This window comes from Arvicola amphibius, chromosome 6, assembly GCF_903992535.2.
Source record: "Arvicola amphibius chromosome 6, mArvAmp1.2, whole genome shotgun sequence".
NCBI classification, from domain to species: domain Eukaryota; kingdom Metazoa; phylum Chordata; class Mammalia; order Rodentia; family Cricetidae; genus Arvicola; species Arvicola amphibius.
The window spans coordinates 47,202,121-47,490,478 of NC_052052.2; the positions used below are offsets into that span (position 1 = coordinate 47,202,121).

The 288,358-nt window shown below is 44.7% G+C and overlaps 1 protein-coding gene and 1 non-coding gene across 2 annotated transcripts; one reads left to right on the forward strand and one right to left on the reverse strand.

Annotated features, from left to right (window-relative positions):
• Nucleotides 1-715: 715 nt before the first annotated feature.
• Ror1 (receptor tyrosine kinase like orphan receptor 1) lies at nucleotides 716-151,964 on the reverse strand. Its single transcript, XM_042055304.1, has 14 exons — nucleotides 151,902-151,964; nucleotides 151,598-151,693; nucleotides 149,410-149,562; nucleotides 147,402-147,548; nucleotides 146,730-146,822; nucleotides 144,640-144,820; nucleotides 143,146-143,217; nucleotides 107,054-107,341; nucleotides 106,476-106,506; nucleotides 32,559-32,686; nucleotides 30,362-30,679; nucleotides 27,982-28,227; nucleotides 14,904-15,115; nucleotides 716-3,093 (listed from the first exon to the last, which is right to left on the reverse strand). The coding sequence occupies exons 1-14, from the start codon at nucleotides 151,962-151,964 to the stop codon at nucleotides 1,666-1,668; spliced, it is 3,456 nt and encodes a 1,151-aa protein (XP_041911238.1). The 3' UTR covers nucleotides 716-1,665.
• LOC119818210 lies at nucleotides 22,832-22,938 on the forward strand. Its single transcript, XR_005286095.1, has one exon. It is a non-coding gene; the product is annotated as a U6 spliceosomal RNA (small nuclear RNA).
• Nucleotides 151,965-288,358: the final 136,394 nt, after the last annotated feature.

The window sequence follows — 288,358 nt, forward strand, 5'->3', positions numbered from 1 at the left end:
GAAAAATAGGCACATTTTGGTAGACAGATTTCCTACGCAAATTCTACCTTTAAAGGCAGAATCATCAAGGTCTTCCTAACTTTCTTATATTCCCTTCAAGAAATATTTCTTTCTCTCATGGAATATTTCCAGGATTTATTTTGCATCTTATAAGTCTGTGAGTCTCTATAGCTTTAAAATAAAAGCAAGATTTGCTGACATTTTTCTTAGAATAAAGGAGTTGGTTTTGTTTTTTTTTAACAAGAGAAAAATCAAATTTAAAATTCCTTTCTATGCAGAACTTGAATCCCACAGAATTCTGAACTTGGTAAAATATGGTTGGCAAATCAATGCCAGGATGGGCACAATTGATGTCATCCCCTAAGAAAGGCAAGAAGGACCAAACGGCTTATTTGCTTATTTGAGTTTTGTAGTCTTTGAGAGCATTCAGTATGTTTTTTAGACATCCTATAATGTTTTTCAAAATAGGATGTACTGTCTTTGGATTCCAGCTAGTTCTGTGAATAAATTGTTATACTTCTTGGTGCTATAATGTTTTTCAAAATAGGATGTATTGTCTTTGGATTCCAGCTAGGTCTGTGGATAAATTGTTACACTTCTTGGTGCTAGAATACAATTGGTGAACATCTCCAGGAAAAGAAAAAGAAAAGTGAGAATTTAAATTTACTCGCTACTGGCATCGTCACAGGGTTTCCTCTTGCTCACAGTCTTTTGTCAGTAAACACTCCCAAGACCTTGGCCAACTTGTAAACAGGCTGCATGCAAGGCATGGGTGTGGGTGTGCTTGCCTCTGGCATCACCCGTTTGCAGCATGAGTGGTCCAGGGAAGCTCCTAAAGAGAGGAGCTCACCAAAGGAACAGTGAAACAATCCTTGGTCCTCCTCCGTGGACACTGATCCACGCTGGGGACCATTTTCCTGACTGTGCCTCCTTGGGTGCCCCATCCCTAAAGCAGTAACCCCAATTGTAATCTACAGCCATTTCCAGTATCCACATCTACCTTCTTTAGGACCTGTGTAAACATGTTGTGGAAAAGGGACTGGAAAAGGCCTTCATGATGAGAAGAGGAGGTTCACATCACCACCCTACACCATCCCAGAGAAACCCGATTACTGAGAGGACTTCTGTGGACATGACAAGTCTGTATGGCTCATTTCCATCCGCGATTTTAAACGTAGCCTCAAGTTCCCTCTGCGGTGCTAAACACCACTTCCATTCAAACACGCTTAGAGTCTAAGGTGAGTCAGAATAGTTCCTGAACATCTGTCATGAAGTAGAGACAGCAGGTAGACAAATGCTACAGTATATACATTTTAGGGGTAGATCAGCCATGGTGACCAAAGGCAAATACACAGAGCACCATCTGACTTCCTTTTTTGGTTTACTAAGTAATTACAACGTTCTGTTTCTCTTCACTGGTTTTCAGTACTTGAATCGGTCCTTTCCCAACACCACAACACACACCTCGGTGGAGTGTCAATCCCACAATGCATTATTGTCCCTGGCTGGTTGTCTTTCCAGTAAGACACAGTTAAACTTCACAGAAGACACCCATTGCATGCAATGTCTGCTAAGCGAGAACCTTCAATAAAAACATTTGAATATAAATCTTTTCTGCCACGTTTTAGTTTCTCTGGTGTAGAGTATGTACAAGAGCCACCCATTTCATACTTCCGCAGAAATCATGGATTCGGTGTGCCCGTGAATATTGGAGTCTCCCAGCAAAGATGGTTGCTTCGAGTCTATTTTGTAGGGTTTTTGAGATTTGTTTCCAAAAACAGTGATACCCATTCCACCGGGGTGATTTGGAATCGACATGTGTGGTAGCAATGGAACGTTTGCTTCCTGATTGGATCCTGATGAGGGCAAGCTGGCCACATGGCCAGTGCTGGTCGAGCCACTGGCGCTACTTGGGGACCGACTCTTGGGAGGCGGGCAGTGCTGAATCACCCTGGGAGGTCCTGCAGGCTGGTAGTGGGCAGCTGGAAAGGCTGCATATCCTGGAGGTATTGGGTATCCATTGATGGGGATGAAGCGCTGGTTCTGAGGTATTGCTGGTCCAATGAAACCAGCGATCTGGCCCTGTGGTGTAATTCCCTGGCCCGGGAACATGTAATTGGGAAATCGGGGGTTGCTGAGGTTACTCACGGGGCTGGCACTGAGGGAGGTGGTCTGCGTGGTGGCGTTCCCACCTGAGGGCGTGGTAGAGCTGGTGTGACTTGAGAGGCCCTCCCAGGATCGAAGCCGGACGTGGATATCTTTAAAGCGCGGTCTCCGGGAAGGAATCTCATTCCAGCACTCGGTCATGAGGCTATACATTCGCGGCGGGCAATCTTCAGAACATGGTAATAGCTGGCGCTTCCGTACCATCTCGATCACTTCCTGATTACTGAACCCATAGTATGGCTGGAGTCCAAAACTGAAAATCTCCCACAACACAACCCCGAAAGACCAGATATCAGAATCAGAGGAGAATTTTCCATACATGATGGCCTCTGGAGGCATCCAGCGAATGGGCAGCGAAGACTTACTTTGTACCCTGTAGTAATCAGCAGAGTAAATTTCTCTGGAAAGCCCAAGGTCTGAAATCTTTACATGCAGCTGCTCTCCGATTAAAATATTGCGAGCCGCAAGGTCCTTGTGCACGAAGAAGTGACTAGAAAGGTATTCCATGCCCGCTGCAATCTGAATTGCGATGTGCAAGAAATCTCCATGGTCCAGGCTGGATTTTACCGTCCCATCTTCATCGCTGCTACAGCCGACATCGGAATGTGGGGATCGCATGATGAGGAACTCGTGGAGATCTCCCTGGTTCATATATTCAAAGAGCATACACACAGGCTGCTCCTGGGTGACGGCACCGAGGAGGCATACAATATTGGGATGGTGTAGTTCTGCCATCAGAGAGGCTTCCTGTTGGAATTCTGTCCACTGCTGGGGGTTGTTATAGTCTTTCAAGGTCTTGATAGCCACCACCTGTGCATGGTCCATGCCTGGGAGGTAGAGATGGCCCTTATAGATTTTTCCAAACGTACATTCACCCAATTCTTCCATAAAGCGCACAGCAGAAAGAGGCAACTCCTTAGCCTTGCTCTGCAAGACAGGGAAAGTGTGGGTTAGGACCTTTCTTAAAACCGGACATCTTGGCATTGGAAGGAGAGATGGGACATGCCAAAAGTAAACAGGTGGGATACTTGTGCTGAAGGTAATGGTAAAGGTACTTGCAATTCCCTGCAGATTGAGGTTTGCTATTATAGTTCTATCCATTATAGTACTTAAATGACTCAAGTATCTCCCTAGAGGAGGCTGATTTCAATAACTGTTAAAGAAGTTGGGTGTGGTGTCAGGTGCATGTAATCCTAGCATTGTGGAGTCTGAGGAAGGAGGATGGAGGCTATCTTAGGCTGCCTGGTGGGGCCCTATCTTAAAAACAGAACAAATCTCCGAAGGGAAAGCAAACAAACAAGTAAACAGACAGTGGAGGGAAAAAAGATAGAGCAGGCATGGTGGCATATGCCTGCAATCCTAGCACTCAGTGAATGCATGTCTGCAATTCTAGCACTCAGCATATGCATGCCTGCAATTCTAGCACTCAGCAAATGCATGCCTGCAATTCTAGCACTCAGCAAATGCATGCCTGCAATTCTAGCATTCTACAAATGCATGCCTGCAATTCTAGCATTCTACAAATGCATGCCTGCAATTCTAGCACTCTACAAATGCATGCCTGCAATTCTAGCATTCAGCAAAGGCATACCTGCAATTCTAAATTCTGCAAATTTTCTGAATTTCTGCAATTCAGAAAACACAGGTAGACATATTAGGAGTTTGCAACAAGCCTGGGCCAAGACCTAGTCTCAACAAGAGCTGGGCCTACCATTCAAGGGTTAAAAGTGCCTTCATGCGCAGTGCCCTGGGTTTAATTCCTAGGCATAAAAGTGTGTGTGTTTGTGTGTCTACTAAACAGAATATTATAAAGCTCTGGAAAATAAGGAAACTTTCTATGTGCAGGCATGGAATGGTCTCTAAAATCCTAATGCTTTTAGTTCATAAAAAGCAGAGCTGCTAAAATCATACATAACCTTTGCATAAAAGTGGAGAAATAGAAAGACCCCGTTCCTATGTCTCTGTATACGCATAAGAAAACTGAGAGCTGATAAAAGGAATTTCAGAGCAATAGTGGCTACTAATAGAAGTGGGAGTTAGAGAGAGAAGGAAAGGAGGCAGAGATTTTTCAACTCAGCTATTTTATACACTAAAAATTTCAGGATTAGGTTAAAAACATTAATTAACAGAGTAATTAAATAAAAAAATCATACATTAGTCTTTCCTCCTGAGTAGTCAGGAATTTCTTTTCTGCCATGATAAGTTTACCTACTATTTTTCTCACATGGTCTAGATCAGTGGTTCTCCATCATGTAGACTGACTGGTTTTCTCAAAGCATGGGATGATCTTACTATTTCTGGCAAGAGTAACCCGAGATAAATCCTTTCTGAATGATGTTAAGGTAAGGATTCCCATGATAGCTGATGGTAATCAAGTAACTGGAAGGAATCCAGTGGATGCTGTGGCCTCTTAAACAGTATGGGAGGTGTTCATTTGCTTTTTTTTTTTTAAAAAAAAAAAAAAAAACAAAACAAAACAAAAAAAAAACCTGAACAGGAGTTCCAGGTTTTGATGCTAGACAAGGGTAAGGGACTGAGCACCTCTTGGTCTCTCTTAGGATAATGAGAAGCAGGAAATAAACCAATGCCTATCAGACTGAGAGCAAGGACTTAAGGCCTGGGTGCTCTCCTACACCGCTGGGAGTTAACCCTTGGCAAAGAGGTGGGGTTCAAATCACTGAGTTTTGAGTGCAAGCAAATCTGGGTTGACATCTTGGATCTGCTGTTTTCTAAGACTAGTTAATGCCTGAGCAGCACGCAACAAACTTTAACTGGCACCATAGGCCTGTAAGCGAGCTCCAATGTGTGGCTAATAATCTTGAATTTCTTCACCACTCCGCAGCCATCCCGAGGCAGAATAAATTTTGTCTGTGATTTAGATCTGCAAACAGACTCAATTAGTTCTAGAGGTCCTTTCAATTCCCTTAATTGTTTTTTTTTTTTAAAGATGTGTCTTAAGTTTCTTTCTAAGACTTTCTTTGGTTGGTATAGTTGTTTAGTTCTTTAACAAGTGTTTTTCAAGTTGATATAGAATTCATTTGGATCCTGAGGGCAGGGAAGAAGCTGAACAGCAGGCAGACTGCTCTTCTTCCTGGGATGCCTGGTTGGAGGCAGAAATCAGGTGGGAAAGAGACAAGAGCAGGCCAAATTTCTGAGTACAGGGTGAGAAGGGGTGACCGGGAATTTGGCAAGGGCTTGGCAAATGCCCCCAGTCTTTGGAACTGCCCTTCCCTCCACTGAGGTAAGCAAATTCCTTCTCTCACATTTGCCTTTCCAAGAACTCCTTTTGCTGGTGGAGAAGGAGGACAGAGGAAAGAGTAGAGAATGCCCAGAAAAGCTTATGCCAAGGCTCTGGCCAGCAAGGCCATGCCGAGCAATGGCTCTGGAGGCTGAGCAGGGCTCTGCGACTTGCCCGAGTCAGAAGTAGGAATGATGGTGGCGTATCCTAGGATGTTATAAACGGTTCTCTCTCTTTATTCATGCATGCGAAAGGCTCCATTTTGACCCAACTGCATCTTGTCATATCTCATCAGCACTGGTAAGTTTGAGAGCACGCAGCTACTCATGTCTTCTTTGACTTCTCCAAGGAGGGCAAGGTTGACAAGAGTCACCCTAAAACCAAATTTGAGCCTTGGCTGTGGGAACGAGTAGGGAAAACACCCAAATGGCACAGTTCAGATACTCTCCTGAGCACCTGCAGCGGCCGGTCTAGAAAACGCCCAGAAACATGGACTCCAAGTTTAGTTTCAGGGGAGCCATTTACACAGCGATTTGCATTTAAGAAACTGCTCAAGTTACTCGGTACAAATGAGTCTTAACTACAGACTCATTTTCGAATTTTACATAAATCCTTAACTAGTTAAAAAATCATAAAACCCCTTAAAAGAAGCCGTCAGCAGACTGCTCGGAGATGGCAGGAAATTAGCTGTATTGTTAGGGAACAGATGGTTTACATTATACAAACCCTTTAGGCTAAACTTGTTTAGGTCTGGCATATTGTAAATTATATTTTAGTAATGAAAGTGAAATGACCTCTGCTTGACCTCAAGTGGGGTTTGTCTGTTTGAACCAATGCAGTGGAGAACTATGAACGAAAATGAAGTCATAAAGTTTTGGCAGTTCAATGTTGGTTCATTTCAAGTTAAGGGGTTATAAATCTGTTTAGTTTTTGTTTGACAAGTATTTGTCATACAGGGATGTACAAAATGTAAAGAAGTGTAAAATACACACGAGGCACAGTGCCAAAGTAAACTAAGTACAAAGGCACCCTGGGAAGAGCAGGGTCCCGGCCCCTATCTCTCCATCACTCCTCCATTAGTTGAATGACAAGATGGGCTGCGTTTATTATATGCTCTAAGGCAATTAAGAACCTTAAAACCGAAGCAGGCTTTCAGTTTAAATGTTAACATTTTTACTTCTCAAAGTAAACATACATCTGCCTCAGTTCGGCTTTAAAAATTGTATCATTTTTGATGGGGGTGGGGGGGAGAAGTTGATGCAGAAGTCGATGTGTTGGCCAGGGTCGGATAGGGTTTCTTCCCCCAGTCATGTTTAGAGAGCCACTGGGCTGGAGTGGGAATGAGCGCTCTGCAGAAGGGAAAGAACATGTAAGTTCGAGTCCAGTATGCATCCGTTCTAGGTCTGACCAAGACACAGGTCCTGAGGCCAAGATCATGACGGTGGCCTTTGGATGGAGGGATCTCTTAATGTGTCATACGGAAGGGATAAGCCATTGACAGGGTTTTAAAAACCGGTTTTAGTATAGAGATGGGCACAGATGGGTAACGAGAGCCATCTAAATGACTCTACCTTTTTACCTTGGGGAAGTTTCACCTCAGGTGAGAATGCAATCGAAAAGATGCCTGGGGCAAGTGATCTGTAGTAGGTTAGCTATCTCTCGCTCCTTTTACATTGATTATCCTAGGAAGTGAGGTGAGAATCTGTGTGGCCCTCATCATTTACAGTGCAAAGCTGCTCTTCTGGAGATTCTGAGTTCAATTCCCAGCAACCACATGGTAGCTCATAGCCATCTGTAATGAGATCTGGTGCCCTCTTCTGGCCTTCAGGCATACATGCATGATGTGGGATGTCCTGTGTATGTGTTGCCGTTATTAGTTGATGAATAAAGCTGTTTTGGCCAATGGCTTGGCAGAGTAAAGCCAGGTAGAAAATAAGAACAGAGATATATAGATAGAGTAGGTGGAGTCAGGGAGATGCCATGTAGCGGCTGAAGGAGATGGTCACTGGAACCTTACCCAGTAAGCCACAGACTCGTTGCAATACACAGAATAATAGAAATTGGTTATTTTAAGATATAAGAGCTAGACAATAAGAAGTCTGAGCTAATAGGCTAAACAGTGTTGTAATTAATATAGTTTGAAACAAACAAGCAGTCTCTGGCTACAAAATTGCATCCAACTCTCCAGCTACACATGCAGACAGAACACTGTATTATTATTATTAGTAGTATTAGTATTAGTATTATAGGAAGAAGGAGCTACAGTGTGGCATGGGAGGGGAAGACAGCCTAGAGCAGGAAGGAGGCTCCACTAGCAGCTACTAAGACTGCTGAGGTTCATATCCACAAGGTTCACCCTGACTGCCTCTGCAGCCCTTGCCATCCTTGTCACTTAAGGCAAAGTCACTTCCCATGTTTTTGATGACCAGATCAACTGTGACCCTGTGGGTGTTTTGTTTAAAAGCAGATGGTACCTGAACACAAGCATTTTCAAGGGCAGAGGAGGTTCCAAACCTTGGCATTTGTGCTTGCCCATTTAAGAGTGAGACAGACCCTGGCACTACCAACATGAGAGGTGTAGTTTGGGTAGTGGGATGGAGGCAAAGGGCATTGCCAGGTCAGCAACCTCTGGCATCCCAGTTTTCCCTGAGTTCTTTCTGCCTTGGAGACAGACTCCTTTCTGACTCTCAAGTACCAACCAGCACGTCTCCATTAAGTAGACATCAGATCTACCTAGACAGCACATGTGTTAGAGCAGATTGCTAGGCCCACCCCAGCATCTCTGATTCTGCAGGGCCGAGATGCCCCATGTCCAGCAGTCCCCAGGTACGTAGACCTTGGTCCGGAGGCCTTACTTCTAAGTCACTGATATAACTGGAGATGTATGTCCAGATTATTTACTCAGCAAACGGGGTCCCCTGCTTCACTTGTAAAGGCAATCATGGGGTGGCTGAAGAAGCTGATGGAACAATTCTGATCCCTACAAGGTGTCTAAAGAGATGCTTTGGCAACTCCAGGTGAAAGAAAAGGATAAGCTACTAACCAGTGAATAATAGGCTCCAGCTTATGTTCTCTACTATACTGTATTAATATGCCCTGAGGTATTAGTGAGATTCAAAGTTCTTGATATAGCTCAGCTATGCCTTCAATATAGAGCCAGTTACTTAGGATATATTTTAATGGTTGGTTGAATTTGCCACAAAACTAATCTAATCTATATTAATATACCAAGTCATATAATAACGTAGATACTAATAATGTGGAATAGCCAGTTTACATACTGACTTGTGTGTGAGAAGAAACACAGCTCCTGCATTAATGCCATAATCTCAGCAGTCTATAGCAGCCACATATTTGAATCCTTTTCATGTGCTAAACATCAAGAGCACATAATGGCCGTGTGTGTGTGTGTGTGTGTGTGTGTGTGTGTGTGTGTGTTCCTTACATGACAGGCTCAAATGACAGAGCAATTGGCTACAAGAGGCTCAGTTCAGACATATGAGTGCAGGTGCCTGGGTAGTCCAGAAGAGGGTGTCTGATCCCGGGGATTGGAGTTAAAGGAAGTTATTAGCTGCCTAATGTAGGTGCTAGGAACTGAACTCCCATCTTCCTCAAGAGCAGTACATGCTCCTACAAAGCCATCTTTTCAGCCCCTGATGTTTCTGATTTTGTAACAGATCAATTATTCTGTGATCCTATGGGCTCATGTGTTTCAGCAAATATGAAAATTAAGGCCGTGGATTAAAAGGAAGTCTTTGGACTCTGGAACCATGCAGACCTGGTTGGAGGCTAGGCTTTGTTTCTTGATGGCTGTGGGACTTTTGGGGAATAGTAATCTCAAGCTTTATTTTTTTTTCCACCCCAAACTTAGACTTGAGTGAAAATTTCCTTCCCCAGGAAGTTCGGCAAGGTCTGTGGAGATCCTACAGCCGCATGTCAGTAATGACGTGTGTCAGTCAGTTCACTGGTGATCCCTGTTGATGAGGCTTGTTCCCCAGGAGCAGGATGGCAACGGGGGCTCTCCAACTGAGATAAGGGACCGGGTGTCCTCGCAGCTGTCACTGTCACGCCCTCTCAAACCCTAATGCACTTGATCCTGGAAGTGAGGCAGGGATTTATGCCATCAGGATGGGCACCTGCAATCCCACAGCTGTAGCCGTCTAAGAGTCAGGTCTGCGTCTCAGCTGATCCCTTTGCTCTGTCTCTTTCAAGTTGTGCTGGGGGCTGCTGGGTCCTGTTGTTTTCCTCCAAACACACATGGCCCTAGTCAGAGCATCTGGCTTCAGAAAGGTTTTGTAGTTATCACCGGAACCAAAATAATAGGGATTTCTAGCTATTTCGACCTGCAAGGTGCCAGACATACTACCTCAAAGCTCCAAACACATTCTTCTTAAGTACTATTTTTATCTTTCCTTCCCAGGTGAGAAAATAAAGGTTCAGAGAAGTGTTGAGTAAATGATTTGTTTAAGATCTCATGCCAGTAGATAATGGAGCCAAGATCTGTAATCCAACCTTTCTACCTCCAAATCCTGGCTCTTTGAAGACTATCAGACTACTACCTCCTGGCAATAGGCTGGGAGCAAAATGTGGCTTCAACAGCTAGGCTTAGACGTGGGGACTCTGGGTGTTGGCCTGAACTCTATAGTGTAAGACTGGTCCTTCCCAGTTGGTGAGTCATCTTACCCTGGGGGAGCTCAGGCCCGCCAGAGAACGGAATGAGACAGAGAAAATAGAAAAGAGATGTTCCCCTCCAGCCAAGTGAAGAAGCAGTAGCGAAGGAAACGAAAGGAGATAGGAAGAAAGTCAGTGGGCAAGGATCTCAAGATGGTGGGTGGTTAGGATTGTCAGATGTTTCGGAGACATTAAGAGGATGGGGACCTCGAGAAGGCCACTGCGTTAAATCATGCCATCTGTGAGCCCCAGAAGGCTGAGAAATAGGATGGCGAACTCAGGTGCTTTGGGAGACTAAATGGGAAAGGCTTTCCTTAAAAAAAACCAAACAAGTATACAGAAAAAAAATCCTTTAAGTGTGTAGGTGTTTTTGCCTGCATGTATGTCTGTGCACCACAGGCATACCTGGTGCCCATGGAAACCAAAAAAGGGGCATCAGATGCCCTGGAGCTGGAGTTACCGGTGGTTGAGCTGCTGTATGGGTGCTGACAATTGAAGCCAGCTCTGCTGGAAGAGCAGCTGGGGCTCCTTACATGCTGAACTCCCTCTCCAGCCTGAGTGGGAAAGTCATTGAGGAAAGAAATGACATGGCATCAGGAAGGACAGTGTTCAAAAGAGGACAGTCAGATCATAGCAGGACTTGGAAGACCTGGAAAAAGGGACGGGGACATATACTAGTACATATATACGAGGGTGTACACACACACACACACACACACACACATATATATGCACGCATGCGCGTGCACGCGTACGCACACACCAACACACACACACACACACACACACACACACACACACACACACACACACACACTTCAGTATATTCTGCCACCACCTTAGTGGAGGAAAGACAGACAGAAGTGTAGTTTAGATTTAAAAAAAAAAAAAAAAAAAAACAGAGCAGCTGGCAAGCTATGAGGATGAGGTCGCCTGAAGCTACCGGCATCAGAAAGCAGGGCAGGTCTTCCCATCAGTCAGGAACTGTAGGAGTCTGACCCTGGAGAGGCTTGAGCTGTGACCTGCCTAAGCCTGCTCTCCTTTTCTTGTGTCATTGTTAACCTCCCCACCTCTCAGCCTCTTCACCTGCCTAGCTAACCCTCAGGTAGGTAGGAGGCCGAAGGCTCCATGTCCTCTGTCCCTGCTGAGGGAGGTACGTCACAGAATGCCTCTCCACCCACGAGATGCCCCTTTTTTGGGATAGTCTGTTTTTGAGGACTGGGAGGGTTTGGGGAAGTGGAGGCAGGGAAAAGAGGCAGAGACAAGGGAAAGTCCGCTTCCAGGTCCCTCATTTTCTATAGTCCTCCACCAAACCAAAGCACCCCAAGAAAGAAAACGAGCAAAACTCCCCTAAACTGTAAAATTCACAGTGCAATACAGAAAAGTCTTGTTTAGTTTGGGCACCCCTGGAAAACCCATTAAAAAATTAAGCAGCTTGAAATCTTTTATTGGAAAAAAAAAAAAAAACAAAAAAACGGATAACAGACAGCAAGCATAGCGCATGTCCCAGACAGTCTACTTCTCTTTCCAAAGAGCTGAGAAACAGGTGAAGGGCTCCGTGGCTTCTCAGAGGCGCTGAGCCCTAAGAGGGTAGGTACCACAGGGAGACAGGTCTGCCTCCTGTCCGCCCAAGCCTGTGCTTAGCCGCCACTCTGATGAACTGGGGCCCATCAAGAGCCTCTTCTTGCAGCAACCCACCCTAGCGCTCCAGGGCCCAGGCCCACCTTGCAGCCAGTCTGTCTGCTGTGGCTGCTTATTGTCTTCTGGAAAAAGGTCGGTTTCTAATCTCCTGGGGAAGCCTCTCTTTAATCCAAACACTGACGGGGAATGTTAGAAGTTCCTCTGGTGAGGAAAGATGGAGACAGACAGTTTCCACCTTGAAAGACACACGCGGTTGGAGGAATAAGGAACTTGGGGCTCTCTAGCTTTTTAATAGGACAAGGAAAAGTCTGAGGAAGGCCAGGGCAGGCCGACATCGACCCCTCAATCCCTTTTCACGCCTGGCTCCAAAAAGCCTTTCCGTTTTACTCTCATTGTTTGCTCCATCTCAGGCCTTTCCTTGTTCTTTCTTATGAGTGTCTCTTCCTTTTAGATTTTATAGGCACATGCAATATTTATGTGGCAGTGACCTTTCAAAGAAGTTTTAGAGACCGACTGTTTACATTTAGAAAATTTCTTGAAGGTCTATGAAGTCCTTGTGCTTCTTTCAGGGAAGGCACTTGGTAAGAACCAAAGCAAACAACTGGGTGACTCAGAGCCGAATCCTATAGTGGGGAGGGGAAATAGTATTTGTTCTGTTGCTTCTTTTCCCTTCCCCCAACCCAGTCAAGTACTTGAGCCAGCCCTACTTGCTGGTTTGGTCCAGAAGAGCTTGTGAGCCATTTGTGGCTAAATTCCAAGTCATTTTATTGGAGAAATCTCCACACTGGGAAATTTTGCAAGGAATATGTCAAAAAAACTGGAAACAATGGAAAAACTATGTCTGCCCCACTGAGCCTCATGCCAATACCTCTTACGTTTGTCTCTTTGATCATGGAGGGTGGAGAAGGGTTAATACTCTGGCCAAATTTTACATGTTCCTCCCAGGGCTGGGGTACATCCCTTGGCTTTTGACTGTCATTCTGGTTATTTCGAGCTTTCTGAGAAGCCAGGCTATCTCTGTCTATCCAGCATAGACTGTCCAAGTGGATCCAGTGGCTGCTTGCTGATCCTTCCCACTTTTTCTGTGTGGATACTTTGTAAAAATGTTATGAGCTAGTAAGACCAAAGATTTTATTTAGAATCAGAAAATCTTCTGTTCACATTTTATCTCCATAGATTAGTAAGCCTTTGATGTTGACTATGATAGTCCATCTGCTTTTTTTGTTTTGTTTTTGCGGGGGGGGGGCATCTAAGTTGCCCTACATATACAACAGCATAATAGTATCTACTTTATGTAATGCCTGTTGAGATCAAATGTGATCATGAAAATAATAGCTCCCGGTACATACGTCTTGGTAATTTATATTAATCAGTATGCATTAACATTTTGTATTTATGTTGCAGAGGTCTCTAAATTCTGTATTTGAAAAACTGTCTTCAAAGATGCCTGCCTGTTACAGATCCTGTATTACAAGCAAGCCTCCACTAAGAATGGAATTCAAATAATGAGCAAGGGTAAGCTAATATATATAGTATGATATATATATATATATATATATATATATATATATATATATATGGAAGTCACTCTTCCATAAACTCCAGTACAGTAGTCAGGACTGATTCCCCTGGACAGAGGCTACTGCATGCTGTGCCCATTGCTATCAACTGATTGAGTGACACAGAAACAAAAGGGAAAGAACCTCCCAGACCAATGGCAGAACAATGGCTGTTGCACAGAAATCTTGAAGGCATAGCATATTTAAAAATATCCAAAAAGCCTACTGTTGGTCTGAGAATATGCACCAATAACAGCCCCTTCTCTTTCCTTCACCCTTATAGTAGTATGAAGCAGTAAGAATTGAGTGTGGCATATCATTAAGGACTATAATACATTCAGACAAGCTAGACAGAAGCTAGACTTTCAAAAGCAGGGACCCTCTACTTTCACTGACCACCCCCCCCCAGTCTATATGACATGAACTTACCTCTAGGACATGCAATATGTATGTATGTACAGTGGTAGAAATTCATACATAACTAATGAGCACTGGTTTCGCTTAAGAAGCAATATTTGAAAGTGAATTTTTGGCATTTAAAGAACCTGAAAACTTCACCAACAAATATGACTTTGTAACTGCTGATGTGTTTTGAAGACTCAAAAAAAAAGTCTAAGTCTAAAGCATTAAGCAAAATAAAATCTTTTGAGGTGTGATAGTCTCCATAATTCCATTCTACTTAATAAGCAAGGAGATGAGTTAGTTTGAGTGTGAAGACATTGTTTTTCCTAAAAATCTTACTATGAAGGTCAAAAGAATAATACGGTGTCTAACACAGAGAGGAGTCAGATGGACCTGCGGCGGGCATGGTCTTCTGGAGCTGGAACAAGAAGAAAAGGTAAGCATCTGGAAGCATCAACTCGGAGCTGGTGAAACGAGGCACTGTAGAAGGGCCTGGGACCGAGATGCTGTCCATCCTGAGAGGGAGTGCTGTGGACCACAGTGCTGGATTTAGAATGGCAGCTGCATTCACAGCAAGGCCGGTGACCCTGGGATCCTCACCACGACCTTGAGCAACTGACATGTTGAAAATGTGTAGGAAAAGTAACAAGAAAAGAGGTTGATCTAGCAGAGTCGGGGGAGGCTCAGGTGAGAAACCATCGAACAGCTTCAAAGAGGGCCAGGAGGAAAACCTTTCTATTAAAGGCATAAAAAAGGTTTCTTCCAAAATAAATCACAGTAACAAGAAGCACATGACATATAATTTACCATCTTAGTCATTCAAAATTACATAGTATAACAGATTTCTATATTTACTTCATGGGCCATAAAACAGGCAAGTTTGTAAACAATGTTAGATCTCTTTTCTCTCACTTTGGTTAAAAGAGCATGGATTTCCCTTTGAATTTGGAAACCAGTTTCCACTCTGAGCCCTGTGGGCCTGGCAGAGAGCCCCTCTGGCCCGACCGCTCCAGTGTGAGGCTGTGGTCTAGCTTGCCCCACCCTGGGGCAGAAGCTTGAGCTGTCCCTGGCAGAGGCAGAGTTGTAGGGTTAGTCTCTGTGTTTGCTGAACTCTGCCTGTGGCTCCTCCAGTGGTGTGTGTGTGTGTGTGTGTGTGTGTGTGTGTGTGTGGTGGGGTGGGGGGTTGCAGTGGTTTGCTCTCCCCTGGACCGCACCGTTCATCTTACCTTGGGCTTGTATGCATTTAGCATTGACATCTCCACATTTTGTCCCCTGACAGGTTTTGGTTGCCTCTGGACTGGCGGTGATGACGACTTCTGGTTATTGCGGCAGACACAGATGAAGAAGAAGAGGAAGGCGATAGCTAGCGGGATGGCCACGCTGGGCACCAGGATGTACAAGATTTCCATTTTATTCTTCTCTTTGGAATCTTTGGAATCTGGGTGCAAAAAAAAAGGGCAAGAGTTAAACTTGTTAAAACAAAAAATGTCTAATATTACATGGCACAGTTTAAACTATTTATTCTATACACACAAATTCACAGTGAGAAAAAAAAAGAATTTAATACTTACTACGATTTGTTTCCATCAAGGCCCTAATATGGTTTATTGAAGTTTAAAAGTTTAAAGTTCAAATGTTTAGAAACCACAGAGGGACTTTATGAAGGTTTAGGATGTGTGAGGAAACCCATGACGCTGCCTCTCTCCAGCAGCGGACCTGCGTTTCTCCCACACCTTAAAAGTCAAGCGACATCAGAACGAACTGTGTGCACTGAAGCCTTAATGCAGACCACAGGACTCTTCACTGGCTGTCAGCCCAGGCCAACTGCCACAGCATGGTGCTCCTAAGTCCCACCCAGCCTTGGCTGTTGGGCCGGCAGGCCAGGCCCGCACCTTCCAGGATCAACATGACTGGAGCATCCTGGCCCAGCTTTGAGAAGGCACGGCCTTGAGAATGTGGGGGCCTGTAGGCAGGCTGAGTTCAGTGGCTGGCAAGCTGTGCAACCCAAGAAAATCATTCGGCAATCTGGTCTCACTTTCTCTCACTTAGAAGGGAAGTTAAGTGTTCTGGAGGGTGTCTACAAGTCCCTCCGACACAGAAGCGCTGTATAACTTGACACTTTTTGAAACCCCAGAATTTGTCTCGAATGGTTTCATATGAACCCAGTAATTGTGAGTATTAACACTTTGAAGTATATTTTTGAAATCTTATACATCCATTTTACCATCCCTTGGCAAAGAATATAATACATACAGAAGGATATGAGGTATGCTTTTCTTTTTATTAATTTGAGCCTGACCAGTAAAAGCCAAAACCTTTGGGCATATGTCATCATCAATGAATTATTTGCCTCGTACATGAATTATGGGATGGTAATTAGAGGGGTTTTGAAAATGGGCATACCCTGGCCACCAAGATCAGCTGTCTTTCTTTGACAAAGCCCAAAGTGTGGACATTCTGAGTGACACAGAATTCAGAGATGCTTATTTACTCTACAGAAGAAACAACATGCCCCCACTCAGCTATCCTTCCGCTCCTTCAAAGTGGAAAACTTTGAAAAGTGGGTCAACAAATGTGAGCCACTGTGAGCCAAGATCTGTTCTAGGAACTGGGAGTGTAGAATGAATGACTGCATGCCCTCTGCTTTTAAGACCCTCACAGTCTTATAAAGGAGAAGATGTTATTCCAATACGTTGTTGTGAGGCTGATGCAGAAGGACGGTGCAGCCCCAAGAGTCCCTTTAAATAAGGGGGTCCCTCAGCGTGGGTAAAGGAAAATAGTCTTTACTTTCCCCCTTCTTTGAGATCCTTTCCTTAGATGAGATACCAGACTACTCAGCCAGACTCTCTGCCTTGTTTTCAAACACATTCAGCATGTAACCTTAAAAAGGAGCTCCCCTCCCCCAAAACTGAATGTTGAGAACATTCTTTGGGTGTTAACACTCCCAAGGGCTTGGGGAAGGGTTTACACTTGGTTATTGAGCTCAATAAAAAATTGCATTTTTACTACTTATTTTTCTACTGGCAAAAAAATAATGCTTTCTGTCTCTATTACTTTGAACTGGGTACTTTTCAAAAGGAACTCATTTTAGGGTGACATCCAACTCCAGGGGAAAAGCAACACGCACCCCCCTACTTTCATAATGAGGAATCTGAAGGCCAGGGCAGCTAAGCCCCTTGCTCGCCTGAGGATATGCAGCTGGTGGGTCAGAGGCTGGGTGTCTCCTAATCAGTTTTGCTCCGTGCCCTCAGCTCTAGCTGTGACCCTGTGCTACCAAGGGTTGAATTCTTGATCTTAGGCACCTATCGTCTCAGGGTGGAAGCCATGGGGGTAACCTGCAAGGTAGGGGATAGCCCTGAAGTTCTCAACCCTCTGCTCTCCACCACGGTGTGCCAAGAGCAAACCCAGGGCTCAATGGCAATTTTTTTATTGACTGCCAGGGCTCACAAGAACATGAGAGTTTCTGCAGTAGTGATTGTGTTTGCAGTGTCTCTGGAGAGATAGGAAAGAATCAGGTGAGTGGAAGAATGCACACACAGCATAGGGTCTAAGGTGAGCGCTCGTGCACACACACTGTGTACCCAGGGTAGAAACAATTTGGCAGAGTAAAGGAAGCACACGTTTTAAAGGCAGACACTTGTGAATACTGCCACTGGCATCGTCTGGGTCAAGCTGGGCCAGTGCTTAGCAATGCCAAACAAACTCATATATAAAATGAAAAACTATGGGTTTTATAGAGTTGCTGTAAACACAGTAATATGGAAAGTACCTTTCCTAGCATCTGTTGCAACTCAAGAGTTTTCCCCTAGAAGGGGATCCTGGGATAAACACTTGGAGTCGGAAAGTCCAAATAACCTTAAGCAAGAATCACCCTCTCTGATCTCCACCTTTTCCTATATTCAACAGGAATAATAATAGCTAGTCTCCCAATCTTATTTGGTTCCTGTGAGACTCAAATGGGATCAGGTTCATGAAAGAACCCTGGATAATTGAAAATTGCTATCCAGTTGTTGGATGCTATGTTATTAACATTATAGAATTTCTCGGTATGAGCGGGCTATCCCTGCTGTTATTCTTGGATCTTCGGTGAAATCATTATGAGCATAACGATTACAAAAGGAATGAGGCTAATTTACTACTAATGTAACGCTAGTTATTTTTCCAACCCAGAGTTTTAGCAACAAGAGAAAGTGGGGTCCTCACCTGTCTGCCAACAAAGGAGTCTATTCTACATTCATTCTCTATCAGATTATGCACGGAAGGAAGGTCTTTTATTGTAAATGGGCGGTCTGGGAAAAATGCTCCTGTGGGTCTGCTGGAGAATAAACTTCAAGAGGCTAAATCCTTTTAACACACCCAGACTTGGCTCCTCTGCTTACACAGAGGATGGCGGGAGCACGGCAGGCAGAGTCTTCCTGCCGAGTGCAACAGTCCCACGGGATAATAGGTGGTCATGCTGGGAGAAGGCAAGCTCAGGGTACCCCAAGACTTCGAGGCCATTCCTCTCCATGCCACTGTCTGCTCTTGGCTAGACGGGGGTCCAGTTTCTTTCATTACAGCAATAGTAGCAACAACAACAATAAGAAGCCTTTAAAAAAATGCACCATGGGACAACGGGCAATCTTTACTAGAAATTATAAAACTAGCCCCTGCCTGGCCATTAATGTTTTCTAAAAAAAAAAATCCACATGGTGTGTGTGTGTGTGTGTGTGGTGTATATGTGTGTGTGTGGTGTGTGTGTGTGGTGTGTGTATGTGTGTATGTGTGGTGTGTGTGTGTGTGGTGTGTGTGTGTGGTGTGTGTGGTGTGTGTGTGGTGTGTGTGTGGTGTATATGTGTGTGTGTGGTGTGTGTGGTGTATGTGTGTGTGTGGTGTGTGTGTGGTGTGTGTGTGTGTGTGGTGTGTGTGTGTGTGGTGTGTGTGTGTGGTGTGTGTGTGTGGTGTGTGTGTGTGTGTGGTGTGTGTGTGTGTGTGTGTGTGGTGTGATTTGTGCCACAGAACGCCTGTGGGGTCAGAAAGTGTGAGGAGGTTGGTTCTCTGCCTTCCACCGCGTGGGTCCTGGGAATCACACCCAGGTCCTCAGGCTTGATGGCAAGTACCTTTTCTCACTGATCCATCTCACTGGCCCTGGCCGGCCATTACAGTTAAAACATTTTCCTCATTTTAACCTAGAACTTTGGCGTGATCTCTGTTTACATGCAGAGACCCTGCAGCTGGGAAGAATAAATGATTCGCCATAGCCAGGCAGCGGCAGTGTCGTCTGCCATCACCGCGCCTGTGCTTCCTACGCCACGTCACACATAGGCGCCCAGTGTCGGATGGGATTCTTTCATGCTGGAGTCTGAGACTCCTGTCTATGGGGACCACAGTCAGCACGGACATACTCACCGCACTGGGAAAAGGTCCACTGTTCTTACTGTTCACCCGAAAGGTTATCAGAAACCTCAGACGCACTGCTGAGAAACTGCTCAGAAATTAGGATGGTGAAGGTTTTTAATATTTTGGGATAACTTTAAAAGTTAAATGTGCTTCTTAGTTACATCACATCGAGTACCTGGGATGTTTGGAACCAACAATGTAGTAAAGGTCACACAACCAATTTCCTTCCAAAAAAGTCAACAGCTTGGTATCATATACCTGACATTCCTATTTCATTTTTACAAAGCTATTCAATACTTTGAGTAGTGACTAAGCATAATGGAGAAAATGCCCTGTCTTACCCTGAGACATAAAGCCAGGAAAACATGATTTCTTATTTAAGAGGGACTTCAGTAAAGTGAAATTATCACCTGAGATGTTGCTCTTGAATTAAGACACAATGCACTGATTTTAAACAACAACGGTGGGGAGGCATTTTACAGAACCGTAGAGTTCAAAGGAAATGAAGCAAGTCTTACGACACCCAAAAAGACGTCAAAACTACAGAAAACAGGAATCCCTACTGCTTATCTGAAAACCATGGAGTAAGTGGGTCTGCAGTATGTGGATGGCTGTACTGGTGATATCTTAATATAGGCTTAGACCAAGGGAGAAAGACTCACAATTAGGTCTTCAGCTGGCAAATATGCCCAGCATTTAAGCCCCTGACTCGAGGCTAGAAACACCCAGAACAAACTGTTTATTTCCAGATAAATCCTGTGCTTAAAACAGAACTGGCTCCGATCAGCAATGAAGTTGATTCCTCTGCAGTGAGTGTCTTAGTTACACTAAGGAAACACAGCCCATTTGTGAGCTGTAGGGCAAAATCTTAGCAGATGAAATCTACACAGTTTGCTAAAGCTAAACTCAGGGTCCATTCTCTTTTTCTTATCTTTCTTAATAAGGAAAAGATTTTCAGTTTCAAAAATACATGGTCCAGGACAGGCTCTAAAAAAGCTGCAGAGAAACCCTGTCTTGAAAAACCAAAAAAAAAAAAAAAAAAAAAAGAAAAAAGAATGAAACTGACCATGCTTAAGCATATACATGTTTATATGTTAAAGCATCGCTTAACGGCACCAAATATATTATTATCAGAAAAATAGCATAGAGAACTTTTTCATCTTGCAAAATTGAAACTTCTGTCCAGGGTAAGAAAGGGCATTTTCTCCGTTATGCTTACTCACTACTCAAAGTATTGAATAGCTTTGTAAACTTAGAATATTGTTCAATTTTAAAAAGAAAGAAATTCTATCACATAGTTAACATGATAAATCATGAGGACATTATTCAAAGATAAGATAGACCCCAAAATAAATGTAGTGTAATTTCACCTTCATGAGACTCGAAAACTGCTTTCTTACAACATCTAGGACCACCAGCCTAGGGATGGTTCCACTCACAGTGAGTCGGTCCCTCCCACATCAAACATTAACCATCAATCAAGAAAACACTCTATAGGCGTCTCTGTATTAATTCTCGGTTGAAGTTCCCTCTTCCTAAATGCCTCTAATTTGTGTCAAGTTGACATAAAATTAGTTAAACACCATTAATTCACAAATGTTTGGGTTGTTGTAGTGTACATGGGTGTTTAGATATCTCTTCAATATCCTGCTTTCAATTCTATTGGATAAATACCTAAAAATGAGACTGGTGGATTATATGGACGGTCTACTCTTCCTTTTTGAGAGACCTCTGTATTTTTTGCACAAACAGCTGTATATTTTACACATTCACCAGCGCTGACCAGCAACTCCAATTCTCCCACTTCTTCACTCACACTTGCTACATTTGAGGGAAAGAGGGGAATAGTGGCCATCTTAATAGACACAAAGTGGTGTCACGTGGTGTTTGATATGTCTATCTAATGAGAAGGGACACTCAGCATATTGTCACATGTTTATTAGCCATTTGTGGATCTTTGGAGAAAGGTGCCTTTGGCTCATTTGCTCACTGTCTTCCCGAGCTAATCTTGAAGTGAAAACATTTACTGGGCTTTAAAAGTTAAAATCTCTTTCACCGTTAGCAAACCAATTTGAGAGTGTTAAGTCCAGTCCGGTCAAACTTCAGCAAACTATATGACCAAGTATCTTGTCTGACGCATGACGCCCTTATGGGTGATGTGGAGGGAAGGTGGGGTAGTACTGGCCTTGGGTGGGTTTATAAGTTTCCATTTGCCTTTGCCTAGTACTGTTCAACAACAAACCACAGTGAAATTGTAGTGGGCTACGCTTTAGGGGAACTGCCTGTTTCACTTTGTCAGTGATTTCCTTATCCTTCTTGAAGTGGGCCGATCCTAGGACAAAACAGCAGCAGAAATTTATAGATAAATACTAGAACTTGCATTCTAGCCAAAGAAAGACTTCATAAAATACATGATTTACAAAGCTCAAACACAGAGTGACGTAACTCACTCTCTTCCTTCTGAAGGCTAGTAATACATTTCATTGGTTCAAGGTTCAAGTGGAGCACACACAGCATGATGAAAATGCCCTAAGGACATCACATATGACCTTCCAACCAGTCAGCCACATAGCAGCTTCCATTGCCAGTCTGGGAAATAACCAAGCACATCATGGACTACTGCTTGCTCTGGTCACAAAGCCCTAACTGATGCATTCTATTCTAAAGAGGCATCTTCTAATTTGAAAAAAACAGCAACCACCCAGAGGCAGACAATAGGTAAGGAAAAGAAGGAACCAAGAAGAAAGCCAAATTGGGATGAGACAGACGTTTTGAATCTGTAGCGCTGGGGGAGAGACCAGGGCCTGTGCATACTTGCCAAGCACTCCAGCTTTGCCCTGTACCCTCAGATCATCAGTTTTGGTTTCCGTGTTACAAAAGAGACAGACCCGGGAGTGCTGGGGACCAGCCTACTTCAGAGGAGAACAAGTGTTCCCTCCCTGGAGGCACCTGGCAACGTTTATACAGAGGCCGGTGAGCCTCATGGGACCTTCCAGGGTTCTCTGATTTTATTTTATAAATTTGAGTCAACGTAACTTATTTAGGGCCCTCCAAAATTCTTGACTCCTACAAAGCAATGGCAAGTCAGTGAATTCTGAGTGTCCTCAGACAGCCAGGTCCACTCCTAGTCTTTTTCTGTCCGGTTCCATGCCAAGGCTGATTTCTATGGCCACCATCAACGGGGGACCCTGATCACTGGCTTCCACAGTGAGGTGGGGACAGCAGTAGTGGATGGCTACCAGGAAAGCATGTTGGAACTCAACTTCCTCCTTCCCTGGCTCCATGTCCTCGATAACACACCTGCTTAAACAGTTCTCCAAACTTTCCTTATTCTGCCGGTGCCGCTTGTTTCCTGCCAGAAGCATGAATGACTGCTCCCAAGTCAATAGCACCCATCACTGCAGACTATCAGAATTCTGTCACCAAAGAGAGGCAATGGGAAGTTCATATTGGTGTGGGTCCAAAGAGTGAGGAATTTCCCACAGTTTATTTCGAGAGCAGCCACACAGTGGGTCGACAACTGAACATTCGTGGGCATGGTTAAAAATCAGCAGGGCCCGGAGAGGTAGCTGAGTGGTTAAGAACAGATGCTGCTCTTATAGAAGACCTTAGCTCGGCTCCTAACACCTGTATGGGATGGCTCACAACCACTTGTAGCCCCAGCTTCAGGGAATCAGAAGCCCTCTCCTAGATTCCGTGGATACTTGCACTCACACATTACATGTGCAGATTCACATGCATGCACAGATCTACCCGTAATTAAACAATAAAGCTAGTGTTCACTTCGGCAGCACATATACTAAAATTGGAAGGACACAGAGAAGATTAGCACGACCCCTGAACAAGGATGACATGCAAATTCATAAAGGCTTCCTTTTATGTTTAAAACAAAACAAAACAAACAAAAGCAAAAAAAAACCCAAAAACCCTAATCTTAAAACTAAACCACCATAGCCACTGCCAACAACAGAAAACACCTTGAAAGCCCATTATTTTATGACCAAAATTTTAACAGGGCCAGGCAGGATGTTTTGGTTCACTAATGTTCATTTCTTTGTTAAAAATACATAAAGACTAGAAACTAAAGAGCACTTTAGAAATCGCAGTGCAAAAATAGCCCTTTCAGAACTCTGCAGACTACAAAAGGTTCGTCTCCATCCCTTGCCACCATCCGGCTCGCTGTAAGGTTCAATTTCGGCTTAAAGAAATGGCGGAATGACAAATTGCCTCGCAACAAGACGGGAGAAGGCTGCTGACAGAGTGAGCTAAAAACGGCAGTGTTCGCAATCTGGAAAGCATCTGCCCTGCCCAGAGCGCTAAACGACCACACTGCAGAAAGTGGTCTGTGACGAAGCAGAGCTCACGAGTGTGTTTGGGAGGTGATGGCACAAGTCAGGGCTATTCAGGTACAGAGCCCAACAATGTGCTCTTTGGCAAATTGTTGCAAGCCAAGGCGCTAAAAGGGAAAACAAAAGCCGCGGGCCAGCTGTAAGCATTCCAAAGGGAACCACCTGGCTCACGAGTTTTCACACGGTTGGCACGGGCAAAAACTGTCCTGCCGCTTAGTAGCCGCGCTTGTTTGGTAGAGGAGAGAACTTTACATAAGGAGAAATAGAGAACACACAGCAGGTTTTATGCAGTGAAAGGTCGAGTCAAGGGGTCAAGCTGTGAACAAGAAAACAGTAACACAAGCAGCAGTCAGCATCCCCATACACGGCTCCCCATGACAACAAGCTTCTACCAACCAGAGCCAATAGAGGGACCCAACCAGTGGAGGATGCAGAAAGAAGTCGGGGAACACACAGCGAAAGGAAAGGCTAGACCTTTCCGAGGGGGTTTCTCAGAGGTCCGAGACCCACAGCTCCACCCCAGAGATGAGGAAAAGAGCAGCCTCGAGGACGACAGTGACTCGGGGAAGCCAGCTGTGTCCAGGTGCCGGCTGGGAAGGACGCTGAGGGAATCTTTTTGGTTTCCGCCTCATCCAAGCTGGTGTCCTGAAAGGCGGTCAGGGACTAGAGGTGAGACCCAAACAGTGAAGCTCTGCAGGCGGGATCTACAGAGGACAGCCAGCTTTGACAACTGGACACACCCAGGGACAGAGATGGGACTCAGTGGGGAAAGGACAAAGGTCCAGGTGGGGGCACTTTATCAACGGATGGTATCCCAAAGCACAGAAATCAGGATGATGAAAGAGCAAAAGAAAATGATAAGAGAATGATCATTCCTCCAAAATAAGCCCGAGGTTGTTCTTGAAAGAGGTTTGGCATGGTGGAAGGGCAGAAAGAGTCCAGGGACCTGCTTTTGTCTTCGCAGCAGGAAAACATATGCCTCTTTAGCTTCTCCATCATTAAAATGGAGATGATCCCTTATCTTACAGAGAGAATGAAATTAATCAATGCAACGTATTTTATTGAGCATCAACCGAGTCTTAGACCAGATACTGGTGTAAGAATCTGGCAAGATATTCGACTGGTAGCAGTCACCACGATGCTGTATAGCACATATCATTAGCTTTCAAAGATGGCAGACACAGTGAAGGGAACCAGCTAACAGGGCTTGATGTGGTTCTGACATTCTAATTTGATTCCCTTACTAGATTGTATGTCTTCGTAGGGTGTGGTCTATTTAGTTCATTCACAGACTGGAGCATAGAAGCTCAACACAGGCTGGTTTCAGTGATGGACAGTCTTTCTAATGTCAGAAATGCCTGGGACATGAACGACAAACAGGGAGAAGGAGAGCTGAGGTCTTGCTGGTATTATTTTTGTACTTAAAAAAGAAAAAAAAAGCTTCCTTTGAGAATCCTCTAGACACATGCACCCAACCCTGCCCAGGCAAACCCAGAATTCTAAGTAGCTATATTAGGCTTACCTTAGTTTTATATTCTATTCTAGAGTGAAATTCATAAATAAAGCAATCATCAGCAAACTCGGAGTGTTGGTATTTTAGAAAGTATAACAAATGTCAGTCTTTTTCTGCTTAAAGCTTGCACTATTTCTTTTAGCCTTACTGAGTCGAAACTAAAACAAAAAATTGTTGGTTGGAAAATGAGAAATCCCATGATAATTTTGAAATTTCCTTAGCTTTGACCAAACTAGAGAATGCAAGACTATTCCCTTGAAATTCTATCCTACTTGAGAAGGAGAAGGAAAATGACTCATTTCCAATCTGCCCCACACCATACAGCTCAGTGCAGGATGAAGCTATTACAATTTTTCTTATACGTATTTGTGTGTGTGTGTGTGTGTGTGTATATACATACCATGGCATGTATGTGGAGGTCACAGCACAGTTTGCAGGGCTTCTCCCACCACGGGGGAATCTCTGGAGTGGAACCCTGTGACGAGAGCCTTTACCCTCTGAGACGCCTTGTCAGCTCCAAAGTTCTTTTAATCTGTCTGCCTATCTGTGTATCTATGTATTTATCTGTTATGTATGTATGTATTATTTATGTATCTATCCATCTATCTACCTATCTATCTCCAGATATGCTCACATACATAAACCCCAGAGCTTAGAAGGCTGACTGTAGGTTGATACATGGATCTTATCTTTTATTTATTTATTTATTTATTTATTTATTTATTTATTTATTTATTTATTTTGAGGAAACTAAAAGATTTTGGGCACACTTTAGCAGTTACAAAGTAGATCCATTGTGGCCACTCTGTTAGGGCTTATGAGGGCTTATGAGAAGCCTTGGTATTTGCTGGCTTTCTTCTGACTTCTGCACTAGGGAGTCACTGCCTCTCAGTAGCTTTTTATTAGTCACATGTCAAGGGTTCCCTGCTCCTTTAATGGGTGTATATGACGCTTGACTTGAAGAATTCAAGAGGTACCGTGTTCTTTCAAAATGGAAAAAAAAAAAACACCCAACTTTAAACAACAAAATCCTAAGTGGCAAAAACTGTCTCATGTCTAGATTTAATGTTCATCTAAATTTACTGTTCTACAACAAGACTTAACCAGCCCCAAGAATTTTGAGTAAACTGTCTGCAAGTTGATATCGAGAAAGAAATACGCTGTGCCCTTCCAGCATGACTGACTGACTAACGCCACTAAATAATGAGCTATCACCATTAGCGGAGTCTAGAACCGGCACGGTGGAGCCCAGAGATTAAGGCTTGCATTTTTAAAAATTGTAATTGTCATAAGGTATTTAGATTCATGAGAGGAGAGTGTCTGTCAGAAGAGCACGACCTTTGAGTGTAGTCGGAGCTGCAAGCTGGAGATGAGGGTTTCAGATCCTGTCAGTGTCTGGCTGTGTGACACTGGTAAGACCCTTCTCACCCTCAGCGACACATACCCAAACCACTTTCTCCATATCATAGGAGCTTTAAATGGGGATGAAGTCACCGAGCAGCAAGCATCCTGAAGGCACACAGTAGACGCTCTACAGATATAAGCCTTCTGTGACATCAGAATAGCACTTGAATCCTTGAACAGATCGTGAACAGAGTTTCCAGTTTGGGGGGGGAGTGACTTTCCTACTTCTGAACAGCATTCATTCACTGAAACCTAAAGGCCGGACATCAATTAGAGATAGTCAGGGTTGGTCGTGCATGCTTAGAAACTCCCAGCACTCAGAAGATTTCAAAGCCAGCCTGGTCTACATAGCAAGACCCCGTCTTAAAAACAGAAAAGACTTCATCTAAAGGTTAAGGTGTTATCATCCAGATGGAACAAATGACGCATTTCTTAGTAGTATTTGGTCCAGGTTACACCAAAATTCTTTTTCTGTGATTTTCTTCCTCTATGCAAAAGCTACCAAAGCCCAAAGCTCTGGAGTCACCCTCGAGTTTTCTCCCATAGCCCACGTCTGACCGGCCAGTGACCCTAGTATTCACTAGTTTCCAGATGCACCCTGAACCCGCCCACAGGCCACCGCCTCCTGCACCTCTCCTCTTGATAAAGTGTCTCTGTTTCAACATGTCAAGATGTCAGCCTTCTGCACAGAACACTCTGATGCTTGTCTGTGCACTCAGCATCAGCCTTCCAGGCCATGAAGCTGCCAGCTTACCAGTCTGCTGGGTCTGTGACTTTTGGGACTTCATCTAATCCTCCTCCTTGCTCTGGGACCTACACCTTGCTCTTTTGGGGTAGACCACTCTCAGGGCCCCGTCTTTCCTCCTTCCTTGATAAGTGGGTTTACAACTAGTGGCTTGGACTATCACCCGTTCAGACACCCAGCTCCTTACGACTGACTGTGTTACCTGTTTTTTATGACCACTTATTTTGTTTGGTCCTACTTTGAAGCTGTTGGACTGGCTGTCTTGGCAGTGACATCTTAGCGCACCTACTCACTGGGACCAGTCCACCCAGGCATAAATACTAGGACCATAAAGTTGAATCAGCTCCAAAGTATCTCCAACCCCTAGGTGTTTCTCACCAGCACTTTCCTCCTCTCTCACACTCGGTAACCATTCAGTAGAAGTGAACAAACCCACAGCAACTCCATTTTCCTCCCAGACATCCCTGCCCCTCTGTACTGTTAGTGGCCAAGACAAAGATCACAAGTTAGTAGATTGCCCTGGGCAACTGAGCCATGACTGCAGAGTCGCCCTGTTTCATGGGTGATTTCAGTCAGATGGAACAGTTTTCTTGCTGCTTCCAGTACATCTGTGTGCCAAGAATATTCCCGTGTCTGTGGGCATCCTGGGAAAACACGCTTTTCTACAGGGATGGCTGTGATCGCCTATCTGACCTGTGCCTCTGGAAAGCGGTCCCCACAGGGCAATGACTACAGGTGCTGGCTGAGGGCGACACTGGTGCCTGTAGAGACAGCCGGGCTCCTGTAGGATGGAGACGGGTTGGGATCGAGAGCGCGCGATCAACCACATTCACTCTCGTAGGCCGCCTTCTACATGGGGACTGGGATGCCTGAAAGGTGGCGGGGATACATTAGGGCCAGTGACTTTTATTTACCGCATGCTGGGATGTCACACAGGTCAGACTTGAAGTTTTCATCCAGGGTGAAGCACCAGGGGGCTTCCTTCTGGTTGCCAGGGTTGCGGCAGTAGGAGTGGCCTCCGTTGAGCTCTGGAAAGCGCAGGGCGGTGAAGCTGTGGGTGTGGGGGTACTGAGAATTCCATGGCTGGCACTGGCGTCCTGACTTGGTCACGCTGACGGTCCCCCGGTAGTCGACACCTGTGCTGTTGTAGCACTTGTGATCTGGAAAACATGACAATCACAGGAGGAGTCACTGGGGGCCCTGTCCTTCTTGACGGCTGTGTGGGTGTAGGGAAGGAAGGGCAGCCTAAGACCATGCTACCATGCGGACACAAGTCTCTCTGCCAGTGGGGAGGGGTGGGCCTTTCTCCCTGTTAGCTGGGCTTGTACTCACATTCCTGGGAGGATTTAAAGCTTATGCTTCTGGAATAAAATGAGCTTTTGCAGTGTTTTTAATGGGGAAATACCAAAGAAATGGGAGTGGGAAGGGACCTGGGCACAGGGGGAATCTCTTATGGTTCACAAGTGAGTGGCTCAAAGATTCAAGGCAACCATTTTCTTCCATTCCAACTGGCCATCTTAGAAACTGCATGATGGGGGCTGGAGAGATGGCTCAGCGGTTAAGAGCATTGCCTGCTCTTCCAAAGGTCCTGAGTTTAATTTCCAGCAACCACATGGTGGCTCATAACCATCTGTAATGAGAATTGGTGCCCTCTTCTGGGCTGCAGACATACATACAGACAGAATATTGTATAAATAAATGAATGGATGAATGAATGAATGAATGAATAAATAAACAAACAAACAAACAAATAAATAAATAAATAATTTAAAAGAAACTGCAGGATGGAAGAACCTAGAGGTAACTCACAGGATGGGTCTACTGGAGGCGGTGCGGTCTGTGTTTCAAGGAGACTTGGGGCTGTTTGCGCTGATGGAATGGGCTGCTTGCGGGAAAGCGGGCTCTTGTACATGGCCCAAAGGGAAACGGGGAGAGGGACAGCCTACTGTCAGGAGTGGTGAGAGACTGGGGAAGGGGAACACACCTTCACGTGCAGTGGTCAAGTGTGGTACAGTGTACACAACATGAAACTGAACACGAGCTCACTTGGTACATTCCAGATTGTACGGCCTCCCTACTACCTCTTACAGCAGGGCTACCCCTGAAGCGGAGTCCATACCCATCGGTCAGTTCTTCCTACCATGGCTGCCTCAGAACCTCGAATCTGCTTCACGTCCCAATGGATCTGTCCATTTTGGACACGTCCTATAACTGGGATCATGTAATGATTTCTTACACTTAGCACCGTACTTTAAGGTTTCACCCAGTTGTATCTCTGTATTTCATTTTTATGGGTGGTATTTCAATGTGTGCATATATATATATATATATATATATATATATATATATATATATATACAAAATCATCTGATTTTATAATAAAAGTTATTTTGAGGTGGGGTCTCTAGTACCCCAGGCTGGACCTGAACTTACAAACTCATAGTGTAGAGAAGGATGGTTTTTAACTGTTAATCCTCTTGGCCCCCATATCTTGAGGGCTGGGATTACAGACATGCATCACCTAGTTTATGTAGTGCTGGGAATGAACCCAGAGCTTTGTGAATGTCCACCAAGCACTCCACCAACTGACCTACATCCTCAGCTTCTTTTGTGACTAATTCTATCATGAACAATCTTTTGAGCTGGGCAGTGGCGGTGCACGCCTTTAATCCCAGCACTCGGGAGACAGAAGCAGGTGGATCTCTGTGCATTCGAGGTCAGCCTGGGCTACAGAGTGAGTTCCAGGACGGGCTCCAAAGTTACACAGAGAAACCCTCTCTTGAAAAACCAAAATAATATAATAATAATAATAATAATAATAATTTAATGTATATGTGTGTTTTGGCTGCATAAATATGTGTGTGTAACATTTATGCCTAGTGTTTATAGAGCCAGAAGGGGACATTGGATCCCTCAGAACTGGAGTTAAGAATAATTTTGAGCTGCCATGCAGGTGCTGGGAACTGAACCCAAGTCTTCTGCAAGAGCAGCAAATGCTCTTAATTGCTGATAATCTCTAGCCCGTATTGTGAACACACTTCTGTGGATTTCCATTTGAAGACCTGTTTCTAATTCTTCGGATTATGTCCTCAGGAGTGGAACTGCTGGGTCATGTGGTAAATTCTGTGTTTAAGTTCTTGAGAAACCAGATCCTGTATTTTTCAGTTGTCTTCATGTAACCTCTCCAAGGCAATTCTGTCTACGCCACCACAGAATGCTCAGGCGTGGTGTTCAGCTCACTGGAAGGTTAGTGATCAGTAGTTATCGGGTGTGGGCGTCAGAACTGCCACTTACTCTTGTTTATAGGATCCGCCATGGGGATGCCAATCCGTATGCAGTTCGCAGCTTCCGGGCTCTCCGGCTGGGGAAGGTCCTCACAGTTTGGCAGCTTCAGCCTCATCAAAATCATGGGATTTGATCTGGCAAAAATGTACTCTGTCTGACACAGGACATTTTCCAGGACTTCACATTCATCACGACACAAGTCGCGGGGCTTTGGGACAGATGAGGTTTCGTCACAGTACGGGAAGGCGTAGTGGCACAGGGAAGGGATGGCGAACTGAGAACACTTATCAGATAAATGGCTGGAGGTGCCAATCATGGTGAAGGCAGCTGAAAAGCAAACAGAGCTATTAACTCCCAGGGGCCAAGGTTTATCTCTGTTGTGATCCAGTCAACAGACAGGGAGAAACACACCACGGGGAATCCGCCGGGCTGAAGCCCACAAGGCCAAGGCCAGCAGATTCGTTTCAGATGTTTAAGCAGCTCACTTTCACTGGCTTGAAAAGATCATTTTGACTACAAAGTTAGAAAAACAGGATTAAATTACATATGTACCATTTCTTAATAAAAAGAATTAATTGGGTTAACGTACAATATATTTTCCTTTCTTTTCCCCCTACAAAGCAATAGGACTTTGTGTTTCACCCCATACTTTGTATTAATTTTGTGAGGCTCTAAGACATCGGAGAGCCCCAGCTCAGAGCTCGTTTCAGGCAGGGCTTGTGCTGAGCGTAGGACGGAGCTGCCAGATGGCAGGAGTTGCTGGGTGGCTTTGGACCGCTTGCTTCATTTCATTGTGGCTTGAATACTTTCTATTCCATCTTTGGAAAATGAGGCAATGCCCCGGAAGACCACAATTCAATTGTCCCAGAATGCACCACAGGCTCTCAGAGGTCTGTTAGCCTAACGTCACACACACGGCATCTATATTAAAAGGGCACCAGCCCTGAAGGCTGCCCATGAGGCTGTTTACACTGTTTCCCAAAGATCATTTCTAGGGATGTTAAGCTGATAGCATATTAATGGCTTCTGAGAAGCAAGGGTGATAGAGGCCAAACGAGTCTGGGAAGTGTTGGGTCAAACAAAATAAAATGATCTTTCTTTCAAAAGCAAAATGAAACTATAATATTTTCCAGCAAGCCAGTACTCACTGAACACATCCAAAAGAGAGCTATTATACAAAATATTTATAGGAGAACAGAATTTATTTAACGTGTATTCTTATTTGAAAGTTTGTTCAAATGCTTTTGTACTGGGGGGTAACACTGAGTTCAGCATCTCCTTCCTGTTAGGCCTATGTCTGCTCAACCCTGAGGGCCTCAACAAAAGGCAACATCACCTTCCTGCCCCTGATTCTGGTTCAACAATCCCCCTCAGCTGCTTCTCAGGTCTGTCAAGTTGCTTAGAGAACAGAATTTCTGGCCCTTTTCCTTTCCAGTGTCATGGATTTATCCATGTCTCTGTTTAGCCCTCAAGTTAAGACAACAACTACATATGCCCTTCAGAGGAACTTGTAGGATACAGTTATACTAAAATCAACTGGCCGTCCATCTGAAATGCAGATGTAACCGGGTGTCCATATCCCCATTTGCTAAATTTGGCTGCTTTTGCGAAAATATCATGGAGGACATTTTAACATACTGCAGAGGACATGGCCACTGCCCTCCTGAAAGGGGCACAAAGTAGCTGTGGTCACCATAACTGGGTGCAACATGGTGCCTGCTGGCCCGAGCCTCCCTGCCCTGTGTATTAGGAAGTGCTACACTGTGGTGTTCATGGAGAGAAGCAGTTTCCCAGATTCTCTGTAACAATAGCTCTGGGAAGAAAGTTCTCATCCAAGGTCATTCCTTCTTAGCCTACGTTACACCGCTTCCAAACGCAAGCTTGGTGAAGGCAAAGCCATGCCTGGCTCAGTCACTCTCATATCCCCAGTGTCCAGTCTGGTCCCAGCACACTGAAAGCACTCAGCAATATTTATTGAGTGTTTGTATGAATGTGAGACTTCTCGAAGCTTCCTTTTCCTCCAAGACTAACCTCTAATAAATTATTTTAATGTAAATTCCAGAGCACAGAGATCACTTCTCATGCCTCTTTATGGTCCCACTCCCAACCCCCATGCTTAGCCTAATCCTCTGTCAGGAAAGAAGCCCAGAAAAACTTCTGGCGAGAGAAGCAGTTATGTAAGTATCGTTTCTTTGATGTCACCTACCTGTGATCTGATTTTCTATTTCCCCCTGCATATGCAAAGACTCCATATATACAGTGCGGTTGCCAATAAATCGTGCACACGCAATGCCTCTGTATGGCTGACAGAATCCATCTTCTTCATACTCGTCTCTGAAAACAAAAACAAAGCACAGTGATTCTTAACACAGAACTACCTAGGCACACCATCCATTCTGGTTTGCAATGCCCTAAATGGTCACAAGGGGGCGCAGTTGGGCACTATATAATGAAGACTACACTTAACAATTTTTTTTTTTTAAATTCAGCTCTCAAAACATCCCTTAAAACATCTGTTGGTCACGTTGGTCAAGTTTCCTACACCCCCAGAAAATCATCCTGAAGCGCAAAATCATCCTTAAATATGGGAAAGAACTTTTATTTTTGCAGCTGGTCGTGGGTTGGAAGATGATGTAGCCCTGAGAGGGAAGAGGAAGCAGGCTGGAAATCTGGGCACATGCACTACAGTGTTTTGTTTTCTAAGTGCAGATTATTTCTGCTCCATTTGCTACAAAGGCGTGGGCGCATTAGCCCCAAGATTCACGCCAACTGACAAGTCAATTAGGAGATCCACAGGGTAGGAATATGGTGCAGCTGGGAGGAAGGGGGACAGTTGAGTCTCAGGGCTCCTCACTGGGTAAGACCTGTCCTGTCTCCCTGGAAGAGAAGCCAGAGCAAGCTACAGACCGAAGGATTTGAGATGAGCCACTAACTCCCAAGGAATTCTAGAGCCAATATTGATGAAAAGCGTACCTCTGCAATCCTTCAAACTTCAAATAGAGCTGCAAGAGTTTGGACTGCTTTCAAATGATAATAATACACGAACAAGGAAGTAGGTTCTATCTTGAAGATAGGGAACAGCAGCAATGACGAGAAGCTATAGGGTTGCAAGTGAAGAAACAGGAGACCAGGACTGGATAGGACCCCTCCTTCCCACAAAAGTCCTCAGTGGCCATACACACAGACGGTGGAACCAGAGCCTGGAACAACAGATCTGGGTACACTGAAGACTGCCGGCTACATTCGGGGTTCACCTTGACACCAGCTCCTCCTCTGGCTGGGGTCAACACCATCTCTACACACAGCCCTTTGCTTTCTGTGGCTTCTTCTAAGTTAGAAGACACGGCACCAAAACACTCTTCCTGTGTTCTTTCGGCAGGCTGGCCCAGCCCTGCGCATCATAAAATAGAGGTAGCAATCACTGCCCTATAGATAAAAGCCCTGTGAGCCCATCAACTCATAGAAAAGCTTATTTGTGTGTTAATTTAGGAGGGTGGGGCATCAAACTAGGGCCTCATACATGCTATACATGCTAAGTACATACTTACCCTTGAGCTTTGTCCCCAGACAGGCTTATTTTGTTTTTGAGACCAGTCTTACTATGTTATCCAGTCCAGCCAGACTTTGAACTTGTAATAGTTCTGTCTCAGTTTTTCAAGAGATTGGGAGCTACAAGCATGTACTGCCATGACTGACTGCTATTCAAGTCCCTCGAGATGGTACATTATTGTCACTAAGGTATTTACAGTGGTTCCAGGGGATGCTCATTCAAAAAGGAGACATTTACTAAGTGCCTCTTTTCCCCCTTTACTATGGCTGTGTGCAGAGATACAGGGCTGGGCTTCCACACCTAGAGGTTTTATACTCCTAGGAGACTAGAAGGCTCAGGATAGCTGCCAAATGAGCAAAAAGCCAGGGGATGGGACACTCCTCTTCTGCAGCTTCCTTAATTCTCTAAATGGCTCAGTTTGAAGGTGAAGATGGGCAAAGCATCTCTGCCTTCATCCCGAAATAGTTTGTGTGGCAAAGCCTTGAAAACCTAGCCTCCGAATACACGATAAATGAGCACATCTACCTGAGAGAGAGAGAGACCTCGAGAGTCCAGGGCTGCACAGTCCCTCATGTACCCCACGCATTTACTTTCATAAATCTTACAGTAATGGTGAAGCCTTTTTGGCTTGCATCTTACCTGAGTTGTAAAATTAACCCCACTTTTATTGGGTAACTAATACCGTAAACCTATGGGGAGAAAGAAGGCTCTGGAGGACCTCAAGCTGGTTTCTGGAAGCCTAAGTGCAGAGACCAGTGTCCACTCCACTCCCACTGCCCCTGCTAGCCCTGGCCTTGTTTTCTGTCCTTCCACATCGGTGGAGTCTGGATGTGTAAAGCGTTGCCATGACAACAGTTTCCCTCCCTACGGTAAACTCTCAAGGCCTACATTTATATCTCCTGGGAGGACAAAATCTTGGAAATACCCCCAGATATAAATCCTTAACCCACTGGGAGTTCCTGGAGTTTATGAGTGAGGCTTAGGCTAAACTTCTTACCACCTTCCTAGTTCAAGACTGCTGAAAAGACCGACTGTCTCTTCTTTTGCAAACTAAAGTGAGACATAGCTCCTTGGCTGCCCGTGTCTTAACAACTGCTCACTTTTGCAGGTGGACTGGAATTGTTGATTCTGCCCGCAACTTCTGTGATTTTGACCAGTCTCCGAGGGACAGAGATTTTTAATAATCCTAAACCAAAAGACCCAAATGAGTGTGGAATGCATCTGAGCCACTTTTGAGACTCGGCTGTGTGCAGGATGCTCAGCTGGGAAAGGCACTTGCGCTCCCCCTTCCCCCCGTCCTATCATGAAGGTAGAAAGTTGATCAGACACAATCATCATCCAACAACAGGAATGTGGTGGCATGTGTCCCCGTGTACAGCACACACACATAACAACAAAACAGGGTTTTAAAACAAGCATCTCTTCTGGAACTTTGCAAAGAACTGTGCTCGGCCCTGATCTGTGAGGTCAGACTGTCCGGGACTGAACCTCTGGAATCGGCTTTCCTCCAAGCAGTACCTGCCCAGCTCCTCTCGTCCTCTGTGGAGGGAACATTCCAGCTCAGAGAAGCTAAGTATCTCGCTGGGATGTGCAAAGACAGTCAGGGGTGCGGCCAGGATTGAGACGGGACTTTCATGTCCAGGTCACTTTTCTCTGTGGTCGGGTCTGCCCCAGTTCCGTGTCTCGGGACTGCTGTGAATTCAATCTATTCACAGATCAGACTTTATAGCCAGTTTTTATTTTGTACGAGGCACTGCTGATTTCATACGCTTATAAAGTGATATCAAGTCATTTAGTAGAGCACAGGCCTATGAAGACCTAGCGGTGTGAAGGCTCCCATTTTGGAAAAGCGGGAAGGCATGAGGAGGGCCAGCTATGGGCAGCCATTTCCACGCTTGTCTGAACAGTGCACCTCCCCTTTACAGTGTGAGTGGCAGCGGTGGGTGGGGCCAGTCGAGTCCCAGCTGCTCTTTTCCTTTGCATTTAGTAGTCGGCAATCTCCCAGCATGCACTTCTCCTGATTTTGTTTCCTGTCCCCCACTTAAAAAAGGGATGCACCAGGGTGGTGTAGTTATGGTGCTGTCATGAAGCCATGCCGTGATCCATCACGAAGCAGAGGACATTGGGAAAGGGCACCAGGAACACATTGCTGCCACCTGGAATGCTGCCTGGATGCCTGGTGATGGGTGTCCCATGCCTCTCAAAGGTCCTTCAGATGCTGAGTCGCCAGCTTTGGCCACCATCCTGATTCCTATGTGGGATCCAGCAGAGCCATTCTCCAGTGTGAGGTTGGAAGGACATTGAAGCGGCACAAAGGGAGAAGGCAGTGGGTGGATTGCCTCTCCAGGATGCTCCCGAGGCAAGGGAAGGCATGCTGCTGAGATATAAATGATGCTATCCAGTCCCGGCTAGACTGCCTGCCTCCCTCCTGCTCTGCTGGCTGCACTTCCTGTGCAAACTTTACTCTTACAAGGCTCCAGTCATGCCAGCTGGTTTGTTTTGGGGGGTTGGACCCTCTCTGAGACCTGAGATGGTTCACCCCCTTCTCATCATTTCTATCCAGCCACATCCTCAGAACTCTCCCGGGAAAGTCAGGCACCTGCCACCTTCTACTGGCACCTTGATCAAACCCATCCCCGTGGGTTCTGATTTCGTACGATGGCCACCTGCACAGTGCTCACCCTACCACACCCCAGCCACAGGACTGCAGCAGACTGACCTAGGCTTCCCATCCTGGAAACCCTCTTCAAATAGCAAATGATTTCTTCTTCATCATAATACAGGGGCAAGGGCAGGGGTGCATCTACCAGGCAGTTGCTGAATGGATTCTGGCTGTTGAATTTCATTCTAAAAGTTGCTTTATAGGGGAAGCCGGACCAGTTAAAATGCACAGCTTTCCTCGGTGAGAAGAAAATGAATACAGAGGTACTTTGCTAACTCTAGAGCAGAACCTAAGAGATTGAGAATACACAAAGCCTTGCCCATACCATTCACAGGAGCCAAAGTGTGGGAACATCTCAGTGTTAATGAGAAGGCAAGTGAACAGACAAAATGTTTTGATACCTAGGGTGGAATAGTATTTACCTATATAAAGGAAACCTGCTATATTGTCATAGAGTTCATATTATATGATTTATAGGGAACATTGGGAATAGACAATTCTACAGGGACAGAAAAATACACTGGTAGTTTCCAGGGGCTGAGGGACTGGGGAATCCCTTACCTAATGATGTCAAAGTCACACAACATTGTATGAAATTGCTCTCTTCAAAATGGTTAATTTTATGTTGTGCAAAGTTCACTGAAATTAAAAAAAAACAATCTCATGTGTATTAAGGTGGAACATTGCATGGGAGAAGGTGGTGGCTGGGATTTTAAAGGTCAAGTCAGGTTAGTCTGACTGAGATCCCGAGTGCAGAACACAGCTAGATACGAGGAATAAGATCTTGTGTCCTCTTGCACAGTGGGTTGGCTCTAGCTAAGTGGCTTGTTTTATAATTCAGCATAGCTAGAAAAAAAGCAGTTTTGAATGTTCCCAACACAACAATGAAAATGATAAACGAGACCCAAGGTCTTGTCTGATTGATCACTGTACACCATCTACATGTATTAAAACAACACAGAACACCCCATAAATACACATAATTATGTGTCAATTAAAATCTTTTTAGGAAAAAGGAAACATGATCCAACTAAGAGTCCAAGTGAGGGGTGCCAAACCATTCCAGGGTAAACAGAAGCTCGCCAGAGACATGGAGAATTGAAGGACCAGTTACGATCAGATGCAGTTTCCAGAGTGACTGCCTGCCCCGGAATGTCTTCATTTCCCCAAGAGGACCTGCAGTATGACATGTGCTTGGCAAGCTGTCAGCCAGGAGGAAGCGAGGGGTATGATGGAAGCCTTATCAGCTTTAATAGAGCATTCCAGGGCACACAGCTTCCAGTGATGGGGCATCTGGGCAGGTGTAGACGGAGAGCGAGCAGGTGGGGACAGAGTGAGGGTCAGTGGTCTCAAGCAGGCTTTACCTTGGAATGGCTGATTGCAGGAAGGTGATGGGTGAAATGTTTATGTCCGTCTTCCCTCATAGGCTCTGCTTGCTAAAGACCAGTTTGAATGTGGGCATCAAAGAGAACGACGTGTTAACATGCTTGACCCCTGAGGTCAATGTTCAAAGTGAGCCAATCAAGGCCCGTCAGTTCAGAGGACTGATGGCTCGCTCAAGAGACCTGTGGCTATAGGCTGGGACTCTGCAAGCCCTGACATTCCCCCATGGGTCACCGGAATGCCCCTGTGAGCACTAGAAGTTCTGAAGTGGCTGTGTCAAGTGCTGTGAGTGACTCCCGCCTCTGGACAGAGACAAGTGAGCATTTGTCCCCTTGTGAAGCTGGCCTGAGCTCAGATTCACATCATGGTTTTGCTTTAAAAAAAATTAAATCAAATTTCAAGGCTTTTTTCCTCCTCTTGGCTAGGAACCATTAAAACAAACAGAAGAATACTGTTCTGCATAGTTCCCAGAAAAACACGTCACAGCGACTGTGTCCAACCCAGCGATGGGAAGGTACAGGCCGTGTTCAGGGTGGGGTTGGGAACGCAGGGCCGCGGCGTGTTTGGAAAGAGAGCAGAATTCCCTGGGCTTGTAGCTCACAAATGTAATCTGAAGGAAAATGAGGCATGTAATGTATTTAGTTCCTATTTAAGGACACACTTGAAACCATAGGCCCGCACTGGCGCAGTATTAAAAGGTAGGGAGACGCTAATGGGAACGAGCGGGTTCTGCTTCTTCAGCTGACTGAGGTTTCCGTGGTCTGGTGCACTCCACCTCCTCAGATGTCGCTTGGATGCTTCCAGTTTTCCTGCTGTAAGGGACTCCTCTACCGCTGTCTGTGGTTGGGCTGAAACCAGGAAGCCAGAGGTGACGGCCGGAGCCCCATCGAGCACAGGGTCCCCAAGTTCTATCAGAAATCCTTCATTTAAGCTTCAGTGTGTCTCCAATAACAAACAACCAAATCATCCCGTGAAATCTCCCACTGAGGATAACGGGACTTTGGAATATTATGCAACTCACCCAAGCCTGTCTGGGTAGATTTCCTACCGCAAACATTACTAGGGTTGATTTGATTTCCCCTACTTTTTTTCTTTTATGTCTTTGGCCACGAACTGAAGTACTGGGTTTGTGGAGAGAGTGGTAAAAAGGGAACTCAGAGACTTCTTGCAGTTTTAATGTCATCTTACGGCTCAGAAGTAGGGCGGAACCCACTCCCTAGATTTTTATTTTCTGTCTGTCTCAGCTTTGTCTCCCATTCATACAAAGCAATGGAGGGCTGAGGGCATATCCAGTCCCTGGGTCCCCAGAAGGCAACAGAGAGAGGCCACATCAAACTTAGAATGTCAGGGACTTTGAGAATGGGAAAGGTGGCCTTTTCCTGGCAGCCTGGGGTGACCCAGGAAAATGGTTTGCTTCTCTTTTGATCCCCACAAAAATTTTGCAGCTAAGAGGTTCAGCTCTGGGCGCTCACTTAAAGTTTCACCCATGAAACTTGCCCAGGGTATGTGTATTCAAAGTGTCGTAACTAACCGAAAGATGTCAGTACACTGGTAGAGTGGAAGGTGTACCCAGACGGAGCAATGGGCCTGGATGTAGAGCTGGTGGCCTCGAAGCAGTGCTGGGATTTTGCTACATGTGCCTGAAGGCCGCAGAGACTGCGGAGCCTCAGGGGTTAGATGTGAAGTTTCCGGCCATTGAACAAGGCTCCCAAGCTGTGTTCCCTGTTTGTACCCGAGGTCCTTGCCACACCTGAGATGGTCCTCACCAGAAAGGGTCCCAGGGAAGAGGTCACACAGAAGAAAAGATATTCCATCAGACACTGAAGAAGCAAAAACTCACAGCACAGAAACAATTTGAGCAGAAAATGAACGCAACTAAAGTAAAAATGTTGTAGAAGTTTAAGCCAAAATAGGGGTTGGTTTGTAATGGGCAAAGCGGGAGTGTTTTAAGTGGACAAACAGCGTCTGTTGGGCACGGAGTGTAGCACCACAAGGGGTAGCTTACCAGGAAGATTCTAGTCTACATCCATCTTGGGTCGGAGCTTCATTGCTTCTTTCTTACTGAGGAGAGGCATGACGATTGTCTGTGCCATCTACCTCACTTCCTTCTTCCTGTTCTGTCTACTCCACCCACCTAAATCCTGCCCTATCAAAAAGCCAAGGCAGTTTCTTTATTAACCAATGAGAGTCCTCCATCAACAGAGTCTCTGTGAAGGGCTATGAAATCTGGAGTGCTTCTTATTACTTAGGAAAAATGAAGGGGTACTCTGAACGTGTGTGTATGTTTGTAAGTTTGGGGTATCTGAGGAGTAGATAGATTCAGCACTCCATATTTTCTTTGCAGTCTTAAATATTCCTCTCAAATTCCCATGCAGCATTTTTACATAATCATATTTTAAACTTGCAACTTCAAGTGATAACTAAGGGCTGGGGAGGCTGGGTTTTGTCTGACCACAAAGGGATAGCCGTGAGAAAGATGGCGTCCTAGATGATGGGGTGCATTTGAGAGAAGAGAGGCCATGCTTCCCACTGGTGCTGGAGGGATGTTTGGAGCATGGGGAGACCCCCACTGTCTCACTGCAGAGCCAAACCATGGTGCAGGAGGATGGTAAAGGTGTGTAAGGAGACAGAGGAGTTCCCCACCTCCTGGAGTCCCTCAGATGAATGCTAGTGTGTAGGGCTCTGGTTTAAACTTGGTAGTTGGAGGAACAGAGAAAAAGTAGCCATGTGGCTTCACCAAGCCCCCATGTGGCTATACTAGAAAGACACTTTGAAACCCTTTTGGCCTTGGGTCTCTCTGGACCTTGTGTCCCTAACCTTAAAATTGGTTTGATACCAAAAGTTATAATGTGTACAAAGTATTTGTCTGTGGCAATGCATGCGAAGGTCAATGACTTTTTGCTATGCCTTGACTCGTCTGCTCTGTGCCATACTAGGAGGAAGCTGGCACAGACCTTTCCCTCTGGACTGCTTGCTTTCAGCTCACACACTATGGGAGACGATGCTGAGCGTCAGCTTAACAAACTCTAGAATCATGAAGGCATCAAATCCCCTGGCATGTCCGTAAAGGAGTTTCTAGACAAGGTTAACTCATGGGAGAAGATCCACCTTAAGGTGAGTGGCAGCGTGACATGGGCTGGGAAACTGGACTGAATAAAAAGAGGAAGGCGAGCTGAATTCCAGCATTCATTGCTCTTACTCTTTGCTTTCTGGCTGGATTCAGTGAGATGAGCTGCCTTATGCTTTGGCTGCCATGGCTTCCATGCCAACAGTGGACTTTACTCTCAAACTGTGAGCCCAAATAAACCCCTGTCCTTGAAGTCAATTTTGTCAAGGATTTTTTTTCATGGCACCAAGAAGAGCAACTAATACAGATGGTTATCTAATACAAAGGTTATCTCACTCCCATCATTTGCCAACTTGCCATTGCACCAAAGATGGTCAGACTTGAAGTTGTGCATGAGTGAGAACTCTGGGCACAGGTTGGGGGCAGAAGCAGGCATGACCCATGAAGTCTGAAGGAGCCAATAGGAAAGCCAAGTCTCAGTGGTCAGCATTTGAGAAGAAAAGGATGGATGAACTTATCATTTTTCAATGGATGGCCTTCTGTGCTCTACCCCAAACCCCAACTTTGAACACCTGGATCCCACCCCTCTATTACTCCTGGGCTTGTCCCTTCCCTACTGTCCTTCTTGCCATCCATGAAGGAGCAGAGCATCTCTTGTCTAAAAACAACCTCACCCGCTCATGACCCTGCTCTGCTCAGCTGTCTCTGCATTTTTTCTCAGCTTTCAAGAGCAAAATTTCTCTTAAAGAAAATGCCCTCCCCTTGTCTCTTTAGTCCTTCCATTCGGCTTAGACAGTCTAGTCTTCTGAATGAGTTTGCCTTTGACCCCAGAGATCAGAGGCAGCCTTAGACTAGCTGACCTCTCCTTTAGGAGACACTCTTTTCCCATTGGCTTCCAGAATACTGTACTCTTTTCCTTCATTTGGTTCCTTTAATAACTCAAGACCCCAGTCCTGAGAGCTGGACTCCAGGCTCCACCTCCTTTCTGTCTGTTCCACTCATGTTTAGCTTTAAATGGCCAGCTCTATGCTGATAACCCTAAGCCAAGGACTCGAACTCCCATCTCCAGCAAACACTACTCTTTAACCTCAGCCTCCATTTGAATATCTGAATAGACTCAAGGATTTACATACTTGGGTGGGAGTCTCTATTTCCCTCGGAGACTATCATTAAGTGCTTCCTCATCCAGTAAAGAAACCATCCCTTCTAGTATCTTTCTTTCTTGCTTGCTTGCTTGCCTTCTTGCTTTCTTTCTTTTGGTTTTTCGAGACAGGGTTTCTCTGTGTATCTCTCTCTGGCTATCCTGGAACTCACTCTGTAGACCAGGCTAGCCTCGAACTCACAGAGGTCTGCCTGCCTCTGCCTCCTTGTGTGTACCACCACTGCTCGGCCCTTCTAATGTTTCTAATCAAAACTTGTTACTTCCCCTTGACTCTACTCTTCTGCCTGCACCCCTGCACCCACACTATCAGCCTTTGCTTTCATCATCTCCCCAGGTTTGCCTTCAATGCTCAATGTTCTCCTCCTCTGGTTTAGGAAGAGAGCCATTCTGTGTGTGTGTGTGTGTGTGTGTGTGTGTGTGTGTGTATGCGTGCACACGTGCACACATATGCCTGGATAAAGCAAACTTTACTCTTGCCCAAGAAGGTGTGCTCAGAAGTGTGAACACTCCGAGGCACTGAAGTGGGCAGTGCATTTGACTTTTATTCTAACTCAGGTGGCGACTTTGTCTTTTCTCCATTGGCTGGGATCTGGCCTCAGAGTCTTAATTCAACTGGCTAGTCTGAAAAGAAACGGCACAGAGGAAATGAAGGGAGGAGAAAGGGGTCACTACTCCAAACTGTCGGACTCTTGGAATATAGCAAGTGGTTCTTTGTGTAAACAAAGGTTTTACTGGTGGTGGGGGTAAACATTTGTGTAAAAGTCTTACAACATGTGTGTGTGGGGGAAATAAAAAGATTTGGATTCTTTGTTTTAAACACACATCTTAAAGTATTTGATAGAAAAGATTCATATCTGATTTTCTTACAATCCCCTTCTTTTAAAAATACTCTTCTTCAAACTCATTAAGATGTTTCTCTCTCTCTCTCTCTCTCTCTCTCTCTCTCTCTCTCTCTCTCTCTCTCTCTCTCTCTCTCTCTCTCTCTCTCTCTCCTGTCTTGGAGTAAGACACTGCAATAGAAAAGGCATGCCTGTTTAGCCATATTGAGCAGCGATCCTGAGTTAGCAGCCAAGTACAAAGAATGAATTATTCCACCTACTTCATCTGTATGACTTAAGGTGAGTACACCGAAAGGGACCCTGGCCAGCTTGAGCTTGAGCCTGGAAAATCTGACTCTGACTGGCCTTGCCCTTCTCCCCCCACTCCCTCTGCCATGCTAAAAGCCATTAGATTACATTCCTAAAGCTAGTTACCAAGGTCTATTCCCTTGTTTGGCCACTTCCTCCACTTCCTCTTCCTGAGGCTGACTACCAGCATCTAGCTATCAAAGTATTAAAGTCCAGCAATCAAAAGTCCCCTTTGGCTCACCTAATTAACATGGCCCATCAAAACAAACCACTGCCTTCTAGCCCATTCTAACATAGACCTTCCCTTTTCTCTTTTTAAGAATGACCCCCGCTGCTGTTTTTTTTGCCCAAGTCAAAAGCAGCCACTTTAACTTTTCTTCCCCACTTAATAAAGGATCTCTCTGGGAAAACAGGTGATTGGGTGTGGTTTGTGCCTGATCCAGGGTTTGGGAGGCTGTGCAGTGGTCTCCTTCAACACCTTTCTAGGGGTAGTTCCTGGGCCAGGCGGTTGACCTGGCTCCATTGGGATGTGAGGAAGGACACCGTCCTTGCTGCAAAGATCTCTCCAGCAGCCTTCTGTCTGACCTCTTCCTGAATTTCCGGCACGGTCTTCAAGACCTCTGTCCCATCCTGGTCTGTTCTCACACCGCAGTTGGAGGGGCCCTTTCAGGACATTAGCCTGTTCATGTTTTTGCTCTAAGGCTCCCTTCCCAGGCTGTCAAAACTGCAATCTCGAATGTCCTGCCTCCCCACTGATGCCCTCATGCTCCAGCACTCCTCACAGGCCTATGCCCAGCTAGGAGCCAGGACTCAGCCCCACCAGGCCCACTCTGAAATGCTACATTGCTTACTATTCATGCCCACACCATGCAGACAGAAATGTTGGCCATTGCTATCTTCCTACAAGTTGCTGACAGGAAGCAATTATTTAATACGTGAATTGAATCATCTCTCTGTTTGGTAGAAGCAAAGCAAGATTCTAAGCCCATCTAGAATCCTGCAATTCATAGCCAATTTCTCTATGACCCTTTCTCCTGTCATCTAGTTTGGCTCAACAGAATATGGGGGCCTTGAAAAATAGCAGAATTTTACCTAATTATTACCTTAGCATCCAAAGCACTTTCAGAATTTGCCTGCTCCTGGGTAGAGTCCTCACCTCCTCCGGTCTATGCATCACTGTTCAGTAAGGGGATTGTGCCTCCTCCTCTGTTCTCCAAAGGCTATCATAGAGTTGTCTTAGCAGTAATCTCTGTCACCCCCGAGGTAGGACCTTTCATGAATCATGCTTCCTGTTCTTAGGGGACCAGAATAAAGTTCCTGGCTCATTTAATTTTCAAGTTAAGACAGAATCTTCCTATCACTTCTACCTCACAAGCCGTCATCAAGTCCTCTGGTGCTCAGCAATACACTACACTTTTCTATATATATTAAATATATATATTCTATATACTAAAACCCCTTTCCTCTTTTTGAGTGTCATTTGTAATTAGACCTAGGTATTTATGAAAGTGATGTATTTTTCCCAATCAGAAAAAAAGCAAGAAAGCAAGTGAAAGTAGGGTGTCTCGTGCCAGGACCTCCTCAAGGTAAGAATATAATCTACAATTTATATGTAAAGGAACTGGGGTTCAGAAATCATTAAGTCTTGCTCCAAATTTCCTAATGTTTCCACTGTAAAGAATATTATAAAGCTGATAAAATATATGTGAAAATGAGCTCACATATGACTTAGTGAAAAAGAGAACACAAAACTTATAATTTACACTTTCACTCCTGACTCTGTGTGTGTAGGTAAGGAGAGGGTTCAGAGGGGAAAGCTTTACTTCAGTAGATTCCTCAGCCTCAAAGTTGTCCAGGGGCACAGCAGTGATATAGCATACAGACCTGGGAGCTGAGCAAACAGGCTTGAGAAGGGGCTAGCCTTCGCTAACAACACAATCTGTGCCTTTTCCTACTGTGGGCAGCTCAGACTCAGAAGGGGGAGAGGATGGGTAGACAGATGATGAAGGTTTTTCTGTAGAAGTAGGGGAGAGCTGTGAAGGCCGACATAGGAGGTGAGAGCAGAGAGCCAGAGCTGGAGACTATGGAAGGAAAGCTACGCCTCCACACAGGCTAGCTTGACTCGCACCCCCTCTATCCAGGGAGGACTGTTCTCACTCCCAGATAATGACAGGAAAAATTCTGGCCCTGTAAGTTCCAGGCTTTTCCAGGGCATTACCTAACTGAAGCAGGATGCTTGCGCGGAACTTGGCATTGCTGTGTGGAAAAGTCACTGGGCTGAAAATCAGAAGACCGCGGTCCTGCACTCGCTTTGGCTGCCGTCAACCTTACTGAGGTCACTTAGCCTCCTTTGTCCTCAGCCACTTCATGTGTGTGCCCTATAATCTGAACCACACATGTCCTTCCTGAGTCCAACGTTCCTTCCAAGTCGAGCATTTCATGGTTACTCTACTTGAAAAGCTCAGCATGTCTCAGCAAGATGGCCACAGCTGCCCCTGAGCTGGCCTGTCTACCTCTACTCCTAGCCCTAGACACCCGCCCATCTGCTGTGGGGTTGTGGAAGGGGACACCTTTCTCATGCCTGCTCCATGGCTATCCACTGCAAAGTGGGGAGTGACTGACCACCGCATCATAGTGACCCAAGGTCAAGCCATATCTTCAGCACCCTTCAGGCCCTGGAAGGCAAGAGCAACTTGCAGTTCATCGAGCACCTAGACTTTTGCATCAGCTGCTTCCTGCCAGGATGTCCACCCTGCCCTGGCCTTCCTTCACGGTCCATATCCTTTCAGGCCCCATCCAGGTTTTCCTCCTTGAAGATGCTCTCCTGAAGTGACCAGTGGTCCAGGAGAAGGGGTGCACTCTTCAGCATCCTGCACAAACTTTGTTCTACGACGGTAACCCATTGAGCGTCTGTTCCCAGACCAGGCAGGAAGTTTCTGAAAAGCTGTGATTGTTCTTAGCGCTCTCTGCAGTGCTAACCCACCCCACCCCAGCCTCACTCTTCACAAAGTCTGGTACACACAGTCTGCTTTAGAGAAGGCACGTTAAATGTAAATGAACTTGTCTGTGGCTCTCTGGTCAGTTACAAAGCCCTCTACCTCTGCCAAACTCCAATAGCATCGACCTACAGCAAGCCCTCCTCTGAATACCACCCCAAACTAGGGGATAAACAGACCCCATCTCCAATCCTTGAGTTCGCTCAGCTAGCCCCACAGGAGTCCCGCACCCCCAAGTTGGCTCGTTTCAGAGTTGGCAGTTTAAACACAGCCTCCCTGCTTCTCATCCTCTCCCACTGATTTTTCTAACTAGGAGTGAAAGGACTCCCAGATCCCTGGGGGTCAGGTTGCTGTTGTATGGAGCTTGGAGCAGAGAGTCATATCTGACTCCATGTGTATATTATGTTAAGCATTACTAAACACCCCTCACCTATCAACTCCTGCCTTTGTAGTCATTTCCAGTTGGAATGTTTTTAGGCTGAAAAAGACAGGTTTCTGAAAAGGCATAAACATCTATGGTGAGAGGTGACATATGTTTTCTCCTAGTGAAAGCAAGGGACTCCTGTAGACTCTGCAGTTTTTGGACAGTGCGTAAAATCCATCTCGGAGGCAATTAATCTCCTGGCAGGCTGTGAGTGAAGCAATTACCCCATGTTTTCCTTTGTCATTGTTCGGAAGTGTAGCAGTGCATCTATCTACTGGATTCCTGTCTGGAGGGCCTTTGGCTGCCTTCAACCCCCCACAGCAAGCACATGTAAAAATACTCAGTGTTCACACGTTTGATTTAAATATCGACACATTTTTTCATTAGAACATTAAATCCTTAGCCTTAGTCATCTTAAATGCTTTCCAGGAGAGTGACTTCCCCACGAGAATGGCTCCTAGTAACTCAATACAAACTGTGCAGGCAGGAGGACCTGGGCCATGGCCGGCTATTGTGCTCCCTTTCTGTGGTGAGGCAGCTGTGACGGGTTAGGAACCAGCCCTGGAAACAGTATTCGGAGTGTTCTTGGCAGATTTCTTACATCGTTATTCAATATGAACTGCAAATCATATGCTCGTAGTTATGAGAATGTCAGGAAACCCTAGCGTTCATGCTTTGTTTGACAAAGCGATGGGAGTAGTGCTGGGAGGCAGAAGCATCCAGCGCTCATGACAGAAGAACCCTCCCACAGGCAGCAAGTTTGGAGAAGCTGGTAATTCAGTCGTCTATGACAAGAAGCCAGCTCCGCACTGATAGACGCACAGCTCGCAGTCTTGATTAGTCCAGGATGTGGATCAAGGGGACCAGAGGTCTGGGAGGCAACGCTAGGAATCTCTTCATTTCTTACTCACTTTGGCTCAGCTGAGCTTCAGAGCAGGCTCAGCAAACTGTTTACATTTATTTGTGCGAGTGTGTGTGTGTGTGTGTGTGTGTGTGTGTGTGTGTGTGTGGTGTGTTTAGATCAAGGGACAACCTCAGGGAGTCAGTTTTCCTCTTTTATCAAATGGCTCAAACTCGGGTCGTCAAGTTTAGTGGGCACTCCTGCTCTTTCTCTCCTTTATCTTCTTTCCTTCTCTCCCCTCTTTCCTTCCTTCCCTCCATTTCTCCCTCTCTCTTTTTTTGTTTTGTTTTTAGTGGCTACATTAAATATTTAGGTTGGGCCCAACCTTTCATTATTTACAAAAAAACACTGAGATAAATGTCCTTGCATATCTTTATATATAGCTATGATTATTCTCTAGGTTGGAAACAATTAAGTAGAATTATTTCCTTAGGAAAAACATATGCAAGATATACCTGCAGGCAGCTACCTGGTGTCTCAGCTAGGGTTTCTATTTATGAACACCATGACCAATAAAGAAAAGGCTTTATTTCAGATAATTCCATATCACAGGCCGTCAGCAAAGGAAGTCAGAGTGGGAACTCAAGGCAGGAACTGGAAGCAGAGACCGTGGAGAAAGGCTGCCGACTTGCTTGCTCCTCTTGGTTTTTTCTGCTTTCCCATACTATCTAGAACCACCTACCCAGGCATGATACCACTGCTCTACAACAGTGAAGAGAACATCCCAGATACCTGGTTCATAGACTTGATGTCCCAGGCAGGACAACAGTAGAGATATCTAGCTATCTACCTGGGTCTGTTTTTTCCTTTCAATTGCTTATCTGTTTGGTTTTGGCTTTTCAAGACAGAGTTTCTCTGTGTAATAGCCCTGGCTGTCGTGGAACTCATTTTGTAAACCAGGCTGGCCTTGGACTCACAGAGATCTGCCTACCTCTGTCTCTGAGTGCTGGGATTAAAGGCATGCGCCACTGCACCTGGCTTTTCCTTCCAACTTCAGTAGAACTGCCCACATTGGCTGACCAGTGTCTCTGCTAGCCAGAGACCACAGGAGAATGTGGTCACGTGTTCTGATCAAAGAGATGAGAGCAAAGTGAAGCACATCACTGGTGGGACAAGATCTTGTGAAGAAAGGAAAGATGAGAAGAGGTAAACGGGAGGACGGATGCATTCGTTAGCTTAAAAAAGAAAATGAAGTATTTCCCACTGATGGGTCTGTAACCATAAAGAGGGATGCTGAAGAAGTCCTGAGAGGCAAGATAAACTCACAGCTACAGAAGGCTAGTAAACTAGACCAGGTCTGAGTCCCAGGGTGAGCACATAAAACAGAGTTCTTCTTTCAGTCCTGGACAGCCTCCTCTGGACTCAGGGGAACTGTAACTGCATCTTGCTTAAGACCCTATCTATCTATCTATCTATCTATCTATCTATCTATCTATCTATCTATCTATCTATCTATCATCTATCTATCTATCAATCATCTATCTATCTGTCTGTCTGTCTGTCTGTCTGTCTATCATCTATCTATCTATCTATCTATCTATCTATCTATCTATCTATCTATCATCTATCTATCTATCTATCTATCTATCTATCTATCTATCTATCTATCATTTCTAACATCTATCTATAATATCTATCTACCTATCATCTATCTGCCTGTCTATCTATCTATGTACCTATCTATCTAGTGGTGGTGAGTATAAAATACACTCTGGGTTTCAAAGGCTTACCATACCTTTCCCTAAAAAGTAAAATATTTCAGTATTATTTTTATATTGATGACATATTGAAATAGTTACATTTAGAGTCTACTGTATTAGACGGTCACCAGTTTTACTTGTAAAATGTGACTCTTCAGAACTTTAAAGTTATGAATACGGCTACCACTCGTATCTTACATGTCATTTCCACTGGCCAGTGCTGCTTACGGTCCCTCTAACAACTGCATAGCACTCCCACTCAGCTCTGCCTCAAGTTGTGTCCTCCTCTGGGCCACTGTCCCCAGGTTCCACTTGGGTCCCAGTCCTTTCATGGCCCAGCTGTTAGGCTCTACTGGGAACAATGGTGATTGCTCAGCAGATTCCATTCATGACCCATGGCAGGGAGCTTGTCAGAGGAGTGTCACCTCTGCGAGAAGAGTCAAAAGTCCCAAAAGGCTTTGCCTCTCAAGAGCACACATCATTGTTCACTTGGCTTGACCCAACTTCTAGCTTTCCACCTTTAAGGTTTGCCTTTATCTTAAAAGCTCGCCCCACCCCCATGTCCTTATTAAATAACTTGGAATTTGAGAAACTCAACAGCACCCAGGAGCAAGGGCTTTAGGCTCAGACAAACGAGTCCTAGCTACCAAGCCTTCACTCTGGCCTGACTGGCTCATGTGGTCTTAAGTAATTGCTTAACTATTTCAGGCATTCATTTCTCTCTCTCCAGAATCAGGATGCGGTTACGCTTCTCACAGGGCTTCTCTGACACTCGGTGGATCTCAGTGTCTCTGGGATTGTGTGCTTCAGTGCCCCACCCCGTCACTCTCTCAAGCAGCGCTCAGATTCAGTAATAATGAAAAAGTTACTACAGGCCTATGACTCACCTTTCCTTCCACTGCCTCATAGAAAAGTTCTGCCAAAGGGGAATGGGCTGGGAGAAGCAGTGAAGAAGGCTACATCCCCTCAGTGAAGAAGCAATACATGCCAACATTCCCACCCGGCTTGGACAGTGTTCTGCCTGGAGGCTAAGTAGGGTCAAGGACATGCCTGAAAAAGATCCCTTGGGTGAAATGTCTTTGCAAGGACACCAGCAGTGCCATGGCGACCTCAGGGAGCTAGCTATGCTTTTCCTCAGTCCTCGGTTACCATGGCCCATCAAAGCAATGCTGGTCAGGGCCAGAAGAAGTATTTCATTATCATTGTCAAGTCCAGTCCATGTTGGCCTGCAGGTGCCACAGCCACAACTCCATCAGTGAGCAGCAAGGGGAGCAGGACTTCGAGTGCCTTACCCCTTTCAGTCCTACCCACAACCCCGCCAGTGATCCCGCTAAGTGTGAGCCACCAAAGCTCAAAAAGGCTTCCCAGCTTCCCCTGACCTGGTGAGGGACCCAAGTGAGGGTTAGCATGGGCTCCATCTATTCTTAACCACTCTGTTGTGCCCTGAGAATCAGTCACATTTCCTATGGAACACGGAAGTTATCTAGAAAGCAGGTTGAGTCTGTGCTTACGATGGAAATAACCTGGGAGGGAGGACCTGACCGATGAGCCCAGGACAGCTCATGTGGCACTGAGGACAGACGGCAGACAAGGGAAAAGGCACTACTACCTGAGAGGGGGACACCGGGGCATTTCCAAATGCTAAGTTTCTCTTGCTAATCAGTGATTTTACTTGGTTCCCCACTGCTTATATCATAGGATCTTTTGTGTGTGGCAAGCAAAACCCACATGATTATAACAGACTCATCTGGTGTATGGGCCACCACGGGCAGGCCGCTTTGAGAAAAGGGCAAACACCAAGAAATCTAAATTCTTCCATAATCCTAAGTGGTTTTGGAAAATGTGATTTCTATTCTTTTCTCCTATCCTTTGTTGGTTTGAGAGAAGAAAATAATCCTCCATTTCCCCCTAACCAAAATCAAATTCAAAGCTGAAGTAGGAGATAATGCTGTGACTAGCTTTGTGTATACACAGCATTTCCAAGTATTATCTCATTGAGTCCTAGGATCACGCTAAACAGTAATTTTAAGGATGAGGAACAGGCAGTGGAAAAGATCAAGGAACCTCTACTTAATAAGCAGCTCTCGGTTGGCAAGGTGGGGGCTCCGTGCCAGAGGTGCCAAGGTACTTTCTTCTTCTCCCAGTTTCCTCGTAATTGAATCTCTAGTCTCTTGCCCATTACGTCCCTCAGGATGAGTTAGCAGATGATAACTAAGATGCTGACTATGTTGGTTGTTAAGGCCAACAACAAAGACACACTTACACCTATTCTACACCTCAGAGAAAGTCAAAACATGGCTTGGCTTGGCAGCTACCTCCAGGGAGCATATCATCTTTCCAGAGAGAAAAAAAAAAGATAGGAAATATTGGAACAACTAGAGAGGGATTCTGTTAAAGCCTATAGTCTGGAATCTAGATCCCCAAAACAGAGCACAGGAAACTCCCTCATAGGCCAGGGTTTTCCCGAGTGAGGAGAACCTGGAAATTCATCTCGGTGATGGCAGAGTAGAGGCCAGAGGCCGTATCCTGAGTCCAGCCGGTGGTTCTTCATCTGACACAGACTTACTGAGGCCAAAGAGTAGGGTAGCTTAGATCTTTAAAATGTCCTTTAACTTTAAGCGCATATGTGCATGAATGTATATGTACATGGTGTATGGGTATATGATATATGCGTGTGTATGTGCATGCACGACTGTGCTCACTTGCTGGATATCATCCCCAGCAAGAGAGGACATCTGTGAAAGTTTTGCAGCTCGAGAGGTTCAGTCACGTCTTGGACAAAATGACACCACAACGTCAGTAAAAGCGTGGAGGATGAGTCTACGGCACGCCATACTGCTTTTGTATTCTTTTTGAGGTAATGCTCATTTTCAAAGTGGCCTTCTTTCATGTGGCTTCCCTAAAAATGTAGCCTGGCAATTTAAAGAGCTTGAGCAGGAAAGCTGCCCGTCTGGTAGCTTCCTTTATGTCTACCACGTGCGGATCCCACAGGCACAACCCTTAAAAGTTGTGACTCAAGGGCCACTGCTCCATCCTCGCAAGCCGGAAACAGCCAGTACGCTGCTCAGCATCACCCCACAGCTGGAAGTGGGGGTCCTGCACGGGAGTGCCGGTTACTTGAAAGCACAGTGGAATGGGTGGACTCGTTTCCTCTGTGATTGGGAGCTTATGAGAAGCAGTCCCTCGGCTCAGCAGGCTGTAAATCTGTGTCCCCTGGGCCAAACTGTGTCTGGAATAAAGTAAGGCCTCATGAGATAGGTGTTGAGTGAGAGAAGAGCAATGATTCCTAGTGCTACGTTTTTACGCTTTCAGGGGCCTTATTATCCTTCTGGAGTCCATAATTATGTTGACCACTAACTGGCACATGTGTGTGCCCTAAGCACTCTCTAGATATGCTACTGACACCACACAAGTGTCACACAGGCAGATATTACTACTTTTACATTATCATTTTTTTCTGTTGCTTTGACAAAATACTCGAGAAAATGTCTTAAAGGAGTGTCTTAGGGTTTCGGCTGCTGTAAAGAGATACCATGACCACAGTAACTCTCGTAAAAGGAAAATTTAATTTAGGTAGCTTAGCTTACAGTTTCAGAGGTTTAGTCCATTATGATGGTGGGGAACATGGTGGTATGTAGGCAGACATGGTACTAAAAAGGAAGCTGAGTTCTACATCTTGATCCACAGGCGACAGGAAGTGAACTGGGACACTGGGTGTAGCTTGCGCATAGGAGACCTCAAAGCCTGGCTCCAGTGACACACTTCCTTCAATGAGGCCAGCTACACCTACTCCAACAAAGCCACACCTCCTAATTATGTCACTCCCTTTGGGGGCCATTTTCTTTCACATCATCACAAGGAAGAAGGTTTTTTTTTTTTTCTCTTGGGTTCAGAGGTGTCAATCTACCACAGTGGGTAGGGTGTGGTGGAGGACAGCCACTTAGATTACAGTGACCAGGAAGTAGCTCTGCTTCCAATGTCTTCCCTGGCTGGCTCTCTTCTTTCCTCCTGTTATCCCATGAGACTCCAGCCCAGGGCTTGGTGCCATTCATATTTGAGATCTGTCTTCTACCTCGGCTAATTCTTTCTGGAAACATCCATACAGACTCACCCGGAAATATACTTTACTAATTTCCTAGGTGCTTTTCAGACCAATCAGGTTGATAATCAGGGTTAATTATCACAACTTAGAGTCAGGAAGAAATGTAGCAATCTCACTAAGTTCACACTCATGTCCTCACACTACAGCCCTGCGGCCAACCTTGGTGTGGATGGAGCAGGAGCCGAGGTAGAGAGCAGGGAGAGGACGGCCGACTATTGAAGGCTCATTTAGTGTTCATGACAAACCGAAGAGGCGAGTTCTAGTTGCCCCCTTACACACATGAGCAAACTGAGACCTAGATACGAATTTTAAGAATATGTCCAGAGTTTTTTAATTAAGTGGTAGAACAAGGTACCAGATGTGAATGTACACCAGCTATTTACAGTTACTTAAAGAAACCCAAGCCATTCTATTTTAGCCTAACTTACCCTTCCTATAACAATAGAAGAGGCAAGCAATTCTAGTTTTAACTGGATACTACGGCTGATGGGAAACTTGTCACACAGCCCATAACGTCTTGAGCCTTGACTTTGTTTTCTGTGGATAGATGGGGTGAGACAAGGGGAAGATGTCTCAGGGTCCCTGCCCACAGTTCACCCGGATGGCTCTATAATGCCATCATTCACCATTTCTCACTGGTACTAAGAGGGAGCTGATGACTGAATTGTGTCAATCAGAAAAGGCAATACGCTAGTTTCGTTAATGCCTTCCTAAACAATTTCTGTCAACATGCTGGGCCCTATAACAGAGCAGTGAGACCACTTAAGCGGGTCTTCTCGGATCCTTTGTTTGGGGGCGTGACAGGACACTCTGTCAGGACATCTGCTCACACCTGCCATCACACCTTTGCGTCCTTCAGAGTGAATGCCTTTCCATTAGGCACCCCTGCGGCAATGGTCTGCTCCCCCACAGCTAAGCCTTTAAGCTTCTGTGTCTCAACATTTCACACAGATAGTATCACATGGGTGGTGACGGGTCTAACAGCTGGCATTAGGCCGCAGGAGGCTGATGGTCTAATCTCAGTGGCCCAACTGACAGTCACGGTGTGCACTGGGAATGGCCCGGAGCTGCCCAAGCAGCAGTGTGCAAAAAGCAGCTCATGTTTCGCACCTTCAGCTACTGTTTAGCATTTTATCTTTCCTCCAGGTGGGTGCCTATCATCCCAGCCCCCAGCTCTCTGGGGGATAAGTAAAAGCAGAAGCATAATTTAGGGACACAAGGAGAAACTGGGTTAATCCACCTATATCAGGAGTCAGGCCAAGCACGGATAAAGTTCTTTTAGCCTACGTGTCCTGTGAGGAAGAGTGCTATCTTTACTTTACAGATGAAGGGGATTGGCTGTTAGATGTCGAAGCTGCCTTTGTGTAAGTTCTGTCAGGTCCCAAGGTCCTTGGATCTTACAAGCTCTGTCCCTTTTCTTTTGGAAGTGGCAGCCTGGAGCATCCCTGAAAGTGTGGTGTCTTGGTTTGTTCTGGCACAAGTGAATCATTCCCAGGAGCTGCACGTACGGTCCCCGAAGTAACACAGACATTGTGTGAGTGACTGTCACACACACGTAGGGTACCAAATCACAGCTGTGTGTGGTCATCAAACACAAGTGCCCCTAATCCCTTTCTCATCTGCGTTTGCCAGGTTGCATGGATAAGAAGGTCATGATGGTGGGTTGTTTGGTCATCAAGTTTAGGATCTCTCAATCAAAGGAGTCAAACGGGACATAGGAGGCCACATCCTGCTTCCTCTGCATGCTTCAGGAAAGCAGTAATGTGTATGTGAAAGGAGACCACACAGTTCTTTTTTTATTTTGACATCTATGAACTCTCTCTCTCTCTCTCTCTCTCTCTCTCTCTCTCTCTCTCTCTCTCTCTCTCTCTCTCTCCCTCTCTCCTCGCCTTTATGTGTGGAAGTCCTAATGCCAGGCTATTTGTTCGACATGGGTGAAGAAAGCATGACCCGCATTTCTAAAGCACGTACATTATTGAGAAGATCCTGGCACGAGTACTGTTTTAACAGGAAAAGAAAACAAAGAGCACGGGAACAAAGACAAACGCAAACCTCTGTGCGACCTGAAGGAAAAGCACATGTGGGGAGTTGGGGGCGATGGAAGATGACGGCTCAGGAAAGGATGACCTGGAAGGTGAGACTCATATGGTGTGGCGGAGACCTCACTGAGTTTTGCATTTTTTCGTGTATTAGTCATCCATTACAGGCCTATTATGTGCTGGCCACTGTGTGTGTTACCACTGGTCAGGTGGGAGGAGTGAGACTGGCAGGCTGACCATGGTACAATCCCAGTGGGGAGCTAAAAGGCAGGTCTGAAGTTCAGGAAGAATCTGGGGTGGTTGGACAGGATGGGGTGGATGAGCTTGCCCAAATACACACGTGAGATGAAGTCAGAGTTAAAACAGGGAGGCAGTCAGACATGATCGCAGAGAAAGCCTGTCTGAGAGGTGCTGGGCAGGGGAGGTATCCAGGGTGGCATTTATAAAGTCCGTCCATAACCGAGTAGAAACCACCACACCTGGCAACCAGGGGAATTTTAGTGCCCAATTGCCAGCGCACAGCTTTCTCTGGTGGACTATAAATTCCCGTAGCTATCAGCTTCCTGGTCTCTGGTACCCATGACAGAGGCTGAGGCAAGGATCCCAGCAATGCCACTCGCTAGCCTTGCGACGACTTAGACAATTGACCCTTTCTTTCCGGGCATTGTTGGGGATGCCGCTTGTCCTGCCTCTCAGGTTATTTTGAGAATTTGATAAACTCATCACATAGCATTTATGATGACCCTTAGAAAAGGTGCTCACTCAAAGCTAGCTACTCCATACAGACCAGTCCACTTGGAAATGACTTTGTTTTTAAATTTTTAAAAAAACTATGTACAATCTCTGAGCAGAGGAGCCACGGTGTAGTATAGCCCTTCTGTCTCATTGCCAGGCTCCCAGGTTCTGTTCACACAGGACATTCTGTGTGGGGCAGAGGAGCCCAAGCTCTGGGGGTGGGGGTAGGAACTAGGATGGCACATGATGAGACTCAACACTCTCCAGCTCTGTCGCTGTGGATCTGACCTGGTTTTAGAACTCTAAAAATGTTTCATTGATGAGCTTTGGATAAACCACTGTAAACAAGTTTTAAAACCCAACACATGTGACTGGTTTGTAAGTTGTCCAAAGTGCTCCCAGATCTAACACATGGCAACAAGAGAGAAAAACACAGGGCGATTGTGTTACCTATAATCATATGTTTTTATTCCATGGATTCAAAGAATTTGATTCCATGTTCCCCTCTATGTGGCACCTTGTTTGTTCAAGGTTCCACAGATAAAGATGAGGAAATGTGAACTGGCTTGCCCTGGGCTGCCTTCTCAAAGCCCACTCCTGGCCTCACCACAGCATCCTTGTGGGCAAAGGATTGTGTGCCAAGCATTCGGGCCCATGAGCTCTATTGCATGCAGGCTTTGTGATGGACCAGAAGCTCTGGTTAGCTGTTTTGAGCACCCATGCTTCAAAGTGTTCTTGGGAGTTGTAGGAAGAGCATCATATTTGCCTTTGAATTGGTTCAGATACAGGAACAGGAACCAAGGGAAGCAGAGTTGACCCATGAGTTGGCAGTGAGTTGCTCATGATAACCTCAGGTTTAGGAAATGCTATCTTAGGAGAGCGGCAGGAATACAGGCAGTGCTGTCCAGCTCGGATGCATCTTGAATATAACAGCTATTATCCCTGCAGAAATGGAAGCTTCCTCCAGTCCTGCAAGCTGGCAGAATTAACAAAATCATAACCAAATGGACTTTTCCACCTGTAAAGTACACATGCCTGGTTCCTAAAAACAACCCATTCTCTTGTAAGAATAAAAACACAAGAGGATTGCTGGAGAAACCTACAGAGAACGTTAGGGGCTGACACCAGAGGATGGCTCGCAGGAGGAGACAAGGATTAGGACCAACTTTCCGAATGGCATTATCATCCCTTCAAGCCTTCCTCTAAGTATCTTACCAGCCACTTTGGAAGAAAAGGTTTAGTAGAATAAATTATACAAATTCACAAAGATATGGTGTGAAAGTATTTGGGCTTTTGTTGTTGTTGTTTTAACTGGATTTAAGCTGAGGTCTTTACAGACTTCTCCTAACAAGTTCCTTTATTCCTGTCTACTAACGGCCCTGCCAGCATCTCTCAATTCCCTGCATTCTGCTTCCAAGACAAGGGGTCTGCGGAAGAGCTCGTGAGAATTCACAAACTTCCTGTTCAGTGGTTTCTCATCCATAACAGGAGAGCAACCAAAGCCGCACTCTCAGGACAGCAGACTGTTGTTTCCCATTAAGATAACTTAAATTAAAAAACAAAAACAATCCTCTCTCAGTCTCCCTTTTTGAGACAAAGAGCAAGAAGGATGAGAACGGGGACTAGAGAACACATGCTCAGATCCTAACTCAGATAGTCCCTAGCTGCTGCCCCTGGGGCTCAGACTTAGACCTGGATTCTAAGCCCAGTTCTATACTGAACTGGCTGTGTGACCTTCTAAAGGTGCTGTCTGTCTTTGACTTTCAGACTGCTCATCACATGGATAAGGAAATACTTGTCTCTCATGGTCTCCTTTCCCACATTACAGGGTTTTTATACATAAAATCTAGTTAAGATAGACAACACGGAGGGATGAACAGGCCTAGTTGACTTAGTCGGGGACAAGGCAGCTGCCTTGGCTCCTGTGGATATTTATCGTCTGACTCCCCTGCACTTGCTCACGTACTCATCCATCCATTCCGCGGACACTTGAGTTTTAAGTTCCTATCGCCCATATGAACAGTCCTTGACCCTAAGGGATAGGCTATCCCACGTGTGATAGACAAAGCCAGAAAGCCAGATCATATAGAGGAGGCTTTGTGACCTTGAAGGAAAAGGCTTTTCAAAGGAAATGTTATTCAAACAGAAAGGGTTAGCTCTGCGGTTACACTGACCCATGGGGCTCAAGTGAAAAGCTCTCCTGAGTGCTGAGAATACACACGTAGGTCACTACACCCAGATCTACACATTTTTCTAGCGTGCTGTGGGTTGCAAGGACTGGCTCCTAGCTCCCAAGGACCAGCTCTGGCCCTGCGGAGTGGTAAATGCGGTTTGACAGCCATCTTGCCTGGGAAGTTCAGCTTCCTTGTCTATAGAACACAAACAGTGGCACTTTCCCACGTGGGTTTCTGGTAGGCTTGTACGTTTTCTTTTGCTAAGCAGGTCAGTGAGCTTTACCATCACCTGGAAATATTTTTGATTGCTGAAACTGACGACAGAGTTTACCAGCATCTAGTGTGTAGAAGAGCCACTTCGAGAGACCCCACCAATGCACAGGGCAGTTTTTGACAGCAAACAGGTATGCTGGATTCGTCATCCTGGGGTAAATTCAACAGCATAATGAGCAAGCTATTTTGTTATTAAGTGAATGAAACCTAATTTCTTGGATTTGGGATCCACACCACACTGTTCAGGAAGCCTTTCCTAACCTGACCGTCACACACCCCGATGGATGCCGCCGTCATAGGCCTTCCACAAGCAACACAATGCTAGCATTCACTGGACACATAATAAAAGACAGGCAGATAAAAGCAGAGTTATGAGCTCCAGCAACGGTGTTCTGGGCTTCCTCACCTTCCCCACTGGACACAGTCAGCCAAAGAAAGCCTGCGAGACTAGAGGGGCATCTCTGCGGAAAGAAGGGAGTCGGTATAAAGGAGCTTGATTCTTGTTCCACTTCCACTGTCTACACCAAGAGTTGGAGTTTATTTTCCTTCTGTGCTTCACATTGACAGGAATATAGATTTGGTTTCACTTAACCGTCTGAAATGTAAAAATGGAGCAAACAGATCCGATTCCAGACCTTGCACACCGCTAAGTAGAGTTATTAAAACAAACAGGAGAACCTCGGAGGTCGGGCCCTGCTACCCACCAGCAGACGCGTTAGCTCCTCAAGTCTGTCTCCCGTGCTCTACAAACCTGACCCAGTCCTACCCCGGGTCTCCCATGCTGCCGGAGGAAGGGCAGTGGTTATCGGCAGGTTCAAGCTTTTCACCACTGATGGGAGACTCTGGAGTCAACACCTGCAGGGCTTCTCACAAACTGCTAGGAGATGTCAGCTGACCTTGAAGCTTTTCCTAGTCTATTCCCAAGATTCCTTGATCTGTTTTTCCACTCCTGCATCCTGAGTTCCTAGGACAGCTGCATGCTCATGGTAGGTACCAAGCTTGCTTCTGCTAACACACCATTCCGCTGGGGGCCCCTTTGTTTCTCTCTTGGACGGCCCCGTTGCTCACTCTCTCACCTGACTCTTGCTTTGCCCAATGGCGTCTTCTCTATCAACTCCTGCAGAGCAGCTGAAATCCACGCTGTCATTCTCTTCCCTCCCGTTCTGTTTCTTCTCAGCTGCGGTCTCCGGAACAATCGGCTTCTCCTTCTAAGAAACAGACTAAGTCTTTGGCCTGTTTCTTGCACTCTTGCTCCCTTGGTTCCTCGAAAGGTGGCCGGCTCAAAGTAGGTGTTCAGTAAATATGTGCAGGCTACGAGTGACGGCTTCATGGCCTATTTTGGTAAGGCACTTCATCCTTTCCTCTGCGCGGGGTCATTCAGAGCGTTAGTTAGTCCTTGGGATTCACCCCACGTTCTCATATCTAGCTATAACCCAGCATTTGTCAAGGGTAACTATGGGCTCCGTAGGAATGGGACGGAGTCATGGCAGGCAGCTGCTCCATCCTCATGCCATCGTTATCACTGTCCACAGCAGCAGGGGCAGGGTCCCGAGTCCTGGCTTAAGGACTTCACTGTTCTCTGGATGGGAGCTCTCCCACTTCATTCTGTACACAGAGAAGCTCAACGATTTTGCCCTCCCCCCACACACCAGCACACAAGGTAAAAATGAAACTTCCTATCTACAAAATACACTTATGGCTTCTTCTGTGACCCTGAACCTCCCCTTTCTCCTACCAAATTCCTTTTATTTCAAGGAAAGACTCCAGTATGCACTGTCATCTGGCTTGTAAAAATAAACACAGTGACTAGTGTTCCCAAATAACTTGGCCTCGCCGCGGCCTGCCCCCAGAAGCTTGTCTCCTGAGATGCGCAATCTGACGGGAGATCTACGCTGTGGCCCAGGCCCCAGAGAGGCCTGGTGAGGTTGAGTTTCTGACCAGGCAGGATCTGGGTTGGGAACAAGGAATGCCTCTTGATTCTGTAGAATAAGATGAATCCTTGTGGCCAATGAACTGTCTGGGCATGCTGGCTCATGGGAGAGCATGCATCAGAAGGAATTTTGATTTTTTCTTATAATAATCTTACAAGTTTATTAAAAAATCAGAAGGAAATAGAATGCTCATGTTTATCAAAATTGAATGATGTCAGTCTGAAATAATTGGATGCCTACTATCTATAAATCAAGTCATCAATTAATAATGTTTGTTTTGTTTTGTTTTGTTTTTCGAGACAGGGTTTCCCTGTAGTTTCTAGAACCTGTCCTGGAACTAGCTCTTGTAGACCAGGCTGGCCTCGAACTCAGAGATCTGCTTGTCTCTGCCTCCCGAGTGCTGGGATTAAAGGCGTGCGCCATCACCGCCTGGCTAATTAATAATGTTTGGAAATATTGACACTTCCTTTTCTTTAAATGAAAATTAACAGAATTAAATACAATTTAAGTCCATTATGTATTAGTAACAATTTCTATCTCCTGTGATAAAAATTCAACATTTAATAGTATTTGTTTATTTTAGTTTTTGTTATGCTAGGGATTGAATCCAAGGCCTCAGATCTGCTAGCAAAATGCTTCTCACTGAGTTTACTCTCCAGCCCTCTTCCCTCTTTCAAACAGCCAATTAGCTCCACAACAAAATTAAATCATTTGGTCTTTATTTTTGGTAACAAACCCACAAACTTACTTCAGCAACATCAGTACGTATTACTTGAACTTTAGTTATTTCGTAAATAAGCATTAACTAGATTTATTACAGGAGAAATATTACTCAACACAAACTTCAAAACACTGAGACAACTAATCTATTTTCATCACGGTTTCGCTACTTACAGCCAATTAGAAAGTACAAACAGCTTGCATTTGCTGTTGTGCTTTCAGCTGGCACAGAACATCCCTTCCGTGGCCTGCGAGGGGTCCAGATGCTCCTATGAGACAATGGTGACAGCAGCTGGCACTCACTGTCACGTAGCAGCCCTTACTTCTCACAGACGGCAGGGGCCGTGCTTTCCAACAAAGCCAGGCTATGAAACTCAAACATGACTCTAATCCACCAACCTGGGGGCTTGGTAAGCCTCAGTGCCCATCCTGTGCTTGCCTTGTAGGGCTTTGTGTGACTTCATGCACTACGGGCAGAGTCCAGCTCAGGAGCAGTCAATAGGATGCTCACTTCCACGGGCAAGTTTGCGATTTGCTCCCTCAGCCAGCTCCCTGGGAGTATGAGCCTTGCTTTGCTTTACCCAGCCGCGGCCCTGGGGTTCATAGTGATGACGTCTGCGTGAACACACATGAACATGCTTCATGGAGTGTTAACCAGGCCTCCATGTTATTTCCTCCAATGTTTCCTGAGCAACTTACGTTGCCATTGCATCATTGTTTCTTACCTTTTATTGGGAAACAATTACTGGGGGGAAACTATTTCAGACTCATAGGGTCTTGAAGTAAAATAAGGGAGGGTCTCAGTTTTGTACCTGTTCCACATTCCTGCTGCAACACAGGAACATCAGGTATGCAGTAGGTTTATGAGCAGAGAGTCTCTGCTGGTGGGGTTCCCCTCTGTATGCTGTGAGTATGTTTTATATTACCATTGCTTAATAAATGGCTTAGCAGAATAAAGTCAAGCGAGAAATCTGAATATATATAGATATATATAGATAGATAGATAGATAGATAGATATAGATAGATAGATAGATAGATAGATAGATAGATAGATAGATAGATAGAGTAGGTGGAGTCAGGGAGATACCATGTAGTTGCTGAAGGAGAAGGACCCAGAACCTTTCTGGTAAGCCACAGCCTCGTGGCAATACACAGAAATGGGTTAATCAAACAGTGTTGTAATTAATATAGTTTCTGTGTGATTTGTTTGGGTCTGGGCATCTTGGAACGAAAGAGCAGTCTCCGTTTACAACTCTCTGCTTATGGATTGATCTAGAGCACTGGCTCTCCACCTGTGAGTTGCATCCTCTTGGGCAAACCTCTGTCTCCAAAAGTATTTTACATCATGATTCATAACAGTAGTGAAGTTACGGTTATGAAGCAGCAATGGAAGTAATTTACGGTCGGGGTCATGACAACATGAGGAACTGTATGAAAGGGTCGCAGCGTCAGGAACGTTGAGAACCACTGGCCTAGAGGAAACTCAGACTCCAGATTTGCTCTTCTTATCAACATAGAGGGATATGGTCACTGTGTGGAAACCCAGAAAACTTATCGGTACATAATAAATAGAACCAGGTCTGTGTCTAGCAAAATGCCTTTACTTCTTGGTCACATTTTTAAAACTAGCCTGGAATTTCCCATTACACTAGAGCTCCCTATATTTGAGAATCATAACAGAGGTGGTGCTTGCATGCACGTGTGTGTGTGTGTGTTACACGTGTGTTTGTGATGGTAGTAGAAATGGATCCTTCTGGAAGCATCTCAGACAATGACCAGACCCTGGCTAAGGGGAGGGTCAGGAACATCCTTTTCTACTTAGTCTTGACAAAGCAGAGATCTTAGGCTTCTTGGACTGCAGTCAATGAAATCCGAAATCTCCTCCCCAATTTCAAGGGGACTAGGGAATGAACAGGCAGAGGAGTTGCCTTATGGCAAAGGTGTTGGATGCTGGTGGTAAGGGCCTTCTGCCTAGGCCGCAGCCTTGAGGACTGTTCCCCCAAATATGCCCACACAGTCAGTGATTCAAGGCTTTAACTTTATTTTATCACTGCTCTGGAGATCCACAACTCCACCCAATCCTGCTCTGGAGCAAATCTTAAAGGCCCGAAGCACCCTGGAGTGAGAGAAATACTTCTTTGTGATGAGAATAGGAGACAGGCTGAGGGGCGAGCAGGGGAGAGGGAGGCAGAGCAATTGTGACGCCTGAGACCTGGAGGGCTTTGCAAACACTGCTCCACAGAGTAGCAATTAGCATCCACCACCTGCCAATTTTCCTATCTTGAATGCTTTAACCTTTGAAATAAAAACCACTTGAAATCTCACATTGCCCATCTAGCTTAGCCACAGGAGGGTCTGGGTTTAGAATCAAGTTTTCCACTGAGTGAGGACACAGGCAGGGAACTGAGACTCTGACCACTCTTCCCGACTCTTCCTTCAACCAGCTATGGAAAGAGATCGGCTTCTCCTTACACTTAATCCCCAGCCCCTGCTAAACGGTTATCCCCACCTAGAAAAACACAACTTCATGCCAATTAAAGCATTGTCTTGAGGCTTAACATGGAAAATTTAGGTAAACATACTTTAAAAACACTCAAAGGCAACTCTCTGTAGTAAATAAATAGAGGAAATACAGCCCTAAAGATGTCCACAGTCTAAACCCCAAAGCCTCTGAACAGATTAAGTAAAATGGCAAGGGGGAACTTATGGTTGCCAGTAGAACAAGGGCTGGTAATCAGTGATCATGGATTACGTAGGTGGATCTAATGTAATCATGAGAATCCTTTAAATAGTGGAGAGAGAGAGAGGCAAAAAAATCAATACATTGATTGAAGGCGAAAGAGTTACCAGCCAAGAAAACATGGTGGGAAAGTTTAGCCCAGGGAGGCTCATCTTGACTTCCAACTTCTCATCTTGAAGCAGTACATCTGTTTTAGACACTCAAGTTGTGGTACTTTAGCAGTTAGGAAACTAATCAAGCAAATTAGGCAACTAGCATTCTATTCAAAAGACGGTATCATTGTGGTCAGCGGTCACATCACCGTCAGACTTACAGTCCTCGTTAAAGACTTTCTCAAATTCAGCCTGGGAAGATCCCTAGTCATGAGTAATTTTGCCAGAATTCTCAGAAAACAAACCAGATGGCCATCTCATGGATGGTCTCAGAGGGATTTTATCTTTCAGGGTCCTATCATCAGATGGTCTCTGCGCAAACACTGCCTGCACTGTTCACTCTGTTTATTTATTTTACAAACCCTTTGTTCCTTGTAAAAAAGTACACTTCAGAGTTAACTGATATCTAGCCTAAGAAGCTTATTTAAAATACCTTTGTTAACACAGATAAAATATATGAAGCCTAATCATGGTTCATCCAATTATACGTTGTGTGATTTAGAGTCTATCATTGTACTTGGTTTTCTGGCCTCAAAAAAAATATTTTGTAGTGAATTAGATATTGCCTTAGATTTGTTCAAGTCTTAAAATGTTGAATTTAATTTCTTTTTGGCATTTTTTTTTTTTGGAGACAGGGTTTCTCTGTGTAGCCCTGGCTGTCCTAAAACTCATTCTATAGACCAAGCTGACCTTGAACTCAAGAGATCCACCTGCCTCTGCCTCCCAAGAGCTGGGATTAAAGGTATGCGCCATCACCATCGATTTTAATTTCTTATTTGAGACACATTGTATGACCCAGAAGTAAGTTTTATGAGTAATATCTAGTGAGTTAGACATTTGGGCAAAGCTTTTACAGTTTAAGAAAAATATAGATACAGAAATGATAAATATGTAAATTGTAGAGCCCAATGAACTTTTACAAAATGTTTATACCTACGCCACCTTAAAAAAAAAAAAAAAAAAAAAAAACACATAGGCCCTAAAGCAGCCACAGCAGTTCTGCTGATTTCTTTCAAAAGGTAACCATTACCCAGAGTTCTGTGTTTCTACGTCAGTTTTTCAGTTTCGAGGATATTTTTTAAACATCTTAATTATACAGTTATATAATCTGTGCTCCTTGTATTTGGCTTCCCTCAATATGATAGTTGTAGAATTCATTCTCAATGGCTTCCTGTAGCCAGAACTCAGAATTTTTATTGGTATCCTCTATTAATGTTTAACATCATAATTTGTATAACTTACAGTTGTTGGACACTAGAGATTATAATGCCATGGATCTTGCATCAATTTTTTTTATTTTGCAAAGTGCAAAGCATTAGTTCACATTTTCAGTCCAGGAGAGAGAAAGTCAATGGGGCCACACACTGCACCTTCAGAGCATGCAACTGGATCTTAGTCATTTGTTCCTGCATAAGCAAAGAAGACTGAAAAGGTTGGTTGCTAAGGCCTCTCATAATACCAGGCACACTTGTTTTAAAAAAAAAAAAGGCAGGTCACTACAGAAAGGTGACTAGAGCCAACCTGTATGCTCCTTAGAAACTGGATTTAGTAATGTCACCAGTAGGACAGAAACCCAAAGATCCAGGAAAGAGAAGCCCATAGCACAGAGCGAGAAAGTGAAATTTGATAGAATTATTCTATCGCTTCTCTTCTTTGATCTGTTTTATAAATGGAAACATTGTTTGTTTTGGGGGAAATAGGTTTGATGAGAAATTACAAAGCACCTTAAAAATAATGCCAGTTGAGATCCTGTTTCCGGGATGTCTTTTGCTCTAAACCACAAGGCCCTGCCGACAGCTTCTAAGGATGCTGAGCTGCCCCCCAGAGCTGGTAGCAGCCTGGGCATTCTCAGGAGCCCATTGGTCTTGGGGCAGAAGAACCAACTAACCAACCAACCAACCAACCAACCAAACAAACAAAATCTACAAGGAGCCACAGTTGACACACGGATTCATCCAAGTTGTCCAGAAGACAACCAATTACAATATCACTCTCACAAAGATGGTTAGGGCAGCATAGGAAATGGCCTAGGATAATAAAGATATCTCTAAGTGGATGGACAACCTGCGCTTTGCATGGATAATGGTTTCTGGATTCCCAGCTGTGGCAAGGCCGACCTGAGTTCAGAGCTGCCCTATGCAGTCTCTCTTACAGAGACAGCTTGCCCGATGCTGAAGCTGTGAAAATATGGGCATCTTTCATGAGCTCTAGCAGTGATGGAAGAGGCTCAGCACAATGTATTCACAAGGGAAACAGGCCTGCTCTGTGTGTTTTGTATGTATGGTATTGAACCAGTTAGGAGGCAGATGTCTGTGAGTTTGAGGCCAGCCTGTTTTTACAGAGGGAGTTCCAGGACTGTCAGGGCTGTTACACAGAAAAACCCTACCTTTCAAAAAAAATGGATACAGCTAAAAAGAGTCAACCAGAACATTTATTCTTGTTACAGTAGGGATGGGGACTAACCCTGCTTAGTTTAGACAAGTCTGTCTTCCTCTACCATGTTGTCCCCTAAGTCCCCCAAGATAGTCCCATGAATCTCTCGGGGTGTGCAGAAGCGTGTTGAACACAGTTACCTCTCCAGACTTCCTCATGTGCAGATGTCAATACAGGCAAAGTGACTTCCCAGACATACTGAAAAGGAAGGGCGGGGCTGAAGTCAGGCTTCCTAGTGTTCTTGCTATACTATAACAGAGAGTCTTCCTGATGAGACATGTGAAATCAGCTACAATTCATCTCTTCGGAGACACATCATGTACACATTGCTGAGTCTCAAGGACAAGCCTTTCTTGGTGCCTTAGTTGGTTTGTTTTAAATGCTGTAAAGAGACACCATGACCACAACAACTCTTGTAAAGAAAACATTTAAACTGAAGTGACTTAGTTTCAGACGTTCAGTCCATTGTCATCGTGGCAGGGACCATGGCAGCATGTAGGCAGATGTGGTGCTGGAGCTGAGAGTCCTACATCTTGACTCAGAGGCAACAGAAAGTTGGCTGACTGTCACGCTGGGTGACACTTGAGAAAAGAGACCTCAAAGCCCACCCCAACAGTGACACACTTCCTCCAACAAGGCCACATCTCCTTTTTAATAGTGCCATTCCCTTTGGGGGGGGGATTTTCTTTCAAGCCACCACATTCGGCTTATCTAAAGAATGCCTGTGAGGCCTAGCAGGATGTCTGTTACACACACAGAAAGTCAGAGATTTGATCCCTGCTTAAAAGATAGGTACCATGTGGTACATGCCTGCAAGTCCAGCACTGTGAAGGCTGAGACAGGAGGAGCCAAAGTTTAAAGCCAGACTGGGCTACAAAGTAAGACCCTGACAGAGAGAGGGAAGGGAAAGCGTGGAGGGGAAGAGGATGGGAAAGAGGGAGGTAGAGACAGAGAGATGGACACAAGGGCCTGTGTGGAGAGACTGGGAGAGGGAGGGAGGGAGGGAGGGAGGGAGGGAAGGAGGGATGGAAGGAGGGAGGGAGGGGGGAGACTAGGTAAAAGAAAAGGAGGAAAGGAGGCAGGAGGAAACAACCTCAAGAGTATGGCCACCGCCCCAAACTCCATGAAATCCCATTCTTAATTGTAATAAGTAATTTTAAAAGAAGAAAAGAAGCATTGTTGCAGCGATTATAACCAATAAGTTCAATGACTCTTAAAGGAGCTATAGGTCAAAGGTCCCAGGCATCCAAGGAGACACAGCCCATAGCTAGCCCCTTCTGTGGTGATTCGGAGGTCAGGGACCCCAGGTTTCAGAAATCCCAGTGCTAAGAAGCAAAGCCACAGCCTGATGGTGAATTTTATGTTGGGAACAGAATAGGGTCGTCTTACATTTTGCTTTGCCCATTGTTCAGTTTTGTTAATACCAAATGCGAGAGAGCACCATGGTTTATCACACCAGGGTTTATATTCCAGTAGGACCTTCCTCGCTGTGGAAGAAGCAACCCTACCTCTGCCGGTAACAATATCCTCTCAATCAGCATGCAGGCTTAGAAACAGCACCAACAACAGCACAGGGGTGGGGGTGGGGTGGGCGGCATAGCACAGCGACCCTGGGCTTCAGACCCAGATTACCTGGGCTTGGAGTCTGAGCTGTCCCTAGTCATCTTCAGAAAAGGGATTTAACATTTCCAGGAATGATAATCAACACACCAAACTCCTAGGGTTGTTCTGAATTAGGCATAATGCCTATTATGGTCTTAACAAGGAGAACTCTGGAATCCAATAAGAGTCTCCACCAGGAACAATCGAGGCTCACTAATGATATGAGCAGCAACACAGCACCTCTGTAGCCTGCAGCTCAGACTTCATGTAGCTCTTCATGGAGGAAGTTCCCCATTTTAATCTCCCCAGGACATCCCCCCCCCCACCCCGCTCCTTTCTTCCTCTCCATGATCGAGTGCAAACAGCATCCAGACGGTGGTCTGCAGCAATGGCCACACCAGGTGGGAACTGATTTCCTCTTGTAAACCAGTTCCAGCACACCAAGTTTCTGGGTCATTTCCTTGCCCTTCGGTGACAGCGTAGCCTGAGTTGTGCCCTCACTCATCGTTGCTGCTCTCTACCCACCTGACAGTGGCCACAGGTGCTCAAGCTAAACTAAACGGAGCAATTGAGCGTTCTCCTTTAGGACAGCACAGCATCCGTGGGCTATTAGATGTAATTAGTGTTTTGGTGCATCAATTAAATTAAATCAAGATCTAATTTTTGAGACCCTGTTTTGAGACATATTTATGAACATGGCTATTTCTCCCCTAAAGGTGCCTCTTGCCCTCTTGCCCCCCGTCTGTAGGTGACCCTTTAATGAACTAAGAGGTCTCTGGACTTGGGGTGAATGTTGCTGAGAGACAGCAGGCTTTGTCTCTTTGCTGTGCGGAAGACAAAATGGCAGATGCTGTCCGGTAAATTCGGGCCAAACTTTCCCTCACTCTGTCTTTACTTACAAGAAGTGTCAACAGAAATGCAGACACGCATCCCACTTAGCTTCTAACATTTTCAGAGAGCAGATTGAGCTTAGTGAGTGACTTCCGTCCACTTCCTCCCTCCCTCCCCCCGGGGACGTTTGCCCACACCAACACTTCATAAGTTGATGGCTTGATTTTCCTTTGTTTCGTTTTCTTAAAAATTTTTATTTTTATGTGTGTGGATGTTTTGCTTCCAGTGTATCTGTGAACCACATGTATGCTTGGTACCCACAGACGCCAGGGGAGGGAGCTGGGTCTCCTGGATCAGGAGTTAGACAGCCATGAGCTGTTTTGTGGATGTTAGGAACCAAAGCCAGGTCCTCTGGAGGAGCACCAGATGCTCTTAACTGCTGAGCCATCTCTCGGGCTCCTGGTTTGATTTTTGTTAACAACCACTACCAAGTATAGCTAAGCATTAACACAGGAACTAGACAGTATTCTAAAGGTGAAATGGGCAGCGATTTTGAGGGCAATCATTTCTTAATGTCTCATAGAAGCGCTTGTGAAAATACCAATAAAGCCCTTACACTGGTGAGCAATGGTATTAGAAATGCATTAGAAGGTACATTAACACTACTCTGGAGCCAGGCATAGTGGTTCTTGCCTGTAATCCCAACACTCAGGAGGTGAGGCAGGAGGCTTGCTATGAGTACTAGGCAGTTCTCAGTACTAGGCATGCCATTTAATGTATGTCTTATCCAAATGATTTTTCCTGATTGTCGGATCACTGGCGGCCACATTTCTCTGGGCCTGCCCTAATTTGTATCACTTAGGGCTCTTGGCTACAAATGGCAGAAGTCTAAATCTAGTTTAAAGAAAGAAAGGGGAAATTTTTCTGATCTGCTTGCCAATATCTGAGCAAAGCGGGTGTGGACCTGGCCCACGGAACTCACATTCAGAGAACCTGATAATTCCGTCTTTCTCTCACCTCAGGATCTTGGTTTTATGGCCATGGATATTTCCAGACTTATAATTACACATTCAAGAGACATAGGCAAGGTCTTTTGACAGGTTCCAACTAGAAGTTTTGTAGGAGGGTTAGAACTGGACTGGCTTGGGTCATCTTCCAGCCCAACGTGTTCTCTTAGGCAAGAATGCAAGACGGTGGTTGGCATCCCAGCAGGACTCTAACTTGGGAGAGGAGAGGCCTCAGATGAAGGTAGGAACTGTTCTTCATGCACAAAACAACCCATGCCCACAGTCCCTTCAGGACAACGTGCGGCACTTCTACGTCCCGCCTCGCTGGAGTCTCCTTTCTTAGATTGTCTCTGTCTATAATACTGAGAAGTGATAGCTATTGTCACATTTTTTGGATCAGAGATGTAAGTGGAATGTGCTTACGGGGGGAAAAAGATTAAGGATTTTATCTTAGACAAGCATTTTAAGGGAAGCGCTCTCAGAAGCACAGTGGCTTATAGCTTGGTAAGGTGTCACTCCTCCAGCAATACCCAGTGATGGCAGGAGACTTCCATTAACTAAGACGGCACTCCCAGGAGACCCAATCTACTATGCTGTGCTGTGTTGTGCTGTGCCAGACATCATTTCCACATACAGAAACAAAACAGGACCTAGTTACACACAAAACTCATTTGTCCCCCAAGTCTCCACATTTCTATTTTCAGGTGCTTGTTAGCAGATACGTTATAGAAAATTCCAAACAGGTTGGGATTCATTCTCTGAACTTTGTTCCCATTTGACTAAACTGTGGGCTTCAGGTCTCTTCTAACTGTATTTTTTGTATCTTTTCACCCTGTCTCTGGAATCTGCCTGAAGCTGCTGGATGAACCATGATCTCTCAGTGTTACTGCTTATCACAGGCAATAATAAAGACATTTCTGTGCATATGGAAGACTATAAATGAGGATTACATCCACATCACCTAAAGTAGAAACTATTCTGCCAGAACTGATAGAAAGGGTTGGGTTTGTGTTGCTAAGATCCTTGGTGATTCCAGCTGGCTTGGGCCTTTCACCAATTGATCCATGCCCTGGGTGTGGCCCCACCCTCTCTCAGAAATGCTGACTACTCACGTACTCTTCTAGTCACATGATTCTAAAGAAGCAACTATCACAAACAGATGTGAATCTACCTTCTGCTGCCTGACTTTAGCCAATATGAGACTGTCATCTTTCTAGGAACACGAGAATTTCTTTGAAAATTACAGGGGGACAGGACCTTTGAAAGGACCACAAAATGTACGGTGAAGCATGCCAAAATGACCTTTGCCATAAAGGTCAGAGTGGCTGACTGCATCTCTGGCTGGTGGACTGAAAGTGACCCTAGCTGGGACATTTCCCCTTATCTGCCAAGTCTGCCACAGAATAAAACAGTCTAGCCAGGCAGTGGTGGCACACACCTCTAATCCCAACACTCCAAGGCAGAGGCAGGCAAATCTCAGTGAGTTCAAGGCCACCCTGATCTACAGAACAGTCTCCATAGTCTTTGTGTATTTCAGGTGCCGGGGATTCCTTCACAGCTCAGTTTCAGGTACATGAAATCCCACTGAAACAATGGGCATCCTGAGTGTAGGAAACCTCACAACCCACCCTTCTGAGTTCCTGGCTACTGTCAGATTCCCAGCCCTGCTTCACACTGATGTAAGAACGTAAGCACGACTCACTGGCATCACGTTTGTAACTGCCAAGTGAGGCGTATGGGCGTGGTTCTTTCTAGCATTAACGAGACGCTGTAAGCATCTCACCTTCCACAGTGTTTCATAACGAAACCGGGAGATAATTCTAAATAAAACCTGGAATTATAAGAGTGCTGTAGTGTAGTAGGAATGTCTTCCAGAGGTGCATGCATATGTGTGTGTGTGTGTGTGTGTGTGTGTGTGTGTGTGCATGTGCTTGTGCGTGTATGTGCATGCATGCATGTTTGTGTGTGTGTTAGAAGCTTGGTCTCTGGCTTGCGGTGCCCTTGAAAGGTGGTGGAGTTTTTACAAGGAAGGCCATAGGGGAGGGAAGTTAGATTCTTGAGGTTGGCCATCCTTGAAGGAGATTTTGGGGCCTCTCCCTCCAATGTCTTCTCTCTGTTTTGGTTGCCATGAGGCAAACAGGCTTTTCCCTGACATGCTTTGTCATGCCAATCTGTGTAAAGCAGCAGGGCAGACAGCCATGGACTGGAAACTCTGAAACTGTGAGCCCAACCAGACCTTTCCTCCCCTAAACTATTTATCTCAGTGTGGGGGTCTGAATGCAACTGGACCCTTAAATCTCACAGGGAGTGTCACTCTTAGGGTGGGTGGCCTTGCTGGAGGAAGTGTGTTACTGTGAGGGTGGGTTTTGAGGTTCCCAATGCTCAGGATACTGCCCAGTGATTCAGTGGCCTTCCTGTTGCCTGCAAGATGTAGGGTTCTCAGTTACTACTCCAGCATCACGTCTGCCTGTATGCCCCCATGCTCCCTGCCCTGATGATAATAGACAGACCCTCTGAACTGCAAGCGAGTCATCCCAATTAAAGGTTTTCATTTACAAGAGTTGCCATGGTCATGGTGTCTCTTCACAACACGACAAACCCTAACTGAGACATTTGGTTACTAAGTTATAGCCATGGAGAGCTGGCTACAGCTGAGAAGATGGCGTTTTCTGCAGCAGAGAAAAGGCCAGGTGCTCTCCACATTCCAAGTGGTAAGTGGAGCACAGGAAATAGAAGAAGCACCAGACAACTGTACTTCAGAGGCCCTAATGTTCGACGAGGAGTGAGGCAACCCATGCGCACAGCACTAACCCCAAAGGAACATGCTGAGGTTATAGATGCCGATTATGTATGTGGAAGTTGGCGATTTCTGAAAGCTATCTTAATGTGCTCCAAACTCCAGGCTCCATGTGGGCAGGAATATTGTCAGTATGTTATCCCATCCCCAATATGTAGGTCAGTGTTTGGCTTAGCGGATGTCAGTGATGCCCATGGAGTGAATAGACAAGTGGGTTATTCAGATAACCAGACCTCTATTTAGGTCCCTGCTTAGCAGATCTAGAATAATGGAAGCTTTTCTTAACCTCTCTGATTACCAGTGGCTTTATCTGTCAAACAGCTCTCGTCCTTGCCTATGGCATTTGGTTGTCATATGAACAAACAATACAGCTTCTCTGAAGGGATCTGACCCACAGGAGGTATGTGAGAGATGACAGGACATGTGGAGCCACGAGGAACTGGAACCTGGGGAGGCATGCAGACTGCGGCAGGTGGATGAACTGTACAACATCCGTCTCTATGTTCCTTAACTTGCGCTGCAAACCCAATCACAGTGCCCATGAAAGCGGGATGAATGGGTACTTTTTATTTCCTGTCATAGTAACCCATGACACATGCTCCAGCGCTGTTAACAAGATCAATAAACTTGCCACATTCAGAAATAGACAATTAACCCCTTTTACAACATTTAAAGTCACAGGCCTCTCTATTTTATGTGGCCAAGAAGGCTGCCGAACACATGGTTTTTATTATTACTCACCCTACCCTCTTTAAAAAAAAAGCCAGCCCTAATAATTTAGCACCTTCTAGACGCTGTCCGTTCTTAGTGGTTTTGCAGGGAAGCGCTGTGTGGCAGCCATCTATGCAAGGGCCACCTCCGGGCCCGCTCTCCGCGCTGCTGGTGGAGCGCTCGCTGCTGTCCACCGTTCCGCATGTTTTATGGTTTACAGCTGCGGTGAAAAGCATTTCTGGGGCCAGCCCAGATTTATTCCCATTTTTAATGTTTTTACTGGGCTGAATAAACACATCCTCAAAGAACGAAGGCACCAGCCATGTTGGGACTAGGAAGAGCTGAGCCCTGCTCTGGAGCAGGAACTTTCTCGTAACTGACCCTGGGCTGCAACAACGAGCGCCATTGTTAGGTCCAGCTGGGACGGTGGGGTCAGAAGCCCCTCAGTGGGCCAGGGCACCCAACCCGAGAGCTCTGTCACAACTGTCCTGCAGCCACCTTCTTCCTTGCGGAATTCATTAGCACCTGCAGCAGACAGTGCTGCGTCTGGGGAGGGCGCAACTGATGCTATCTGCAGTGCTTTTAGGTCCTGCGCGCGCGCTCATTTAAACGCTTTTGGCAAATGAGGTCAGATAAAGCCAGCCTTTCTCCCAAGCCCAAGCCAACGTGTAATTTTCTTTATGAGCTTTATAAAACTTCAGCAAAAATGATTTCTTTAAAAGGGAAAAACTTATTTCCTTAAGCTTGCTCTCTTGGTTGATTTTGGCGAAGGCTGCTCGGAGACTGACTAGCATGCTATGAGAAAGATTATTCATACAGTGATTTGGAACTGGGAGGGATCAGAATGTATTATAAATCTTTTCTCATGACATTCCTGCAAACTTTGCCATCACTGGAATAAGACAAGTTGGGAAGCCAACACCTGCGCGGCCCACTGCAGGGGGAGGGGTGTTAGATGGCCCGTCTCCAAGTTATACTTCAAAGTCAGTGGCATACAGAGCTTTGTTTGGTTGGAGGATGTTGAGGGTGATTAGCTTGTAGACATAAATTGACAGCCTTTTTGAATCCGGCATGCTTGGCTCATCCTTGGCCAGCATCAGTGCCTCCCTTAGCACTGGCCCCCAGAGTCACCTCTCTAATGCCAGGAGCACTTGGCCTTCATCATGTTTGTGATTTCAGTCACTGGTCTCTGTTCTGCTTGTCCTAACTCTGGGGTCCCTTTCTTAAGATGCTGGAAGGTTGCACATATTATATTTTGACAACAATTATTCTAATGGAAAAAGTACTCGGGACCTAGGCACCTTCAGACTTTGAATTTTTTTCCTTGTAGGAATGCCAGTAATAATGGTTTCCTTCAAAGCTGGAAGTGCTGAGGGGTGAGCGCAGGGTGAGCATGTCTTCCTGTCTAGCACTGGGGCAGCGTGTGCGCATGTCGAGCCTTAGCTCTGAGAAGCCACACATCGTCTCCAGGCACCAGGTTGGCCTGCATGGCAGTGTACAAACATATTAATCATCTTTATCTTTCACTGTTACAAGAAAGGACAATGCCACTCAAACAACGGAGATGGGTGTTCACAGGCCAGATCTTTTCCCATGAGCGTTAGTGAAGTAAAACAGACATCACAATGCCGCCCCTTTTTCTTTGAGTAAGAAAAAATTTCTTTCTCTTTCTTGATGATTAGGGCCCTAGTTCCTTGGGCCAGTGGCATCACTGCAAGTACTTAAGGTAAGGTTTGTCTTTACATTAAGGGATGATTTAGTAGACACCCCAACTGTGCTCCCCAGCTACCCTGCATCATCTCCATCCTGTGGACACCTTCCTATGCCATGTTCTTATTACCAGAAGAGGCTTGTGTGACTTGTAGTTGAATAAGTCATTCATCATTTTAAGCCTTTATCTGTCACTCTGGCTCTCTGTCCCATCCATGTACCCCCAAAGAGGCCTCTCTCTTCTTCTTGGAGCTGAATCCCTCTCCTTGGGCCCAGAAGCTTTTGTCTTCCCACTGACTATGATTATAATTCCATAAGGTTTGTTCTCTCTCTCTCTCTCTCTCTCTCTCTCTCTCTCTCTCTCTCTCTCTCTCTCTCTCTCTCTCTCTCTCTTCCCTAATAGCCTCTTCCAGAGGTACTCAGGTCTTATAGACAGACAGACAGGTAGGCAGGAAGACACACATATACATGTATACACAAAGCATCTTATATGGGTCTACTGCTTGGTTCAATGTCCTTCTCTCACACACAGTGTTGTAAAAAGAAACGGCAGGCTGCTTCCAGGCTGCTTTTCATCCCTCCTGGCTCCCGGCCGCCAGCTAGCTTTACCGGAAATAATTATACGAAACTATATTCATTTAAACACTGCCTGGCCCACTAGTTCTAGCCTCTTATTGGGTAACTCTCACATAGTGATTCAACCCACTTCTAATAATCTGTATCACCACTTAACTGTGGCTTACCGGCATGAGTCTAATCAGTGTCCGCCTTGAAGAGCTATGGCGTCTGTCTGACTCTGCTTTCTTTCTCCCAGCATTCTGTTTGGTTTACTCCACCTATCTAAATTCTGCCCTATCAAAAAGCCAAGTCAGTTTCTTTATTTAACCAATGAAAGTAACACATAGACAGAAGACCCTCCTACACCAACACAGTCAAACATAGTAAATTTAGGCCTATCCTCTTTCCCTTGGTACCTCCCCAGTGATTGGCCATGTTAAGATGGAGCTAAATTCCACCTTCCCAGCAGAAACTCATTGAGTCAGATGCTGAATGAAAGCTTCATACTTCCTAGGAGAAGTGCATGGTCGCAGGAGTAGTTGCTGATGCTCTGGATGAAGAGCGAAAGGGTTATGTGGTCCACATCAGTGGTGGGAAAAACAAACAATGTTTTCCCAAGAAGCAAGGTGTCTTGATCCATGGAAGAATCCTCCAGCCGTTGAATAAAGGGCATTTTTGTTATGGACCAAGAAGAACTGGAAAGAGGAAGTGCAAGTGTGTTCCAGATGCACTGTGGATGCCAATCTGTGTGTTTTCAACTTGTTTATTTTGAAAATGGAGAGAAGGATATTCCTAGACTGACAGATACTACTGGGCCTAGTTGGTTGGGGCCCAAAAGACCTAGCAGCATCCAAAACCTTTTTAATCTCTCTAAAGAAGATAATGTCTGCCAATAAGTTGTTAGAAAGCTCTTAAGTAAGGAAGGCCAGGAGCCCAGGACCAAAGCACCCAAGATTCAGTTTCTTATTACTCACATGTCCTGCAACACAAACGTTGACATATTGAAGACATACAAGAAGGAGGCTGTAGAATATGCTAAGCTTTTGGCTGAGAGAATGAAGGAAGCCAAAGAAAAATGCCAGAGACAGATTGCCAAGAGACATAGCCTGTCCTTGCTGAGAGCTTTTAAGTCTGAGACCAGTCGAAAACATGTCTTTAAAAGTAACAATAAATGATCAGGTCTTGAAGACCCTCGATGAGAGGTGAGGTATCATGAACCCACAATCTGGTGGGATGAAGGAGTGCAGCTACAATGGGTTTGTATGGGCAATGGCTAGGGCATGTCCAGACGATGCCATTTTCCACACTCTTCTCCAGTCTCCAGCTCACAATTTCTGCTCCTCTTCCAAAATGTTCCCTGAGCCTTGCAGAGGATGATACAGAGTCCTGTTTGGGGACAGGGCTCAATTATTGTCTCTCTTCTAAGCTCAGTCACTGGCTTAGAACTGTCTGGGCAGAGTGTGCCCTTGGCTTGCAGGTCATGACACATCTGCAAGGACTGCAGCTGGAAAATGCCCAAGAGCCATACATCTTAAAGCATGTGGAGGAGAAGGGAGATTTCAGACAAGTCATGCCATACACCCTAGCGTCTCCTGCCACATGTGCCTCCTTTTCACCAATCCCTTTGTCTGGTGGGGATCAGCATTTCTCCATTTACCAGAAACTCCAAGTAGCCTTTGGCTTTTCCATGACCTTCTTTCTCCACAATTCCTAATTCCTAATTTTTTATAACGCTTTCTTATTAACTCTGTTTTCTCAATGTCTTTCCCAATGCCATTGTCTAAATCCATGTAATTGTTGTCTCATGTGGATTGATGCTATGAGCATATTCTCTTCTCCGGCATCTCTTCCTCACATTCCCCAAATGCAAGAGTTTCCCAGAGTTAATCCTTGGGTCCCATAACTTCTCATATTCCAGTTTCACTGAACATCACCCTTCTCATAAATTAATCACTACTAAAAACAAAATGACTCCAAAGTCTAATTTCTAGCCCTTTCTTCTCTCAAGTTGATTTTCTCAGGTTTTCATCAGAGAGGCAGAAATATGACTAATATAATATTTGGTATTAAATAGTCGAGCCAGAATTGGAGAGATGGCTCAGTGATTAAGAGCACTTGCTGCTCTTTCAGAGGACCTGAGTTCAGTCACCAGCACCCACGTCAAGTGACTCATAACTAACTGTTACTCTAGCTCCAAGGGAGCCGAATCCTTTGGTTTCTGTAGACACCTGCATTCATGTGCACATACCCATATGTATATGCATACATACACACACAAAACACCTTGATACATAATTGAAAATAATAAATCTTTGGAAAAAATAATTAAATAATAAGAATGACTTTGTTCATAAAAATTTTTCTGCATTTTGTGCTTTTTCTTTCCCCCAATAAGTTTCCAGGAAGGAAAAAGATAGCTGTCTTCATTGCAGAGATGAGAAAATCTAAGGCCTATCACTTAACCATTTAACTGAGATCAACTGGCAATAATTGAGGGTCTAAGAGTTTGAATGAGTCCACTAAGGCTGCCCAATCTGTAGATATAAGAAATGAGAAGGGCAGCATCACCCTGGGCTGTCCATACCAGACTGCCTCTCGATGCTTAGCCATGACACCCAATGAGGGAGTTCCGCTAGACTGCTTCATGGGTGGAGGAGTTAGCGTGAGCACCAAAGGGTAGCAAATGTTCTAACTCAGTGGAGACCTGGGCCTCATTTGGGACACAGAAAGATGGAACAAGTGGCATGGGCTTTGTGTGACTTCTCAAAAGTCCAGGCAAATAGGAGAACCCTAGCCAGAGTTAGAGTCTTGGTCTCATTGTGGCCGAGAAAGAAAAGGAGAAGCCCTTCATGGTTGAGTGCCATTGTCCAATTTTCTAAAGACCTTACTCAAAAGCAAGTAAAGGGGACACAGGATGCATCTGGAGCTTGTCTTCTGCCAGGTCCTTGGCCCAGGGCTGTTACCATGAGGAAGTGCCCTGTGCTGTTTCTCAGCAAGTTGTGACATTTCTGCCTTCACCCAAGGAGAGATCTGGTTCTTGTTTGGACCTGAACTAAAAGCGATTTTTCTGGCCGATGAGAGTTTAAAATGTCCCTTATTGCTACAGCATGAAAACAGGAGTGGGTGCATGTGCAGTTCAAAGAGGCAGAACAGCCAGGCAACAGTTCTTAAATTGGGAAATAAAAGGAGGCATCTGAGGTTTTCCAGAATGTATTGATGGCAGCTGATTTCCCAGGGAGACAAAAACAAAGCAGAGTTCCTCATTCTGAGAAACACTGGCATTTTGCGCCTGATAATTCTTTGTTGTGAGGGGTTGTCCTCCGAGTCAGACTTTGAGCAGCATCTTGGCCATCCACCCACCAGATGCCAGCAACACCCCCATTCCAGGCACGACAATCAAGATGACTCTGGACACCATCAAATATGCTGAGAGGCAAAACCACCCCCAAATGAGAAGCACCAAAATAGAACCATAGGTTCCCTGAAAGAAAGCAGCCAATTCCCATGCAGGAAGCAAAGAAGAAAAGAAGATACAGGATGTAAGTGATGCTCATGGATACAGAACACAGAAGGGGCCTCCACATCCTCTGAGAGCAGAGGGTCCTCTGGGTACCCAGCTAGGGTCTGATCATAATCCATGGTGAGGGAAAATGGCATGAAGACAGAAAGAAAGCCCTTTAGAATGAGCGTACACATACTCACATCCTGTTGGCTACGTACATCATGAGCCTTATTCTCAAACTATTGTGTGATTTCTGACAATCCTAATGAGAATCCTTCTGAAAATAAAAACACTGTTTTCACTGTTGCTCACCCACACAGACCTCACTGAAAATTACAATTAGGGTTCTCATGTCAGAATGTGCGACAACCTGTAAGAATGCTGAGACTGGCTTTCTTTGGGTTTGACACTCACACGTTGTATGCTTATAGAACCTTAATGTCAGGAGGGACTGGAGAAGCCATCCTACGCAGTGTTCCAAATTTCCCACCTAGCATCCTTGGCAGGAGATGGAAACCAACAAGGGCAAGCCCCTATTGCAGGACAGCATTAGTTTCTGAGAAGTTTCCAGGCAGGGGGAGATCTCCCAGTGCAACCAGGACCCAGTTCTGTCCTCGGAAACAACGTGGAGCAGGTCTACTCCCTCAGTGAAACGTCTAAAGTCTCTGTCAGTCACCTTTCATCAACGCTCACTCTACCCAGGCATGGCCGGGGCCCGCGGTCATGGCTCACATGAACACTCCTTCCTCAGGATGAGATGGGATCGTGGGCCTTCCCGTCATCCTCAGCAATGATCCTAAGCCTTCCCTGCTCCCATTAAGGTCCCCAAGATAATGATTTACCCCACTCTTTGTTTGACAGACTTGTCCATGACCCCAGAAGCACAACAGCCCATCTTCCTCTCGTTTTCCACTTCTCCGATGTATCCCTGCTCTCAATGCTTCCTCTTCCGAGCTCGTTCCCCGCCCCCAACATCCCCCGAATTGATGAACTATTGGAGCATGTGGAGAGGATGAGCCTACAGATCCCAAACAGCAGGATTTCCATGACAGGACGACAGCTGGACATCTGTGAGGAGCCCCATGAGAGCCCATTATCGGTGGTGCAGCAGAAGCCAGAGGCCTCGAGCCAGACCAATGACTCCTAGCAATGAACACTTGCAAATAAACATGACCAGACTGAAGGCTAAACTGTGTGTCTCCACGGGCCACGCTACAGTTTCCATGACAAGATTCTTCTTTTGTTTTTGTTTTGTTTGGGTTTTGTTTTTTCTTTGAAATGTGGTTCTGATTTGGGGGGAGGTTGTAAGGGCAGAGGGTACATGAGGGGATCAGAATGCATGATGTGAAATCCACAAAGAATCAATAAATGTAAAGAGAGAGAGAGAGAGAGGAGAGAGAGAGGAGAGAGAGAGAGAGAGAGAGAAGAAAAGAAGCAAACTCATTCCTCAGATCTTTTCTTTCTCCAATAGGATGGGGTGAGGAACGGTCTCCACAAGTCACTGTCTTGTGTTCTTAGTTGCTCCAAGCCACCGCCCCCTCTTATAGCTTAGTCACAGGGGTAGATGTCACATATTTAAAACCAACTAACAAATGTGACCATCTTGCCTTCAAGTCACAACCTTCTTTCCTATCTTAGCTTTGCTGCAGGAGTAGCGACACATTTGAAAGTGTCACCAGAATCGGTGTTTTCATGTGTTCCCTTGGCTCTGGTGTTGACCTTCCTCATCCAGTGGGAAATCTCTTATTTCTTTTTGTAATATCAGGTGCTATCTTCTTAGCCTGACTTTTCTGTGAGGGAGGGAGAGAATCAGGCTAATTTCATGTATGTGTTTCAAGAATGAAAGGAGATAGAATGTATTATGTATATGTTTCAAGAATGAAAGGAGATAGAATGTATTATGTGGATCCAGTGACATGGCTTAGCAGTAAAATGTTTGCCATGCATGAGAATCTGAGTTCAGAACAAATACCCATATAACAGAATAGCACAGTGGTGCTTGTTATAATCCCAACACAGGGACGGAGAGAAGGAGAATATCTGGGGCTTGTTGGCCACCTAGTTGTATCTAGCTAGTCATGCCTACTCAGTGAGCTTCAACTTCAGGGAGAGACCCTGTCTCAAAACAAGTGGAATAAGGCAAAGAAAGACACTCAGTGTTATCTCTGGTCTCTCACATACATGCACACATGTGCATACTTGAACACATATGTAAAAACACTAAGATATGAATATACACGTCTATATGCTACAGACACCACACACACACACACACACACACACACACACACACACAGAGGACAAAGTGCTGAACTCACTGTGTGGCCATTCCACATTGCAGCTATTAGTTTCTTAGGCAGAATTTCGTTCTCTGTTTGGGTGACCATTATACTCCCTAGGAAATGTTTTGTTGTCATAGTCGTTAAGGATATGGGCCATCCTGTTTTCATTAGTATGTCTCTACACCTATGGGAATTCAGTGTCCTATGAATGATCCCATGACTTCAAGAAATAGAAGGCAACACTTGTGTGTTGTCGTTAAAAAGGAACTTACAATTCTACACCGGTGGCTCTGGCCTTTTTGGCAATAACACTGCATTTCAAACCATCTTTCTTCATGAAACTGGAAATGACTTAGAATGGCCAAGAGAGAGCCATGGGCATCTCTCAAGCTATTTCCCCAGTGGAGAGAGGCATTGTGTCAGAGCCCGTGGGGGCAGGAAGGGGGTCTCAGCTTGGCTGACTGCCTTCTTAGGTCAAGGTTGCCCCATAGCGCCGGCCACTTGGGTTCAGCTGTGGGCCAGACACTGCAGGTGGAACAAAGACAGTATTGATGCTGCCACTCACAGAGCAGGGGCCCCTGGGCAAGAATCGGGGGGGGGGGGGGGTTGCGAGCAGTTTTATTCCATGACAGTCTCATCTCTACAACTGCCTTCAGGGCCCAGGGTTACAACAGTCACACAGGTTTGGGGGAAGGGAATCTTCTAGGCCATGTGGAGGTGCCCTCAAGAAAGCTGCTCCAGTTAGGAGGTGGAGATGTTACTGGGAGTGTACACTTGACTCTCACAGTAAAAGTGTAACTGGTTTACATAGCAATCACAGAACCAAGGCTCTGGGCGCCAGCCTTTTCACTAACTTTACATCTTATGCCAATGATTTTTTTTTTGGTCCAATACTAAAATCCGAAGTTTTATTTGGGGAAAAATACTTGTCTTGAGGTCCTACTGTGTGTCACGTACCATGCTGCCATGCTATGGTATCTTATCACAATCTTCTAGGACAGGTATATTATTCCTGTTTTATAAACAAGGGACGGTGGCTCACGTAGTTTAGCTCATTTTCTTCCACATGCCTTCTAAATAACCAGTCAGTGGCTGATCAGGTGGCTCAAGCTTTAAAAATGAGCTACCGAAGCTAAGTGAAAAGGTAACCGTGTCCCTGCTGTTTCGAAATACAAGGTAACCAATAGTCCTTAAAAATATAGGGCCAATGAGATGCTTCAGCAGGTAAAGCACTTACTTCTCAAGCCTGACCTGAGTTCAATCCCCAGAACCCACGTGAAGGAGGAAGGAAAGAGTTGACACCTGAAGCTGTCTTCCAGTGCAGTGACACACTTGCACACCCCTTCATATACACAAATAATAAAAAATAAAAATTAAAAACATTAACATACATCTCTTCAGAACTACTAAGAATGCTTCTAAGTGTCATGCGGATGAAAACGTTGACATTTCATGTTGTAATTTGAGGCAAAGACAAAGAAATACGTTACTCAGACTTTCTGTGCTGTAGTCCATTGTTTGTTTTGGTGCCAGGAATTGAGCCTTGCAGCAAGCACTCTATCTGTGAACTATGCCCCTATTTTTGTAAAGGTAACCATAGCTAACCATAAAATTTCTGAGCTATGACAAATGGACTTCCTCCACTGTCCCCAAATGCTTCGCCAAGTCTGAACCTTTTAGAGGGCATTGGTATGGGCAGCCACTCTTAAGGTAGCACATACATGGTTGAGTGGTACCTTTATCTTAGTGTCCTTTCTTTCTCAAGAAGGCATGTTGAGGTCTTTCCTTTGACCTGGATGCTTATCTGGAGAAAACACAGCTTGAGGATTTCCTGCAGCTGTTTGAATGATCCGTGAAGGGGCCAATCATAGAGATTTCAAAGGAATTGTAGGACCTAGAGAAGAAATGAAAACCTCACCTTTGCCCTTAGCTTTGTGCGTCTGTCAACTGGGGAACCTGTGGGCCAGCTCACTGCTGTCTCCAGGTGTGTTCAAGAGTGTCCAATTTCAAAGAACTCTGGGAACTCTTACTCTAAGTCCCAAACAAAAGGCTGGGGCTTTGATTTGAAACAGATAGACAACTCAAATTGTTCTGAAGAGTCCATGCTACTCCGTTAGATAAGATCCAGCAAGACAAGGGAAATGACTTCCAGCCACAATGAACAGGGATTCTACTTGGCAAAGGGCAGGGAGACCCAGATGACAGGAAGACCCAAACTGAAGCCACCAGAAAGACGAGACCTGGACTAACGCAGGGGAGGGTACAGATACGGGGGAAATAACAGTTCTATTTTCTTTTGGCAATCCATCAAACTAGCAGAGCCACAGTTTGTCACAGGCCTCCACTAACATTCCTGTCATGCCTTCTTCCCACTTTCTGGGAAGGTGTGGGCAGAACCAGAATATGAATCCAAACAAACAGATGCGCAGAAACCAACTCTCAGAACCACAAGCATGAGACAAGAACGCAGCATTAGCTACAAATGGTTTTTTAAAAACCAACAAAACAAAGGCAATTTTGGAAAGCGATTTTAATGAGAGCTAGGTAGTGAGTTTAGGAAACAAACAAACAAAACAAAACAAAGCAACAAAGCAAGATGTCCAACATCCCATGTGGATGAAGCAAGGAAGAGATTGTTCCTGGGCAGTTGCTGTAGCCGTGTGTGAATGCATGAGGATAGCACCTGGAATGCATCAATATGAAGTAGCATCTGTTGGATGCAGATTATATCTGTGTGCTTCAAAGTGCATGAATAATCTCACTTGAGTAAGTGAAGATGCAGCTACCGACATTCTGCAGAAATGGCTGGGAAGACTAAGGCTGAGAGACGCTAAAGGAACTTCACTTTGGGGTTAGTTGATAGGCTTGGTAGCAAGTACTCCTTCTCCATTAGGAAAGCATGCTGGTGCTGTAGGTAGGAAATGTAGGTTTTTTTTTTTTTTAAAGCTTACAATTTGTTCTCTAAAATGTTTACAAGTGTGAATGATTAAAGACCTGCCATGGTTGATAGAATTAATTATGTGAAAATGAACATCCCATCAAAAGCAAAAGCAATTTATAGGTTCAACACAATCCCAATAGAAACTCCCATGACAAAAAAAAAAAAAAAACTGAAAAAAATCCCTAAAATTTATCTGGAAGTATACATGTATGCATATGCACACACACACCAATCCTAACCACCCCCCCAAAAAAAAGAAAAGAAAAAAGAATTGCCAGAGAGATCATCATATCAGATTCCAAAGCTTTAGTACAGAATTATAGAAGTAAAACCAGTCCTGTAGATCAATGGAATGAAATGTAATGCAAATAAAAATGCATCTAACTATAGTCGCCTAATACTATACACACTGGGGGAAGACAGCATCTTCAGCAAAAGGTGGTGGGAAAATGGATGTTCATCTGTAAAAGAATAAAATTCGATCCATATCTGTTACCCTTCACAAAAGTCAGCTCCAAATTGAGCAAACACCTCAGCATGAAATTTGAAAGCCAAAATTCCCCGAAGAAACATAGATAGTCAGTACCTATTAGACATAGTTCAAGAAAGGGCTTTCTGAATAGAATTGCATTTGTTCAGGGATTAAGGTCCACGACTGACAGATGGGACCTCATAAAACTAAAAAACTCCCACCCAGTAAAGGAAACAACCAGTCAGGGAACAGGAAGCACACAGAGTGGGAGAGAATCTTTGCCAGCTTTTTATCTGATATAGGATTAGTATCCAGACTATGTAAAGAACACAAAAACAAAGAATCAAGAGAACAGTCATATCCATTAAAGAAATGGGCTACAGATATGGACAGAATTCTTCAAGGAAGAAACAAAAAATGGCCAAGAAAGACCCTAACAAATCTTCAATAACGGCAGCAATTAGAAAAATGCAAATTAAATTTATTTTGAGATTTCATCTTACTCCAGCAAGAATGACCGAAATCATGAAAACAAATGCTGGCAAGGGTGCTACATTCTCTGTGGATGGCATGGCAAACAGGTACAGCTGCTCTGGAAATCTGTATGGCCGATCCTCAGAGCTCTAAAAGTTCCTGTCTGAGTCCACAATACCATGCACTAGCCAAAGGATCTGATATCCTACAGAGATGCTTGTTCACACATGTCCACAGATGCTCTATTCACAATAACCAAGAAATGGAAGCAGCCTAGATGTCCGTCAGTCGATGAATAGATGCACGTAAATAATGCAATTCTATTGGAAAGGAAAATGGAATCAAGATATTTTCAGATTATTGATAGAACCAGAAAATATAGAGCGAGGGAACACAGAGCCAGAAAGACAAATGCTGTATGTTCTCTCGACCTTGTGAATGCTAGCTCTGAGTCTTTCGATGTGAGTGTAAAACCTGAAGTAACCACAGAATCCAGGAAAGTAGAAAGGGATCATGGGGGATGAGGGAAGAGGGAATGCTAGAGACGCGATTATAAGACATAGGTTCTATGAAGGGCAGAAAGGAAACCAGGAGGGACCTTTAACTGGGGAAGAGGGGGTAACAGAGAAAGCAGGAGGAACGAGATGGACTCCACAATAAGAATTCAAAAATTCAGGGAATGTGCTCAGATCTCATTGGACTGCAAGGCCGATTGCTGGGTCAGGCACAGACTGGAAAGTGTGTCCCCAAGTCAAAATCCCCAAGCATTACAGAAAGCCCTGGCTACTGGGAGCATAAAATGAGATTAGGCACGCTGGTGCTTAGCACGGTGCCCTGGGACACTGACGAAAACTTGGCAGATCTTCCCACCACTCTTACCACATGCCAGGGGCTGTCCTGAGAACCACAGGCAAGACAAACACTGTGCTTAGCCACAACCACCTACAGCCCTGAGAGGCCAAGGAACTCCCCTGCTGTCAACCAAGGGACACAGTGGCTTTCAGGGGACTCCCCCTCCGTTTGCCTGACCCAACCTCTTGACACAAACCAAGCATGGCCATGTGTTCCATCCTGGACAGGTAGCCCAAGCCGGTGTGTCTTCCCTAACCCTGTGTATAAACCCACACTGAGGAATTAAGCAGGTAAGTGGAAACTTCCTCATCCTGGGATTCCAAAGCCTCCGGAACCTGCCCCACCTCATCTCCAAAAACATTCCCTGTCTTGCTTACGGGAAGCAACCAGTTCTCCCAAGGCTTTTGTCATTGTTTATTATTATTACTCTTTTTTGAGAAATGATCTGGATAGCCCAGACAGGCCTTAATCATGGTCCTCTTGCCTCATCTTCTGAGTGTGGGATTAGAAGTGTGAATCACCACTGTGAGGAACATTGCATTCCACACCTAATCCTTCCTATCTTTGGAACCCAGTTCAAGACCAGCCTTTATCAGGAAACCCACGCTCTGCCCCCATGACCTAGAGCTCCCAGAATTACATGTAATTCTTCAACTAGTGAATACCTATTTTATCTAGCAGTAGCCAAAAGGGTCACATGTGGGAGTGGAGATGACAGGTGTTTATGGGTTCCAATACCTGCACGGGGGCTTTAGGGGCAAAGGCTGGATCCTTACTTAAGTCTCCCACAGGGGCCAGCTTGGTCACTCAGTCACTCTTACTCGGCCAAGACTGACCAGGTAGTGGCTTCTCTTCCACCGTCGGGAAGGCAAGCCATTCTCGTCCACAGAAGAATGGGTGCTGGAGATGTGCTCAGCGGGAGAGTGCCTGTCTAGCATGCGCAAGGCCTGGGTCTCATCTGCCAAGCTACAAAACAAACCAACCGCATCGACAGCAAAAGACCAGAACTAAGGGCAGGCTGGCCACTGAACAAGCAAGGAGAGCTGGTGTGCCTCACTTTCCTGCAGCAGGGTCCTGGCTGTCCTGCACTGGTTAGGCAGAAGGCACCAACAGAACCAGAACTCCTATTATCCCAACTTCTCGAGAAGGGAGGCAGCCTGGGGGCAGGGCTACAGAGGAGGGCTCTCTACTCTGACACAACATTTTCATCCCAGAGGATGCCTCCCATTCCTGCATCCCTCTGGGAATGGCTCATTCCTCACGAGACAGCTCATTGGAGGCTGTCCTTCAGATCTCTTTAAAGAGACCCTGTCATTTGCCAATGGGAGCTTTCTTAATAGTGTTCAGATGGCAGGCTGATCTGTCTTCAGACGATCTAACTGCACTGAACTTTCTGTCATGCACCCTGCGTGGAGTTGCAATGTCTTAGCTGTGGGATGAGTGTCAAATGTCTTCAAGAGTACCGAGCCAAGTACTCTTCCACTGAGCCAAGCATTTCCATGTAAGCCAAGCACTTCCACTGAAGTGGGGGATCTCCAGTGTGAATGTTCATGGTGAGGAAACTGGGAGGTGAGTGTGTAGACTCAGCAAGTCCAGTTCTTAGAGCCTGGTGTTGATAAACATACAGTTCTGTCTCAACTGGCTGAGACTTTCCATATGGGGCTGCAGAGGGTTTCCTGGGCCTTAATAGCATCACAGCCCATTTCCCATAAAGAGGATGAGGAAAGCACAGGGGGCCGTGGGAGAGGGAATGACCATCAGAGGAGTGGCTCAGGAACCCCAGGCTGGCTGAGGATTGCAAACAATATTTTCTCAGGGTTCCCCTGCTTTGCTGCTCGCTTTAACCCAGAAAGCTTTACAAACCTTGAACGCATAGAGTTAGTTGCCTAAAGGAAGTAGGTTGAGCCACATGGGTTCAGGGCTGGATTGGGAGCTGGTCTGCAGCTTCTGGAATAGGTAAGAAGGCACGGTGGTCTGTAGCACTTCTGAGTGGGTAAGAAGGCGTGGAGCACACTCTTTGACTCTGGTGTCTTAAATGATACTGATGCTGTCTCTTCAGCACACATACTCTGAGGTCATCTTATGAGTTCACATCTGGGAAAGCCTAGACTCTCGGTGGAAGCCAAGGTGTAGAAATCTAAGATCTAGACTTGGTTCATTTCTGACTTTCAGGTGGGCACCACACCCCAAGTCCCTCTAACCCTTAGCTATATACCAAGAGGACATTTAGGGGCTCGGTCATAAACAAGGTGCCACAACCCCCAACCCCCAAAATTCCTGGTATGAGAAGTACAGGTCACCCTGGCCTGTGGGACCTGCCAACGCTTTGTATTTGTTTTTGTTTTTTTAAATCCCTGGGATAAAGTACTATTTCAAACACTAACATGGCTTCTGTCAACACCTGACTTTGAGGCCTTGGTCCTTCCCTCTCCATAAACATATTTATACAGTCCCCTGTTAACAGCATCCCACCTCACATTCACATACACAATCCCCTTCGCCTCGTGGCGAAACCAGAGCAGGAGCACAAGCTGTCCAAACCAAAGTCAGCCTAAGATATTTGATTAAGATCACCATGGGGTCCCTGGTGGTTGTAAGAACTGACAGGTTTGATCCAGGCTCTGCATCAGAACCCCTTTTTATGGAGAATGGTCCTATTCCCTCAGCAAACTAGGACCCAAAGAACCACCATGACCATTTGCATACAATGTTGTAAAGAGAAGGCATGGAAAATGGAGCCCTAAGAGGAGGCGAAACAGAAACCTCTTTGAAAGGCTTGCTGTGGACCAGGGACCCTGCTCAGGGGATGCCCTGTGTCATTCAACCTGGACAATCCTTGAGTCGATGCTATCACTGTAGAAAAGACCTCTCTCCCAAGGTTCTCCACTCTTAGCCAGGGTCTGGCCTCACCCTCCAGGCACTTCCTGGGGCTTGGGTATTAACCCACTGTCCTCCTTACATGGGGAGGGAGGGGCACAGATGTTACAAAGGAAGGGTCCTGCATCACAGTCTAAGTGGTGGATGGACACACAGTATGAGATGGGAAGGACAGTGTGGCAGGTGAGAGGGAGAAGGACATTTCCTTCAGACTGGGCCCCTGGCACACAACGGGAGGGAACCCCTTCTCACTGCCACCTCCACCTCCATGGCCGATTTAACTGTATCAAAAATAGGCAAACCTAGAGAGAGAAAGCCGGCTAGTATTTGGTAAGGAGAGGGGGGAGAATCTACTAAGTGGAGATTGGCTTCTTCCTGGGGTAAAAATATGGTTCAGCAATCAGATAGTTAAAGCCTGCTTGCCAATGAGCTGTGCCATGGGAAACAGTCAAGACGACAAATTTTATGCGTATTATCTAAAATAATGATACAATGAGGAGGATTTCTCTGAAAAGTCAGGTAACAGAACTACTTAGCGCTAAAGACGGGCTCCATTGCGATGCTAGCTCCAGGTGTATGAACTGGGCTGCATCGGCCACTGTCAGAAACCCCCAGGATCTGCTAGCCGCGCCAGTAGGCTATTTTGAAATGAACCTTAATCTAAAAGAATAACATTTTACTTTGCAACTTCGTGTGTTTCTCTTTGCAATTTACCCCTTCTCTTTAATCTGGATGGTCACCCAAACAATTGTATTTGTCTGTGTGTGAGAGCACACATGCACACATATGTGTGTTTAATTCAAGAGGAAATGGAGCCTGGTGAATACTGCTTTGAAATCTTGTCAGACTACCACTCCTGTTTTCTGACTGTCTATTTTTAGCCCTGGACAGAAAGCTGATTCAAACATGTAGTCTTCTGGAGAAGTCGTGAGTTCTGTAGTGTTTTAACTAAGGGAAGTCTCTGTGGGGCAGAGCTGTGCTGGAAAAAAAGAATTTCGAATAAAGTATGCCACAAAGTTCATGATGAATGTCAACTGAGCAGGGCTACACATATAAATTTTGTTTGGTATATTTAAATAAAAGCTAAACTAAAAATAATAAAGCGAAGGATATAGAAGAAGCGTTTCCAGCAACGACATAAGTAGTTTTGTTCTTAAAATGTTCCCTAGCAGTAGTCAAAAAAGAATGAAATTGATCTTCTGAAACCAGAATTAAATGCCCTAGAGGAGAAACATTTGTATGCAATTTAAATGTAATCTGGGCATGTACGTGTAAACAGTTTTAAGAACAATGGGGAGCTGTATAGAGTCTCACGCAGTCCAGACTGGCCTTGAACTTGCTATACAGCTGAAGATGAGCTCACAGTCCCCATCTCAGGAGTGCTTTAAGTCATGCTGGGGACACAGCCAGGGCTTTATGTATAGCCTATAACTTGAGCCCCTGTAAAGCCATTTTTAAAACAGATGAATGATAAGAATACTATTTTACTCACAGATAGACCATTAACTCATTCTTACAAAATCAAGTGTCAACTCATTTGAAATTTAAAAAATTGTGCATCATTTTTTAGATGAGATGTGAGATATTAGGGAAGTTGGCATATTAGTATTTCAGGTTATGTTTTACCATAAGGGAATTTCAAGTTAACGAGAAATATCAATTTATGGCCTATGAAATTGAATTTGTAGACTGGGTGCTGTTTCATCTTTTATATCTATCAAAGAATTTCAGTTTTGTATGACAAAAACTTAGACTCTGATGCATAATACTCCAGCCACTAGGCCAACATCTAGGTTTAGTGGAATTTACTAAGCCAATACCAATGGTCTTCAAGTCGTTTTGACCTCCTTTAGATATGTATTAAGAATATCTGTGCTCTAGAACTTGTGGGAGTAGCCAAGCAATGTCTGATTTGACATATGACCTGAGAGGGAACCGATGCTCAACACTGCTTGGGTAACCAAGAACCAGAAATTAGATTGCTCAGACCTAGGGTAAAACCACGCTTGGTCTTTAAAGAAAAAAATTACCAACAAAATGACTTTTAATGTTATTCTGCTATATTCATGGTCAGTGTCATATCCATCATCATCAGAGAGGCTTCCTGTGGCAGCAGATAGAACAGATTCAGGGACTCACAGTCAGATATTATGCAGAGAGCCAAATGGAGGTCTCCATCAAATCCCCTCAGAGCTCAGGGAATCCCAGGGACAAGGAGATAGAAGGACTGTAACAGCCAGAGGGGATGGAGGACACCAGGAGAACAGGGCCCTCTGAAACAATGGAACAAGGTGTGTATGAGCTCACAGAGACTGAGCAGCAAGCACAGGGCCTACATGGGTCTATACTAAGCCCACTGTGTGTATATTACAACTACTAGCTTAGTATTTTTATGGGACTCCTGACCGTGAGAACGAGTGGGGCTCTGACTCTTGTGCCTGCTCTTGGGGTTCTTTTCATCCTGTTGGGTTGCTGGGTCCAACTTTGATATGGTAGTTTTTGTTTCATCTTATATTATATTTTGTCAACTTTTAGAAGACTGTTTTTTTTCTAATAAGAGACAGAAAGGGAGTAGATCCAGAGGGGAGGAGGGGTGGGTGGGGAAGAACTGGGAGGAGTAGACTGAGAGAAAACTGTAATCAGGATATACTGTACTAGAAAAGAATCTATTTTCAATAAAAGAAAACCATGAAAAAAAAAAAGAAAATATCTGTGCTCAAGTTTTCTGAAACTGATTTTAGAAAACATGGTAGGATAGAGCTGCTCCAACCCTTTCAGATATGTGAGCAAGAAGAGTCACTGCCAGTGTTTCCTGGCACGGAGAGAAAGCACAACAACGGCCATGCTCCCCGGGGGCTTGCTGACTAGTCACGGAAGAGGCTTACAAAGGTTAACTATACTGCTGATTCCAATGTGTGCCACCAAAGACTCAAGAGTCAAGGGCAAACAAATGGCACAGGTTCTCACTGTTACCACCCTGTAACACACTGTCACGGCTACCACACTGTGTATGACCAGCTGACCTCACAGCTTCCATAAAGGGAGAAACTCACGGGGACTAGCAAAGCAGGCACAGAAGGTATGTTCTACTGTGGCTTTTTGCAATACACATCTATAGTTGCTGAATTTGTATATTTAGTGGGAATTATTCTGCAGATATTAACTGTAACTGACAGTACTTTGCGAACTGGCTACAAAAACTACAGGAAAAAAATTTGAAAAATGATTTTTTGATATCAATAAATTGAGTCCTGCTTTTCAATTTTTGCACTATACCTTTGAATTTGATATAAATGGTACTAAGTTGCTATAAGATTTAGCACATTTACTTAATTTGGATAAATGTAGTTGGAAAACTAATAAATTGTGATTCAAAGTGAAATCAACACAAAAAAATGATAAGAGTTATTAGTTACTAGAAAACCTTGTATTTGAAGTGACTTGATCAGTGTTTTGTTTTGTTTTGTTTTGCTTTTGCTTCTTAGAGACAGGGTTTATTTGTGTAACAACACTGGCTGTAGACCAGGCTGGCCTCAAACTTACAGAAATCCATTTGTCTCCCGAGTACGGGGATTAAAGGAGTGTGCTACCACCACCGGGCAGATCTGTGTTTTAATAATCTTATTAAATCCAATGGCAGCAATTATTTCTGATAAAAATTTAGCATCAAATGGTGTGTTGTCATTATAAAATATACACTGGACACCGAAGAGTTACAAAAAAAGCATGAAGGACATTTCATTATAAAACGGTAAAGTGACTCCAATAGAAATTCTTGCCATTGGGGTTAGAAATGTCCTAGGAATAATGAATAGCTATTGTGGGTCAGTCATCAATCACCTTTTAGTACATAGCTATATCAAATATCATGTACTATATATGTGTATGTGTGGCTTTTTAAGGTATTCTTGAAAAGTCAAATTTATATTTGTTAGTTTTAGAAAATGAGTGGCGGGTAGGGCCATTGGAGATTGGCAATAAATATATTAGGTCTGCTCTTGAAGTGACTGATGACTGACTCATGATAACTAATAAATTATTCCTAGGGCACGTCTAACACCAATGGCAAGAATTTGCATTTGTGTTACTTTACTGTTTTCCAAGTCCTAAGAGCAGGTTCCCAATCTATATAAAAGCGAGGCCAACAGTGTTGGGTAATCTCAGTTGGCCTGACCTACTGCAAATTAAACTTTGGAAGCAGTGATTATTGGCAGTCACTATGGAGTACTTTATTTTAGTATCTATATTTATCATAGTAATCTACCCTGTAAAGCGGGTGGTTTAGGGTAAGAGGTATTAGGTGATTGACAATATTTAGTAAGAAGGAATAGATTTATGATTTTCATGTAGCTTCAGGGAAGTCTTGGAGTTTCGGTTAAGGTCTGCTATCAAGCTAGGAATGAACATCTGTGAACTGGTCTCTACAAGAGGCCTCAGCTATGAACCGGCTTTGGCTTTCTTAGAATTCATGTTTTTCACATCTATGCCAATGAAGTTTGAGACCTGCTGAGAAAAGGTGTACTATGTGACCCAGGATCTCTGAGCAACTTCCATTATACATTTATTTCCTGCTATTCCTAGAGTCACTTCCTTGCCTGTTTCATAAATATAAATCACTGTAGCAGTGTGAGTTCTTTTAGCCATGAAATGCTGAAGATGGCCAAATATGTAGTTCCTGCATGTTTTTTTTTTTTTTTTTTTTTTTTTGGTTTTTCAAGACAGGATTTCTCTGTAGCTTTAGAGTCTGTCCTGGAACTAGCTCTTGTAGACCAGCCTGGCCTTGAAATCACAGAGATCCGCCTGCCTCTGTCTCCAGAGTGCTGGGATTAAAGGCATGTGCCACCACCGGCTGGCTCCTGCATGTATTCTTGATTACTTCCTTCAACAAGGAGAGGGGATACACCAGCATGAGCTCTGTAAACCCCTTTTGTATCTGTACAGTGAGAATGGCTAATGTCTGTCTTTAGATTTTAATGAGGCCAAGTAAGATAGTTAATCTTGTCAACTTGACTATAATTTAGAATCACCATGGAAATACATCTCTGGGTGTGTCCACGAGGGTGTTTCCTAGGTCTAACAGAGGAGGTGTAGAAGGGAGGGGCGAGGCTGTGTCCCGCCACCCGGCTAGCTTTACCCAAAATAATTACACGGAAACTGTATTCATTTAAATACTGCCTGGCCCCTGGCCCGTTATCTGTAGCTTCTTATTGGTTGATTCTCATATCTTGCTTTAACCCATATTTAGTCATTTATATAGCACCACGAGGGGTGGCTTACCAGGAGAGGTCTTAACCTGCGTCCATCTCAGAGAGGAGAAGCATGGCGACTGCATATGGCGGCTGCCTGAAGCGTCTCCCTAACTCTGTTTCCTTTTTCCCACAATTTTGTTCTGTCTACTCCGCCTACCTAATTTTCTGTCTCTTAAAGGGCCAAGGCAGTATCTTTATTAATAATGAAAGTAACACATAGACACTCCTCCATCAAGGAGGGAAATTTCACCCTGAAATTAGGAGGTATTCTCCCATGGGCTGGCATCCTGGACTACACAAAAAGGAAAAAGCGAGTTGACTGCCAGCATTCATGTCTCTTTACTGTTTGGCTGCCAATTGAATGTGATGGCCCAGCTCACGATCCTGGCATCACACCTCCACAGCCATGGTGGACTACAGTCCCTCAAATTGTAAGCCAGAATAAACCCTTTCTCCTTTAAGTTGCTTTTTGACAGGTATTTTTGTCTCAGCAACAAGAACGTTTGTGCTTTTGAAGTTTCAATACAGATGCCTTTATGCAGGTATCTAGCACAGCACAGAGCTCTGCATCTATCCCCGGCACAGAGCAGAGCTTCGTGTGTATCCCCAGCACAGACCAGAGCTCCCTGTCTACCCCGGCATAGAGCAGAGCTCCCTGTTTACCCCGCCACAGAGCAGAGCTCCGTGTCTACCCCAGGCATAGAGTGGAGCTTGGTGTCTACCCCAGCTTCCAAGTATAGTCAGAGAGTCTCAGGAAGCAAATTTCTAGTAGTTTCCTGTTTTTAGCCTCCTTGTCTAGCAGCCTCTTCAGAATCTTAGGGTCTGCTCTTAGGGGCCATTATTTTCTTACGGACTCAATATAACTGAATAGGGTTTTGTTTGGAATAGACAGAATGTATTTTCATGACAGAAAAGAGAACTACTAACATCCCAGAGTAGAGAAAAAGAACATAGGAGCTGACAGCATGGAATTCAGAATCTTGATGAGGTTTTAATAATAATAGAAGAAATAATACACTGAGTGTCAATTAGGTATCAAATTCAGTTGGAAGAAACCTTAGGGGACATTGAGCCCAAGATCTCCAGTGAGCAAAATAGAAACTCAGTGCCAGAGAAGGTAAGCTCTTTGCCTAAGGTCACTGGCTAGTGAGTGACACAGAAAGGCTAGAATTCAAACACGTCTCCACAAGTGTTTGTTTCTCCAGGTGTGTGAGCCAGTGGCATGGCCAAGCCCTAGGAGCATGCTAGAAACGCAGAGCTGTCTACTGCCCTGCTTAACACACACTTGCTGACACAGCTAACGCAAGGAACAAGAAGCTCGAAGACGAGCTTCCAGAAAACATCTGTCTGGCTGGAAGGCAAGGGTTTTTCTCTTTTTGGATGTGTCCAGCACACAGAGGTAGGTGATCGCCCCAAGTGTCCTTTGAATGGGAGCTTTCCTCACCCTGTTCATACAGGAGAGGTTGCTGAGTGACAAGGGTAGGTTGTGACCTAAGAGGCTGGCTTCTCAACCTTCTGTATCTTGGGCCTGTCCCCTGGGATTGGACATCCTTCTTGTCTAATCTGCCTACATTCCAACCATCTGTCCTTGCTCTGAGGAATGCAAAGTCTAAGATGGTTTTGATGAGGACACCATGGTTAGCCGGCTTCACTGGAATGGTGTCCCTCTGTGGTCTGGCCCAGATGCTGAGTGACTTCCTGGTCTCCTCTCTACAGGACGTCACATCTCCGAACTGCCTGAGTAGCTGTGTTGAAAGATCTCCTTGAGTTTATCTAGAGTTGAAAGCTCTGTTATCACTTCCTGGGGTGGCCAGCACCCAGCTTTACTTTTTCAGCATGCCTGGGACTTGGAAACAGATAAAAGGAGAGGGGGAAAAATCAGTAAAAGCTACTTGGCTTTTTTTTTTCCATTGAAAGGGATTTCAGCCAAAAGCTGATGAGAGAAAAGGAAATAAAGGTTTCAAGGTCTTCGGCTGGGGGTCATGGCAGGGCAGATCGTTCACAGGAGGACACTGACTTCTTTGTTCAAACAGGAGTGATGACAATGATAACATTAGCTAGTGTTATTCAGCTCCTAACACGCGCCAGGCTCTGACATGAAGCATTTTGTTAATTAATCTAATCTTCAACATCCTGGTGACATAGATACTGTATTGGTTAATTTCTTGTCGACTTGACACAAGACGGAGACATTTTAGAAGAGGAAACCTCAATTGAAAACCTGCTTCTTTGAGGTGTTTTCTTGATTAATAATTAGTGTAGGAGGTAGGTACATGGTGGGTGGTGCCACTCCTAAGTAGGAGACTCTGAGTTGTGTAAGAAAGGAGGCTGAACAAGCCATGAGAAGCAAGCCAGTGAGCAACACTCCTCCATGATCTCTGCTTCAGCCCTTGTCCCTAGGTTCCTTGCTGCCTTTGAGCTCCAGTCCCAGTGCTCATCAGTGATGGAGTGTGACCCGGGAATTGTAAGCTAAATGAACCCTTTCTTTCCCAATCTGCTTTTGCTCGTGGTGTTTTATCACAGCAATGAAAACCCTAACTATGATGGATACTTTCCAAATAGCATAGCCTTTGAACACACAGAACTGAAGAAGACCCCAGAGGATGAAAGAAAAGAAGCACATACACCCTCTACGAAGAGAAGACCGAGCGTATGGTGAGTGCCACACCAGGGTTGCTTGTGTTAGGTGAGAGGGTAGACAGAAACCACAAAAGCTGAGCTTTGTTAGCCAGAGTCCTGTGATGTAACTCGCCCTGGTCTCTTCTCCAACATTCTTTATTGCCTTGTGAAGTGGCAGTGGCTGGGGAAGGCAGAGCAGGTCTTGAATGTCCCCAAAGCCTAACCTCCACCTCGTGAAATGGCAGTCACTAGGGAAGGCAGAGCAGGTCTTGAACGCCCCCGAAGTCTGATCTCCAGACACCTGACATGACTTGGTTTGCTGGACACTCTGGAAACGTCCCGCTCACAAGCTTGTCTTCATTTGACCAGCCATGCAGTTTCACGGAGACGAAGTCCTGGTCCCATGACACTGGTTGAGAAAAAAGTGATCACATTTTCCTGTAGCAATCCCATCTGGGAGAAACGAGAGTGGGGCCACAAAGCTGAAAGTCATCAAAGCACAGAGATGTATGTCCACTAGCCTCGGAACCCTCTGATATAGGAATATAGGGTACTTGCATGAGAGAAGCTATGTATGACCAGGAAAGCAAACCCGTTTCTTCTTTCTGGCACTCTGGGAGGCCCTACGTCAGCAGAACATGAAGCGACAGCACAAATGTTAGCTGCTGGAGTACCGGAGGCAGCAGGCCCCACACACTCACGGGGGCCCTTGGCAAACAGTAGCAGAATCCTTGCTTTAAGGATCACCAAGAAAGCATGCTCATAGTGCACTGACTTCTTGCTTGTATCGACAGAAAATAAAGACTGTATACACTCAGTCCAGGAAAGTCTCTGAACAAATGAGAATGACACCACACAGCAATGTCACAAGGGAGGCAAGCTGATATCCAGAATGGTCGTATTACATCATTTGAATTATTTAGTTTTTTTTTTTATTTTTAAAGAAAAAGACCAACCAATGCTTGGCTAGCTACTCTGACTGAGAAAATGATACAAGCTACTAAAATCAAGAATGAAATGAGAGATGCCATTACTAATGTCACAGAAATGAAAAGAACAACATGGGAATAATAACGTGAATAGCTATATGCCAACAACCTGGAAAATCTGAACACAATGAACAAACTTCATGGAAGACACAGACTATCCAAACCGACTAGGAAGAAAAGAATATATGCATATAAGTGAAGAAGTTGAACTAGTAACTTTAAAACCTTTCAAGTGAATTTCAGGGTGAATTATATCAGCATCTGCATGAATAAACAGAATTCCCTTGTAGGTTTGCTAAACAAGAAAATGCTTCCTAATTCATTTGAAGAGCTTTGTATTAAGCTTCTATCAGAACTATGCCAAGATATCACAAGAAAGCTAGAGATTAATACCCTTTATAAACATAGAAAGCAACACCCGGAATAAAATGACAGCAAACAAAATGGAAGGGGTAGGTGAGATGGCTCAGCAGGAAAAGGAATTTGATCCCCAGGACCCGCATGGTGGAAGAAGGACATTGACTCCTGCAAACCGTTCTCTGACCTTCATATGTACATGCCTCAAAAATGTATTTTTAAGATTTGTTTATTTATTATGATAGATGGTTGTGAGCCACTATGTGGTTGCTGGGAATTGAACTCAGGACCTCTGGAAGAATAGCCAATGCTCTTAACCTCTGAGCCATCTCTCCAGCCATATATATATATATATATATATATATATATATATATATACGTATATATGTATATATATATATACGTATATATATATATACGTATATATATATATATATATATGAATTTAAGTATTAAAAAAGAATGTAAGCAAATGGAATTCAGTAATATACATAAGGGACCTTCAGAGTGTAGAACATATTCTATGAATGATGATTTTATCAATCAATCAATGCAATACATTACACTAAGAAGGACTAACAAAATCCCATGATCATCTCACAGGACACAGAGAAATTATTCGGTCAAGCTCAATATCTAAGCATAATAAAAACCACACACGAAAAGAGGAATAATGAGGCAACTTTTTCCCAACCTGATGCAGGGATACCATGCAAAATCCATAGCTGGCATCAAATTCAACGGTGAAACACTGAAAGTTTTTCCCCCTTAGGTGAGGGAAAGGGACAGGATCTGCCCTCTCACCACTTCCACTCCATGTTTTATGATTAAGTCCAACTAGGGCCGATGGGTGGGAAATAGAAATAAAAAGCATCTATGATGAGGAGGAAGAAGCTCAAGAATCTGACATTGCAGATAACATCATCCTATAGATGAAGAGTCCTGGGGAATACACACACACACACAGAGGCACACACACAGATATAAACACACACAGATGGACACACATTTCACACACACACAGACACACACACATTCCACACACACTCATGCACAAAGATGTAAACACATACAGATGGACACAGAGACACACAGACATACACAGACACATATATAGAGACACAGATACAGAGGCACAAACACAGACACACTAGAGCTGAGGAACAAGGTCATGTCGCTAGCTCACAAAGTCTACAGGACATAGGATGAGTTTATAGAAATGAACCATAGAGTAGAATGAATAATCTAAAAATGAAACCAATGCCATAGTACTAATATTAAAATAATTAAATATGCAGAAGTATATTTTTTCTACAAATGAAGATGATTTGTACAACAAAGTCTAAAATGCTATGTAGGAAAATTAAATAAATAAAATGGTATACCCATGTTCACAGAACAGAAGATTTAACATTGTTTAGATGGGAATACTCTCCAAATCATTAAAAGATTGATAGTCAGTGTATTTTTCAAATCCCCACATAATTTTCATAACTATTAACAAAACTAATTTTAAGATACACCTGGAAATGTGAGGGACCCAAAACACATGGAAAGTCTTGAACAAAGAACAACACTGAAGATGCGATGGCCAATTGTTATTTGTCAAGTTGTCAAGGTCTGGTTCCTAACTACTCAGTCAGACCCGAGACTAGCTGTTGCTCTGACAGGACTTGCTGATTGACTATGGAGGATGACGTTGGTATTTGGATTAGCCTGACCCAGTTAGTTTCAGGGCCAGTAAGAGCAGAACTGAGGTTTCCCACCTGAGGATTGCAGCCCTATGGCTCAAACTCACCTCAGCGCTCTACTCCATAGATTGTGAACTTGCCAGTCCACACATTTACATCAGCCAATTTTCTGTAATATCTATCTTCCTTCCTTCCTTCCTTCCTTCCTTCCTTCCTTCCTTCCTTCCTTCCTTCCTTCCTATCTATCTACTAATCAATCAATCAACCAACCATCTATCTACATATATTCTACTGCTTCTGTTATCTAATGAAACAGTATATAATGATTGGTATAGAGAACTCATTTCCTGACTTCAAAACTCCCTACAAATTCCATGAAACTGTAGTAATGCATATTCCATTAGACTGACACAGGCAAGAAGCATAGATCAATGGGGTAAAATTACAGAAATAAGCTCATATATTTATGGTCAGCAGGTTTAAAGAGCACAAAGAGTAAAGATTGTCTTTTTAGTAATAAAATGATACTGGCACTGTTGGAATGGTTATAGAGAATGACTCTATACTCTTAACTTTGTACCATATGCAATAGTCAACTCAAAACAAACCAGAATCTAAATGTAAGATATAAAGCTATGAACTAACACCATGAGAAACAAAGAAGAAAAATGTTGGGAGCTTGTGTTAGGCAATATTTTCTCAAAAGTATAAATGTAAGGATAATGTGGAGAATGACAGAAACATTTGAAGTCCTATATCTGAGAAGTGTGTGTGTGTGTGTGTGTGTGTATTATATGGAGACTCCTTGTAGCAAAGAATGAAAAGATTAAATTATCAAGCTATTTACAAAGAATTTTTAAAATTTCCCAAAGATACATAAATGTCCATTAAGTACATAAAAGATACTCAATACCATTAGTCCTTAGGAAAATGAAAATTAAAGTTCTGTCAAGGATCATGGACACTAGGATGGCTGAGGTAGATAGTGGATAGAGACAGACAGACAGACAGACAGACAGACAGACAGATGAACAGATAGATAGATAGATAGATAGATAGATAGATAGATAGATAGATGAATAGATGATGGATGATTAATAGATGATGTATAGATAGACAGATACAAATTTTAGACTAGAAACAAGTGTCAGAGAACAAATGGAGAGATTCAAATCCTTTTGCCTTTTTGTCGCTGTTTGTTAATATAAAACTGTGCAGCTCCTTTAGAAAACAGCCTTGCCATTCTGCAAAATTGGCAAACACATAATCTTCATGTGTTCCCAGAATTACACTTTCAGGTAACATGCCCAAGAAGCTGAAAACACACACCACATACCCTAAAAATAAAACAAAACAAAACCCTATACATGGCTCTGTACCCTGACACTTATATTTTAAATAAATGCTGATTGGTCAGTAGCCAGGCAGGAAGTACAGATGGGGGAACAGGCAGGAAGTAGAGGTGTGGCAACGAAAATTCTGGGAAGAGGGAAGCATATTCTGTAGTTATGACCCAGTTACAAAAGAAGCAAGATGTGACTGCCTTGCTGAAAAAGGTACTGAGCCACGTGGCTAACACAGACAAGACTAATGGGCTAATATAAGTTATAAGAGTTAATAAGAAGCCTGAGCTAATGGGCAATCAGTTTATAATTAATGTAGACCTCTGTGTGATTTCTTTGGGACTTAACAACTGCAGAAACCGGGCAGGACAGAAACCTCAGACAACAATGGCTTTATGCTGAATAGGTAAAAATCAGAAGTAACCCACGTGTCCAACAGTAAGAAATAAACAAAATGTGATTTAACTACACAGTGGAATATCAATCACTCATAAAAGCAATGAAGTACTGGATGCTATAAAGTGGTTGGACCCCAAACTATTATGCTAAAGTCAAATAAGCCTAACACCAAAGTACAGGTATTGTGAGGTAGTAACGAGGCTTGCACAACTGTGACAATACCAACACTGAGTCGTGTGCACTTTAAAGTGATCAGCAAAACGGTTATGCAGAAAGATAGGAAGGGGGCAGAGAAAATCCAAGCACACCCTGTGCCCACATTATAAAAAAAACTATGAAATGAATTTAGTAAAAGTAAGGAGTTCACATGGGCCCTTTTGTGCCTTGAGACTCAGCACTCCAGGCTGGCACAGTATAAACAGAACCTCAAATGTCGCTCATGAGATCAGCATGGCTCTGGTCCCAGGGAACACATCCCCACCCAAGTTGACAGTGATGGGTAGTCTGCGGGTATTGTGCTTCTGTCAGGGCAGGAGATGCTGTCTAACATATGGAGAAGACATCACTGAAGGAAGCATTTCAGCAAGAGGAAAGAAAAACCAGTCACCTGGCCACAGGCTTCCTCTCGGCGCAGCTGTAATAATTTTTTTTTTTTTTTTTTTTTGCACAGCAAACAGCATTTTGAATATCAGAGCATCTATAATCTTGGCTTCTCATTAGATCCAAATCATTACTTGTGAAAGTTCTCATGTTTTGGAGAAATATACTTAGCCAGCATATCACATGACTGAGCAAGATTTTGCAATAATAAGAGTTGTCTACTGAACTGTGCCCTCTCCACAAATTAGAATGAGGAGGCTCTAATCCCCCCGAAATGCAGAATGCAATCTTAGATGAAAGTTGGGTCTTTGCAGGGTCAATCAAAGCAACGATGTGAGTCCTAGCACGGTGCTACTGCTGCTTCTCACGGAAGGGGATTATTTGGAGAACTCTGCCGGGAGAGCACCATGGAGCTTCAAGCCCAAACTCAAGCAATGTGTCCATGAGCCGATGGATGTCAGCAAGTACTGGTGAGTCCCGGGAGAATACAGAAAGCTTTCCTTGCAACGCTTAGGATGAGCCAACCCTACAGATGCCTTGCTATCAGAATTCTAGCTTCCAGAGCTGTATGAGACTGCTCTAATGTCTCAGCTATGCAGTTTACATCACTCGGTCATAGAGGACATATACCATTCATCATTATGGAGAGCGGACACCTAAAATGTTTATTACAAATGTGCTGTGTGGAGTTGTCAGCAGCCTCTTGCATTTTTTAAAATGTTCTGTGTGTCTTGATTCCATCAGTAGTCGCATGAAGCGACTGACTTACATTATCTAGAGGTCTGTAAATTTGCTCTTAGATACACAATGACAAAGTTGCCTGATGACACTTTTGCTCATCTACATCTCCACTGATGAGGGGCACGTGACCACACTCTTCAATTTATACACGTTGAGACGTGTGCATTTAATACCAACATGCATGATGGGATTATAAAATCAGTAGCATAGTCTATAATGATGATTATCAGGTATGATCTCATGTCTATTTTGAACCTGGTATGTAAAATTCCCCAAAGTTCAGCCCTATGTGAAGCAAGTCCATGTGGGACAATGAGGAAAAGTAATTTTACAGATGTAACATATAAAATCATATACATTATATATGTGTCTAGCCCATGAGCATTATACTCATTCATACAAAATAATGTTAAAATTGTAAATTTAGATAGTCTGGGCTTTCAATTATAGAAAACCAATTTTTCACACTTTTTTTTTTATTTTGGGATGTGAAGGAGTATTTGTCAATGTGGTAGATGGAGAATTATCACTTGGCAGGTGTGCTGGCTTCATTTATACCTTTTACAGCCTCGGACAGCATGAGCCTCAGCTGTCTTTGCTCCAGGGCTTGTAACTGCTTGGGGTGGTCTAGAGACTAGCAAATACAGCAGCACTAACATTTGAGGTTATAAACAGAGCCATCGAAAACCCTCAAGTCACCCTTACCATCCCGAAGCTGTTTTGTGAAAACCTGAATTGGCTGGTCCCTCAGGAGGGACTGGAGGTCTCCTGGGCTGAGATCTCCAGTCCTGGCTTCCTCTGGGTTCTGTCTCCTGCATCTCACCCTTGTGATGTTCTGGATGTTTGGACAGTGCCTCAGATGCTCATTTTGTTTTATTTTCAGTGACTCTGACTGAGCTAATTACAAGTAAACTTGTAAACAGCACTTCTATTTTTGGGAAAAAGCAAATTTCCAAGAAGGCCATTAATGCCGCGATGTCCCTACAGTTCCCATTCTGTTTATTTCTGACTGCTCCTGGGTTTGCCTGATCACTATGGACTCTGAGGGCATGGTTGGAACTACCACCACCCTGTCTGGGAGTTAGTCTTGGGAACTCCTAGAGACAGGGTAAGCACTGGGAATTAAGAAAGGAGACAATGCTATGGGTTTTTCAGAAAGGTATACTGGGGCTGGGTAGATGGCTCAGTGGGTAACAGCACTTACTGTAGAAGGATGAGGACCTGAGTTCAAATCTTCTGAAGTCACAGAAAATGTCAGGTATGGTTGTGAGTAGTTTTAACTCCAATATGGGGGGCAGGGGTAAAGGAGGCAGGAGAATCGGGGCTTGGTGGTCACCAGCCTAACTTTGGGTTCTACGAGAGATCTTGACTTCAAGGGAAGAAAGCAGAGCCGGATGGAAGAGGACATAGCCTTCTGGTGTCAACACACACCATCGCACATCCCGAGGAAAGAAAATAAAAGCATCAAAATGACAACGACGAATGCCAAAATGAGATTGAGCCGGAAAAGGCCCTGTGAAGTTGCCAACTTGGGTTGAAGATTTTTAGGCAAATCAACATGACTGGCCCAAGCAAGCATGGCAGCTATAGACACCATGTGCCACCTAAACTCAGTGGGTGCTCAGACAGCAAACGTGAAATACAAATCTCAGCAGATCCCTTTAGATGTGGGTGGGTATCTTTAATGAACTTCAGTCTCCTCTTCAGGAGATTATCTGTATGAAATTAAATCACAATGTACTGGCTTCACCAGAAAGATGGCGATCAAGAAAAAGCCAACACGGACAGAAAGGAGGACAGGTCGGTTTTTAAAACCATTGGGATTACAAAGAACTATCTTTCTTAGGCAAACGCAGCAGACAGAATGTCAACAGCCTTGGGCTGCACGGCAAAGGAAAGTTAGTGAACCACAAAAGCCTCCTGTGACCGGATTACCAGCCACATTAGAAACACGGGTTAATACGAACAAATAAGGGACCCATGTGGGAAGTGGTTTTAAGGCATGTAACAAAAGTTTTAATCTTTGTTTAAATAAGACTTCAAAAGAATTCCATATACAATGGAATTGGTGAGACGGTTTTTTAAAAAAAGGAGAAGTTAGCTTCAAGAGATGCGAGGCTGAGTGGCCAAACTTCCGATCGCTCTGAGATCAAGCCATGTTTTAGATGGCAGTAGGTAGAAGGCAATTAGCACCGGGTGATTTTAAAGACTCTTTCACAGTTGCCTTTAACTGGCTGATGAAACAGCAGAGCAGTGTGGCTGAAGGCCAATGTTTATTTTTACCCAGTACCTATTTTATTAATGGGATTGTGGGCCATTGGGCCTCCAGGTACACACCAATGCCCTGAAATACCTCACTCTGTAATTAAGTGGCACAGAGGGGATTAGAGCAGGCTAAGTGGCTGTTACTTTTCACCCTGGTGTGGTCCAAGCCAGGCATACTGAGGCTCTTACAGCAGACCTGGTGAATTCTATCCCGTAAGTCTACAGAATACAGAGGCAAGGCGGGTGTGTGTGTGTGTGTGTGTGTGTGTGTGTGTGTGTGTGTTTCCCTGCAAAGTTTGAATAAATGGGTCTTTCTCTCCAAATAAAAATATACATAAAGAGTAAAAAAGAAACACCTCCTCAAGTGGATGTTTCTAGAGTGAAAGATGAGAATCCCTCAGCCAGAATAATAAACGCATCAACAATAGCATCATTTAAAGAAATGGAATCCTTAAACTCCATTATCAAGGGACTTGGAAGGAATCTAACTTCCAGGGGACTCTCAATCAAGATGGGGCTCCCCCTCCTCTTTGTGAGTTAGAACTTTAGCTGCTGAGTTCTTTGAAAGGAATAAAAAATAAAGTGATCAGCTAATGTTGCCCTGTGCAATAATTCACAGCATCAGAAATGCTTGCAGAATGTAAAACAGACCCTGGTGGCGGGAGGAAAAGTTCCTAAGCCAGCACTCCATCATTTTTTTGTTTGATTTGACCAAATCCACTGTTGCCGCTAACTGTTAGCTTCATTTAAAAATAGTAAATGTAGGAAGAGGTTTGCTTTGATCAGTCGGATTCCTGATTGCTAGACTAGAGATTACTGCCAGGACTGGTCTCCTGTGGGGCTTCACATCAGAGAGAAAGCAAAGGCAACGGCATCTGGAAACACAGTGTTCTGGCTCGTGCACAGGACAACTTTGCCTCTGCCCAGAAACCTACGGAGAAAAGCTTCGAAATGGCGGAGCTTAGAGATGTGGAGTACTTACGAGGATCCTGGACTTGCAGTAGGAGCAGGCCCTAGAGAAACAAGAACAACAAAAGACGCAGTCTGGGTAACTGGAGGGTGAGGAAGAGTGTATCCACCAATGACAACGAACGTTCCCACCTGTATTGATTTTTCTTGGATTCACTCTTTTGACTTCGGTTCCCCCCAACCACCTCTATCCAGGAATCCCAGCATACCAGTGAGAACATGACTAACTCCCACAGCACAGGGTCTAAACACTGCATAGACAAGTGCAAAGCACTATAATAGGGTATCCCCTGCCCCTCTAGGAGGCTTAGTGACTGCATATGGGCAGGCATAGCCATTGCCAACACTTCAGGGTGAGGACAACCTGTACTGAGAGCTACCCGGCACAAGGGTTTCTAGTAGGGGAAGTGAGGTCAGAGAGAAGCAGCCTCCTCTATTTCTCCTGACCATGGAAATGCCCTACTGGTCTGTGGATTACTTATTTCTAAATTAAGTACAATGGCACCAGCTGTGGGCTTCAGTAAGTGCCCTTATGGACTCCGGCTGTCCTGGCACAATGAACTATGGCCAAACCAGCTGAAGGCTGCTTACCAAACTTGACAAACAGGACTCCAGTGGTGGAAACCACTCTCTTGCCATTTGTTGCCACACACTGGAAGTAACCAGTGTCTGTGGTATCCAGGTTTCTGATCCGCAAGCGAGAGCCGTAGTTGGTTGCCCGGAAGGAGATTCTGCGAGGTTCCTGGACCACAGGAGCATCGTTCTTGAACCAGCGGATAGTGGGAGGCGGATTCCCAGACACTTTGCAGTGCAGTTCGGCAGTCTGCCCCAGGGATGTGGTGATGTTGTTCATTGGTTCATCAAGGGTTAAGTAAGAATCTGTGGACAAGAGAAGAGAGGCAATGAGAGGGACACAGAGCTGAAGAAGGACCCCTAAGCAAATTCAGGATATTACAGCATGTCTCCAGTGTCACAATGAGGTACATCAGTACATGGCCATAGGCAAGGAATGAGGTGGCAGCACTTACTAAGATCCCATGGCTACTGATACAGCTCACAGGACCTGATGAAGAGTGTTGACTGATCAGAACAGAAGACCCACGCATGCACGTGAATTGCACTCATGGATAGCCATACTCTCTCAGCCAGGGAAAGATGACTTTTTGAACTTCAGATTACAAAATCAATACATGTTTTTTGTTGCAAATAATAATATAGCAAAGAAGAGGAGGAAATGAGGACAAAGGGACAGTAATATTGAAATTTACTTAGACTCTTTTCACCTCTAAATGACACCATTCTCAACTTCTAACAAAGACTTTTCCTGTTTGTCCACCTTGAAAAAGAAAGAATCAAACACAGGAAAAAGCAAGAGCAACCCAATTATCTCCACAGCACACAAAATCAGGAAGTGTACCCCAAACCCCTATTGGTGGCACAAGATTCATGGAGACCACATCACTACCAGAAAAAGGGGCAATGGACACTTTCATAGTATCATTCATGGAGCCAGAACAAGTTAGGTTGTGCCATCCATCCATCCATCCATCCATCCACCCACCCATCCATCCATCCATCCATCCATCCATCCATCCATCCATCCATCCATCCATCTGTCCTTCCATCTGTCTGTTCATTCATCCATCCATCTGTTCATCCATCCCTCCATTTGTCTGTCTATCCATCTGTCCATCCATCCACCAATCTGTCCGTCTGTCCATTTATCCATCCATCCATTTATCCATCCATCCATTTATCCATCCATCCATCCATCCATCCATCCATCCACTCATCTGTTTGTCTATCCATCTGTCCATCCATCCATACAACCATCCATCCATCCATCCACCCATCCATCTGTACATCTGTCCATTCATCTTTCCTTCTTCTATCACCTACTTATCTAATCTGTCCATCTCTTATCAATTCAACACATAATTTTAACCAAGATGTAATTTGCTTTCCATATAACGCACAGTCCCACAAGTACTGGCAAATGCATGCACCTGTGCAACCAATGTCCTATCTAGATAGATAAACACCTCAGAAACTGTTCCTGAATCCTTTGTAGTTGCTCCCAGCTCCCAAACCTTGCCTCCCATCCCTCCCCCAGGCAACCACTGTTCTGATTTCTATCATCATAGGAGTAATTTTGCTGATGCCAGGCTTTCATATAAGTGGAATTATCATATGATTACATTTGCATCTGGCTGCTTTTGAGATTTGTTACATTAAAAATTTTAATGAAATCTATTTAACTCTGCTTTTCAATGGTGTTTAGAAAACAATAAATATTAGTTGTGAAATTCAGTTACAGAGAATATGTTATTTTTCAAAACTAAGTTCAATTGTTGAAGACTGCTATTTGTCAATATGAAATTTTCTTTGGTTTTTCTTTTCCTTGGATAGGTTATCCCCTAACAGATATTCTCTCTCCTATCTGTCCTTGTCTGGTTCTTGTAGAATTCTGTGCTCTGAATAGAACAGTCATTACCATCTTCATCCTAGCATCTATGATTACACACAAGAGATGCTCAAGACTGGGGTCAAAGAAAAAGGGAGTGGAGAGATTCTTTAGGCCCTCACCTGAGGTTCCTGCCACCTCTCCATATACCTTGGTTTTGCCTTGATGCCTGCCTTTAGCTGAGCCTGTAAATTTGAATTACTGCATGTGGTCAATAGCTACTATACTGGACACCACCGAACCCAGTAAGTTTGTTGCGTTTAATGGAATTTTATTGGGAAATAACTTTTTGTTTCTTGAGATATTTAACTACCCAAATTTAATTACCCAAAAGCCTGTAAAAGAGACTCATAAAAACAAATGATTATTGTTTTTAAGTTTGCACAGGAAGACGGGGGTGGGGTGTGCTGTTAGGCTCTGCAGCCTCACAGGACCATGTTGTCCCTGTGAGTGACATTTATCACATTTGTGGTAGGACAAAGCTCACCTTTCACTGCTGCTCTGACCACACTTCTCATCTCAAGGTGGTTGTGCTCTCGCCAACAGGATCGGGAGTCCATGAAGGACTGCGCTAGAGGCTTGGGACCGGGAGTCCACCAAGGACTGCGCTAGAGGCTTGGGACCGGGAGTCCACCAAGGACTGCGCTAGAGGCTTGGGACCAGGAATCCATCAAGGACTGTGTTAGAGGCTTGGGACTGGAGTCCATGAAGGACTGTGCTAGAGGCTTGGGACCGGGAGTCCAACAAGGACTGTGTTAGAGGCCTTTTTTTTTTTTAACACGCATACTCTGATCTCTATTTTGGAGCATGTTTCTGTACTCTGCTTATGAGCTATGTATCTATCAATCCACCCATCCTTGGCCCATGGGTATGACTGTGCCTGAGTATAGGCACATATGTTCCTAAGATGTTTGATAGATGCCCAGAAGGTAGGAAGGGCTAATTAACAGCTCCGTGAAGTACCATAGCTTAACAGCCTCAAAGGATTTCTATATGCTCTTTATAGACAGAAACTTGGAAAAGCAAACCATACAACGCTCATATAAACCTAGCAACTAATATTCATTAGGTTCTGAAATTTGACTGGCTGGGTTTGAATATTCAGGTGTTCTCTCTGCTCCCAAGCTTATCTATATAACCTAGGGCAAGCGACTTAAGCTCTTTGTACCTTGTTACAGCTAACATAAAAACTAAGCAGCAAATAGGTCCCAGCTGGCAAAGCTGTTAGAAGAAGATTAAAATTAAATTGAGTGACATGTGTGCAGTGCTGAAGCCAGGGTTTGCCGAAGCCCAAGAATTGAAGTGTCATTGAAGAGTGCCACCGTGGGTCTTGCAACCGTTGTCTTCTGTGGAAGGCTTTTCAAATGCCACAGAGGTTTCCTTCCTCTCTCTCCTCCAGCCCTGTACCATCTGGGTAAGTAGGAAAGGCCCATTCTTCACAGTCCCCAGTTGAAGAAGAGGGAATTATGAACCAGATGTTAGCTGACTAGCCCTTGTTCACACAGCTGGCTCCCCAATGTATCAGCAGCCAAGGCCTTCAAGTCTCAGGCTTAGCCAACACTACATGAAGTTCAATGGCACTAGTTATAGATTGAAACAAAGTCTGTATGCCAAGGATTTGCTGCAGTGTTCACCCCTCTCCCCATTTCTTCAAGGAAGGAACACGACCTCTTCCTTCTTGGTAAGAAATCTAGGGTCACAGAGGTCAAATGACTTGCCTAAGGCCTACGGCGCCAAGTCATATCCTTCCAGTTTGCACCGTAGGCCTTCAACTCCATCACATGCCCAATCAGCAGAGTCAACGGAGGCTGGACACATATGCACGCTCTTGGCTGGCCAAGCCCTTCTTTAGCTCCAGTAGAACTGAGCCTGGTATTTCTATTCTCCTGGGAGGCCAGACCTCTGCCTGACTCTTCTGCATGATATCTAGTCACAGGTATCTCTACAAGAGATCACCTCTCTCTGAAAGCACCAGGGGGCCACAGGACATCTTGAGGTCAGTATTTCTCCAGAGAGACAAAAGAAAGACCTAAATGTTTCTCTGCATGCACTAACCAGAGCCTTGCGCAAAGGACAAGATGTGTATTTGTTTGTGACTGTGCAGCTGCTCACCGGAGCCACAAAGCTGTCAAACACTGCAACTGAGTTCGGCCAAGGGCAGAAGCATCAGGGTGGCATTTCAACTAAGTGACACAAGGCACTCTGACAGCCATAAAATGAAAAAGATACACTCCTCTATCTACCTTAGTTTCTCTCTCTCTCTCTCTCTCTTTCTCTCTCTCTCTCTCTCTCTCTCTCTCTCTCTCTCTCTCTCTCTCTCTCTCTCTCTCTCTCTCTCTCTCTCTCTCTCTCTCTCTGTGTGTGTGTGTGTGTTTGAAGGCTGAAATTGTCTCAGCATGTGGGTTCCATGAATCAAACCCTGGTCATCTGGTTTGACAGCGGGTGCCTCTGCTCACTGAGTCATCTCACCTGCCTGGGGTCTAGGCTCTTTCTGGAAAGTTCTGTGGCTTCATGTGTCAGTATAGGGGACCTAGCTCTGTGCTCTGCATGCAAAACTTGAGCCGCCATTGCAGGCTGGAAAGGAAGTTGATCAGATCGCAGGATCCAGGGCTGGTTCTGCCGCTAACAGCCATGAGGGTTAAATTGTTGGTGGAATAGCAGTCTCAGGGATCTGATTGTCTTATCTTTCACCTGGAGACCCTTGGGTTTCCTCTGCTTGGGGCAGTGTATGTTTCCATAGGACAAACCCAGAGCCACTGCCGAACTTGAATACCAGGCAACACCATTTGGCTTCTATGCTGTTCCCTGACTTTGTTGCGCATTGGTGGCTGGAGTCAGTGCCTCTGACAATGCGTGCTTAGGCAATGAGACACGTCTCATGCTTTCCCCTCTTTCCATAGACCACCAATGATGCAATGGCAGCTCAGTAGAAGGTGGGTATAATTGAGAGAAAAAAAAAATCGGTTCCGTTGACTCCACCCTCTGCGTTCCTGAGCAAAAGTGGGTGATGACGACGATGACAATGACGACGATGATGATGCATTTGTCATGGCTAACACCTACCTAGGACGTACTGTCCTGGCAGGTGTAGTTATGAGCATCCTACTTATGAGAAACGTGAGGCAGAGAGAGGTAAGAGAGCTGGTCAGGACACAAGATGATGAACAAATGCTGAGATTTACAACAAATGAGTTCAGCTCCAGAGCCCCTGCTCTAGGGCAGAAGTTCTCACACACAGGAGGTAGCAGGTGGGGTAGGAGTGACGGGTGGGCTTGGTTATCAAATACATTTATGTAAAAATAAAAATAAAAATCTCAAACCTCTTGTTCTTTCTTATATTCTGTTTGGAATATTGAGGACTCCAAAGAGAATTTTTTATTTTGCAATTTGTTTAATTTGTTCAAAACTAAAAGAACCCAGTAAATAATATAAATATTTTACTAAAAAAGAACTATGTTCTAGAGATACACAGCAGTGAAGAGTGTCATCATTCTATCTGGCTGCTAATGTACTATTTAAGATCATGATTTAAGATCAGGGCCTGCCTCTTGTTTTAGCATTTAGTCTGTTGATATGAGTCTATAGAGTAAGAACAATCCAGTTTCACAGATCTGGAAGAGGGAGGGGTGTTTAATAGCTTTTCAGGTAAGTCAGAACATTCGCCTTGGACATTACACCCAAATCAGGCTACAGGTGCTGTCTCACACCCCAGTGTGAAGTATGAAACCATTGCAATGAACTTCCCTAATCTGCTGCATCAAAAAGGATTGATTGGTCTCTTACATTCAGTGGACCTTCAACCCACACATGGTTTCTTAAGAGTGTCCACATAGAAAACACTAGATACATCTTCCACACATGGACACATCCCACATCCCCCCTTTGAAAAGACAGGTTACATGCTACGTAGCCCCAGATAGACTAGAACTCACTATGTATACTAGGCTGGTCTTGAACTCACAAAAAACAAAACAGTGACCTGTTTTTGTAACTACCTCCTAAGGACTGGGATTAAAGACCATATATATTTCTGTCATTTCCAGTCACCCGCAAAGATCGGAAGAGGATCAAGTGCATGGTGATAGCTCAGTGTTTTCCAGAATTCTACTTTCTGTTTGAAATTTCACATTGGCAACTAAAGCTGGTTCCCAATTCCCTGAAACAGCAAGCTTACTTACAGCAATACTGAAAACACTCAAGTAGCTAACCAGTGCACTGGCTCCTTCCTGAAGCAGTGAGTTCAGCCCTGAGTACAAGTGTTTTCTGGGAGGCGGGATGCACAGTACCAGACCCTTGGGGCTCAGGAGGCATCATTTATGCAGACATCCCATTTCACCATGGAACATGAAAGATTTGGACTCCGAAGTCAAGATGCTGCCTCATGGAAGCCATTCTTGAGCACAACTGACTTTTCCCTTAACTGCAGTGGATGGCGGCGGGGAAGGCACAGTCTGCTACTACTGTCCTATCACATGCTACAGCCGAAGCTCTGCTTTCTCAGCTTCTGGATGGTAAACCGAGGCTCAGAGAATGGAGAGACACAGGTCATAGCTAATAACAGCTAGGGCTGTGACTCAGACCCCGTATCCTTCTATCATACCTCCCAGCTGCCTTCCCTGGCCCGCACATCCTCGTCTTTTTGGAGGGTCTCTTGGCAAGCTCTCAAGGCGATGGTTTAGCTTTAGCCTTGAGCTAAAGTCAGAGTCCCTAAGTCAGAGAGCAGGGAGTGATTGCAAGAACAGGCATGATCTATGGGGTCAGGCGACTGAATGTAGAGGTCATAAAAAAAAAGCTGGCAACAGTAAAGGGTTTCTGAACATGTAATGACCAAAAGTTAATTTAAAATCAACATAAGAGAAGTCTGAGGTATTTCCAGAAGTTCTTATCAAGCCACATTGGGTAACCTCTCGGCACCTTGTTACTGAGCACACGGCCATGTATACTCTTTGCACTGTGCATGCTAGGACACCACATCACTCTAGTGAGGGCACCTGAAAACCATTGCTCATTTACAAAACCATTAGTACACGACGGTCAAGCTTTTGGTATATGTGCAGAATTTTCTACTCTTGTTGAAACATATGGCTTAATTATATATTAAATTAATTAATACATTATTATGTAATTAATTAAATTAGTTACATATAAAAGACTTTCACTATTTTCCTAGTATCATTCCTCAGCATGCAAGCTATCCATTTGGTATGTCTTTGGACTATTTCATGTTTGGAGACTGTTCTGAAAACTTGCTGTGATGTGGGTGTCCCATCTGTGACTGAGTTGTCCGCAGACCCCTGCTCTCTTCACTGTGAGTCTTTAACAACTGTTGCCCTCTACACCAAGACACCTCTCTGATAAGGAGAGCTGATCAAGAGCTGCGCTAATCCATGGGGGCAGAGATACATATTTAGAAAGTCACTTGGTACTGTGTCCATGTAGCAAAAATAATGATAGTAGGCTCACGCCACGAGCTTCCCAGCTACAGGTTCTGAGCCAGAATTCAAGTACCAGGCATGTGGTTTTCCCTTTGGAATGTGCCTTACATACAAGCAGAAAGTGATGGTTATCTCCATATTATTCATGCTGCACCCATAGACGTATCTTTCCAGGTTTGGTGCTGTTGTCCCTTGTGGTTCACACTCAGGTAAAAGTATTGATCCCTTCAGCCTCCTACATGGTACATTTCAGAAATATGAAAGCTATCCCACAGGGAAGAAGTGTGTAGGGAATTACCCAGTTTGATTTCCCCAAGTCCTATCACCAAAGTATGTGGCATTCTTCATAATTAATAGCATCTTACCATAAAGTTCTGGTGGGTACCCAAGATTAGTGAAATAGTCAAGGCTGTTGAGAGGGGGTTGTCTTTGAAATTGCCTCTAACCAACAACTCCAGGGAGGGTTTTGGGTATGGCAACTTATGACTTCTGGGATGAGCATTATCCCTAGTGTAGGAAAATCCAATCTAAAGCTACTGTGTGTGTATCCATATTTATATATGAAGTTTAACTGTCTCCAAACCTGCTTCTCTTCCCTACCCATCTCCCTACATCAGATATCCTCCCACAAAGTTTACAGGCAGAAAGGTTTTAAGAGCCAAAGTGCTGAGGGGGCTGAGGCTAAACAGTACCTTCCAGAAACGACAGGGCCATCGTACTTACGAACTCACAATTGTGACAGCCTGACTAAGACCTGTACAAGATCAACCCAGTCAGCATTCCAGCACGCGGTAGGAAATGGCTTGTGAGCTCCCACTGCTAACTGAGGAGCTGCTGACAGATGACCGCTACTAGAGAAGGAGACTCCGTTTTCTCTGAGTGTGGTCTCCCAAAGGTTGGCCTAGCACTGGTGGATGGCCCCATACCTGTATATGCACAGGCAATACTAGTACTCATGGGTTACCTAAAAAGGGAAGGAAGAAAGGAAGGAAGGAAGGAAGGAAGGAAGGAAGGAAGGAAGGAAGGAAGAAAGGAAGGACATGAAGTTTGAAGGGCTGTGTCAGGGAGGGGATTCCAGACGAGGTGGAGGGAGGAATGGGGATGGTGAATATGATGAATATACATCCTATGTAGGTATGACATTCTCAAAGAGTAAAAGTATTATATTAAAATAAATATTTTCTGCCTTAGTGAGTGTTCTATGGCTGTGAGGAGACACCAAGTCATAAAAGAAAGAATTTAATCGTGGGCTTGCTTACAGTTTCAGAGGGTTAGTCTGTTACCGTCACTGCAGCTGTATGGTGGCACTCGTGACACTGAAGCAGTAGCTGAGAGCTACATCCTGATCTGCTGAGACAGTCAAAGAAAGAGACAGATGGGGTGGAGGGATGAGGGAAGGTAGTCCTGTATGAGTTTTTGAAATCTCAAAGTCCACCTCCAGCAACACACTTCTTTCAACAAGGCCATACCTTCTTTAATAATGCCACACACCTAATCCTTCTAATCCTTTCAAATAGTTCCACTACCTGTGGACTATGGTGCCCATTGCCATTCAAACCATCACATGACTCATAAAGTATTGCTATTTGAGTTGTTGACTTGAGTTTTGTTTTCAAAACATCTAAGAAAAATTGTCCAATGAGTTTTGGCATGGGATTAGGATAAAATTTCCAGCACTTTCTGAAATGACACTAGGCAGAATTCTGCCACTTTGTATTGTATATTTAATCAAGTTTGCGTTATTAACACTGACAATTATAGCATCAAAATCTCAGTCAGTTGTGAAGTGCTGAAGATACTCTACATTCGGCAGCATCAAATATCCAGGCAAGGCTGAATTCTTTATCTAAAAATAAATAAGCTCACCCATCTCACTAATTAGCAAATGGTAAAATTATATGTATTAGCAAAATTGTTTTAAAATAGTTCCTCACAGTTTATTATCAGTCAGTGTCTAACCTGTACACATCTTCTACCTACTAGGACACATAGGGCCATATCAGACTTTCTTTGGTGAAAGGGACTGTGGGTAGGAAAAGCTTAAGAGGCCCTGCTCTATACCAGCAGCTGGAAAGCCAGGGGGTAATCCATCCCAAGTGACTATTGTGTCCAGGCAAAAGTTAGGGGTTGGGATTTTTTATGACTTTTTTTTGATTATGTAGGAAAGTACCAATGTCTTTTTAGTGCCATTGGTTCCCATTACCTGTAGAAAGTAACAACCTTTACTTTTTTTTTTTTTAAACATCTACAAGGCACCACCAACTGCTTGGAGCATTATACACATGGAATTAGACTTGAAATAATTCTATGATCCAGACACTATATTATCCTCATTTTAGAGATAAGGAAGCTAAGGGACAGAGAGGCTAAGCAATTGCCCAAAGTCACATAGAAAGATAGTGCTCAAAGTCACAAAGCCAGGACCCAAAGCTTTGGACACCAGAACCCATTGGAATCCCCATTTCCAGCCAGCTCAGATATCTTTTCCCGCTCTGTCCATGACTGTTACCAGGATTCAACATTCTTGCACCTTTTGAGACCATCCAGGCCATGGCAATCCCCATTGGCCCTGCAAACAAGGGAGCCAAGCCTGGCTTCTTACTGTGGGACTAGCTGGAGGACAGGGTTGTACAGGAAGCCAAAGCCCCTTTCACTGGAGACTTAATCAGTCTAAGAGTGAAGTGCCATGAAAAGGAGGGGCTTTATGGGTTCTCTGGGAGTTGGGGCTCCATTTCCTTCTTTTCTGACCCTGCCCTCGTTACTGAGAATTTCACAGGTATTTAATAAACATGGGTTGATTAAGTCAATGGGCGGCTCCAGGGACTTTCAGGCAAACCAGCTCTGGAGACACCCCATTTATTACCAACTCCTTGACAAGAAGTCACATCCACAGGTCCACAAATCCCTCCCAGCATTTATGGCTTCATTTTCAAGTGCCCGCCCACCTCTCCACAGGGAGCAGGGCCACGAGTTCCGTTCACATTCTGACAGGTGAGAAAGACAGAGATAGGAAATGTTTCCCAGCTCTTTGCCATGGCAACCCAGCCAGGGCTTGGAAACAGGTCGCCATTAGGACCAGCCTCGGCCAAAGCCTCTTCTACAGAGGAGGGAGGGGCTCCTAACATGAAATAAAACGCTTAGCTAAACACAAAGGATGCTTGCCAGACACCATCAGATCATTGCATGGGCTGAGTTCGCGCCCTGTTCACACTGGGAACCTGCAAGCCGCCGTCCCCACACCCCACCATAAATACCTCTGACTCACTACCTCAGAATATAGTTTTTATCTTAATAAACTCAATGCAAAGCATAATCTAAATCAGCTTGCACATTCTTGAGTGTGAGCCACAAGCTGTGTTTAATAAATATAGACGAAATAGCAGGGAGCTTCCAAACACCCATGGCCAGTTACCTGGGAAATGGAACACAGGTCTGGGCAGGCGGAGAAGGAAGTGTCAAAGAGAAAGGCAGGAGGATGACAGCCACGCTGGGACCACTATTCATAAGGAACTATTAAAACAGGGGCCTTGGAGGTGCAGAGCTTGGCTCCTTACTTAGGTACCACCTCTTCCTTGCTGTCACTCACTCTCAGCCTCAGTTTGTTCAGCTGTAAAGTGGGCCAGTGACTATCCACAAGAAAATTGTGAGGGTTGAGTAAAATAAACATTAAAAACATTTTTTTAAAAAAATTTGGCAGGTGAGTCCTGCCCCTAGAGATTATAATTTCATTGACCCAAGGTAGAGTCTCAAAAGGAGCAAAATGGCCCTGCACAATTCTCTTCAGGAGGCTCATAGGAAGGCGTGCACAGTGAAACAGTCACCATTTTCTGGCCAGAGATTCCAGCCTTGTTTTCTGCTAAGCCTTGATATTACTGGATTCCACAACAATCCCTAAAAGGGTTTCCTGCCATGATCTCTATAGTTCAAATGAAAATCCAGAGCTGAGGCAAACATGGTGCCTCAGGTCCCACAGCAGAGTAAAGGCAGGTCCCCGGCAGGACTCTTGCTGGATTCCATGTGTGATATGTTTCCTCCCAGATACCGAGTGGGTAAGAGGCAGCTAAGCATCTTTGGCTGAGCAAAGCTGCTGCTGGCCCGAGGGCAGACCGCTTTCAACAAAAGTGGATGCTCTGCCTGGCTACTCACATTTGCTTGGGAACAGGAGTATAATGGATCAAGAGATGCTGGGGCTGAGGATCTTGAAGGGTGTCTGTCCACTGGACCGAAGTCAACAAACGGTCACAAGGCAGGGAAGGAACACACATCAGAAAACAGAAGATGCACCACGTTTTAAAACGTATGCCCTACATACCTGGGCAGGCGGGAGACATGGTGCTTATGCCTCCTTCTGAGCCCAGCACATGCAGACATCTCGAAGGGGCTTAAGGAAGTATGGCTACCTAGAGAACTGCTTTGAGGGGCGGGTTATTTGTACAAGTAGGACTGTTGTATGTCAACAGACTCTGCAGCATTTGGAAAACTATTATTCCTCTTATTGTAGTTAAGATCAGTGAAGAATTATTACGGTTGAACCAAGAGTGTAGAACGTTTGTGTCTAGTTGCGATCCATAGAGGTGTGAGGAGGAGGGGCCACGCGGCTCATGCTAATTTCCCCAGGCTCTTCACGGATGCAGCTATTCTTTTTCGTCAGCCCAGCCCTGTGATGTGTAGGGGTCCCCACCCTGCTTTAAACACGATTTCCCAGGTTTCAGAAGTTTCTCCTGGCAGCAGTGAAGGGAACTCTCTCCTGTCTGTGTTGTCGACTTTCCCCACCAGGAACTTCATCTATGGCTAACTGGTCCAAGGGCCTCCCAGCGACACCTTCCCACACCAAAAACAGTCTTCGCCTTCAGTGCTGTCTCCTAGGCACGGGGTCTCTTGCGGGTCATGGGCAGTCACCAAGTTCAGTGATCCTTTTCTAGTTATGAACTTTTGTAAATGTTATGAACCGAGGGTATGTGCTGCCAGCCCCCCCCCCCCCCCCCCCCGCCACACACGCACTCGCTACATTCACATGTTGAAATTCTGTCTCGTAGCATTAGGGGGTGAGGCCTTGTGGGTGGTTAGGTCACAGGGTGTAGCCCTCATAAATGAGATTGTATCCTCATAATAAGAGGGATTGCCTGCCTCACCCACCATAAGAGGACACAAGAAGAAGTCAGGTACATACAAGCCAGGACGAGGGACCTCACTAGAGCTGGAGGTGGTTGTGCCTTCTTCTTAGCCGTTCAGATTACAGAATGGTGACAGACAAATGCCCGTTGTGTGCAAGTCACCCAGTGGTAAAGCAGACTATCAGAAACATGGACAGACAGTAGACCTTGGCGCTGTAATATCCAATTGAGCTTATTTCTTTATTGGGCCAGTATTTTTCCTTCTTCTCATGTGTATATGTGTGTGGTATGCATGCATGTTTGTGCATCTGTGTTTGCATGGGTGCACATGCATGTGTGTGAGAGTGCACATGGAGGCCTGAGGTTGATACTGAGAATCTTCAATTACTCTTCCACCTTATTCATTGAGGAAGGGTCTCTCAATCAAAACCAGAGCTCATCGATATGGGTAGTCTCATCAGCCAGCTTGCTTCAGGATGACCTCTCTCTGCCTTCTGAGGCTAGAGTTACAAGCAAGCCACCATACCTACTATGTAATTTATGTGGATTCTGGGGCTTGAATGCAGGCCCTTACCCTTGCTTGCCAAGTATTTTAACCACTGAGCCACCTCTTCAGCACCATTGAGCATTTTTATATGTAGGTAAGAATATTGTTTTGTTATGTCGTGCTTGTTAGGTGTGGTATTTCATTTAAAATTTGAAATAATAGGAATATTCAGGATGCACAAGCAGAAACACTGTTAATCCTCAACATGATATCTTCAATTTGATACATAATTAAACTCTCCAGATGAAAATTTGAACACAGGCTTGGGCTTGAGAATGGCTTCCCTTGTCTTAGGGAGATGTAGACAGCCTTGTCTCTGATTTTTCCCACCCATCTAACCTGAAAATATACACATACCCCACGATCCTTATGACTGGCAGTTTTCCTTTGCCTTTCAAATGCCAAACTAAAAATAACAAAACCACATGTTAGTATTATGGTTCACTGTCACCCAGTAGGAGTCAAACTTAAAAACGGGCAGGGGCCAAGGCTTTGGGGCGACCCAAAGTTTTAGACTCATCGGTAGGTCCTACATGCCAAGCTGAACTTTGGAAGTGGCAATCTCCTCCATTATGGTTGAATTATAAACCTTTGAAAAATGCTGACAGACCCTAACTGGGGCAGGACAGGATGAGCGGCGCTCTGTAACAAACCTCTAAATGACTGGAGATAGCATCTAGAAGGCCAGGCCTGAAATACATTTCTGGTTTGGGCTCCAGGCCAATGTAAACAGAACACATCGTAAGTCAGTCTTGAGCTCTGAGTACCTTGAACGGGAGGCAAGCTTCGGCATCAGCTTGGTGTGTAGTCCTCTCTGTGTGAGCCTGGGACTGTGTCTACGCCTTGCAAAGGTCACAGCTGTGCTTTCCGTCCAGGAACCCTGAGCGAGGTACAACCAGGACGCATCCAGGACCTTGCTCAAAGACTATCTGTTGTTTTATTGCCTTGGTCAGTCTGAGGCATCACTCTGCCCCATCCTAATACATTCTCAAGCAGTCCATGATTCCAAGTGGAGCCTGGGTGGTTTTCAAAACAAAAGGGCGTTGTTCTGGCCAATGAATTTCTAGTCTTATGGGGGACCATGTGGTTAGAGCATCTCAATTTTCCCATCCCAGCTTGATTGAACAGGACCGGAATCCCTTCGGGTGTCAGTCAATATTCCAGCTGAATTCCACAGAGATTGGCAATCTCTTTCAGGTTTTCCCAGAGTGTAAACTTCTGGGACCGTGCAGGAACACACAGACCAGTTCCCTCACCTTTTTTCTCAACTCGCTTCTATTCAGAAAGAATCTGCTGACTTGACCACATCTCAGGTCTCTAGTGAAGTGTATGTCACCTGGATGGTCTCTTTTTATCAACAGGGTGGTTTTGTTCTAAAATTTTGAACCAAATTCTTCAACCATTTGACATTATCTGCTCTAAAGCTTTTGCCAAAAAAACCAACCCAAAGCAAAGCGAACATTGAGCAATCTGCAGATAAGGACTTGGGGAGCAGCTGGGGAGCTGGCTCTGTGGCTAACATGCTGGCTCTGTAAACAGGAGGATTTGCAGGAAGATTGTCAGAGCCCACAGAAAAGACGGGCTCTGCTCACATGTGTCTGAAACCCGAGGGCTGGGGCTAGGAAGACAAGGACCTTGGGATTTACCGGCCAGTCAGTGTAGCTGAAAAGGCTCCAGGTTCAGTGAGAGCCCACCCGAAATAGTAAAGTGGAGAAGCAGTTGAGAAAGACATCTGTGTCAGCCTTTGGCTTCCACATGGGCCTGACACGGCAAGTGCATTCACACACGTGTTCACACATGTGGACACTCATGCGCACGTCAAACAAACAGAATGTAGCACTAATTTCACAGCAGCAAGAGGGGAAACTATCAATTCAACACAGAAAACTGTAAACTTTAGAGGTCTAATCAGGCCTTTCTCGTTATGGTAGATTGGTCAGGCTAACACAAGATTGCTAAGGGCAGCTGGGTCAAATGCCCCAGAGGCAGATGAACGTGCTAAGAGCCTGTGTTCAATAGTTCTGACCCTGGCTAGAGCCAAGCCAGTGCGTTCACCATAATGACAGAGTGTGGTCTGAGCAAGGCAGGATGGCCAGAGCCCTCGAGGAGTGAAACAACCCATTTTATAGGCCAGGAGTTCCAAAGGGTCTTCAAAGAAAGCCATCTTTAGCAACTGTGGTGTTTCCACGAGAGAAGTGACATAGGCTGTATCCTTCAACTCCTGAAGGAAGAAGGACGGGGAAAGGACCCCAGGGAACTGATAGGAAAGAACAGGCCTTACTATCCATGGGAGGTCAAGAAGCTGGATGTTGAAGGACTTGAGAGAGAAAGAGGTTGAGACAGGCAGTGTTACCAAGTCATCACAAAACAGAGGTTCTCAACCTGAGAGTCACCACCCCATTGGAAAGCCACTGGGAAACACCAGTATTTACATTATGACTCTTAACAGCACCCAAATTACAGTTATGAAATAGCAATGAAAATAATGTTGTGGCTGAGGGTGACCGCATCGTGAGGAACCGTATTAAAGGGTGGCAGCATTAGGAAGGCTGAGAGACCAGGCAGTAGTGGGCTTTATATCAGGCAAAGGGCAAGGGAACTGAATTAACTATAAAAGAAATCCATAAAAATGATGAGAATAAGGGAAGAGGAATGGAAGGGACCACTCTGTGCTCAGAGCAGAGCATGTCCAGTCTGGGAGAAGAGGGCAGAGCCAGTTGGGGGGAGCCAGGGGCAGGAACTGTGCAGTTGTTAAAGAGAACAAGGCACACAAGACAGAGGGCAGCTTTGGCAACCTCTGCCCTCGCCTATAGCACCCTCCCCACTGTTTTCCTAAGGAACACTAGTGACATTTTTGGTAAGAAGTTCTTCTTCATGCAGGATTGCCAGCATGGCAGGTGCTTCACATGCTAAGTCCCTACCAGATAAATACCCACCGTGTGCCATAGCGAAGTTGTTATGAAAACTACCAGCTTACATCCAGCCACCTGAGGAGCCAGCCCTGAGGCACGTTTACAGCATGGTCTCAATATCCTCCGTGTTCCCACCGCACCTCCACATTTAAACAGGGAACGTGTCTTTCACGATGTCATTGCAGAAGCTCCCAGCCCAGTCCTCTGGTACCTTCCATTAGTTCAGTCTGTTTGGAGTGGGAGAGGAGACTGTCCTATGGGACAAGGAATGACCACCGGAAGGCCCAGAGGTGTGACAGCCCAGAGTGAGTGGGAGCAACTGGGAATCAATAACAGCTCTTGCTTGAGGGAAGGCCATTGATGGGGTATAACAGGCAGGAAGGCAGGACAAGCAGGTCTGGCCCAGGCTAATGCAAGACTAGAAGAGATGTTAAAGGCATCGGATTCTCTTGGAGTTATACATACAGGAATTGGGAGCCACCTGAAATGGCTGCTGAGACCTGAACTCGGGCTCTCTGGAAAAGTAGTACTTTTCTTAGCTACTCAGACATCTCTTTAGTCTTTAAATACTTTTTAATGAAATCTTTATGCTTAAACCTTCTCTTCCCCCTTTGCAATATTTCCTTAGGTTATGTTTCTGGAAGCTTCTTTCACTCTTTCTTAGCAGGACCCAAGTGAGTTTTCTGTCTACTACAGACTAAGAAATTCTCAGCATAGAGCTGCATGATAAATGAGACCCTGTCCCAAGCTACTTGTCTAGACTCAATCCTGGTCACTGATACCACAGTTGAACTCTGGGAATGAGCGGCTGAAAGAAGTAGGTCTTACTTAGGGGTTCTATTGCTGTGAAGACAACATGACCATAGCAACTCTTATAAAGGGAAACATTTAACTGGGGCTGGCTTACAGTTTAGAGGTTTAGTTCATTATCATCATAGTGGGACACGGTGGCATGCAGGCAGACATGGTGCTGGAGAGGAAGCTGAGAGTTCTACATCTGAATCAGCAGGGAGCAGGAACAGAGAGAACCAGGTACTGGAACTGGCTTGAGCATTTGAAACTTCAAAGCCCACCCCCAGTGACACACTTCCTCCAACAAGGCCACACCCACTCCAACAAGGCCACACCTCCTAATGGTGCCATTCCCTATGAGGGCCATTTTTGTTCAAATGCCACAAAGTGCAGTGCATGTCACTATTAATATAGCCTGAAACTAGCAGTTGTCCGGGAATGAGGGAGGGCTTCCAACTCAAAGTGAAAGCTCTGAGCAGCATGGGCGGTGCTTGTTTCCTTCCTCTCACCTGCACATGGAAAGTGGAAACCGTGCAAATTCATTGGCCTTCTTTCCATTAAATGAGAAATCCCTGGTCTTTTCCCTGTAGCCCTAAAGCTGAAGTGACTCTGGGCAAGTGAATTCAGGGGTCAGGTTAGAAGAGGGTTGGGGCAATCATTTTGAGGACTTTCAGCTATTAGATACCCATAGTCCACCACAGGGAGGGCAGGCTTTGAGAGCCCAGCTGCCCCAGTCCCTTAGACCAGTCACTACACACTAGATAATGAAACCTTCAGGGTGACTGGAGCAGTGACAATGGGAGAGATCTTGAACAAGAGGCATCCAACTGACGTTGGCCAATGCCCAGGAGAAGCAAGGGAGGCGACAGTACTATACAATATGTTGCTCCCTAACAATGGGTCCCTGCACAGTGCCCATTTTGGACTCTGAAGGGTAAAGTTCATTTTCTAGAATTGTAGATATATTTAAGACCTGTGTTATATTCGATTGCTTGCTAGGAGACAAAGGTGAGGAGCCCACACAGAATGTTCCAGTAGCTCCTAGGAAGCCTGCTTGACCAGCACTTTCTTTATACCCATTGTCTTCAGGTTCCTCAGCTATGACAAGAGATGTTAAGACTAAGCTATCTGAAGTCTGTTCTCAACTTCAATTCCAGGGTACACATAAAAGATTATGTGTGACTATGTACTGGAGACAGACACCTGTCCTAAGACCTGTGGTAGAATGTAACAGGAACTAACAAGGCTGAGTAAGAAGGGGAGGGGCAGAAGAAGTAACGGAGAGTCAAGGGCTTAAGAGGTTCTTGGAGAACCCTGGCAAGGACTCTGCCTGGGCCTCGGGCGGAGGAGCTTAAAACTAGACAGGTATTATGAGCGATCCTCCCTCCAGCTCTGACATCTGATTCTCCATGAACATGCTTTCTTCTATTCTTAGAGGTCAGCTATTTTATTTCTCTGTACGCATGGTAAATGATCAACCCCTCCCCCACTCAATACATCCAACTCACAAACACTGACTGGCCATAGCTAAAGAATGAAACCCATATTTCCAGAAAAGATAATCAGATTGGTGCCCTCTGGGTCAGGGGCCATCAGTCTGGCCAATAACTTTCACCAATGGGGCAAATTTATGAAATACAATCACAGCTGCTGGGAACTTACCATGTGAGTCAAAGGGGCAGCCACCAGATGGAAGGGGGTGTTATAGGTAGGCAGCCTCCCCAAAACGATATGGAATATAGAGTAAAATAAAACATACTTGTGGTTTTAATATGGCTTATTGGTCAGGACTGAAAACTCCCTAACTTTAGCTTGCTCCTCAACCCACTGAATTGTTTTCCAAAGCCACTTTAGACAGGGCGGTGATTTTAGGAAAACCAGTTAATGTTCAAAGTCCTTGGGGCTCTGCACAGCACTGCGGCTTCTTAGCATCTGTGGGATTTATGAGCAAGCGCAGCCACACAGGCTGAAGCACAGTCTGCAGCCGTGGCACCAATGCTGCCTAGGGCCTCCTTCCTCTCCACTTTAATTAAAAGGTAGAAGCACGTGTCGTCACCCCTGAACTCAGTGCTAACCACCAAAGGCCCTGAATGTCACGTCTTAAGTGTCACTGCATTTGAGGATGGCCCAGTAGGATCAGCAAATCAAGAAGCAATTAGGTCACCTTACCAGAAGTGGGGGGGGGGCCTCAGGGTCAGTGTTCTTGATCCAAGAGAATACAGCTATTGTTAAAATGTTAACAATCTTCTAGGGTCTAGTTTTTATGAGTCTCTCTCTTTTTTTCTGTTAAAGAGCTTGCTTATTTATTTATTTATTTATCTATTTACAAAAAATGTCAGGAAATTTGGAACAGAAACTTACAATAAAGCACGTCCCCTGACCTTCTATGAATCTTCCAAATAAAACTACCCAGGGAAGCCTGGAGAGCGTGTTTCTTCCTATTCGCTCCACAGTAAGCATCACATTGGTCATTTAGCAACTACTCTGTGGGAAAGGAAGCAAATGAAAAGCTTGGGAGAAAACAGGAGACTAGTGTGGGGTGTATGTGTGTTTGTGCGTGAGTATGTGTGTGTGTGTACATGTGTGTGTACATGTGCGTGTATGTGTCTGTGTGTGCGCGCGTGTGTGAGTGTGTTTGCATGTGTGCGTGCGTGCATGCGTGTGTGAGTGTGTGTGAGAGAGAGTATGTGTTTGTGTGCATGCCTCTGTGTGTGTGTGTGTTTGTATGTGTGTGTGCGCGTGCGCATGAACCCATGGGAAAGAGATAAAAAGACTCCATAAATCATTTCTCATGATGGAAGCTTTAAAATCTTACAGACGACAAACAGGACACCCACTCGCATGCTTTTTTTTCTCCAATCACTCCGTCATGCGAGCTACATTATTCACAAATGAGACATTCAAGAAACACAAATTCTGAGAGAGAAGTGTGCACACCGCCAGTGGAAAAGCAAACAAAAGCAGCTAATGTACTGTGGCTAAAAAAATTTTCAAACAAAGTGGCAGCAATTTACTGCCCTTGCTCTTAGCAGGATCCCAGGAACATAATCAGAACCCCCAGGCCTGATGGCAGAGGTGATTTACAGTAAGTCTCAGGATAATAAAAGAAAAGGAGAAAGCAAATTGCGCATGAACTTGAAAACTGTATTTCAGTGCTTTCAGCAACTGAATCAGATTTCTGGCCAGAATATCTGGGTGAAATTTAGAAGTCCCTCAAGAAGTGAACCAACTAGTGCCCATCCCTGGACACTGCCCCAACTGTGCAGATAACATCATCAATCCTGAGAGACGGCAGTGATTCAAAAGACACAGTGTGCAATCGGAGCATCAGAGAAGCAGTGGGGAGGCCTGGGTTCAAATCCTGGCCATTCCACTTGTCTCTTCAGACAGGCAAATTCTTTCAGATTATAAACTCCTGTAGGATCGGCTGCCTCAGACTGATGTGTGGGTTCTACGAGATAAAGTGTATTAAGCACATGGAGGGTAGCTAGCAGGTGCAGAGGCAGGCTAGAGAGGAACACAGAAAACTCTGGAGACAGAAGAAGGAAAGAGCCTTCCACCCTAGAGGATGATTGATGCCTCACATCCGCTGAAAAGCAAAAATTCCAACACCATTCATATTTTCTGGAAGGGCTGTCTACAGAGTTCCTGTCCCTTTTGTACACAGATATTTAATGTGACAGTAAAAACAACTCAGGCTTAGGGCCAGAACGTACAGGACCCTGAGGTGAACGCCATTCCTTTCCCTAGAAATCACCTGAGCATATTAAATAAACTGATACCCCCCTGGTCCCTGAGGGCTGGGCTTTCAATTAACCAATGGAAATCCTTCAGGTGCCCCTCAGGAACTACCAGGTACCTCCACTCAGTTTCTTAGGGACCCCTTAAGTATAAAAACTTCAAATCCCGCCAAAGTCATATACAACAAAACAAACAAGTAACAACAACAAAATAAATAAACAAGTGAGCTGCAGCCCTTGGAGCCGTGTCCACACCTGCGCTTGTCCACCTTCCTGCCCCTCTTCTCTTAGACATCCACGTTCACGTTCTTACGGGGCCAAATCTTTCCTTCTGAGTGTCTTTCTCTTGGCCTTCATGCTTACTGCTTCAAATGCTGGGTGGACATGGAATTCTTTTCTGCATTAAAGCCGCCAATTCTGATTTGAACTGAGTCAAGGTCCTTAAAACTTGAGGGGAACACCTCAGGCAAGGAGATGTGATGGTGGGAAGCTGTGCCTCCTGCGCCCCCAAATGCTGACAATCCTACCCTCAATGAATGGAAATACAACTTCTAGGTAAAAAATAAGCCATTTGTTTTGATAAGTGAGTTAAAGGAGTGGGGGCACCTAGAACAGGTCCTAGCAGATGATAAAGTCTAGAGGTTCTTGTCATGGCCATTACCAGACAGCAAAACCCCAGTTAACCTGTGTTCAGACAATGTGGTGGCATAATTAACTTGTGTTCAAAATATTCAAATCAAGTCAGAGTTGGAAATTCTAAAAAAAAAAAAAAAAATCCTTCTAAATGCTCTGTCCATGTCCAAGGTTAACAAGTATAAAAAAAAAGTCAAGCATCGATTTGAAACATTTACACTGAGTCATGCTTGACTTTGAGAACATCTTTCTTGGGTGCCAGATGTCACTTTGGTACCTACAGCTGTGCAACTTTGGGGCTGAGTTAACTCATTTATAAAATGGTGCTAAGGAGGCCAGCCATGCTTTTCTTCATATTTTGCAGCGACAAGAGTGAGATCATTTTGAAAATAACAAAATACAAAACAATTTAAAATTCAGTTTTGTTGTGATTCTCCTTCAGGACACCCAAGCCTTAATGGAGTGACAGGTGGAGAGGGCACTGGAGATTCCAAATGTTGTGAAGAAAACTGTACACTGTTTTTACTGTGACCAAAATACAGAGCAGGATCTTCCTTATAACCATTGAAGAAAACAGTTCTGTGACATCAAGTACTTTCATGACATTGTGACATCATAGCACTCTGTGACATCACAGCACTCTGTGACATCACAATATTCTGTGACAGCATAACAATGAGGCATCACAACACTGTGATATCACAACAGTCTGTGACATCATAGTACTCTGTGACATCACAGCACTCTGTGACATCACAATACTCTGTGACATCACAGTACTCTGTGACATCACAACACTCTGTGACATCACAACACTCTGTGACATCACAATACTCTGTGATATCACAACACTCTGTGGCATCACAACACTCTGTGACATCACAGCGCTCTGTGACATCATAGTGCTCTGTGACATCACAATACTCTGTGACATCACAATACTCTGTGACATCACAGCACTCTGTGACATCACAATACTCTGTGACATCACAATATTCTGTGATAGCACAACACTCCATGACATCACAATATTCTGTGATATCACAGCACTGTGATATCACAACACTCTGTGATATCATAGTACTCTATGACATCAAAATACTCTGTGACATCACAGTACTCTGTTACATCACGACACTCTGTGATATCACAACAGTCTGAGGCATCAGACACTGAGGCATCACAATACTGTGACATCACAGTACTCTATGGTCATCACAGTATTCTATGGTCATCACAGTACTCTATGGTCATCATAGTACCCCATGGTCATCATAGTACCCCATGGTCATCACAGTACTCTATGGTCATCACAGTACTCTATGGTCATCACAGTACTCTACACCAGCCACCTCCAGACATTTTTCATATTCTTAAACTAAAACCTCCTCACTCAGCAAATATTATTTCCTTCTTCCCCTTCCTTTCAGCTCCTGGAAACCACCTTTCTATTTTTCCCTCTATGATTTTGAACTTTCTAGGTTCCATTTAAAGTATAAATTTTAAGCTATGGAAAGATGGGGACCGGAGAGCTAGCCAAGTAGTTCAGAACACTGGCTGCTCTTCCCAGGACCCAGAACCTATTTCACATAACAATTTCCTGGAGCCCACAGCTGCCTGTAACCTCTGCTCCAGGTGTACCCAACACCTGGGGCCTCCAAGGGCACTCACACTCATGAGCACATATACACCCAACTAAAAACAGTAATATTTTACTGTGGATAAATGATAACACCATACAGAGTAAGGTTTTCAATAAAAAACGCATTTGATTTTTTTTAACCCTTGTCTTTAAGATTGAGAACAAAGAACAATGGCAGCTAGCTGAGAATTTCATCTGGCGGTTGCCATAGGACTATAGCCAAGCCAATGATGCCTTGGTAACCTCCCCTAAAGCCTGCTGGGCTGGTCCTTACCCCATTCCTCCACTGAGACTCTGTGCAGTCAGGGCTAATATGCTCCTACTTCTGCCACAAAAAATACTGATTTGTAAGTTCATTCTTCTCTCTGGGTCATGTCTGTTAAACATATGTGAGACTGGGCTAAAAGATCCCCAAGAAATGTCAAGCTCATAGTCACATTTTAATGACATTGCTACCTTCCACAAAAATATCATCATTCCTGGCCCAATTCTCACTCAGAAATGACCTTTTTTGCATAATAAAAACATGAGTGAAGAAGTCTGTCTATTTTCCTGGGAAAAGAAGACAGGAAGAAAGAAAAGAAATGGACTCCTTCTGAATGCGCCTGGCAGTTATTCTATACTGTCCTCAAGAGCAGAGAAGAATTAGATGGTATAGATCTGGATGTCTCCCATATCGCCAGCACCATGTACATGTATAGAGCCTTATGCCCAAAATCAAGGCTGCGTGATGGATGATAGGAAAACTGAGCTAAACCATTTGGGCTGTGAGACAGAGATTCACGGCCCTTCTAAATTTATCTGTGATGTAATACAAGAATGTACATCAGCTCATATGTAAGGCCCAGTTCTGTTAACTGAAAATTAATGCGGCCAGATATAAGATACTATAGACCAAAGGGTTATGTATTAGGATGGGGCAAGCATCCTCCACGATCCTTAAACTTTCCAACTGGGATCCATTTACATGAGCAAACACTTTGGGGCTGATAAGAGCAGCACTCTAGGAAGAACATGATGGCCCACATTCTTCTGGGGGGGAGACGCGTTCACACATGAATCACCCAAGGAACATGGCAGCTGCTTCAGGATGTTGGCTGCCTGCCCCAGAAGCTGACGCGGAGGAAGCAGTCTACAGGGACCCACCTTCAGCATGGAATGTCATCAGGAGAGTGGAGCTAAGTACCCCATCCCTCTGACTTTAGAGCCCAGTGACAACTCTGGCATGTTTTCTTTCTCCCCCCAGACAGCTCAGACTTCAGTTGAAAAACACTGCTCCTATTGTCCAAAAGCCAGTCAATTTTTATTAGAAAAGACATTCCCAAAGCAGTGCCCTCCAGACGGTCTTATAAATATGACGGGAAAACAATGCATGAAATGATTTAATGATAATTTGTAATAATCCCAGTAAGGGTTTTATAATAAATCTTTTTCATAAAATGATGGAAAAGGGAGGATTTATGAGTCTGTTTCCATTAAACTCCTGTCAAGGATATGTCCAAAATTCCCAAGGTATACAATTTTTTAAAAGTGGAAGAAAACTGCAAAATTAGCCAAAGAATGTCCCCAGCTCTGGTCTAGATTTTAAATGTCCTCCAAAAGTTATGTGCTAAAGGCTTGGTCCCAGCCTTTGGCATTACTTGGAGACGATGAAACCTATGTGTGGCCTAGTGGGTTGACTGTAGGTCATTGAGGGATGTCCTTGAGTGGGTATTAGGGCCCGAGGCCCTACCCCTCTCTCAGCTTCCTATTACCATGAAGGGAGATGCTTGGCTCCACTTGCCCTCCCTTACCTATGATCTGCCTCAACACAGACCAAAAGCAGCAGAACTGAATACATTGTTCCTATTGCGTAGTCAACTTGCTATAACCTATCACCTGGGAAAAAGAGTCCCAGCAAGGGACTGTTGATATTGTGTTGGTCTGTGAACAGGTTCTGTGGACTGTCTTAATAAAGTTAACTGATGTGAAAAGACCAAATCCGCTTGTGGGCAGCACCATTCCCTAGGCAGAGGATCCTGAACTGAAAGAGTGGAGAGGCTGAGTTGAACACAAGCAATCAGCTGCAGATGTGTGTGGTCTTCCTCTCTGCTCTTGGCTATGAATCAGATGGGACCAGCTGTCTCAAGTTCCTGATGCTATAGTTTCCTCTAGTAACGGACTGTAACCTGGAATTGGGAGCTAAAATAGAGCCCTTCTCCCCTAAGCTGCGTTGGATTAGGGTATTTTATCAAAGCAGCAGAATCGAAACAGAGATACTCAGTCTCTCTAAGGCCCAGCTTCCTGGGAGCAAGTAGAAATAGATCATTTGCATAGGGGACTACTTACATTGTCCACTACGTGGAAGCTACTCTAGAATCATTAAGAATTATTGCTATACTTTTTATTATGTTGTTATAATCAGTGTTGCTAATAGCACTGATTCTGTGGTACAACCTAAGAGCCATACATGCTGTTTGATGATATAAATACTTCTTAGAAGCCTCTCCTAAGGGATCATGCCCATCCTTTCTTCTCACATTCTGGGACGGCAGTTATGTCTCCAAGAATGCCAAGAGCAGAAACCTGATTATGAAAAAGGAGACGCTGTTTGAAAAAATAAATCCATGAAGAATTACGTGAGAAAATAGACATACAATTTTGGCCTTCGTTTGGGCAGAGAAGAATAGAAGCAGGGCATATCCAGATGTGTTCCTTTGTTTCCTAGTTCTTCTCTACCCTCTATAATAGTAGGAGGAGAAGTCTGGGGAAAAGGAGACAAAGCAAGATAGAACAAGGGGCCAGCCACCCAGCCACCCAGCCACCCAGCCACCCAGCCACCCAGCCACCCAGCCAGCTATGGAGTAAGAGAAAGGTAAAAGCCCAGAGGCAAAAGGTAGATGGGTTAATTTAAGAAATGTTGGCAAGAAACAAGTCAAGCTAAGTCCAGGCATTTGTAAGTAGATATAAGCCTCTGTCATGATTTACTTGGGAGCAGGGTGGCAGGCCCCCAATGGGCCAAAAAGTAAAGAGCAAAGAATCAAAAAGCAATGACAACATTTTGGCGTTCCAACATGGGACTTGAGTAAAAGGAAACCCAGCTACGGAAGTGTGTCATGGTGGGAGTGGGTTTTGACGTTTCCCATGTCTTTGTAGACTTCCTCTTGCCTGCAAGATGTAAGGCTCTCAGCTACCTCTCCAATTCTGTGTCTGCAGCACACCGCTGCCGCCATGCTCCCTAAATGATGATAATGGACTGCACTTCTGAAATTGTAATCAAGTCACCCCAGTTAAATGTTTTCTTTATAGGAGTTGCCATGGTCATGGTTTCTCTTCACAGCAATAAAACTCCAAACTAAGACAGAAGTTGGTACCAAGCACTGGGGTATTGCTGTGATAAGCCTGACCATGATTTTGTTTGAAGGAATTTGGTCTTTGACATTATGGGTTATGAAAGCAGTAGAATGCTTTAAACACTGCTCAATGGGCCATGCTAGTAGGCACATGGAATACAGTGGTGCTATGAGTTATTTGAACTGCCAGGGGCTCACTCAAGAGGTTTCAGACGAGAAGAATTTTATTATGTTGCCTAGAGATCATTCTTGTGATATTTTGGTGAAGAAAGTGGCTGTTTTGTGCCCTTATCCATAGAGTTCTGCCTGAGGCTAAAATGAAGAGTTTTGGATTACTGCCTTAGGCTAACGTGAAGGGTTTTGGATTAATTTCGTTGGCAGAAGAAATCTCAAAACAGCCTAGCATAGACTCTGTTGTGTGGTTATTAGTGGTAACTCTAATGAAGATTTATAATGAAAAGGAACAAGCTGAGCAGGGTAAATTACAAAATGTAAATTTTGAGGAGAAAGAGCGCTAGGAATTGGAATGGAGCTAAATCCTGTGTTCCAGGAGATAAATGGATTAAGAAATGGAATACAGGAGTGATGACCTCAGGGAAAGACTCTACCCAGCTATGTTTCCATCTTGTGAAAAGGAACTAAAGAAAAGCTTGGGGAAGCTATGGTGGGGCACACCTCTAATCCCAACACTGAGAAGTCAGAGGCTCATGGATCTGAGTTTGAGGCCAGCCTGGTTGTCTTAGTTAGGGTTTTTATTGCTGTGAAGAGACACCATGACAACAGCTTCTCTTATAAAGGAAACATTTCATTGGGGTGGCTCGCTTACAGTTGCAGAGGTTCAGTCCATTATCTTCATGGTAGGAGCATGGCAGTGTGCACCAGTTGTGATGCTCAAGTCGCTGAGAGTCCTATGTCTTGCAGGCAACAGGAAGTCGACTGAAACACTGTGTGGTATCCTGAGCATAAGAAACCTCAAAGCCTGCCCCCACAGTGACACACTTCCTCCAACAAGGCCATACTTACTCCAACAAAGCCACACCTCCTAATAGTGCCACTCCCTATGACATTATGAGGGCCAAATACATTCAAACTACCACACTGGTCTATATAGTAAGTTTCAGGACAGTCAAGCTTGGGCACTGAAGGACAGAAAGCTGGTGAAGACGTAATTAAATTAGGGGAGCATATTCAAGCTCCAGTAAGCAACAGAATTTGGCAACTTAGGCCGCGTGGTTCTGGCTTTATGCTTAAGGATAGAAAAAAGAGGTTATGGAATTTGCCTCTGTGCTTAAAAGAAGCCATGCCATTGAGGCCAGGCATGTGTCAGAAGTGTCCCTAAATGGAGGCCTAGCTAGAGAGGCCATTTTGTGAAGCTGTGAAATTGACGCCTGGATTGCCTTGGAGTATCCAAAATGTTAGAGATGCCAGAGTCCTTGGATACCTCCTCAGAAGGGCTGATGACAGGGAGTGGAACCAGCCCAAGAGAAAGAAGTCTGTTTGAGATCTTAAGAGCATTTTGACATCAGACATGCAGGTACAGAGTTTGGAGATTTCCCAGCTGGGTTTCAGTCTTATTTTTGTCCAATATTTTCTCACTATCCTCCCTTTCCTACATTTTGGAAACCTGTGCTATTAATATGTTGGAAGTATGTAATCTGCTTTTTGACTTTTATTTTTACAGGTGATTAAAGTTAAGAGCTTTCATGAATCTCATAAGAGACTTTGAACTTTGGACTTTAAAACATTATTGAGATTGTGGTAGACTATGGGGACTTTTGAAGTTGGACTAAATGAATTTTGCATTATGATAGTGTTATAAGCTTATGGGAGCCAGGGACTAGAATGTGGTAGTCTAAACATAATTGGCCCCCAAAATCTCATAGGGAGTGACGCTATTAAGAGGTGTGGCTTTGTTGGAATGGCTATGGCCTTGTTGGAGAAAATATCACTGTGGGGGCAGGCTTTGAGGTTTCCTATGCTGAGGATATTGCCCAGTGTCTCAGTTGACTTCCTGTTTCCTGCAAGATGTAGGGTTTGCAGCTGCTTCTCCAGTACCGTGACTGCCTGCAGGCCACCATGCTCCCCACCATGTTGATAACTGACTGAACCTCTGAAACTGTAAGTGAGCCACCCCAATTAAATGTTTTCTTTCTAAGAGCTGCTATGGTCTTGGTATCTCTTTACAGCAATAGAAGCCCAAACTAAGACGTGTACCCACTCTGGTTTCTTTCTCTTGCTAGACTATTAGAGAGGAGCACACATGTTAATTTGGTTACTCGGAGCTTACTACCACAGGACAAGAGGCCAGAGAGGATGCGTGACTGGACCTGCCTCCATTGGCAATTAGCTGGCACAGACTCACATAAGATACAAAGTTGGAAGTATGCTAAATCACAGAATCAACTACTGTACTAAGTCTAATTAATCAGAATATAATAGAAATGGCTTACAGTGGGTACTGAGGCCCAGTGTTCTGGCTCTGCATTTTATTAGCTGAGTTACATTGCTCTGACTTGCTTTCCTATCTATAAAATGGACGCAGCAGTGTGCGCCCAGGGTTTTAATGGAGCTCAGCAGGAACCATTCAGAAAGGGTTCTCATGGCATCTGGGATTCACTAACTCCCCGTGAGAGTGGGGACTTTGATGTTTTCACCAACTGCTTCAGTTCTGTGTGGTCCTGACACATAGTGAGTGCATGTGACTACTGACTGAATGAGTGGATATGATTTGGGGGAGCAATGTTGATGCTAAAGTACTGGAAAAGGTCCTTTAGGAGAATCCCTCCCTCCGAGCCCAGAAGATAAGTGAAGGTCACAGAGAAGACACCCTTACAGGCCAGTCTGAACTCTATCCTAGCATATTCCAGAGATCTGAGATGGTCAGGTGGAACTTAGGATCCATAAAAATGGACTCATTTGCAACAATAACAACAACAAAAAGAAAATAAAAGAGGTGAGAAGTAAATCAGCCTTCCTTGTGACAGCCGGAAGCAGAGCCAAGAGCCCCTGAGACATCTGGGGGCCTGAACCTCCTACTCGGCCAAGGCAGCAAGGCTATGGGTAGTTTTTCCGAGCCCGTGAGCATCGTGCGCAGGACAACCAAGCAAAGCGACATTTAAGTGCAGACTCTTGGCAAGAGCTGTTCTGAAACAACATCGCCCGGAATGAAGGGTAATTAGGGAGTTTCTCACAGCCCTCCAGGAAATCGGGCCTGGCGCAGGAATGCCAAAGTTTGCAACCTTGTCTGAAGAAATCCTCCCACACCCCGCCGCCTCTTGATGATGTCTGTAATGGGTTGCAGAGCTCGCATGTGGGCGAGCTTTGCTGCCTCCTTTCGTGGGTCCCTATCCTCAGAGATTTGCTTCATGGTGGATCAACTTCCACAAGCCCCAGAGGGCTGAGGTATGGTTTCAAGTGTTCAGACTCTCAGGAATAGGCTAGAGAGAACAAAAGGCTGACCCTACCTCTGGTAGCTGTTAGTTGGGCCTACCAAGGAGCAGGCAAGGATTGTTTTGCTTGTTTTCCAGAATAAAGTCTTGTGCTTTTATACTCCTCCTTTGCAGCACCTCTCATTGTGGGATAGACATGATTTTGAGTAAATCTATGAAGGCGAAAGTAATCTTTTAAATCTCTCCCACTGAACTGGAGTTAAATACCTGTATAATATACTTTCCTCGTCTCTGTGATATCAGCATGAAGCCCTTAGGAGAGGAGGGACTTATCTAGGTGCGGGCATCTTGGAAAGATGGGAAGAAAAGGCATGGCAGGTGGCTCCATGCAGACTGTGGCAGGGGCTTGTTACCTGGCATCAATCAGGAAACAGAGACCTAGGCCGGAGCCAGGAAAATCTATAACAGCCCGAAGTCTACCAGTGATCCTCTTCCTCTAGTTTGACCCTGCCTTTTAAAGGTTCCACAACCTTCCAAAACCTGTGCCATCTTTGGGACACAAGAGCCCACGGGATGTTTCACACTCAAACCTGTAACACCATCCAAAGGTTAACCTGCATCTGTCTTGTTCATTATTGCCTCCTTATCTTCAGCCTCCAGCACAGAGCTAACTGCAGTATTTGCTCAGTAAATCTCTGTTCATTAAACAAATCTAAAGAAACTTTATTATAACATTATCATTTGATTTGAGACAATATAATCTAATATTAATAGACTGGGTTCAAACTTCAGGTTCACTCTCCTGTGACTTTGGGCAACTTGCCTAGGTCTATACACTCCTGACATTACCGTGACAACATTAGCCTAAACTTAGAGGCTCAAAACAATGAAAATGTAAGTATCCTGGTTTTGGACTTAGATGTTCAAAGTCTAGCAGGATGGAGCTTCCTCTGCTTCTTTCAGTTTCTGGGGCTACACGAATAACGTTTGCTTCCACATTCTGATTTAACACATCCACTTAACCATTCAAACTACTGAGCCACCAGGACAGAAAAGTGAGGCTGATTCCTCCTGGTCCTGAGGCTCTGAGTGTGGAACTCCAAGTCTTCCCAAAGCCACTTCCGCACTGAGCTTCCTGGCTGGCCTTGCCCCTACAAGGCGGAATCGGGGAGAGCTTTACTTGAGATGAAGATGTTCAACACAGACTCCTCTCCTGAGAGATGGAGGACTGAGGAGAAGAACATACAGGGATGAAGACATGTCCTAACAAGAGACAAGGAACATGGGTGAACACCGATGATGAAGGGGGAGTTAAGAAAGTCTTATAGGAAATAGTGATGTCTGGCCTGCGCCCTTATCAACAGCAAAAGACTGGGCAGGGGGTGGGGGCAGATTCTCATCAGAGAAAACAGCCAAATGTGACAAATGACTGAAACAGCGTGGGGACAATGAAAAGCTTGGCACTCCAGTAGCATAGCCACGAGAGTAACAGAGGAGCTAACGCAGGGGGCTGCCCCTCTTCCCAGGCCCTTAGCCAGTGGCCTCTCCACCTAACAGCCCCATAGGCATTTATTTGGGTTGACCAAGACCATAAGTCCATGGCTGTCTATGATTCCTGTAAGCACAATCCTGGTCCACAGCTTTCTAGATGGAGTTTAAAGCCAAACTAGAAAGCTACTACCAAAGTGGATCCCGCAGGAGGATCCCTCACAACCCCAGAAGGAAGCAGGCTGGAATCCACCCATCGAACCTGCAGGAATGAGAAAGTCAGGGAAAGTCAAGGAAAATGGTACCAAAGGAATAGGGAATCAAATACTCATGGCAGGGGGAAGGTAAACATCTCTAAATATCTCAGTTGTAAGTGGTGAAGAGGCATGCCTGCATACACACTACCAAGCTGTTGTTGGGCTGTTCTGTCTGTTTGGGGCTGGGATTTTTTTTAAGGAAGTTGGTCACCTCCTGAGTACCCTACTGGCCTCCTTCCTCTCAGCTGAATATCCCTCAAGAGCTGCAGACGAGAGGCCATAGTGAGAGGGACTGAAGTGGCAGGGATAAGAAAGGGTGCCTAATGACAAGCCCTCCTGTGAGCAGCTTTAAAGAATCAAGATGGGCCACAAGCATCCTTAATCCTCCTTTTATGACAGAATCCCATAGGCCTCCTTTTGGAAAGTCTGGTTGCAAAACTGAATGGATTTGTTGGGCAGACTAACAAAAGTCTCAGAGAAAGCCCGCTGTTGGAGGGAGCTGCTTCTAGACCACTAGCACGCTTGTTTAAAAAGGATTGCCTTACAAGAACTGAGGTGGACAGAGAAAGGACGAGTACCAGCAGGCCTTGAGGAGAAGAAAGAGCAGCTCAAAGACCTCCACCAGCAAAGAGCTTGGCTTTCCAGAGGCGCTGGGAGCCAGTGTGCTGGGTGCAGAGCTAGCACAGGGCACAGGGAAAGATGAAGTTCAGGATAAAATGGCAGTGGCTGGCTCATTGAGTCCTCCGTGCATGGACAAATTATTACCTCCAAGCTGAGATTCTCTGGTTTGTCCTATGGCTCCATTGCTGGCCTCTGTGTAAGCATGAGTAGATGTCGCTGAAGACTCAAACTGCTCAACTTGAGAATCTTTTTTTTTTCTTTTTTCTTTTTTTTTTTTTTTTTTTTTTTTTTTTTTTTTTTTTTTGGTTTTTCGAGACAGGGTTTCTCTGTAGCTTTTTTAAAGCCTGTCCTGGAACTAGCTCTTGTAGACCAGGCTGGCCTCGAACTCACAGAGATCGGCCTGCCTCTGCCTCCCGAGTGCTGGGATTAAAGGCGTGCGCCACCACCGCCCGGCTCTCAACTTGAGAATCTTTGCTACCATGTGGCAATCCCAGGGATTTGATGAGAAAGCACTTCAGTTAGATGCCAGTTATGAAGATGGAACACAAAGTGGAGTAAGCTCTCAGAGACCCAAGTTCCAGGAGGACTTTCAGCGTGCTAAGTGTCAAAGTACCTTGTCACCGTTAAGCCCTGCCATTGTTCCAAATTTATATAATTAGGAGCACAGTCCGATGACACTGCTGCCTCATCTTGTCTAGCTGATAATGGATTTTCAAGCTATGGGTCACCCAATACAATTAACACAGACTACTTGTGTGTCAAGGATGAATCAAGCCGGAAGAGGAAGCAATCACCCCTGAACTAGGGACTTGCCATGGCTCTTGATGGTGAAGCTCTGGGTTAAGGTGCCAAGTCCCGGTCTGTATATTGTGGTGTGCAAGTAGCCACCCTAGCTCTGCACAGACAGACAACACCACAGGTGTTCTTCTTGGCCAGGAAAACAATCTTAGGCAATAGATACAACCATAAAAGGAAGCCAGAACTCGGGGTAAAGTCAAGAGCCTGTACTAGTCAGAGCCAATGTCTCTGTAATGTATAAAGTTCCAAGCTCAGAAAGAAAGGCAAATCTCCATGAAACAATGCTCTCAAGCCCATTTGTCACTACAGAGAACTATCTATAGTTGGAGGCTGACCTTACAAATTCTCTGCAGTCATAGGTTCTCTTCCTTTCTTCTCCCTATGGGTACAATTTCCAGTCAATTTCTCCAAAAGAAACATTTGGCTTGGGTAAAGAACCTGCGATTGAACCTGTAAAGGGAACGGGGCTCTCAACACATCCATTCCAGCATCCCTTGTTGGTCCTGAGGATGAGCCCGAGTCCACTTTAGCTGGTACTTCCTTCTGAAGCATTTGTTTCAGAGACCCCCCACCCTCACCCCTGCTGGCCCATCAGTAGCAACTTTTACAGAAAGGCTGTGGAGGTCAGCTGGGGTGGGTGGGTGAGAAGAAAAGTATCCTCGTGTGCCTAGTAGGGCTTTCCTTTCATTCCTTCTTCATGTGGATGCAGGGAGACAGTGTGCTCAGCTGGCAGACTGGACAGAAAGGCCTGAAGACCATGGCTGGGACCCTGACACCACCCTAAAAAAATCATACATACTTCCTATATTCCCACATGACCTTCATCTTCCAATCACAGTGATCCCTCTCTTTGTGTGCCAGCCTGACAGTGGATTTCATTTTTATTCCCACCAGCTTGCTTATGTGGTTAGGGAATAGGCTCCACTTACCATAGCTCCATCTCTGAAAGTAACCCAAAGGCTTTAATGATATATCTGAATATTGCTATTTGCAATGAATGTTCCAAGTTCATGGAACAAGGAGCAGGATCCCTTTCCTGACTGGTCTATGGATCCTAATTGCTCAAATACGACCCAGAAAAGAAATCAATAAAGATTTAAGCAATGAATAAGTTAGTGGATTACTTAAGCAGCTCTCTAATTCTAGGTGGGAATGAAAGACCAGTCCCCATTAGTCATATAATACTGCATGACAACAAGAATCACTAGGAAGCTCCCACGTTTTCTGCAAGGCTCTCCTGAACAAATGAAAGAGCCTGAGTGGGTTTTCCCCTGCCCACTATCCAGCGGCTCAGTAGATACTGCTTTCTTCTCAAAAGGCAACTATTAACACAAACAATGCTGGTGCGGAGACCGCACGCCAGGCATGTGAGTTTCTCACCAGAAGCCTTGGACCTTTCTGGCCCATTCAGGTTTCTTGGTACTGAGAACGGGAGGCTGGTGATTTGCATGTGGCCTGGATGTGAGGACTCCATAGTTGCCACAAGGACCTTGCACCGTAAGTTCACACACTGAAAGCATCTGCCACAGCAGTTGCCATAGAACAAGCACTAAGCAAACTGTCTGGTGTTCTTTGTCTCCTCTTTCTCCGCTCCCCGTTCAAACCACTCCATAAACATGCTTTAGAATTCCACTTCCTCCTAGCTCTTGTTTGGCCACCTGATATGATGAGGATTAACAGTAATACCATTTAAAAATATAGATTCAATTCAATACTAAAAAAAAAATTGAGATCTCTCTCTGTCTCTCTCACTGTCTCCTGTGGCATTCTGAAGTGCCTAATAACGTGTGCTATCTACTGTGCTCTCCTATGAAGAACTCTCCCCTTAGACAGGAAACACATTCCCAGTGAGACTTTTAGTGACAGGAGAGCTGGTCACAAAAGGAAACGATGGAGGTGACTTTTGACCAGCTAAGGGTTTGGACAGGTTTGTGTGTTTGAATTCCTGGTTCCTGACTGGTAGCACTGTTTGGGGGGTGGTGGTGGAACTGTTAGGAGGCAGGATGAAGCTAGAAGTACTGGGTGTCTTGTGGGTTATTGCCAAGTCCAAGTTCTAGTCTGACTTCTCTGTCCCCAGGTCTACAAGCAGACTCACAGTCCCATGGCCACAGCCGTGAGCCTCCCAATCCTACAGCCTCAGCCGTGAGCCTCACAATCCCACAGCCACAGCTCTGAGCGACTGTGAACAAGGCACTTCCTTTGAGATATTTTATTATGGTGATAAGAAAAGAAAAGGATGCAAACTCCTTTTCCCTTTACAGACTCAGAACTCAGAATCATACCTGAGCTAAAGAAGAAACCCAGTAGGTTGTTGGACATGAGTATTTGAACATTTGAAGTATCAAAATAGCCTCTTGAATAGTATGGTGGGTTCATAATTTTATCCACCTTCATTGGGGATTTAATATGGACTAGAGGCTATACCCTTATCACCACCAGCCCCACCACCCAAAACCAAGATAGATTCATAGAAATCCACCTATAAATCTCTCCCAGCCTTAAGGAGTTAAGAGAAGAATATACAGAAAGAAATCCATTCTGGATCCTAATTCTACAAATAGTAGCCAGAGAAGGAATTAATAAGAATTTAAGCGATGTATCACTTGCAGGATAGATGGATGGATGGATGGATGGATGGATGGATGGATGGATGGATGGATGATGGATGGATGGGACAATGGGTGTTCCAAGGAGAAAAAGGGTACTTCCTGCATGTGACTGAAGAAGCCTATGGGTGGCATAGAGCTTGCATTCAGTCTTAAGAGAGAAAGAATGAGCTCCTTGCAGAAGGTGGGGGATGAGTATTAGCAAAGGAAGAACAGAAGGATGAGCCATATTGAAAAAAGGAAATACTAAAAGAAGCAGAAATCCAGCTAGGGATAGAGGCAAGACAAGGGGGACTAAAAAGAAACAAGGCTGAAGACAGACAGAGCCAGCACACCTGGACTCTGCCGTGCCCAGGCCATAGGATCTCCTTAGACCAGCCAAAGCATATGGCAGACCTTAATGAATGCAAAGCCGCAACTCTGCGCTGGGAACATGCTCCCTACGTGCACATAGGAAGCTGCTGTCTGTACACACAGGCAATTACAAGCATTCTGAATGCCGGGTCCTGAACCCCACAAGCACATCAAATGCTGGTCCAGAAAGGTCACCCAGCCAACAGCTCTGATCAGACTTGGCTTAGGCTGAAGCAAATCCCCCAAACAAGATGCCCTGGATGCAGAGACAGGAAGGTCAGGAATGGCCCTGCTTCACATCTTGAAGCATTTTAACCATGTGGAACGTTTTAGAGGAAGAAGAGAAAAAGAAAGGGAAAAAAAAGTTCTTCAGAAATAATTCCAAATAATTAAATGTTAAGTCATCACAATGTGAGCCAGGGGTTCATTGCAGCTGCCTCCCCCCCCCCTCCCCCCATTGATGTGGACAGAGATTCGTTACAAGGAAGAGCAGGCCAGGCTTATGGGTGAGCTTTATCTTCTCCCTCCTCCTCTGGCCCGTGTTTTCCCCTCCATGTACCTTTGTCGACATCACTTGAAATGTTCCAGGATGAGGTAGGCACTAGCTCAGCAGTGACTGACAGCTCTGTTTCTGGAACGAGAAAGAAGGGGGGAGGACATTATTCCATAAGGTCACTTCTGGACTGGTAGAAGTATTATATCCTAAGGGCTTTCCTTCCGAGACAAACTGCCATGGTATTATGGCTTAGTATAGGTGAGGCAGCTCCAGCAGCCAGCTGTGGTCCCCATCACAGAGGTCCTCTGAGCCATCCAAGCTGCAGGCCAGGCCTTGACTTTAAAATTCTACCCTGAGGGTTAAAATGCAAAGAACTATGTTAACAGAAAACCACACCGACAGAGACAACCACATTTTATCAAAAGAGTCTTGCCAGAAGACCAGCCTCGGACTGATGCATTCAGAAGTCCAAACGGGGAGAAAAATGGGCAATGTTGCCTTGCCTGCTGCTTTCATGCACTGGCTGTACGACTCTGTGGGCAGAGAAATTCAGTTCTTGACACTGCCTCTTTAAGTCAAGGCAAATGAAGGCGAGGCATTTGAACGCGCAGTGTCGTCTGTGGTAACTACACTTAAACAGTAATTTTCAAAGCCACCATAATTTAAAGCAAATATGCAAATCAACCCTCTAAAGGACACAATGTACTATGAAGATTTAAAAACTTCAATAATAGACGGTGCTACACATAGAGTGGCTTTGTTGTTTCTCTAAAGTTCAAGGCAAGCATGGCATCATTTTACAAACATATTTTAAGTAGGGTTGTTGTAACTTCCCCTTGGGCTATGTACAAACGACACCCATATGGTATTGCAGAACATTAGGGTTGGGCAGGCTCTGAGGGGACCAAGGTCATCAGACACTGCACATATGATGTCACCCCATCTTCAGTCCCTTGCAAACATCATGACTCTATTATAATTCCTTTCACCTATTAAGCCCAGCATCTGTGTCTTTGCAAGATAGGGTATTTTAAGTAGCCACTAAAACCAGATCTGAATTGGAAAGTAAGCTGAACTTTAATAAGTAGAAGCCCTGACATTGGAGCACCGTGCCTGGCTTACCCACAAGCCTCTTGGTGGCCTGGGCTGCCTAGTACTGAGGCTATGAGACCCACCTTATCTCTGGATTTCACTTGTCCAGAAATAAGCACTTTCCGTATTTCCTTATCAACATCTGGGCATCCACCAAATGGCTAGAGATGGCACATGTCTTTGTCCTTTGTGCCAGAGACTAATGTCTGTCTACGGAAACCTTGCCAAGATTACTTCCAACCTGTCCACAGAAACACATGGGCACTTGGTGGACTTACATCCCTGTCCTAGAACAGGCAGGAAAGAAAGAGACCCGTGCCCCATGCCCTGCCCATGGTCCTGGTCTGCCCCTTCACCCTATAGATTTGTTAAGAGCAGCTGAAGTCTGATAATCAATAGTATATCGAACAGCACGTTACACACTGAACTATGAATCCCCAAAGAAAGATGACCCAAGTAGGAAACCACTTATCGTGAATCCACAGAGGGAGGATTCTTCTCCTGACTTCTGCCCAAGGATGGAAGGATGGGTGCCTTTGCAGGTGCATATACTAGGAAGTGTTAATAGATATGGAGTCTCCACTGCATCCTGATTCCCATCTTCTGTCACCCACTCTGGTTCCTTCCACCACGACAGTTCCTTGGGCTATAGGACAGATCGCTATGGCCCATCTGATGAAAAACAACACTCCAACACCCAGACCAGGGAGCCTGGGAACAGAAGCATGCCAGCCAGCTAGGGTGGCAACACGGGCAAGAAGCAAAGGTTGGATGAGGGGTGGGACTAAGAAAGACCTTGACAGCATTTACATGAAGTGTTTCCAGAGCTTCCTCTTACTGCTTCTCACCGTGAAGCTGCCAGGAATCCAGGGTCCCTTTTACAGCATTAGCTCCCAGGAAGTAAAGGCTGTGCCACTCTGTGTTTCCAACCTGAGTTTAGATTGCTGATTGTATCTAATTTCGGACAAATGACAAAAGTACAGATTGCTGGTACTGTCCACAGGGAAACTGTTCCCCAAGCGTCCCTAGACACTAATTACCAGTCGCTTCTTGGGCAATGGCAAGGATAATTTGGGCTTTCAAGCTCATTACCTAATTAGGCTGATTCTGAGGGATGTTTCTTAGCTCAAAAGCCACTCTTTCAGCTTCTCAGAGATAGTAATAACTAAAACAGATGAGATATTTTAAAATATGAATCATAACTCTATGAGATATGTTGTTTTTAAGATTGGTTTTTATTATTTCTTGTGTGTGTGTGTGTTTGTGCAGGGGTGTACATGTGTGAGCATGTGTGTATGTGTGCCACTTGTGTGAGGGTGTCCACGGAGTTCAGAAGAGGACATTGAATCTCCTACAGCTGGAGTGACAGGCAATTGTGCACCACCTGGTGAGGGTGATGGGAACTGAACTCAGGTGTGTTGCAAGAGCTCTTAACCACTGGGTGGGTCCCCCAGTCCTGAAAAGTGGTGATTTTTAAAAGGCAGTTTTAGTATCGTTTTTAAAAGAGAGGTTGAATATTTTACTTGAAATCAGCCATTCTTCCTCCTTATAGTAGATCAACACCCCACCCCCCACACACACCCAATAAAGGGAAGCTGAACTTTAACCTAGAAAAGGTGAGCATCTCTCCAGCTGAGCTCCATCAGTTCCAGGGCCGCCGGCAGGGATGTTACACTGAAGGACTCGGTTCTACTCCCCTCAGCCCCATCTGCAGAGGGATGAGCTGTTTCTGAGTACATTCTCTATCAGACTAGCCATCTCCTCTCAGGTGATAGTGTGACATCACAATGAGTCAAACATGCTAAATATTAACCTAGAGTAAAAGACCATCCATGAATGCTGTGATCACAACTAATTTATGATGTCTTTTGATTTCCATTTTCTCATCTGTACAATGAGAGCAATAAAAGCTACCTCACTGGACTGTAATAAGCATTGAATCTAATAGTAGATCAAAAAGATCCTGTGGGCTGTGGCTTAGAGCAGGGAGCTGAGATCTCCTGTGCTTTCTCTTCTGTCTCAGAGGCAGAGTACTCATCCTCTACATTGCTAACTGCTGTCTCCGTGTCTGAAATAATGCATTCCCATGATTTCAAAAAGACTACATAAGCTTTGCTGATCAGAGCTGGTCTTTCCCGGTTAGGTTTCCGTGAGTTGGTCACCAGTCTCAAGGAATGTAAGCATTTATATGTGATTTTATTCCATTTAAGCAAATCAAACGTCTTAGGAAACTTCAGTCCATAGTGTTTTCAACCTCTGTGAGAGAGCAAACCTGAAAAGCTATTCCTGCTCAGGCCTGATCCTCAGAGCCATTATCTTTGCAGCTGATGGCTAACTCTTTGGCGCTGACTCCACACAACCTAAGAGTCTGATATTTAAGCCGGAATGATGCAAATGTCATTTGGAAGAAAGGAACACTTAGTCTTGACTCTCCTTCAGTGATGGACGTGTCCACTACAAAAAGTTCATCTCAGCCATGGGCAGGTGGAGACATAACAAGCGTGGGATACAGAAGGAGCTCCGAGAAGCACCCAGCCATACTGTAGCATACATACCTGAGTTAGTGATGCATAAGGTCCCAGAGACACTCCATGCATGGAGACAGTAGCACCCCGGTGCCACAATGCCAAGAACAGCAGAAATAAGTGCTGTTTTTCATCAGAGCCATTGAGTCCTAGAGTAGTATACCAAGTGAGTGTGTGTGTGTGGGGGGGGGGGTTTGGTAAAGCATTCATATGAGGGCATAAGAGAGGACTGGGAGGTTGTACTGGACAAGAGAACAAAGTCGTATACTCTTCTTTAGTAGAACCAACTCATCTTTTATGTATAAAATTTATGCAAGTGTTGTAAAAAGCAACAATGTTTAAGTTGTTTTGTTTTTAATGATGTGGCAAGAGGCTGGAAATAATTCCACAGATGGTCCAAAGAAGGGAGTAAGACCTGGGACTTGAGGGAAGGGAAGAAAGAAGTCTACAAGATCTCAAGAGGCTGTGCGGAGAGCAGAGATCTTGTGTGTTCCACATGCTCAACCTCCTAATAGCTACAGGTACACAATACCTACCCAAACCAGCAACCTGACACTATTCCAGGATGTACGTACCGTGCTGACATTTCCTCACGCGTGGAGATTCAGGCACCCACCCCATCATCATGATAAAGAACTAGTCAATCCCCTAGGACTCCTCCCTCTACCCTTTTGACAGCCACTCTCTCCCACCCATGCCTACCCTCTGGCAAGCACTGATCACCTCTATCTCTATAGCTCTGCTGCTTCCAGAGTGCTGAAGGGAATCTGTGCAGCATGAGTGTGGCCTTTTGAGTCCAGCTTTTGTTTCACTTAGCATAATGCCCTTCAGGTCCATCAGATCTGTGGCCTGTGTCAATGGTCTGCTCGCTTTCACTAATGAGCAATAATCCATGGCATGAAGTGATATGCATCGTCTACCCGTTCACGTCTGGCATTCAGGAGTTTTCCATTTCTATCTCAGAAAAAGAAGATGGTTTTAAACCCACTCGCACGCTTCTATGCTACATTAACTGTTGCAATCAAAGGGAAAAGGGATCGAGAGTGAAAGAGTTGGATGCAGGAAGTGATAACAAGTTAATCAACTGGAGAGGTTACAGCATTTAAATATAGGATTTGGCCCTAAAATTAAAAATGCAATAGATGTACATCAGCTAGAGGCAGAGGGCTATAAGACAACACAAAGGACGAATGTATACCACAATGGGGAAAAGGGATGCTAAAAATGCAAGGGGAAGAAACAAAGACAATGGCATCTGTGATTAGCACTCAGAAAGCATTCAATGGGTTTACTTATCTACAGCCAAAACAAGGCTTTCCAGTTAGAGGCTTCTAGGTTTCTCCTTGTTATCAATCTCTCTCTCTCTCTCTCTCTCTCTCTCTCTCTCTCTCTCTCTCTCTCTGTGTGTGTGTGTGTGTGTGTGTGTGTGGCAATTTTCTTCAAGACAAAAATACAGCATCTAGCCTGTTACTGAGGAAGCAGGATCTCTTTGAGGACAGTGCAAAATTCCAAGGGAAATTTCAAAATGGGTTAATGTTGATCTTACTCAAGGGAGCGAAGCCGTGTTCGTCATCTCTCACCAGCCCTTGAGGCCACAAGGCGCTGAATGGATGCTCGGCACAGTAGGAGATTAGTTTGTTTCTGGCTGCATGGTGAGCGGGCAAAGACAGAGTGAAAAGAGAAGCATGCTGCAAAACGCTTGCTCGGAAACTGGTCCTAAGACTCTCTCCAGAGGCGCCACTTCCCTTCCTCCGGTGGCTGCAGACACTCGAGGTCTAAGGACATCAACACACTTCACTCCTAGATTTCTATCGTCATGTGACGTTTCATCCCACTTTCTTCCCTTAGAAGGTGCCTCCTGGCCATGTTTCCTTTCCCCCATCCTTCTGCATCTTCATCCATGGTGTTATCCATCTCTTTTTCCTGGTTTTCCTAGCCTACATATAGTCCCATTTCATACTCTGTACTCCATTTTATAGTAAAAATCTATGTAGCAAGGCCATTAGCTATTCAGAAAAAAAGAGTAAGTGATTCAAGAAAGCAGCCTTTAGCATTGCTGTCCAGCACTGCCTGAGAATTTATCTTGAGTTTTGCTAAATAAATGAAGCCTTGGTTGAGTCTTATACACAAGGGATGGACTTAAATTGTACTGACTGTTCCCTAAGCCACAGCATATATAGTAGCAGTGTGGAAGATGAATGACCAGAAGGAACAAAAGGACTTTTTTTTTCACCTAGAACTTAATGCCTCTGAGTTCACTTGTTCATTGATCCAGTGCCTATCCATCCATCTAGCCATTCAACAAATATTTACTGAGCTCTGACCCAGACAAGCTCAGCGGTAGCGAACGAAACCAAGGCAGTGCTTGCTTCACAGAGCTCTGGGTCTGTAATGGACATAGGAAAATAAAGAATTTAAACAGAGTGAACGAACGCTGTGGGGGCTTGGCAGGGAAGGGCGAGCAGAGTCTCAGAAGAGCTAGTCCTGACTGAAAGAAAGTGCTGCTCCTAAGCCTCCTGCGGTTGGTGGCAAGTTCAGTCATTAGGATGGCACCCGCTCAATCTTCCAGATGTCCCCTTTGAAGGTTTTTCTAGGAGTGAACAATTGCAAAGACCCAGTGAAGCCAGTACCCCCCCTTCAGAAACTCTTGTCGCCAGAGGAAGGGCAGTCTTCGGTGGCGTCTCTGTTCTGAGCACAGAGCTGCCTTTACCTGGACAGCTTGGGCGCTTGAGAGAGCCTTCTGTTGGAAACAGAGAGTCTGTCCCGGGTTATCTATCCTTGGTAGATTTTCAACCAGCATGGAGTCATTTGTGCTTTTTATCTCCCTAGCAACGTTGGCACCTGCTGGGGTTGGAAGGCTGACCTAACACATTAACACTTGTGCAGCAGGCTCTCGGCTTTCATTCCCTTTTACCTTTTAATTTATACTTGGTCACTAAGAGACAGAAAAATCCTTGCTCATTCAGCATGATACCATGGAAAGTTTGATGATTTCTGCTCTAGTCTGCCTGTGTAGAGATCAGTGTCAAAACCCAATACAGAAAAGTGGTTTTTTTTAAGGGGCTGGTGCTGGAGTCTTACCATGAGGACTTGAGTTGGTGGGCCAGCATTCTGTCACTGAGTAACAAGCACTACAACATTTTGTTGTTGTTTTGGGAGATGGGGCACTGCAAGGCAGTGGAGAATGGCCTTGAAGTCACTATCTTCCTATGTCAGCCTCCCAAGTCCTGAGATCACATTTGCTAAAATTATAAACACATGTGTATGCATGTGTGGTGTGCAAGGATTCATATATGTGGGTTTGTATGTGAGTGGGTACAAGTGTGTGGGGGGTTGCAAATATGGAGGAGTGTATGCACGTGGGTGTGGAAGTCAGTTTGACCTTGGGTGACCTTCTAAATAACTGTCCACTTTACTTACTGAAGCAGGGTAAACACAGAGCTTAACAGGGCTGACTGACTCAGCCCATCTAGCTAGGCATCTCATCCAGAAAATTTCTGGTTTCCTCCTGAGAGCTGGCGTTACAAATGAGACACCGTGTGTGTGTGTGTGTGTGTGTGTGTGTGTGTGTGTGTGTGTGTGTATATATATATTAACATAGGTTCTGTGGATCCAAACTCTAGCCCTCATACTTTCATAGCAAATACTTCATCCACTGAGCCATTTCCATGGCCCCAAATAATATGTATCAAAACATAAAATTCCATCTCTGTGAACAAATGTCATCGTGACACCAATAAAATCTTTCTCATGTTGGAGCTTCAAACAGAATGATTCTATTTCGTGCAGCTTAAATCACAACGGGACAACCATGCAATTCAACAGGAAAAATAAAATAAAGATGGCGATTCAGTGATGTTCATTTACTACTAAAAAGGCAAAACCAAAAAAATAAAAGAGCCTAACCTTTCTATTCTACACCTGTCACTCCCTTTTACATCCCTCTGGCCATCAAGCGTTCCCTCCCTTCCCTTCTAGTTAGACCATAAATGTCTTGGGAGCAAGGATCGGGACTCTGACCTCCTCTGTGCCCTTGCTGACTTCAGACAGCTCTGAGGAATGTCAAGGTGAGGTGAGGGAAGCAGGAGGCAAAGAACTGGTTTCCAAGTTGGACGTGTTCAAATCCTGGCTCTACCACAACCTGGCCATGACCCAGGGAAGAGTTGCTTCACACCCTCAGTGCCTACCTTGTTAAATGGGCCTAATTGTCATGATCACAGACTGTTCTTGAGACTCTTTGGAGATGGGTCAGATGAGTCAGCCTTTTGCAAAGTAGCTCTGATGGCTGCAGATAAAGACTTTCGCTAACCACAGACCCGGCCGAAGGGTGTGCAACTCAGCCACTCCAGAACCCAGGTGGGGAGTGTGGCAACCAGTAGAGATTCCTGGACTGGGCTTTTGCAACCCTTGAATCTCGCTGGGTGAGTCTGACATATTTCATAGCCCAGCACTGGTCACTGACAGACCACTCAGGTGACAAGCTCAAATACTGACAGGTCTCCTAAGTGAATGAAATAAGAAAAGGAGCAAATGAATTGAGAACTTCAAAGTGGTTTCAAAATCAGAGGGAAAGGGAATTGCAGATTATTGGGGTAATTCCTTCAGTATTGCGATAGATTAATGGTCATTAACCAAGAAACAAACTGGCACTTCTAGAGAGCCTTTCAAAGCCAAATGCTATTTCCAATTTGAAGGCCCCCTGATTGTCTGCCCACTAGTTTTGACACACATAGATTTTAGGCTGACCATGTCAGCAGCAAAGCAGAACTGTCTTAATCATTTTTTTATGTTACACAGGCTCTCAATTTGTTTGTGGAGCCCTTTGTGAGATGGGCAAGTTGAGCACACCCTAAAAGCAAGCCGTAATCCTTGAGGCACGGGAGGAGAGAGACACAAACCCCTTTGCAGCCTTGATTCGCAGCCGCCTTGAGCACTCCCATGGAGAAGCCCACTTTGGATGCCATTGAGACAGCCATTAAGATCTCAAGCACCTCCTAGTGAGACAAGCACCTTGTATTTAGGTCTAACTTTTCCTTTCAAGAAAGGCAGCTCACAAACAGGCATTATTAACTCATGACTCCGTGTGGGAAGGCCCAAGGCCCAAGATTATCGCGGTCTGATTAGATTTGAAGAAACCCAGAGCTAGGCAGAAAAGCTTGCCTCAGGTCCCCTGACGTGTTACCAGCTGTCAGCAGAACATACCCATGACCTCCCGCTCCCCAGCTCTGCCTCAGCCTGGCTGCTTGCAGCCCTGGTGGCTCTCATTCCACTTTAGAACTCGGTTTTGTTTGCTTGCTTGTCTGTTTTAACTGTTAAACTGTTTAAACTCTGTGCTCTCAATTCAGTTCTCTGAACTTTACAAAGTGTGAGGAATCACAAGTGGTGGCAGAAGCAGGGGAGATTTCAGGGGGAAAAATACACTGCAAGTGGAATTTGTAGATGCTGGCTGCCTCTGAAAAATCACATTTAAGTTAACGGCATTGAGGGGTCCCGGGATTAGTGCAAATCATTTTACTTTGAGAGGTAAATTCAAGAGGTGGCTATCACCCTACACAATGTAAATGGTTATCCTCCAGCCACGTCAGCCTGGGCATGTAGCGTCAGGCTAGCTGCAAATTTTCAAATACTTAATTTGCCTCAGATTGTTCCGGTTTAAGTGTTTCATTGGCCTGGACTGGGTTTCCTGAACTGTGCCTTTATTGAAAGCCTGAGGAGATCAATAATGAGAATTAAATAAAGCAAAACATAAAGCAGAGAGCGAAGAGAAGCCAGAAGCTTTCCCAGCTTCTCCCGCGCAATCCCACGGTACTCTGTCTCCTGCTCCCTGAAGACACTTTTCACTTTGTAAGGTGAGCAGAACGTTTTGGAGTGTTCTGCTTTGTCACCAAGATGATGTGCTTCCGAGGCTGGGGATAAGTCACCAACTCGCAAATGTGTCCCGAAAGCACAGTGATATATAATCCCTGTGCTCTCCACATGCCTACCAGCCCCTGGGGGGACATTTCAAACCAGCACAGCATTTATTTCTCCAAGGTGGTGTGATTGACTGTAACACTCACCCTAGGCAAAGTTTATGCCCAAGTCTGGGTTTCTTCACGTCTAGCTGGGATACAATTGTATTGTTTTTACATTTGGGCTGGTGGTTCTAGAGGGATTTGAATTCGGCATGGTGAGGAAGTCATGCTAGGGCAGGTTGCTTAATTAATGACTGCAGGAACATGGGAAGGACCTTTGTCAAGGGGCAACTGAGTCAGAACCTAGAGTAGCTATTACCTTCAAAGACCCATCCACGGTGACCCATTTCTGCCAGCCAAACCCTCCTACTAAATAAAGACTTCAGATCTTCAGACCAGGACTACAAGCTGGGGAAAAGGTCAAATCATGACCTTGTATAAGACAAAGACATTTCAGATGAAAGCCAGAACTATTGTCTTGGGCCTTGCGAAGTGGTAAATGAGCATCTATTTTGGATGCTGGTTTTCTTCAGAGGAAAAGAACTATCTCCATGCAAGACTCCTACAGCTTATTCCTCCCTGGACCCACACCTTTTTGAGCCATCTTCAATGAAGTGATGGAGTCTGTTACAGCACCATCAAATCTAAACTGCTTGTGACCGCTGTTAATCCCCAGAGTTTGCAGAGATTGGCTTCGTTCAGTGAAAATCCGAGGATCATGGACTCACGGACTTATGAGCCGACTAAATGCTTGTTGTTTGAAGTCACAAACTTTGGGGTGGTTTGGTGCATAAATTAGTTATGGGCAGCAACCACTTACAGATAACAGGAATGAGGCTCAATAAGCTTAATAATCTAAAGCTATAAACTCTGAAACAGGTGAACACATTGAAAAGGGCAAGATTAGAACCCGGTTTTCACAGTTCTAAAACTCGCAGTCTCCATCTTCTCCCCTGAAGACAAACAAATACAAGACCAGACTGGAGATGCTCGTGCATGCTCTGAGGTAAGCTTGAGGCTCTAAAGCGATAGCCCAAGGGAAGCAAGCATCTCTTACAAAGCTGTCAAGTGCTCTGGAGAACATCAGAGGATAAGAAGTCACCCCAATCTGGGAAGACCACGTGTTCGAACTCCTATGGCCACATTTAAAAGAGGCAAAGATAGGTTCTCGTTCAATGACGTGAGAATAAACAGTCTTCTCATATGTACAAACACAGAACTCAGTCACAGCAATGTCTAGTCAAACATGGCGACGTGGCCATTTCCTTGTGCAACAGGTTTTACGTCATAGCCTTGTGAGATGAAAGATGACTCTCCATGTAATCATTGTTTGACTCTTCATGTCCTTTGGCCATCCATCTGCCAAGGCTGTTTTCAGATCTAACAGAAAGCAAACCGCTGTTTGCACTGGAAATGAGAGGCAATTAACTATACCCATGGTCTTTATGCACAGTAGGTCTGGGGCTGTAGCCTTGGGACCTTTTAACAAACATGCAAGCCCATGCTTCCGATGTGCCAAAGAATCCCTCATTTTCGAAAAGGAAGGGCTCTTCCTGCCACAGAGTTGTCACAAGCATCATTTCAGAGGCCTTGTCAGTCAGCGCCAATCAACAGGAACGGCCAAAGCTACCTTATGCATGATGGATGGGGACGCCCGTTTGCTCATGAGTGTCACCTACAACATGGGCATCTTGCTCTCCTGAAGATGAGAGAGTGATTTCGACAGTTCCTATGTTGACAGGGTATGTTCTCCCCTCTGGAACACACTTATCTATTTTCAGTGAGAGATGATCAGGGTGTTGGGGGCATTTCCTGTGGGTGGTAGAATCCCTCAAGAATATGTCTGTCCCTCACTTCACAGCCAGAGTTCCACTGGACGCACCCACTTGCACATACCTTTCCCCACAAGACCTATAGCCTTTCTTCACCTTTCTTGCATTGCTGTCAGCAAGCAGGTGTACATTCAGCATGGAGGAGAAATTAAGTTTGAGAGTATCCAAACACCACGGAAAGAAAGGTGGTGAGCCAGAGGACATTAAAGGGATACTGCATGACAAAACAAGACCCAAACACGACATATGGTAAGCTAAAGAGAAAAACATCTTGTAACTCAAAAGGCAGAGGACTAACTGCAAGAGCACAGAGCACAGGGTTTTCTACACAGCAACACGGAGAGCACAACAGACAAGTGGACAATGGAAATGAGTTGGCAGCCTGCAGGAAAAGAGATGCAATAATCTCAGATAGGCACTCATTGATAAGAAATGCAAAATATTAGAACTTCCACATGAGGAGGCAGAGAGATGGCTCAGCAGTTAAGAGCACTTGTTGATCTCTATGAGGACTGGAATCTTAAGTCCCAGCACATACATGTTCCGCTCACAACCATGTGTAACCCTAGCTCCCGAGAGAAGATGCTTCTGCAGACACACATACATATGTGTGCACACAGGCACACAAACATCCACAAAATAAAACTTCAATAGGCTGTTGTGTTGTCCAAGTCATATTGGAAATATAAAAACAGTTTGATGATGCACTGCCCAGAAAAGGCTATAAAGAAATAAGCACGGGTGCATGGGAGGAGTATAAACTGTTTGCACTTAGCAGTTTCTATGGAAACATAAAAAAATCCTGCTATGTGAGCAGCAGCTTCTCTTCCAGGAATGCAGCCTGCAGGTGCACCCTAACATGGACGAAGTGGCACTCGATAGGACTGCAGGATGCTGTCCGGAAGAGAAAAGGAGTGGAAATCATCTGTTTCTCAAACAGCAGGACCTGATAAAACATCAGGACATGCAAAGGTCTCAATAGAACGGAGCGCAGGTCTGTATCATACACCATTAGGTTTAAAATGAAAAGGAAATCGTGTCTAGAAAAAATAATTATAAAACCAAGCCATGTATGGTTATGTTTTTGAGTTATATACATACATGCACCAACATTCTTACACATATAAATCCACATCCTCAAGAAATAGCTATAATGGGAGATACTCAAACATTAGGAACAATGTCTACATCTGAGAAGGAGGACAGTTAATAGGCCAGGTGCAAGAAAGAGATGACCTTTTCATTTTATATTTTTTAAGTTTATAAAATGTTATATACTTTATATGTGCAAAATGGGGCGACTATAAAAGGATTTCTTAGTGCCTCTGGGGCAATGTATTATAGGACTCTAGAGAACAATTCAGCAGAGCAGGTAGGAAGGAAACAGCAACAGCCGTCAAAGCTTGGTAAGGAATGTTAACTATTGCCTGGAGTTGTGAAGGAGGAGCAGAATGCCCAGACTGACCGAAGGTCTCCCATACCAGGAAGCTGGGGCAACTGGGGGAACTACTGGCTGGTCACTTGCTTTCTGAGTTCTAATCTTCCTATGTAATATTTGATGAACTTGTAATAATGTGTGTGAGAAATATAGGCTCCACCCTAATGACTCACAGATATAAAAAGCAGGCGTGATGTAATGTGCAGGGGAATGAGGAAAGAGAAGACAAGGACGTCAGCAAACAAATTAATAAAATATTCAGACTAATACATTTCCTATCTCTTCAATAGCTAGTAAAGAAAAACTCTAATTTCTTCATTGGTGATAAAAAAAAAAAAAAAAACAGGGTTATAAAACGCTCTGAAAAATGCCACCAAGACCTGAATCCATGGTTCTTTCCTTGCACTGTGACATTCTCCCAACTAAAGCCTTCTATTAGGGTGCACTCTCAGGTGGCTCATCCCTTCTAGCACAAGTGTCCTGCCAGAGAGGTGTGTGTGTGATAGTCAACCTACTGCATTGATGTGGGCTTCGCTCCTGCCGTTCATTGTATGTATTACAAATGGGACATGCACTTTTTCTTTAAGTTTGCAAAACAAACAGGAAAAATTACTGAAAGCATTCTCTCTGAAAGTTACAATGTCAAAGTCTGTGCCAGGAGAGTTGGCCACACCAAACAGACGTTACCAGTTGTTCTCACTTCCTGTTGTCACATCGTGTTTTCCACAATGAAGTCTAAAACGTGGGTGGCACAGTTAGCCAAGTGACAAAGGCAGGAAGATGGGTCATCACCTTTCCCGTCAACCCTGTTGAGGTGTTGACTGGCTTCTCAGACACCTTGAAAAGTTAATAGCAGCCTTTTCAACCAAAAGAAACTCAAGTTATTTAGTTCTGATGTTTTCCAAATTCCCCAAGAGCCAGACCAAAAACCATGTGTTCATGCAAGCAAACCAGCCTCAGACACAGCAGACCACGGGAGGCCCCTGGTGAAGAGGAACTGCCTGTCACTTGGCTTGGGTATTGGCTGGTTGTCCTCATCATCCGATCCAGCAGTTTTATCTTTTGAAGTTTACACTACTTATATCAAACATGATCTGAAAATACTAAACGGAAAATTCTAAGACCTAACACCATACTTAGTGTGAAGATATTCCCGCCACCTCACCCTTTTCGACCTTGGTTGTTACAGATATCTTTGCTGTCTACAGACAGCCAGTTATTTAGTCCCAGTGGCTATCTGATTATTGGATCACTTATAGCCATGTTGAACTAAAGTTCATATTGATCACTTATTGCCATTATTAAACTTTTGTTCAAGAAACCCTATGCCACTGTTATGTAAACATTATGTTACAAAACTGGTATCATTCAGCTCGCTTCAGATTATTAAGCAGGGATCTTAGAGTAGAGCCTCCATGTTTGGGGGACACTTGTAATATCTATGCTGGGGTGCTTAACCCAAAGGAGTATGACTTAGTTCCATATACACATGTGGCAAACAGGTAAATTAATTACCACTCTGCTTTGACTTTATCAAGTAAGGTCTGAATATCACCATTCTTCATGTCCAATATCTCGAATGGCTATGAAGGATAAATAAATATCAGTCTCTGTGGCTCAAGTAGAAGTTACAAAAGCCCATGCCGCAAAGCCCATCCATGTCAACTGTAAGGGAATCCAATCGTCCTTTACAGACAAAAAAGCAAAAAATAAAAAAGAAAAGGCATGTGTTTTTCACCTGTCCTTCAAAGCTCACAGTGCTTTGTATATAATGCTCCTGAGAACTCCATGGAAATGCCAAGAAAGAAAGCCCCTCCTTCATTTCTCTTCTGTTTTTAAAGTCAGGAAGAGAATCTGGATTTTTCCGTTCCCTCTGTCAACATGATATGCCTGGGAGGATAACAGTCCAGGAAGTGGATTTCAGACACTCGGCTAAGGCGAGGGAAGAGAGGGCCACTGGAACATCTCATCTTTGACAAAGTTACAACTTCCTCCTCAGGAAAAAAGAGATTGAAAATTTTAATTTCAAGGGTAAAAAGGTTCATAGTCAAATTGAAACATTTCGTAGATGTCAAAGAGGTCTTAAGGAAAAAGGTGTTTGGGTGAGTTAGATGTGTAACTAAAAGCAAGTCGAAGTCTTGGGAGCTTTTAGGAATAACCCTGGTATTTCCAGGGTGCTCCGTTTACCCTCCTGAGGGCAAATGCAGAAACTTGCAATTTGACTTGGCATTGGAGAGTCAATGAATTACAGGACCAGGTGGGGTAGAACAAGACTCTCCCTGGACTTTCATGTCTGAAGACTCGGGTTCAAAGTGCTCCTTAAAGTTGTAGCCAAAATACCCTCCCACCCAGGCTTCTCTTCCTGGGCAAGTCTCTAGGTGTTTATTCAACAATGGGAAAGGCTCAGACCGCAGACAACACCTTCGGAGTGTCCTGTGACCGTTCTGTGCCAAAATTACAACATGTATTTCAAAAGAAGAGTCCTTGAGTCCAGTTGACCCCAGTGGACATGAGGAAGGTCCCCAGGAGCAGGCAGTCCTTGCCCCACTCAAGGAGATGACAAAAGATAGCCAGCAAAATAGAGAAAATCTAAAATGCTTCAAGCTGAGCAAAGGCTAGTGTGAGAGCCATGAAGAATCTTAGCCATCAGAAAAGAAAGAGAGAGTTGGAAAGAAATAAAAGGCAGGGGCATGATGGGCCCAGAGTCTGTTGAAAATTCTCACTGGCATCCACACATCTATTTTTTCTTGTTGACATCTCTGATAGGGAAGAATGCCAAAAGAATGAGACTATAGGATTCTGGTTACTCCATCTCATGACCAGCTGCAGTCTGGAATGACAGATACCAGGAAGAGATCTAGATCCTGTCATTTCATGAAATACTGGGGAGACACATTACTCGCTGTATGCTGGCAACAGTGCTTGCCTCGCATACAGAAAACCCCATGTTTGATCCCTAGAACAGCATTTACTGGGTAGGATGGTACGTGGGCTGTACTCCTGGAATGTGCAGAGAAGGCAGAAGGATCAGGAGGGCCAGTCATACTCAGCTACAGAGAGAACTCTAGACCACCTTAGGATACATGTCTTTTCAAAAAATGTTGAGTGAAAGCACACATTGACCAAAGCAACTGAAGACTGGTGAATGACAGGGCTGGTATCAGACAGAGCAAGTGTAAAGAGCTGCTATTTATTTTATGACACAGAAAAGCCCCAAATTAAGACTGACGAATTGAAGATGGCCACTATGCATTATTGAAGTTACACCAAAGCCGGTTTTTAAAATTATTACTACTATTATTATTACTTGTGTGAACATACGTGATGCAGTAGGGTGTGGGATTTGCTGTTCTGTGTATGTGGAAGTCAAAGGACTGCGTTGCAGAGCCAGTTCTCACCTCCCTCTTATGTGGGTTCCCGGGACTGAAGTCAGGCCATCAGGCTTGCATCGCTGAGAAGCAAGCTCCTTCACCCCCTGAGCCGTCTCACTTGCCCCATAGACTTTAATTCAACCTGAAGAAGACACCCCAGCAATCAAGGGTGTCCCACAACAATGGACCAACCAGTGACTCCAGAATCCCAGTACAGTCACTGAGAACCTATTGTTCCGAGACGCTAAATAAAGTATCTTATACTAATTTGTGTTTCATTTTTCTAGTTAAATAGTATCACTACTCACACTTTATATAAGCAGACAAAACATTTCTGGGTCTTGGACAGACAAAATGTTTGACTCAAATTCAAATAACTGATATTAAGCTTAAACTCAGCCAAATTTCAAAACCAAAGGTTTTTTTTTTTTTTTTTTTTTTGGGTTCTTCAAGACAGGGTTTCTCTGGGTTTTGCTTTTTAAAAGATTATGTGCAATCTTCTGAGACAAGATCATTTTATTTTCTGTTTCTAGTCTTCCCCATGCTTTCGGCACAGAGCCATCCCCACGTTGGACAACACCGTTTCCTATAGCTGGGCTTATTGTCAGCTCACCACTGGACAACGTCTATATTTTTATAAGCATATGATATCATTTTAAGAAAATAACTTTTAAAACCCAGATTAAAACCCAGAAATATGACTTGATAGGTCTATGGAAAGTGTAATCTGGAATAATGTTAGCAATTATTAGAATGGTGGGAGCACTTGACAGACAGCAGGGCAGTGGGTCCCTTACGAACTGAAAGCCATAATTTCCATATGAAGCAACACATCTATTTTTATTGTTGACTTGGAGGAATATACTTGTAGAAAAATTGAAATCAAGAACTCAAACATGGGCAGTGATGTTCATGGTGGCATTTATGGTAGACCAAGGATGGTGCAGCCTTACTTTGTGTTGATGGATAAAAGGATAAAGAAGATGAGGATGTTCCCACCGTATGGTACTGTGGAGCCTTTCAAGAGGAATGGAAGTCTAGAACACGGTCCAACAAGAACGATCCATATAAATGGTGCAGTAACTAAAATAAGCAAGTCAGTTACAGAAAGACAAGTGTGGTATGACTCAATTACCTGAGGCACAAAGACAGGCAAATTCGTTACATCAACAAGCAGACTAGGGGCTGGGGAGAGAGTGTAGAGGTTAAAAGTACTTGCTGTTCTTCCAGGGGACTGGAGTTTGGTTCCCAGCACCCACTCACAAACTCTCCAGCTCTAGGAGATAAGGTACTCTCTTCTAGCCTCTCTACAGGATCACCCCAGAGCAAGGCAAACACACAGAGGAATAAATATATGTATAAATAAAAATAAATATATTAAAGGCAGACTACTGATCACCAGGGCATGTAATGGGGGGGGGGAACTAATCACCAGAGGGTATTGGGGGAGGGGGGCTTGTCACCAGGAGATGTAGTAGGGGGAATGGCCACTAAGGGATGTGGTGGAGGGGGCTGGTCACCAGGAAAGGTGGTGCAAGGGACTGGTCACCAGGGGCCTGTGATAGTGGGGACTGGTCACTAGGGGATATGGCAAAGAGAACTAGTCACAGGAGATATGGCATGGGAGTGGTCACCAGGGGATTGGGTGGTGGTGGGAACTGGTCACCTGTGGATGTGGGAGGGTCTGGTCACTAGGAGCTGTGGGTGGGGCTGTCAGTTTTTGAAAGAATAGAGATCTTAGTTTTAGCCAATAAAAAATACAGGGGATGGACAGTGGCAATGGCTGTACAGGGCTGTGAAATGTATTTAATGCCATTAAACTATGTACACTGAATGGATAAAATAATTTTATATTACATATAATCATACAAGTCTTCTTAAGGACGTAATCTTCGGATGGCTTGAAGTGTCCACTTGTCAGAGACCTGAGGAGGCAGCTCTTATTCTGAATAGGGGCTCGATTAGATGAACTCTGAGAACTTCCAACTCTAAGTTTGTATGACAGAATAAACACTTCATCAATTACAGAAGCAAAGCAAGTTTTTTTTTTCCATACGAATCCAAACTACCTTTTATCCTGGAGTATCCCAGCCTGGCCACTGGGAGAGCAGGGCTCTGGAGGCGATTTACAATCAGATTCTCCCACTGTTTGTAAAGCGCACGGCCAGAAAACTATTGCCAGCTTGCTTTAATGAGGACCAATTTGCTATTATTATTATTATTATTTGGAAGCTTCTAACTTCCACTGTTTCAGAAGAGATACAAGAGAAGACAGTTTTGGGCTCACAGTTCAAAAATTAATGAAGGCCCTGAAACAATTATGCCTTAAATATACAGAGGTCTCCTTAATGTAAATAGAGTGTATTTCACAGCACGTCTTAGAACAAGGGATCCGTTTCAGCATGACAGAGCGGGCAGGGGAACCGGGCTGTAGTCTGCACTCAATTTGAGATTTTACTCCTGTTGACATTGACTAATGCACAAATAGCCCGGCTTAAAGGATCTGAGAAACACTGGGTCACAGTGTGAAATATATGCTAATATAGAACAATTTATATAAAAATAGGGGAATGTAAATAGCTAACCCAAGCCAGTGCTAGTGCCTCTGGCCAAGTGGAACCAGGGAATACTGAGAATGCTGTTCTACTTAAGATCTCTGTGAACCCTACCCTCGGGTTTTCTCCCAGCTCAAATGCAGTGAGAAATTAAAGCTGGATTTTCTGTTTCCTGAAACGCATGTGTCTTTGCCTTAGTGCTCAGAGCAACCCATGGAAACAACCTAAATTCAGAGCCAGTATGATACCGGGTCGCCAAGGTGGAGGGCCTGCAGTCTAGTAGGGAGCAGCGGAGCACACAGTTCCTAAGAAGCAGTGAGGCTGGTTTGAAGGTGGCACCAACAGACTAGAATGATGTAGTTAGGAACAGTGAGGCCTGACCCACATCCAAGGTCACATTTAACCCTCGTGGTAAGACTGAAGAAGCAGTATGGCATGAGGCATAATTTAATTGTTAACACATATTGGTGACACCATTCCAAGGGAAACTATGGCCATGGCAGCTACCAGCCATTCCCAGAGTCCAGCAGCTTCTAGGACTTTCTTCATGTTTTGACTGCTTGAAAATGCTATACAATTCAAGGGAGAAGAAGAGAGGTGGACACCGTAGAAAGGCAGTTAATGGATTCTGGGTAACTGAGAAAAGATCCTCAAAATGGAAGGGTGGAGGGAGAAGTTGAAATTACGTTACATTTGCCATGTGTCCTTTGGGGTTCCTCTGTGGCTGATGGCTTTGAGTGTCACAATGCACCCAAAGGCTGCACTTCTCTAAGCCGCCCCTGGGAAGAACCTTTTTAGGACATCTCTGTTGTCACCAGCAGAACATGTAGATTCTTTGCAGCCCGCCCCGCCCCCACGCTTTCCGGCCAGGTTGAGTTACAGATCACCTTCTTGCCACACTCCGCCCTTTCCAATTCTCTTCAGGGGGATACTTGTTTCCTTCCTGCAGCTCCTCACGCCTTCATTCTTTGATATTCAAATGAGAGTGAGCATCAGGTCTGCCTCATCCACTACTGCAATCTCAGGGAAAGAATACAGTTGGTGCTGAATAAATGTTTATTCTGGGTAAAAACAAGAGAGTTGTAGAAAGACATACATGAAGGGAGGAAGAGAATGAACTCTCCTTTCTCTGTCTGTTCTCCTTCCAAGCAGATATTGTTCTCTTCTCTGAGATAGGAAGGACACAGTAGTACCCTCCATACTCGTTCCTAACTTTATTTTCTATGTACACTTCCCCAACTAGACGTTCACCATCCTAAGGACAGGGGCAGTGAGGGGGAAAACAGTCCACATTTGGCTCCGTGGCAGGCCAAAAAAAGAGAAATGACTGAACAGATCTTTTTGAAAGCCGTATAAAAAATCTCCTTTAAAAAACAAAACCAAAAAAACTCATAATTAGTTGTGACTCATAGGTTGCTCTCAAAACTGGGATGAGTCCTGGGTCTCAAATATGGCAGCTAAGTAAACAAGTATCTGGTAAAATAGTGGCCTTAGGTTTTGACACATCTACTCAAAAGGATTCTCCAAAGGTCTTAGTTCTTAAGACTCCACAAAGTGACTTCACACAGAGGCTGTTTGTACGCACTTTTCACAAGCCAGTTTATCAGATTTCCTGAGCCTGATTGACTTAGACCCAACAAATGGAGATGGATACAAGCCGCTCAGAAGACAGAGTACATGAATGACTCAGGATGAGTGACAGCTTAGGGGTCACTAGACCCTGCAAGGTCCTATAGGGCAACACCTTCAGTTACTCAGGGGTGAACTAGACCCTCTAGGTCCTACAGGGCAACACCTTCAGTTGCTCAGGGGTGAACTAGACCCTCTAGGTCCTACAGGGCAACACCTGCAGTAACTCAGGGGTGAACTAGACCCTCTAGGTCCTATAGAGCAACACCTGCAATAACTCAGGGGTAAACTTGCAGTACTGTGAGGGAAGTAGTCTGCCAGGGAAGACAGAGACCTGTGGGCAATCCACCAAAACCAATGTCCATTCAACAACAGACTGTTGGAAATTTAGTGAAGAATGCTTTTGTTTGTTAAAAATCCTCTTAAGTAAAGAATTAAATGGCCGACACTGCCACATAAATAATATACTGTACGAACCAGAGACTTCCTATTTTGTATATATTCATTTTTAGTTATCTAACACATGGAAAGGAACAAAAAGAAACATCCTAAGAATATTGCATATGGAGTCAAGATCTTAAATGCCATCTCAGGAGATACTGCATTCCTGTGTACTCCTGAGCTAACTTTTCAAGGCTACATGACCCACCAAGGGCTCTCTGCACAGGAACTTCTATAGAACCTTATGTGTGACACAAGAACGTGAACATGAAGACAACAGACGCTTCTACACTCTAACATATATATATATATGGCTAGGCCCCAGCATGGAATTAGCTGGGCACAATTCTGACTGAGCCCCCAATAGCTATGCATACAGTTTAATCCTCTTCCATGTGGCATACTTCCAAGGAGAGACTAATGGCTAGCCACTAAATGTGACTGGCCAGGGTCTGGCTGGGGTTCGGATGACAAATATTTAATTTAGGAAAGACATGTCGCAGGCTGAAATCTCTGTTAATGATTGGCCAATTCCAAATCTGAGATTCCCAAGGAAATTTGGTGACCCCTTGTAGGAAAATATTTCCACCATGCTTATTATCTGTCATTAGACCACCTTCATTCATTCCATCTTAGTTAGAGGCCATACTGTCCACAGCATTAATTAAGCTAGGCAATTTGGCCTAAATGTCTTATTCCTGTGCCAAAACTGAGAATGCCATGCTTCAGTGTGGTCTCCATAAACCATATAGGGCATGAACACACAGGCATATACACATGCCCATTTAAATGGGAAGGGTGAAATCTGTTTAGGAAGGGTTACATGCACCTTGTTAAGTGAAAGAAAGAGACCTACTTTCTGGTACTTAGGTTCTATAAGGGGCCAGACAGTCGCCCTTTCTTATTTGATCATCACAGCAACTAGCAAGGAAGCATCACTTTGTAAGTATGGAAACTGTGGTTCTGAGGAATTAAATTCAGTTGAAAGCCTCACAGTCACTTAATGGCAGATTCGGACCAAGACTGTGAGATTTCGAAAGCTACACTTCTAATCTACTGATCCTGAAGACCGAGAACTTGTTCTCCAGAGTAACAGAGTTAAGGACAGCTTGAGTACTACACAGCAGGTGATGCTGATGTGGGATGGCCTTCTGTGTATGTGTTGCTTTCATTGGACGATGGATAAAGCTGTTTCAGTCAAGGACTTACCAGTGTAAAGCCAGGCAGGTAATCCAAATAGAGTTATAGAGAGAGAGTAGGCAGAGTCAGAAAGATGCTATGTAACTGCTGAAGGAGAAAGACGCCCCAACAGAACCTTACCAGGTAAGGCACAGCCTTGTGGTGATACAGGGATTAACAGAAATGGGTTAATTTGAGATGTAAGAGCTAGCTAGGAATATGCCTAAGCTATTGGCCGAACAGTGTTGTAATTAATATAGTTTCTGTGTGAGTACTCCGGTCTGGGTGGCCAGGAAATGAATGAGCAGTCTCCATTTACATGATGTCATCTAAGTCAGCCCAGCTGCAGACAGGACCCCTGATGGAGTGTGCCATGCCAGCGCCGTTCTTCCGCCTCACTGATTATTTCTCTAAAATCCAATGCAAAGCACTTCCATCAGGTGGAGTAAGCGCTGATGACTTCCAGAGCCCTGAAAGGTGTGGAAAGCCAGGCTCAGCAGTGCTAGGCATTGCTTCGGGAGAGGCCTCTTGCCCTCGTGGCTTGTGTCTTAATAGAGTGGAAATCTATTGGACACTGGACACCCGATTTTCAGGAGCACATCCACGGATGGAGGACCTGCAACTAACCATTGAGCTATAGGAGTTTGGGGGAGAAGTAAAGAAAGAGGAAAAATTTTAAAACAATTCAGATCATCATACAGTCTCGGGACATCAGTGTCTCCACCCGTGACAAAGTCTTCTATTGCTAAGATGGGACGACAATGCTATCGGGTAGAGACAGCCTCCAAATGGAAGCTTTGCTTCCTGGAGGGAGGCTCATGAGGCTCAGCAAACAGTAAACAATACCCCAAGTTGTAGAGAGCCTGGAGCTCCTCAAGCTTATAGACTCAGGAAATAGTTACAGGGGCTGAGGAAGACGAGACTCCAACAGTGTGTCAATGTTCTTGCAGTAACTTCAATATACCCACAGCTTCACCAAGTTGGACTTTGGTGTCCCCACTTTGGTCTGCTGCTGGTTCCCTATCTGAAGCGAGCCCACATTTGTTCATATGTCCCCAAGAAAAGTCACACAAGAAATGCATCATGAACTGGGAGCACTTGCATTGCATGTGCGAGGCCCTGAGTGATTTCAGCTGCCTTTGGCACTACCCTTCAATTCTTGTGCTATTCAGGAATATTTTGTGGGCTGTGCAAAGCTAACAATGACATGAAGTAACTTTTGCCAATGCCTTGCTATGTGCCAGGCTCGGTTCTGGTGCCTCAAGGGACCATTACAAATGCCTTTCAGGGTAGGTGCTATTTTTATTCCCATTTACCCATAATATAACCAGGGCACATGAAGATGAAGCCATTTACTCAGGTCCCAGGAAAACCAGAAGTCTGATCGGACAGCCAGTGCTTCCACTTTATCCCGCTGAAAATTACTGTCATCATTTGACATCACTGTTACAACTCCCGTTTGTGCCAACGGGATCCCCATTCACTACTTGAAAGACTCTCCGAGGAACCGTCTAACTTATCAAACATTGTATATTTTCAACTCCCAGAGTCCATGAAAGAACATTTAATTCTCTGACACTAAACGCTTCTCTTCATTTTAACTTCCTGACTGTTTAAAGACTTCTTGAGCCGGCTCCAAGTTTGCTGAGTCTACCCAGAAAACAAAACCTTCCTAATGGCTTGGCTTTTGTGGACTTCATAAACATTCTTTCGATGATAAAAGGCTCACATGTGGTGTTATCTTATTGAATAATGGGCTGGTGTGCCTTCCCTTAAACGCAATGCTTGAGCAGTGTTTTTGTAGGCCAGTGATACATTAGAATAATACCATATATTTATATAGTCCTTTGCAATTTCTAAAGTGCTTTCCCAATTACTGTCTCATTTGATCCTCGCCACAGGCCTGCAAAGCCAGCCTTGCAACTGCTATTACCATCCTCGTTTTATAGGCAATGTGGTCAAGTAGAAGGAATCTCGGGCTCTGAAGGGAAACAGAATAGGGTCCTGTCTCCTGCTCCCCACTCTTCTAGCGGTGGGACGTTGAGTTTTCGTGACCTTTCCAAGCTTCATCTCCTTCCCTGGCCAATGGAGGGCAGTAATTTAGGTTCTGCAGAGCATTCGATGACACATGACAGACAGCTAAAAGGGCGCTTACCACTGGTTACCGCTATTGTTACTCGTTTCACATTCTAATTTCTGATTTTATAGTTTAGTTTTAGTTTTATTTGCTACTATGATAGGATATCTTTACAAAGAGAAAATCAAAAGGATGACGGTGGGATCCAAACACTTAGAACACGGTAGGCAAAGTGTGATTTTGTTCAGGGCAAAGGTTGTAAGGGAAGGGATGGCAGGTGTGCGCGTGACCTGAACGGAAGTGGCAGCTAGGTGCACCAGAGCAGGGAACTCAGCACTAGTCTCTGATGGCCAAGGATCCCCCCACTTCTATGCCGAGGAGCTTTGCTCTCCAAGACAAGCCTACCGCTGACGGCTGGAATCAGCCCTTGCTGCAAGCCATGTCTGTCCGCTCCCGTGGACCAGGAGAGGCTCTCCATCCAGGACAATTGGCTTTTATGAAATGAGATGAACCCTCTGGTGCAGTCTACCTAGATATGTGAATGCTGTAGCTCTCTACTCACAAAGTATTCCTTTCAGAATATGGCCCCGGATCCCTCTCCAAGCAAGGAGAGATAACAACTCGGTCATAGAGAGACGTCACTTAGCCTTTCCTGGGAAACCTCAACCTTCTCTGAACTTTCACACATGCGCACCCCCCTTCTCTCAGGACCCTGGCAGCATCATGATCGTGGTAAATCATTTGTGAGAAGCAGATGGAGGAAGACTGCCAACCAAGATCTTAAAGGTTCCTGAGAACCGATACTACACATTTGGTCACCAGCTTGTGACACTATTACGGGAACCTTTAGGAGGTGAGACCTAGTGAAATGGAGTGATGCCATCAGGATGGGCCTTGGGAGGGGCTATTGGGACTCTAAAACTGCTTTGGCCAAATGACTCTAGCATATTCCTAGCAAGCTCTTACATCTCAAATTAACCCATTTCTATTATTTTATATTTTACCACAAGGCTCATGGTTTACTAGCAAGGTTTTAGCGTGTCTGTCTCTTGCAGTGGCTATTTGATATCTCACTGACTCCACCTACTTTCTCCCAGCATTCAGTTTAGTTTTACTCTGCTTCCCAGCCTCCACAAGATGTACAGCCCTGCTCTGCTCCGCAGTCCCTGACAGGAGGCTCTGCCCAGCTATAATCCTAGCTCCAGTGACGCCAACTGAAGCCTCTGAAACAGTGAACCAAAACAAACTCCCCTCCACCTAAGCTGTTTCTCTCGGGTGTCTTGTCACAAGGACTGACACAGACTGTTGGTCCTGAGTCATCATTTGGCTCCACTCTAGGGTGAGCTGGTCTCGTTATAACTGCAAAAATTCACAGAAATCACGAGAAAGAAGCGGCAGACTTGCTGTGAGCCTGCAGGTTCTGCCTCCATCAGAGCAAGTGGGCAACAGCTGGTGGTAGATTTGGCTTCTACTATTACAGGATGAGAATTCCCGATGTGGGAAGTTTGGAACCAGACGTGTTTCAGATTTCTTCAGGATGTACAATGTACCACTAACATACATACACAGAATCAGTGGTGGTGGGGGGAATATACAGGTGAAAACAGGAAATGTGTCTGTTTCATGTTTACCCGACACACAGAGCCTGGAGGCAATTTCACATACTGCTTTTGGAGCAGCTGTATTTTGAGTATGACATGTCAAATGAGGTTAAGCGGGAGACTCATGTCAGTGGTCAGAAAGTTTATAATTTTGGTGTTATTATTTTCAGATTATCCTGACACCCCTACTACCGCCACACTGTCTGATTCTTCAACTTGCAAACAAGTCCCTCCCCCGCCCTGATGCACCAAAGAGCTGTAAATTCCTCAAGAGCAAAATCCCTACCATATAATTTTTTAAACTATATAAAACACATTTTTAAAAACTTTCCCCATAGTGCTATTGGCCCAGGGAATGATCACAAATATTTTCCAAATGAACGAATGTGCCTTTGGAAGTTGTGACTTACTCTGCTGCCAATAAACACTATCTTTTTTAGCAACCCCTGCCCCCAGCATGAATTTGCAGAGATGACCAGACACTGGATATGAGCTGAAGTGATACAAGTTTTTCTCATCAATCACCAGCATGGGTCCCTAATGCCTACAAGATGTCACCCACCAAGGGAGGGCTGGGCAGGATCTGGCTAGGGCAAAGCCCGCTGTATCAACCTCAGACAGGATCATGAGACCTCACAGCCAAGGAGAAATTACATAAGGCTCAGAAATTTGCTTTGGCACAGGGTGGGGACACCATGGCACCACTGCGTGTGTGCTCAGCGATTCCACTATCCCATTTTTCTGTTTTATACTTCCAGCATGAGAAAAACATTTCTGCTTAACTGAGAGAGCTGACCTGAAAAAAAAAAAAAAAACTGTCTTCCTGGAGCTGTCCGCCAGGTAACCATGCCATGTCAGCAATTAATTCATTTTGCCAGAGCCCGAAGATGAGCTTGAAGAATACAGATTCATCACTCCTTCTATTAGAGTAGGAAACCGGTGCAACTAGTTATGTCTCCATCTCCAATCTAACGTCGGTGTGAGCCCATTGCGAGCTGCACAGCACTGCCAAATTACGGTGCTAAAAGAGAGAAGCAACCTTTAGTCTTTGGGGAGCTATCTCTAGCTGAGGAGGCTCCAGATTTCCTGTTCTAGGATCTTCTGGTTTTTGTTTCCTCGTCCATTTGCACTGCCACATGAAGGCCTGCGAGCCAATCAGCCCGCTGGGTGACCCTAGCGTAGTGTACCTGCAGTGCTATTAAACATGTGTTCTGAGAGTTTCCATGTGTTACAGGTGATGGGGAATGAGCACGGGAACAAATAGGATGCTGGGCTCGGGGGGAAGCATTGGCAAGCCTATTAGCTGAAATTCACTTTACAGCTTATAAAACTGGAGCACAGGGAGACAGGATTTGTCTCTTTGGAGGTAGTGCAGACTCAAACTAGAAGCCAAATATTCACACTCCAACCAGTGCTCTCCTCCTCTATTATCTGGTGAATGCAGAGAGAGGAATGAGAAAATAGCAGCTCATATTTCTAACATTCTGGGGAGGATCGCACTGTCCACATGAAACATGCATGTTCAATTAAACTTTCAGGGAGAGTCCAGTAATGAGCGCATTCAACAATATTTTCTGACCGCTCAGAACACACTTTTTCATTTATAGTTTCTCAAAGGACTTTCACCATGGCCCATCAAAACTGGCTTTTAATACTTTCATTATTCTGAAAGTGAAACTCGGGCTATGAGAAGACATGTGCCCAAGGGCACATGGCCAGGAAGAACTTAATTCCACCTTAATTCATCTTCAGTCCTTGCTCAGAAACTCTTCAGCTGTCTAAACGCTTCCCGAATATCAGCTGTTTACACTCTACAGTTTTTATTTCTGGAGCTAAGATTTATTCTTCTTTCCTAAGTTGATTCACAGTTTTACTTAAATAAATCTGGCTATTAAGCAAAGTAACTCACAAAATTATGAGTTAGAGAGTTAATGAAACACACAAACGCTGTATGAAAGTTAAACCAAAAAAAGCCTTTGAAATTAAAAAAAAATATGTATATATTCATCCATGTAGTGCCCAAAACACCCTTGGAAAGAGTGATGATCACCCAACACATTGAGAAACCATCCAGTACCTCACAGACACACTGCAAGAGGATATAGCAGATGGAATAATGAGGTCTTTGCTTCCCTCGTCACATAGTACAGATTAAACACCATGACCAGAATCTCCTGAGATTCTACCAACAGACATGCTAACACGGAAGGGGCAATCTCGCTGGGCCCCACCCCTAAAGAAAAAACTCCAGGCAACTAAAGGATGCTGAGAGTAGAACCAGTCCTCCCCTAGGAAGAGCCCCCTCATTGGTTATCAAATACCAAGCGGTAAACTCTGAAAACACATTCATTCAAGCAACACTGAGTCTATATATTTGTGCCCATGTGCATACAAACAGACGATTAAAAAAGAGACTAGGAACTTGAGAGAGAGCATGACAGTAGGAAAGGGTATGAGTAATCAGAGGAACGAAGGAGAATGGAGGGAAATGGTAAAACTGCGTTGTACTTTTTTAAAAAGAACATTCCAGAAACCATACTCCTGGATCAGAGAACTGGGGTGAAACTCAAAAATTGACTCATTTTTTTTTAATAGAAGGAAGATTAAATTTATTAGCAAACATGTCTGACTAATCACAGTGAAAGCTCTTACAAATCTACTGTGTGTCCAGGGCATCATGACTAGGGATATATCTGATGACCCCATAGCCATTGGGAATAAACCACTTCTTAGCTGCTAGGTCTTTAAACTCATCTGCACTAAATTTGGGTGAAGTGCCAGGTTGTGAGAGATAGATCTTCTTCTGGTAATCAGATCACTTGAACGTGTCCCTGCAAGGGCATTCCTTACATGTGGTTGTATTCACTTGATGAGGATGGACACGGTGAGATGGCCAATAGAAACATGGCCACTGGAGCGTGGGGCTTTCCAAAGGCCGCCATCCTTTGGATGACTGTCTGAAGCCTGTTGGTCCCAGCACAAAACAACTCTATTGACACAGATGACATGGCAAACGTGGAGATGAACTGGAATATGGAAGCCGACTTTGTCATAATGTTTACTGTGTACTCGGCACAAATACGGAGTCACTCCAGGGCTCAGAGAGAGCGCTGTTCATATTCATCTGACCATCATAGGCCACAGAGTGACAATTCACCTACTTCTGCTCCAGGTCAAAGATATGGAACTGGATATCAGGGGCAACTTAATAGCCAGGCTTTGGATATGGCTTGTTCATACAATATCTATATGAGTAGCAAGATTGGGAAGTGATCTATAATGACAGCAGACCCTTTGATGATACACCAAGGAAAGAGAGGCACTGACAGTCTTGAAAACATCCAGTAAACCTGGTACTGATAGTTCTTAAACCACACCTACTATGGGCCCAATACCAGAGATATGATAGATACACTGATATAAGCATATAGGTCATTCACCTGCTGCCAGGCTTTCTTTGGACAACCAGCTCGTAAATAATGACAAAGAGACTTCTTGTAATTATGAAAGCTTGGCCTTAGCTTGGGTTTGTTCCCAACTAGCTCTTATAACGTAAATTAACCCATTTATATTAATCTATGTTTTGCCATGTGACTCATTTGTTTTCCTCCGTACTGTATTCCTCAGTGTTTCTCTGGTGAATTCCCCATCTCTCAGATTTCTCCCCGAGTTCCTATCTCTCTCTAGAAGTCCCATCTATCCTCTCTTGCCTAGCTATTGGCCACTCAGCTCTTTATTAAACCAACCAGAAGGCGCCTAAGCGGGCAAGGTAAAACAGCGACACATTTTCACAGGGTGTGATCAGATGTCCCTCAACACTAACCAGCCATTTTAGTTTCAAAGAACAATAGTTCTATTTATTTATAGTCACTAAATCATGAAGCTAAGAAGAGAATTCCTAACAGGCCATCATGAATCCTGCTTCTGTAGATCTTTGCTAAAATATTTCCTAACCTCTAACTTCCTCCAGGACTTGGCAAGAGGCCCCGGGATAGAACTGCGTTCTCACAGATACCACCTGCTCAGGGATAGGGCTTCCTTAGGCAGCAAAGACATAAGTATACTGGACTGTCCAAGGGCTACATTGGCTTTCTGCCATCTGTGCACCTTAACCCGTTGCAGCAAAACTGGCCATCTGAACTAGAGAGCAAGATCCAGAGTATGGGACTCTGTGGGAAGGATACAGGTCAGTCATCTCTGGCAGGATAGGGAAGGAAGTGGGGCAGATGGGGTCAGGAGTGACCCCGGAATAGCTGCAAAGTTAGGCCAGCCTCCAGGCCAGTGACACCCACATCCTGGCTAATGAGGACCAAGAGGAGAAAAGATGGCTTTATTGCACGATAGTGCTGGCTTTTCGACCTTGAAAATATAGACCTTGTGGGTTGTACCTCAGTTTGGCCTGCAGATTTTCAATGTGACACATAGTAACCACACAAATCACACGTTCTTTAACTTTTCAGTCTCTTTAAAAAACTAAGATAGTTTTTAAAACTTGACTATAAAGAAATAGTGCAAATAAGTCCAAACAAATTTTCTGCCTTCCTTGAAAAAAAAAAAGCCATAATACAAAGCTTGTATTCCAACACAGCAACAACCAGTAGTTAACTGGTGGTCACCTCCACTGGCAGAGTTAGCACAGCCACCAGAGGGAGGCTTCGCAGTCCCTCAGTGGATCACGCTCAGCCTTCTTCATTGCTTGTCTGTTTCTGCCTGCCTTGCTGACATCAGGGTTTGTGAACCCTACTACCTGCTAGCTTACTAAGGGAGGCCAAAATGTCATTAAAATTAGCTTAATTCCTTCTGTAGATATCTCTATTTTTTTTAATGTGGGTGTCTGAGACATACCGCTGGGTCAATAAAAAAAGCTGAGTAAATATAAAAATGTATTGAGTGAAATATCTAGACGCTATATAGAGATCTGAGATTGAGCAGCATTTACACCAGACTTCAGAGAGGAAATATTGGGTAAAGGACAGAGGCTCCAGGATTGGACTCTGCCTTGGCTTTGGTTTTTTTTTTTTAATTTTTCCTATGAGATTTCATTATATGTGTATAAATATTTATTTAAAATAGAATATATGTACACACACATTCACACACACACACAAATATTTTGCCTAATTGTCTATCTGTATAACTCTCATATGGTACCTAAGTAGGTCAAAAGAGAGTACTAGATCCCCTGGGCCTAGAGTTACAGAAGATTGTGAGCCACCATGTGAGCACTGGGAAATAAACATGGGTCCTTTTAGAACAGCGATCAGTACTCTTAACTGCTAAGCCATCTCACAGCCTCTCTGGTGTGGCTTTTTACCTGCAGCACACTTCACTTGAGCTTTGGTTACCTGCCAGGAAAGTGAATATGGGAACACTGGACTCACAGAACTGTATTAGGGGTTAAGTGAGAGAATGGATTTGAAACTATATGGCATTTGGGAGCCCAGAGTCAGGGCAAACACCCAGTAAAAACACTAACAACAAGGTCCAAGATAAACAGGAGAGGTTAGCATAGCCCAAAGATGGAAGGTGCAGGCAGTCATGAGAAGTGAGCATTGCCCAAAGATGGAAGATGCAGGCAGTTAAGGGACTCAGAAATAGCTTAAAGAAGGAAATGCCTTGTAACCTGGGGACCTTGAGACACATGGTCAGGTTCTACTGATATATGGGTTAGAAAATTACAAGCAAAACAAATGGCCAGAGTTGAAGAGAAAACCATGGCTGCTGGGGATGGCAACACCATGGTGTATTTCCTCCCAGCCTCTGGCTGAATCTGAGAACAAAGGCTTCATCATCTGCTGACTAGCTCTGAGCCTCCATCAGTTCCTCCTACTCACATGCTTCAGGTAGATAAAGAGCCTGATTCCAGTGACCACACACACTGCAGGACCGGCCCTTCCAGAGCCGCTCATTAGGAGCTTACAAGGAGGGCTTTAACCCAATCTGTACGCCATCTTTACACTTGGCCCCACTTTTACGTGATTCATGAGCAGCTTTCACGTGAGGTTTTGCAGGTGATTTATTTCTATCCTCTGGAATTATATTTTATACAGGGTGCATATTTAAAGTCCACGTGAGATGAAAAAATGGGTAGGTTTCTACAGCACCTTATTAGTTACCCTGGAACTACCATGCCTGAATACTGCATTGAGCAAACATTAATAGATTATCTCAAACTGCAAAACTCAGGTGCAAACTGTGCTTGCTTCCAGCCAAGTCTTGTTCTGAGTGCACCACACATGTGAGCCCCATGGAACAGTCTGCGGTTCTGTAGTATCATTGTCTGCATTGGATAGATGGGGATGGCATGAGAAATAACTTTCCTGAAGTCAAATATGATCTAAGTGGTAGAGCTGTGGTTTAAGCACAGGTTCTGAATTTGGAGACCACTTTTAAGTCACTTTGCTGTATATATTTCATGAAGAATATATACATCTACTCTAGAAATAACAGTAAGATCAGACTAGACTGGATCCCAGAGCAACTGGAAGACAATGCCTAAGGGAGGGGAAAAGAGAAGAGAAAGAGGAGAAGGCGAAGATAAGGACAACCCAACAGCCTTGTTGGCTAGAGCTAATGTTCTTTAAAGTTCATAAAGTGAGGCCGTGGGTATGTGGAATTTGACTGACTTCCCAAGCTGGTTCTCCATCTTCTGTTGAGTCCACAAACTGGCCATGCCTCTGGATCTCTGATTTCTCACGTGGACAATGAAAATGATTATAATCAACTTATAACATTGTTGAGACAAACTTATGCATGTTAGGATGTTAGAAGATGTTTCTTTGAAAGAACATCTCAGTGAATGCCAGCAGTGACTCTTATTTGCTCACTCCCGTTTTCTGGCCACAATCTTGCATGGAAGGCCTGCTTGTTTTTATTCATGTTTTAGTTTTTTTTTTTTAAATGTGAATAACTTTAGAGTTTTGGCACATCCAAGCAAGGTCTAGAGATTAGGGGAGGTGCCAGCTGGGATCAATTGATCAGCGAGTTTGAAGAACTTCCTAATTCCTATGAAAGAATCACAGGCAGTGTTTGGTCCCATGTTGTGGAATAATCTTTCTGTAGAGTGGGAAGATGTGCCACTCTGATTGGTTTAATAAAGAGCTGAACGGCCAATAGCTAAGCAAGATTTCCAGGCACAGAGGAGGCTGGAAAAAAGGAGGGAGACACTATGAAACACAGAACAGGCAGGATGAGCACTGTGGAGATGTGCTAATAAAACCATGAGGCAAAAAGCAAAGTAAAAGAAACGGGTTAATAAAAGTTATATGAGCTAGTTAGAAACAAGCTAAACTATGGACCAAGCTTTCATAATAAGTCCCCATGCCATTATTTGTGACCTGGAAGTCCTGATGAAAAGGTCCAAATACAGTCCCAGGAAGGAATAAAGCAACAATATAAGTCATTATTATTATTCATCCATTGCTAGTGGCAGATTGATGTAACCTAAAGAAACAAAAATCCCTTTTCATCATTATGTACTAAGTACCTACAACTATCTATTGCTGCCCTAGATCTAGAAACACAGACTGTGAAGGGCCCTGTCCTAATGGAGTACAAGGCCTTCAGGTGAAGGAAAACAGCCCTGGCAGTGTGAGATAGAGAGGCGGTACTTTTTTCAGCTTCATTTCTGTCACTGTGATTACAACACACTGACCAGAGGCTACAGAGGACAAAAGGTTTGTTTGGTTTACAATCACAGGCTCAGGCATCGTTTCAGGGAGGGCACAGAGGCAGGAGTTCGAGACAACAGTCAGACGGCACCCACAGTCAAGGGCAGACAGAAACAAATGTGCCCACGATGTAGTTGGACTGCTTGAGTGCTGCCGTGCCCAGCGGGCTCTCTTCACTCTGACACCCTCAGGCCTCGCCTAGGAAAGGTACCACTCCGTTCAAGCTGAGTCTTCGCATCTCAGTTAACAAAGGAATTGGTCCTCAGACTGCAGTGGGCCAGTCTGATCCAGGCGATTCCTCCGTTGATACTCTGTGATTCTAGGTTGTGTCAAGTTGAGAGTTAAACTCATCAGCTCAGTCTTCAACCTAGACATGGGAGTTCAAGAAACACCCACTGAGGAAGTCACAGAGGAATCCCCATCTAAAGAATGAATTGAGATGGTCCAGATAATTGGTGAAAGAGATGAGGAAGGAAGATGAAAAGAGGAACATTTTAGACAAAGATGTGTCACTATACAATCATAAAAGAAGGCGAATATCTTATGGAAATAGAGGACTGTAGCTTGACATAAGGAATGAGGCGGACAGGGAGACCGCAGAAACCAGTAGGATGAGATGAGAGAGACTTCAGTGCCCTTGGAGGACACAGGGCATCCAAATAGGAACTGCTGCATAGAGGGTGGACAGACCCACCATTTCAGTCAGGAATGGGAGAAATTATTAGCAGCAATAGAGCCTGGGAAGGAAGATTAGGAAAGAAAGAAACAATAAACCATATCCATGGAAGAGGGAACTCAATACAACTACATGCTCCAAGAGATGGAATGTAGGAGTAGAGATTTCTAGCTCAGACAATGGGCAATAATCAAGCTACCTATAGAGACAAGCAACATAGGACGAACAGTTGGTTTGGGCACAGGAGTGACACAAAGTTCAGTTTTGGACTAGTCAGGAGTTTTAGGTGGCTGTTAAGATCCCCAGAGAATGTTGTCTGACAACTGGCTGTAGGAGTTTGTAGCTCAGGAAGACCCTGAGGATGGGCAGATGGAAAAATCACCCTGTTAGCGATGCCCAGGCTTCAAGGAGACATCAATGACATCCCACATGCAGGTGACATTTTGGGAGTCAAAAGAAAAATCCAACCATGAGAGATGAGAGAGTCTATGGGACAGGAAAAAAAATATGAGCTGCAAATAAATTATCTCGTTCGCATGAAACTACAGGGCTGCAGATAAGAAGCCCAACATGCAGCTCGATGGGTACATAGTTAGGACTGTTCAGAGCAGGTCCTCCTGTCAAGTCCTCGACTACTGGGTACATACAAACAAACTTGGGGAGGGGATCCAATGAGTCCTCTCACTTCAGGCATGACATTTCTTGTGCAAGAGGGAAATTAGTGCTGATGTTTCTATTAGCCAGTAGAACAAAATCTACTGTTAAGTAAAGTTTTAGATTTTAAATGTAGTTTCTCATATAAAAATACTCATTGCCTGCCCTCCAAATCCCTTAAAGAAATGTCAGCACGAGAATAAGAATGTTTTATTATCTCAAAATCTAGAAATACACAACCATTTGGGGTTATTCCCTCTACTTCAATATGCACTTTCAAATAGCTGAGACTGCACTTATTTCATTTGTGGCGCCAGAAATAACAGCATGTTACTAATAACTTCATTGTTTGAAAATTGTTATCTAGATTCTCAAACACATCTCCAGAACAGATTCCACAAAGTGAGTTACTGGGTCTCAGGTGGTCGTGCATGCCTCCAATCTCAGTACTCAGGAAGCTGAGGCAGGAGGTTCACGAGTTCAAGAGCAATTTGGGTTACATTGAGAGTTTCTGTCTTAAATATCTCCACCCCAAAGCAAATCATTAGGTCAGATATAATGACTACTTTACCTTCCTTGAAATTATAAATAGATGCTGTAAATTATAAATAGATGTAAATTATAAATAGAGGCTAAACTATGCATGCACATATGTATGCATGTATGCATACGCGCACGCGCGCGCGCGCGCACACACACACACACACACATATATACAAACACACAGTGAGGGGGAAGAAGAGAGGAGAGGGAGTCTCCTTTGAGAGACTCCCACTGATTTCTAAATTCTTAGAGCACAACATGAAGCAAACAGAAAGCATCATTTCTAAGGGAGGCTTCTGAAATTTCCTTCTGTCTAATTCCGTTTACAGGATATTTTGTGGCGATCTATACTCTGTTTTCATATTGCTGCCTGGACAGGTGCTGGTGCATTATTAAAATCAAGTGGACACAAGCTAGGGCCATTGGAGAAGATGGAGTCCCAGCTGAGAGAGTATTTCCATCAGATTGATTTATAGGCAAATCTGGGGTGGAGCAATTTCTTGGGTGATGTGGAAGGGCCCATCCCACTGCTACCCCAAGGAAGGTGGTCTTTAATTGTTTTTAAAAAACCAAGCTGAACCAGCTATGGGGAGGAAGCCAGTAAATAGCATTCCTCTGGGTTCTCTACTCTTGTTTCCAGGTTCCTATGCTCTTTCATTCCTGCCTTGGCTTTTCTCAATGATGAACTACAATCGGGATGTGTAAGTCAAATAAACTCTTATTTTGCCCAAGCTGCTTTTGGTCATAGCCTTTATCACAGCAATAAAAAAGAGTTCAAGTACAGCACATAAAATGCTGCAGCACACTGTCAGTTTACAGGCACCCAAATGTCACAAGGGTTCCTGACATCCAACAGCTTCACTATTCTTTCCAATCATGAATGAAGGAGCCAAGATGAAGCTGATTTGATCACTGAGTCTAGTGATAAAGTGTCATAAATAATAAATTGCAGATTGAAGACTAGGAAGATCACTTTAGGTGAGCTCAATGCTAATGGAAAGTCTCCCACATGCTGGGTTCGGAAACAAATCCTGGAAATGGCGAGTGAGCACAAAAGGCGGACGAAGTTCCAGAGAATGACTGACAGGCGTTACAAGGGACCCTATCTATTTTCCTCTATAAGACAGTATCACTATGTCACCTACCAACTCTTTTGCCAGCCTGGGATCTCACAGCATCATTTCTCAAGACAGAATGGAAACGTCTTATACTCATCCTCAGAGTTGGATGGAGGACTAAAGAACTGACCTGCCCAGTTTCACAAGATGGCAGGATAATCAGCACCACTGGGATGGCTCCACTTGCTGAGTGCTTCCTGTGTAACCGGCACCATTTCAAGCCCTTTTTTTTAGAGCAATTCATTTAGGCCGAGCTTCTCCTAAACAGCAGCAAGTGCCCCTAGGATCTAATTCTAGAAAATCTAGAACCTGATGCAGCTGAATAACATCTCACAGAGATCCAGAGACTCTAATCAGATGAGGCATCACCTAATCCAAGGAGACAGCAACCATGTGATTTTGGAGCACCAAGGTCATTAGAAAACAGATGTGAAGGGCTGGTTCCCTGGCAGGCAGTGGCATCTGGTCCACGAAACAGCCCTGCAGTGAGAAAATTTCAACCTCATTGGTTCAATGTTAGGTCACTTTCCAGTTAGCCTCGCCATATGTAATTCAAGAAATGAAAGAGAAAACGTGATGAACTCAAAACAGTATTATTTAATTTCTCTACTGATACAGTTTCAACGGCAACCAAACAACAACAAAAGGACCCAAAACAAAACCGAACACAAAAACCAAGTCAACACAAAATGACAAACAACATCAAAAGGAATCCAAAGGTTCTGGGTTGGACCTGTCGGGCTGAACCGGGAGACAAATGCTACATTTTGTAGGAGGCATAACACCCTAAGAAACTTACTCAGGCTTTATGTTCTTTTAGTTTAAAATGTCACCTCAGCCTAGCTGGCTTGGTGAAGACCTGACTGTATTTTCTCTACTAGATTGGCCAGCAAGAATGGTATAGACCTTGGCATTTACTTATTCCTATAAAGCTGAAGCTTTAGCATAGAACTGGCTGCTCTCATTAAATGCCATGGTGATGACTAAGTCAACATGCTGGGCTGGGTGTGTCCTGCCGTCTGTGCGGGCAGCATGCACAGACCTGGTGGCACAGACTCGACACGCACAGCTTGACGTTTAATGAAGCGAATTCTGGCCGTGGCTCTGACAGTTCTGGTAACAGAACCAGTGGGGCAGCGTCTCTGATCTCTGTTCATTTCATGCCTGCCTGTTTCACGACTTAGAAAGGAGATCGTTGGTTTTAATCACACCTGAGACACTGCATGGTAGAATATGAAGAACGGAATGATAAGGGATTGTGAGTGACAGATGTCCGGCATTTGGTGGCAGGAAATGCATTCAGACTCCAGCATAGGATTTAGCCCTCATCACAGCCAAGGACCCTCATATACCGTATTAAAGAGGTTGCGAGGGTTTGGTGACTTGTCCAAGGTCTCACAATAGGAGATAACAAGTTGGACTCTAACTTTGACTCCAAATCCCTCTGTAGCATGGTTGCTTCAATCACTGTCACTCAAATATGTTTCAAGATCTCAAGATCAACTTGCTATTTGGTCAACTACTCTGAAACCCAATAGTCTCCTAAAAGGGACTGTCCCTCATATGTAATGGTCTCACCAACCCTGAGCCCCAAGACCCAGGAAGGAAAGTGTTAAGGATTATACTGAATGAAGCGATAATTGCAAAAGACAATGAAAGCCTCTCCAAGTAAGTCTAGTTCTCAGAGGTTCTAAAAGCAGCTGTAAAAGACTCTGCTGAGGAGGGCCCATCCATTGCTTGATTCTGAAAACTGAAGCCTGGGTTTTCGTCTTTTTACAAAGAAAATAGTACAAATTGCGGTTTGTTTTCTCAAGATAACAAAATGGGCCATTTCCTCAAGCAGATGTCATACAAGAAAATGTGAAATGTAAGAACACTGTTGTGGGATATCTGTACACGTTGTGAAGATGTGTTGCTGTGATTGGTTTAATAAAGAGCTGAACAGCCAATAGCTAGGCAGGAGAGGATAGGTGGGAACTCCCGGGTTAGGGGAGTGGAGAGGAAGAGGAGGAGGAATCTAGGTGTGTGAACTTTTCTAGCAGACTCAGAGCAAGTCAGACATGCCATACTGAGGAAGGGTAACCAAGTCCCAAGGCAGAACATAGATTAGAAATATGGGCTAATTAAGTTATATGAGCAAGTTCGGAAAAAAGCATAAGCTAAGGCCAAGCTTTCATAATTAATAATAATTCTCCACATCATTATTTGGGATCTGGCAATCCAAAGATAGCCCAACAAGAAAGCTTGCTACAATTACTACCAACATTTGTCATGGAATCATCATTCATGATAATAATCCACCGGTGATTGCCATTCTTGCTGTGAGTGAATGTTGCAGAACTAGGTAATCTGACCCTTGTAGTAAGGCTCAGTAGGAACGTGCTATGAGTATCTAGATGAGAGACTACCCAAGGCAGCAGATCCCAATGGGGAGCTTTAGAGCCATATTGAGCTGGATGGATTTGAGTTCAACATGCCTACACACTCACTGTGCTGAGTTTAAGTAGAGGTTGTAACTCGGAACTTCAGCAGCTTCATCTATAAAATACATATACTCCTAGTTTGCAGAGTTGAAAGAATAAAATCATTGTTATATGTCACACATTTGAAAGGGATTGTAAAATAGTAGTGGCAAGCGCTGGAGCTTTCTGTTGCCTGTACCTGTTGCATAAAGGCATGGAAAAAGTTCATGCCTAAGTGAACCCTTTAACAAGACCTTTTCCATTTCCAACTTATGAGCCACTTAAGGTTCAAACAGTCGCCGAAGCTTTAGGCCATGCCGCTAGCCCCGTAGCAAGGTGTTTAGACACAACAGGTGAGAAGAGCCAGGCAGCAGACAGAACTAAGAGCTAAATCATATCCCATCTGTCAGAGACACCAGGCTCCATGGGCATACGATCAGAAGGCGCCATTGCTGAGGGCATGTGGGCTTTCTCTGAATAGCCCGGTTAATTCATGCCTGCTTTGGCACACTATCCCTGTGTAATTAGAAGGGAAAGAAATTCTTCTGAACTCTCAAAAGCCAACACAAGCCCTTACGGTGTCAGGTGTGATGGCTTCACTTCTGCACTCGGTACAGCCGGAGAGCTCCATAAGGTTTCCACAAATACCTGATGAAGTGAACTGTGTTTGGACTGTCGTGTCAGGTTGTTTATGTGTCTAAGGGTCTCACAATGCCGCTTGAGTCAACCTTGAACTCCTAAGTAGTCCAGACTGGCCTCAAATTTATAATCCTTCCACCTAGCCTTCAAATACCAGGATCACCACAATGCCCAACTGTCTATTTTTTACACGTACAACTGGTCCTCAGCATCCTAGGCTGCCTTTGTGGATACCATAAGGCAGAGATGTGCAAGGCACTTACAGAAAGTGTGACATAGTTGCAAATGGCCCATGATTCTCCTTCCTCTTTAAATCATCTCTGCTACCCATCCTTCCTAAGACAACACAAATTATTAAAGTGCAGAATGGTGTCACCAGCATGATTTATAGATTTGAAGTACAGGCCCAACCATCACAGGACGAATATGTTTTTTTATACACAAGTGGTTAACGGACATGGAGGGCCAGCTCTGTGCGTGCGTGAACACATGTACAGACACAATAGGTGGAATTGGTTTACTTATTCCAGGGAAGCCATAAGATGTTAAACAGGTACCATGAAACTCAACCCAAATCGAGTATGTGAAAACGGCCCGGTTCAGGTGACTCAGTGTGGCCGGTATTTGTTGTCGCCTGGCAGAAAAAAGGGCTGAACTGTCAAGAAACCCGAGTGCCATTTAGAGTAAAGAAATCAAATGAAGCTTAGGAGTCTTAGTTTCTTTCCCTGTCTGATATGGATGATTTAACAGTACACAGGAGTGCGGTAAATGTCAAAGGAGACTGTGTACATAAAAGCAATTTCTAGGTACTTCTTCTGGGAGTAGGCCTAGCTACAGTGCTCCAGAATATTAAACTTTAAAGAAGCAGCTGCAGGAGAAGTATGTTTCTTGCTCAAAGTGATCTAGGACTGGTAGGGAGCTTCACAACCAGAAAGGGAAGACTTCACCTGTTCTGTTCTCCCACCCCCACCATGGAAGCCACCAGTGTTTGAATTGCAAACAGCAAAAAGGAGGCAGGGGCAGCAGAAGACTTCCTTGAACTTCCAGATAACAACTAAGTCACAGGAAGTAGAAAAAGACAAGATCTCCTGAGTAAATTGGGAGCATGGGGACCTTGGGAGAGGTTGAAGGGGAGGGGAGAGGCAGAGAGGGGAGCAGAGAAAAATGTAGAGCTTAATAAAAATCAATAAAATAATAAATAAATAAAAATTAAAAAAAAAACAAAAAAACCCAACTAATTCACACAGTGACATCACATCTCTATGAGGATGCTGGGAAATGCAGTATTTAAAGCTGGGAAGCAACAAAATCAGTTTCAAGGGGTGTTATTTTTCTAAAAGAAAAAAAATTGATATTGGAAGGTAACTGGTGCTTCCACAAATATGATGCATAGAATACAGCAATTAATAACTCCTTAAATAAATCCCCATTAAGCAATTGTTACTAAAAAATTAAGCCACTGTAGGTACTAGAAACTGATGCAGGATATGGAGACAGTGCATTGCATCAGTTACTAAGAAATCCACAATCTAATGGGCATGGCAGCATCTTCTGTCGAGTCAAGTAACCTTTCAGGTCCACATCCCAGTTATTTTCAAACCCAGTCTCTACTGTAAATACCCAAGTTTTAGCCTCCATCCGATCCTCTCAGTCCTTTTTCTAATCTACTGGAAAGTGTTTTCTCTTCTCCTTCGAAGCCACTGTCCATACACCCACCAAAGCCGCCGTCCTGTTTAAAATCCACCCAGTGTCCTATCCTTCCAGGCAAAGCCTAGTGCCATGCATCCCACCTCCAACCTTGCCAGCATTATCCCCCATCCCTTCTTCTCCAGCTTTCCCACAGACAGAGTAGAGAGAGTTTGGGGTCATAGCCTGTACCCCGACACCAGCTTCCAGGCTTTGCTGCATACTGCACTCAAGGCGTTTCCCTGTCCCTTCATCTGACTATTCTCGGGATGCAGCTACGCCATCACTAAGTCCAGGAAGACTTTTCTGACCGCCGCCTCCTCCCCGCAGCTGTCCACCATCAGCTCCTGTGATCACATGACCTCCACAAAGGGACATACTCCTGGCTTGTCCCCTCTAGACTCGGCCTCTCATCCTCCACATCACCTTGTGATAGCATCTACGCCTTCATTCAGTCATTCAAGAGGTGTCTCTTAGTAAATGAGATTCATCGTCTCCTTCCATAGGGCCTCATGCTCTTAACAACCCTGAGAAGAAGCTGAAAGAAGAAAAGAATGAAGGAAAGGTGGTCACGGGCAAGGGAAGATGGGTAACAAAGAGGAAACAAAAGGAAGGAGAAGAAAAAGAAAAGACCAGTCCTTTGGTAAGTTGATTTGTTTATTCTCATGCCAGTCCCCAAATATTTGAAGACTATTGTCAGATTTACACACACTCTTCCTTTCTCTTAACTTAAAAAGTATTTTTAGACATTTCCTGGCCCAACTATTCTCGCATGACATTTTGTACTTACTCTTTTTATTTTGAAATCACCTTACTTTCCAAGGTTAGTTCTCTTAATAATAAATATTTCTCCGAAAAAATCAAATTCTTTTTTGTATTTTTTTAAATGAAACTTAAGCATATTGCAATTGGCAATAAGAGACAGGCTGGGAGTTCAAAGGTTTAAAGCGGCCTTTGGAGGGACTCGGTAACATAGGACCCTTTACAGAGCCTTGACAGGAATGTTAATTACTTAAGTAAAGTCATGCATGACACACACTTACACCAAATGTCTGGTCAAACTTCAACAACAAATGAAACCTGAGGTCTCTGGCTCATCTTTCTGCTCCACAGAGCCCAGGACTCAAATAGGATTAGCGCCAAGGACCTGTTCCTATGTGAAAATAAACCATTAGACAAAGCCCAGCATTTTATTCAAGTGACTGGCAGTGTCTCAAGAGACCCTTCAGCTGCACAAACTAGGTCCTTCTCCGATGATGGCTGTGACCATGGAGCGGCTGCTATGGAGAAGTTTAATATATCAGCAACTATAAGCAGGTTTTGCCCTGTGAGGAAGGCGGGAGACATCTCTATTACAGTGTGCCTGGCCTCCATCTCCACCAGACAAATGTTTTCTGGGACCTCTGACTTCATGCATCCAACAAGGAGAGAGGCCAGTGGGAAATACATTTTTCTGCCCTCCAAGAGCCCACCCAGGTCTAGAAGGTGAAGACTAGCAACAACGCCATAAAGCACAGCACTTGTGGGACTTTGCAACCTCAGAAGGAGCCTTCCTGTACAAGCTCTTGCCAATTGTGCCATGTCAAGTGGGGTTTTCTGAGCCAGGGATATGTCTGTGAATGAGGCAGGGACATGTCGATGTGCTGCCTGAGGTCATGATGGATTCAAGGAAGGGAATTAATCCTAGCTAGAGGAGAGACTGGACAGAGAAAGACAATGATAGCAACAGAAGCTGGGGCAGATCAGCTAGGAATGCCCACCTCCTGCATAGGGAATCATGTCACCTAGCAAAGAGGGCACTTGGAACAGGGAAGCTTTGAAGGAACGACAGGGCAAAAGAGACCATGAGTACTTACTATAATATATTTCTAAATTCTGGTTGAATGTTGGCATCCCTGCTAACTCAGAATCAAGAATTTATTACAGAAACTGGGAGGCAGGAGGCTGGAACTCAGATGTTGGGAGGTATGGAGATAAACTCAAGCTACTTTATACTCTGTCCTGAGCAACGTGTTCTGTTCCAGATGTGGGAGCTCTCAGGGAAATAAATCCAAACCACAGGTCAAATCACATGAGACAGAGCAGCTACTCTGTATTGGCTTAGATTTTTGTTATTTATTAGCCACACTCCAGTTTTATTAGGGGTGATACTGTGTCTAGGTGTGGCTAATGTGACCATGTACCCAAGCGCTGATCATTAAGCTATAAAGTAAATACTATCTGGGATTCCATAGATGCTGCTACAAAGGCAGGTTGGTGTGGGAAGTCCTTTTGTATGTGTGTTTTTTTAATTGGTTAATAAATAAAGAAGCTGACTTAGCCTGTGATAGGACAGAGGAGAGCTAGGCAGGGGTGGGGGTGGGGGTGGAGGGAGAACTAAACTGAATTCTGGGAGAAAGAAGGCGGAGTTGTGAGATGCCATGTAACCGCCCACAGCAGACAGATGCTTCAGAACCTTGCCAGTAAGCAATAGCCATGTGGCGATACACAGATTAATAGAAATGGGTTAAATTAAGATGTAAGAGCTAGCCAATAAGAATCTAGAGCTAATAGGCCAAGCAGTGATTTCATTAAAACAGTTACTTTTGAGTCTGGACAGTTGGGAACAAACAAACGGCCTTCTGTCAACAGCAGGTAGCAAGTTGGCACACGCCTCATGTGTCCTGTACCACTCGACTTTTCCATGTCTGGAATGTTGATATGATAGGTGTCATTTTTGTAACTTTGAGAGTGGAAACTACAATAGATGTAGATGAAGCAGAAAGCCAAGAGCATCCCAAAGATTTCACAGATGCCCCAGAGAGTCCCACACTGCTATCTGCATCCCAACCTTTTCTATGTAAAAGAGCAAAATATTAAATTGTGGGAGATACTAGATTTGGGTTTAGAAGAAATATCAATTCTTTCTGAAAATGTGCTTCTTTCCCTTGGGACTCAGAGCATGCACTTAGAGAAAAAATAATGTGTCCTGGGCAATGCGAACATTGTCCTCCTGTTATTGGTGTTCCTTCTCCTAAAACTATAACCCCAGGGCTCTGGGGTCAAAACTGTCGAGGAAGATTTACAGATGTAAAAGAGGGCTAGACAGTAGTAGGGAGATTGATGAGGAAGGCAGCCTTCTTAACTGGCATACTGCAGCTTGCTTGCTTGCTGGCTGGCTTGTTTGCTTGCTTGCTTGCTTCCTTCCTTCCTTCCTTCCTTGCTTGCTTGCTTGCTTGCTTGCTTGCTTCCTTCCTTCCTTCCTTCCTTCTTTGCTTGCATGTTTGGTGATGAGCAAAGGAATTTCCATGGAAGAGGAAAGAAAACACAGGCAGGGACTATGGGGTGTTTTCCAGCCATACTTACATAACCATAGATAAATCTATGTCAATTCATGGGAAAACAAGTCAGGAAAACTTGACATAGTACTGCAACAGAAGCCATTACATCCACGAAATGGTCTAAGATGTTCCAGAAAGCCCTGTGATGGAAGGCCAGTGAGGTTGGCCATCAGTGAGGGTAAGTCCCAAAAGTCTGGAATCAAATTAAAATGCAGAAGCAAACACACAGTCAGACTGACAGACAGACTTGTAGAGTGGGTATATTGTAAAGACCTCCAACAGCGTGCTTGCCATTCCTGCCCATCGGCCATTTGACCTTGAGACACTCAGGGGGGACCAGAGCAGAATGGGACGTAAGGATGTGTATGGATCCTCATTGTCTGTACCTCTAGGAAAATGTAAGTTGGGGTTGGGGACATGTGTTGGCATCTTTGATCTCCATCATTGAACTGATATTCTAGACACTGAGGTAAGGAGAACTGTGGAGGAGAAAGCCTCACCTGCTTGCAACATGAACAGCTTGTGAGGGGCACGAGAGGTCCTACAATGAGATAAAGCTACAAGACACTCCCACGAGGAGGTCAGTTCAAACTTTGTCGGGAGATCAGAAGGAACTGCCAGTGACAGTGGACATTAGCCACACTTTTCAGCGCAGATAACTTCGGTTAAGCTTCCAACTCTAGGCCTCTTACAGACTCACTAGTCGCGAGCTCCTTTAATAGACATCAGGTCCTGCCGGGGGTTCAGAGGCCAGGGCCTGGGTCCAGGACTCCTTCCAGCTTCCACCGGCTCACCCAACAAGAACGAGGCTTAACAAAAAAACACATTCCATGCGAGAACATCCGTGAGGCAATGTTTGCAGCTCCGTTACATCTGCATGGGAACTGGGCTTCGGTTTTGAAAGGGTATCCAAGAATGATTTTGTCATTTTAAAAATGGAACGCAGGACTGGAGGAAGAAAAGGAAGACCGATTTCTTTCTGACTTGATGCTCGTTAATCAGCACCGAGTTCTTTCACCATAGCCATCTATTGCATTACGACATATGAAAATAAGTTTTAACAATGTGATCTTCAAAAGCGTTGGTTCCACAAGCCTTTTCCACACCTGAGACATCACAGTCCTTATGGACAACTCATAAAATAAATGAAAGAAAACCAGGCAGGCCCCTCAGATCTACTGTGTGAGCTGGACCAAAGATGGCTGGGGTGGAATCCAGCCTGCCACCTTAGGCTCATCGGATAATAAATAACAGCGCTTACTGAAGCTTGCCACATGTTGGGAACTCTAACAAATCCTTCACTGAAGTTAACTCATTCCGTCGTGTTGCTGTAGAAATTAGATTCTGGAGCTCCAAGAGGAATCAAGGCCTACTGTTTTGGCAGGCCCTGGTTTTGCTCACGTTTCTTTTCAGCTTCTTGAGGGCTGAGCTCTGAGCCTCTGTCAGTGAGTCCCTGCGTGCATTAGGAATAAGATGTGTGTGTTTGGATGCTGGTTGTAAACCCATTGAGAAGAGCCAAATATCCTGCAAGGTCTCCGTGCCCATACAGGAACTCATTCTGGGTAGTCCACAGGCAGGTACAGAATGTCAGCACTCTTGGCTCAGATCAGATGTGAGAAGAGGCTTAAAGGGTCCACCTTTCCTTCGAACCTCAGGCTGCAGTGCCCTGGCCAGGCACCAGTGCAGAACACCATGACCAACACGATCCATCGTCAGGCTGCAGAGCAGAAGGAAGTCATGGGGTACCCTGGGGCAGCACTTACTCTTTCTCTCCAAACAGCACTCCATGACCAGAGCTTTGTAGAGATAATTGTACGCTAAGCACACAGACATTGGTTACAGAGTCAGATGGCCATCAAAGCAAGACTTTGTCACTGACAAGCTTAGAGTCCCAGTGCCCCCTCTTCTTGGATGAGCTGAGGCAACAGCAGGACCTAAGATTGCCCTGAGGAAGCTGGCAAACTCCAGCACGAGGCTATATGTATGATGCCATCTGCCCCATGGTCCCTGCAATGACTCCAATAACCAAGTGTGCTTGTAGGCTTTCCCAAGTCTTGAGTGCCAAGCCCTTGCCTAGGTCCGCGCCAGGGGCAGAGCTGGGGTGTAAGTTGCTAAGTTCCTATCTAGTCCTCATGGGAAGATGGAGTTGGAACTTCCAGAGTCCCTCCACAAGACAAAGGAGAAAAAGCCCATAAAACAGGAGGCAGCTGAAAGTATGCTGCCTGCTTTGATTTATGTCCCCTTTCAGCGTACAATCATTGTTTTTAAATTAATATTTCAACTGTCTTTCCTGAGAAAAAGGAGGGATAACTTATCTGCTTTTAAAAAGAAAGTAAGTCCAAAGGGCAAAGAATCTGCCCCCTCAAAATAATTCTCTCCAGAAAAGCTATAAATAAGATTTCTGATTCCAAATTGAGATAAGATTATCTGAAAGAGGAGAATTTAAAAAAAAAAAACCTGCCAAAGAAAAAAATTTATGCACACATTAGCTAACTCCCCAAAAGGATCCGCTCCTTTTACTTAAGAGGATTTTTGTTTTGTTTTGTTTTAAAAGCCTCTTTCCAATTAAAAAAATAAAAGAGGAAATTAGTATCATCAAACCCTTTCAGACATGTGAACTAAATTTCACTCATCCCGGCAGCCCTGGGGTTCTGTCTTCTTCCGAGGTCCTTCTGTCTGCTAACCCTTTCCAGTGTGACCCAGGCTCATCATCTCTGGTTGTCCCACTCCCATGGCTTCTGCAAGCTAGACTGTACCTAAGCTATTAGTCACCAGAGTCGAGTCTTTCAGACTCTAGAGAGTCTGTTCCATCTGTCCACATCTGTGGTGCACAGCGTTCACCAGCCTGTTCCAACTATGTATCTTCTGTGTATGACTACACTTCCTGGGCCCCTCCTCTGCCTTAACAGTCTTACCTGACTCTAATCACCCTCGTTGCATGTTCTCTCTTTGTGTGTGTGTGTGTGTGTGTGTGTGTGTGTGTTTATATTCACATGTGTGTAATATTTTGTGGGTAAAGGCCAGACATCAACCTTGGTTTTATTTTTTGTGTTTGTATTTTGTTGTTGCTGTTATTATTTTTGTTTTGAGATAAGGTCTCTATCTCAACAGCAAGCCCCAGGAATCCACCTGTCTCCACTTCCCCAAGAACTAGCTTACAAGGGCCCCGCCACTACGTCTGGTTGTTTATATTCTCAAATTTGCTTTACTAAGCTGAGCCATCCCAGCTCTGTGGCAGTCTTTTTGGCTGTGCTTCACCCAACCTCAGATCTTTACTCAACTCTGTGTGTGGCTAAGTACACTGGAGGGCCTGAATACAAGCTCTCTTCCTCTTCCAAGACAACAGAATCATAACTTAGAATGTAGACCCCTTAGCCAGCCTCTCTTGCAGCTAAGTGTGATCATATGACCATGTCTGGTCTTGAAGGGGATGAGTGTGGTCTCTCTCTACTCTATTTTCTCTTTCTGTGGGTGGGATATAGACATACTGACAAAACCATCCTGACTTCACTTATATTTAATAAGGCGGAGCAATGGGATAGGAATCTGAAATGCCCTTTCAATAGCTTATGCTGTCACCTCATATAAGCCAATTCTATCTGGAATCTTTATGGCAACCAAATTTATGCTCTATTACACTACAGTAGTCATGATTATATTAAGTTGTGAGCTTAGCCCAGATCTCATTCTTGAAACACATCATAGCCAGAAACCTGAAGGCTATTTCCACTTGGCAACTACCACAGTTCCATCTTAAACTGAGACTTATTTCCTAGTACACTTCCTTCTATATCCCTCTTTTAGGTAGAGAATCTAGTTTCATATTCTCTGTGCTTAAAACTTCCTTATTATCTTTGAGTCAACCTTCTTCTTCAGCTTACAAGTACTACCCATAATATACCTTCAAGATCTCAAAGTGCCCCTTCCCATCTAGACTGTGATAGATAGGAGGCCAGGAGAGGAAAACAAAAGGTATTGAAAAGGGAGAAAAGACAAAAGGTTACACGTGACACGGAAGTACACAGAAGGCTACGCGGAGTGGAGGGACGCAAGGAAGGGAGGAAGATGGAGAGGGGGAGGCAAGAAAACAACAAAGATTCATTTTATCTTAAAAAACAACAGAACTGAACTCCTTGCACACTAATAAAATTTTTGAAAGAGTATTAGTAAATACTTGTAAGAAAAAAAACTTACCCTTTCTTCTCTAGACCCTCACCCTCACCCTAAAGAAGGCCTCATTGAGGCACATCTTATTGAATGGTAACTTTCTGCTTAAAGTGCCCTGGCTTACCAAAACTCAATAGGAGTTTCCATGCATTGAGCATCTAAGTCCCAAACCCTGGCTTGAGCATGAGCATATGTTATCTCTAATCACATCCATGACTAAGGCAGGTGTGGTCATTATTAACAGATTCTAGGAAACCAAATAAACATTGCTCAGGTCATATAGCTTGTAAGTAGCACCTTGGAGCTTCAATAAACGGATGTATAGATGGATGGATGGATGGATGGATGGATGGATGGATGGATGGATGGATAGATGGATGGATAGATGGATGTATAGATGGATGGATGGACAGATGGATGGACGGATGGATGGATGGATGTATAGAAGGATGTATGGATGGATGGATGGATGGATGGATGGATGGATGGATGGACAGATGGATGGATGGATGAATGGATGGATGGGTGGATGAATAGATGGATGGACGGATGGATGTATAGATGGATGGACAGACGGACGGACGGACGGAGGGACAGACGGATGGATGGATGGATGGATGGATGGATGGATGGATGGATGCCTTCATAACACTCACTCTATCAACATTAGTAAATCACAGTTTTCTTCTGTCATTTTCATTCTCCCAGTTCAGAGCTAAAGACTAGACCCTCAGAATCTCACTGTTCTCTTCTTTATCCAACAGAATATCATTCCAGCAAAAGCCGTGTAGTTATTTCCTATGCCATGTAGCTTTGGACAGGAGCTTGGATCTCTACAATCACTTCTCCAGGAAGCACTGCAGAGGGAATACACAGTCTGGTTCCATGCCAAATCCTCTGCCACTCTTTATCACTGTTTTCTCTCCGACCAGAGAGACAGTTTGGACTACCCCTAGAAATTTTGGATTACTACTGGATTTATGGAACCTGGGAGTTCATATTTATTAATATCAAGCTTATCTGGCCTGCCTTCTAGGCTTTCCATGACTTAGGCAAACTGGACTTTGGAACGCCATCCCTAGTCCTGTGTCAAGGACTCTAGACCAGCAATGTTCATCATTTCTATGACTCCTAGACAGCTGTCCTTTTCCTGTTCCATCTACTATAGTGGCCCTTGCTCTTCTGCAAGGTTTCTGTCTACTGGATCATTCCATGGCTAACCCAAAGCCAGCTCTGAGGCCCAAGCTATCCAGTGCTCTTTCTTTACTTGGACTTTGAAAGCACCAATTGTCAAAAGTATGCTTATTACCCTTAGAATGAAACCTGAGCCCTCCAGTAGCAGGTTCAGCTTTCTACTGTCTGGAATGTTCTCCTTATGCATCACCCTCCAGATCTCAGGTCTCACAAGAATTAGGGGAACTTCTGTCTATTCCTTATACATGCAGGTTCTACCCTCAGACTCTGTATCTAACCACATCCCCCCTGCTTGCTTCAAGTCCCCCAAGGCCAGCTGGCACTTTGTACTTTGTTCTCTTTGTCTCCTCTAGATGAAAGGACAGAGAACCATGTGCCTCTCAAGAGTACCTCATACTCAAGAAATTAATGCAAATCAGTGACCATGCAGCGTGTTGACCAGAGGCCTACTTTTATTTCTTTAGAGTCTTCAAATACAACATGCTTGTCTTTCCTCAGGGCCTTTGGACATCATTCCCAAGGCTGACAGGGGTTTTATAGGGCCTGACCATCAAGAACCAGGAGCCAGTAGGTGGGTGAAGTATGACTTGAAGAAAAAAATCTAAACAGAAAATAGCTTAGACTGTTCCCAGGGCCCTGGAGAGGCTGTGCCAAGCACAGCAAAGAACATCACTCTCTTCTCTCTCTGGCCAACACTTGTGCTCATGTTCTGTTCCCTTCGGTCCTCTGAGAATCAATCTCTCTCTCTCTCTCTCTCTCTCTCTCTCTCTCTCTCTCTCTCTCTCTCTCTCTCTCTCTCCCTTACAGGTGGCACTTGTTTTGCCAGCCAAGAGTCTGTACACATTGTTCTCATCTCCGAGGTGAGTTCTCTACAAGTCCGTCCCCCCCCCCCCCCCCCGGATCCGGTAGGTTCTTCACATCACTTATCACGAACTGACATGTTCTTTATTAGTATTTCATTTACTTGTTTATTGTCTGTCTTTACCACAAGAATGTCGGCTCATAAAGACGTGGTCTGGTTCAATGGTGCAGCCTGCCTGGAGCAATGTTTGTCACACAGCTATGCTAAAAAAGGATTTGTAGTGCAGTACGAAGGGTTCAGCCGCCACCTCCTACATTCTATGAACGCCCAGATGATAAATAGGATCAGGGCAAAGGAACTCGGTAAATTCACTGACCCTCTCTTGCCTGCTTCTCTGCAACTTCTGGGAAAGTGAGCCATGTTGGTTCTATGGCTAATGACCAAAGACAATGAATCATACTGGCCTTCACTAAGTTCCTCTGGCTTCTAAAGAAAAAGTTCAGTCACATGCCTAGAAGAAAGTTCTTCTCACAAAAAATACAAAGTTTAGGTATTTACTTGACATGTTATTTTAGAGAGACTAGAACTTTCTAGTAAATTTAGGGAGACTATCCCATGAAAGCTTTTCATTATATTTCCTCATACTATAATGACTGGTGATCTTGCCCTGTAGACTCAAGTGTGTGGATGAACCTTAAATGCCAATTTTTGCTTCCTTCACTATTTTGAAATAGTTTAAGCCTTGCAGGTTTGACTTACACATATTACTCTCTCCTTCAAAGGGGTCTGGTCCACTGGTTCCAAAACCCTGACTGCTCTCATGTTCATATGCAGAGATTGCTGAAGCTGGAAGCTGGAGTCGGGCTCGTCTGAATATGTAGAGTCTAGCAAGGGCATCCAGCATCTGACCAGACACTCCACGGGATTCTGATACACAGTCAAGTCTGGAAATGGCTGGCATTCTAAGAAACGCCAGAACTGAAGAAGCGATCTTCCGGGCATTTATGGGACAAAGGAAAAAACAACTGGGCCGACTTGGGAAATAAGTCTAAGTTTACACGTGTGTCTAATGAAAACTGAAACTCTTCTTCCTAGATCTGCCCAGCCCACATAACTAATTTTCTTTTTCTCAAATTATATACATAAGGCATTGGCCAAACTGAGTATTAAAAAAAAGAAAAGAAAACAACAACAACAAAACCCAATGGGCCATAAATCCCCAGCTTATCCATTTTGAGAAACTTAAGCATTTCTGGAAATGGCCCAAATTTGGGAGAACCAGGCTGGCCACTGAGAGGGTGGATCTCCATGCCCTGGCACCTGGAAGAGCTCCAGCATCAGCTAAGACTACACACATCCTGAGAGTGATGTCCAGTTCAGGGCAGGGGTGTGGTGAAGGAAGAACAGCAGCCTTGTCAGAACGCCCAGCATGTAAGCTCAGGCGAGATGCATGGGCACTCAAAGAATCAGCTTGTGTCTTTTGAAATGAGCAGAAGAATAAAACGAGTGGGTTTGGGTGGCAAATATTTCTGGTAACTTTTCTTCTCCCAATTTACCTACAATCAGGCTCAAAACCCGCCTCTTTGATAGCACCACACACAGAGGTGGAGTATGGAAAAGGAAGGGTGTCCTTGCATGAGGAGATAACCGGGGAAAATCCCTTTGTGATGGCACACATAGACCTCATTTCATTGACTGCTACAGTTCTCTCTCCCTTCCGTGCTCCTGAGTCCCAGCTCTTTCTGCGGAGTAAGCACTGGGTCCTACCATTAGTTAAGGGCGCTATGTGTAAGAGGAAGGAAGCCTGTTCCTCCCAGCGTGCCAAACACTGTACTGCTTATGAGGGATGACCATTAAACATACTATGCCATGTCGTTGGACGTATCCTAATACCCAATGGCGATAACCTATTCACTGTCCACGGTGACAGACTCTGTGACTTCTGGACAACAGAAATTCATTTCTCACAATCTAGAGGCTGGGATGAATAACACTGACGTGTGGTCAGGGACAGGGTCTGGTGAAACTATACATTTAGTCACACAGAGATGAGGAAAGGACCTGGGAGCTTCCTGAGACCTCTTTATGAGCTAATCCTACACATAAGAATTCCACAATCACCTCCAAACTCCTCCAAGTCCTAAGACTGTCATATTAGGATTAGGGTTAGGGTTTCAACCCATGAACTTGGGGGAAACACATTCTACTTACAGGATTCTACGCCCAACGAGGTGCCAAACCTTGTTATCATCTTCTATAGTGAAGCCTGGTTTGGGTAGCCGGTAATGAGCAAGCAGACAAAATTATGCCTTCAAGAGTCCTACACACACTGAAGTAATCAAATTTCCTATGGTACTATTAATATTAGCCACTCATCAGGAAAAGAGATTTTCCTTTCAACTGAACTTCAAAGTACTCCCCAAGTTTGTTCTACCAATAAGGAATATTTGACCACAGCTTCTATTATGTGTGTATTTACTTATTCAGAAACTACACAATACAGTTCTGTACCATCATAGCACATACTGTATACATTTTATATAAATAAAATATATAAAGGGTGAGATTAAAATAAATATAATTGCAAACAAATGTTTTCTTGTTTTGTTTTCTTGCTTATCTCGGTGGGTCATCTTGCTCAGGCTGAGAGGATTAATTGTAGCTTGTGTGACCGTTTACAAATTATCTACCACTCTGTGCTGCAGCTTTCTCTGTCGAGTGGAGATAAGAGAACTCATCTTGCAGAATTCCTGGGAGGGGCAGAAGGAGATAATTTAGGGAAAGTACTTACTCCTGGCATATTATAAACACACATAATGACTGCAATTGTTACCAACATGGTATTATTATTTCTAAGTAGAATCTGTCCACAAGCCTTTGGAAGACAGATTGTCTATCTCCTAATGCAAACTTCTGAAGGTTGGATGACATGCTGCTTAGTCACTGGTATCACCTAACAGAAGGGCCAAGAGTTCAAGACCCAACAGGGGCTCACGTTCTGTGGTGTAACAGATGGAAGTGGGACATTATAGTCTACGGAATCTGCTCCCACTGTAAATCTCCCTGCCTCGGCCCCTGGAAGGTTCTCTAGCTAATACCAGTTCACACAGGTCTCAGCTGTCACTTCCCATCTGCCGGTCTACCTCTGTCACAGTCTGTGGGGGGTCTGCATAGAGCTGGCTGGTGCATGCATTAGAGGTTACTAAAGGACACAGAAAAGCGCTCAGACTCCAAGGCAGATCCAGGAGTAGTTTTCAAATGTCCCTGTTTGTGTGGGAATGCTTTAAACTAAGCATGTTTTCCTTGGCAGAGGTACCCCCCATTAGATGCAATTGCTTTCTGCCATTTCAAGAATTGCTTTATGTCTACATTCTCTATAACAACAGGGCATGGAGGTCAGAACAGAAATTCTATTTCTCAGAAAGCTCACATTAGCATCGAGGGTAGCGCACAAGCCCCATGTGAAAGATCTCTGTCCAGGCCAGCCTGCTGGGATGGCGATGACTAATAAGCAAGGCTGTTGCACCAGGGACTACACGGAGCCCACTCCTGACTGCTGCTTCCCAGCCAACATGGGCAACGTGTGTTTAGTCTATCAGAGTATTTACTCAGAATGCCTATCGTCATGGAGCCGAGACAGCCGTCTGGGCGAGGATGCTCTCAAATCCCCATGGTGCATTTAAGTCAGGAGAGGTAGAACTATCTTTCCCCCAAGACTCTTTTCCCATCCTGACTCTGTCTCCAGCACTAGGGGAGACTTCGTATGTTGGTCAATCATGGCAGCCTCAGCCAAGCCTAAGTACCAAAGGGACAGCTTTTGGATTTGACTGGCCTGGCAAAGACCAGCTAATTTCTTAGGTGGGAGGCATGTGGTGGGAGTCCTATATTAACCCTTGCCAGGCTTAGGCCTGGCATAGGGCACGCTCTTTGCCAAGCTGTCCCGAGTCTTGGGACAACAAGGATCATCAATGTTGTCACAAATATACACAGTCTGTGCATGAGAGGGGAGCCTAACTCAGAGTCCAAAGACCCGGGTTCAAGTCCCAGATGTTCAGGAGCCGTGGAAATTCCCTTGCTAATCCAAGTCTCTGTTCTATCCCTATAAATAGAGGAAATGATAATCTTTTTTCTCCCAAGACTGCTTTAGAAATTAAATAAAAAGAACAAAATCCCCAGAGTGTGATCAAATATTATATGGAAGATCTGATTTGGCTGTTCTGCAATGTATACACATATAAAAACATCATACTATACACCACAAACACATTTGATTTTCATTGGTTAATGAAGGAAAATCTTTTCAAGAAAGCTGAATATATATGTGGCTTGGTGCCAGAGTCAAAGTTAAAGAAAGTTGAAGCAAGACCCCTGAAAAGGTTAAACGGAAATCAGAGGAAACACAGACGGAACACTTTGTAGTTACACCAGGAACACACTCTCTTCCAGGCCAAGTCTCCCCAAACCTTCTAAGCCTCACAGCAATGATTCAGGCAGAAGGAATCAGTGCGGATGGATCAGTTTGACTGTTTCACATTATTCCTAAGCACAAACCAGGAGCCTTGAGCTCTTGCCTAAAGCCACAGCCCAGCAAACAGAAGCAACTGCAAGCCAGTGCTGGACCAGAAGAGAAGCTGAGACTAGCTTATAGCTCATAAAAACAGTCTTATCACAGCACCATATCCCAGGGATGCCCGACATCGTAGGAGAGGAGGGACTGTTCAGAACACAGAGAGCTCTCTTTCCATCTCTGCAATGCCAGGAACATGGAGTAACCACTGACACGATCCTACTGCTGTAGTAACTACAACCTCCTGTATTTTTGCTACGGAAGGTCTTTAATCAACTATATATATTTCAATTACCAGTGTGCATTAAGTTTGTCTCAGAAGTCCTATGTGAGAAAGAGGAGACTATGTAAAAGATCTATGATTTGGGCAGTTAGAACATAATGGGAGGCTCTGACTCACCCAAGGAAAGATGGGGATAGAACCAAGAAAGCCCCGCTGCCTACAAGTTAAGGCATAGGAGGGTGACAAAGTGGAGATGTTCTATAGGTGGCAATGTCTACTGTATGTCTCAGCGAACTCCTGGAGACGTGGGGGACAAGCATCGGATGTTCTGGTGAGGCTGTTTCTCAAAAACACACCGCCGTTAGTTCAACCTTTCAAACCACAGCCCAGAACTCATTAGCAAAGTATGATGTCAATTCCATGGTGCTCTAGCAGCATAGAAAGGAGAAGGGTGAAGCCAACTATCCTAAACACAATTGCGTAGAGGAGGAAAAACGTGAACTATAGTGAGTGGACCACAGAGAGGGAAAGCATTATCCCACAGGAATCCGCAGGGTGGAGTATTCCTAGAAACTCAGTGTACATGGAAATACGAGGGTGTTGTTTGGTTTCCACCTAAAATATGACGTTCATTGTCTTGCCGCTCTTCAGGTGATACTGTATAAATAATGGCAAGGGCCATGCAAAGCGGGCAGTTTTAACCTCTTCTCATGACGGATTTCTCAAGCCTCCCATCAAAATAGTCTGTGACGTTCAACAGTCTCCAGCCCTCCTTGTGCAACATAATCTCAGAGGGTATGTGTGCATGCATGTGTGCGTGCATGCATATGTGTGCATATGTGCCTGCCTGTGTGCATTAAGGTTCAGGTTCTGTGCCCATGGACTATGGTGTTGGTCAGGCTGGAGACTAGTTAAACTATTGTCACCACCTCCTCAGGTGATATCAATGTGCGGCTGAAATTCGAAGCCACCGATGAGGTCATTACTTATCCAACTTCTTTCTCCAGGAGAGGGGTGGAGGCGAAATGATTACCCCCGTTTTCTTCAAGTGAGGAAATGAAGGCCCCTGGCAGTTAGGAAACTTGGCCACAGCTGAACCCATTATGTCAGTGTCAAAAGTAGGTGTCGAGCCAGGTCTCCTGTGTGGCTTCTCAGTGCTCGGCACTCACTGCTTCACCCAACATCCTCCAGTTCCAGAAAGGCTACCAAGGACAGAAATGGTCAGAATCCCAGCATTCCTTTGCCCAAGAATTCTCGGAAATGCATCAGCAAATATACATCCCTCCTTACAGGAATAGCAAAATAGACCACTTAAGTAAATCAAGTCATTTGATGGGGGCCCGGAGAGCTATTGATACTAGTTTGCCTGACTCGGAGGAACAAAATCCTGAAAGGCATGGGCTTAAAATGAATGAAAATGTATCCAGTGCACAATCAAATGAAAATGCTGTGGGCCTGGGGCCAGGGACGATCTGCCAATTGGATCTCTTTCAGCGCCCTAAATTTAACCAGCTGGATTCTGCTCCCCCCTCCCCCGCTGCCGCCTTTGGTAAGTATCATCTTTTGCAACCTTCTGAAAGGAAGAGATTTTCCTTTTAATAGGAAATCTGTATTTCATCATAAAGATAGAACATAATGCGCTGGGTTCAGCCAATGTCCTGGGAAGTAGGCCCTTTGTGTATTGCACATTCGGCATCAGAGACTCAGACTACAGCAAGTTTGTTTCAGGAATGACAGGCTAGAAGCGCATACCCATGGAACTCAAGGCATAATCAGCATAATCTCACCCCATCCCTAGCAGCTGAATAATGCTTTCTGTTTGCCGATCCCTTGATCACTTCTACAAATTGACATAATCTTGAGCCTGCCAGGCTGTTCCAAAATACAATGGGCAAAGGGAAGTGAGGCTTCCGCGTGTGCGTGTGTGTGTGTATGTGTGTGTGTGTGTCTGTGTGTCTGTGTGTGTGTGTCTGTGTGTGTGTGTGTGTGAAGACTGAAAGATTATACTTAAGTATCTATAATAATTATGACTGAGAAAGATAATTATATTCTTTAATTCCTCTTCTGTAACAAATACTTAGCACTTAGCAATCTTAAGAGAAAATTATTTTAACTGGAAAACAATTATCATAAATGACAAGAAAAAGAAAAGTAGCAATGGGGTTGCCTATGATCAGATGACATGGTCATGAGTCTCTCTGTGGCCAGCTCATCTGAGGGCTACTTAGACTGCAGAAGTAGGACTGTCACCCAATGTCTGTGCTGCTGCTAAAGCCAGCAGTTAACAGGAAAGCTTCCTGGGCCAGAGAGTGTGGCCTCTGGGGAAGCTTGCGGACCACAGTGGGAGGTCAAAGCCGTTTAGACATCTATGGCTATTTTCAAAGTGAAGGCCAGAAAACCCAAAGGTCTACTCTTAGGTTTGAGCCTGCTAAACCTATCTACTTTGTCCTAGGTTGAAGAGTCTGTTTCGTGGTTCACCTTTTGTCATCCATGAAGTCACTCAAAGACTCTTCCACAGCCCACAAAGCAGCTGTAGGAAAGTTCTCTGGCTCAGTGGTGACACCACAGGGGTCCAAGATGGGAAAACAGAAGTATCACCTGTCACTTGCCATTCTACAAACATTCCCCAAGTGACTAATGAGCAGAGTGGCTTCAGCGGACTACACAGAGTACACAGTGGTGAGGAATACTTGGGGCAGAGTGTGGCCTTGTGTCCCAAACTGTGTCTCTAGCACAGGACCGTGCCCTCCAAAGAAAAGGTAAAGAATGATGTCACCAGACATCATTCCTGCAGTACAAAATCTGGCCAGAGAGGGCGCCTTTTTCTAAATCTCATGAAGGTGTGATATAAGGGGGCAAGGGTTCTTTCTAAGGGCCACTGACTGCACCAGCCAATAAAAACACAATAGCATAAACGGGTTGCCTTTTGACTTCACGGAACCATTCTAAATGGAAGCCAAGAGCAAATAACTGTACTAAGGTTACAAACACCATAATGATGCACCCAGGGCTGGGACGATCCTCAGCAATGCCAGCACTGTCTCCCTAGCAGGGGGCCTGGGGTTCCCCAGTGGTAGTCGGCAATCATCTGTAACTCCAATTCCAAGGCATCCAAAGCCTCTTCCTCCCTCTATAGGGACCAGGTACAGACACGGCACATATACATGCACGCAAACACTCATACACAAAAATAAACGTTAAAAAAATCTTTTAAAAAATGTTCTGGCACATCACACTCACAATAAAAACAATACGAACACTGCCTACAGAGACACTGTCTCCAGAGCACAGACAAGAATGAAGGACAACAGAGGAGAATCATGATCCCTGTCTCCTCCGAGCTAAAATTAACTGTAACCAATGTGGACCTGGGGCTCAAAAAAGCTGAGTGTGGCTACAAAAGGTGAGTTGAAGTGAGTGCTCAACCAGCTCCAACAAGTTCCAAAGTGCCAGCATGTCCTGAAATATTCCTCTGTACTATTCACTGTATAGACACTCAGCAGGTCTGCTCCAGGCTGTGCCGGGAGGGGTGCTAGGCGTGAGGCACGGGGACTGTAGATTTCAGAGGCACCTGAGGTTCCTGTTTTGGAACACAAACTAAGAGTAGACTGCCTGTATCTGGATCCTCTTTTGAGTCATCTTAACCCAGTCTCCATCTCTGCAAACATACTTATATAGCCAGCCCACCATTTACTTGGGATCTGTAACCACAGATTCAAACAGTTCAAGATTAGAAATACTGATGAAAAAAATGATTCAGTGCTGAGTGTGTGTGTGTGTGTGTGTGTGTGTGTGTGTGTGTGTGTATTGCTCGTTATTATTCTCTGAATAACAATTGTTCTCATATCATTTACATTGTGCTAGATATTATATGTCATGATTTTAGGTTCATGGGAGCAGGAATACAGGTTATTTGTAAACACTATAATATGTCAATGATACATACTCCACAATTTCGGCATCCATGGAGTTCTGGAACCAACCATCCCTGTTGCCCCCACCCTCACTGAGACTGAGAATAGCTATACCTACCTAACAGGGTTTGGGTAGAAATTAAATGTACACAAAGATATAAAGTATTTGGCACAATGCATGTCACAGAAAACACTGTGAAAGGGCTGGAGAGATGGCTTGGCTGTTAAGGCACTCACTGCTCTTCAGAGAATAGTCGCTCAGTGTCTACTACAAGTGAGTCGCTCACAATGCCCATAACTCTAGCCCCAGGGGATCGGATGGCTCTTTCTGGTCTCCATTGGCACCTGCACATGGGTGGCACAGACACAAAGGTGTGCACATAAATAAAAATACATCTTTAGAAAAGAAACACTATAAAGGCTATAGAGTGATGTGTGCCAGACAGTCACTACTAATGCTGTGGGCAGTGGTGGTGGCAGAACCTTACCCTTTGCAAGCTTAATCAACCGCTTAATGAAAGGACTGGAGCCTAGAGGCCAGTACAAGTCTGGGAAGTGTGAGCACGGTTAGAGAAAGTGCCACTAGCTACTAACTGTCTAAGTCCTTTGCAGAAAGCCTGTCACACCTACATCCCTGTAAAGCAGAAAGTTCCAGGGTTATCACCACTAGCAAGACAAGAAAACCAATGACTAGACCCTCTCAGAGATTTGCCCGAGGTTAAAAGAGCTAAGTGAAGGCAGATTGTGAGGCTGGCTTACCCCAGTACCTGAAACCAGTGAAATCGAACTAAAAACTCACTTACACTGAAATGATTTCAAATGAGTGGGACAGTTGCAAGAACAACCCAGAGAAGCCCTTGTTAACCCAATTTGTCAGTTTCAACATCTCACCACAGCTGCCGCCTCATTCTGTGCAGGAATTTACTTCTTCAACTAATGAAGAGTTAAGTTGTGCACATCACAGGCCTAAATAGTTCTGCATTAATATACACCATATTTTATAGTATATACATATAATTAATATTGGTCTAACTCTATTGTCATGGCCAGAGTCCAACTTTTCAATTGTTTCAATAATGTTTTTCATTGTATTTTTTCCCCTCTAGCATAAAATCCAGCCCAGGATCACTGGCTGCAGATATTGGTCATGTAGCTTTAGTCTATTTTAACTTGGAACAGTTCCCTGGCCTTTGATTTTCATGGCATTGCCTATGATGAATGTAGGTCAGTAATTACACAGAATGTTCCTTGCTTGCACTGGCCTGGTATTTCCTGTGATTAGATGCAGGTTATTCATTCCCAGTCAGAATGCTATGCAAGTGATGCTGCACTCTCTGCAGCTTGCTGCATTCCTGCATCTGGACATCTGGATGCCTCATGACAGCCATCTGCCTTTTGGTGATACTGACCTGATCACTTGGCCATGGTCTTATCCATTTTCTCAACTGTCTTATTACCATTTTTTCCAACACAACCCACAAGCAAGTCGAGAAGATACTTTAAATCCACATAAACTGTTCATTATCAAACCCACTCACTCTAGATTTAATAACCACAGATGATTCTTGCAAAAGATCTCTTTCCAAGTCCACTACTTCTATAAATATCAGTTTCCATGACATTATGATAAAGAGCCATCCCCCTCAACTATCTTTGAACTATTCATCTATCTAATTATCATCTTTCTATCTATTGCCAAGTAATCATCTACCTGTCTTAGTAATTGTCATCTATCCATCATCTACCTACCTATTTGTAATGATCATCTATCTGTCTGTCTGTCTGTCTGTCTGTCTGTCTGTCTGTCTGTCTATCTATCTATCATCTATCTATCTATCTATCTACCTACCTACCTACCTACCTATCTGTCCATTTATCTATACAACCAACCATATGATATCTATATATTTATCTTTGTATCTATCATCTATCTACTATATATCCATGATCTATCTATCTATCTATCTATCTATCTATCTGTCTGTCTGTCTGTCTATCTATCTATCTATCTATCTATCTATCTATCTATCTATCTATCTCTCCATCCATCTATCATCACAGAATAGACTTATGGATCCCTATTTTATTCAGTGTGTTCTTAGATACTTTATCATGCAAAATGTCCAAGATTTGCTATTTTTAACCTGGCTTCTATATCTTCTAGACATCACTGATTATGTTTGCATACTTTCTGGCACAACAAAATGTTCCGGGCTTAATTTGTACCATCCCTGCCCAAGTCACGGAATCCATTTTTTTCCTCTTTTTTTTTAATAGAAGAAAATGTTATAACCTGATACTTCTATTCTTAGCCTGGCACATAGTCACTTAAATAACTGAATGAATGAAAGCCTGCCTTTTCTGTGGGGCTCATGAATCACCGCAGAACCAGAAAATCATCATTTTGACTCTCGAAAATGTGTTTATCAGATGCGCCCTTCAGCCACTTCAGTATGCTGGCCACTGAGGCCCATCTGAGCGCTACACACACACACACACACACACACGCACGCACGCACGCACGCACGCACACACACACACTTTAGCTTTCACTCTACAAGTTGGTCATGCAGAAATCTACTACACCACCCATGGGAATGGAGACAGCACGTGGAGAATGCCAATTCCCTTTTTGTTTGTTTAGTTTTTTGTTTGTTTTGTTTTTCGAGACAGGGTTTCTCTGTGTAACAGTCCTGGCTGACCTGGAACTCTCAAATTCTTTAAACCTGAGGGATTAGGCAGCCCTTTGCGGGGACAGATCTAAGAAAAGGAGCTGGGTCCTGAAACAGGCAGGGGACAGAGCCAGCACTGGGTACAAGGTCCTCAAGGGCATAACTTCTCATCTTTGGACCACCCTCCATCCCTATTTCCAAATCTGCAGTTCAGAAAGGAATAATGTCCCCAGCTGAAGGTCACACAGGAGGAGCCATGGAGTCAGAGGTCCATGAGCACCTGACTGCCAATGCTCTCTAGAAGCTGACTGGCATTTTCCTTCCATTGCTTTCAGCTTCTCTAAGTTATGCGTTTCTTGTAAATGTTCTAGTCCATTTTATGTAGCTATGACAATACCACAAACTAGGTAATTTGTAAAGAATAAAGTTTCATCAGCTCAGTTCTGAAGCCTGCAAAACTGAGGGGTAGCTTTGAGCAGCAGTCTTGCTGGTCAGGACTCTGCAAGGTCCCCAGGCAGCTCAGGGTATCACATGTGGCAAGAGCGATGGCGCTAAATTGGACTTTGTAACAGACTCGTCTTACACTAAACGACCAGAACGGCTCTGCTCTCGTGGCTTAGTCACCCCTTACCTGTGCCACCTGGTACCAACTTTAATATCTCATCATGGGGATCATTGTGAATTCTGATGGGAACATTCAAACCAAAGCAGTGGCCAGTACCATCTCTGAAATGTTTGGACATTTTCTCTTAAAATACAACTCATTTATTTGAGTTTTGTTTCTCTGGTGGTGGGGAGGGATTTCAGTTTAACCTCCTCAATGACTAGTTATCTGAAGCTTCTTCTCCATAGAGAAGAGGCCCATGCTATAATCCCACAACAGTTAAGATCCCCCCAAAATGCTGATACAGATACTAACAGGCTCCCCTACCCCCATATCTGATTTAATGGGGTTGAAGGTGACCTGGACACCAGGAATTTTAAAAGTTCTTCCGATTGTTCTAGTCTGAAGGAAGCCACTGACAGGCACAATGCGAGGAAAGAAGGGGCAGCAATAACGAGCCTGAACCGGATGGGCTGCTCAGAAGTCACTGAAGTCACCTTTACTCTTCTTCCTTCAGTGGTGCAGGGTTTTTTAGGACATGGCATCTTAAACTGTGGCTCAAAACCCCATGTAATCACTAAGCATGCCATGACAAAACACTAATTCAGAATCTAAGGAGCTTCCGGAAGCATTTGCCCATGTGCAGTGAAATTTCACTGCACCTTGCTTCTGAGCACAATGTACGTGCACTGCCTTGCGAGGCGATCGAACCACCCAGCACCAACTCACCATCCCGCCAACACCCACCTCAGATTCAAGACCATAGGAACATCTGGTCTGTGGGGCTTTCACTGTATACACAGGTTTCTGCCTACAGAAACAATAACTTCACTACAGAAATCAAACTTAATTTCCCCACTGCTGTTCCTCAGTGTGCAAGTATCAAATTGGTGTTATCTTTGGATTGCATTGGTAGTAGGTTTGATTGTTAAAATTGCTATTTGATGTGCTTACCTGAGCTTTATAAAAAATACTTAATGAATTTCTGCATGAGATTGGGGCATAATTTCTATAAGTTGCTGAAACAGTCCTTAAATGCGCCTCTACGATTTCATGCTGCATAGGTCTATCACGTGGCATTCTCAACATTGACAGTTACAAACCACAGGACCGGGCCGTTCTGTGCCACACTGAAGATGCTCCGCATCCTGCTCAATCAAGATTTTAATTCTTTCTTTAAACATAAGCAAGCACAACCAGTCTCACTAGTTGGAAAATATGATGTTTTCTTCTAAAATGGGAAAATGGTATGCATTCCCTAAAGAAATGTTTTACACTTATGATTTATTTAAATTATTTTACCATCAGTTTGATTTGCATACACAGTTTACATATCTATATATGCAAGGACGTATATAAATTTCCCAGGTAAGAAGAGAATGTGAATGGGAAGGCATTTAGAAGCCCTGATCTAGAAATGGAAAACAAAATAAAACAAAAGAAGAAAAAAAACACACAAAAACCATAATTCTTTTTTTAATAAAATTCTAAATATATTATAAACCAAACTGAACTAAGAATACAGCAGAAACAAAATGGCTAGAGCTAGCGTAGTGAAAGAATGGTTAACACCCTGAGCTAACCTGAGATTTCACAGTCTAGTCAGTATGTGCAGAGCCAACCCACGGTGTGAAGCCCTGGGCATGAATCCAAGGAGGTCAAACAGCACACAGGGCTTGAGAGGTAGTGGGAACTAGGGAAGGTCTGAGCACCGCAGTGGTCTAGCCTGGGGCTTCTGCTTATTTGATACTGCCTTACTTGCCCAAACAGACTACAAGACGACAGACTCAACAAATATGGCAGAGCAAGCAACTAACAGACTTACACACTTTGTAGTTCCCTCATTTATAACTCAAGTCTTTAGAACATTCAGGACCATCTGCCAGGGAGACTAGGAGGATGCTCCAACAGGGAAAGGGCTTATGTGGTCAGAATTTGACTGCCCAAATCCATGCAAAACAAAAAACAAAAACAAACAAAAAAATACAAAAAACCAGCCACAGGAATAGTGTGGCATGTGTTTGAAATCCCAGAGCCAGAGAGACACAACCAGCCAGACCAGCCACTCAGTGAGTTGTAGGCCAGTCTCCAAAAAGAAAAACAAAACAAGGTGAATGGTACCACCTTCATGAACATATAACTCTCTCTCTCTCTCTCTCTCTCTCTCTCTCTCTCTCTCTCTCTCTCTCTCTCTCTCTCTCTCTCTCTCTATTATGCACACACACACACTTGCACCCAAAGGCATTGATTTATGGCTGTGCAACAGAAATGCCAATGTGCCCACTATCTTTCTTTAGGGGTGGCCACAACCACTTCTTTGAGCCAGGAGACCCAATGTGGTTCTCTGCAGTAGCTTTCACTGAAGGATGAGGTAGGGTTAACACGCCAGTGTCAGGAACTTTAGTTCTTAGGGCTTTCTCGTTATCTCCAATGACATCTATAGACATGAGAAGAGTGGCCAGGCTATCCACAGGGCAGTTAAACGTGTAAGAAAGACATTGTTAGATGAGTCCACCTAGCACGGGGCTGGAGCCAGGGTGAAGACAAGTCAGCCACAGTTCAAAGCTCGGTTCAGAAGAGCAAGTGTCTAGTGATTCTGCGACCACACAAGAGGAAAGGCCGGTGTCACTGAAATTCCTGTCTGGAAACAGTCCTTACACATTGCCAAGTTCACATCACAGTACGTCTCAGGGGCTAAGACACAGAAAATGATTATGGCTCAGTCCAGGTCCTTGAGAAGCAGAAAATTCCTAACATCTTGACCTATTTTTTTCTTTAGTCAGCTTCTAGTTGAGGGACCACATCACTGCTCCCAGCTCTGATAACTATCAACCCAAAAGTTCAAGCAAGAAATACACTGGGTGTGAACCAAAAACTAGGCCAAGGATGAAATAAACAGGATGTTGGCTGACTACCTGATCATTCAACGAATGTCACTGTGCTTGCTGGAGGGGAGAGGGAAAGGTTTAAACAAGAGTCTATGCTCACCACTGAGCACCTGGGTGCTTCTTCTCGAGTACTGAGAGAATTATTAAGACATTGAATTTCTTTTGCTTCCCATGATAGCCTTGTAGGAAGCTAAAGCAAACGCTTACCCTCCCAGGGGCTCAAAAGTGTTGGTTATATCACCTACTTCAGCTTTTTAGCCAGAAATGCTTCTGTTAGGAGCAGTCCTCGTGTGGTGTGTGGTCTGTACAGTGACAGACAAGAACGGGGAAAAGAATCTATGTAGAGCCAAGGGCAACTTCCTTCTTCCTTCTTCAGTCCTGCATTCCCATTGTAAACTAGTTGGAAAAGAACTCCCTCTTACAAAAAGACAGTGTCTATTGTTTTTTAAATTATGGGTATGTATGTTTCCCTGTAAGGAGCAGGGAGGAATACACACATGATTTCAGGTGCCGTTGTAGGCTTGAAGCAATGGATACCCTGGAACAAGAGTTACAGACGGTTGTAAGCCATCTGATGTAGGCTGGGAGCTGAATTCAGTTCATCTGGAAAAACAGAACATGCCACGGAGCTTCGCTCCAACCCCTAAAAAGTGGTTCTTAAACTATGAGCTACCTCATAAATAACCCTTTATCCCAAGCGTGGATGTTCCTGTAGGCTATCTGCATCTGTATCTGGGAGAATACTAGCCTTTCAGTATTTTAAAGGAAAGACACTTTCAAAAAAAAAAAAGCTACTATTGCCTGAAAGTGTTTATTTTATTGCTGACAATACAGCATGGATTGGTCTGTCTACGGCCTGAGTGGGAAGAATTTAGAATGTCAGGTGTCAACAATTCTTGCTTCTTCTTTTTGGAACCACTATGCTAAGTCAATTCAGCAAATGAATAGTTTTGTAGTATTTTGTAACATGAGTTTTGAAGTTTTGGTTGTGAGCCTCGCCTTTAACAGCTAAACCATCTCTCCACCCGGCGACAAGAGTTTTGAGAGTGACTAATACGTTATGTTGTCTATAGTAACTCATGACACCTAAGGCAACCAACCCGAATGCTGAAGGCAGAAGCCTTTCTCAGAGAGGGTCTCTGAACCAGCAGTCACTGTGATCCACATCTTTGCCTTTCTGGTTTTCCTGGTTCATTCCTGGCAAGTCTCCCATCTCAGAAAGGCCAGTGATACCCAACTGGGGCTTTGATACCAGAGCCCTCATAACTACAGAGCTTTTCCCTTTTACATTTGAAAGCACAGCTACCTCATAAATAACTCTTTATCCCAAGCGTGGATGTTCCTGTAAGGCTACCTGCAACATATCAACCGCTTCCAGCATTATCTAATGTGCTAGACAGAAACTGCTTTGACCTCAGGGTTAACCAAAGTTAACCAGCAAATCGGACTGCTTTCAAGGCTCCTTCCTGCCCCAGCTGCTGTTCAAGTTATAAATTATTGCCACCGGGCAGTGACAAGACAGAGTGTCAGGACCCTTTCTGACACTGTACAGTCGATGATTAAATGCAGTCTTGGTTTCTTTTCTCAGCAATCAAGCATGGAGACACCATATATAATCCTGAGAAGAGGCCTTCTCTCGGCAACCTAACCACAGGATGGGGGAATAGAAAATAACCCACACAGCGAAACCTGGGCTTCCATTGGAGATGCTTGCTTTTTTCTCCCTCAGCACAGCCAGGCCTCATCTGTGCCTACCCTGGCCACCTTACTGGGTCTCTCAGGAGCCACAACTTGCCACCAGCTGTGCCCTCAGAGGTAAAGCCTTGATTTCTTTTCCTTCCAAAGAGAAACTTGTGCCACTGGCCTCCCAGATACAACTCGTGTGGACCCTCCTAGAGTGAGCCCAGCATCCTAGGCAGAGGTGCGCCTCTTCCATACTTCTTCCCAAAGTACTCAGGACACCTCGGATCCAACAGACACTATGCCGTATTCCAGAAACTCCTTTCCACAGTCATTTTCCTCCTTGGACGCTGCAGCATAATTCTGAATCTGAATCTGGATGTCTGGTTTACACCTCTGTGGAGCTGGGCAACTGCTTAGATACCAATAGATGAGGCTAAAAAAATACCTACTTCGAGCCGGTGTTCGCTGAGCTGATAAGTAGCAAAAGGTACCAAAGGTGGCTGGCCAAGATGCTGCAGAAATGTCTCCTCTTCCTTGTTTCCCCTTCATCAGCATCAGTAGCATCACTGACGTCTAAGCATTGGCAGCAGTATTAAGTGTGTCTTCCATTCGTAGTTATTCTTTCAGACCCCAGAGCCTCACAGTTAGAGAGTCTAACTACTCCACTGTTTAGCAGGGCTTGACTAATAGTAAAACTGTTGACTATTTTTACTAGTTTATTAGTTTTAATGTCTTTGCCCCAACTGAATGAGGAAAGCGACCTCCTGGACACGCAATACTAAGTTGTTTGTTTGTTTGTTTTTTAAACATACATTTTTCTCCCATAGACAAATGATGAAATTTTAATCTTGCTACTCAGAGACAAGGTACTAATTTTTGTTCCTAAGGGGAAATCCCATTTTAAATTTCAACAAAAATCAAGCAGATTGCTTGTTTAAGAATGTTCATAAAAGTTCTCCACACTCTACCCAACTTCTCCCAAACCAAAGAGCTCTCTAGATAAGTGCAGATGGGTGAATTCTTGTCGAGTCAAAATGTAAAAGAATCATGACAAACTGTCCCCTGGCTCTCCCATCTTCCCTTTGAAAAGATAATTTACAATGTGAGATGGGTTAACTCCCCTTTATGTCATCTAAATCCTCAGGAAATCTATGGCAGGCTCTGTCTGAAAATTCAGTTTCAGTGGGGAGGCCTCCCCCTTAAAGATCTTCTCAGGCCCAGACATTAGACATGGGCTGGCTGTCCCTCAAGACCCTGATATCTTAAAAGCAGGGGGAAAAAATTAAAACAAACTTTTATAAGAAGGAAGGAAACCTTGCCAAAGCCAACCCAAATATTTTCTTTCTGTGAAGTATAAATGTGTTGATTTTGATTCTTCCCAGCAGTCCTCATGAATCAGAGCCAGGGCAAGAACTCGGTAAACAACTTTATCTGTCAAAATCATCCCATAAAGTCCACTAGGGAAATGAGTAGAGTTCAAGGTAGGATGTGCTCTTTTGGTCGGTGGTGACACCAAGCTTTTGTCACGTGCTTACTGCGGGGGTCAGATGCTATATTGAGGACGGTACAGGCCTGGTGCCATTTTGACATCATATCGAAAGTACATGAAGTGAGCTCCGCCATTACTGTTTTTAACAAGTTGAAGGCTCACAGCAGGTGCAGAGCAAGACTGCAGGGTCTAGCTGAGGGCTGGGACCTCCCTAGAAGTTCTAAATCCCCATTCTTCTAGAGCCTCTGCCTGGTGCCTCTTAGTGTATCTCACCCGTGGTCCTTATGGTTGAACCCCATCAATGGTGTATCTCACCCATGGTCCTTATGGCTGAACCCCATCAAGGCTACTTGCTCTCTTCAACAGAACTCATAGCTACCATCTTGCTCCCCAGGAATCTAGCATCCACAAAGCAGCAACTAAGGCAGAGGCAATAACTGATTCCCAGTCCCAGGGCTCCAGGCTTGCGATACTCTATTTCTCTCCCCTTTCTCACTACTGGGGTTCACTGTGTATAGGTCGTACTGACCCCACATCAAATACTCAAGTACTAAACTTGTTTGAGGTCTGATGTGCTCCATTCTAGAAGATAGCAGGAGTCATCTGGACTATGTACATTCAACACTGACATCTTCATGGCATTTGTGAGTGGTGATACAGGCTCTGGCCTTTGCCCTAGATCAGATACCAACTCCACCACAAAGCCATGACCTTGGCTTTCTCACTGAACTTCCTAGAGACCCAGTAGTGTCTTTTAACATATAGACATAATAGTGTTTCCACAACTCTAATCAAATCAAACATACAGAACATCTTTTGGCAGCTGATACTCAATAAATGTTATATGATCTCTGTCCATAAAAATTCAGGATTTGTCTTTAGCAGTGCTATGAACTGAAGCCAGGGTCTAACATAGACTAGTCCTTGGCTGTATCATCGAACTACCTCCCCAGCCTGAAAGGCAAGATCTTTACAGCCTCTAAACTTGTGCTAGGGGTAAAATTTTGGTTTCAAAGATAATAATGATGTTTACAACTTATTGAATACATATGTCAAATATTTGAATTAGTGTGAAACCCACCTTTGGTATCAAGGTTCATTTCTGAGAGGACTATTAGCCCTGCCTATCCCTAAGGACTTAACTTAGAAAATCTCACTGACTGCCACAGCATTGAGACCAGTCCTATCAGCCCTGCTTTATATGTAAGAAAATAGGACTTACTCTCAGAGACAATATCACGGGCTGTGGTCCCACAGGCTATCAGACATACCAGGCATTGCCCATACACTGCCCTGCCTGTACAATTCCATTAGATGTCATACCAGGCAGCTGAGTTTTTCTCAGGATCAATGGCCGCTCTCCACCCTCTTATCCATCCACAGCATTTAATTTAGGGAAAATTAAATGAGGGTGAGTTCTTGTAACTTTCAGCACAAGTGAATGAGGGCTGGGCTGGCCCCTGGCCTCGAACTCAGGTGGGGAAAGGGGATCTTCTTGGGCTCCTGACGGTTACAGCAGGGGTAAAGGACTCATGCCCAGGAGGGCAAAGAGGGGTCGGTATTTCCACCAGTCCATGCACCAGCTCCCGAAGGTCACTCACCTGCCCATCCACATGGCTGCAGTCTTTAAGCTGCTGGTTAAACTGAGGAGCAGATACCCACAGGTAGAATGGGTATCCAGCAAGGAACTGGGGAAGTGGCATACACAGGGCCATCATCACAACTACAGAGTCAGCGGCAAATACATCCAAAACTGGCTGAGAGCATCATGGGCCCTCCCTGAGACTATTTCTCTTTATAAAACAGATGAAAATAACAGGAGATGACACTGACTTGGGGACTCTGCGGAGACTCAGAGGAGCCATGCCTGCCGGCTATAGCATCTCCCTTATAGGAAGTGCCACCTGAAAGGTCACCCCTCCCTCAGCGTTAGCAACAACAAAGACAATGGGACTACAGGGAACCTGCCTTGAGGTGACAGACCAAAGGGAAGGAGACTGGGACAGTCCCCCAGAGGTCTATGCTTTTGCCTGCCCTCTCCCATTGCCAAGCAGAGCACCACTTTGGATTCCGGCTATTGGAGAAGTCAAATCCATAAATCCCCTGTCACCCTTCTTGTCTAGCATAGCCCCCAGAGGCCTGCTAAGAACCTTCCTTACCACATTTCCACCTCCCTCCCGTGCCAGGTAATGTCACCTTCACTCGGCCCACAGGCACCTGCCGACTATCTCACGACTGACCAGAACTGGCGTTGATGATGTGAGCTCTAAATATCTGTGGCTTGGTGCCAGGCCCTGAGCTAAGTGCTTACAAATAGCTAATTGCTCCTCACTGCAAGCCTGCGGGGCTGGCATTATTGTAAAGACTGAGATTTTGGGAAGTGGTCACTTGTGCACGGCCACAGACGAAGGTGGAACCTGAATTCATTCTGTCTCAAAGTGTGTATCATGATCCTGGCTAAACAGATGTGGGGGCTGTGGGGCATTTGCCAGCAGGTGACGAGAAATGAATTCGAAATCAACCATGGAAGAAATCCGAAGTCTTGCTGGCTGTGTTCTCCGTGTTGCCTCCTGAACTCCACTGCAGGTTCAATACAGGAGACGCATGCCACCATGCACACGGCACCAGCACACTCCAAAACACCTCAGTTCAGAGACCTCTGCGTGTTATGAACTGAAGTGCTTGTGCAGAACACATGATGTTTTCTTCTTTTAGAGAAACATAAAGATTTCACGGTAGGAAACAGACTCCCCATGTTTTCCTACCGCCCTTCTTCAGCATGTAAGCATCTGATTAGTATGTCTTTGGGTTGTATTGCATTTGAATGTTTGATTTTAAAAAGTGAGGTTTGGGTTGCTTGAGCTTCCTTTAAAAAAAAAAAAAATCAGTAAATGAATTTTGGCCTGGGATTAGGACAGAATTTCCAACAATTATCCAAATGGCCATAAGTACACTTCTGCCATTTCATACTATATACATACTTATGCAAAGTGGCATTCTCTGAACTGACAATTATAAAAGCAAAATGCCAATTAACTGAAAAAAAATGTTGAGGATGGTCTACAAACTGCAGTATCAAATAGCCAAAATTGAATTCTCCATGTAAAAATTAGCCGACACATTCATGTCATTTGTATGTAAATTTGCTTTTGACTTAAAAACTGGTTAAATTAAATATATCAAGGAACTGTTTCAGAAGACATTCCTTTATGGTTTATTATCAGTAGTCACTTGATTTGTATATGTAGTTTATGTGTCTATATAACGAGGTGCTTATAAAATTTCTCGGGTAAAATGTAAAGGTCTCAGAGTCTTTCTCTATAAAACATCTGAACATATGTTGCCTGTGATTTATTTCAAAGCTTTTTGCAACTGATAGCTTGATGCCCACTGCTATTTCTACGTTACATCTGGTTTTACAGGGCATACGTTGGGTAACATTTGGTTGCCATTTGCATAGCTTAAGCAGGGAATCAACATTCCAGGGGTCCTTACTAACATCTCAAGTAACCCAATTAAGGATTCACATGTGAGGGATGAGTATTTAGAAGTAAAAAGGATGAGCCTTTAAGTATGTCAAATGTCACTCTCTGATTCTGCATGTAGAGGGGTCATTAATGAGCATACAGTAATAAGGGATATTAGAAAGAAGTTTTGGAGAATCTGGAGATTGCTTGGCTGATAAAGCACTTGCCACATGAACATGAGGACATAAGCTCTGGTTCCCAGCCCCCAAACAAAAGGACAGATACAGCAGCTTGTGTGTCTGATCCCACAACTAGGGAAAAAACAAAGAGGATCCTGAGGTTGCTCCCTGCCAGGCTGGTCAAACTGATGAATTTCAGTTACAGTGAGAGATCAGGCCCCAAAAACAAAGGTGAGGAGCAATTGAGGAAGATACAGATGTAAGTCTCTGGCCTCCACAGGCATGGACATCCACACCCATATAAACCTGCACAAAATATAGAATACATGCACATAAACACAAAGTAAGACATTTCACGGGGAAAATTAGTAATACTCAAGAAGTGATTGGCTTAGAACACTCTATGGCATCTCCATCCTGGCAGGACTAGAGCTCAGAATCATACCTGGGTTCAGAATTCTGTAAGGCTCTGTGTTCCCTACACAGGGTGTCCGTTTCCTGACACAGCTAACACACTGGCCAACTGTGACAACAGAAAACTATTGCGTAGCCTCTGCCTAAATGTTGTCTGCACGTCAGTGGACTCAAGGACAGCAAGGAGGGGCTTCCTGGAGACTACAAGAAAGACCTTTACAAAGACTTGTAAACCTTCAGGCTAAGAAGTACTTTAACTTGGAAAGAATCCCTCTATGACTTGCTTTCTTTGGCCCATGGGAAAATGTGTATCTTTTTTTTTTTTTTTGGTTTTTCGAGACAGGGTTTCCCTGTAGTTTCTAGAGCCTGTCCTGGAACTAGCTCTTGTAGAGCAGGCTGGCCTCGAACTCAGAGATCCGCCTGCCTCTGCCTCCTGAGTGCTGGGATTAAAGGCGTGCGCCAAAAAAAAAAGAGAGCCGGGTGGTGGTGGCGCACGCCTTTAATCCCAGCACTCGGGAGGCAGAGGCAGGTGGATCTCTGTGAGTTCGAGGCCAGCCTGGTCTACAAGAGCTAGTTCCAGGACAGGCTCTAAAAAAGCTTCAGAGAAACCCTGTCTCGAAAAACCAAAAAAAAAAAAAAAAAAAAAAAAAAAGGCGTGCGCCATCCCCGCCCAGCTGAAAATATGTATCTTGAGCCCATAAAAAAAGACCTGATAACAGGTAATTGGATAGAGATTTTGGTCAGCTTGCCACAAAGGCAAAAATGCTGGAATCTCTGCCTCTGAAGGACCAAAGAAGAAGAGTTAGCAAAGCCCTACAGCTCTGTCCAAAGACTCCCTGCAGTGACAGCATAGGTGCCGGGGCCCCGGGTCCTGAGCTAGACTCCTACGTGTCTAGACCGCCAGTGTCAATTTCCAAGATTCTAGACAGGAGGACCAGATGAGTTCCTGAAAGGAAAATCATACAGAACAAAAAGACCCTAGGAGGTTATCTGCCACTCCAGTTTAGGCGGATCAAAACTCTTTCCAAGAGGTACTCAGTGTTTGGTAGATTTCTTCCACATTCTCTTTCATTTGCCAGTTCAATCAACAATCATATATTAAGCACCCAAGTACTAGGAGATGCAGAGATAGAAGAGAATTACATAACACACCCTTGGTTGAGTCCAGGGTCTGTGTCCCTCCAGAAGCCCACACTCTCCTGTGTAACCAGGACCACTTCACAACGCTCAGCATGCAGGAAGTCCAGGCCTGCAGGCTTCCTAGAGGAGCTGGGATCTGAAGTGGGTTTTGAGGATGAATGGGAGCTGGCCTGAGTCAACCTGCTCACACATGGGCACCTATTGCTCAGTTTGCTCTGTTTATTGGCTCACCAATCTCAGCTATCCAAGAATGTAGATGTCCAAGGACTGGTGCTTACAGTCAGACAAATGAGGTAAGAGTCCCAAGAGACAAAGAGAATGAACAAAACGTACCAAGACAGGAGGAGAAGTATAGAAAAAGTAAAAGTCCCCCCCCCCATCTCTGAGACAGGAAGTATCATCTACCTAATCGTACCTCAGCTGATATAAACTGTAACAGTCTTTAAAAGTCGACCCTTTTATCTGAGATGCTCCAGCTGTGTCAAATTTCCAAACCCTTCCCTCTGACTTTTATGAGCCCGACCTCTGCCAGGGGTCAATCTAAGGGCACACCATGAACTTTCCTTGTTAGAATTTAGTAAAGAACAGTCCACATTGGGGTTCAGATTTGGGGGGTTCAAATGAAGTTATCCCGAGGAATTCTTCGAAGGCCTCTGAGAATGAGGTGAGGTACAGAAGCTGGGGCCCAGCTGCAGGCCAGCGACAATGGGAGGAGCCAGTCACAACTGAACAGTCTGGTCCGTGTCCAGCACCAGTCCGAGGGCTGCACCATTAACCAGGCACTCCTTAAAAGAGCCCAGTGAGGTCAATGCTGGAGGAGTTGAGGATATGGCTCCCCAAAATATGTCTCCTTCATAGTCCAAGTACTTTGAGCTGGGGGCACTTAGGGAATAATAGATGCAGGCAGCAACTTCTCTGTGCTCCCCTTATTGGCCTGACTTCCTACAGAGACTGGGGAGTGTCACCAGGCCCAGACAGGTTCTGTCACAAGCTGTCATCTCTACTTCTGAGGGCCCATTCATCTTTCCCCCAAACCATCCACTTTCCCCTCTCCCTGTGAAAAGAACACATCAGCTTCTACATCTCAGTGGGTCGGACACATTCCCTTCTCTTTCATGTGTTGCTCTGTGCTGGTCATAAATCTATGTACCTTCCCTTCAGTTAATGTGCTGTGAGTTGGTTCCACAGACCTCCAGAGGGTAAAAGGACAGTCCTCTCTCTGCCCCAACACCATTAAGATTTCTGGTTTACAGATGAGAACAAGGATGTGAGCCACGAGATCGCAAGGTTAGCAAAAGTGGTAGAGGTGGGATTCAAACACTATTGGACCACGGGACTGCCAGCAGGCCTCTCTGGAAGGAAGTATATAAACCTAGCACCACACTCGTGAAAGGCGTGCTGTGTCTACACCATGGGACCTCTGTTAATGCAGGTAGAGACGCTCTACCCACCCAAAGGATGGCATTAACATCTTAAATCTGCATAGACGGCGCTTCTGCCACGCCTGCAGTAAAATGACTAAGTTGCTAATAAAAGCAACGTCTTTCACCACGACTGGTGCCAACCCCAGTTGCTAAGTGCCAATGGCCTCTTGGCTTTTCCCACCAACTTTTCTGGATGGCTCTAAGCAGACGAACCACCCAGACTGCTGCAAATGTTACTTGAAGAGAACATGCCAGGAGCAACAGGAAAAGGGCCCACCCTCAATGCAGTTGGAGCTTTCCTAAGTAAATCCATCCTCCAAAATCAGTAATTATTTCTACCTCAGATTTTTATAAAGCTGGCGATTGCCAAGCACTCTCAGATCAATTTCATGAGCATTTCCCCAACCCCCTCTATAAATCTGCCCTGGCCATTTTACAAAGAGTTCCTGATGATATTAGGGCAGGGATGTGGGTACTTAGGGGTGGCCTCAAGGTTCAAAACCACTTGCTCAACTTCAGAGTGGCACATCGTCAGGCCAGCTGGCAGAAGGGTGCCAATTGCATTACAGTTTCTCATTTGCCAGGTTTCACAGAACTACAGATATTGCGACATGTTGTTAGGACTGGAAAAGGCAACAGCCAACTTTTTTTAAATATTTATTTATTTATTATGTATACAATATTCTGTCTGTGTGTATCCCTGCAGGCCAGAAGAGGGCACCAGACCTCATTACAGATGGTTGTGAGCCACCATGTGGTTGCTGGGAATTGAACTCAGGGCCTTTGGAAGTGCAGGCGATGCTCTTAACCACTGAGCCATCTCTCCAGCCCAACAGCCAACTTTTTAACTCTTCAAAATCTAAGACTAGACATGTGACTGAGGCAATAAAAGCCACAGAGCAGAGCATCCTAACCATACATTCCTGAAGATTACAGATTAGGGGCACCAAAATTGTCTATAAGAATATAGGCTAGGAAGTCATCAAAGATGTGGGGCTTACCTCCCACTGACCAGTGGTGTGAATGTGAAAAATAGCCTTTCCTGCACTAAGCAATGGCTTTCTAATCCACTGGTACACAGAAACTTAAGGAAAGAGGAGAGGGTGTCTGCCTTCTGGTAACAGAATACCCAATCATCTACACCCTTTTCTGATCCAAGCTATGCAGATGTATATCCTCCTCGAGTTAACTGTAAGAAACCCATGAAGAAATCTGGACAGTCAGGGACCTATCAGGTTTTGTTTAAATGTCACTCGTTGTATTGCTACCCCATTTTCTGTTACAACAAGACGATATTTAAGGTGAAGTACTCTATAAATGAAAGAGGTCAGCCGGATCAACAGTTTGGGAACTGAAAGTTAGTTGAGTTCAAGTTTAGTTATCTCTCTCAGTTCAGCCTCCGACGGAGGGCTTCATGGCAGCAAGCATTCCAAAGTAGGAATTTGTGAAGGAGAGATCGTGCCCCAAAGAAACTCGGAGGCTAAGCATATGGTTTCTGTGTTGTTGTTTTAATTAACAACCAACTGTTGAGGCCAAACAATCATCCTGAAATAACTACATTAATCCCACGCTAGGATAAACATGCACGGCATGTCCACCCGTGCCATTACTTTACCTTCTGAAGCGGCGTAAACGAACGACAAACAGAATTAACCAGGTTAGCTTATTCAGCTTTAATAAAAGGAGGAAAAGGGTAAAACTTACAAAGCCAGAGTTCCAGCGAAGCGCAGGAAACAAAAAGAAGGCGGGCCGCACACCCGCAACACCCCACAAACAAGGTGATTGGCTAAGGTTCCCCTTCAACCTTCTCATAAGCTCCGCCTCTTAACAGTTCCGACAGTTGTCAGCACCGCCACACAGAGGATCGACTGGCATCACACAAGCCTTTGGGGACACACTCTAACTACATCTAAACCGGAAGACTCGGGCGTAAGCGCTGATGCTCCCAATGACCCTGCCGCTAAACACTCCCAGCATCTCCTGCATGGTTCTGCTTATTAAAGGTATCTGTTGGTTCTACTTAAAACTCCTTGTGCTCAATACCAATCTTCCTTGTCCAACTATAGCTCAAAGTAGAGCTTGCCCCTCTCGTGGTTAGCTGTCTACTCTGGGTTCAGCACACAGAACAGCCCAGAGTAGGCTCCTATCCAATAATTGAATAAAGCCTTCGGAAGCAGGAAGCCAAAGTAGACAGCCTTTCCTCACACCCTATTGCTTAGAACAAAGGCTCATTCGTGCACCGCCTCTTCTTATTAGACTACCTATAAATGGAGATTCTCAAGGCTTAGATGAAAGATACATATTGAAAGTCATCTCTTGTGGTGTTGGGATGAGAATGGCTCCCGAAGGCTCATAAATGTGAAGGTTTGGTTCCTTGTACACTGATCAGGAAGGATTAGGAGGTGTGGCCTTGTTGGGAAGGCCTGTCACTGGGGGTGGGCTTTAAGTTCTCAAAAATGAACACCAGGCCCACTCTTGCTCTTTCTGTGTCTCCATCTTGCAGGTCAGGGAGTGAGCTCCCAGACACTGCTCCATTACCACCCCTGTCTGCCACCCTGCTCCCCACCAAGACAGTCTGGACTAACCCTCTAAGACTGTTAGCAAGCCCCCAATTAAATGCTTCCTTTTGTAAGCGGCCTTGGTCATGGTGTCTCTTGTTTAAGTATAAACCAGACACTTGTTTATACTTATTCTTACTTGAAAATTAGTTATGGTCAGGGAAGCATTTATTCAGCTACTCAACTGATGTTTACTGAGTGCCTCCTGTATGCTAGGCAACAGAGAAGTACCCGTGAGCAGAGTCATCAACTTGACTTTCTAGTGCAAAGAAGGTGAGCTATAACCAAACAAATATGAAAATTAGGCATTGAGGAATGCAGAAAGAAAATTTAAAAACACAAAAATGAAAATCTGAACAACAGAAAAAATATAAAGTCAGAAGGTCGGAAGGTGGGAAGAACCTGGAAAGAGTGAGAGAGGGAAAAACATGGTCAAAATATATTGCATGAGAGAATTTTAAGTGAAAGAATTAGAATAGGATAATGTGTTAGAAGGTTGTGTGGCGACCTTCCACAGAGAAAAGGGGACCCCTATAAACGGCGAGGCATTTCCAGCCACACCATGATCTGAGAGTGTCAGGGACAAAGAAAGGTCTTAGGGCTGTGGCTTCAGTGGGTCAAGGAACAGAAAGGAGGTCACCACGGTTGGTGCTCCACGACCCAGAGCACAAGAGGCATCTGTGAAGGCAGGGAAGTGGCAGGGCCCAGATCAGGCAATGAGTTGTTATAAGGTAAGAGCTATAGATAGATTCCAAGGGCAGTGCGAAACCACAGGAGACTGTGAGGGGAGGGAAGGAAGGGTCTCACCCTACAGATGCTGCCAAGCAAGAGAGCAGCAACAAGCCAGTACAACGGCTAGCCTTGAGAGAGGGCTGACAGGGAGCAGTGGGTCTAAGAGAAATTCCAAGGCAAAGCGACAGATGAGAAGGGACACATGAGGATGGCGTAGACTTCAAAATGCTTTGAGGATCTGGCATCACTGGTTTGGTGTCCCATCAACCCTGAGAGGGACACTGCCTTACCAGCACTGAGCTCATCCAATCTAACGGAGTTGTGCGATTTTCTAGATGTCACAGTGAGACTTTGAGGAATCTCAGCACGCGGCCTATAAATTAAATGGGCTCTGAGCAAAGTGGGGCCGCTGTGGCATGCTGGGATTCCGAAGGGCAGGTGTCACATGCAATCTGTGTTATCCCATCAGTTGCCCAGGGCATTCCGAGCCCCGTGATCTTACACACCCTGTGACATGATGAGATGTGACAGGTCTTGGCCAGGAAAGCCTTACACGCCACAGAGGAAGCTGGCAATAGCTTTCGTTATGATTGTTATTAGTTTGAGTGGTTCTTTCCCTCTGCAGGCGCTGCTGCTAAGACCAGGTGGTGATCAAAGTGGGCAGCCTCCTGGCTGCGGGACCCTGGAGGAGCAAATGGTGGGGCTGGAAGGGCAAAACTGAAGTCCATCTGGCCCATTGGGAGGTTCCAGACCTGGGCTCCCTAAGTAGCCATCTTCCTCTAGCCTGAAATGCAGGCAACCAAACCACAGACTCCAGGGCTGCGAGCACAGTCTGGACAGTCTGTGCAATGGGCATCACATACTGCAGAGCGCATGGGAATTTCGTAACAGAAGCTCCTCCTTACCACTGGCATCAACACCAAGAATGAAGAAACCTAGGTCTCCGGCTGCAGGTCTTCCTTGGTCCTAGGGGAGGCGAGCTGTAGAGCTCCTTTAAAAAGACTACACGTTTAAAATTCCAAGACTTCTGAAAGGATTCCGTCTCCTGCAAAGAGACAGGTGCAATCAAGAAACTCCTGGCTTCATCCTAAACTGGAGTCCAGCCCTGCAATAACATGAGTACAATGAGCTGTTAGCCAGGTACCTGAGGCTGCTAACCTCACAGACCTACAAGAGTAAATGAAGCAAGCACAATCCAGTCAAAGTTGACAGGGCTTTCCTTTCGTTAAGAGAAACAAATGAAAACATGGGCAGGTGAACCCACCTGAGCTTTAGGTGCCTCGTTTATGAAACTAGAATAATGCCTTCCTCGTGAGAGTTAGGAAGAGTGCATAAAAGATGTTGCATAAAATGCTCAATAAATATTACCCTTCTCTACTTTCCCTTTTCAACAGACTTTATAATAGAAATAACAATAAGCTATTATCATTATTGAAGCATTAGCGTTCAAACCCAGAGCGTCTCAAATGCCTTACTACTGAGCCTCAGCCCAGCTGGATCCTCCTGCATTCATAACAGGTTCAGCAGAGAGGGAAACGGTGGCGCCGTTTTCTAGCTATCAAACGGGCTGGGGGAATCTGGAGCTGAGCTGACTTGTTCTAGAAAGATCTACATCCCAGAGGGCTTAGATAGAAGGGTCTGCATCCCAGAATAGGCAGAATAGGCTGTGATCACACTTCCCCTGTTGGGAAGGCACACAGTGGTAACTCAGCTTGCAGGAACTCACCGCCCTCTCCTAGCATTTAAGCTTTACCCCAAGAGACTCTGCACATTCTCATCTGCTACCCCTGGCATTGACAGAGTTTTGTCTTACAGGTCGGGGAAACTGAGACACTGAAAGCCCCCATAACTTCACTGAGCTCACAGTCTACAGATGAGTCCTGGCCGCTGGTTGACCACTTGATTCTGCCATACCATAAAAATCACATTCCAAAGAGGACAGCTGGCACTGCTCCTTTAAGGCACGCTGGGAGTGTCACTGGGCATGGGGACAGTCGCCAAACACACATGATGGTCAGAGGAGCTGTGAGGACCATGCTAAGCTGAGGCCTAATGCCTCTGTGGTGTGCAAGTAGACATCATCTCTTCCTGCCGCTGACCTCAGATTGCCTTTGTCATGCGTCGGTTCTCTTGGACCTGGCCACCCCAAGGGCTCACGTGGCATTGCCATCCCCAGCAGACATGTTAAAAACCCAGACTGCCCAGTTCTGCCACAGCACTGCCAACTCGGAATATGCATTTTCCACGATTCCCAGGAGATCCGCACGCATGTTAAAGTTGAATACAGTACCGCTCTCATGCACACAAAGTATGTTGAATAGTCAATTCAGAATGTGGGGACGCTGATAAAATATCCATCCTGGCAGCTCCGTTATGACTGAATTACTCCAATCTTTGATTGTCTACTCAGGAATTCTGCCAGGCCCGAGTCCCGGTGCCTGGCATAAAATACTCCTCAATAAATATTTGTAGGAGGAACTGAAGATGAATTATCTAATAAGTTGGTACACTCATAAGGCCTCCCCTTGTTCCGACTGTTTCTTCCCTCTGGAGAAGTAACTGAATTTTTACGTGGAGAAAACACAGAATAGTGCCAGACATACAGCAAATTCCCGGCCTATGCTAAGCACCCCATTGACGGGGCATGGAGGAGCTGCCTTCCTGCCAGGGCACTTCAACTTTGAGAGAGAATGTGCAGCCTGGGCCACCTTGGAACTCGGCGAGCATGTGAAAGGAAGGAAGAAACAAGACACTCCGAAGCACACGGTACTGCATAGGAAACTTGCTCCAGTGGATTCCAGGGCCGTGATTAAGTGTCCAAGAGAGATGGGCTGACAGGCCATCAGTGGTGGTATGTAAGCTATGTTTGGCATAGTAGCAAGAAGCAAAGTACTTCCTCCTATCTGTGCCTGCCTCTTGTCTTACTTGCGATACGCCGATAAGAGAGGCAGGGTAATGAATCATGGCGGTGGACAAGGGCATGATGGACAAGCTTGATCAGTCCCGACAGACAGACACTTTAGGTTCAAAGGGAGCCTTGGATGTTAATGAGCTGCTCTTGCCAACCACTTCTCCTTCCCTCTGCCTTGTTCTTTCCCACCACAGCCAGCTTCCTTCTTGCCTCTCCCCAGACTTTCCATTGCTCTGTCATGGGGCCCACATTTCCTCCCAATTGTCAGTGCCGCAACCTGGGATCTGCCGGGCTCTTCCTCTGCTCCCCTTATTTGGAGGCTATTATTTGGTAATTAATTTTTACCTATTTCATTTTGCAAAAACACTAAACATTCCATCAGGTCAGGGCCTATATCATGTGTTTCTTTGCGATCTCCATAATGCTTAACATGTGTAGCCTGTCCTGATTTTACAAATAGGTAAAGATAAGAGGCCACAGACATAGTTTTCCTATCACATTTAATGAGGCAGAAACACCTCTCCAACAACCTCAGCTTGCAGTATCTTAAGCGATATCTTATTGTGCCTCTGCTAAACTTACATTTATTAGTTGTTCTAGACGATTGAACTGTCTCATTTTCTATGCCTTCTTATAATCACCAGATCATAAAGAAAGCTTTCTCTGGGGCAAGTCTTAAGTTATTATATCATTTATGTATCACAAGTTATTTAGTAACTGCTCAGTAATTGCCAAGGGCTATATTAGATGTTTAGCTACATCAATCACTGTGACAATAAATGCAATCATGCTGGCACATATGGTCCCCTGTTGTATCAAGAAACAGACTCAGTACTAGTCACTCAAGGCAGGAAGCATGTAAGTGCTTACCTGTGATGCTCCTCTGTCTCTAGGCATCCTCTTCTTTGGGAAAATACTGAAAAGTTTACCTTTACCTAACAGATGGGTTATCTAACACAAACTCTACTCAGCTAATACTGTACATAGGAAAATTCTACCTTTAGAGCAATCCAGCACTGGCTATAAAACATACTCTCTGGGCTGGTTTTTGGCATAAATGTCAAGGACAAAATAATTTTTTTTTTTTTTGCTGATTAAAAGAAAACGCTCTCAGCAGCAGCTATTAAATTCTACAGCTAAAGAAAGAGGCCATTCATCCACACGGGTTCTCTTTGCTCCTTAGTCACAATGCTAAGCTCCTATTAGTTGTAGAAAAACAAAAAGGAATTTTTTTCTCAATGTGTCAATATAATGCAGTCTTTCCCAAAACAATGTTAAATACAAAAATAGGTCTTTTTTCTAATGCATGAAGAAAACCAGCTCTACACTTTGACCCCAGGCACTGAACCATTATTTCAAACATGTTTCAAAGCCTTCTTGTCCCATTATTTACTCTCTAGATATTCCTGGTTTTTGTAAGAAGTGTCAGTTGAAAAATCAAAACAAAATCCAGATATGCATTAACAATAATTAATATTAACCTTTCAAAATTAAATGCTTGAATTTCCTTATCAAACTTCTCTTTTTTTTCCAACGAACAGTTAGAGACATTTTTGAATCTTTATCCTCAGACCTGGACAGCCTTGTCCACAGATCTGGCGAAGCAGGTGAGGTCCCAGGACACTCCCTGAGCCCTGGCTGCCTGGGAAACGGTTTCACACACTCGGCCTCATGCCTCACGACTTGTGTGGGCAGCATTTGGCCGTCTCTCTATTTACACAAACTCCCTAACGGTCTGGCACCGCTGCCGTCTCAGAGGGAGACACAGTACATAGAGTGTTTCACAAGAAAATCTTTAAACAAAAGGAATTAAAGAAAATCCCTGTTTAATAGTGAGTTTTTACCAAGCTCCTAAATTCTGGAGAGCAGTGAAGTATTAACTTTCCCAAGTGGGAGCACAGAGCTCGCCTTGTTCCTGTTCATGCCGTTGGGTCACAAAGGCTTGGGAGAGGAGAGCGCCCGTCCTTAAGAACCTACTGAGATTCCTCACCGATAGCGGTTAAGAAGGCACAGGATTTGGGCTCACATAGACCTGCGTTCAAATTCTGTTTTCCACCTTCCTCATGTCTCTAGGACTTGTGTATAAATCTGGGATAAACGCGGTATGGTCCTCCTTGCTCCAAGGTTCTAGAGCATAAGGTGTCCCAGTCACAGGAAGCACACAGTGTCTGGTGGCTGAAATACAAGCAGCCTGCCATCATCTGGACTCCCGAAGGGACCTTCCTTCAGGAGACAGCACAAAACAATGACAAAGAATCAGAGAATCACTGCTCCTCGGTATCTCTAGCTCTGGTTTAGTGCCCCCTTGTGGCTACCCTTCTTAACCCTTCTTCCTTGCCTTTGTGGTAAACCAAAGTCCCTCAGGGTCAGTCCAGCTGAAGGCCCTGTGAGAATCTCCATAGCGAGTCACTGTCTCGTGCTGTCTGCTAAAGGCTGGAGCTATGAATCTGTGTCATCGCTTGACCAATCACTCCCTCTACACAGCACTGTGGGTTCCAGGTGGGCTTCTCCTCACTGCCTCAGCATGAAGCAGGGAAAGTAGCACTCTCCATCGGTATCCTGTCACAAGACCAAGAAGGTTCTAGATGATCCCAGGGCAACCGTTTTGCTTGCCCATGTCACTGTTCCATGAGGGCATCCCACACAAGATGCCTGCTTCTATCAGGGGCAGGTGGCAACTTTAGCAATCCTACCACATTCCCCACCGCCAGTCACAGCCATTTCCTGTGACCAGCGCTCTCCTGCATGGTCTACAGATCCTTTGCCACATGGTTCCCTTTGCCTGTGCAGTCAGCCTTGACTTTGTAGCATGTAATCATTTGGGGAAAGGTGAAGTGTTGATTGGCTAAGTTGACATGGCGTTATTTCTGCATCAATTTCCATGAAATAACATACCACGTGATCATGTGGGGGGGGTCTCATTTTTTTTTTTTAAAAAAAGGTTGGTTTAAAAAGATGATAGGAAATTAAATACAATTGGTGGAAATTTAATCCTGTTCACAATATTGTTAAATGAAAAGCCATGTTATTTTTAAGAATGAGCAAAAATTAAAAAGCATACACTGAAAAAAACAAACATGGAGTTTCTTCAGTTGTAGAATTTTAACTTTAGGATTGTTTTCCTTCCTATTTGTTCAGGTGTTAAACTTGAAAATGTTCTTCCGTTCTTCACTGAGCGGACACTGGTGGGACCTTCCAAGTGCCAGGCTGTGCCAGGGCCAGAGCACTACAAAGCCAACTTAGCCCCCAACGAGCCCACGGTCTAGTAGAAGATGGAGAGATTGACCAAGTAATTATACAAACCCACATTTATAATCAGGGACAGCAAAAAGGGGGGACACTGGGAACCAAGAGCAGTGTAGGAAGGCTCAATATCTCTGACTGAGGGGCTAGATTCAGAGAAAGCACCCTAAAGAAATAATGCAGAATACTGACTGATATGGACAGAACTGAAGGCCGAAGAGAAAGGAGAAGGGTCTGCAGGCAGGGGACCAGCCCAGGCTCTGAGGAGGCCAGTGTACTGACAGTCTAAGCCTGAAGTCAGACCCAGTAGCTGGAGCTGAGCAATAGACAGGTTGATGAGCTTAAGGCAAAAAGCAGCAGGGTTTGTTTTGTTTTGTTTTGTTTGTTTGTTTCTAAGGGTGTTTCTGCCTCTGTCTCTAATGCAGTGGCGAGCATGGGAATAACAAATAGCAGAATAAAATGATTAGGATTGATCACAAGGGTACCTGTCTGCTGAGGGTGCCGTGCTGAGACCATGTGGGTGCAGAGCTGGGTGAGACCTTTAAGCCAGTTAAGGCACTTCGCCTTTCTCTAGGTTCTGTTGGGAACAAAGTGAACAGAAGTTCCTGGGCACAGAAAGACAAATTCCACTGGCACAATACTCAAAACTCTATTTTATCTCAAAACCTGGACCCAGTGCTTTGGAGAACAAATGGCAGGTGTATTTACATTAAACACGAAACCCCTCCCAGCCTGTGTTTGTGAAGCATAGTCTTTTCTTCCCCGCTTCACTGGGGGGTTGCCATCTACTATCTCCAATTACCATTCTACTTTCTTTCCCCTCAATCCCAACAAGTCCCCTCCTCCTCCTTTCAAACCATCTGCAAGTATATACCAGTCGGGTCTGTACCCACAGAAGTGCCGGGCCCCACAAATGCTCTTCATCTCCCCTGCTCGCCACAACAGTGGCCAGATCACAGGGACTGGGTTGAAGTTATTGTTCCTTCCTAAAGCAGGGTTCTGAGGGCCTCTCCTGTGACCATCTCTGCAATGAGGGATGGGAAACCACGTGTGGGGGTGTGTCTCAGTTATAAGTCTCGGGAGCAGAAAAAAGGGGGAGGCTCTGGAGGTTAGGAGTAGAAAGGGATAAAAAACAACTCAACCATTCTAGAGTGAGCCCCAGGGAACAGGTTCCCAGAACAGAACCAGCTTCCCAGAAAGACACATATCCTCATAGAAAGAGGTCCCACACTGTCCCACACAGGCAATACTGTTGAGGCAAAGATCCTTCTCTGGGTATGACTGACCCAATGACCAGTACATTATAAGATACTAAGCATCTTCAGTTCTATAAGTGCCAAGTGCCAGTGGTAAAACGCTCTTCACATATATCCTGTCTGCTTTCCCTGGGCTGTCTGCTCATCACTGTGCAAGCAGTGATACCTGGGCTTCTGCCCCAGTGGATGATGTGTGGCAGGGACTGCACCTCTGCTCCCTGCTGTATTGTTTGTGGCTCGGCAATGTGGTGTCAGAATCAGAACCGGATTTAAAGTTGGACTTTGCCACTTGTCAGCTTAATGTGGGCTTGGGCCTACCGCTCAACCCTCAGATACTCTATTTCCTCATTGCTTTAAAAGAAGATGTCCACATGGGGACCATGAGGGAGCCACACCTATTGTATCTAGTGAAGGGGGAGACCATTTTGTTCTAGTACCCTACTGGGAACAATGCATTCTGAACACACCGCCCCTCTATGATGCTTAGCAACCTCCACTTGCTCGCGCAGAGTGGGTTCCTTGATTCTAACAAGTGCTCATCGGACAAGCTGCACAGAAAGAGATCAGTTCTAGGCAGACAGGGAGCAAGAGTGAAGGAACGGAGCAGAGTTCAGTCAGTTTTCCTTCTAAAGATTGACTTTATCAATCATTTCTAAACTGGGGGACGTTGGGAGGAACTGTCCTTTGCCAAGCCAAAAAGAAGGCTTTGAGGGTCATGTGTCAACAAAACATTTGGTACTTGGCCAGGAGGCTGAACAATCTGGAAAAAGTAAGTTGACAGCACTTTTAAAAGCCTTAAGAGTCATGCAAATGGATTTGAACATCCTACAAAGGAATTTCAGAGTTCTCAGCTTCTCTCTGTCTCTCTGTCTCTTGTCTCTCTCTCTCTTTCTCTCCCATTTCCCTTTTTCTCCCTCCCTCATTCTGACTTTAGAGTGATAAGTTTGTACACCGCACCTGGTCACGGCCATACTGCTTTCTCTCTCCTCGTGAGAACATCTCTCCCCTGGAGCTCAAGCCACACAACACACCAGCAAGATCCCGAGGGCACTCTTGGAGCTGGAGTACCCCAACTCCACATGACTCCATCTGAAACCTCCCTTAGCATTTGCCTCTACTGAAACGTCCGCGTTGATAAAACAGCTTATTTTCTGTGTCTCGCTATCCGGAATCCTCAAGTTTAGCTCAGGGTTCTTGTTATTTAGCTGTACTGAAAAAGAAAGCAAGAGCTACTAAAGTCTGATCATTTTAACCATATACCAAAGTACTTTTTAATGTACTTTTATTTTAAAAGTGTAATTAGAATATGAGTTAGATGTCATGACATTTCAAACAAAGAATATTTTCGCTAGTCTCCTTCCTGCTCCTGTCCCCATACTCAGCCACCCTGATTCATCCTAGTAGCCTCTCCAAAGTCTCTTTTTCTCTTTCATGTCCCATGTGTCCACCCCACTCTTCCTCATCACCTATTTATACCCCCATTTCTACATTTTTAGGTTTTACTTATTTGCATCTGTTGATGTGTGTGCATGGCTACACTATAGGCTACCAAATGCTTCTGTTTGCTGTAGAATCTGGCTATCAGGCCTAGGCTGGCCTTGAACTCCTGGTTTCCTTTCTCCACATCCCACATGCTGGGATTACAGATTTCATAGTGTGCCACGTCTCAGACTTGTTTGAAACACTAACCAGCTCCTCGGAGTGTAGCCAGAGCTTTTGTCATCTAATCTACAGCTCCCAGCACTGCTACAGTGTTTATCCTCAGAAGCATGTTATTTATACAGAATATAATCTCTATGTATCTAAAGAACCTGATTAGTCTAACTATAAATATGACAGATATAGATGACTATTGATCTACAATTCTTAATACCTATCTAACTTAAAGACGAAGAGAATAAACAACTGTGCAATAAATGAGGACAATGACCTCCAAATGTAAACAATGAATATCAATGCATAAACAATATATAAGTATCTTAATCAGAGGTAGAAATGTACACTGCAATATGGTATACATATATCAATACAATATATATATATATCAATACATAAAAATGTTTTAAACAGAGGTAGAAGCATGCATGCATACAATATTCAATATAATTTAACTTTGTATCCATATACAAAAATCTATGCCAATGTAATTATCTATAAACAATAACTCACAAATACCATTATTATCTATCCAATTTTCCTCTTTTTTGTTTTTAAAGAGGGGGAAGTGGTGCGGGAGAATTGTCTGTATTCTGTCAATCATGTTTTAAATGAACGCTGATTGGCCAGGCAGGAAGTATAGGTGGGAAAATCAGACAGGAAGTAGAAATGATGAAATGAGAACAGGAGAATTCTGGGAAGGAGGAAGTTGATTCCTCCCACTCCTACCCAGACCACCGAAGCAGCAGAATGTGATCTGCCCCACTGAAAAAGGTACTGAGCCGCATGGCTAACATAGATCAGAATAATGGGTTAATATAAGCTACAAGAGCTAATAAGTAGCCTGACCTAATGGGCCAATCAGCTTTATAACTTTAGAGATCTCTGTATGATTTTCTTTGGGGCTTGCCAGCTGTGGGGTACCGGGCAGGACAGAAACCCCAACAAGCAGCCCCCCCCCCACGTTACACTTCCCAGATACCTGTGTCTGCATAGCTAGCAGAGGCTCCAGGCAAAGCTGGCACTCATGGGCAACGGAGTGCTAGGACAATGCCCTAGACGGCAGACAAGAGAGCACTCACATGCCACGAAAAGCCAGAACCAGCCGAGCCTTCCGGCCTCCTTAGTTTTTATGAGCATCTCCCCTTGCTCCTATCCAAAAAGCTGGCACAGATAGTTTACAGAGGGCTCTAGAGCAGCCTCCCAGAGAGAGAGAGAGAGATGATGATGATGATGGAATGGTCAAGTCCGGTGACCATCCTAAGCCCAGCTAAGAAAATCGAAGGAGGCAGCAAGTCAAGCACAGAGTCACGGTCCAAATTAAACTACCACTGAGGAGCATGTAGCTAATGGCTGAGTAGCTGCTCAACAACCACATCGGATAAACAAGAACTGCCACCACCACGGGGAAAGGCAGTGACAAGAGACAGGCCATTCGCTCCCAGATGCACACTTACCCCCCAAGTCATCCCTCTCCTTTGGGGGCTGTCTTTGTTGCTAAGGTTGAGGTTGAGCCTTACACTTGAAACCCTTGCTTAAAACATTGGAGATTTGCCACCTCCTTGGAAAAGTGTGTAAAGAACAGAAGAAAAGCTTGCATTGCAGCGGGGAACTTACATCTCCTATGCACAGGCAGCTTTTCCTTTAAGAACAGTTTGGAGAGAGAGTTTTACAACTACATTTATATACTCTGCCCTTTATCAAGTGATAGAAAACTTGAGCGGCTCAATTTTCATCACTCCTTCCCAGAAGTAAAACCACAATGCATTCCCGAAGATGCAGGTTTTGGGTTTTTTTCCCCCTTTTCTTTTTCCTTTTTTAGAAACTCAACATTTTTTAGAGTGGGGTGGAAAATTAAATGACCCAGCCAAGTAGAGCCAGCAAAGCTGACTGTCGCTATGGGACACAGTGGAATCTGCCTATCTCTTATCCTGAGAGCTTCCCCTTCCACCAAGGTTAATTTGTTTGGTTAATCCCAATAGTGATGAAGGATATCCTGCCTCCCAGGACGGAGAGTGGAGCAGCTGAAGGGCAGATCGAAGGATGAGATGAGAGCGGCCACCTTGTTAACCCCTTAAAGAGTTCACAGCCTCCCATGACTGAAAAGAACCTGTCCAGCTGCTCATTTTAGCTCTCTAAGGTCCTGCTGCTGTTCTCCTCCCCCCCCCCCCCCCACCCGCGGGCCTGCTTACTCCCTACCTTGGCCAGCACCGGGCCACTGCATTCGCATCTCTTTACATTCTAAGTGCCATCCATCCTTTCTAAACTGCTAACCCCTCTCAGTAAACTCCTCCTCATCCAAGTCTAGGTCAGAGCCTGGCTGCCTTTCTCCAATACTCCGAAGAGATCCCTGGGCACCAAGGTACACTGTAAACTCTACCTTTAAGAATCTCTTCGAATTCAGACAAACTTTATCTGTCACCACAAGGCTAAGAACACCTGGGGTGGATATCAAGACTGTGTCTTGGTCCTTATCACCCATACAGCACCAATAAACATCGCATGCACTAGGTTCCCAAGAGATGTTCGCTGAGGGTGTAAAAAGATGGCACAGCAGTTAAGAATGCTTACCATACTTACAGAGGACCTGGGTTCAGTTCCAAGCACCCACATGGCAGCTCACAAGCATCTGTAACTCCAATTCCAGGGGATCTGATATTTTTGACCTCTGTGGGCTCTTACACCCATGTAATATACAAACATACACTCAGGCACACACGCACACATAAAATAAATAAAAATCTTGTGTGTGTGTGTGTGTTTAAAGAAATGTTTGTTGAATGAACTTAGCCTCTTCCTCATTGTGTCTTCCCCATTCCTCTCAGGACAATATTTATATACTTAAACTTTAGTTCATTCTGTATTAGCGACTTTATAATAGGCATGATATCATGCTATACCCAGAGGCCGCGAAAGCTACCCTTAGAGGCAGCAGCTGTTATCTCTGTTTCACAGGTAGAAAAATGAGGCCTGCCTGTGAATACAAGGGTAGGTTCAAACCCAGGCCTTCTCAATCTAGAATTGATGCTACAAGCTTCCTGGGTTCAAAATGGAGTGGACAAGCTTAGAAGCATAATGACGAAGTGGGGGTCCAAGCCATCTTGTGTGATTTCCTTCTCTGAGGATCTCCTGAAGTGACCAGTACACATAAGGAACAAGCTATCCCTTGGGTCCCTGGGAGCCCTAATTCCCCCTTAGAGAAAAATCTAGAAACGTATATCCCAGACTTGAGTAAAAGGGGTAGGGTGGAGCACAGACCACATTGGAGGAAGGTCTCCATCTACTGAATGACACACCAGCAAGTTTGCTTCCACGCATGCTCTTGAAGGTCCTCCATAGGTGACACTGCCAGGCACCCTGAGAGCCACAGTTTTCTCAGTCACGCAGAGGAAGGAGGAGATCTGAGACACAAGCAGTAAACGGGAAGCAGGGCCTGGAGACAATCCAAGTGCGGGGCTGGTGTTCACACTGCTGAGTGAGGTGTTCCACGGCTCAGAGAAAGGCTTGAAGGGATGGGACTCCAAGGGCCACATTTCAAGCATGAACTCAGAATTCTCAGTTCAGAATTCTAGCCCTAGCCTTCCCCACATTATCATCTCCAGGTGACCCTGAGCATAGCCCTCCTGCACCATTTCTGCCTTCACAGGACCCGCCCATCTCTAAGTTAGCCGGGCAGTCCTTCCTGTGATGATAAAGGTGAGCGATGCCTGACAGCAGCGCTGTCTGGTCACGTACATCATCGCTCCTGCAGCCGGAATTTCCAGCATTTGCCCAGTGGGTTTATTTTGTTTGGCTCTAGTACCTGAGAGCTCACTCATGTCAGGTAAACGCCCATCACCGAGCCACATCCAGAGCTCCCATTTCTTCCTATGTGGCTGTCTAGGACAGTTCTCTATTGGTCCAGTGTTTCTGCCTCAAGGAAACAAAAGAGATCAGGGCGCTACAGGCTAGATTGGGTGCACTGCACTATGCAATAGATCAAGAGTCTCACAAAGTGAGCTCCCAGGTGAGGAGACGCATATCTCTAGTATCACCAACTTGAGACGCTGAGGCAGGAGGATCACTTGAGCCCAGAAATCTGAAGCCAGTCTGGGCCATATAGCACTATACTACCCACCTCAAAGAAGAAGAAAAAGGGAAAGATAATCTTTGGAAGACTGCTCAGCTCTGCGGATCCTTACACCCCAAAGTGTGAGCCCTTTTCCTCCCTCTTCTACACTCTTAGACCAGGAAGCGAGGAGATCAAAGTTCTTCCACGTTAGAGACAAGACTAGGTTTCCAGCATGCCAAACAACTCTCAAGGATTGTTCAGACTCTTTGAATGTTTTAAAATGAGGCCAGGAAGCGAGGCTGAGGACAATCAACAAGTGCCTATCAATTTCAAGCACTTCCAACATATTTATTCCATTTTCCCCTCGGTTTCATGTAGCAGTTACTCACGCTGATTAACTTGAAAAAAGAAAAAAACGGGAACAAAGCCGACCCAGATGCGTACAGCGCCTTGTGCTGGGAAAATGTGTGTAGACTTCAAACCTCCCACACTTGAAAGGCGGCGGGGGGGGGGGGGGGGGGGGGTGAGGCTAAGTGGACTGAGCTCTGTCTGAGTCCTCTCTCTCTCTCTCTCTCTCTCTCTCTCTCTCTCTCTCTCTCTCTCTCTCTCTCTCTCTCTCTCTCTCTCTCTCTCTCTCTCTCCCAGTCTGGAGGTCATACAGAGGGTAAAAAAAAAAAGCTACCATGTCTTGCTTGTGTCTTCCAGATCTTCTTGGTGGGGAGAATAAGAAGAAGCATGGGTTTCAAGGAATCCTTTACCAAACGATTGCTGAAGACAACATCAGCAAAACACAACCTCAAGCGTAGTCACATGCAGGGATAACCAATAGAAGCTACACTAACTAAAAGGGATTGATTTTGCCTTCATATGCGGTGGCTATCACTCATCTCAGGTTGGGGAAGAGGAGAGGGAGAAAATGGAGGGTTGGGAGGAAGGGAGGGAGGGAGCAAAGAAAGGAGCTTTAAGGGGCAGGCAAGGGAGGGTGAGCTCAGGTAGAAAGCAGGTGGGGAACAATGACACAGGCCCTACCAAGGCTCAGAGAACTTCCTTCTCTCCTACCTCACCTTGACCCTTTGTGGCCTGAATTCCCTGCACATCTGGCTTGTATTAGCCAGCCCCTGAGGAGAAGTCGGTTCCTAGTAGTGCAGTCTTCATCCGAGACCTGGCCTGCTGGAAGAAACCAGGGCTTTGAGGACTGAATATGGTCCCCACCCCCACTCCCAGCCCCAGAGCAGAACTGCAGGGCTCCACCGCATCTGGAGCTATGCTGGCCAGTGTGCAGCCTTTCCTGCAGATGGAATGCATAAAGTGGTAGGAGCGAGGACTGGCTTTTCCCCAGCGAGCATCCTGGAGCACAGAGGGAAGCAGGGTGAACCTGTCGGGGTAGGTGCACAATCTGAGCCCCATGCTACTGACTGTGGACAATTGGTAACATGCTTTGTTACTAAAGATAGGTTATAAATGGTATTGGGAAGTTAGGGGCATTTTGATGAATGCACATTCGTATAGAATAAAGTATACAGTTATTATACAGCAATATATTAATACTAGTTATGACTAGAGTATAAGACATTTTAGTACATTGTTTGTGCACTTGAATTTAGCCTATATAATCTAATGTCTAACTGCTGTTTACCCAAGAAAACTACAACACCCTTTAAAAGGCCAGCAATCCTAAACAAGATGGGGTTTCTATCTCCTGTTTCCAGCTGTGACCTCATCTTTGCTTTTCTCTGCCCATTTATAAAAGACAGTGCTCCGGCCCCTCATGGGAAGCTTGTTTCAGTGAGAGATATAAGAATTTTTGTGGCAAAAGACCCAAGAATGACTTACCTACCTGAGAACTCTTGACTGCAGTCCCAGGAAATCCAGCCCAGGGTTTCCTCTCCTAATCTGCTTCCCAGAACTACTCTGAGTTCATACGACAATGTCAAAACCAAAATGCCCCGGAATCCAGAGCACTATTGAGCATTATAGAATATTACCAACAAAGAAGTTAGGGACACTGGGAGGGTTAGCTACTCAGCAGAACAAATTCTGGTTTGGGGGTCTTCAATTTAGAACTCTAGGGGGACAACCCAACTGTTTTCTTTCTCTGGCCTTCATAGGAGAATGAGAATTATTTGTCTGCTACTTACACTGTCTATAACCTGCCCAGGTCCCTGTTAAGAATTCATGAATGAGAAGCATCTCAAGTCTTGAAACATCTTGACCAAAACCTAATCTGAGCTGTAGCAACATTGCACGCTGCTAAACGCAGGTCATGCTTGAGTGTTTTCTCTGAGCAGTGTTTCTCAACCTTCCCAATGCCACCACCCTTTAATTCAGTTCCTCATGCAGTGGTGACCCCACAACCAGAAAATTATTTTGTTGCTACTTCATAACTGTAATGCTGCTGTTATGAATTGCAATGTAAATATCTTATACACAGGATATCTGAAATGCAACCCTGTAGGGGGTCACAACCCGTAAGTTGAGAACCACAGGTTGTCCTAGAGTAAACCAAGGTTCACAAAGGGACTGGAAATGTTCAAACTTATAAAGGGATTGGAGCACAAAGTTTCATATTTTCCCACGAGAACCAAAGGCCAGCCACCTACACAGCATGACCCACCTCTAGTCACATGTGGGTTTTGACAAAGCTTGTGATAAAATAGCAACTATCATCAAATCTGATACTTCAGGATGTACCAAAGACTTAACATAGTTGGCTTCATTTTGTCCAAGGTGAGTCTCGATGGCCCTGTTACAGAGAGGGAAACGTTGGTAACCTGCCTGAAGCTGTCCAGGTGTCAAAAGTCTGTGGCTGGAGTACACGCACTTCCACCTCCAAGGACACTGTCGGGTCCCCATGCAGGGGCTGGTGCTGTCCTGTGCTGCTAGTGGTAGCATCAAGTACTCAGGAGCTAGGGTGGCCCTGCCCCTGGGATCCCACCTCAAGCTCACACCCATGAGACCTAGAAGTATCTGAGAGAAGAATTATGGAGAGCTGGTCCCAAGCTAAGCAAGTGTACATACATCTTGCTTTTAACCAACTCTGCTCCCCAATGCTGGCCCACAGCACCCACAGAGTGCTCCTTTCCAGGTCTGTCATTCTACCTTCTTCCTAGGCTTCCGTGAAGAGAATTTTCACAACTTTTCTCTCTTGTCTGCTGTTCTCAGGAAAGGAACAATCCAATCGTCACCTCACTGCGATCTGAGGAAGATGTGTCCCTTTTCTTTCCACCAAAACTAAAAAAGTTTTATTTGTCAGAGGTGAACAAAATGGAGTCTGTTGTTCCAGGAGCTAAGATAGAACTAAAGCACACATGTTCTGTAAAAGCGTATTTGACAAGATCAAATGACCTCTGGGGATGGGGTGTGACTTTCACTAGCTGTGCTTCTCTTGCACACACGTGATTCTCCCTGACGACTCTGGTGGGGAGGGTGGGGCGCAAGGGGTTAAACCCCTCCCAGGTGCATCTGGATAATTACCCTCTGGACACTCAAAAAGCTGACTGCAGGTTTAACCTTGAGCAGGCACAGGGGCCTTAAGGGAATGAGCACAGCTGGATATGCATTTAAGAGAAGTTCAGGGGAAAGCCCAGATAGCCACAAGATGCTGCATGAGATTCTCAGAAAGGCCATTCTGAGGCTTACATAACATGTCTTTTACAAACACAAACACAAGAGAGAGGGAGGGAGGAAGGGAGGGAGGGAGGGGGAGAGAGAGGAGGGAGGGAGAGAGAGAGAGAGAGAGAGAGAGAGAGAGAGAGAGAGAGAAAGAGAGAGAGAGAGAGAGAGAAAGAGAGAGAGAGAAGAACAGCCTGTGGACTTTGAAGATGAAACAAGACCCCTTTCCAAAGGGATCTTTGCCATCAACAAAAGAGGACACGAGAGGAGTGTTGGCCATCATCAATCTTAATTCTGAGTTATCAGAATCCTATCTGTGCACGTAGACATGTAAGAGCAAGAAGTTCCTGTTGCAGGGCTAACAGGGGTGGATAGCTTTTCACCAAGTCCTAGAAAGGGGCCCTGGAGAAAGGCCATTGCCAAGTTTAGTCATTCGCTATGTAATATGAAAGTTGGGGTTCACCTGTCCTTGCAAACCATTCTCCAGGAAATGGCCACAGGAATCAAGACAACGGAAGGCCACTATAAATGGCAAAGTTTGGGTGTGCTTAGCTTAAAGCTGACAGTGATTATGATATCTGCTAAGCTATTTTGCCCTGGTACCCTCAAGTGCATTATTTGATTTAATCATTAGTGAGTTAAATAACTGGCTATGCTTGTCGCTCGGAGAATTCAGTTGTACTTGACCTTGAACTTGCGCCTTTCCTGAGGAGCTTATGTGGCTGCATCTGCCGTTTCTGAGTCTGCCTCCTTTGCACTGGCCTAGGACACTCTTACATCTTCATCCCTTTCTTTGCGAGGACAGACAAGGCAGACACAAGGTAGCTGCTTCCATGACAGTGAGCATCTGCTGAGACCCAGATAACACATACTAAGGAGATACTTGTGATGGCTTTCTCCATCCTCGTCTTTCCTGCATGTGGCATTCAGTCTACATCTACTTGTGCGCACTGTCTGTTAACATGAGCGTATGTTTTTTTGATGCTCTGCCATTTGCATTGGCTAAATGATTAGCTCCCTCCACATATAATACAAGCATAAGGGAGAAAAAAAACAATAGGTCTAGCTGCCTTATTTATAAATCCTATTAGCAACATGCAAGACATAACATTTTAGGAAATTTAAAAAGATACAATGATCTGATTAAAAAAAACTTATAACCCCTCGTGCATTTTAAACCAGAATGCTGCTTCTTTCCGCAGGGTGTAGAATAGAGGTTGCTAGCTCAACCACTACATTGCACTCAGGGGGATACAAAGCTTACGTAGCGGGGAATGGCCACCTTAAAGCCTTGACCTTAGAGCCTCGACCCTTACTGCTTTCCTCAGCTCTGGGATGGGCTTCCTTCCATTGCCTCCGAGTCACCATGGCTGTGGTGGGAACATGCAATGGGGTCCAGCAAGGACTCTTAGGGATAGGAGTACTGAAAAGCCACAACACGTTATCAGGGCAGGGTAAAGGCGCCAGAATCCCTAAAGAGAAAGTTAAGTCATGGGTTGGTTTGTTGGTTTGCAAGGACCGTGATGACAAAGCACCACTAAATTGTGCCTTACACAATAGAAATTCGTTTTCTTACTTTCCTGGAGGCTCTAAGATAAAGAAAAATGGCTCACAGCAATGGTTTCTCATGAAGTCTGCTTCCTTGACTTATGGAATCTCTGTAGCTACTTCAAACGGTCCTTGCTCTAGACACACACACCCTAGTCTCCTCTCCTCCTAAGGACACCAGTCATACTGGACTAGGGCCCTATCCAATGACCTCGTCTTAATTAATTTCTTCTTCAAAGACCCTGCATCCAAAAACAGTCACATCCTTAGGTGTGGCAGAGAGGAGGACAGGATTCAATCCATAACAGGCCATTTAAAAATTGCTTCCAGTCTTGATGAACTTGAGTATTTGGGATTCGGTGGCTCAAACAGTCCAGAGAAGCTGGCAAAGGTTGACAACTACCAAGGTCTAAGAGTGGTCACCTCCCACTCTTTTGAGCTCTTAGGTCCTGAGAGTGTGAGTCAAGTGTGCTGCTCTCTCCGACTCTGGACTCTGCTACCCCCCTGGCTGTGAGAAGGTTCTCTCATTTATCAGGGCCTGGCTTCTCCTAACACGGACATGTGGTGTTAATATAAACCAAATCATTAGAAAAATCCTCGAACTCTCTACAAACCTCACAAAGCAGGATATGCACACAACACTACAACTCTAGGGCTCTGTCGTCACCTGGTAACCACCTTCTTCTCACACTGTCCCCAAAGGGTCACATTCTCCAACTGGGTAGTCATGGCCTCTACTTTGGGGCTCCTCTGGCCTGATGCCCCTGGCCTGGCTCCTCTTGGCTGACATTAAACTGTCCACTTGCTCCTCTTCCCTTTTCTATCTATGTCTTGACAAACTTCCCCAGGCTGCCATGTCAGCCATTTGTTGACCCTTCTCAAGTGCAGCTGCCATCATAAAGCCATTTCTAAGCACAAGTGACCTTCTCTAAACTTTCTCCTTGTTCTCAATAGTATTCCATTCCTCATAATGATCTACACCAAACCTTCATTATGAAAGTTTCTATAGCTATTATGTAAGAAAAACAATATGTTCATATGTGTGTGTGTGTGTGTGTATATATATATATATATATATATATAATAACCCTTACATGTATGCTTGTTTCCATCTGTATCATATACATTTTTCCTATGTTCCACATATATATGGAAAGTGTGGAATGTATATATACCTTCTATGGTCTTGATCACTTGAACACTTGATCCACAAATGATGACACTTTTGCAGAGGGCTTTGAAAGTGTGGCTTAGCTAGAGGAAGTGTGTCACTGTGGAGCAGGCCACTAGCCATTTCCAGTTTGCTCTCTCTGCTACCAGTTTATGATTCAGGATGTCATCTCTCAGTTGTTTCTGCCACCATGCCTGACTGCTGCCACACCTCCCTGCCTTGATGACAATGGACTTTCACTCCTCTGTAACTGTTAGCCCAAAATGAACCTTTCCTTTTATAAGTTGCCTTGGCCATGGTGTCTGAGAGCAATAGGAAAGCATCTAAGACAGGATCTAAGCCTTAAATGAATGAGACTGATGGGAAATGAATGGAGTTGATGAAGGTGAGTGGGGATGAGGTACAGTGATGGGAGGGTACAGTGATGGGAGGGTACAGTGATGGGAGGGTACAGTGATGGGAGGGTACAGTGATGGGGGGGTACAGTGATGGGGTACAGTGATGGGAGGGTACAGTGATGATGGGAGGGTACAGTGATGGGAGGGTACAGTGATGGAGGGTACAGTGATGGGGTACAGTGATGGGGGGTACAGTGATGGAGGGTACAGTGATGGGGGTACAGTGATGGAGGGTACAAGGGAGTAAAAGGACAACAAGGTGGGACATACCGTTCTGACTCTCTAGACCATGTTACAGTTTCACATGTTAATTTTCAAAGTATCGAAACTAGTGGGGATGGGATGAAATAAAAATAACAGGCACTACTAAGAATCCAACTACATTCCAAATGAATGAATGACTCAAGATTGAGCCAGAAAGGAAAAATGACCTGGAGTCTACCCCAACCTCAACTTACAGAACAAAATATATACAGTTCTCTGAAACCATCAGAAAGAAAAGGCAGGGAGTTGTCTGGGCACTTCCTGCTGCTCTCACTGATTAAACAATGTAGCATGGCTACTCAGCAGCAAGGGAATCTGGGAAATGCTTTTCTGCAAAGTGCATTCTTGATCCCCACAATCAGGGTTCTTTTAAGAAAGAAAAAAGGGGAGACTAGATTGAGTAGGAGTCTAATAACTAACTGTGCCAGTTTCTGTGAACTAAAGTGGGCTAGTCTGGAAGAAAAGGGGCCCTTGGTAACCCCATCTCTAAAGTGGGGGCAAGGATAATAGTACTACATCATAGAGTTTTGTTAGAATACATGAGTTAATAGTTAGAGCGAGCAACAGGAAAGTGCTTAACACAGAGAGAACCAGGATAAATACTAGCTGTCACTATTTCCTAATTGGGAGGAGAAAAACTTAAGAGGAGGAGGCTGACGGATGGTGAGTGTGTAACCAACTCCCACATGGCAAGTCTCTGCCTCAGAAAAACGGTAACGGGTAAATAGAAATGTGTGTGTGTGCGCGCACGCGCGCGCGCGCGCGCGCACTCTCCTGCACATATATGGAGAGAGAACATGAATTAAAATTATTTTTACGTAAGTCGAAAGTACAAACATTAACAGTGGTTTCCACTTTGTGGAACTGTATGTAATTTCTATCTTTTTTGCTAAAGCTTTATAAAAAATTAAGAAAACCCAGCAAAGGGGTATAATGTAGAAACAACATGAGCCTCAATTTTTTCATTTATGGCTTAGAGACAGAACTGACTCCTATCTGAGATTCCCACATACATACCACACTCTGACACATGGTTACCAGACACCCAGCCAAAGAAAATTAAGGCACCCATTGAAGTCAACGATTTTTTTCCATATAGTAAAAATGATTTCTTAGAAATACCTTTCTTCAAACCAAATCAGACTTGGTGCTAAGTGTGAAAACAGTACAATGAACAAGCAAACATGTCCTGCAAAGGACATGTCAGTCCCAGTGGGCTCCCAGAGCCCATCCCTCCACACTTCCCCCAGACCCAGAAGAACGGCTGACAGGCCCTTACAGTTCTATCTCTAGGGGGAAGAAATACCACAGTTCCTTTAAGGAAAAATAAAAGCTCTCCCAATCTGTTCTGGTACTCGAGTGCTTCTCCCTTCTTTCACCATGAGATGGTCTTCCACCCCTCCACCTAGACTGAGGGTAGAACCAAGAGTAAGAGCTTCCGGTACCAGCCAGTTCACAGCAGTACTAAGCGGCTTCATCCAGCCCACATGCCCAATTACTTTTGGCAACAGAGCTAAGGCATCACTGAAAAAAACCTTGGCTTTTGGCTTCAAACAACGAGGATGGATGCCAGGTCCCATGAACAGCCCTTTCATGACCTTACCTAATCTGTAGAATGGGCATTTTTAACATTACCTTTGACGCACAAAGGGGAGAAGTTAAGGGTTCGAAAGGAAACCTATGCTGGACGATTCATCTGGGCTTGCAGCTGGGGCACACAGTGCCTCAGAGTGGGTGTATCCCAGGATGTGCAAACAGTTGCAGCCAACCAAATCACCCCAAAACTTCTGAATGTAGGTTTCTGTGGAGAAACTAGGTGAGTCGAAGAGAAGAGAATGAGTTAAGAGGCAAAATTAACATACTAGTTGGGGGTGGACTAAGGCCACTGAGTCCACCTCCCCAAATTTGAAAAACTGTCTATGTGTAAAGCAGCCTGACCTTACAAACACGGCCATGAGTCACTTGCGACTGCTTCTCGGCGCAAGGCAAAAGTACTCATGTACTGTTTCCATAGAGCAACACACACTTTCTGGATATGTATTAGCTTCATTTGCCTATTCTAGGACTGGGAGACTTGTGTTCTCCTAGGGCAGGCAGATCATAAAGTCTTAAGTGGGACGAAGGGTCCTGGAAGGGAGAAAATCAAACAGCAAGATCTCTCAAGACCTCTCAGTCAGCTCTTAAGCTCACTTCCGTTTTCCCGCCTGCCTCCTCCCTTCTCCTGTACTTCCTGTCTGTCTCTGATTCGGTCTCTTACTGGTCACTCCATGCTGGTTGCTCTTTTTCTCCTCTTCTTTCCCTTTCTTTCCCGAGTCCCTTCCTATTCCCTGTCTCCCTTTCTACCAGAAGCGGAGTCTCCCAACCCAACACACACAAGGTTCTCTCTGAACAAACAAAAGTGCTTTGCTTGTGTTCATCCATGGAGTTTCCAAGGATTATAAGCTATGACATGTTCTTTTTATCTAACACAGTGTGACAGTTCATTTGATAAATATTGGGGACCCGTGTATATCAGATAGCATTCTGGGGATACACTGGTGAGCAGGAGACACTAAACCTCTGGCATCCAGGAGCTGATACTGTTCCAGAGAAAACAAGGTGCCAGAGCAGGCATTGAAATAAACACTTTCTCGAGCCATAGCTCTGAGGCTCATAGAGCTTACATTTAAGATGGAGGGAGAGAAAGGAGAAGCAAACAATTCCAAGTAAATTCAGTAAATGTGCAAAAATGGACTTACTCTAGAACCAGAACACTCAGAATATATAACCCAATGAGAAAAAAGTACCCACTGTGGTGGTTTAAAAGAAAATGGTCCCTAAAGAGAGTGACACTATTAGAAGTTGTGGTTTCCTTGCTATGGTATGTTTGTGGGAATGCTCTTGTTGGAGGAAGTGTGTGTCACTGTGGGGTGGGCTTTGAGATCTCCTTTGCTCAAGCTTCACCCAATGAAACAGTCTACATGCTGTTGTCTTCTGATCAAGATGTAGTCAAAGCCATGTCTGCCACCATGCTCCCCTTCATGAAGGCAGTGGACTGAACCTCTGAAACTGTAGTTAATTTTCCGTATAAGAGTTGCTGTAGTCATGGTGTCTCTGCACAGCAATAGAAACCCTAACACACCCCACAACTGTTCATTCACTTCTGTTCATATCCTCTTCCAGTAAACCAGAACAGCAATTGTCCCAGGAACAGACATTTCTCTGGGTATCTTCAGGACCCTAATAGTGTCAATAATTCCACAGACCCTCAGTTAAGTGTTGAATAAAACACAATTCTATGATTTAAAATTTGCATGTACCATGCATATGCTTTCTACCAAAGATCACCTTTTAGATAGTGGAAAATTAATTTCCAAATATTTAAATTACAATATTGTTATAGTGAATACCTAGGGGAAGACTTAACATCACAGGTGAGCGTGTGACGGGCCAGAGGCAGTGCCAGCTGCTAGTACTGAGCCAAAGTTGGAACAGCTGAAGAAGCCGTAGGAAAAGTCTACAGTAAAATACTGCTATGCTAATGATAACAACTCATGTTTTATGACCTTGTAGAGTTTACAAAGCATTCCCACAACTTTTCCTTCATTTGACCCATTTAGTAGCTCTCCGGGCTCACTATTATTAAACTCAAACAGATTAAGAGATTTACCTAAATTTAGTGAATAATCAGCAAGAGTCAGAAATCGAAATCTGGTCCTTTTCTTGTGCATGGATTAAGTTGAGACATAAGACACACTTGAGGAGCCTGGCTGGGAGGAACCATCTTGGAGGAAGGAGCAAACAAAATGCAGGGGTCACCTCACCCATTTCCAGTGGCCAGCTCTTCCTCTGTTTATAATAAATTTCAGGCTGGCTCATCGGGCACCCAGAGACCAGTCAGTTTTTCCTCAGCATCCAGTCAATCAATTCCAATGCTTTGCCAGCATCGCTGGGCTAGGCTGATCACGTGATGTGGACACAGACCCCAGCTCCTGGTTTAGATGAGGGGGGAACACTTTTAATTTGACAAGTCAATTTAAAGTAGAAAGGGCAGCTCCTGGAAGCAATCTTTAGTAGCTACCAATTAAGGAAGCTGTTCAGAGGAAAGAGTAGTCAGCAAACTCCCAGGAGAAAGACTCCATAGCATGGAGCCCAAGCAGTAGAACAGAAACCACATCACTTCAAGGTTCAGGGATCACAGCTCCATAGAAATAATCGCAGTCTGAGCAACGCACAAGGGAAGCAGACACCCAAACACTGAAACATTTCCTGCTACCAAAAGGAATTTCGGAAACTATACGTGTCTGTCATTTATTTGTGAAGGAAAACGCGGGTGATTTGTTTGTGGTTCTGCACCTGAGTAATAACGCTGTGTCCAAGAAGAACATGGACCCATTACAAGATCTTAATGCTCTAGTCACACTGTCCAAGCATCTGCTCTGGCCAGCTAGCATGCACGCTGTTTTGATGCCATGCTATTGTGCTAGCACGCTGCCGTATGCCATCTCTACCTTACGCAATTCAGAGAATTTATCTAGGAAGCTTTATAACTCTTCCCTCACTCTTACATGAAATACAACCACACTGTAAAGTTTTGTTGGTGCTGTGTATGCTCCAAATAAATTTCACTGAAGCATTTTGCATTTGCACAAAAGTTCGTATGGTTCATAGCCAAGAACTTTTGGGAGCTGAGGAAAAACAAGTACTGCAGGACCCCCACATCCCTGTCAAAGGTCTGAAGTGCCACAGTCTTGGCCAAATGAAGAGAGTACAAGTAAGGTGTGTTGTTCTTGGCAGAGAACAGGTTTGGACCGTATGGATATGTCCGTTCTAATCTATCGGCCAATCCCAGTGAACTACAGTGTGTGAATTATATTTGTAACTAATGTTTCCATTTCCTCTGCTTTGCTAACTCTCCATCAACTCTCCCGACCTCTGATGCACAGGCAACTGTTTCTGTGGGTAACTAGCGGAGGAGCAGAACCCTTCTGCTTTTCCTTTCTCGGGTTTCTCCTTCCTCTCAAGCCCCTCCATTTCCACATTAGATCCATCATTCTGAACCTGATGTCCATAAGCATCAGGCTCATGAAAACCAACTGCACGGATGCAGGGGATACACAAAGGAGACAGGAGAGGATGTGAGCGAAGGAGTGTGGTGTTTATGAGCACCATTAAACTGCTTTCATTTACAAACTTATGGAAGCATTCCTATCTGTTCATCCTCCTTGGAGAGAACCACCACTATTTTAATGTCATTCAGTGATAAAAAGAAAGGAAGGAAGGAAGGAAGGAAGGAAGGAAGGAAGGAAGGAAGGAAAAAGAAAGCAAGCCTGCTGCCCTGATACCTGGAACTCAAAAACCAAAAGAGAAACATATAGTTTTAAGAAAATTGAAAAAGTCCATACACACATTTTCAAAGGTCTTTTTATGTAATATTACAGAAAATACACTTGAAATAAAATTTAGGAATCAGCCTGTTTTCTAAGTAATCATAGGCCAAGTTAATGCATCTTCTCTATGCTCCAATAACCCAGTCTCTGTGTGCCCTTCCAGGAGATGGGCCATCAATACTCACTTCATGCTCACTGTTACTCACCCTTCTGTAAACAAAGCTGGAAATGCAGGCACCAAATTCGGGAGCTCTGAGCAGCCAAGCTCTGACGTCACTTTGGTAGTAGCACGAAGTACCACACAGGTCCTAAGTTTCACACCTTGCTGCCCTCTAAATAAAAAGTCCTCACAGCCACACTGCGCCCCGAGATATCTATTGCCTAAGCACACTGTCCACTGCTCCTTCCAGAAACATCTCCTCTCTGTAGACTGTCCACCACAACGGCCCTGAAAATCACACCCAGTGTGGCTGGTGCCAGGGAAACAAACAGGCCCATCTTCACAGATGCTGCGCTCTGCATTCTTCTGCCACTTGCAACTTAGCTCAGGCATCAGATGAAACACATTACCACTTCCATGAGGCCTCAGGAAACGGACTGGCCACAGAACTAGTCTTCGTGACTAGTCACCCAGACTCTCCAGTCATTCCTTTTCCCCCTTCCCTCTAGCCTCTAGTCTCTCTCTCTCTCTCTCTCTCTCTCTCTCTCTCTCTCTCTCTCTCTCTCTCTCTCTCTCTCTCTCATTTATATATATCATATGTACATATATATGTATACATATATATAGCTACATAACTGCAGGACCAGGAGCCCTATTTATTCTCTCCATGCTTCAGATGAGAAATGGAAGGAAGGAGAAACATGCCAGCTTGTCTAAATTCATAGGACTCATTAGTGGCAGAAGGGTTGAGCCAACGCAGGACCACTGGCTGTCCTCCAATGCAGGCTTGCATAAGCATGGGGCTCCCTGTAAGGGAGAAAATGAAATAGTCAAAGCCTACCCTCTCCACTCACTATTTGAGGAATTTGAGGAAATAGCATGTAACTAACTGTGCCTTCCCCGGCTCTCTCATCTGGGGAACAGTAAATACAGCCGCAGCGGGCTGCAGTTGAACACGCCACAGGTGTAATGTGTAACAGCACAGAGACAAATACTAGCCTGCTCTTCATGTAAACCCTGCTTCAGAAGGCACACTCGGTTTCTTTCATTTGCTTAAAGACGCGTCCAACCTCCAGGTCAGATGGAAACCATTACATAATCAATTTCACAGGGAGATTTTCTTAGCGACCTGGAACTTCTGACAGCTGTAAGCCTCAAGAACACTGGAGGGATTAGCATTTGGTGGGTTTGCCTTGAAAACTTGGTTTGATAGGAGACACTCCCACACCTGTCTCTTGGAGAGCCATGTGATGCCTCAGAGATCTGTTCCCAGGGTTCATGATGATCATCAAGCAGAAAAAAAAAAAATGTGCTTTTAAAGTGTTATTAGCCATGGCAATGGGAATAAATAACAATATATTATTATTATCCTTGCCATGGAGTGTCTTCCGGAATCAATGATGCAACCTTTGGAAATGGGACAGCCCTAGGAAAGCTCAGCATTCCAGTTGCTGAAATTATAAAAGGTAGAAAGCACATTGCCAGTGAGGGCCCTGGCAAGTCATTGTTCGCAAACAAGCCAGACTGTCAGCTGTGTGACTGTCCAGTTCCTTCCAGCCCCTTACCGCCGCTCTCCCAAGGCTCAGTCCTTAGGTTGCTGGTTGCTGCTGCTTTCATCCAGAACCCTCCCCCAACACTTCTAGTCTCAGCTCTGCCTTCTTCACAGCTGTGAAGTCTTCCTGCACCCCCACTGCAATCCGAGGACTCCCTCCTCTGTGGCTTCTTATAAAGCAAGATCCGTCCTGGCTGCAGCCATTAGTGTAAGGAAGTCTCCCGTGGACTGTGAGCGACTTGAATCAAGGAGTCTGTCGTGTTCGCCGCTCATCCATTATAGAATTTTATACCTATTACTTCTAGCATCGCACTAGCACAAAATAGGTGCTGAAGGAAAGAATGTTTGGAATGAATAAGGGATTCCATTATACTAGCCAGGACAAACCTGAAAATTAGGAAAGAATTTGAGAAGAACAGTAGGATGGCAACATCATCAATTTCTATAAGATTTCCAAGGTTTCCAAAGAGGAGGAGATTCAGCAATATGTGCAGCTTTTACTTGCTTGGTATGAACATTAAAAAAGTAGATAAATGTTTACCTTTTTAATGACCCAGCTAGAGACCATATAACACCCCCATCTCCCCAAATCATTTCGCTAAGATGAAGTCCCCTTAAGTAGGTCATGACAGGAAGATTTATCTCAGTGGTCAGATCCTCTTGCAGCAAAAGCAGCTATACAAATGTCCTCTCCTGGATGTGGTAAGCCAGGGTGGCTTATATGGTCACGGAAAACACCATCTTCTCACCAACCACTTCAAGACTAAAACACTCCAGCTACACTCTCAGAGTTTACTAGTGTCCTCAAAATATTTGTGAATGAGATTTCATTTTACTCTTATTCCAGAAGAGAAAAGCTGAGTTTTCCCTACAGGGTAGTTTCATTCATGTACAATCAGAATATGGATTCGAGCAGTGATTCTCAACCTTCCTGATGCTGTGACCCTTAATACAGTTCCTCATGTTGTGATGACACCCCCAACCATAAAATTATCTCATTGCCACTTCATAACTGTAATGTTGCTAATGTTATGAGTCATAGTGTAACTGTCTGATATGCAGGATAGGTTACCCCTGTGAAAATGTCATTTGACCCCTGAAGAGGTCTCAACCACTATATTAGTGTATTCAATGTAATTGAGACCTAAGCAAAAACAACTTTGAATCACCAACAGATTGATACAAAAAGAGGTAAGTAAATTCCAATATTGAATTTATGTGCATTTTTAAGAAAGTTAATGTCTATTTTTAAAATTTATACTCACATCTTTGATAATATATGAACTATAAAAGATGGTGTATATATAGGAGTAGTTTAGGGTTCTCTTAGGAACATGTATTGTTCTTTCTTGAGGCTTCCCAGTCTTGGGTCTTCATCTAGAAAGTATAGGCAATGTAGGTTGTTAGATCAGTGTTCAAATCCCAGTCTGCTCACTTCTTGGAGGTATGATTTGGGGACTTTTAAATCTCTCTGAACATCCATTTCTCATCAATAAAGTATGGCTGATAATGTCCAGGGTAAGGATCTGTCAAGATGGTCCTGTTATTTATGCATCATCTCCTTTGTGGTCCCTTCCTAAGTTTCCCACGGCGCTTGGGGAAGCTCTACAGCTGCTAGCAGACGGCAGAAACAGCACAGCTCTTCTGAAATGAAGTTGCAAAGGAAGTTGGCTCCATGTGGGACTCTCTCGTCACTCACTCTGGTCCTCGTTCTGGAGAAGGCATGCTGGGAGCAGTGCTTTGGAGATGCTCAGGAGCAGAAGAACTCACACCTGATGGTACTCACCAAGTGAGCCCAGAAGCAGAACTTCCAACCCCAGGTCAACCTCAAACACGCACCAGCGGATCAACTTGACTTCGACCTCATGAGTTACAAGGCTACCCATCTTACCAAGTCCTGACCTTTCAACGTTGTGAAAGATGCAAGTATTTCAACCTGCTAGGTTTGGAGATTGTTTGTTATAAAGCATCAGTTAGCTAAACCAATGCATGTGGTGCAGGATGGTAAGTATCAGAAACACAACTGGATCTATCAAATGCCGAATACACGTGTGACTTCTGTTGGGCACTCACAGAGAAACTATGAAAGTGAAAGTCTTAGAATCAGTAATTACTAGAATCTCAATAATTACCCTACTGCAGATTTTAAATAGCAAATATTTTATTTTAGGTTAATCTCAATGTTTTTCTCTAAGAGGAAAAAATACTGGAAAAGTCATCAGTTTTAAGGACACATATTCTCCAGGCTTCCTGCCGTTGGCACCAGGTCTAATTTATAGATATTCACTGATGTTAAACAGGGGAACTATAGTTTTTAAAAATGTAAATATTTACAAAAATAATGAGAAAATGAAAATACTCTTCGATAGACAGTATCTTTAAAAAGAAGTTGCATCTAGCTGCTCCTCACTTAAGGGTCCATCACTCACAGACCTTTCTGGGTGACACTAGACACAGAGTCTCCTGATGGTAAACCAGAATTGATGACCGTATGGCCCCAGCAGGTGTCCTTTATCCGTTTGAGCTCCAGTTTCACTCCATGTACAATAGGAAAATGGTACTTATCATGGAGGGTCACAAGGGAACATTTAGAACTGTTCAAAATAGAGGCCAGTACACATGGACAATGATTATTGCCACTACCTGCTCTGTTGTTAAAAGTATTCTTAGGCTCCTTTCAGAAATAAGGCCTCCTGTGTCGGAGACTTGAAGACTGCTCCCAACTGGGCATTTATTTGTGTGATTAAATCACATTCCTAAATGGACCACCTCCACCACTTCCTTTAAGCATTCATACGAGGAATGATGAACATTTGTTTTCTTTAAAACAAACAAACAAACAAACAAAAATGTTCTGTGTGTAAAGGTATGGAAGAAGTCAGGCAGTGAATGGGGTGGAGGTATGTGGTAAGGGAACCAGCTAAGTGGAAAGGACAGGAAGGGCATGCAAGAGAACTTTCTGGAATGACAGGAATGTCTCTGACCTGCTTTAGGAAGTAATTTCATGTTTCACAAATGGACATTTATAGTTCACCCATGTTAATTAAAAGAATAAGCTAACTGTCCAAAACTTACCTTATGAACTCCCACCCCCAAAATCACTGTGCTTTGACATCTCAGGATGTCAAGTCCACACCCTCCTCTTCCCTGCACGTATTCCCATGGGCAAGCATAGTCTGCTGTGCACCCCAAATCCCCCCCCCCATCTTTCAAACCAAATAGGAAATGACAGGGCACAATAAGGTGAGCTCCTACATGGCCCCTCTTCTCTCCCTCAGAGATGTCTAAACCCACCCACTCTCCCAGCCACTCTCACTACAGAATGACTCAGTCTCCTATACTGTCAGCCTGGAAAATCATCTAAGAAAGGGAGGAATCAGGGAAGGTGTAAAAATCCTTCCATCCATATTTAAATAGAGCAAGAAAACATCACCTATCCAGATTAACTGTAATCATTCAGTTTCTTTCTCTCTTTGGGGCCATCTCCTAATAATAGCTCAGAGACCTTAGGGTTCTCCATCAGGTCTAGATCTGGTTGGGGGTGAGTAAGTTCTTCACTTTTAAAATAAGAGGTCTCTTTTGGATAGAAGAGACATGTCAGCCCTAAGGGACACAGTGTCGTAGCCAGTCTTCATGGGAAAGACTCAGAAACCTGCAGCACCCTAGTCTGAAAACATCTGCTGACCAGCTAGCTTTGCTGCAGGAGGATTACCAACGACTATATCCCAGCTCCCACACAAATCGTGAGGCAGGGAAATGGGCAAAAGTCATACAGCAATGTTCTGAGAACAAGGATGGTAGCTCAGAAGCTCAGAAAGCACCCTTCTAAATGACCCAGCACAAATGCCACACTTCCAGAGAAAGAGTGTCTCCATAAGGAAAGAGTCTTTACCACGGGTGACTGTCGCACCCAGAAGAATCAACCTACCCAGCCACAGCAGCAGTGTATCCAAAACCCATGCTGGGCTTCTATTCCCAGCCAGCAGAAAAGCAGGTGAGGGGCATTAGAAAATTAAGACAGAGGCCTGGCACCAGATGACATGGCTCAGGTAAGCTTCTTTCTCCTGATTTCCCTCTCTAAGACCCAATCATTTGTGGAGCCCCTGCCCATATTCTCCCCTCTCAGGACACAAAGAGAGCAAGCCAGCAAGGGAAACTTGAACTCAGTCAGTCACCCTGTCCACTGAACTGCTCCATCCCTGCAGCTCACAGAGCACCTTCTCCATCTCTCTTCGATAAACCAGTAAACAACACCCCTGTATCCTCAGAGCATTTTGTTCTTGCCTCTATTTGCTGGAATCTTCCATACATGAATCAAAATGCTCAATACAAATGCTGTCTTCTCCCTTGGACTATGGCTGTCTACGGAGATACATTTTCTTCTTCTTTGTCCTGGCAATGTTTCAAGGTGAGAGACAACAAAACCCCCTCAAATGTGTCTTAAGAGGCCAGATCTTGTTTATTGTCACCAACTGCCTGTATCATCTTGAACAAGCAACATTGTACCTCTGGTTTTCACCCTTTACGGCCAGAATGAAGAAGGTAGACTGTCAGCTGAGGCATCCTAGGCCCATGGCACTGGGGCAGACCTGTGTGAGAAGACACTGAGAGCAAAGATCTGCAACCTTCAAGGGACATCCAGAGGTGTGGACTCCAGCATTGACCTTACAGAGTTCCCAGGAATAGCGGGCTGGAAGGCTAAGAGGAATGAGTAAGTCACAAGGCTATGGGAAGCCCTGGAGAGAGGCCATTGACGTGGTACAGAGTCCAACTTCTTAAGGTGGGCTGCTAGCCAGCTATCAGGGAGAGAAGAAAAGGACCAGCCACACTGTCTGCACCCAAACCACCAAATGGCCTGCATGGCGGGAAGGGATTACTGCTCTGGGGCAGAACCCAGGATGCTCCTCCTTCCCTGCTTTTGTCTTGTTGTCATTAGTCAGTCAAGCATTCCTGGCAATGGAAACAGGTGATTAGCAGGCAAGTTTTTGAAAGAAATTGTGAGCCAGTACTGGATCCCTGCTTGGCCTGTGTGTGCTCTTCCCCCCATCCATCCTCTCTCTGAGAGCTGGCCAATTAACAGAGTAGAATCATGCCTGGCCACTAAGCTACCCCACGGTCTGCAGATGACCACAGTATATATCCGCGACTCTCCCATCCCCAAAGCCTTCTGGGTGGATTCCTCCTGAACCAGCGTAGGGGGTGGGGTCGTGATGATGGGAAGCCCATTCACACAGCAACAAAACAACCTGGCGTGAGAAGTCAAGAGTCAGCACTGAGGCTGCCAAAACATCTGACGGGCTGATGGCCAGAGACAACACAGGCTGCAGAGTCGAGACTAGGAGAGGACGCCAATCAGTGCGGGCTGCAGAGTCAAGAAGAACAGAGGATGCCAATCAGCAGCAGGGCAGCTTGTATTCTCTGGACTCCGAGAGCAGGTCATTTCACTCAGCCATAACAAGGGGCAGCAAAAGCTTGGAGTTGGGAAGGGAAGCTTCAGTGCTGCCTCCTGCAGGTTACTGCTATTTTTACTGGAAAGTGCCTTCATTCTGGTGGCAGTGTTACTCAGTGTCTTAGGGTGACTGGCCCAGGAAGCAGGGAAAGGGGGAGGTCTTTATTTTAGAGAGGGTGGAGACTCTAAGAACAGAACAAGGAAGGTCCAGAAAAGAGACAGAAAGGTCCCATTGTCACTACAGCAAGGCAAGAAACCTGCCCTAACAGGAAATCTTCCCAGCCAAGAGACACCTTGAAGACCAGATCCAAATGTATAAATGTTCGTTTTCCGGCCTTAACAAACAGTGCAGTGTGGGATGTTATTTTTGCCAGAATGGAGGGCAATTCTCAGAATTGGAAGATCCTTTGGGCTTCAAAATTTATGTAATCCATAAATTCTTTCTATAACATTGAAAACTTGCCTTCTATAACTCTCTAAGTGCTCCCCACACCCTGTATGTGAGAGAAAGAGACAGAGTCAGAGACACAGAGACACTCCGATAGATTCTATCCAACATATACCTGACTTTTAGACTACCTCAATAATATTTGAGGATAGGGTGTGTGTGTGTGTGTATGTGTGTGTGTGTGTGTGTGTGTGTGTGTGTGTGTGTGTGTGTGTGTGTGTGTGTGTGTGTGTGTTATATTTCCAGCTTCAACAACCTCAGTACACTAATTCTCCTCTGGACACATGCCATTTACTTTTTCTCTTCTAGCTCTTCACAATGAATGTTTCTTCCATGATGCAACCATAATGGGAGTAGAGAGGATTTCTGTCTATTTCACTCTTTGTTCAATCTTGCTATTTTCTGAATATGATCACATCACGCTTATGATGGATAGATTTGCAAGCCAAATATGTTCCTTTTCATGTCCGTTACTGCCAGGCCAAGTATCTGTCTTGGCCTGATCCCTTGATCTACTGATCAAGTACTACTGATCCCTTGAACCAAAGCAAAATTTTATTCTTCCTTTCCAGACTTGTGTGTCCAACTAATGTAATCACCATATATGCTACCTTGGTCTAATCATCTCATTGGAAACAAAGAGGCCAGGGGTCAGGAGTCAGAGTTGGAAGGGTACCACTGAGGACATCCTTCTAGAAAAATATTTTCAAGATGGTGTGTCAGAATCCTTCTGGAATTCAACACCCAAGCCTGCCCTGCAGGCTGGCCTTAGTGGAACTGTATGTATTCCCAGTACACAGAAAGCTAGCACCTTTCCTACTGTCCTTGGCCCATTTCTGTCTGTGTTTCCTTTGCCTGCCTTTTTGGTCAGTTCATCAGATATATGCTTATAAATGTGCCATGCCTTGATTCAAAAGCTCCCTCTTCTGTGCCCTACACCCAGAATTAGCTGTTTCCTCGGCACTTTGCATGATCTTTTCCTTACACCTATCGTCTTGAACCACAATAGCCCACCTGTCTCCCAGAAGACCAAGAAGAGAAAAGAAAACACCCGCTATTCTCTCTTTTCTACCCTCTTGGAAGACAGTGCTGGTCCCTCTGCTGCAGAATCGGGCCACACACAACCCTCCAGGCAGCTGTCCCTCATCAATTCCCTGGATCTGACCCTCACCTTGAAACCTTATGATATGCCATCTTTCCTTCAGGGCACAAACCATAGTCACCTTCATAATGGTAGGCCTAGAAAATGGTTGCACAGAAAAATAACTCAGTAAATGGCTGCTTTAACAGAGGTCTGGTTTATCGAAATGGATTTCCCCATGTACACATAAGATCACCACACAAAAAATTGTTCTGGTTATGACAAGAGGTGGCCATTTTTCTCTCACCTTAATTCACATTAGAGAATGCCAAATGACCACCATGCTAATGACCTTTCTCCACCCAATTCCGAGCAAAATGCCCGGGAAGACTAGCCAGCTTGCCTCGCTGTCGTTTCATCCATTCTCCAGCAGTAAGGCCGGCCCACGGCTCTCAGCTCATTCCTCATACATGCCCAAGGGCCTAGAAGCAGTTTGAGTACCTTCTCAACTGTACGTATCCTAACACCTACTAACTGAGGGTAATTTTAGAAAGTCTAAATGACAGGGGTAGAAAACTTTGGCTGCTTCCGGGGTCTACCAAAGTTAATGCCTAAGAAACAAGTTTCATGAAGATTGCCTCCCCATGGGATGTGCCACAGACAGCTGCTTAAAAGAAAAGGCAAAAGTCATAAGGAGAATCATTTATTATCACACTGCAGTGCTGGGAAAAGATGGCCCCTTGATGAGAACAAGAGCAGTTATGCACATGGAAAGACAGAAACGGCAGCACGTCTGAGAGCTAGTCATGATTTGCGAATTAGCCCTTCTTTATGCAACTCTAGCTGAGGAAAGGGTATTTTAGGCCTTCCACTCCATCCCCAACACTATGACTACACATTCATAGTACGCACAAAACAGACTTTCCCAATTAAGAGGAGGAGAGGGTTGAGGCAGGAGGATCTCCTTCATTTCCATAAGTAACTTTCAAGGACCTGAGGAATTTCTAGTATTGTACTCAAACCATAATCTGGAACCTTGTATGGATGATTTGTACGTGGGAGGTGGGTAGCAGAACCGAAGAGAGAAGGGACAGAAGAAGGGTGCCATGGTTTAATATGAAATGTCTCCAACCGGTGGTGGGTCTTGCAGATTGTGGAAGCCTTTAAGGACTGAGGCCTGCCTGGTGGGAGCATGTCACAAGGAATGGACCTATGAAGGCTATACCGGCCTCTGGCTTCAGCCTGATTTCTCTGCTGCCTGTTTGCTACCAAACGAATACACCACTTCCTCACAATCCCGCCGCCACAGGCAGAGCCTTCCTGCCATAAGGAACCATATGTTCGGAAACGATAAGCCAAAATAAGCTTGCCCCTCACTCCAGTCATCCGGTCGGGAATTCTGTCACTGACAGTATCTCCCAAGTGCTGACGTGACAGATGTGTACCCCCAGGCTTAGGCAACACATCTCTTAAAGCAACAGTTTAAAGGAAGACATTAAGTTCAGTCATCCAGGCTGATTACAATCTTTGATTAGAGGGTGCTTGCACAGCATGACTTCCCTGGCAGTACTGAGTACCCACTGTGGTCCTCTCTACTAAGAGGAAGCCTACAGGTTCTCCCCATCTTGGAACCTATTTGCCCATCAGCTTCTAAACATATCCCAGCCTCAGGCTGGAAGGGCTCCATGGGAAGAATACTTTGGCCATTAGACATTTCTGGATTTTGTTCTAAGCAAAAGGCTCTGATCTTTCCATGCTTATTAATTCTTTGGCATCGTTTAATCAGCAATACTAATAATCGTAGCCAACATATATTAAGCTGTTTCTTTGAAGCAGGACTGGCTCTCAGTGCTGCCTGGAATCATCACATTTTAACCCTAAGGAGACCCCTCGTCGTCACCGCTGTCGTTAGCCATATCCCACAGCTGGGAATGTAGGCCCAAAGATGTTAGGAAGCTTCCATTGTTATCGGGATGAGGCATAGCAGATCTGGCAACCTAGCCCCGTCATGTTCAAAGTCATCATTAAACAGGTGAGGCCCTCACCAGTTCTCTCTCTCTCTCTCTCTCTCTCTCTCTCTCTCTCTCTCTCTTCCTTTTACTGAGCACTCCACTGTAACTATGAATTTTGAAATTGTATTTCAACTTTCTTCTCACCAAAATAGATGGATGACTTTCACTATTTTGTTAAAGATATATTAGCATTTGCTTGGATTCTTGTTGAGAGAAGTCCTGAACTAACATTTAGACAAGGGAACAGAATACTTACTTAGTAGGCATAAGATCCTGAATTTAATATACAGCATTGCAAAAGTCAAAGAAAATCAAATCAAAGTTCTGCCATTATGTAGGTTTGAGGGACCAGGAGTTATTGAAGCTGAACAGTTCCCCCTGGCCGTCAGACTTCTCTGGGTCTGTGGATGTGTAGTCACCATTTCCCAGAGCTAACTCAGATGAGATATGGAAGCTTCCCTGGCCAGAGAATCCCGTCAGCACAGAATATCTTCAAGTCCCACAGAATACACACAAGAAACATTGTCAGAAAGGGCAAGTACCCCAACATTTGTGACCTTAAGTCGTCATCCCACATTACAGGCTGTCGCTCGAGGTGTCTGAATGCCTCCACAAATTATACGCAGGCTTTTATCTCTACCTTAGCCCACCCACGCTCTCTCACAGACTCCTTTCCTTTGACAAACCACACTAGGGGATAGTGGAAGTCATCCACGTGACACCAAGAGAAGCTTCTGTGGGCATGGGATAGGCGTGTCTATCTGTGGGTACTGCGGTATATGCATGTGGGGAGCACCCTCACTTTTGCAGGTACATGTAGAGACTGGAGGTCCACAATGGAGTGTCTTCCTCGATTTCTCTGCACCTAATTTATTTTTAAGACATGATCTCTCAGGGAGCAGAGCGCTCATCAATTCAACTACGCTGACGGGGCAGCAAGGTCTCAGGAGCTACCATCTCATCTCCACTTCCCAGTTCAGAGGACACAGGCGTGTACCTCTTCTTTTATGTGGGTGCTGGGAAATCCCAGCTCAGGTCCTCAGGCTTGCACGGTGAGTGCTGACACCTTGAGTCATCTCCCCAGGGTCCAGTAAGAGATTGCTTATTGTATAAAAGATCATTTCATAATTTCTGGGTACATCTAGTGTCAGGAAATAATAATCAGCTCAGGAGTAATCTGAACTAGGTATGGCAGCACACACCTGTAATCCCAGTGTTCCACTGGCTAAAACAGAAGGATGCCAGCCTGAAGCACTCTTGGTAGAGAGCAAGCTCTGGGCCAGCCTCAGATACACAGCCAGACCCTACTGCCACGGTAACTAAATACATAACCTGGATGGAGTTACGTCCCCCTTTCTTAGCACCACAAGGTGATGACATCTGTATTTGTACATTGTGTTCCTGTTCTGCTATAAGAGCTGACTCATTGCAATATCCTGAGGCTCCCATTTCTCTCCTGACTCATAGGTTACTTTTCTTTTAAATTAAACCATCCTTGCAATATGTTTTAGTCTATTCTGTTGTTAAAACTATTAGAGAAAAGTGAGTAAATGAGTGAAATCCTCAGTAGATGGCATTCAGAATCTGCGAAGTGGCTAGCTTCACATAGAAGAGTGGCTTAACCAACCAAGGCCTTCGTCTTCCTGGACAGGTGAGAAACAGATGCGTGGTTGCTGCGGGGAGTGTTAAAGCATGCTTATGGAGAGGATGGGGTCTTTAAGAAGCAGGACGGAGAATGGGAGCAGAAAGGGCTCTGTCTCAGCTGTTGTGGGAAAGGAAGGAATTGGGAATAAAGCTATGGTCAGATCCAGAGTCCTGGAAAACAAGCCACACCAGCTTCAGTCCTTTGGTGAGAGCCAGGAAAGGGTTTTCTATGAAGCGGGCCGGTGGTCAGACTCCTGGGTTGCAATACAAGCTGCAGTGTGGTGATCGATGAGAAGGCAAGATGGTCTCAAGGATGCTACTTGGGGCACCACGGTTGAGTAAGGAGCAACGGGGTTTGTTTCTAACCAGCTCCTCACTGCCAAAGGACAGCAGAGTGTCTCCAAAGCAAGTGAGAAAGACATAAAGCTTAAGGGTGCTAAGGTAAGTCTGGAAGCCAAGTGCTCATAAGCATTTTTGGGCATTCTGTCAGACCCCCTTGTCTTTGGGTCCCCATGGGCAGATGCTGGTGTACTCTCCATGCTGACAGAGAAGGGGAGGATAGCACTATGGACTCTCTGATGCCACAGCACCTGCCCAGACAGCGGCTTGAGGTTGTGTATCAAAACAAGATGCGGGAAGCAGATGTCAGGAGAAAGGGGTGGAATGAACTAGAGTAAGGGGACAAAGAGGCCCCTGGAGGGAGTCCTGTGATGAGAGCCAGGCCCTCAAAAGAGAGAGAGTGGCCATCCCATAGGAGCGGCCCACATAGCCACCCTGATCATGGCAACAAAGATGCCTTGGTTTCTTACCAGGCAGTGAGGAGCTTGGATGGCACGCATCAAATGAGCTCCACATCATCCGTCCACTGGTTTCCTTCCGAAATGTCCTTACAAGTCATTTCTTCTGAACCAGGAGCTGATCAGTTTTCCTTTTATATTGGAAGCCTAGATCTTCCCTGAAAACTGTCTTCAGGACAGCCCACAAAGGAAGATACAGAGGTTGCCTGCGGTCTGAATGCAACACAACGTGATTTCCAAGTCATCTGCCTGGCCCTGAGGATCTGCTGTTATCTTCCCCAAACGCAGGTGTCTTTCCTCCCTGTCACACCCCCTCTAGGGCCTGTCCTTGCAGAACAATCCCTGACCTTCTTCCAGCCTCTACCCAGGCGCCTTCATATCCCTACATCGCCCATCATACAAATGAGGGCGCTGAGCAAGCCTCTTCCACTGTGAGCTCCATCTCCGTGGATCTGGTACCAAAGGCCATTTTTAACCCCTATGGCTTCCCACTGGAAAGACTCTCACTGTGCACCCTGGGTAATATTTTTTTTTCTTTCAAGTCAGGGCGAAACTACCGCCTCTTTGAGACTTGGCGGCTGAGTGAGGATTAAACTGAAAGTTGCTTCTCTTTCCTCTACATCAGGCATCTGAAAGGAAATCACCTGCCTCACCTCGGCTTTGCAAACTGAATGTCTGAGATAGAGAAGTGAGCATTAATCCCGTGCCAGTCCAGATTTTCTATGAAGATCTTTCAGAAGTAAGAAAAAATAAACACGCTGCTTTCATTGCAGAAAAGTCATCGCTCCCTAAGCCAGCACGGGCTGTTCACTTTTTTTCTGGCAGCCTCACTGACAATGACGAGAAAGCAAGATTCTTACTGGATAAGCTTTTCAGTCTTCACTCAGTGAGCTCTGGGTTTAGGGAGCGAAGCTGTCAGCATGACCTCATTTTGGTACAGCCAAACTAAATCACATTAACACTTCAGAAAACATAATGAAGAAGGGTGGAGAGATAAGCAAGCACACACGTGCATGCACACACGCACATGCACACATTCACAGGCACATAGACACACATACACAGGTACATATGCACACGCACACACACATACACAGGCACATATACACAGACACACATACAAACGCACATACACACATTCAGAGGCACACATGCACATATACACAATATACAGGTACATACGCACATACACACATACATAGGCACACACACACACACTCTTTTATGGAAACAATTTCCTATTTGTCTCCTAGTAGCTCATATGCAGACACACTGAGACCACTTCTCACATTCCTTTGCATACAGGAAAATGGGGCATTTAAGAAAATTCCCCAGGTCACCCACTCACCCTGGTAAGGTGGGAGGGATAGAAAGATGGAAGAGAAAGAGAAGTAGAGTGGTTTGTGTGCTATGAAGAGAGACAAGACCAGAGATGTAGCGGTGGTAAGTAATAGCCTGATGTGAGTAGCCTGAGACCATGGTGATGTCCTGAGCCATGCTGGCACCAAGGGCCACATCTGGGTCCATGGCCCTGACACAGCAGTAGTCTGTGTTGATGCCCATGTTCCCATCAAAGGCCATGCAAACATCTGTGGTCTAGGCTGCTGCCAGATACCCTGTTGATGTCCGAGGGCTGCACTAAGCTGGCCCCTCCCTTCACCAGCCATGCCTGGAATGGGTGTGAGAAAACTGGCCCTGTCCCTTACCTGGGCAGTATGGGAGAGCTGGCACTAGTGCCATTGGTGAGGGAGAGCTGACCTTTCCCCTCACCAGGGCAGCATCAGAGAGCTGGCCCTGATGCCTTGGGTATGGGAGAGCTGGCAGGCTAACCAACTCAGCTACCACCCAGGTCCAGATCCAGGCCTTTTGAGTTGGCCCAGCCCCACATCCATCTCGTCTATGAGCTGCTGGAGCATCTGAAGGGGCCAGTCCTGCAGAACCAGAGCTGCAGGATTTCCACAGCACAGGGCAACAGCAGGAAATCCGAGAGAAGTGCCCGCAATGATCCAATATTGATGGTGTAGCAGAAGCCAGAGGCCTTGAACCAGACCAATAACTCATGGTGATGAACATTTGCATGCAAAACCACTTGGACAAAAGAGTAACTTGGCAGAAGTGGGGCACGCTTTTAATTCCAGCACTCGGGAGGCAGAGGCAGGCGGTTCTCTGTGAGTTGGAGGCCAGCCTGGTCTACAAGAGCTAGTTCCAAGACAGGCTCCAAAACTACAGAGAGACCCTGTCTCAAGAAAACAATAAAAAAGAGTATAGTGTGTGACACACCGCAGCTTCCATGGTGAGGCTTTTTATTTAAATTTTAATTTTGGGGGGAGGTGGGGAGGTACAAGAGTGGAGGGAGAATATGAAAGGACTGGGAAATGAGTGGGCTTGGGGTGCATGATGTGAAATTCACAAAGAATAAATAATAAATAGTCATGATTTTATACAAACATCAGGAAAAAGAAAAAAGAAAACAATCCCCTTCCCCATGTGATCTTTGTCTCCATGGGTAGCTGGACGGAGATAGGGAGAGAAAGGAGGGATCAGAAACACATTGGAGATCAGAGTTGATGCTTTGCAAGCGCATGCAAGTAATGCACAGAGTAGGAGGGAGTGAAAAATGATTTTTTTCGTGAAAATAATGCACATGTCCCAGGAAAATCAGCCACACATTTTTTATGAATCAACAGACTAGTGTTTTCTTTATGTGGGTGCCAAGTGGCATTCCTCGGCAACTGTTGTATGTCTCAGGAGGTGTGAGCCACTCCACTCCTTCTTATTAGAAACATTCAAAACAAGGCAAGGGTTTCGAAACCCTTAAAATTTATGGAATTCTAGTCACACCAAAGGCAGAAAGGGGTAGGAACTCCTCTGTTTAACTGGTTTTAATTTATATTCACTTTAGCAGTTTAACTTACCTTTAAAATCCAACCAGGATTTGAAAACATTAATAACTATAAACCATTTTTTAAAAATAGTCTAAAGTCTCTTGTTCAAAGCTTTATGGACACAAGAAAAATGAGCCCCAGAGTTCCAGGAATATTGGCTGTAACCTTTGCTACTCAACTGATTATACACTAAACCCACAAACCATTTGAAACACTAGTGGATACCAGCCTCAATATTCCTTAGGAATTTTTGACAGCAATTGCTAAGGAGAAAAGGGATCCTGCAGGCTAATTTATCCTAAAACTCAAGTAAACTACACAGTACCCAGTGGCAAAGACTACATCCTTCCAAACAACCAGGCAAAAAGACTTACTAATAAGGACATAACTTGAAGTAACATATAAGAACATCATTCTTCCACTATACACTGATACCCAAAGTAAAGGTTCAATTTAAATATTAACTCTCATAATTAAGAGGCGGCTATCAACACAGCACACCAGGTAGACTTTAAAAAAAAAAAAATTCAAGAACAACTTCGCATAACATCCATTACAGTCACAAGAAGTATAAACTACATCTACTGTCTTCAAGAACCTTCCGTAGGGAGGGACCAACACAGCCGTGGATGTTTGCTTTTACACGCCTCCTGCAGATGAGGTAAAAGAAGCCGGTGAAAAAAGGTGAGGTAACCACATAGGAACAGACACTGTCGGAATGAGGGCTTAAACAGAGCCTTACCGAATGGCAAAGCCGCAACAGAAAAGTCAGCTGTGCTCTAGACAATAAAACGTGAGTGCTTTTTGTAGAGAGGTCAGTAAAACTTATCATGGCATACCTGGTTTTACAGATGAATGTATTGAGATGCAGAGCAGTTATGTAAGCTCCCCTGAGGGCCTAACATTTACTAAGTGGCAACTGCATTCAAATGGGGGCAACTGACTTCAGGGTGTCCTCCCAGCCGTCGCTCTACCGTCGCCCTGTTGAAGCACGGTGGCCTCCCAGAAATCCAAGAGACTGCCCTTTCCAGCAGTAGGACAGTAACTGTGCCTGTACCTTAAGAAACATGCTTTCTGCACACAGGGCTCATGGGACAGTGTCTGGGGCATGCTGCTCAGATGCTTGCGCAGCATTTTATGAAAAAGCAGTGACACACTAGAACATTCAGCACAGAACAAGAAGAGAACGTGTCCAAACAATGTCCTAAGATTAGGGACTCACCAGGGCTGTTTGCTGGATGTGTATTTGCCGTGTTTCCAAAAGGGTCTTAAGCACACTAAGAGGAGAGGGGTCCCAGGGGGCACCCTCGCTGTCATCCGGGTGCTCATGTCTTTACTACCCAGAGATCAGCATAGAGTACACGCGGGGAAAGTTCCCTGGTTTAGGAACACGTGCATCTCACAAGTGTGGGAGTTACACTCGCTCATCCAACAGAAGTGAGAAGCGCAAGTGGCAGAGACCACGCCTGCACCTAATGGGATGGTAGAGATGTGGCCTAGGAACCCCCAGGCCCCTCTTCCTGCCCTGCGCTGCCACGGCCCTTAAGGTTATCCGTCCTTCCCTTTACAGCTCTGCACCACCCCCGAGAGACCAAAGGAATCAGACACTAAAAAGAAGGAAAAGAAAGGTTTTTCCAGTTAAATCAAGAAGTTAGTTAACATGTTTGAACAGTAGGGAGACAAACCACACTGTAAACGAGACGAAACAAGAGAAGAGAGTTCTTCAATGAAAGATAATTATATAAGGAAAATGCACTTTCTCACCTCCGTTTCCTTCACCAGTTCCTCTTTCATTACTGAGTTTGGGAAGATATCTACTTAGCAATCACCTTGCTCTTGGAGAGAGCCCTGCCCATTGTTTACATTTCACCATAAACAAAGAAGCTATGTCTTCAGCACCAGGGCTCTGTAACGGATGGGATGATTCTTCACATGCCAGCGCTGGTCCAAACCATGGCAGCAGCCCACACTCAGTCCTGGCTCCCCTAGGAAAATGCTTTCCAATTTCTGAGTCAGGAGAAGCACCCAAGGTCAAGATCTATAAACACATTCCAGAAAAGGAGCATCTCCAAGAGGAAATATCCATCAGAACTATCACAACGCTTTTGAGTTTGACAATGCCTCCCAGGGGTACAGCATTCTTTTATAAACATATTTACTTATTATTTATTTATGTGCATGTATGTACCCGTGTGGTGAGTATGTACATGTGCGTGTAGGCCAAAAGAGGATGCTGAACCCCCTGAGGCATTGTGAGCCACCTGACATGAATGCAGTTGAGCTCAGAACCCACTCAGAATGCAGTTGAGAACAGTACATACTCTCAGCCACCAAGCCATCTCACCAGTGCCAAGCACAACATTCTTCATTAAAATCAAAATGTATAGGAAGCTTCGCTGTTGCTCTAAGCATGTGTGTGGTATTTCTGTGGTTGTTTTAAGATTATTTTCCATTTTTTGGACAATAATACATAGAAAAAGACATAATTAAAGAATCTTCTGTGATTTCAAGCATCCTTATCCATAAGGGAATGTATTTTCCAGTAAGAGCTCTTTTCTTTTCTTGAACCATTTCTGGGGATTTTTGGCAGGACTTTTTCTTTTACTACATCAGCGGGGCTGGGATATTTGTATGGTTCACTCTTAGATTGGAATTTGTCCACCAAAAAGAGGTTGCCTTGTCAGAGTTAGGCTCCAGACAATGTTCATTAACTCTTTCTGGGTGTTAGCACTGTAATACAAATGTTGGTTTGTCTGTTCCATTTTGTTTCTAAGGAAAGAATGAGTTGGAAGGACTGGAGAGATGGCTAAGCCATTCTAGCCTTATTACACGAACATGGGGGACCTGAGCTTGGTCCTCAGAGCCTACACAAAAATCCAGATATGATGGTACATACTTGTAAACACAGCTCTAGGGAGGCAGAGGTAACAGAATCTCTGGGATCTACTGGTAAGCAGCCTAGTCTAGGCAGCAAGCCCAAGTCCCAATGAGAGATTTGTCTAAGATTCAAGAGAGAAGGCTCCTACGGACATCACCACGGCTGACCTAGATCTAGCATGAACATATGCCCACACACATATACGCCCACCCAGACACACACATTCACACAGAGACACAGATGAGCAGATACACTCACAGAAGAAGAAGAAGAAGAAGAAGAAGAAGAAGAAGAAGAAGAAGAAGAAGAAGAAGAAGAAGAAGAAGAAGAAGAAGAAGAAGAAGAAGCAGCAGCAGCAGCAGCAGCAGCAGCAGCAGCAGCAGCAGCAGCAGCAGCAGCAGCACTGAGGAGGCTACACTAAGAAAGGACGATGTTATCCCAATAACAATGTTTTACCTCCTACAATTTAGAATACCCTCTGAGACAGACAGTTCTCAGTCCTAGCCACAGTCACATACAGTCCTTTCCTAGGTTTGGAGAAACAAGAGAGATTATGAAAGCACAAGATATTCTTACTACTGTATGATGCAAAGAAAAAAAGATCACAATTAACACAGGCCATTAGCACCATGAAGTTAAGTACTGGATGACCCAATACCATATGTACCTTCCTGTCTACAACAGAGAGAAGCATCTTTTGGCAGTAGGCTTGCCTTCCTTCTGAGCTAATGATAAAATCAGATTGTCTTCCAGAACACACACATAACTGATAATGGATGAGAAGGCCAAGAAAGGCTGGGTGGCCTTGAATAAATCTGGGAGGAATTTAATTGGATGGTATGCACATCTTTAAACCTCCCTTTAATGAACACCAACTAGATGCCAGGCATGCCATTAGCTACTCATGCCATCTCTACTAATCCTCTGAATACCAATACACTGAAAACACCACTACCCTGTGTTATAGAGAACCAAACGAAAAGGAGGCCAATGGGCTCCTTGCCGACCGGAGATTTGGACCTATATCTGTGTCACCCAACGTTCATCTTTTCCACTATGCCTTGCTTGCTTCCCAGGTTTAGGAGATAATTCTCACAGTGGATGATCCACCAGATGACTCTCAAAAAAGTGATGTATATGGATTGCACAGTAGACAGAGAAGTCTGTAAGTGTCCCAGGAGGGGTGATACCTGCTTGCTGATAGGACTGCTCTAGACCACCCTTGTACATAAGATGAAATAGCTTGGCCAGGATTTCTTCATAGATGCAGCAGTTTCTGTTGGAACCAGACACTTTGCTCATTTCTATTTCCCTACCAAGCTTAATATCCAGTCCCGGTGGAGCCACAGTTCAAGTTAGATCCTATATGTTGGCTAACCCAGAATAAGAGTGTTGTTCAATCTTGACAGCGTCTCATTAGTGTAAATTAGTGACTCAATATTAAAACTAGAAAACAAATGGTTAAGAGACCCCGGCTAAAACAAGTTTCATTAAAATAATAATGACTTCATCCACCCTGCACCCGGCTTCAGAAAGCTGCAAGTTCCCTAATCATTTCCTGGACGAGTTCCATTCCGACCAGCTTCCACAGGGGTGTTTACCCATCAGTCTCCAGTGAGGATGAGCATGAGAAAAAAATGGACATTATGGTAAATCCATAGAGACCATGAGAGAATGTCAAAAATCAAGTCACGTCAGTTTAAATTATATTTTAAACAACTGGGAGGGGCAGTGTAAAGACACTGTCTCGGGAGCTGGAGCCTGCCTGGTCGCCTAGAGCAAATGCTCCACCGAACTTAGGCAGGGAAACCGGTTTCCATTTGCCTAGAAGTTTTCTCACTGCTTCCAGGTCTCCAGTTCTTCTCACGCCTTCCAAGGTACTTGGCAGGGGGAACATGTGGCACAATTCTGTAAACACAGTGTGTGGACTTCAGGGGCTCTGTGGCGGAATGATCTCTTGTAGCAAGTAACCAAGTCCTCTCCCCATAACACACCCCAGTGGACTCCCATTAATTACTGAAAGGCCACAAGCTTTCACCAAAGAAAGGGATAGCTTCCTCAGCTGGAGTCCCACAGTTTTTAAAACCAAAGGCCCCTTTTATAGTCTTCCTCTGCGGGTACCATGTTTCAAGGACATTCTCTACTACCTGCTTATTACAATGACCAGAACTGTTTACTTCGCTTAGGTTTCGAACTACTAGAAATAGTATGTGGACCCAATACTGCCTTGTTCCGAGGATACGTTCAGTTTGCAAAAGCAATAAGATTACAATGTAAAGCAGGAAATAACAATACAGTATATTTATTGGGTGTCTATTGTTCATGCCAGGCATTGTGCTATGTGTATTATTTATATCATCCAGTTTAATCCTCACCATAACTATGCGAGGGAGCTATTATAATTATCTTCTTCATAGATTTAGAAACATTAAGTCATTTGCCCCGAGGTTAACAAACTAGTGCCAGAGTGAAGACTTGAACCCCCACTGTCTAATTTCAAAGACTGCTTCTCACTTTCAGCTGCACTGCCAGCTTCTTTGGGTTGCAGGAAATGTCAGGTGCACTGTGCCCATTTTGGAAAATTTTGGAAAGTGTTAAGCTATCATCTTTCTCTCCCAGGACCCCACCCCTGTCAACCCGAGATGTGCCATGACTTATCTCATCCTCCAAGACAAGACACACTGAGTAAGACAAAACATACATCATCAGATGCATTGAACCTGAGTAAAAACATTCCAGAATAAGCCAAAGAGCTACGAATTTTACATTTGTACACACCCCCACTTTTTCTGCTGAAGCTAATAATATAGAGCCCTTACTCACGCACATGTCAGAGCCTCTAAATACTGCCATCCAGTTCTTCGTCTTTGAATGTAAACGACAAAGCAGCTTGTTTCTCTCTGATAGACAATGCTGTTAAATTTCTAAACCAAAGCACCTCGTTGCCTGGGATGACGAACTGTGGGTTCTCTTGCTGCCATCCTTAATTCCTTCTCTTACCCCAGGGAGCAAAGAACGGACCCAAATAATGGTAGAGGTGGGGTTCTCTTCTTCAGAGTCCAAGTTTGAACTGTGGGTTCTCTAAATATCACGTGATTAATGTTTGCAGCACACATGACTACTATGGTGTGTGCGGTAGGAGTCTGGGGAGAACAGAAAACCAAGGGTATGTACAAGAGAACGTCCATGTGTAAAGTGCACAGGCCCCATTGATGAGCCCAAAAGCTATCTGTGCAAATGGTGACACACTGAGTGCTTGCTGTCCCTGCTGCACATTTGCCAAGGCTGCGAACCCACACACGCTCTTCCTTGTGATTTGAGTTCAGTTTCTGTGGCAATGTTTATGCAATAAATAATAATTTCAAAGCATACTATATACAGCGTGTATAATTATGTGACACGACTATAAACAAATTAGCTTTATAACATGTCAGCTAAGCATTAGCCACTCAGAAAGTACGGGTGAGGATGCCTGGCTGGAATCAGTTAGTGCCCTCTTAAAAAAATGCTAATAATAACCATGCAGAATGAGTAATTGTGTACTGAAAACAAACAAAGAGGTGTAAAAATACATGTCTCAGATGCAATTTTGTGTTTGTTCTCCCTTAACACACTCCAAACCCCACGCATCTTTCTGCACGCAGTTCATATACATATCCCCTACGAACTTCTCAGTGCCTTTTTCCTGTCCTGATGGCCCAGGGGAATGGTACACACCTGTTATTCAGAACCTAGGTAGGGATTTATCTAGTTCACCTATCCAAAAAAAAAAAAAAAAATAGGTGCTACCACTTCTTTGTATCACTATTTTTTATTGAAAATAACAATTCAATAATTTAAAATACTTCCCTCATTTCCTGCATATCTTTCCCACCTCCCCACTCTTTCAAATCCATACCTTTTTGCAACTCAGAAAATAAACACATTTATCAAAAAAAAAAAACAAGCCAGAATAAAACAAAAAGAAAAAAAGCATGAAAAATACACACAGAAAAGAAGGAAGGAAGGAAGGAAGGAAGGAAGGAAGGAAGGAAGGAAGGAAGGAAAACCACTAAAGAGAAGAAATGGGGAGAGAAGCCCAAACAAAACAATAAGAGACAAAAAAAATCCAAAAATACCATCGAGTTTGTTTAGTGTTGGCCATCTATTGCTGGGCATAGGACCTACCCTTTGCTTCTAAGTTTGGTTTGTGCACCCAGTGAGACTCCATTGGAGAAAACCAATTTTGCCTTTGCCAGCAGCTGTCAACTGGAGACAGCTTCTTGGTTATGGGTGGGAGCTCATGTCTACTTCCCCTCAAGTCCCAGGGAAGCCCTGGGACCCCATCTGGCCTGGACCTGGGCAGACACTGTGCATGCTTTGGCATCAGCTCTTGCCTGGGCTCTTCCCGTTCCTTATGCCAAACCCTCGAGTGACGTTTCTGGGAAGGCATGCATTATTTACCCTTCAAAGACTTCAAAAGATTAAGGAACTTGCCCAGAGCCTAACAAGTTAATATATTGCAAAGGCTGAATTTGAACTCAAGATTCAAAGTCCCTTGCTCAAGTCATCCCACTAGATCCTAGGGCCTGGCCCCATTTCTCTTTCTTCCCAAGTGACAAGGTCCTTCAAGTCCAGACTAAGGCCTATGTCCCACACTCAGGACCTGCTTTAAGTCATTGCTGAAGTACACAGTGAACTGGAGGCAGAGTCAATTTTTAGCACATCCTTGTTGAACAAAGGATATGACATGATGACAGGACACTTAGGAGAACTGGTCGAAAGGCAATTGTCACAGCAGAGGCCACAAAACAAAGAACATTTTTCTGGGCCTCTAATTACCGAGAGTCCTTCCCACTAAGATTAACACGATTGGTCAGGGAGGCTCAGCCCCACCTGGGTGCCAGAGTGAGGCCCAGCAGACTGAGAATAACCCTTTTCGCCACTGACAGCAGTCCACAAGTCTTAACATCCCCCAGCAGTTGGAACTGGGAAGGAGCTAAGCCCAGAGAAGGTTGGAACTCTGGGCCCTGCCCTGCCCTGCCCCCATCTATGTGGTCCAAAGGTGACCATGATTCCTCTCCTAGATTTATTTTTCTGTTCGAGGAGAAAGGACAAGTGGCTAGGAGCAAGCCCATAAATCTGCCCTGACTTTTATTAGATGGGGAATATTTTCTCTTGAGAGGTCAGCACAACTCAGAGTGGGGAACAAAACCTGACAGGGAACACCATGCGACTCCTGATATAACCCAGACCTGCCATCGTCTGACAAGGGAGCTGCTGCTATGTGTACAGCCATGACTCCTTAAATGTCACCAAAATGGCTAGGTTCTTCCTGTGCGATGCTATCTCTCCATGTACTTCACATCTCACACAGATAATATGTGGGAAAGAATGGGCTGCACCTATTTAATTCTGCAGCTGAATTCCTCCAGGAAGAAAAAGGAGAGGCGTTCCTGCATCCACCGCCGTTGAGTAAAGAAGCAAGGCAGAGATGGAGCCCAGGAAGAGGCTGAGCACCTCAGGGGAAGCGGGGAGGAGCCTGCTCAGCCCCTTTGCTGGGTGAGACCACCTGGCCCATCACTAAGAAAAATGCCCCTTTCATTCGTTCACTTTGAAAAGGCCTTGGCTGTGTGTCTGATGAGGTACTACGCACGCTACGATGAATAAGGCTTTGTCTCTTCCTCCAGAAGTGCAGTCTGGCGGGAGTGAGACTGTCCTAAGGAAAAAAAAAAGAAAAAGAAAAAAGAAAAAGGTCCCCAAGCAGTGAAGGCGCAGGCGCTGAACAGCTTCCCAACACGACACAGCCAAGCTGAAACTAAAGCAATAGAGCACCATAGGTGGGCACCCAGTGGTCTGATTTCAACCTCGATTAATCCACCACGGGGGAAAAACACTCTTCTTAGTGGGGGCAAAGAATCCAACCTAACTATCAAATCTATTCCTTTCAACTCCATATAAAAGAACACCTGGAATGTCACAGAAAATAAATTTCTGCACAAAAAGGAAGCAGTTTACGACCAACTCTGATATTTCCTGAGATAAGCGAAGGCTCCTCCACAAAACCTTCTTAATAAAGGCTTTGCCAGCTGCTGAGCTTCCCGGTCCAAGGCAGTAGACCCTGCACCATAACTAATGAAAGCAAAACCCCAAACTAGGGACTCTGGGACTTCAAGAGAGGCAGAAAGAGCCAGCTCCGAAACTTGACTGACAAGACGCAGGCCGTTCCCCCACCGCCCTTCTCGGAGGGAAAGCACAGCTCTCTTTTCAAGCGAAACCACTTATTCAGGATGATCAAGTGGAAGTAACATTCTAAGTCATCTGGGGCGATGACTTCGCAGACACCTTGGTGGGGTTTGCCCTGGGCAGCCGCTTTCTCCTCGCCCATGTTTCTTCTGTTTGATACTTGGATTACCCCAGCAGGAAACGAGCAGTCTTTGAATGGAGGGTTTTGTTCGGATTTCTAATGGCTTCCAGCGCTTGCCCCAGACCACAAGGAGTAGACCAAATTTACTTAGACATCCAGGCCAGACGTGAAGAATTTCTCTGTCAGATCTTGTAAGCTGCACCAATTTAACATTTTGGCTTCTCCTGGGCAAAGAGAAGACAGCCAAACAGCACTGATGCCGAGGGAGGGGGGCATTCTGGTGACATGTGGCACTTCTTGAAAGTAACCTCTCTGCCCCTCTCCTCTCCTCCTTCAGCCGGGGAAGGGGGTGCACCTTAGCACAGCTCGAGGCTCTTTGCCTTGCTCTGCCCACTCCAGTGTTAGCTTGCTAGCCGCCTCACTGGGTGGACAGCTGGCTTCAAGGCAGAGCCTCTGTTTGCTCCACTCATAAAAAGCTACTGTTGGTCACCTGATTCACTCACAGAAGAACACACGCTATCAAATCCAATGAAGTACCCGTGTGGTGCCTACTACGTGGCCAGCGCTGTGTCTCCCACATTACAGATGCTAATTTAATGATGATAAAAATCACTAACAACAGCAGCGCTTATCAAGTGCTTATTCTATAAAAGGCTGGCGTTAAATATATAAACATGCCTGGTTTCACTCCCTCCGGCTCTCTGAGTAATATATAATTATTGCTTTCTCCTCTGAGAGGGAAGGGGACTCTGAGAGATGAAATAAACTTGCCCAGAGTCACCCAGCTTGTCAGGAACACAGCTGCAATTTGAACCCAAGCCTGACCTCATAGTCAATGCCTAGCCACAGTGTAAGAGCTCACAAGAAACAACACTGTAAGCTTATTAGAAGGGGGCAGCAGAAAACTCGCCTAGCACAGATAGGGACCTGGTTTTAATCCCCCATGCTGCAAACACACATGTGTGAGCATGCACACACACACATGCCTGTATACCACTTCATTATAACATGCAGGCCTCAGGTGGTAAAACTTTCCAGATTAAAATAGAGACATGCTAGTTACTCCTTTGGCCAAGAGCATAACAAACCTATTTTGTAGTGGAATTTTATCATCTTTCTAATAATTGGAACTCTTTAAAGATTTCCCTTGACTGTGCTCTCAGTTTCTGAGAGCTGTAGCTAACGGTGTGTGTGTGTGTGTGTGTGTGTGTGTGTGTGTGTGTGTGTGGGCGTGTGTGTGTGTATATGCGTGCACACGTATGTGTATTCTAGTTTTAATCAACACTGTATTATATATAGTAAAATATTTGAAAAGCTATCCAAACAAGACAATTTATTCCTCAACATTAAATAGGAAATGAACTCATAGGTGGACTGAACAAGTCAGCAAGGATGCATTAAAACAAAAGAAAAATAGTGAGACTCTAAAAATTCAAAGAAAAGGATGACCGGAGGAGTCAGAAAGCTTCAAAGGATGAAGAAGGCATTGTCCAATCAAGCTAAAGGAGGGAGGGACATTGGGGACATCTGCTTCCTATGAGCTCACCTGACTAACTAGCAACCCAGAACATTCATCCAGGTGTAGTGGTGATCAAGTAGTTCCCGCTAAGGACAGAACAGGGACAGTTCTAAAGATATGGTGGAAGTTTTCAGATACCGGCCCTTCCCACACTGGTACAAAAGTGCATGGCTGGGCACACGAATTCAATTCACACCCAATTCCCTGGGTCTGTGAGTTCTCTGAACATGGAATTCTGGTAATGAACTTTGTGCCTAGTGACTCCTCACACTTAAGGATGGGGCTAAGGTTAGGGATGTGAGAAGAGGGTTCATCTGTCTTTCTTAATTTATGGCCTCATAACAAACACCTAGTTTAAAATATTGTGTAGATTAAATTAGTTATATGTAGATGTAGATGTATTGTTTTAGTTAGAGTTTCTATTGTTGTTTTAAAACACTGTGACCATTGCAACTATTATAAAGGAAAACATTTAATTGGGGCTGGATGACAGTTTCAGAGGTTTAGTCCATTGTCATCAGTCAGGAAGCATGGTGGCATGGAGGCAGACATGGTGCTGGAGAAGTAGCTGAGAATTCTACATATGGATCCTCAAGCAACCAGAAGAGAGAATGACATTGGGTCTGGCTTGAGCATTTGAAACCCCAAAGGCCACCTCGAGTGGTAACCTTCATCCAACAGAGGCACACCTACTCCAACAAGGCCACACCTCCTAATTCCTGTCAAGTAGGACCACCCTCTAATAAGCAGTCATTCAAATATATGAGCCTATGGGGTCAGTCCTATTCAAACCATTACACGTGTGTGTATGTGTGCGTGTGGGGGGCGGGGAGATGAACACTTAGAACCTAGCATGTAGGCATAGCCCTATTTAGGATAAAGAAAGATGATTTGATTATAACGGTCCCTGTCATTGAGGTATCGTGCCACTATAGACATCAGTAGTAATAGTAGCACATGCATGTGTATGTGCCCTGAATTAAATCACCATCAGATGTTTGCTTCTGCCTCTTTTGCAAGGTCAGCTATTGGTTAACTGAGTAAGTACCACCATCTATGGTTTACTATTCCAAGATAAGACAAAACAAGGCAATGCTAATGTTGAACACTCGATAATGCAACTAGCCAATGAGATTAATCATAAATAATGATTGTTGAAAATATACCACCAGAGGCTAGACAGATGCCTCGGTGGCTAAAAGTCCTTGCTGTTTTATAGAAGACTGGAGTTTGATTCCCAAGACCCACATTAGGTAGCTCACAACCACCTTTAGACAACTTCACTCTTGGGAATTTGATGGGCAACACTGGACTCCATGGGCACCTGCACACATGTGCACCAGGATGTGCATGAGCAGATACATATATGCACACACAAATTAAAATTAAAATATTTAAAATATGCCATCAGATTCATAACCTCCCTTCCTTCAGTCTGTAAAGGCGGTCTGGCACTCAGCGTCGGGTTATCACAGACAAACAGATGGGCAAGTTAAAAGAGACCTCAGGGATGGAGGTCACTCCAAACGTCTTGCCCAGGCTTGCACCACACACCTGGGAAACCTAAACCCACAGAAGAGCATGGCTTTCCCACAGACAACTTGTTTGTTAAACTGCAGAGGCAAGAACGTCTTTTGTCTCTTTATTTTCCTTCTCCTAGACTGTTAGCCCAATCCCCAGAACCTGGTCCCACTTGTCTTTACCTATTTCATGCTAACATAGCCACAGGGGCACAGACAGCTCCAGCAAATGGGACTGAAAGAACCAAAGAGCTGTAGTGTTTTGGCTTCTATTTGGTACCATTTTAACCTGAGAGAGGAGAGGGTTGCCTTAGTTCCCCAAGAGTTGGCACAAACAGTAAGGCTGGGCAGAAATGGCCTGAGAGTTTTTCTGGGGTGAGTGGGGAGGCCTGAACTCTCTGAGCATCTTGCTGCTTCCTTAACTTCTGTAGGTCATTGGCAAGCATTCAGCTTTTCTAAAAGAAGACAGCTAGGCAAGACCCTCTCCTTGCCGGAGCTGGAAGGAATCAAATTTTATGGGGTCACAAAAGTAGAATTGACTAATAAAGGCTCTGATGATTTTTATGTCACTTTATGCCTGTGCTATACTTCATCATTCTTAAAAGGCTTCTCTGCATAGGATCGCTTACTCCCCGCTATAACCCGAAGTTTTTCAGGAAATACCTGATAACCCCACAATACAGATGGATGGTACCAAGGCACAGGGAGGCCACACGCTTCTATGAGTTAAACAGCAAAAACCACACATACCAAGAGGCAAAACGCACTCTAAAAAAGGCAAGATGTATGCAGTGGTTCTTACAGGAAAGACAGCATGTGGCTGAGCACTGAAACTGACCAGGAGCCATGGAGCCTGGCTACCCCTCCCTAACCTCCAGATTTCTTTACTCAAAATTCTACTTTCAAAGCCATGTCTCCCCCACAGCCACGGGGAGACTAGCTAGGTTATGAGAGCTATGAAGTCAAGAGATTTGGCAGACAGATCAGACGAGGAGAGGGACTCTGTGTGCATCCTGCCTGCAGTAAAGCAAACTGCATTTCTAAGCATTTTGTGGAAATGTCACAGGAAGAAAAACCCTGAAATAAGGGAGAAGAGAGAGCACAATACACATTACTTACTGTTCGCATTAGATCAAAACCGCATGAGCATTCTTTCTTTATAGATTATGCTAAATATTCCAATTACTTCATTCTAATAAACCTTGGGACATACAGGAGATCAATTCTAAACTTCATACATCACAGAAAGAATGGGAACACTGATGTGCTAGCCGACTGGAACAAATATTTAATGTTTCAAGATTTCCTGAAGTGTTCTGAACACTTCCTCTGCATCCTGGTGGCTTTCCACTCTATTGCTAAGTACCGTGATCTTAAAGAATTCCTCCAAACCCAGATTTCCCTGGTCTGACAGCAGGCAATCACAGAAAGAACTCAGATAGAACAGAGCCCCCAGCAAGCTGCTGAGGAGGGCAACAGGAAGGGGAGGGGATTCTGGCTTCTCCCAGTGTGCAAGCGTTTCAACACGCTGAACTTATCTTCGGATTTGTCTTGCAGGGTAATTAGATGGGACTGCAGAATGTTCTTGGCTACCCAGCATCCAGAAGTGACTTTCTGGCCCTTTCCGAGATACATTACTGTCACGCATATTGTGTAGTATGCACGAAAGGGGACCGAAACAAATAAAAGCTTAGGAAAGAAAAATCAAAACGGTGACTATTAGCAGGATGGAAACTGTTACTTTGAACCTACATTTGCTATAATTATCCCCTGCCCCCAATTCAAGAGAACCACAAAGATAAAAGTTCTGGCAGCCCCGTCATAGGGAACAGCTTTGTTTTATCGCGTGCTCACAATAACAGCCTTCTGCTGCTGAATTGGGGGAAAGGGTGGAGAAGGCTCGAGGCTGCTGCGCTCAACAGTTCCAGACCCCTCCCAGACAGCTAGGCTTTTTCTGGAGTGGAGTTCCTTTCTAAACAGCGAAATTCTAGTCTTCTGGTTCAGTCATGTTCAAGGCAAGCAAACTTGACTCTGTTGAAACACCATCCAGCAAACCACTGTCAGCTTTGTACTAAAGTGAAGGGAGAGATGTGAGAGGGCAGACTGGCTTCTACCACTTAAGAGTGCGCGTCTTTCCTATGCGTTTGCCGTGACTGCCAAGAGATGTCTATGGGACTGAGCAACGCATCAATTCCTTTGCTTTTGATGAAAACACTATGAGCTAACCAAAGCACTTCCATTCCCCTCCCCTAAAAATCTTCCAATACAGAATCTTGTTTAATATTGTGCTCCTCTGGATTCTGCTTGCCATTTTTATTATTTTTTTAAGACGGTCTCCAAGCATTCTCCTTTTGAAACGGTAGACTAACCCGGCTTCTTATACTCATAATCCAATGAACTGTTCCAAGCAATGTCCCTGGAGTTCCTGTGATGAAAAAAGGCCTGAATTCTAGAACAGTAATGGCAGTTAGTATCACTCTGGCCTGTGTGTCAGAAATCGTAGCATGTTTGTAACCTTGGCAGAGTTTGCTGTGGCACAACAGCAAGAAGTGTGGTGTAAGCTGTGCAGTGGGCCTGGCTTTGGCTCGATATTACTGCTCTCTGCCCACCTCTCCCCGGGTCCTACACCTTGACCCTTGCCCACAGGGTTCTCTTTTTCAGAATGCCTCCAATTCCTCCACAAATTCCCAGGACTCTTTCCGCTCTTTGGAGCTCACACAGGCCAGCATCCTGGCATTTGTTGTTCAATTTCCTCACCTTAAAAAGATATGGATTATTAATATAAACATGAGGGCTATTTTACAGCTTCTACAAAACCAAGAGATTAAAGTTCAGGGCCAAGTTTATAATTGCATCCCTTCTTGTTACTCTCCTGAAGAGGAAGAGACTGGCATGGGGAACTGATTGATGAGGGACCAGGTTAGAATTCAGATCTACCCCCGACCATAGGGAAGCCTCTGCTCTTGCTCCTGCCTCACTCTGACCAGGAACCCAAACAAACAGAAGAGAGACTATAGGGGCGAGGAAGGTCCAGTGGGGTCAGGCCAACCTTCTGCCAAGACCACTCTCCAGGAAAGTGGAGGACAGCCAAGCTTGCCTCTGTCTACAAGCTCCACAGCGCCCTCATTTCTGCATCCCTGAGTCTGGACCAGGAGCAGTCCAGCAGAGAGGAGACGGAAGGGCTGAATGGACAGCAAATAGGATTTAAACAAAGTAATGGATATAGCTAGGTACTGACCACCTACTATGGTGGGCGCGGTTCTAAGAAAACAACATGTATGTTAATTTATGATTTAACCTACAAAGCAAATTCTTTGTAGAATGACAAGGGGACCTATTTTTCTTGCCACATTTTCCCTGAAAGTGAGCTTCATTCAAAGAACAGAACGGCCTGGGTATTTTTGGGAGAATGGGAGGGGGTGCTTTCTGTAAAAGAGAAACCACGTGGGCAACAGTCAAGATATAGGAAGGGAGGAAAGGCAGGAGGACAGATATTGAGCTATCTGCAGGGAAGTGGAGAGAAATGCAACGAGCTATCTAGGGACAGTTAGTACAGATTAAGTCTCAAGCACCAGGATGGATGGGTGATTGGTCTTGAGACCACAAACTAGCAAAAGCCAATGAGGTTTCTGTAGCATTGAGGACATTTGCACACCAGTCTGCTCCAACTACTTAGCAATGAAGATATACATCGCAGAGAATCTGAAGCTGCCTTCCAGGGGCGGAGAGGTGGGGGTGGGAACAGAGGCACTGCAGAGTCTTGCGGGCAACATGTGGGACCATCGTCTTCACAGGTCCGCTCTGTGATGAAACACCGGTGAGCATGAGGGTTAACTGTTCTCAGGAGCACGCAACTCAAGATCCCAGCCAACCAGAAAGGGTGCAGGATGACCACAGGGCTGTGCTGGGTAGCTGCAGGGAGCATGAGGATGAAATCACACACAAAACTCCTCCAGCTGCTCTGAGCATCCCTGCAAGGGCATACAAGATAGGTCAAGCTCCTTTTCTAATGTATGCAAGGTATCACGTGTTCGCCTACCTTTTAAATATTTGTTTACTTGGTGTGTGTGTGTGTGTGTGTGTGTGTGTGTGTGTGTGTGGTGTGTGTGGTGTGTGTGTGGTGTGTGTGTGTGTGTGTGTGTGTAGTGTGTGTGTGGTGTGTGTGGTGTGTGTGGTGTGTGTGTGTGTGGTGTGTGTGGTGTGTGTGTGTGGTGTGTGTGTGCGTGTGTGGTGTGTGTGTGTGGTGTGTGTGTGTGTGTGTGTGTGTGGTATGTGTGGTGTGTGTGTGTGTGTGTGTGTGTGTGGTATGTGTGGTGTGTGTGTGTGTGGTGTGTGTGTGTGTGTGTGTGTGTGTGTGTGATGTGAATGCAGGCTCAGCCCGAGACCATCTTTTTACGGACTCTCTGTTTGACTCTCTTAACACAGACTAATTTCTCACTTTACTATCCCACTTCATATTTCCTGACAGCACTTACACAGTCAAACTAGGACCCTAGAGACCCTTGACTCTTAAATAGGAGAGAATAGTAAATAGAACTAGTAAATAGGTAAATGAAGAGATTGATCTGCTCATATGTTCATACATGCATCTGTTTCTTTACATGGGCACTTATACCTGATAGAGCGGAATATAACAAAATTTATTATGTAGTGGGCAAGATCACAGGACTCAAACAATAGGGCAAAGAAGAAGAAGCATCTTGGTTAGCATTCTTGATAGCACTGAGACTTGCTGCCAGGGTCTCTGAGACAGCATAGGGCAGGGAAACTATATCTGGCCAGCAAGGAAACAAGACAGGAGGAAAACCACACTGTCATCAGATCTAAACACGAAGTGCACTTCAAAGTTAAATCAACGAGTAGTTCAGAAGGCAACACAGTTTCCTCTTGAAGCAGGAAGTCAGACTCTTTAAAGTGACAGGGTCTAATCTTAGTTTAGCCACAGAATCGCTGCCATCCTAGGGAAATAGGCAAAATACACTCTGTCTTCACCTATGCAAACCAGAGAGGCTTCCTTCATCCATATCTAAGAAGCAGAATTAAACTGCCTGGCGAATGTGGAGCATTTCTGTTCATGGAAGCCTCCCAGGACCTGGCTATTGATCCCTAGAAGAAGAAGGAAACAAAACAAAACAAAAAAAGAAAAAAAACAGGGAGGATGGAGATATCTTTAATAATGTCATCACCAAGCAACGGGGGGGTTGTTTTAGGTCAAGGAAACTATGCTGGGAAAATGAGCACTTCATTTAAAGGCAATGAACATACATTAAACTGTTAAGGAGAAAAAAATAAACAGGAAACACAGGTACCGTGACCCTATTTGCCTTGAGTGCTGGTAACTACTAGGTACAATTTAACTTCAGAGACAGATGCCTGCCTTTTGAATAAGCTACAAAGGGGAGGGAGGGGTCCTGCACACCCAGACCTACAATGGAAACTACTGTGTATTCCTTCATCTGCTCCAAGAAGAAACATGGCAGATGAGATGCTGTAATTTCTACTTCCCAGCTAACACTGAACCCACATGCAGTCGACTCCAAGTCCTTTCCATCCTGCCCATTGTCAGAGTCGCCTACGGTACCAAGATCCGCTGAGCAGATGGAGCAAAGGCCTCGAGAGGCTCACAAAATACAGCCCAGGCTACTGGCTCTTTAAGACCCAAATGCATAAACTTGTCTTTGGCTATGGTCCCAGTGGTACACATCCACAGTCAATTATCTCCAATTGATAAGAGCGTACAGGCTCAGGGCTATTTGCAGAGCAGTTACCCAAGTATATCCAACATGGAAAAGGTACTTGAGATAAGAACAAGGCCTCAGGTCCTTTCAGGAGTGGATATCCCATAGCCGTGGGTCTGCCCTAAAGTGAGTTACCCAAAAGTCAGACACTGTCAACGGTGCATACAATATGCTATTCACTTCTTAGTTCTTGGTGTCTTGCTTTCCTTCCATATGTCATTTCAAACACTACCTAAGTGACAAAAACAAAAACCTTCCAGTGAGAAGCTACAAAAAATAAATAGGTCACACAAAAAAAAATCCTGAGCCATGAAAACAGTTACCTAGAAAGTTAAAAAACTTCAATTGCATCCATTCTAATGCAACCTCACTTCTGTTTAAAATAACTACATCCAAAACTCGTTCATAAACTGCCACTTTAAAAATTGAATCTGATGGGTTCATTCATACACTCATTCAACAAAAACTTATTGAAAAACTACTAGGTATTAGAAACTCAGAGACAAAAGCCATTCCCTTTTCTCAAGAAAACAAAACGTAAGAGAAAAAGAGAATAAAAACTGGGTTATAATATGCAGGAATAATGGAAGCCCAGAGAAAAGCCCCTTATCCATCCTCATGGGGGCCTGAATGCAGACATGGAGGCTAATTTCAAATAGGTACAGTAAAACAGATACCTTCTGCCTCTGGACAGAAAGAGCAGCAGGTAATTGTCGAGACCAAGTAACCATCAATGAAGGACTGTGATCTCTAAAAGGAAAATCATGTAGTGTGTCCTGTAAGCGAGTGTCCAGGTGAAAGTGTGTAGCCAATAGGAGGACGGGAAAGGACAGGAAGTAGGCAGAGCCCAGGAAATCACCTGAGTGGAGAGCACAGAGCTGATGGTCCAGGGAAATCAGAGCAACAAAGGTTTACAGCACAAAATTCAGAAAGATCAGACTGCTTTGGAGCAACCTAACCGCATCCCAGAGCACAGTGACATATGAACAAGAATACAAGCTATCTAGCACCCAATGAGATCAAACTCACAATGACACACACATTTTGAATGCCACACACACATTCAAAAGCTAACAGACATAAAAAACCTGGAACACAGGACCCTCTAAAGGAGGAAGAGGCCAACCAAACAAAATGGATCCAGAAGTGACACACAGGAGTATTGGAATTGACAGAACAAAATAAAACCATAGTTCACATTTTTCAAAATTTAATTAGAGACATTGAGACTTTTTTAAAGCCTCAAATCAAGCAAGTTAAATATTCTGTATGGGCGATACAAACAGTCTAGAGCGAACTAACATGCAGATTAGCCATTCAAAGTAAGGATGAGTGAATCTGAAAATTAAAAAATTAATAACTATTCCAATTGAAAGAAAGAGAATTTAGAAATAAGCAGAGAATTACTGAATTAAAGAATAATTTTTATGTGTGATTTGAGTCCCCCAAAGAAGAGAGAACCAGGCGATAAATACTTCTATTTGTATTTGCCCCTGGCCTCAAAGAATTTACAACCTCAATGGAGAAACAATTTGTTATAAGGGAAGATAAGAAAAAAAAAAAACAAATATTTATCAGAACCGGAAAAATGGCATGAGACAGTAGATTATTAATTGCCAGAGAGCTTGTGACTGCTTGGGAAGGATTACTTCAGGTTGGTGCCGGGCCGGGTCGGGAAGGAGGCATGTTTTCTGTTTCAGAAGGTGGCAGTCTCAGCACCGATGCACAGCAAACACTGAGAAACACAAATCTTTTCCTTTTGCCACGTATTGGGCAAAGTTTGCACATGAGATACAATCTACTATAGCGCCCTGTAGGAGCATAGTGGCCACCATCTGCTTCAGAGATCCGGCCTCTAGGATGTGGATGCTTTCTCACAGAGGTCGGGGAGGCCACCTCACTGGAGATTCCAGCCACCCCCTCCTGCACCCCCCAGCCACTTATGTGACTCTTCCCCAACTGAATGTAGCCTCATGGCCTCAGGAGGTGCTAAGGAGGTAGTGTGTGGTGAGTTAACTGAAGCTATGGGAAGCCACTGTCCACAATGGGACGAGACTTTTCTGTGGTGTGGTTGCTTCGGGATAACTTGTGTTTCTGTAAGAAACCCAACCAGGCTCTGTAAGGATGCCTGACAGAGTCATTGGTTCTCTAAGCTGGACTTTGGTGAATTATACTTGGTTTTTCTGCATTTGTTTGTATCTCCCTAGGACAAAGTTCACCCAACATGGCCCAAGTCCAACAGATTCTGTCTCTACCCATGATGGGAGAATAACTCAGAGGCAAAAGAGAAATGTGGCTGTCTGTCTCCTATACACCCAGCAGAAAACAGTTTGGGCTGTTGTGAGGAGGGAGGTAGTCAGTTCTACTGAGAAGCATGCCAAGCAGAAACTCATGAAATAAGCAGCTTTCACCTATTTCTAGGATCTCCATCCTAGCCTGCCTCCAGACCCGGCTGTTAACAAAGCTGCTGGAACCACACGGAAAGTCTCCCATGGAAGAAGGCAGGAAGCCAAAACGTATCTTCTTGATTTCAATTCACAGCGGCAGATAGGCAGAGTCAGAACCCTCCCCTGTGGGGCAATCAGCCACACCTAAATGGGGCTGGGATTTGGGTAATTCCAGACAAATTTCTTGTTGTCAAATGTCATAAATAGATGGACAGTGGGGCAGTTAAGTCGTAGGTTCCTAGCGGGGTGGGGAGGCCACAGGGAATAAGAAATTCAAAGCAATGGCTGGCATCAGACTTCCATTAAAGAACAAAGACATCTTATTCTTCCTAAAGCTAGGAGTCATGAATTATGGATTGTGAGGAGCTAGAAGGCATCTTTATGCTCAGAGTCTCTCACTCACATTTTATAGGTGGGAATACTGAGATCTGGAGAGCGTAAGGCAGTGGGCCACCGCAGAAGACTTAGTGCCATGAGAGTTAAAATTTGTGTCGCCCTGCCTCTGGGAATCTGGTTATTTCTGCATTTAATCCAACGCCATCATCCATCTCTTAAGTGAACAATATAGGAAATAATAGGTATACTTGGCTGTGGAAATGAATCCTTGATAAAGCCTTGGCTTAACAGCTTTGGTAAAAATAAGAAATGTTTCATTTGGGGAAATTTTCATGCCTGTTTGTTTACAGAGACCCTTTACTATGACCCCAGTGTTCTGTTTAATGCTGAATAGAATCTGTTTCCGTCAGAATGGAAACAAGATATGGAGCAGGGCATGAGCGAGTCTCTGCTCTGGACCATACATACTCAGGAATGAGGCTAATGAGGGCACCTACCACCCGAGCCAAAGAAGTCAATGGTGTCACTGGGGGGAAGCACAATGCCAGCTATACCAAGGGGTTCAAAGCCCTAGCAGCAGCTGTCGCCACACTCTGTGAGTGTGATGTGGGAAGGCTATATCCTTGCTACTGTCTCACAATTCAATATCAAAACATGGGATATCACTTGAACTCTGCTTCTCAAAAAAAACTCTGATGCAAAGGCACAAGTGGGGAGGGAGAGCGCACTGGAAATGCTCAGACATTCTGTTTCAGGGTTCCTCTCCTAAAGAGTCTGCGTCTCTACAGACATGTGAGCCTTGTTTATAACGACGCTGCTACCCGTCTACATCTAAGTCCTTCACCTCCTTATGCGGCAAAGCCTCACTGGATCATGGTCCTAAAAACAAAAGTATATTACATTTTCTTCTGCCTCTGCAAAGTCCTTAACTAAAGGCTGGGCACCACTACAAGTGCCCCTCTGGTTTCTCATGGTTAAAGCATGTGGCAGTCCTGACCTGTGATGCTGAGGACTTGTCCTGAAAGTGGGCTTCACATCATCAACAGCTACCCTGACCTGGTGAAAATGACCTGGCGTGTTTTCACATCCTTCTACCTTCCATACCAAAGTAACAAACTTGCATTAATCAGTGCCCACACCAGGTATCTTTTTTTTTCTGGAGAATTAATTTATATCGCCTATGACAATACTGACACATCTGGACCAACTCAGTGTGAATCTAAATACAACCAAGTTCCGCCAGGGCGTCTGTGAATAAAAACAGCTTTCCAAGCTCTCCAGAAAAGACGGGTAAGAGGGGAGATGTGAGGCATAGCCACGAGAATTGCCTTCAGAGATCTGAAGGGCTGCCTCATGAAAGAAGGAGCTGGCTACTCAAGGGAGAGAGAGAGAGAGAGAGAGAGAGAGAGAGAGAGAGAGAGAGAGAGAGAGAGAGAGAGAGAGAGAGAGAGAGCATAGTCGGCTCTAGGGAAGGAAGCCTGGAGTTCAAGGACACCCGACGTGATGCCCCGCATGAGGAAAGAGACGTCATGGAGAACCAGGTGCCACTGATAGATAGATGCCCACCTGACGCATGTAGTTTGGTCGTCTGCACCCAGGTTAATCCTCCATTCTACAGTTGGTCCAGAATTAGGGAAAGTTCTCCATCTCTGGTGCCCAGTGTATGGTAGGTTGTGTGACCCCTCCCACCCCCGTTATTACCTCATACACAGCATGGATTCCTATACACCTCTGGAACCGGGGGAGTGCCTGACCTAATGGTTAAAATCCCTCTAGCGATTCTGCTTTCCACCCACTCTGGTCTTTAACTCTTGTAAGAGAAACCTGGTTGCTCTGTTCTGTGTTTGCTACTGCTTCTCTGTAAGAAGCCAGTTTGGCTGTCCTCTGTCCTCTCTGAGTCTCCCAATAGCAGCACAAAGACACACATCACATGCCAGCCTTCACGGGGGGGGGGGGGGGGGGGAGAGGGTAGGGATTAGTGGGCTCGTCTGAGAAATCACTGCAACCCATTTCCACTTACAGGTGTTCCCCCTTTCCCTGGCACATGTTTTCTGTAAATCTTACTCCCTTTTTCCTGCCAGATGAACTTATAATTGTTTGCATATGCTTATTATTTTATTTCAAGAATATTACTACGTGGCTATTAAGGAAAATTTGGAAAGCAGAAATATGGGATAATCACCTGCAGTCTGGACATTATTAGTCTCCCATCGTCTCTCTCTGCACGGGTGACACTGATTCTTTTCTTTACACATGTAACTTAGATTGCAGTTTCAAAGCGGATTTTCTTAGCATGTTTAACCCTTCTCTGCTGAGCGGCTGCTTCTGCACAGACCTTCTCTGTCCTCAGGATAAACTGAGTTTTCATAGTTCCAAAATCTTTTGAAGTACCAAGGGACAGTGCCATTTAGAAACACAGAATGCTGATAGGAGAAAAAGAAAACCAGAACATGAAGGGGTGTCTGATGCAACAGCTCACTTTACAGAGGTGGGCACTAATGCCCAGAGGGAAGCAGGCAGCAGCCTTGGCTTGATTGCAGATCTAGGGCCCTCTGGTCTTCACCCAACACAATGAAGTCACTGTAAATTTGGGATACTGTCTCCCGCCACCCATCCCCCTGCCATCTGCCTCCTACATCCTGTGCCTTTGGATCACTTCCCTTAGAATGGTGCCTAATGTATTCTGTGTCACAGATGCAAAACAGGCTGCCTGGACCTTTACGAGGATTTGATGAGGATGGCCACTCAGCCAGACACGCACACCTACCCTTTTACTACGGAGCTGGCCTGGGAAAGAGAGGCGCATGTCTCCACTTTTTTCACTTTTTAAAATTTTATTTATTTATTTACTTATTTTTTTTTTTTGCCTTTTGGCCTATCTTTATATATACAAATCTCAATTGGTCATCCATTAAACAGAAACTTCTAAATGCATCCAACACCATAAACTGTAGGGGTGGGCAGGGCTGCAGGACCTTATCTGTTGCAGAAAGCCATTCACGGTGGATCAAGACCCCCAGAGGACAGATCACAAATTTTGATACTGGCTAATGATATGCGTTCTCTATTCTAATTCTAACTAGAGATGTCACCCCCCCCCCCCCCGACTGTTACAAAACTTTTTGTGCAGCACTGTTTTATAACACAGGAAGAAATAGGAGAGAACGGTACATAATGGTGACATGCTCTTATAATAGCCAAGCTATCCCATGGCAAGTAAAACAATTTCCAGGATTAAGTCATAGACCCTAAATTAATAAATTTAATATTGAAAGCATAATACTGAAGTAATAAAATCAAGATATGGAAGGATGAGCCCAATATATTCGTTTTTTTATATGAAGCTTTGAACTGGTAGAGAAATGACGTGTAATGGTAGTAGGTTTATATTCACATAGGAACAAACACACACAGGAATGAGAAGACGTCGAACTTAGTTGAGCAATTATCTAAAGAGGAAAAAAGCATGCTTGGATCTGAAAGGGCTCTGTCATTTTTGTGTTTACTTCTGCATACTTAAAATAGTTCAATTTTTTAAAAATAGAACATATATCATGGTGGTGAAGCCATAAATCTTCTAGAAAAGAAAAGGTGCAGTGTGGTTGGGGGCATTTTAGCCCACTTTGTGGCTTCACAGTCACCTCTGTACCCTCCTGCCCAGCACAGCGACTGGCTGAAAATAGTAACTTAAATGATGAATTAATGAAGAACCAATGAGCTGGCAAGTGAGCAGTGAACCGACAAACCAGTTCTTCTACATGGCTCTGTTTATCAGGATGGGGGATGCAGCCACTGCTAACAATTTAAAATTAGAACTACTTCCAAATATGTGTGTGTGTCCACGGAACGCTTCTTAAAGAGCTCGTCAACAAAGATCGAAAACGGACGACCAAGGCTTTTCTAGTTCTAACATCCAGCATCTTCTCTTTGCCCTTTCTTCTCATCTAAGAAGCCACCATTTCTTCATGACTGGAACAGACGCCAGCATGTTACAATCAGCTTGAATTACAGGGGGAAGTACTAGGAAATTCTGTCCACGAAAGCTTCTTCTTTCTTCTGAGGCTCCAGGAGGAGGGCCACATTTCCCTGCCTTTCCTGCCAGTGTAAGAGTCTCAGCTGCCCTGCCTTCCTGAGTGTAGGCTGCCCATGAGACGAACTGAGTCAAGAATACTAGAATGCAATGTGTGACAACAAGAAATTGTCATTGGGATTCAGATCTTCATCATTGTAAGGCTTGGTGAAATGAAGTATCTGTCGTTATTGGTTCTTCACAAATATTCAAGTGAATTAGATTAAAAGGAAGAAGAAAATAAGATATGAGGCCTCCTTCGCTAGAGGTTAGTGCTCAAATCAGGAAACAAGTCTCGAAGGCCTCTGCTGTCTTAAACAAAATGGATATTTGTTGA

What these genes read in the sequence shown, in the direction of transcription:
- Ror1 (XM_042055304.1), bottom strand. Translation starts at nt 151,964, where the DNA reads ATGAGAGCCACCAGGGCTGCAAGCAGCCAGGCTGAGGCAGAGCTGGGG. An exon ending in CGAATCAAGGCTGCAAAGGG is followed by an intron (nt 149,563 to 151,597) that starts GTTTGTGTCTCT and finishes TTAATGTGTTAG; the next exon opens with GTCAGCCTTCCAACCCCAGC. An exon ending in AATAGAAAATCAGATCACAG is followed by an intron (nt 30,680 to 32,558) that starts GTAGGTGACATC and finishes TTTGCTTTTCAG; the next exon opens with CTGCCTTCACCATGATTGGC.